General features: G+C 46.2%; 3 protein-coding genes and 1 long non-coding RNA gene across 10 annotated transcripts; 1 reads left to right on the forward strand and 3 right to left on the reverse strand.

Annotated features, from left to right (window-relative positions):
* Positions 1-29,821: 29,821 nt before the first annotated feature.
* IGSF11 (immunoglobulin superfamily member 11) lies at positions 29,822-132,813 on the reverse strand. Of its 2 annotated transcripts, none has more exons than XM_061454027.1 (7): positions 132,393-132,813; positions 35,161-35,324; positions 33,765-33,972; positions 32,868-33,023; positions 31,733-31,855; positions 31,351-31,501; positions 29,822-30,671 (listed from the first exon to the last, which is right to left on the reverse strand). In XM_061454027.1, exons 1-7 carry the CDS (start codon positions 132,718-132,720, stop codon positions 30,221-30,223), a joined length of 1,581 nt encoding a protein of 526 aa, XP_061310011.1. In that variant the 5' UTR covers positions 132,721-132,813; the 3' UTR covers positions 29,822-30,220. The 2 variants fall into 2 exon arrangements, with proteins under 2 accessions (XP_061310011.1, XP_061310012.1); XM_061454028.1 differs by lacking the exon at positions 132,393-132,813 and adding an exon at positions 55,147-55,167.
* Positions 132,814-168,084: 35,271 nt separating this feature from the next.
* On the forward strand, positions 168,085-192,846 carry UPK1B (uroplakin 1B). Of its 5 annotated transcripts, XM_061454129.1 has the most exons (11): positions 168,085-168,222; positions 168,999-169,241; positions 169,496-169,558; positions 170,217-170,341; positions 186,365-186,449; positions 186,995-187,195; positions 188,727-188,801; positions 189,528-189,650; positions 189,934-190,113; positions 190,852-190,935; positions 191,569-192,846. In XM_061454129.1, exons 5-11 carry the CDS (start codon positions 186,384-186,386, stop codon positions 191,617-191,619), a joined length of 780 nt encoding a protein of 259 aa, XP_061310113.1. In that variant the 5' UTR covers positions 168,085-168,222; positions 168,999-169,241; positions 169,496-169,558; positions 170,217-170,341; positions 186,365-186,383; the 3' UTR covers positions 191,620-192,846. The 5 variants fall into 5 exon arrangements, with proteins under 5 accessions (XP_061310113.1, XP_061310110.1, XP_061310114.1 ...); XM_061454126.1 differs by lacking the exon at positions 170,217-170,341; XM_061454127.1 differs by lacking the exons at positions 168,085-168,222; positions 170,217-170,341 and adding an exon at positions 168,257-168,494.
* A 7,466-nt stretch (positions 192,847-200,312) lies between these two features.
* Positions 200,313-265,358, reverse strand: ARHGAP31 (Rho GTPase activating protein 31). 2 transcript variants are annotated; one of them, XM_061454029.1, is made up of 13 exons: positions 265,240-265,358; positions 258,341-258,929; positions 222,771-222,873; positions 222,106-222,250; positions 217,177-217,259; positions 216,590-216,697; positions 214,783-214,928; positions 212,841-213,039; positions 211,043-211,167; positions 208,946-209,005; positions 207,659-208,285; positions 206,549-206,856; positions 200,313-205,623 (listed from the first exon to the last, which is right to left on the reverse strand). In XM_061454029.1, exons 2-13 carry the CDS (start codon positions 258,438-258,440, stop codon positions 203,155-203,157), a joined length of 4,473 nt encoding a protein of 1,490 aa, XP_061310013.1. In that variant the 5' UTR covers positions 258,441-258,929; positions 265,240-265,358; the 3' UTR covers positions 200,313-203,154. The 2 variants fall into 2 exon arrangements, with proteins under 2 accessions (XP_061310013.1, XP_061310014.1); XM_061454030.1 differs by lacking the exons at positions 216,590-216,697; positions 265,240-265,358 and having other exon boundaries at positions 258,341-259,091.
* A 3,725-nt stretch (positions 265,359-269,083) lies between these two features.
* On the reverse strand, positions 269,084-270,993 carry LOC133269179 (uncharacterized). The gene is made up of 2 exons (XR_009743358.1): positions 270,633-270,993; positions 269,084-270,475 (listed from the first exon to the last, which is right to left on the reverse strand). It is a non-coding gene; the product is annotated as an uncharacterized LOC133269179 (long non-coding RNA).
* Positions 270,994-288,358: the final 17,365 nt, after the last annotated feature.

Consider the following 288,358-nt stretch of genomic DNA (forward strand, 5'->3'; position numbering starts at 1 on the left):
TGTCCTGGCTCTGGCAGTCACTGAATACTTGTTCCTTGAGTTCTTACTCTGTTTATCATCTTTGGTCTCATACAGCACCTTCCCCACACAGTCCTGAGCACTGCCTAGCTTCAGAGCCACAGGCTCGCATTCCCTTCTACATCATCACCCTTCACCTCCAGCAACCCCAAAGAGCCAGCAAAACCAGGTTGGTAGCTTACATGAGGACCTGGAGACAGGTTTCATGGCACTTTACAGGTTGCTGAGTTTTATTGTTAAAAGTAGAGGTGGAAAATCAGCAGCAGTGAGAGCTCCACAGCAAGGAAGACCAGAAGTGCATGCCCCTCATTTCTTCACTGCACAGCTTCATATATAATGATTGGGTACAATTCACACATCTGTCAACATATCACTGTACAAATCATTCCACCTCCTACTAAGCTGCTGCCACTTCATATATTCTCAATGCAACTTCTGCCATTAGTTTCTGGGTGTCTCACAAAACGAAGAGCTAAGCAAAACGCGAGACTAGATCATGTCTGCAGGCCATGCAGTGTAGGGTCCTGACTACCCACTACGACCAGCATGAGAAGCTGCAGAAGAGCATGTTAAATCATACAATTAACAGCAAGCAAAGAGGGGAAGTTTCCTCCTTAATGCCATCAGTTATTAGTGAGCGGATACTCCAAAGCATGAAGGTTTGCATCCCTTCTGCATTTTAACCTAATGTGTGTGTGCTCTCACCAGCTATTTCAACATCCCTTCCCCTTCTGAATTCTGCTGAGCTTCTGATCCCAAAGTTATCAAGTGGCAGTGGGTTCCACAGGTTGGTGGCCCTATAAAAATGTATCTATATTTCCTTCTTACAAAGGAATGCAGTATTAATGTTAGGCAATGTAGATTTCCTGCTCATTTTAATGCTCACATATATGCTTCATTTCAACTTCTTTCATTAAGAGGTCACATTGTAGCTTGTGATTTGTAAGAGACACTTGTTTAAGGCATTGGTGCCAGAGACCATAGAAACAAGTCAATAAAGAAGAAAGCCTAGCAGTTTTTTTCTACATGGGAAAAACTGAAATCTGTCTCATTTCCTTTTAGGCATCACTTACTCTGAATCCCTTGATTTCCATAACAGAAGCAGTAATGCACACATAACTTCTTTGGGTCAGCAGCTGCTGAGAAAGCAATCAAAACACTCCACTTTCCCCACCCTTTTTCCTTCAGGCTGAGGTCACTTACCTGACATCAGGAGACAGCAAAAGCACAGCTACTCCACAAGGGATGATGAACCAGCAGCTAAAGATACCCAGAGTCTCCTCTCAAACCAGAGGCTCCAAACAGGGTCAGTCCAGTCATGAATAGCAATGAAATGAGCCAGGTCCTGAATTCATGCAGGGAGTGATTTCTAGTTGAGGCACCTAGAAATAAGGTCACCTGCAACAGAAGTCAAACTAGGGCTAAGATTCTGGGTTGGAGCCTTAAAACAGTTCCTGGACCAGTGGTGGAGGGTGCATCAGTGGATGGTCCAGGTGAGGCTGGTCAAGACCATTAAGCCACACAGGTTTATTCACTCAGGGCCCTGATGCACAAATGGTTAGCATGGAGTCCCATCTGCATGCAAGCCTCTGAGCTTGAGGTTCTGAATGTTATCTGCAGGCCAAGGAAGTGTTTCTGATTTTATACATTCCTGTAAGACTCCGTGGATATAAGCAAGTTTGGGTGGCAGACAGTGGCCAAAGTTAGTTTCATTGACTCTCATACCGGATTTTAGAATTGCTCTAAGTATCATCACAGCTGATAGCTTTCCAAGAAGTAGGTGAAATACTAGGATTCACTTTGGGTTTATTCTCTTTCTCTTTCCTACTTCTTTTTCCACAAGGTTTGAGGCTTGTATCTTAAGGTCTATTGCACTTCTTTTGTGAGGAGGAACACTTGATTTTGAGGAAAGGACAGTGGGGTGACAGAGAAACCTTAGCTCCTGTAGAAGTTCAGTTAATCTCAGGCCAGCTTCTGTAAAGTGCCTGCTTCATTCAGGTAGAAACTTAGGCCTTGGAGTCAATTTTTCCTATCCAGCAGTGTGCGTCCTGGCTCTGCACCTTCAGCCATCGATGCCTTACAGGACAGCCTGGGGATTAGCCTTGCCTAGCTTCCACAATGCAAGCTGTGACTGTAGTCTCAGGCACAGCGGAACTGTGATTCCCACCACATGTAGGACCAGAGGAGCCCACATAAACTCAGCATGATACCTTGCTACCAGACAAAGCCTCCAAAGCAGTCCCATAGGTTGACTGTGATGGAGCCACAGAGCCTGACGCCAGGAAGGCTGTGAAACATCTGTACTTCTTTGCACAACTCACTTTTACCGAGGAACAGAACCATACAGAATCATAGAATCAACCAGGTTGGAAATGACCTTTAAGACCATCAAGTCCAACCATTCCCCAGCACTGCCAAGGCCACCACTAACCCATGTCACTGAGGGCCTTGTCTATGTGGCTTTTGAATACTTCTAGGGACAGTGATTCCACTGACATGGCCTGCATCAGCCTTGCTGCTGCCTATATCCCATAGGTACCAAGCAGCTTCAAAGGAACATTGCTGGGCTCTATTCCCGGATACATCTGCATGCTAAGGATGATTTCCCCAGTGGTTTTCTTCTCCAGTGTTGGTGAATCATCCCCCCACCAGAGATGACATTTCCCAATAGCTTCCAAACATGTTTTGGAACAGCATATTTTCTCTCTTTGGATTATGGCAGATGCCATCAAGTGATTAGTGGGATTAATATAAGAAGCTTCCCAGAAGAGGAAAATCCTACATCCCACTAGAGGGTCTTCATCACCCCTATGACCCTTCCCCTCCCAAACTTCAAATTACAGGAGCTGGGCCCCTGCTGCACAACTGCTACTCTATCAACACACTTGGAACGTTTTTCAGGAACAAACTGGAAAGCATTTCCAGCAAATGCTTTTAATGTCACTTTGTTTGCCAAGAGACGCTGCCTCCTGCTCTGGTTATCATTACGAGAAAGCATCTTGGCTTAAACAGGAAAGCTAAGGATGCTTTTACTGAGTCACTCATATCTCTAGCTAAGCAGCTTCTGCACTCCCTGGCAAAGGGACATGGCTTGTGCCATGAGATCACATAGATTGTGTGACTGGTATTTTGGGGGCTGTAATCCATGCTAGCATGTTGTGCTCCTTGTCTTCTTCCTGTGCCTAGATTCCTCCTATAAACATATTACAACCTCATATTTCAAGTCAGTAATTTCAGATACTTTTCAAGTGAGAGGTACTGAGGGAATGCACAGCTCTTTTCATAAGTTTACAGCAGATAACCCATAAACTAAGTACCTTTCCCAACAGTGATCCATTGCTTCCTAAGAGTAGTTTGGAAGGGTGATACTCCTTGAGACAGCTGAAAATCATGCCTCCTTCTGTTAAACAGGATGAGAGCACAGTTCCTACCTCTATCACAATGTCTTGAGTGGTAGACTGCAAACTGCCTGTGTGAACAGCCCATTCCCTCATATGGTGCCCAGGGTCAGAGATTCTGAACTTTGTCATAACACAGAAGCCAAGTGACCACAAATTCAGACTGATGGTACATCTGCAAACAGTTCTTCTTTACCGCCACACTAGCATCTCTTTCCAGATCAAGCCAACATAGTGGAAGAAGATAGCAGTTCCTGCTGTTTGTTACAACCTTTCAGAAGAGAGAACTGCCCACATATCTGAGATCCAAAAACACTCATCTAAGCACACCTAAGAAGTTTTAGCCTTTTACTCTGCTCCATTTAGGTCTGCCAAAGACACCCGCCTGTGCTTTTACCACCAGCTCTGTCACATTCAACTAGTGCCAGTCAAGGATTTAGTCATTGCAATACCTCACTTTTTCTTCCCTCATCAAGCTGTCAAGTTTCAATCCAAAATACTCATGCAAGTGCCCTTTGCACCATAAATAGAGAATGTGACATCTAAAATGGCTTCCAAAATAGCCATGATGCTAAGCAAAGAGAAAAATCAACATCATACACAGTAACCTTGAAGGATAGAGACCATCCCTGAAACAAAATGATCCTGAAGACACAGACCATAATTTACATGTTAAAAAGCAGAACAAGGGTCCACAAGTACTCCTTTCACATAAGCCATTTAAGCAGCTCCACTGGTCTGGAGGTACCATGACACTGCACATCTAAACATCACCTACCGGCTTAGCTAAGGAACCATAAGAAAATGCTGAAGAGGAGTGTGAATGTGTGCAGTGGGAAGTGAGGCAGCACACAATGGGGAAAAGGGATGTGTGTGTCAACTCAGGGGGAGAAAACACAGAGATGCGAATGCTGAGAGTAGTCCCCAATGCACTGGGGTGCTATGGAGGTGACTTCTCTTTGCCCCAGAGCAGCACTGTATCTGCCTTTTGCTGTCCTTGTCACTTGCCCATTCTCTGCCTTCCAAACTGTAGCTTCTTTCACAAGAGCAGAGTTTAACGTGGTCATACTTCCCAGGCATTGGATCCTGCGTAACAGCCACATATATTACAGCACAGGATCCCAACAGCCACATCATAGTGAAGATTATGTACAAACAGCTCTCATGTAAAATGTATTTCCTGATACTTCACTTCTGACTCACATCTGAAGTTTGCCTGTACTTGTGCAGCCTCCCTTTACCTGGTCACCTTTCTGAGAGCAAGCTGCTCTTCTCATTGCCACCTTGTTCCTATTCTCTCTTTCCCCCCGCTGCTTCCTCAAAACAGTTTTGTGCCAAGAACAGCCATAAACACATATAGTGGGATGTGATCTTCATCACATGGAGCCCCTTCATCACCTACCTCCTTCATCTCTGCCTAGGCAAAAGGAATCCACTCTGCAATGCTCTTTAACCACAATTCCAGCCGAAACCTCTGTGAAGCTAAGGCCTCACTAGAGGGTGCATGGCTGGGGCTGGGACTAGTTTCTCAAGGCCTCTGCTCTTCTTTAGCATGTCTGGCTAAAAGTTATAACAGTACATAAGTGTTAAGGCTCAGTGTCATGGCCAAACTGCTCCAGAGCAGCCTTCCTACTCCTTAGCTCTATTCCAAACTTCCCTACTTCCCTGCCTTATTTTCTTGGTGTTACCTGTAACTACATCTTCTCCTCTCAAGCCTGTTTCTCAATTACCTATATTCTCGTAGTCCTACTCTGGGCATCCAATAACATGGGCCATGATATGTCTCTGAACAGCCCATTGAAGAAACCTATCATCTCCCTCCCTTGACTCTAAAAGGAATCAAACTCCCATCCCTACAATTCGTCTCCCCTGACACAGAGAGATGTTTGTAGGGTTCAGCCTGACACATTTTTCAGCCTCACATCCATTGGCACATATTTGCTCTATCTCTGCCACTGGCTGATGATTCCTCTCCAGCCAGGCAGACACATATCAGCTTTGATGGGATGCCTGTAGTAAGTGGGCTTGGAGTCATTTCCCTGCAGCTGGGCAGCCAGCAGCGTTTGCTGAACATGTCTGGCAAAGCAAAGCCACCCAGTTCTCAGCTGCTTTGCCTTGTTCTGCAGGTCCTGACTAGGGACTATCCATGCTGTCTGCGCTGGCATCAGAAGGTTTGCTGGCAGGAATCTGCTACCTTGTGCCTACTGTGCTACCCCACTTCAGTCCAAGTCACAGTGCCCCTGGAGACCAAGGCTCTTACCTCAGTGCTGTGTGACTTGATCCATGTGAAATTTGGTTGGCTGTTCTGAGGGCAAGAAATGCCAGGATGGCAGATGGCAGGGAAGAAAGGTGAGCAGAGCTCTTTACTGGCATCCAAGATGCTGGGAGAAACCAAACTGTGCCTCTAAGGGTCAAATACCAGGGTTGAGCAAGAAGAAAAAAGCTGCCAAGTGTCTTGATTCTGTTAGAAAAGTCAACAATGAAATATTGCAGAGAGATTAAAACCCAACATAATGACTTAATTTATTGAGAGTTAATGTCCTGGTCCCTCATTGACAAGAAAGAATCAGAGGGAGGTGAAATTGTTAAGCAACATAATAGCTCCCAGCTCGAGCTCAAGCTGTCCTCTTTCCTTTGAGACTCTCACAGCTGAGAGAAGTGAGCTGCACAGCAGAGATGGATGCCAGTGAACACAAATGCATCTGTACTGGGAGGTTGGGACCTGCTCTGCCCAAGAAGCCGGCATCCTTTCCCAATGCCAGGCACTCCACTAGGCAGAGAAAACAGTTTGTTGCTTAGCACTGCTGTTTCTATCAAGTTGGAACACATAGATCTCCAAGCACTTCACAGGAGAGGGAACCTTTGTAGTCTCTGTTCACCCAATGAGAAAGACTGCAACAAGCAACTGACCTCCAAGATCACCCAAGCACTTTAGGGAGGAAGAGAATCATAGTCACGGGAGGTCATTAGCTCATAGTGTTGCCTGCTTCTCTAGATTGCCTCTCTTTTGGTAGGAAAAAGGCAAAGATGAAGCCTCACCGCTTGTCAAAAAAACCCAGAGATGAATGGGAACCAATACAAAATACCAGCAACAGTACAGATTCAGTGAAGAGCAGTAAACATGATTAAAAGGCTGGGGAAATTGATTCCTGGGGAGGGAGCGAGAGCTAAATACGTATAGCTGCCTAGCTATACCCAGAGGAGCATGCTTAACCCGCTACAAGTATTTGATGGAAAAATAATTGTCCTGGGAGGAATAAAGGTCTAACAGCTATGAAGAATAGGGTGAAATTAAATGGGTGGAGATTTAGCCTCTGATGGGCACACTGGATAATGGAGATGCTGACCTGTGTCCCTGAGGAAAGCCTGTTACTTCGCTCATGCAGAGCTGTCTGGGAGACGATCATTCTCTGGTACAGCAGTGGACTCTGGAGGGTTTCCTAGCCCTATTTACTTGCTTTCTGTGGACTAACAGTGGTTTCCTGTCCCCATAGCCTGTCACTAGGGGTCAGGTGGGGTTTCGTTTTATAAATCCTGATGACAGCTGAGGGATACCTGGCAAACCTGTATCACTGGAGAGTCCAACCAAACACCCTCCTTCAGAAACACAGAACTCCCATAATCACATGCAATGCCTTCAGCCCTTCTCTCCAGAGGAAGAGGCATTGTTATTCTTGTCAGAAAACTGAGGGGCTGAAATCTAACATTTCTTATCATTCAGGAAATACTACAGATGGGTGTTTGCTGTACAATGCTGTCATGGCAGAACTCAGAATAATGCTGCCTGAAAGGAGGAAAAACACAGCAGCTATGAGAAAAGAGCATTGAAGTATATAAAGGAAGCTACAGAGCATAGGTTTAGCCCACTCCAGTACATGGCAAACCACCACTTGCTGTTGAATGCAGTGAAACCTAATGGTCTGGGCTTGGAGCCTAAGGGATCCGAGTGCACTGCATACACCTACCTCAGGCAGTGGAAGAAGGCACATTCTTTGATCATTCATTGATTTACTCAGTAAGGATGGAGAGCATTGGACAAAACCTGCTTGTTTAAAGTGTGAAATTCAGACTCTGTGGGGAACAGGCTGAGAGCAGAGGTCAAAGGCGTTGCTGAGACCAACTTTGTGCAAGGCTTCCTTCATAGAACTATGGGTCTCAGAGCATCTTTCCCTCCACACTTGCAGGATGGGGTCTGTATCTTTGCCCATCTCCCCAAACCCAGAGTACTTTCCATAGACACTGGCAAAGGTTGTCATTAAAACCTGTTGTGGTTTCCAAAGTGCTCACTGTCTCCTAGTGGGAAAAGTTACTTTTCCACCCATTTCTAACCTAGCACCAAGACAAAAGAACACAATGGTTTTGGGAGAGAATTGCCCATTTTCTAAGCCTACTTTTCTCTCCTTTTGGGATAGTTGTCAGATTCAAAGGAAATCTACACCTCTCTTACTCATTTGTTTTAAGTGAAGAATCCTGACCTGAAGTGCATGCACACTGCTTGTTGAGGCTGACTCCACTGTGTTCGTGGGGCACCACATTCAATCCTGTTAAGCTTCAAGCATTTTAATAGTGAATACTCCATGGTACAAGATTGCTTTGCGCTGCTCTACACTTCTTGCCTAATGTATACTGAGTTTCACATCAGATAACACAAGAAATGTGGGGCTGGAGCAGGGATTGAACTTTCAAACTTCCACCACGAATGTTTCAAGCACTATTTCAAAGAATTGGCTGATAAAATAGAGGCCACTCAGACAGATGCTGTGATCAGAAGAGGCAAAATATGGCTGTGATGGCACGCAGCTATGAGAAACTGTGAAGTGAGATTTGGGTTTAGGTTTTCATTAGGCTTTCAATACAACAGCAGTGTGAGTGGGAAGCAGGACTTACCACTTACTTCCACTAGACACTAACTGGGATGGGCTTTTCTTGACAGAACACTGCTTTTCACCCGGAATAATTGTGACTATAGCAATAAGACAGAGCACGGATGACCAGCCCTGTCTCTTCAGGAGGCCAGAGGAAATTTCCCTTCAGAGCTCCCTGTGGGAAGAACTGCAACATCTCTCACCTAAGCTGTTGATAGCTTTGTACAGATGATCCCAGACAGTGTAGGGGCAGCCTAACAGTTCTCCATCCTTATTTTCTGTCCATCACACACCAGGCAAAAACATTATTTGACTTACAATAATATAAATCTCATAGCTCTCTTTGTATGCGTTTGGTGACACATCCACAGTCACAAATGTCAGGGCTAGATACCATGTCCTCTTCCAGCTGCAGACAAGAAAACAGCATTGCTTGGTCAGATCTGCTGCCTGAGATGCTCCTGCAATCAACCCCTTCCCCATTTCAGGCAGAAGGAGCTGGCTTAGCTTTCAGAACAGGTCATTGCTAACCTAGTTCAGATGGCTAGAACAAGTTGTGGGGTCCTGACAGAAAAATATGACCTCAGAAAGAAGGTACAAAAAAGACCAGGGAAAGTGCATGCGATCTGTGCCTCAGCATGACAAGGTCTGGAAATCAAGGCTTGTGATTTCAGGAACATTGGGAACAGGGGCTGTTATAAGCTTCATCAAACTACTTGCTTGCTTTCTTCCTTCCCTCCTTTACAGTTCTTCCTTCAAGTGCAGGAAAGCCATCCCACCTGGTTTGCAGCGCCTGTCACCAGGCCTTTAGACTTGGAGGAACAAGCGTTTCCTTGTAGGATGTCAGCAGCACATGTTTCTGGGAGGCTGAAGGGCAGGTGGTACTGCCTTATAAATCATCTAAACATGCCTGGTGTGATAAATGCCTGCTGTGTTTTGCATAACATCTGGGACAGTGCAGGAGAGACCTTGGGGGTTGGGAGGGAACAGAGAGTGAATGCTTTTTGAATGTTATGAATTGACAAAGACAGAGATGGTGTCACCATATGGTCAAAGAAACAGTCAGAGATGCCCAGTCTGCCTCCTCTGAGGCGAAAGGCAATGGCTGGGGCATGAATGCACAGCAACCAAAGAGTATTCATTCTGCTTAGTTTTGTCAGGGTTTGACAGCATTAAGAATAGTGTGGTCTCTGTGTGGCAGGCTGAAAAGACGGAGGGTGAAAGAGAAGGAGGAATTGTGCGGCTTTCAGATAGACTGGTTGGTTAATTCCTCTGTGGTTAAAAGGAGGGAGATCAGGAACAGCAGAAGGCAGCATGGGGAAAAGGGCTTCCAGGTATTAGTACAACAGTAACATAGATTGGAACAAAGAGGGTTTGAAGGATAAATCTGAGAAACAGTCTGAAGCCTGAGCATGATTTTAGTACCTTAGTTTGACCAAACTATCTTGAACCATCTCCATCTGTTCCTGAAAAATAAATCTGATAGAACCTCTCTTTCCATAGAGGCCACTTCTTGGTTCAACAGTCCATGCTTCCAGCCTCTCTGTAACACCTAGCTCCCACCACAACTGGAAGAAAACCCACCTGAGTGTATTTTCAATAGGCAATTGAGAACATTACTTAGCACAACCTGAGGGAACGCTGAATCCGCTTTCTTATCACAGCCTGTGTGACTGGATCACTCTTTTTTGCCTTTGACACCAGACTTCAACTCATATATGGAGTTGATTGAATCCCAGGCTCAGGTGGAACCACAAAGAAAAAAGCCGTGGAGAAACCTCAGGAAACCACCTAGCTCGTCTCTTGCTATAAGGTAAGATGAACTAGAACTAGGCAGTTGGCCACCTAATCTGCACTTAGAAAGATTTCCAGTGATGGAATCTCCACCCTTTCCCCAGGCAATCCATTTTGATCCTTCACTACCAGGGGCATATTATTACTAGCCTGAATCTGCCTTGATGCTATTTATGCCCATTATTTCTTGTCCTATCTACCATGGATGAACATTAGAGTTTATTGTCTTCTTCTTTGCAGCAGCTTTTATATACTGGAAGACTGTTGCCACCTTCCCCTTCAGCCTTTTTTTCTCTAGGCTAATTAAACCAAATAATACACTCAATTCTTTTCATAGGTCGCATTTGTGAGAACACTGATTTCGTTACTGTCCTCTGGACTCTCTGGTCGGGCTTCTGCTTCCTTTAAAAGTAGTGCTTAAAAAAAGACATGACCACATACTTCTGTGAAAGGGTGTTTGGCTTCACTGCATTCCCCCTGATCCTAATCCAGCACCATGTTTTCACTGGATCGCCTTCTCTTGTTTTCTTTTCTATTACTCTTTTGTCACTTCCCAAAGACATTCATGATCGTTCTTGTCTCTTCACATCGCACCCGCCTGTACTGCCTGCTCCTTGCAGCACAAAGATTCACTTCCCCATGACTTGACAGTGCCACACACTGGACAGTAGGTGAAATAAGAGTTTGACAGCTCAAGATTAAATAACTGCAAAGCAGCTCTAAAAGACTGCAATGTCTGAATGTGCATCTTATTACTCAGAAATTTGTTTTATTACCGAGTAAGATTGAAGGATAAAAGAATGCAATCACTTAAAAACATAGATTTGCAATAATGAAAGATGTCATAAAATGATAGAACAATGTTATTAAGATCATATTTAGGTTAAGAATTCTCCATTGTGGCTTCAGGATAATTTTAGCTGGTCCCTGCTCCTCTAGATGAGTCAGAATTGGAAGTAAAATAATTGCAAGATGGGCACTTCCAAGAAAGTTGCTTTGCTATGCGTTGTTTGTACCAAAATAGAGTACTATCACTGCTGTAAATCCTCTTTTTTTTTTTTGACATCTGAAACATGACACAAAACTAATAGAATTCAAAAGTAACTGCTCTAAAGCCAAATCCCTTGTAAAGCTTTAAAATCTTGATGCATTTGGAAAGATCTTCCTAGTCTAATCTGGGCCATTTATTTCCTGAAAGATGAACGTTACTAAAAGCAAATATGAACAAGCATATGAGCCAATGTACCTCTGCTCTTGATGTCTTTGTGTCTATTTCTGCTGATGCCATAAACAAGTCTGATATGGAACATGCTGGATTAGCTAACCCTGCACCAAGACAACATCTGGGCCGTGGGGAGATAGAGCAAGTGAGCCACAGTAGGTAGATGAAGGGGTGGGAGAGTTAGCAGGGAGCAGTAACAGAACTGGGCCATGGAGACAACTACAGCCAGTGATTGTAAGGGAAAGAAGGTTGAGAACCATCTTAGATAATACTGTAAAAAACAGAGAAGCAGAACAAACCGGAATCCATACAATGCAGTATGACGTAGACACTTGTGATGAAATGCCACACCATATTTGCTATTAAACTCCACCTCATTCACAGGCAAGCTGCTCCCAAAGCTTTCCTTCACATGATGACTATGTGCAGCATGTATATCCTCCTAGTTGGACTCAGCTTAGAAGTTCTCAGTGGATTTGGGGGAGAAAAGCAAAAGCAGAATGGGCTTTACCTAAACTCTTCATTGCACCACTTGAGACTGCTTGCAGAAGTGGTGTCCAGGGTTCCTAACATAGAACAGGGATGATTTTGGTTTCATCCTGGGTCATTCTCTGAGTTTCCTTGGATTCAGTGTTAGGTGAGCTTCAGAAGCCAGATCCACTTCTAGCTTTGCCAGAGCAAAGCCAATTCCTGCTGCTACTGCAAAGGAGTGGTATGGAACAGTTTCCATTGACTGTGCCATGTAGAAGCATTGAGCTGGTCCCACTCCACACTACTAGTCAGGGAAAACAGCGCTTAAGGCTGCTTGTACACACATGAATATATGGGTAGGAGCCAGCCAAAGAGACCTTGCAGTAGGGGAGGGTATGCACAGAAGTGGCAACCTGGTCTTAATATGAGGCAGTGCAGAACAATATCTAGATGACCATCAAAGAGAGGATAGTTAGGAACATCTCCACATGAACCTGAAGCACATCCACACAGGGTGTAGTTACTGTTTTGCAGGAGGACTTGTTAGAACTACTGCCATGTAAACCGCTATGGAATAAAGGCATGAAGGCATGCTGTGTTGTGCTTCTTACAGCCCTAGTGAAAATCAATCACAGCTCAGCCTCTCAGTGAACATCACTGCAGAAGCAAAATGACTCTCTTTCTCAAATGGCTGACAAACCTTCCCATGCATAAGCCCTGGTGTTCACCGTTTTTGTCCTCAGTTACTGCAGTCAGCAATGATGGCTGACTTCAAGCCTTGACTTCTGCTCTGAAGATCCCAGGAGCACTGCTGGAATCCAACATTCCTTTCCTAAGCACAAGCCCTTTACCAGGCTCCCTCTGTGGCAGGCGACATAAACACTTCTCCATATAGCAGTTCAGAAAGGAATGCTTTTTCAGAACCTATTCATTGACATATAGCTCCCACAGCTAATCCTAAAGTGCTTTCTAACACCATAAACTATACACATTACAGAGATCAGAGCTGAACAAATACTTCACTATAAATCATTTATTCAATAAGTTTCATATGTGGGGTTTTTTTTTCTTTCTATTTGTGAACTGTCTGCAAACTAAAAGCCAAATTCCCAAATTCATTCATTAGTCAAAATTGCCTGTGGATTTCTCCTGCAGCTAGTTTTTGCCCTGCAGGCCATTCATGGACAGTTTGTTATGAATAGCCTCAATTCAATGCTTGGTTGGTTTAGCTGCAGCAGTCATGTGGACATGTCTCTGTTCTGAACGAAAATTCACTTTCAAATATGAACCAATATTTCCAGTGGATTTCTCCCCCTGTTCACTCAGCCCTGGTAGGAATCAGCCTATTCAATCTAACTGGGTGGGTTAAGCACATCAACACACCAGGCTGGAAAAAGAGCAAGCAGTGTCCAGTTGAAATTGTTCTGTATAAGGGCAGGACAGGAACACTCCACTGGATGGTTGTGAAGAGTCAGAGCTGATGTCCTCACTCCTTCCTGAAGGGTGACCACCAGATATAGCTGGGAAGATGGCTACATTTACAGCGCAGCATTTCCTTGTGCAGCACAAGGTGCATGTTCTGCCATTAGCTAAGAAAGATGGATGCTTTCTCCTTACTCAGTACCCTCACAATGAAGTAACATGGGTGGGTTTTGAATCACAGCCAGACCTAGCTCCCTCTTGCCAACCTGCTTTTCGGTGGGTTAATCCATTCGGTGTGTTCCCAGGGTCTTTGTGAGCATCCTTTGCCTCTCTAGAGAAGAAAGTAGAACTTACTGTGTTGTAAACACTAGTTTGAAGTTGGAGTTACCATTCAAAAAGCCTGCAGGCTTCTCTCGCCCTGTTATCTGTCTCCAGCAGGTGTTCTTCAGAGCACTGCTACCGGTACTGCCAAATGCAGCTGCTACTCACACAGGAGCTCTCAACAGCCACCCAGCTGCTGGTCCTGCTTCTCCATCAGCAGCATGTCAGGGCAGCAACACCCTAAAATCCTCAGGCAGGTAACAACTGGGGTCTCTCAGCATCACTGGTGTGCTCTGAGGAAGAGATTTCACAGGTTGATGCAACGTTTCAAATTCTAAGGCTTCTTTTCTTAACCCTGAGGTTTGAATTGCTCCATGTAGCTATTCCACATCGGAAAAGTGAATCCAAAGGCCTTCTCAGCTGAGATTTCAGGTAAATAAATCGGCAGTTAGGAGAGAATAGTAAATGACCCTTGCTGGAGAAAATGTTGACTTTCTGTTGAGAAACTCAAAGCCAGAAGAAACAAAACAAGGTGGTGGTGAGAGGAAGGAAAGAGGAAAAAAAGTATCGAAGCCCAGTAAACAACTGCCAAACCTGAGAGCTTTTCATTTTATGATGAAAAATATTCCTGTTTCTTCCCATACTTTTGCTGTGAAAATATTGCAAGGAAATTGTATATGAACTTCTTACCATCTTTTTTCAACAGACAGTTTTGAAGGAGGTCTGGTACAGGCTGAAGAATAGTTATACGTGTTTCCAAGCCGCCATTTGAAAGGTATTTGTATGCTTTGAATGAGAAAAGCCCCATTATGAAGCCTTCAGAATGTACACAAGGTAATTAAGCCTTCTCTAGACTTGTATTACCTTCAGTTTTGACGACAAAACGTGATGAGCCTCAGTCTATTCAAGACACTGTTGCCATTACCTTCTCCAACACATCCAGCCACTTTCTTCACCAGTTCTCTTTCCCTTTTGTGGGCCATTTGAAGTGTTTTGCCCTCACCTTGACAACTCATCTTCCACCCATTGCTCTGCACATGTTTCTTCACTCAGCTGTCTAGTAGCACCTTTGCTGAAGCCTCTTGAGTAGTCACTTCTCACCTCTTCCTAAAAGGTCCTGTGACCTAAGATACACCTCTGATCCCTTCTGCAAAGCTTTCTGCCATTCTCCATATCTCCCTCTCCATGAGATTTGGCTTTCCAAGATTTTCTCTCAAATGCCTACAAGCAAATCCAGCATTCCTCTGCTCCCCCCCACACAGACATTATTGAGTAGGAATCTACAAAGGCACACATGAAATGTGCCCACTCATTCATGTTGCTGTCAGTTTTCTTGCACCATTCAAGAGAGCAGACTCTAAACTCCTTGGAACATCTGCCATGGCCTTTTCCTAACTTTAGAAGTTCCTTTTATCATGATAACAAACAAACCAACCAACGAAGAAAAGAAACAAGCAGTACTTCACCTAGGATGGAGATGAAATCCCCTTTTGGTTTGCAGCAGCAGCTGTTTAACAGCGAGCAGCAAAGCTGCATCGCAGCAGGGAAGAATGAGAGCAAAAAGCCTGTAGCTGGTTAAAACTACTTTGGAAGGAATTTATGGAGGTGAAATAATTTACCTTTCAAAATGTAAAATTTAATGAAATTTCATGCTTTTAACTTGCTGGGACACCTTGGGGGGTGCAGGGAGGGATCACAGCTATGAGTCTTGTCAAAACCAAACAAATCAAACCAATCTGCAAACAAAACATATGACATATTTTAGTAACTTGGAAGAAATTGAGCACTTGCTCAAAGTCCCACTGCTTCCCTCTGTGAACTGCCTGCTGCCACCCCAGCCTTGCTCACAGCCCCTCACCCAGGCAAGCCCCTCTCAAGAGTGATGGATCCCAGTTAGAAGTACATTTGCCACTCAGTCTCCTTCACCCCTTGCCAGGAAACCTTGATTTTTCCTTTCCAGCACTGGCTTTGGACGACATGAAGGCTGCACCCAAGGTTATATGAATGAAGGGTGCCAGGTCCTTTCTCCACAGCAAATGAATGATTACAAAGCAGTTGGACTAGAAGGGAAGAAAAAAGGGTGCATTGCTGGCAACTCTCCTGATCTTATTTTTCCCCTCCCACCCTTTCCTTCTGAGCCATGTAAAACCATGAGGGTAGGCAGAGATTTCGCTTAAATTAAGGTTAAATTAGGTTTACAAATAGCCCAGTGAATAGGGAAACGAGCTGCATACGCTGCACGTTAAAGTGCCACCGCCGCGCAGCCCCGTGCGGCTGAGATTTGGAACGACGCCGGCTCCTGAAGACGAGGTGCAAAAGCAGCCAGTGTCAGTCAGGAGCCTGCTGGCAGGTTCCTTGGAGCTCAGCTGCCGAAGCGCTGGTGGCTGCTGCCCCCCGACGGTCCCTCCCAGGCAGCCGCCTGCACCCCGACGGTCCCAGCGGCCAGGCTGGGGAACCGGAGCCCTGCAGGGGTGACCCTGAAGGAAACCATTGTTTTCAAAGGGTTCAAGTGCAGTCGTGGGCTAGAGGAAAAAGAAGTCCATTAAAGATGTCAACTCGATGCTATTTATTTATTCCCTTCAGAGATTTATTTTCTGTCTAAAGTTTTTCTTTATTTTTCCAAATGCGGGCTCCATATGGAGCTGAATATTAAGTTCTGGTTTTTGGTACCTTGCAATAAGGGTACCTGTTGACAGTTGAAGCTGCAGCCCTGGAGACCAAAGCCCTCTGTCCACAAGGTATAGTCTGTCCACACAGTATCAGAATGGTTTCGTTTGGAAGGGACCTTAAAGCTCATCCAGTTCCACTCCCCTGCCATGGGCAGGGACGTTTCCCACTAGACCAGCTTGCTCAAAGCCCCATCCAACCTGACTAATTTCTTTCAAACATTGTCCAGCTCAGCTCACACTCTGTCTACCAACAGCTCACAAGGCCAACCAGTCTCCATGGCCTGCTACATCTCCTTGCACGGGAGCTGAGGAACAGGGCTGGCTGTTTCCATTACTTCTTTTATTTACTCTCCTTCAGGAATTACAGGTGACATGAAGGCTGCTTTTATCTCCATTTACATCTCTCTACAGGAGGGTTAAGGGAATTTGGATGTAGATTCTCTCATTATTTGCAATATCAGGGTTGTCATCAGCACTCATGCAGAAGCTCTGCACCTTGAGGAAGGGCAAAAGCCAAGACATAAGAAGCTGCCTATTACACGGGCAACGTTTTCACTAGGAGATGTGCTGCTATCACCACTGATTTACAGAGGAGTGGGCAACACTAAGATGTTCTCTTAAGAGATGGTAAGATGAAGTCATTGGGTACTGATGAAATCATGGCCTCACCACCTTTACAACCTGTGTTCCCTCAGAAACTCACAATGGGGCTAACTGGGCCTCACCACAAAACTGGGAGCATCGGAAGAGATGGAGCTAGTTGGGAGGAGGCAGAAGATGGATGAACAGATGTAGGATGGAAGAAAGTATGGGGAAGAGAAAGGGAAAAGGAATAGGAAAGGTAATGCGAAAGGGAAAGGGAAAAAGAAAAAGAAAAGGGCGCCCACAGCCAGAAGGAAGGATGAGTTGAAAGCTGAGTGAGGAAAAGGGAACTACACAAGACGGTTCAGCCTCACAGGCTGGGGGTCAGGACTGAAGAGGGTAGGGTACAGGGAAGAGAAAGGGATAGGGATCGGAAAAGAAGGAATAGCAGAGTCCACAGAGACGGAACAGAAACGTCAGCAGTAGGAGAGGCAAAACAGAGGTGCAGACAAGAGAAAAGTCCTCTCTGAGGCAAACGGCAAGGGAGGGAGAGAATAGCTCAGAGAGGATATGTGGATGGAAGAGGGGAAGAGATGGAGAAAGCCATAGGGTGTATGTCTGAGAGCAGGAGGCTGAGGGAGTAAGACATGGTGCCTTTGGGACTTGGCTTGAAAAGACAGTTACATCCCCTCGGCCTTGGGGATGAGGCATATGAGGAGGGACAACACAGAGGAAGACACAGCTGCCCCTGTCTGTGCTGTGGCTGTCGCTGTTCAAAGGAACTGCACTCACTGTGAAGACTCTCAACAGCTTCACAAACAGTGGCTTTCACCAGCTGACCTCTGAGCACACTGCCTGGTTGCAATTAACCAGCATGTGGGGAAGCCGGAGCAACCCAGACAACAGAGCTGATGCTTCTACTGAAAGCATCCTGAAAGAAAGCTGAACCACCACACGGTGCAGCATTGAGAAGGTCCTCACACCAAGTTAGAGAGAACTGACTTTTGCAGCACTGCATAGAGCAGCAACGCTCCTTCAGCCAGTGGGGCAAGTCTTAAAACCCAGTGGATGGTCCCTTTTTCAAGGCCACACAACACAGCAACCAAAGCTCTCCGTCTCCTACAGGGATCACCAGAAACAGGAGACCCATGGCTCCCTCTTTTTCTCCAATTAACAAAAAAGTTTTGGTTTTCTATCCAGTTCTGAGGAGGACTCTTTTAGTTAGCTGGGACCCTGCAGCTCCCAGCCATAGCCAGGAGTGACAAGACTAACCACAGCTCTGCCTATGGAGGTAACGCACAGCTCTCCTGTGCTTATTTAACACCCCCAGGATTGAGTTTGCTTATTGCTAAGATAAAATCAGCCCCCCATGGCTTTCCTGTCCACTGGATGAAGCTACCAGGTTTGTCAGAGATGACTGGGACTGCACTATATCTCTTCTTGTATCTCTTAAGAGCTAGTTTGAGTGTGGCTGATTACCTGCACCAAAAAGCTGCAACCCCAACAAAGCAGAATGAAGGAACTATGTAGTCTTGAAAACACAGGTTAACACTAGGGAAAATCCTAGTCTCTGGTTACAAGGTTACTCCTAGTATTCCCTCTCTGCAGCATCTGACAAAGTTAATACCTAGGGCTGGCAATGTGCGCATGAAGAAATATGTAGATTATCCTTAAAAAAATAGAACTCTTATAAGGCAGTCAGTCAGAAACAATATTGGAAGCATTCCCTTTAATCCCTCTGCTTAGTAAGACTGTGGAGTCTCTGAGTAGAGATCTTTAAAAGCAAGTTAACCATCTTTCAGCAAGGGATTAAATATAGCTAAACCTCTTAAGTGGGACCTTATGGGGTTTGTGTGCACACGTGCATGTGTGTGTAGGTTAGACGGTTTTCTTTAAGTATTTCTCAAGCTTGTTCTTTATGATTATATCGGTTTTCCAAGTGGGAACAAAAGTTCCAGACACACTAAAACTAATGTTTTCACTCTCAGCCTCCTATGATCAGATTATCCAATGGGTCTGTCTCTGACACGCATTCTAAGAGCCCATCTGTGGCCCTTCAGGATGGTATCTGCATCCCTGCTTACCTCAGGTCATGGAGAAAGTCATCGACTAGAGTGAAATCTGGACTAGGACCCCAGCAGCACGTTTGCTGGATCACAAGTGCCCAATGTATTTGTCTTCATTTAATGTGCTTTTCTTCTACCCACCTGAGTAATTTCCTTCCTTTGAAGGATATAAATCACATACCTACAAAGTAAAGAATTATTTAAATATTTCTTTAAATTTATATTTAATTTATATTTAATTTTAATTTAATTTCAAAAAGGAGTTTGAATTTAACTCTCTAATGGCTGAGATGCGACTTAGCTACTTAGCTTCCCTATATGAAGATGTTTTATGGCTTCAGTACCAGCTGGCCTGCAAACCAGTGTTGCAATGGTGTGCTACTGTGGGTGAATACCCTTGCTTCAAGTTAACTTAATATTGCCTCCATTCATTTCACCTTAATTGAACTACACTGCTCTCACCCCCAGATGCACACACACACACATTGGGCCTTGCCCTAAGTTAACTCAATCAGTTTAGCAGCTCCATTTCATTGCATGACACTCTCAGATGGAGACAAGGTAACAGAAGTTTCTCTTTACTTCTCTAAGTCACACCACAATTTCATTTTGACGCTGATCATATTGCTGATAAAGACTAAGGGGGAAATGCAGGAGTGGAGCCATTCCTGTTGACTTCAATAGCATCGATAGCAGTGTTAAAGGTAATCTGTTAGCATGAAAAGGGATAATCTTTCTGTTTACTAAGTGTAGCTTCACAGCACAAACACCACCAGAAGCTTTAAATGGACAGTGAAAAGGACCTAAAAGAAATGAATAGATTGAGAAAAGTATGTGAATATGTTCTAAACCACCTAGGACCTAATACCTGTTCTCTCCCACTACTACCTTGTGTAGCAGTTGCATTTGTGAGGGGTGTTCCCTTCCCTCTGTGCTTCACTCTGACAAGTAATGGATTTGCAACAGCTCTGAATAACACAAGTCTAATGCTGAGACTTAAGTTTGAGAATTGAAATATGATGCAAAGATGCATGGCCATTACATCTAGAAGACAGGCAGTCACTGATAACTTCCAAAAGCCTTTGTAAAAGCAAACAAAACAAAGATCTACAGCCCAAGAATAATCCTTTGTGGCCAACAAAAATCATTTAAAACTGACAGAGACTGATTTGATCAATTTTAATGCAGACCTTGAACTCCATGCTCAGAAATATGACACGGCCATCAGACACTGCAACCCCCTCCCAGCCAGCAGACAAGGAACTTCATGTCAATTGAAGGAAAGGTTAGATGTACTGTGTATCTGGTGTGTGCTGGGGAGAGATGGGGGCACAAGACTTATATTAAAGGCTACAAGAAAAGCCCCTTGGGGTGTATGTTTTTGACTTGACTGACAAGAACAGAAATGAGGGCATGGCATGGAAATCCTGATTATAAGCTGTATTTCAGAGGCACACAGTATTTGATGAGTAGCTGGGCTTAGAACTGAGGTTTGGACCATTTCATAACCAGCTTTTGGTAAACACAGATCTCCCTCTCTGATTTCTAATATCCCAGGACCCCATTCCCTGGGCCTGGAAATGGCTGTGTAAAGTGAAAAGCCTTGGAGTCTTGGTCACATCCAAACTCTGTCAGGGTCATGTTTCCTATTTCCTATCCACACATAGCTTAAAAGAAAATCTAGCCTGAGAGGTTTGTCTTTTGAACAAAAGCCTCACCACAACTGCCTGAGAAAGTACTTTGCTCTCATATCTTAACCCAAACTCCCAATGTCCTTGATGCTGCAACTAACCTGATCCCATTATTGAACATGGACATGGGAGCTGCTTTCACAAGGTCACTGAAGCCTTGGATCCCCAGAGCTGGCTGGCAGGCACATGAGACTTAGTTTGCAGGCTCTTCCACTGGGTGCTCTCTTAAGCTCTGAAGCATTGCTCCAGTGTGGAGGAGCTATACAACTCAGCCAGACAGCTCTTCTCAACCTCAACAGCAGGGTAGAAGAACAAATCTGAGTCATGTGTAAGCCCACAATAAGTCCGTTCCATTGCTTGATACAGGCAAATAAGGATGCAGCATCTCTTTGCATTGTGTCTCATCTGTTCCCTAGTATTGCATATGTAGCAGCCCATTCCCCATGACTTTGAATCGCAGGCCATCATAACAGAAGGAATAACTGTGAAGCTAAAGGCCATGGTGAAAACCATTTGCTTCTGGGGTACAGACAAGGCACTCCAGCCTCCACACCACTGCGCAGCAAACACTACAGTACTAAAGACAGATCCTAAGTAACAGCCGTAGGAGAGAAGAGGAAGAGGTGCTCATACTCAAGTCACAAAGTACTTTATTCTTGGAAGAACCACAAAGAAAAGAAACCAACCTACGAGCTATTAAGGAGGTGAAGCCTGGCGCAGACAGGAGCCGATGTAGTTCTTCATCCCTCCAGAGGATGTCATCGTAGAGCCACCAAAAAAAGAGAGTTTTGTGACCCAAATCTGGAGACAGTGAATAAATGCCCAGCGCTCAGCCGCTCCCGGGACAATAGCCCCAGAGCTTCCTGTTTACATCCCCAGAAGTTACCAACTTACCCTAGGCCAGCGTGCAACATGTGGAAGGACAGGAGAAGCGACAAAACCCATCATGAGTTAAGAAACGTGCAACAGGTTAGCCTGGAAAACAAATAGGATGCATGCTCTAGTTGCCTGGGCTGAACAAAGGCATAGGGTGTTCACATACCTTACAGTAGGGCCTTGCTTTCAACCTCTTTTGGTGTCCCTGAGCATGGATGGGTGCATGGAGGATGCATTGACACAAGAGATCTATGTATATGGAGATTGTGTTCACAGACAGCAGGAACAGACCACTCTGCAGCCATCGAGGAAAGAGCTGGTGGCAGGTCCATATGCCTGTTCACCCATTTCTGGGGCTTGTCTTACTAAAAGGTAACCTTCGGTTTTCTGTGTATTTGTCCCAGCAGCAAACCACAGCCAAGAGGAAGAGGCACTGTTCTGTAGCAGCTTTTATCCCTAATGATCTTCGAGAGTCTAAAGCCACACTGGCTTTTCTACTGAGCTAATTCCAGCCTCTGCTGCCTTTGATCCTTCAGGTGGGACACAAGGACCACAAGCCTTTGTCACAAGTCTTGGTCTAAGAAGGCAGGAGAAGATCACAAATGAAAATGCTGTACCAGTGACACAGGGCCCTGAAAGAGAGTCTCTAAGCTACTGTGCAACCTTAGAAAGTGCCACAGTTTAAAGCACAGCAGCTGCAACCCAGAGCACACATTTTTCCCATCTCAGATGTCCATATGGATAATGACCTGGTGATTGCTATACTCAGCTTGCTGGAGTATCATGAGATCCTCTAAGAAGAATAACTACCTAAAAGAAATCCTGCAGTTACTGGTAGCATCCAGGAAACTGGAAGCCAGGCTGTGCAGCTCAGCCCCTGTGCCAGACACAGAGGGTTAAATACAAGCAAGCTAAACTACAGTGTATCAACTGGAAGCAAGTCTTCATCCCTTCCAAAGTATGAATTAGTAAATCCAAATCTGGGAGCTGACCCAGACTACATCCAGTGCTAAAGAATCTCTTACCAGACAGCCATGGAAGCTGTGTGTTAATCTCCTCTCTTCTTTGCTGCTATTTGTTTCTGAGGTTTTGGGTTTTTACACTGATTAAATTTCCTGCCAACCCACTTTCCCATTCAAACACGTTACAGAGGGAGCAGGGTGAAAGAGAAAATCAGGAACAAATAACAAGCAGCAAATGGTGTTAGAAACCTTAGTGAAAAGTCTTGATCATTAGCCATGTGCACTTTAGCATGGCCCATTCCTACACATCAGCAGCACTGTCCAAAGCAAGGGAGCCTCTACCGCATGGAGAGAAAAAGTGCCTTTTTAGCTGTCATTGTCTGTAGAAACTCATTAAATAAAACATGCCACAGCCCTGGAGTTCCAAGGCTGCTATGTTTCTTCTCCCCCAAACCCCTGCATTTGACAATCCATGCCCAAAGCTCTTACCATGCATTATCTCCCTCTTCCCCTCAATAGCTGTACAGATGAAACCTTTCCCTCTGCTGTCAAACAGTTGGCAACAAGAGCTCTAGGCTAGTGCCAGGCTCAGGAGATGCCCTGCGTGTGCCCTCTCTTCCTTAGAAGTTGCAGACCTGGTAATTCTCAGTAACATCCTCCTGGCACTTGCAATGCACAGAAGTAGACATGGAAGAAAGCAGTCTGGGAAAAGCCATAGACTGTCACTCTCCCTGCTTTAGAGGCTTGTTTTGTCCCTGGTGTTCACCTGGTGCCTATCTGTGCACAGACATAGCTCAGTGACACTGAATTCCCTTTCTCGGCACCGATACTCCTGATACTTATCACCACATCTTGACTTACTTTCAAGAGCGCTGCTGTAACACAGGCATGTTGGAGGAACCCTTGCTTTGCTGTCATCAGGAGAACAAGCTACAGGCAGGATCATAGAATCATAGAATCACAAAATAGTTAGGGCTGGAAACGACCTTAAGATCATCCAGTTCTAACCCCCCTGCCATGGGCAGGGACACCTGTCCTGGGTTCAGCAGTAGCAGTCATGTTTCTCCTCCTTGGTAGCTGGTGCAGTGCAGTGTTTTGACTTTCGGCTCGGGAACAGAGCTGATAGAGATGTTTTGGTTTGGCCAAGGACTTTGTGAGCCTCATGCTCTGCCAGGGAGGAGGGGAAGCTGGGAGGAAGCAGAGACAGGACACCTGACCCAAACTGACCAAAGAGCTATTCCATACCACAGCACGTCATGCCCGGGATGTAACTGGGAGTTAGCCGGAAGGGCTGGGAGACTGCAGGGTTGGAGGAGGTATCGGTCGGAGCTTGGTCGGGCTTGGGGGGCGAGTTATCGGTCAGCGGGTGGTGAGGTGTTGTATTCTGTTCCCTTGTAATTTCCAATGATAATAATGATAAAGTTACTAAACTGTTCTTATCTCAACCCGTGGGAGTTGCATTCTTTTGATTCTCCTCTCCGTCCCTCTGAGAGCAGGGGGAGGGCAAGAAAGGGGGGGAAGTGAGCGAACGAATTACCTGACTGGGTTTAAACCACGACAACACCTCACGCTAAACCATGTCACCCAAGGCTCTGTCCAACCTGGCCTTGAACACCGCCCAGGGATGGAGCATTCACAACCTCCCTGGGCAACCCATTCCAGTGCCTCACCACCCTAACAAGAACTTCCTCCTTATATCCGATCTAAACTTCCCCTGTTTAAGTTTTAACCCATAACCCCTTGTCCTATCACTACAATCCCTAGTGAAGAGTCCATCTCCAGCATCCCTATAGGCCCCCTTCAGATACTGGAAGGCTGCTATGAGGTCTCCACACAGCCTTCTCTTCTCCAGGCTGAACAGCCCCAACTTCCTCAGCCTGTCTTCATACGGGAGGTGCTCCAGTCCCCTGATCATCCCGGTGGCCCTCCTCTGGACTTGTTCCAACAGTTCCATGTCCTTTTTATGTTGAGGACACCAGAACGGTACACAATGCTCCAGGTGAGGTCTCACGAGAGCAGAGTAGAGGGGCAGGATCACCTCCTTAGACCTGCTGGTCACGCTCCTTTTGAGGAAGCCCAGGATACGGTTGCTTTCTGGGCTGCAAGCACACACTGCCGGCTCATGTTCATTTTCTCATCAACCAACACCCCCAAGTCCTTCTCCGCAGGGCTGCTCTGAATCTCTTCTTTGCCCAACCTGTAGTTGTGCCTGGGATTGCTCCAACCCAGGTGTAGGACCTTGCACTTGGCATGGTTAAACCTCATAAGGTTGGCATCAGCCCACCTCACAAGCATGTCAAAGTCCCTCTGGATGGCATTCCTTCCCTCCAGGGTATCAACAGAACCACACAGCTTGGTTCATCAGCAAACTTGCTGAGGGCGCACTCAACCCCACTGTGCATCCCTGTCAGCAACAAAGATGTTGAACAAGACCGGTCCCAACACCGATCCCTGAGGGACACCACTCGTTACTGGTCTCCAGCCAGACATGGAGCCATTGACCACAATTCTTTGCATGCGGCCATCCAGCCAGTTCTTTATCCACCAAGTGGTCCATCCATCACATTGATGTCTCTCCAATTTAGAGACAAGGATGTCGTGTGGGACAGTGTCGAACGCTTTACACAAGTCCAGGTAGATGACATCAACTGCTCTGCCCTTGTCCATCAGTTCTGTAGCCCCATCATAGAAGGCCACCAAATTGGTCAGGCAAGATTTCCCCTTAGTGAAGCCATGCTGGCTGTCACCAAGCACCTTGTTGTTTTTCATGTGCCTTAGCATGCCTTCCAGGAGAATCTGCTCCAAGATTTTGCCAGGCCCAGAGGTGAGACTGACTGGTCTGTAATTCCCCGGGTCATCCATTTTTCCCTTCTTGAAAATGGGGGTTATATTTCCCTTTTTTCAGTCATCGGGAACTTCACCTGACTGCCACGATGTTTCAAATCTGATGGACAGTGGCTTAGCAACTTCATTCACCAGGATGGCCAGCAGCACTTGGAAAAAAGCACAGGGAGAATGGCAACTCAGTCATCAAGATACCTCATAACTCCTCTACTCCAGGTATCCCTTTAAGAGAGGCCGGATGAGTTAAAAGGACAGCCAGTTGAGTTTACTCTGGAGTTAACATATGAAAGGGATCAGTTTCCTCAGTTTTTCCTGCCCTCTGCTTTAGAAATGTTCAAGACCCTCTTAAGAGGATCTGCTGAACCATTTTGGGTGCACTGGGTGTTGGCACACACATGCAACAGCTTTATCTACCTACAAGTCATCAGCACCATGGGTGGGAAGATCCTAGTTAGACACAGAAAGGTACTTGCATGCCTAAAACAAATGCAGCTGGGACACAAAATGTTGCTTCCAATAAAAATGCAATAACTTGGAAAATCTTACCAATAGGTTTGATGAAACCAGTGATTTATTATGAAAATTCCCCCATATCTTCCCTTTTAGGGGGGTGTAAAACAAATCAGTTTAGTTGCCTCTGCTGAAATGGATCACCCAGTCACCTTGGTCTTGGGTGTCATCTGAGACTACCCTGATTTGAGGTACTCTTCATGAGAACCCAAACTGTGACATAAGGTGGATTGGTCTCCTGAGCATCCCAGGTCCTTATGGGAAGCCAGGTAGCCTGAGACAGGACACCATCTGTTAGACTGGCTTTCTCTGGAAACTCATCTGTGTTCTGGCAATAGTTTGATGAAGTTCATGTGTCTGGGTAATTTTATTCTTTTTTAGTTCAGATGAATCAGCAGACTTGAGTCCAAAATCCATACAAGTTAAAAAAAACCCTTCTGTCAGTCTACAGCTTCCAAATGTTTTCAATTGAGTTCTCATCTACTCCAACCTCTAAAAAGATCTTGACTTCTAAAGCATGAGGCATCCTCCCATTGTCATTTCTCTGCCCCAGTACTCAAATGCACAGTTAATCCTTCTGCTAGAACAAGTTCCCTTCTGCTGTTCTTTGATGGAAAGTGATATAACCAGTAAGTACTGACATTTAAAATAACATAGGTGCCACCCACAGTGGTGGACAATCCCTGTTACATAGCTGGGATTGAAAGCTGTCCGCAAACTCAAGCACTTCAGTAGTGACTTCCACTGACAACCATAAAAGCTTGGGGCTTTGTTTGTTTTTTAATGATAAATAGTCACTCTGGAGCACTATCGAGTCATCTAACTGTTATTATTTTTGGCTAGATATTTATGTTGCAGCAATGCCTCACTACATACAATTTGCAGGCTAAAACTCCAGCATCCTGGGTGCTGTACGAGCCTAGTAAACTATCCTGTCTCTTAAGAAATTCTCCTCTAGATCAATAGACAGAGCCATGCAAAAGAATGATGTAAGGGGCAAGCCATGACAAGGAATGAATAGGATAGCAGAACACTGACAGGGCTATCATGGGAATAAAATACAAAGATGCTATTAATGTCACATCAAGGTTGCACAACCAACAGATGAAAAATGAAACAATAAGATTCCTACAACTTCCCAAGAATGGCAATGCTGTCATCTCATTTACTGTAAGCCCTATAGCTGAAAGCACATTTACAGGGTATTTGAAACGAGGTGTTGAAAAATACCAAGGAATGAGAATATGATGCATGTGCAGCAGGACTGAATTATTACTGCTGGTTTATCTGTAGGTTTCTGGTTTTAATAACAATTCTCAGAATATCTGAGGGGGGGGGGGGGGGTGTTAATCCGGGGGGGGTTAGAGAAGAAACAAGGAAAATTAAACACAGAAAGAAAAATGTAAAATCTCTGGCAAAACATCAGGTTGCCCTAACTAATAATAACCTTCTGCTAGCAGCTATTGATATGGACTAAGAAGTGAGTGTCTCCCAGTGCCCTTATGCCTTGGAAGTGTGAATCATGGAATCTTTAGGGTTGGAAAGGATCTTAAGATCATCTAGTTCCAACCCCCATAGGGACAGGGACACCTCACACTAAACCATGTCACCCAAGATGCTCTGACTATGGGAATCAGCACTTTTGTTAGCTTCTTGACAGTTTCCCCCTAACAAAATTATTCAAAAGTCAAAGTCAGTGAGGACCATTCGGGTGACTGCCTTAGATTCTGAATCTGGGATGAACATGCCATGTTTCATATTGGAAACCTAATATATGAGCAAAGTTAGGCAATTTTAAAAGACATTTTTCCACATCACTCAAAGCAGAGAAGGATTTCCCCCCACCCCCAAATGATGGAAAATTAAACTCACCTTTGTCTAAAGAAGTAGAGACCTTGCAAGCTTTGGAAAATGTACTTTCAAGGGCAATGTGTCAGTCTATTATGAATGAGAAAAACAAGACTACAGTACCAGGGTTCACTACCAGACTGGCTGACCTAAGAACAGGCAGCTCTTGGCTGCACGATCGCTGCTTACTGCCATTCGTATCAAGGATGAGTATTAACAGCCAAATGGATTGTAGTTACAGAATGAGGTAAAGGGGGTGGAAAAAGCAGCAGAAGGCAGTAAGAAATCCTTTTTTTTATATGAATAAAGTTTTATTGAATTTTAGACAATTAGAAAGAACAAAGAGGAGCAAACAGTCTCATGGAGGGTAAGAACCAGAAGAGCTTTCCCAGTAGAGGAGGGGACCTGCTGAGGGCAGTGTTCCTGTAAATGTCACACAGGGGTTGTTATAACAGCAGAGAGAATGTGTCTGGGCTTTTCTTTGATTGTTTTCCTTTGTGTTTTCCCCTCCCACATTAAGGTTTCTAAAGCCACTCTTCTTCCCCCTTCAATCCTACCACCCAGCAGCAAAGTGAGCAGACAGGCAGGAAAGAGGACTGCTCTGGTAGAACATGTGTAGACACACACAGAGCAACCTCCTGCCTGCACTGCTGCAGGTGTTTGCACCCATTCTGGATGGAGTTGTGTTTTGGGGAAGGAAGGGAGGTTGGATTTCTCCCCCCCCCCTTTTTCCTTTTGTTTTTGTTTTAAGCAAAGAAGGCACAAATTCTCAGCCAAGCTTCAAACCTAGTGCTGCCTGGGAGCCCCCAGCCTCCCAAAGAGCCAGTTTGTCCGTGTGGGAACCCAGCCCTCGCCTCTCCCCTCCTCTTCTTCAGAGTCTGTGCTTGCATTTGAAAGGTACTGCTGAGGCAGAGGGGCCTGCCCAAGGTTTGTGCACTGCTAGGGAAAGGGAAACCGTGCCAGGACAAGGAAAGTGGGGATGAGGAGGAGTCTGCTGGCTTAAACAGACCCTTTATCCAATGTGAGAGCTACAGAAAGTCACCTGTGACTCCCCACATTGCTTTTCCAAGAGCAGACCTAGGATGGCTCTGGTGCTTTTGGAGGTGCCCACTGGCTTTACATGTGCAAGGGTTGGTGTTATGCAGGAGGGCTGAGACACCCATCCAGGCACGGTCCTTTTGAGCCAGTGCTCTCTAAGAGGGTAAGTCCCAGCCCTCCAAATGGCACCAGGTTCCTTCAGCAGCTTCAACTCTTGGCTTTTATTAAGGCTATTTAGTTGCAATAGAAAAAGGATAGGTGCCAGCCACAGTCACCTCCCTGCTCCGAGGAGATGGCAGAGCTACTGGCACATGCCACCAGTACCCTGCCCCGGGACACTGAGGGAAGTAAGGGAGGCAGAGAGATAGTATGTGGGCTTCCACAGGGCTGCCCCCTCTGTTAAGCCCCTGCTTTCACTCTAAGGAGAGATGTGGAAACAAATCCTGCCAACCTCAGCGTCTGTGAAGTCTGTGCGCGTGGGAGAGCTGGAAGGAAAACTGTGATGCCTCCTTGTGAGGGCCCCAAGCACAAACACGTGCCCTGCAGGGGCAGCACTGCACAGGCTGGCTAAGGAAAACCCACCATGCAAATACCAAAGCTCTGGGATTTGAAGCCACTTGCTCCAAAGCAGAACAACCCAGGCACAGCAGATGCCTCTGGACCTGCCTTGCTGCTCTGCCACACCACCCTGCTCCTCTCTGCCTCCTGAATAACCCCAGCAACAACCAAAACCAAAACCAAAAAGAAGCAAGCCCTACAGAAGCAGCAGTAGCAGAGATGCACCCTTACCCTGCACCGAGTGTCTCAGGGGAAGATGCTCGGACAGCTGCATCTTCCACAGCCATGACCAACATGAGCTCTGGTGGTACCTCAAGCCAGTGCAGGAAGAATATCCACCCTGAGGAGGACCCGTGTGTGTCTGTGTGGGTTTGTGTGCGTGCTGGGGTGGGGGAAGAACTGCAGAAAATAAATACAAATGTTCCCCAGTCAGTGCCTTCAGCCAGACATCCCCTTGGCCAGGCTGGTGGCTGTGCCTTCATCTTGCCCCTCCAGCCTGGTCCATACCTCCTGGCCCTGGTGTGCTGCCCTTCCTCATTCAACAGTGGGACTGGGGCCGTGGGGAGAGAGCTGGGGCTGCCATCTTGAGGCATACCCTGCCTCAGCACCTCTCCCTGCCCCGATGCAGGCTGTCGTCCTCTTGAAAATAAAACAGCAACAACAACGGAAAAAAATAATATATATATATCTCCCCAAACCTCCCTGAAAGACCCAAATGGATGGAATCAATCCCTAGAGGGAAACAAAAGCAAAAGTCCCCCCAAAGTCAGGGCTGGGTGCACATCCCAGCCAGTGCTCAGCAGCTGGGGAGCACATCCCAACATCCCTGCTCCTCCGGCCTTGGCACATCTGCGGCATCCACCGGCACAAGGAGCTCCAATGCGGCACAGCCGAGGATGTCCCACTAGCCAGCAGCAGCCTCCGGAGGGGAGTGCAGGGCAAGAGGCAAGTGTGTGTGTGTGTGTGTCCCCTGCTACCTCGCTGCCTTTCAGGAAGGAGTAGGGTCTCTTTGCCCCCACCAGGTGGGAGAGGTCCCTTGCTTGGCTCTCAGCTGCCGGTACGGCCCTACACAAGGGAGCCAGCGCGGCTCTGAGCGGGCACCATGACGGGGACAGCCCCGATGCGCTCCAGCGTGGCTTGGCTGACAGCATAGGAGCGAGTGTGTGGCAGCCGTGGCTTCCTGCTGACTGAGCCATTGCTGCGCATCACCTCCTGAGGGGACGGTGCCGTGCTGGCCGTCACCACCAGCGTCTTAGGGGGAGCCGGGGATGGGTGGCCGCCGTTGGCGTAGACGGGACGGGTGCTCGTGCTCCCTGAGCGGGAGAAAGGGGGCTGGTGGCTGTCGTTGGCGTTGCTGAAGCGGGTGAAGGAGTCTGTGGCATGGTTGGCTTTGGGGTCGTTCCAGTAGCGGCTGTTGTAGGTGTTGGAGGAGGTGAGGGTGTCGTTCTCCGATGAGGATGCATCAGCATGGAATGTCTTCGCAGTAGAGGAACATTTTGGCGGCAGGTCATCTTCCCTGTGAGGGAGAGGGCACATAGAGGATGCTGTCCCATTTGCCCAGCACCTCCCCACCACATCCTGCTGGGGTCAACACTGTCAATTCCAGGTGAAGGACAGTTCCAACATGAGCTGATATTGCTTTTTGGCCCATTTACTCACCCCTCTTTGCAGGACCCACCTCTTTGCACATTAATTCCTCTGTGTGCCTACCACTGAGGCAAACAACCCACACTTATGTGTCTAGGGGGGCAAAACCAGTGGCTGTATCAGCCACTAGTACTTCACAGGTGGTAAGTATGACTGTACAACCAGTACAATGAAACAGATTCTTAGCAGGGCTGCAGATAGCCACCAGAGGGAAACACTGGGGCAGTAACACCAGGGAAGATCAAAGTTCTACCTCCAGTGCCTTTCAGCTATCACTGCCTGATGTTGTGGTTCTAGATCCCCAGCATGTCATTCTTCTACAGAGCTAACACTAAGTCAAAGCTCTCAATAAAGACAATATTGAAAACTACATCTGTGATTACCATTCTCCGCTTGCTCCCTTTATTTTCTGGACACACAAGGACATCTTCCCCTGACCCACTGGAACAAACCCAGGATTAGCAAGCATAAGTTCTGATTGACTTCCTATCTGCTACTTTTGCTAAGCAGTCAGAGATTCCCTGCCACCAGCTTTCCCTGCCTCTTACCTTATCTCATTGGGAATCTCCTCCTCCTCTTCTTCTTTGTGTTTATTTTTCCAGTAAAACAGTGCCACGGCCACCAACACAATGCAAACCACGAGCACGACAGCACCTGTGGCCACTGCTCCTGCAATCAGGCCTATACTTCGGGGATGGGCTGCAGGGATGATTGAACAGAGAATGGAGAAGAAATCAGGGCTGAGCTGTGGCCATCCATGAGCATTTGAAGCTACCATGGCTTGGAAGGGGAAAAAGGCAACATCCCCTTTCCAGGGCACAACAATCTTCTGATAGAGAGGCATACGGTGGCTCACAGCAAACATGGTTACATGCTTTACTGTCACAAGGCAGAAGCAGGTAACCAAGCCTCCCTTGGCAAAATACTTACGTGCAATGACTTGCAGGTCCAGAAGGCAAGTGCTGGTTCCAATGGCATTTGAAGCCACACATTGGTAAAGACCTGAGGACACAGTGCTGATATTTCGGAGAGTGACAGTGCCCTGGACTTGGTCTAGTCAGAGAGAAAAGAAGGATTTAAATCCCTCCCCTCCTTGAGGAAAACCATGAAAAGGCAAAGCCAGCAAATAGAGAGTTTTGATGTGAGAAATAAATCAGGAAACAAGCTTGAGATGGAAGCACTGTGTGTGTGTGCGTGTGTGTGCATGCACACACCACCCCTCCCAACCATAGGCAAGATTAGGTCTTAAGGAGCTTACACTAGATGTTTCTTTTTCTTCTTATAGCTGAATTTCTGCAAATGAAAGCTTGGGACTCTCAGCATTGTGTGAGAAAAAGGAGGAAGGAGGATATGTCCCGTTACCTATACCCAGATTCATCTACCAAGGTCAGTCCTGCCCTGAAGAACCCCTGCCATGCCCATCCCTGGGCTTCCCACCTCATGCTCTGCCACTTTTCTTCTTTCCTGAATTATGTAAAATGAAAATGCTTGTGTATTCTTAAAATACAGAAAAATAAAGGGCAAAAGTACAGCTATCACTACTTGGTCAGGACACCTAGGCTTAGAAATCTTATGGATGGGATTTGGAGCTGGGCAATACCCAGTCTGATCAGAGCCTTGCTTTTACATACGAATGAAAGGTAGCTATAGCAGAGAACAGGGATCTTGATGTGAGAAGCTCGGCAGTATTTTCTTGGGATGATTCTGCTTCCCTTCTCCCAGTTTCTAGTCTATGATCCTTTCATTTGGTTTAAAATGCAGGTGAGTCAGCAGCTGAGATTTCCAGCCACATGCCAACATCTGGCAACCATGTTGTCTCTCTCCCATTCAACCAGATCCTTGTTCCTCAAAGGGGAACATGTTTCAGTATCAAAACCCCATGAAAGTTTAAGTGGCCACTGGAGGATACCTAGTCCACCATGGGCTCTAGGAATCTTTGTTCCAACAAAGTGACCATGCAAGTGGTGACAAACACTCAATGAGCCATGCCACCTCTGGCAGCTCAGAGAAAGGAAAGCCCAGGCTGTCACTTGGGAAATAAGAGGATAATCAACAGAATGAGCACCTTGTGTGGCAGTTGGGGGTAACTTGGGAACATTGTCCAGTTTCTCCCAGAGGTATGTTGGTCGGGGAATGCCTTCTTCCGAGCTGCAGGTCAGTGTGATATCGCTGCCCACGTCCAGGGACCCCTGGATTCTGCAAAGCGGGGCAGATGGAGGAACTGCGAGAGAAGAGGGGAGGGCGACAGCAGGTCAGGAAATACAACCAAACAGTGGAGTTCAGGCTCTTTCTGGGTATGGGCTACTGGGGAAAGCAAGGACACTGGCAAGAGCTGACAAGGGGAAAAGAGGGAGGTAGCAGACAAGTATCCCTTAGGATCTGCGGCGTGACAATTCACAAAGATTCCTAACCCACCGGCCTATCAAGTTTACAGACCACTGCTGACTTTCACAGGACTCAGTTATCTTAGATCCCTCCCTAGAGAAAAAGGTGAACATTTCTGTCTTTGAGACAGTAAGAGTGGTGAGAGCTAATAGAGGTTGCTGCGGTCGGGTTTTGCTTTCATATCCCTATAATGGCACATGCTCTGGAGTACTTAACATCCTAGGGATCATCCAGTATTAACTGCTTTCATGAAAAGGAAGCAAAGATCTCTAGTCATTCTCTTCTCCTCAAAACTCTTATGGTCCCTTCAGCTCTCCAGGATGCTCTCATACTTAATTCATGCTTCTTTGCAACTCCACAAAAGTTTTCTCTTCACCATATTTGAAACTCCATTACATATTACCTACATATGAAGACTGTGTGCCCTACAAACTCCTACAATACCATCCCTCACCACAGGATGCCAATGGGCTTCGATGTGTACGCTACCGTATTTCTCTGTTGTGATGCACTATCATGCACAGAGAATCCTTTGTCCCCCTTTCTCCCATCTTCCTCATAATACCAACAAACGCACCCAAGACAGTAAGTCCAATGACTCCAATATTCCTGACGCCTCGGTCTGGAAGATTGTTGACTAAGCACTGGTATGTGCCAGTATCCGATAGCTGAGTGTTGTTAATGAAGATCGAGGCACTGGTGGTTGGCATTGTCACAGCAAACCCCACTCGCCCATAGAATTGGGGTGCACCACCAAAGATCTGACCCCCTTGGTAGAGAATAACCTGGAAAAGAAAAGAGAGCTCAAACAAAACTGAGTAAGGAGAAAGAACAGCACGCAAAATGTGAGCTTCCAAAGCCAAATGGACCAGTTCCTTAAAGATCTCTAAATAACCAGACCTCAGTATATAGTTGTCCAAGGCAGACCCATCCTAGTAGAGGTGTTTTCACTAAAAGAACACACTCTGTAGCCTATTTTATGTAATAAAGATGTTCACAAAGATAACAGAACAGATAGATACCCCGGTCTTCCATAGCTGGATTGGCAGCACCAGCCTGCTTCATATAATACTCATCACCCACTTGGACAGAATCAATGTAGAGAAGCAGAGATTCTCTGCAGGTCAGTGAGTACTTTGCTGAGAAACACCTCCCCAGTGGACAGTATCATTTGGAGTCTCAGCCGGTAAGGTGCTGCCATGATTTCACACTTACTGCAGATCACTGGGATGAACTGAATGACAGGCAATGTAAACCCTGAACCTGCACAGCCTCTGCCAGCCAGATGGCTTACATAGATGTATGTATTCAGACCAAGTCCCTGAGGAGCAAGTACTCCTCAGTGCAGGTTCTCACAACCAAATAACAAATGTGATAAGGGCAGTGTGACCCAAGACAGATGCATTTCAGAGCAATAGCAATCTTCTGCTGTCAGAGTTTGTGGGCAAAAAAACAGATCTCAGCTTATGATGCTTATGCCCACCACAACAGATTCTCGTTTGCAGATGAATGAGAATGGCACTTGCATAAGCAACTGACAGTTCAAAAGAAAAGAAGCAAAAGGGAAGAGTCTATGGATTGTGTTATGGCATTTTACATAGATTTCACCCGTTTAAGTGTGAAGCTGCTTTTAGGTCCTCCAAATCCAATATACAGTGCACCAAAACATGGATTACATCTCCTGTGCTCTTTTGAACAGAAAGGTCCAGGCAGCAACACAGTCCCACATACACCTGCCCCAAATGCACTTCCAGCCAAGGTGGCCAAGGACACAGTGTGCATCGGTTAGCAAAGCACTGAAGAAAACAGATTCATGTAAGATCCAAGGGGCATGTTCAGCAATGAAGGGACAATGAAGCTCTGGGACAACCAGAGACTCAACATTGTAAAGCATCTACATCCAGATCAGCATGAAAAGGGTGAAGAAAAGGAAATTCCCAAAGAATTACATGTTTCGGTAAGAAAGGACCTACCTGTTGAGGCTGGTTGGCGTTAGAAAGAGGAATGACCATCCAGATGACATTAAGGTTAGTGAGAGCAGCGTTAGTGGTGAAGGTGCAGGGCAATACTGCTGTCTGGCCTCGTGCAACCTGGATACTCCCTGAACTGACTGACACCTCCAGAGGACTCACCAGACCTGGAAAGAGAAGAACAATCAGTTCAAGCATTTCCAGAGGACACCTAGTGCAAGCATTGCAAGTGGCCACATACATTTTCAGGTCATGACAGCAGCATCCTGGTTTTACACAGTTATACTTTACTGATTATTTCAGGCTAAAAAGAATTCTATTCCTCCTTCAACAGATCAGGCTGCTCTCATGCAGATCTTTTGCACAGACATGTGCAGATAGGTGGCCCTTTTAAGTGAGAGCACTCTAGTTTCAGAGCCTCTGAAAACAATAGGTTTTGTTTTAGGAACAGGGAGAGCTGTAGGAGTAGCCAAGCTGTGCCTAAGAGATAACAAAGTCTGCTTTTGAACCCATCAATCTTAATGATACCCAACATCACTGAAACAGAAAAGGAAACCGCACTCCACAGATTTTCACCAAGCAGTAAGAAGAGTTCTTCCCATGCTTCTATGTCCCACAAAGTCCTGCATAAGCAGAAACATTTTAGTGCCACTTTTAAAGAGTTAAAAATGTAAAACTCTTACAGACCAGGTATTACTATCTAGCTGCTGAAAAATAACTACTGATAATGAAGGATCTCATCAAATCTCATTTATTTCTCAGCATTTCCATCATTCAGTTATTTGCATTCCACACAGGCTAGACAAGGGCTCAAAGCCGGATAAGCCCCAGCTTCCCAGCACAGCAGCTAAAAGGCTGAAGGTTTTAGACTGCAAGTCACACAGGGAAATGCCTCCTACTGCCAATATCTCATCAAATGAAACTAACCAAGGATTAACCATCACCACTTTGAATACCACTGGAATCCTTTAACCCATTTTTCCAAAAAAAAAACCTCAAAATATTGACTCCAAAAATCATCTCTCTATGTGACAGCTCACCATCTTCTTGCTAAAAGTATGTCGGAGGCTGTTGGAGGAGAAGGTAAGGAGTTTTCAAGCTCTTAGGCAACATCAGAATATTAAGTTGCACCTAGGTGTAGTCCATGGACTACCTTATTGTCTTGTTGACCCCAGGAAAGGCTGCCAGCAAAGCTTCTATTTTCTGCTAAGAGACACTGGTTTGCTGTAGGTGAAATGCTTCACAAGAATAAGCTTTTCTCTGAACTATGAAGAAATAAAACAGGATGATTTCTGAGAATAAGGTGGGTCTTGTTCCACACACTTGTCTTCTGTGGGATCCTTCCCAGCCTTCCTAATGGAGAGATGGGCTGCTCAAAGCCTGAAGGCACTGAGCTTCAGATGCTACAGGTCCAAAGTTTCTAGCATCTGAAGAGCCTATGATGACTGTCTGGGTTTGGACTGATTGCCCTGTAGCTGCAGTACCCCAGGTTGCTGCAAATCCTCAGCAACCTTTCTCCTCTGTGTCTCCCTCCTCCAAAGCCTCAGGTAGTTCAGGGAAGCTCAGAAGTGCTTCAGAACACAGCTAGACAAAATGCTGTTTTAATGCCTCCAAGTCAAATTCATTACTTTCTTACTTTGCACAAAAAAAAAAATACCCTGACTTTCCTCAGAGGCTTCGCACATGTTTAAAAGTATGGAACATTTTGGAAGGTCCTAGGGAAATAGTTCATCTCTGGTGCTAACATCTCAGAGAATTAGGTGCCTGGATGAGGAGCAGCAGCTGAGATCCATCAATCTCCTATGCAGGGCTGTCAGCAGCAAGTGGAAGTAAATCATTTGAAGAGCCAGTAATAAGCACCACCTTTATTACAAAGCATCTGCCTTCCAGTTGCCTCTGTGGTGAACAGACTGGGAATGGTTTTGGACTCCTCAATTGCTTGTGTCTGGCCAAGCAGTGGCAGTAGCCCAGAAGTGATCCATGTCAAGTCTGGAGGTGACACTTACTGAATATGACCCTGATGAGGGATCATCTTTTCTGCAGGCCTAGAGTTGAAGGCTACCGTGCCATGACTACTCATCCAGTCTAACATCATCCATGTGCTAAACAGTGCGCAGAGTTACAACAATTTGGACTTTTATTGGATTAACTTCTTGTTCCACCATGATGCAGAAAGCTCTTCTGCCATGTTCAGCATAGATTTAATAAGATGTTCTCCATGAGAGGAAAACCAGCTACTCATCTGATCTGGAACAGCAGCACGTATTCTTCAGCCCCATCCCTTATCCCCTCCAAGAAAACCCCACACATTCAAATTGTCAGTCAGAAAAAGTAATGCTTAAGTGTGAGTATTCACTAATAGTAAATTCACTGAAAAAGGCAGAGTTTCCAGTTTGCATTGCAAGGTTAGTTACATCAATCACTCAGTCATCAAGCTGATGTGATTTTCATACCTTGCCACAATCTTGCTACTCCTAATATTTACTATTAGTTGATTGCAAACATCCTGCAGAATAATAAAAACACTAAAATAGAACATGCATAATTTCTTCACTTTATAAATATCTTTTCAATACATTTGGGAATTTCCCAATCTACTTATAAACACTTTATAAAACGAAAAGAAATAGATAATATTCCCTTTGCTTTGCCAGTACCCAACTCCCACCCTGCAGCATCCCACAGCCCCATAATCCCCTTCCCCTTTCAAGGGACCACAGCATCCTTTTTAATTTGAATGCCATGAAGTGGTTTCAGGGGAGAAGAGGGTGCACTAAGGAAGAGCTGAGGTACCTGTCCATTTGCCTTGCTAAAGGGAGCTGTTTTGAACCTGACATGCAAGATGAGCACCCCACACAGACCATGCTGTCCTGTCTCTGTCTTGTTAAACCAGCCGGCAAGCCAGCTCCTCAGACTTGCCTTTGCCTCATATATCCCAGGGCTTGTCAGCTGCTCTTTGGCCCTGGATGTGTACGAGGAAGGAGGCATTTAAAGGCAAAGACTCGTTTTGTTAAGCTAAGTGGCACCTGCAGGGCTACAGCGGAGGAAAACACACACAACCGCTTCTGACAAGTAAGCTTAAACAAGGCAATAGGAGAGTCAGGAGACCAAAGGTAGGCAAAGTCCTCTTCCACAAGCATAAACAAGGGAAGCAGGTGTGTTAGCACAGCACTGGGGGGCATCACTATAACACAACTCCTCTCTTAGGGAGACAGTTGAAAGACCAAAGATCAAATCCTCCTTAGAAACTACAGTGTCTTTCTTTGTCTCTCAGACTATGTATCTACATGACTGCATCCTTCCACACCAATACTCATGGCCCAAGACACAGGTGGATGCTCACAAAGACATATATGCTTATAAACCTGCATGCCCAGGAAGACACCTAGTAGGAAAACTCAACCAAACGATATATGTTTAAACATTCCAAAGTTAGGGGTTGCAAAAACATGGCTTTGCATTAATGCAAAAGGAGGGAGGCAGGGGAGAGAGGGAGGAAGAGATCTCAAATTTAGCATATCCACTGGGATGAGGATTTTTCAATGCAGCCTAAGGAATGAGGACTTGAATCCCCTTGGGTAAATATAAATGCAAATATAGACATATGAACACACATACAGCCAATCTACTAAGTAAAATTGCACATAAGAGGTCAGAAAAAACAGGTGAAGGATTTTTTAAAGGATCTCCTTTTGCAAGGGCACACAATTCAGATCTTTTCTAAGCATCCAAAGAAGTTTAATGACTTGTGAGAGACAAGTAGCATTGATCACGATAAATCATCTCTTAGAATTGGATTACAATGGCCATTACACCCTCTCTTATATGTGCAGACTTCTCCTTACTCAGTAATTAAGCATCCCTGTAAGCAGCATGCCTAGAGGAAGAACAGGGTACGCCACTGTCAGCAGAAAGAGGAACGGACCCTTCCTGTACGTAGGACACTTTGATCTTAGCTTGATTCAGTAAAGGCTCTCTCCTTTGATCCTGATGCAGCAAGCTCCCATCGCTAATTAGAACAGATGCTCCACTTTTGTGTCCCCTATGCGGGACCCAGCCAGCAGAACAATGTTTTGGCTACAGAGGCTCTTTTAGAGTTCCTTCCTATTTCAAGGACCAAGTAATTATCTGGCAACAGATCACTCTGGTTTCATTTGTGATAGCTCACTGCTGGCTTTCCAAGTAAGCACACTTTGCTCCCTCCCCTAGCATCCATGAAGGAGTCTGTGTAGATAGTTCATACATCATGGCACAAGTGTGTAAGGCCCAGTCCCACAACCAGCATTTGCCTCCCTGCTGGGCATGAGGAGGGGAAGGCAGGTGCTGCCACACGTTTACCAGCTGTCCTACAAGGGTTGCAAACCTGAGAGGCTTCAGAATACATGAGATGTGGTGAAGCTGAAAGACATGGGCACATCTTAGCACTGTGACTAAATTGACTGAAAATGTTCCCAGCTCCCACTCACTTCCAATCTCTCTGCTAGAGATTACCAGCAAGACCAGAAAATTACCTTGGCTGACAGTGGGGGAAATGAGGACTTCCACCACCACCACTTCACATCAACAGGCCAGATTATAACACGAACAGCCAATGCACAATCACCAGTCCATGTCATCATGATGACAGGTAGTCACAGACCATGAGGACCTCAGTCTGCGCCTTCAGGAAGCACTGTGGTCACACTGTTGAAGTTGTGCAAAGGGCATGCCCTCCTCTACTGCTGGATCATCCCCAGCATTTGGTTGCCAGAAGCAACCATGCTCAGTGGGTTATCAGTGGCTGGGTTGCAGTATAGTGCGCAGAGAGGGTCTTTCCCCATCATCTTTAGTGTTGATCTCCCAGGAGCACAGAAAAAAACAGGTTTCTTTGGAGGATCATTCACACCATGAAAGTCAAGCTCCAGCCTCACTTTCTTCTAGAGGACACTCTCGACTTTGCAAGTGCCCCCAAGAGCTCTTGGCAAGTCAGCAGCATTTGCACCTGCTAGCAGCAACCTCCTGATACTCAGTGGTGTGGAAAGCTGGACTAGCATGACTTTGCATATGCAGAAGCCAGGGTACAGGTTCACTCTGCAGTGCTGGCAAACCAGGGAAGCAAATGACCAGGGGAAAAAGGTGTGAAAGGGATGAAAAAACTCAGCTGCGCGCATTCTGCATCTCTAGACCTCAAGGGAACACTCACAGAAATGTGTGTGGCTGGGGGGAAATGATAATAAAGCTTCAAGCTGTATCAGCTTGCATCTGAAACCCAGGGAATTGCTCCCCCATCCATCCTGGCGCAATTAGCTATCCTTTTGCCATGTGCTGGGGAAGATGCCTTTGGCAGTATGACATTTTGGGTCCCTTGTTAGAGAGGCAAAGATGAGGTCGCTCAAAAGCTTCAAGAACAGGGTAGGAACATTGGTGTTCAACCTGGCAACAGAGGGAGAAACTGCAGAAAAGTCTTTTTCCTGAGATAAAAGGAAAACACAAGTCACTATACCTTTGTCCTGCCCCATATCTCTGAGTCTAGGACCAAAGCTGCCTTCTGTGCCAGAGGGGAGACATATCTCCCACCCCAAACAAGCCGAGGCATGTTGCCAACCCAACACACTGAAAGCAGCAAAACTCATACCCAGGAAGGAGTGACTCAGGTGGAGGAGACAGCAGGATGCAGGGAATACTTCTGCCACAGGACCTGCTAGTGCAGACACCATTCAAAGGCTCTTGAAGGAGCTGACTTGCAGTTGCAAGCACTGATAACACTGAAGTTATCCAGCCTGATATGACGGCATCCAAACAGGCTGCTCCACAAGCTGCCTGAATACTGGTCTTGCCCATTCTCACAAGGAACTGCGTATCCTCCTGTCGTTCTAGATGTGTTATCCTTGCTAATTCAGAATCTAACCAAAAGCAGTATTCACCCAGCCTAGTACCTGGAGGCAGCTTGCAATAGACTCTACCCTGTTTGTAGGACCAACATCACCAAGCACAGGTCTGAATTAATGCCCAGCTGGGCTGAATTATTTCCAGTTCACTAAGGAAATCCTACCATGGGAAAAGCTCCCAGCCTCCAAATGCATTCTGCAGGGCAGGTATCTGGGACAGATGCACATTGTCATAGTAGACTGTAGCCCTGGGCCAATGTGCCCTAGTATAGACTTTCCTGGGGAGGATGCTTGGTAGAGACCTACTTGGAACAATTATGCTGGCAGCAATAGTGAGAAGAAGAAATGTTTCCACCACACTGTAGACATTCTGCTAGCTCACAGCAAGGAGAAAGCAGACTTTGGTCCACACACATCTGGAGGGTGATTGCATCCATGCCCTAGCTTGTGGGCATCAGGTGAGCCTATTCCCTTTATTTGAATAGGGACAATATCCCAAAATAAGGCTTATGCTGGCTCTTTCTGGCTCACAGGTCTAGCAATGGGGTAGTAATCTGACAGTAAAATATCCAACTCTTTCCTTCCTATCCTTGCTGGCTCTGCAGGACAGGCTGGAACCAACAGTGTGAAGACTATCACACCTAGCATGGGTTTAGATCAAGATTTCCATAACACAGGTGTTAAACCTACACCGACACTAGTTTTTCCTCTGAGGTGTGTACATATTACTCTCTCTGTTAAACACAGGTCAAAAGCCAAGTTAACATCTAAGTACATTTATCACTGCAGAAATCACCAGGCACAACTGGTGCTATCTAGTCATCTGTCCAGTATAAAACCTCCCAAGTAAATAGATCCACTTTCCCACAGTAAGAGCAATTCCAAGATTGCAGCCCACCCTGTGGGACATGTGGGACAGCAAACAATAATCCAGGGAGAGAAGACAACATCAGGGTCTTTAACTCAAGCCCTGCAGTGTTTGTTGCCAAGAAGCAGACCAGCTGATCAGGGACATTGGCTACCTGTAAATCTGTGCTGATCATACTGACCTTTCTGCCTTATCATTTATAACCTCATCTGAACTAGACAGAAAGCTAACAGTGAAGCTTCCTGCTGACCCACTCTGCCCCAGCCTCCACTATTGGCCTGGTGAATAGCAGTCCCTACCACCCTTGCCATCCTCCCTTTCAGAAATAGGTCTTTCTCTGCAGACCAGCTGTGAGGAGGATTTCAAACAACTGTCTGATTGAGATGACATGAAGCACATTTCCCTGTCACTGCTCTTCCCAACCTGCAGCCATAGGCGGGATGAAAACTGAACTTAAAGACCAAAAATAGGCAGGAAAGCTTTTGGCTATATGCACTTCAAGAATGGTGTCAGCTGCCTCCCGTTGATTCCTTCCTCATTTCTGGAAGAGATTCCCTGTGTCCTGCTGAGCAAGTCAATCACCTTCAGGAGGCCAGAGGGTCCTTGTTAGTATGGGATTTGCTCAGGTTTAGACCTCAAGGGTTTGATTTGCTGAACTGCTAAGCATTCAAAGCTGCTAGGAAAATCAAGAGGGGCTGTGCTCTCTCGTGTAGCAGGGTTCAGATGATATTAAGCTATCTGTGTGACCTGAACGTGGCTCTTCCAACACATCTTAATCCTTGTGTTTAATTAGTCACAGTCTTCAAATGTAAAAGTGTTCGAGCAGCCTGCTAACAAGAGCACAAATCTGGTTTATAGATGCCATGGTGATAGCAGGGTTGGGGGCCCAATGACCCAAAATTCCTTTCCAGTTCTGGACTCCTGCTGTGCTCCCAGTACCATTTCCTGCTCTGTGCCTCTATCCAGCCTGTCTCAAGCTGCCTTCTTTGCATCTCCTGCTAGCTGGGATGGTTGCCTTGCATCTCTGCTGCCTTGGATGCAGTATGCATCCAAGTTAGAGATAAAAAAACAACTGCACTGTATTAGAGCAAGATTATAAAAATAGGAAGGAACATCAATAGGAAAAAAAAATAGAATCTACAGTGACATTAGCTAGGATAAAACTAATCAATGGCCATGCTCTGGGGCATACATTAATCCCCTCTCCATGGTATGGTGTTGCACAATTAGGGACATTATGGAAAGTTTAACACTTCCCTCCGATGCATGCGGAATTGGCTGGAGACAGAGACTGCTGTGATCTGAGCTGGCAGTCCTTGAGTTCACAGCATTTGCAGGAGAGTCAGGGAGCAGCTGCTCTACTGAGGTTTGGGAATTGTGTGCTTTGGCAGATGAGCAAGACCAGAGGGGACCAGGAACTTAAGTGCTCGCTCATTGCTCCCTGAATTGAAAGAGTGGATGGGGATGTAAGCCTAATTTAGCCCTCTTTATAGGACCATTTGGTGTCAACTTTTCCCATTCCTGGCTGTGCCCAGCATCGGAGTCATCAGTGACTCATCCTCCCAGGACTCAGGTGGGCAAATCAGGAGGAGCATGCAATCTGTCTATAGAAGATGGCTGAAGGCCACAATGAGGCAGCATACCCAAGGTACAAACAGGGTACCCCTGTGTGCTTGCAACCGGAGTGCCGGTCATTTCTTTGCATCCTAAGGTCCTCCAGCGAGGCCTGAAACGCTGTATTCAAAATCACAGGCAAGGAGGAAAATGAAGGTTTAGCTGAGCTTAGAAAGGTATTTCCTTATTCTGTGTCTTCTACAAAGCTGAGACTAGCAAATACAGTCTTTCCTCTTTCACCCTTAGTGCTGTAATAGATCAGCTCTAGGGAATCCTGTTGCAGCTACTTAAGATGCGGTCATCCTCTGCTTTTTGTCTTGCCACTCAACACAAGGTCGTTGCCCCCAGACCAGCAAAAGCAGAAAGGAAGCTGTGCCTCCATCTCACAGCCAAGCATTGATAAGCATAACCTGTTGAGGAACGTGTAAGAATGGGCTAACTTGTTTTACTGTGAAAGAGAAAAACTGCATTGCAGACGCACAGTCCTGCTCTGCTCACTGCTACAGTGGAGGCATCATCCAACAGTAATGAACTTCTAGGGGTGGGAATGTTTTAAATGACCACAGATAACTTAGGAGGTTACTTTAGCTGAAGGGACTTGGGAATGAAAGCTTATCAAATGTTCATGGCAAGTACATTTAAGGTAGGAAGCTCAGCTTGGGTTTGCAAAAAGCCTGCAACAACATCTTGGAGCTACAGATTTTCCCATTATCTAGTTCAGATGCCAACATCCCTCCTCTTAATTATCTGACTGCTTGTCAGTCACATCTGAAAGGAAAATGCACCTTTCACAACAAAGATTGATATCTACGTTTCCTAAAAGAGGGAAAAGACATGGAGTTAACTGAGAGCTGCAAAGGCGCACGCTGCTCAGAGCAGGTTGCAAAACCTCACAGAAGTCAGCTTTTAACATTTGGGAACCACCACCATAGCCAGTCACTGTCTCTGAAAGCATCCTCAAGCATCCCCATGGGTATCTGTAACCATACCTGAGGCCTGCTGAACCCACATCACGCAAAGTACAGAATGAGGCTGCGTGGGATCAGAGCTGTGTGTAACTTGCTTACCCCAGAGCAGGAGACTAATTAGAGCTCTACCTAAGACCTAAAGGGGAAAACAGGCTCGAGTTCCCCGCCACCCATCCCATTTGATTGTTAGTATCCTCCCAGCACAGCCCAGTCAGCAGAGATGTGTTTCAGTGTGGACCAGTGCCAAGTGCTGGCAACAGCATCTGACATTGCTGACAAAGCAAAGTTGCCTCCTTTGGGACAACAAGGCATCCACTGGTGCCTCTGCAAGAGAAATGGATCTGCTCCCAACACTAGGGAACAGCCAGGGTTAGGAAGCTGGAATTAGAACAGGTTGGCAAAGCTCTGCTAAGGCGCTCACTTCTATTTTCTGTTTGCTGAGCCATAAAATATACATTAACGGCCCAGCAGCTTTGTAAATGATTTATGGTCAAAAGAATAAATTTCTTCCTTCTCCCCTGGTTTAAAAAAAAAAAAAAAAAAGCAACATAGTGATAAACTGCTTAATAAGGGAAAACAACCTGAGGTTTAAATATGCTCAATGCTATATTGAGTGGGAAGGACAGAGGCAATATGGAATAAGATTAAAGCTGGTAGAGGGGAAGGCAGGATGGCTGGGTGAGCAGGATGGAATGTATGATTTGTGTGTGGAAGGGAGAGGCAGGAGCGCTGGGTGCAGCTGGATGGGAAAAGAGGTGAGGATGGGGGAAGCAGAACTGGCTCATCAGTGACTTTTAACACTTCAACACAGAATGCATTGAAAGAGACATGGTCTGCATGTATCTCCAACTTCGTGCCCCCGTTACAGGAAAAAGGTCACTGAAACACAGGGTTCAAACTCACACCTGAGTGGCTTTCTCATCTATCCTGACACAACCATCATTAGTGCAAATAGTCTTGACCTACAGTTGAACTAATTTTACCCAAAGCATCAAGAGCTATGTTGATCCTCCCCCAAAAGGAGAAAGAGTAGAGGGTGATGGATAAAATAGCAACAGTGCTTGCCCTATGAGGCATAGCATGGGTGAAGATCCAGGGAAACTCTGCTGCGTGGCTCCCTCCCTGCAGACACCAGTGGTATCCTCTGAGAACCTCAGGTGGCTTCTTGATGCTGCTGCACCTTCAAGAAATTATGAGGCAGCAAGAGAACAGGAACACGATGCATCTACCCACCCAGATGTTGATGAGATTCAAAGTGCACATATGACAGAAGCCCACTGAGGCCATGGGAGCTGGGACTTGGGTTAGGGAAGTGCAGGGGACCATGAACAGAAGGGCCTGGGTGTAGGAAATAAATCCTCACAAAATGGCCACACATCTCCAAGCCAAATGCAGGAGAGGTACGCCAGTGCTTCTTGGGGTACCCACCTTAGCTGCCTTCACCCATTACCAGGATGCTCCAAGCACCATCATCACCCTGTGGTTGGTTATGATGGGCTGGGTCCCTCAACAAAGAGGTACCTAATGCAAACCAACATAAAATTACATAATTTTAAATCAAAGCAACCCCTGAGGAAAAAGAAATCAGCCATTTCTGAGAATTTTTCATTTATAAACTGATCCCATTCTCCTGGAAGTCAGAGAGGACTGTCACCAGAATGAGTCTTAGAGGGTATGGTCCAGCAACCCACAGCTTTCAGCTAAGGCAATACTAACAAGGTGGCTACCTGCTGTCCACCCTAGCTTTGAGTCTCATAATTGAAATGCTCTCACCTTAGAGAATTCACAAGTTTTTTGAAAATAGAAGGATATATGGGAGATGTTCTTTGGTTTTCACCATGCCTTTGAGCTCCCATCAAAGTTTTCCTGCTGTGTGAGTCCTATTTCATCTATGCATGGCTAGCAGAGTGCCCACATAGATGGCCTGATTTGGCCATGGATACCCAGGCTGGTTTGATATGCCCTAGCAATTCCACTAAAGGCAGTTAAGTCACTGGAAATGTACTTGATGTTTCAGAATTAAGCACATGCTTAAATATCCGGCCAAATTGGGGCTTAAAGCTCTAATCACATTTGCATCCATTTTGATAACAAAACTCCTGTGGCCCACTGATGTGACAGAGAGCCTTTAAGAGAGAACATGCATCTGAAGCTTCCCTGTCTCATACGTGATGTTCAAAACAAGCCTGATAAAAGCAGTCAAAGTCTCTAAAAGCAGTCAGGTTGAAACCAGCTTTCATAGGGATGTTCAAAGACATTAGACTTCCGTATCTTAAATTTTGTTAATCCCAAACTACTTTGGATTTAAAACTATTAAGATTATTAAAAACAAACAGAAAGCAAACAAACAATCGAAGAAAGGCAGGGTCTTTTTTCATCTAAATTGAAAAGGTAGGAAAAGCCAATTTGTCTTCTGATCTGGCAAATGTCAGGTCAGTAATCGAATGTTTCAGATTATGAGTTGAGCTGTCTGAAAGAGGTTGTAAAAGGACGATTTTCCACCGGGAAAAAAAAAGAGAAAAGAGTTTTCATTAAAATCAAAATAGGTTGTAAGAATATTCACTTTGATGACATTTTCAGTGAGTGAAGACAAAGTGAATTGCTTTGACTTTCCCATTTAATTACGGTAATATTGGCATACTTCAGTTCAATAAGGTAAAAGCACTTTATTTCAATCCATTTAAACTTTTGCCATATATTCAGCTATTACATAAATTCTGACTTTGCATAATTTTATTCAGTGCTGGTACAGTGTTATACACACACATCCTTAATATGCTGTGGCTTTGAACATCATGTGAACAGCATCTTTTCTCAATGGAAATTTCCCCTGATTTTTTGTTCCACTCACTGAAAAATATGGACTTTCACTGTGATGTGAGACAAAACAGAGAGGATACATTAGCACTTCCCTGGAATAGATGACCAGTTTGTTACCAGCTTTACCTACAAACAACTCCAGCTCAGTTGGAACTAGATGATCTTAAGGTCCTTTCCAAACTTAACTCTTCTCTGATTCTGTGAATACTCAGAGTTCAGGAGCTATAGTTGTTTCCATGTGAAGTTTGGTCCGGCATCAGGCACAGATACTTCCACACATGAGCCACAGGAACACACTTATTTAAGCACTTTGCAGTCCTTTCCCTGAATGAGACTCCCTTTCTCTTCCCCATCCTCTCCAGCAATTTGGGATAATCATTCCTACATTGTATGGTGGAAACAGGACCAACAGATAAAACGTGAGCAGTCAGATTACTGCAAACCTGCTGCCTGTCTACTCCATTCCCTTTTGGCATGTGGGTATGTGCCAGCACAGGGCGCAAAGGGAACAAGTTCTAATGCCGAGAGGTTTTCTCTGTTCACAGTGTACCGAGGGATGAGCCATCTGTAGCTCTAAGCATCCAAGCTAAGGTTATTGTGTCTGTTTCATTCACAAATGCTGATCATCCTCACCTCCAGCTGGTGACAGACCTCTAGTTGGGTATCCAGCATCGTGCTGCACATGTAGCTCTACAATATGCTAGCAGGTAAGGCACTGGGGCAATGCAGAGAGTCCCCGTTTTGCAGTGAGAAAAAACAAAATGGAGAGAAGGTGTAACTCACCTGCACACCACACAGCAGGTCAATGGTGAGACAAGAATAGGACTTTGGCACGTGACTCATTGGTCTTGCTCTGCCCATTAATCACGCTCTCCACCACTGCGCCAAGTATTAGTATTGATTTCAAATTTACACACACATTTCTTATCAAGAAGAAAAACAAAACCAAGAAGGTTCACTACGTTCAGCTCTGTTGGGGGCAAACACAGCTGTCAAGAGCAAATGCTCAAGAGGCCCTGCCCCAAAGTACTGCAGGCAAGGAGGCATGCAGTGCTACCTTGAAGGAAGTGTCAGATGCACACAAAATGCTACAAACCTCTTAAACAGCTTTGCAAAACACACCGAGTACCATCATAACATGCTTGAAATGCAGGAAAGAGGCTTTCTGAATGCAGATGCTATTGTTACTGTATAAGACAATGTGCCTCCTTCCTTACCACCTTCTTCTCTGATGCCAGCAGTTAGCCATGTGTGCTAAAGCCTCCCAGCACTTCTTGCCCTCTCTTTCCTCGCTTCCCCATGTCCTAAAGTCCCTTTTACAGAACCTCGTAACATTTGCAAACATAAAGCTGGAACAGGCTTCCCTTGTCTTTTAGAATTAGAACCTCTGCAAAGCACTTTGAAAACGTTCTCCCTCTAACAAATGCAAGAAGCTGCTTATGCCCAGGCAGCAAAGGACACAACTACTCTGAATGAAGATGGATTTCTGCACAGCTGGCTCAGTTCTTCACACAGATGTTGTCACTCCTGCCAAGTCTAAGAGCACAAGGAGCAGTATTAATATGAAAGAGCCCAAGCGGCCACTGGTTTAACAAGAAGTTGAGAATTCCCCAAGCACAGCCTGGATGCTGGGTTTTCCCCTTCATTTGTGTTTTTTGCCTTTATGCCCCAAGGCAGGGAAGTAAAATGAAACAAAACGAGAAGAAGCCACTGAAGGATGTCTTACCCTTTTGGGGGTAAATTCCCATCTTGAAATTCAAAATGCACATGTTAATCTTTAATGTTAAACCCTGGATTAAAAATTCATTCCAAAAATCTCACAGTTTGGAACACTTACAAGTCCGTTGCATTATTAAAAGCTCAGATCAGTGCTACTCTGCATAAAGAAGTCTTTCCAAACTCTTTCCTTTCTCTTGAAGCAGGTACTCACTGCTCTCCCCATTTATTCCTAAAGCTCAGAGAAGCCTTCTGTGGTTCCCAAGAGCTGGGAAAGGCTCAGAGCAGGGGCCTCTGGGTCCTGTTTCAGAATACTGCCCCTCACTCTGTGATCCAGAGCCAGTGGGAACAAGTGGGACACTTCCAAGCAGCACTCCCTTCTTTATCAGGAGTTGTGGTTTTTTGCAACCAGATCCTATCCAAGGGCATCAAAACCATCACTGTCCTCAACATTCATTCAAGTGCCTTGGCAATGCTGGGGAGGCTTTACACCAAATTCTGCAGGTCAGCTGCAGTGTTGAGCTTGCTAGTGCCCATGAACACCTGCAGCTTTAACAAAGTGATGTGGGATGCAGAGCCCTAAGGAGAAAACAGTCTGTGCCCAATGAGGTCTGGACTGCTGCAGCTCACTGTGGGTAAAGACCTTTTTCAGAGGGCTCACTGAAGTATTTTGCATCGTGAAAGGAAGAATTCATAGAATCATGGAATGGTTTGGGTTGGAAAGGACCTTAAGATCACCCAGTTCCAATGCCCCTGCTGTGGGCAGGGACACCTCACACTAGACCATGTCACCCAAGGCTCTGTCCAACCTGGCCTTGAACACTGCCAGGGATGGAGCATTTACAACTTCTTTGAGCAACCTATTCCAGCACCTCACCACCCTCACAGTAAAGAACTTCCTCCTTATATCTAGCCTGAACTTCTCCTGTTTCAGTCTGAACCCATCACCCCTTGTCCTATCACTACAATCCCTGATGAAGAGTCCCTCTCCAGCATCATTGTAGGCCCCTTGTTCCCAAACTGCCCTATGCCACATGCTACAAAGGTTGTAATTTAGAAACATGGAGCACAAGGCTGAGCCCCCAGTTTTACTTACTTTTTTGTGCTCCTTTCTTTTTGCCTGGGGAGGGAGGACTGAGGGACAAGGCAGCATGTGTAGAGGGGGTGTGAATTTTACAATGATTTCTGGAGGCATTTTCTGTCTTACCAGCTGCAATCTTAACAATATTGCAGTAGACCGAGCAGATTTCCATCTCCATAGTCTGTGATACCACGATGTTTACTGTAAGGGGTAAAACTTCCTTTTTAAGCATCTATGTTTTTAACAGCCACCTCAGCACAGTTGCACTAGAGGTTAATGTCACAAAGCAGCCTCTCTCCTACCCCCTTTCCTGCACTCACAGGCTTGTTTCCTTCCAAATCCTCCACCTGAGACCATCCCCAGGAAGCTGCTCTCACCTGCAGCCAGATGGGTCCCCACCAGATGAACCACCGTGCCAGCCAAGGCAAGGGCTGCCTATGCAGCTCCCAGGTGAGGAAGTTGTATGGGCAACGAGCACAGCTCTTGAAGGTGATGTCCCCCCCATGGAGGTGCTGATGCCTCTCTGACCCTCCCAGATGGCATTAGAGGAGTGGACCTCTCATCTGCAGTGGAGACTGGTATCTGTTGCGTGAAAGGTACTGTATGAGACTGAATACACTGTGCGATGCAATGGGCAACCCCGATGTCACCAGGCTGCAGGGGAAAATGATGCAATCTGTCTCTAGCTTTAAAGCAACACTTGCCATCAAGGAGGAAAATTAAAAACACACAGAAGAGATTAAACACGTACAAATTGTACTTATCTCTCCCTTGTTTACAGTAACTTTTCCTGCCATATTTGCTAATGGCAATAATAATAATCACTGTAGTAGAATCATGCTATGGCTTCTTTCCCAGACTCTATTCTTGTTCACCAGGAAGCAAAGCATCACCAAAACTTCACAGAGACCTGGTTTTGTAGGACTGGTCCCACCAACAAGGGTTTTGACAGTTCCCATGGAAGCTGAGAAAACAAGAGAGGAGTGGAGGAGAGAGTCTTGGGGACAGATGACTGATAGGCGGGACACAAAAAGGTGGCACATCTCCACTATATTTGCCAAGAGCAGAAAGTAAGGAAAGCAACAATCATGAATGAAGATGCAATCCAGCACACAAACAGGCCTGCTCAGGATGCAGATGTGTTCTCCCAGCAGGATCTAAGTACTCCTGGGACCCATGGGAAGCAAGGAGCAATAAGCACAGATGACTTGCCCATGCTTGTGCAGAGCTAAACATGAGCCCTCACTCTCCAGAGCCCAGCTTGGTCATTCATCTCCTAGATCATGTTTCCTTCCATAGATTCAGTCCTCTACCTTTAAACTCATGTGCCCATCAATTCAGATTACAATTAAGACTCTGCAAGTATGGCAAAATATATTCATGAACATCTGTTTGAATAACTCTGAATTTGCTTCTACAGTATTCCTCCGACCTGGCTTCCTTGCCTTCTGCAAGTGCTCACACCAGCTCTCCCTTGTTCAAAGATGTTAACAGGAGGGTGATGCTGCTGCAGAGGCTCATATAACCATGAAGATGGTTTTGGCTGGTGGAAGAGGTGTTTCCAGCCTCTGGTCCCCAGACCTCTCAGGGGTTGTAGGCTACTCTTGAACTCCATGAAAACCAGATAAGATAAACAAGCCTAAAGTCAGAAGGCTAAAACTTACTGCCTCCATTTGCCTGGCTGTGAACAGGAGCAGTGTCCCCTCAGCCCACCAATGCTTTGTGCTGCTCGGGCATGTGGTATTGAGGTAAGACAGGTAAACAAGCAGAGAGACTGATGGAAGGAGCAGAAGCCATACCCCGAGGTGTACATGTAGGTTGAAAGTAATAACTACTCAAAGCAATAGATTGCAAACTAGAACATGACCTTAGGAGAAACACTTCTTGAGAAGCAGAGAGGAATAAATTCAGCTGTATATATGTGAGAGATCATAGCGCTAAATCAGCATGGCCTAAAACCCACACCCCACAGAGACACAGAGGGAAAAGCTGCACACTGGATGCCTCTGGAAGAGCCCTGTATTCCTACAGAGATTTTGGCTATCTCTAAGCAGGATGTGGAATGGCTACAGAACAGTACAGCAGGGCAAGAGCTAAAGGACCCAACAGCCTAAGAAAGGTCAGCACTACACTGGATAAACCTTAGAACAACAGCAGCTCAAAAGGAATTGTCTTCTGAAGCTGCCAGAGGGATGTTATTTATGTGCACAGTAAACACAGGCCATATGGAAGGGATTCAGCTTTAATGACAATTGGTATTGTGGGAGGCTGCGCAGTACAGAGACTGGCACAAGGCTGCTGCCCATCCAGGGACAACTTTCATCAGAGAAACAGCTTTTTATAACAGCTTGAGCAGCTTTCGTTATAGTAGGACCTACTGATCTGTATTGCTACACTCGTGTCACAAAATGTCTTTTCCAAGCTCTAGAAAGCAATACAGCATTTCTGCTAGGCCAGAAGACAGTACTGCTTCAGACAGCAGCAACAATCCATAACCACAGAGGACAGACAAAGAATATCCAGCTATCCTTGGAGAGTGGAAGTCTAAGAAATGAAAACAACCTTCCATTAGTCTTGTGACATGAACACCCCTGGATAAATGTAATTAAATGGGTTTGCTTCATACTTCTAATTCAAGAGAAATGGTGATGCTACCTCCACAATCCCATTGCACCTCAAATGGTGACTAGCAGCTCAGCACTTCCCTGGTAGAGAGAGAAGAGCATTGAGTATCTGGCTCACCTACCCTGCAGCCCTGTCAGTGACCCTCACAACTCTCCTCTCCAACACCAGTATTGCCCCCCACCGATAAGAGGACATGGTTCCAAGCAGTGTGGTTGTGCCCAGCACTGCAACAGCATGATTGCCCATGGCTGCGAGAACAGAAGGAAGGGGCAAATTAGTGCTCTCAAGTTGAAGGGCATCACATGGATCTTCACTCTCCAGGACCTGTGCTCACTTTGCCATCATACCTCCAGCTCTGTGCTACAAAAGCAGCAAACATGGAGCTGTGGTATGGGGGTTAGCAGAGTGAAAATTCCCTGGCATAACAGCACCTTCCTCTCCAGCGCTACGGAATGACAGTGCTCACTGGAGCTGACAAGGCCATGCAGCACCGATCCAGTGTTTTGCATCCTCCAAGAAGTGAAAAACAGGAGGTGGCAGGGTGGTTTTCCCCCTGCTTTCTGGATGCTTGCGTTTCTGACAGATTTCTCTGCGAGGGGCTACCCGAAAGCTCCATGGAGCTGGAGTGTCAAATGTTAACACTCAGCACTTAATTTGTGGTGCAAATCCTGTCAAATCCAATTGCATCTCTTTGCCCCTTCGAGGCATCCCAGGCCCTCTCCGCTTCTGCAGGGGGCTGAGGCTTTAAGGAATGACCAACTGTTAAAGCGAGCCTGCTAAAGCAGCAGGATGCACAGCGTATGCTCCAGCACCAGGCATGTCCTTTCCCCTTTCTTCCCTTCTGCCAGCTCCATGTACTTACACAGAGTGGTCAGCAGGGAGTACACCCCAGGAGGCTTAATTAATGAACATATTTGAGAGCTCCAGGCACCATCACGCTAGAAGAAATGAGCGATAACATTAGCATCTGAGCATGAGGTTTTGGGGCTGAGAGAGGAGAGAGATGGGGCTGGAGGCACTGGTTGGGAAGCATCCCAAAAGCACAGGACCCCCTGCAGGAATCTTCCGAACTCATCTGTATGAGACACAAAGGTACCAGAGGGAAAGGAACCTTCTAGCAGTGGGGGATCAGGCAGGATTAAGTGGGAACCCATAACACACAGCAGATGCTTCTTTCTGCCCTCTGTGAAAGGAGAAAATGATCGTCATGGAGGAAGGAAGGTAGGAATAAAATAGAGATAGATAAATCAAAGGGACAGAAAAGAAAGAGAAGACAGAAAAATGCTAAGAGATAAATGTAGTACGGCTTTAATTTGCATGAGAAAAATAGTTCTCTTTTCCCTACCCATCATCTTTATTAGCAACAGAATTTGCAGCGAGGTCTCAGACTAGCTATCTAGCTATGACAACAGCAAAGCTCGGAAACAAACTGCTCCTGGGAGGCTGTGAAAATTCCACGTCAGGCAGCTTTCAGAGTCAGGATATAGAGCTGACTGACGCTTAAGCAGGTACTTTGCCTCTAGCAGGACATGGACCAGATCGGTGGTTCCTGTACTTTTGGCCCACTATCCACTACCTGATTTTTGGAGAGCAGCTGCATGAAATCACTGAGTTTCTAAAAGCTATTTAATACAGTTTTCCTACATAGCGTTCAGCTCAGTCCCAAAGACCACAGACCAGATATCATTGGCCTAAAGAGATACCCCAAGATCTTCTCAAGCTTCTGCAGCTCTCTACTTTTGAACATGAAGGAGGCCACAGGGAAAACAGGATGTGCAGGAAGGCCACTTTGCCCCAGTGACCTACAGCTTGCTCAGCAACAGTACGTCTGTGGTAGGTAGGCACTAGGAAGGGTAATCTTCCAATCCCCTTTCTCAGTCCCACTGCCCACCATCCACACCAGCACACAACACTGAGCCTGGAGATGGAGCACATCAGGGGCTGAACTGTGTCATTTCATACCTGTGACCAAGGAAGCCAATGGCGTGAGAAGAAGTTGGTGGTAAGCAACTCTTCCTTCATAACCCTCTTCATGACACTCCAGGGTGAAGGTACATGGGAGAAGATGCCTCCTTGAACATCTTTCTCTGAATATCTGCTGAAATCAGAATTCTGACCAGTAGCCCAGTTATGGGGCTAGATGGACCCGAGGCAAGACCCAGCAAAGCCACTGCTATTAAGAGAATGGAAAAAGCAGTGGCTGATCTCTGACAGAGAACAATTCTGACTAAGAAACCTCCTGCTGGGAGCACTGGAGCATGACAAAAGGTCTTAAATCTCCCTGCCCAGCACCATTCGCATTTAAAATCCTCACTTCTCAAGCCAGAAGACCCAAAAGGAGATTCCTCCACATGCAGTGAGGAAAAGAAAGGGGGAAATCTCCTCCTTTTTTTCCAGAAGAGGAGGGGCAGCTCTCCCGGTTTGCCTTACCAGGCTGACACCAGCACAAAGCCCATCCACCCATTCTTGGCTCAGCAGTTTGCAGCTTCAGTGCTCAAGAAGAGGGCTCCAGCTTAGCTTGATAGCAAGGCATATTTCTACCCGAGTCACTGTGTTTTCTTGCAAGTTCCCTTCCCTGCTTTCCATGCAAATATCAGTACTTGTGGCTATTTGTGTCCTCAGGAAAGTAAGCGCCTGTGACAAGAGAAACTAGGAGAAAGGAACACAAGAAGTAAATGGATGAAGATGAAAATGAGAAGAAAAACAGATAGTTTTCCAGCACCAAAACTGGACAAAAAGCAACAAAAAAAGGATTATCTTTCCTTTCCAGTCCTCTTTTCCCTCCCCTTTCCTCACAGTGAAAATTAAAAGCAGTGTTAGAGAAGAATTAAAAACAACTTGTCCCCACTTCCTCCTCCTCCCCTGACAATTTTCAATAGAAAACATGAAATTAAGAGAAGAACGTAATGGAATGTAATAAAGGAAAAACCTGGACCAGCTCTGCACGACATTCTGAACATACAGGCTAGCTCCAAGCCCACAGGTATTTGTGCTCAGCAAAATTCAGACACAGCATGAGTACATGTATCTATAGTAGGTTTAATCCAGCTAGTATGCTAAAACCAGCAGGGATACCATACCAGAAAGGACATTGTGTGCTTTCCTGATAGCAACTCACAGCAAGATCTGTGCTGCCATATACTCCCTCAGACTCTTACTCATGCTGAACAGAACGGATGCAGCAATGCCATCACACCCTCCATTGCCCAGGCAGACAAAACTCTCTAAATGCACTGATCCAGTGCTATAACCTCATCCAGCAAGTGTCAGAGCCCCAGCTCCTGGCCAGGAGCAATAGAGCAGTTCATGTACATGGGGCTGCTGTCAAAGGCACATGTCTCTGTGAGGTTTATTGGCTCTCTACCTCCCACTTGCTGGGAGGAAGCCAAAATGCAGGAATTTGGGAACTTGCTAACTCAGTATTTCTGCCTTGCTGGCTCAAAGTCTGGACACGGTCTACTGGAGAGCCTTATGACCACTTGTTTGCAGAGCCGATGTTCAAGCCCAGGTCCCATGAAGCTGTTGCCCCATTGACTAGTATGGGTCACAAGATCTACACTGCACATTTGTCAGGGAAAGGAGGCCTGAGAAGCACCCACAGAAGCACAGCCAACAGGCACCAGTGCCAGCCATAGCAGCCACACTTGGACACTGAGCAGCTGGGTCGCAGTGCACCACAATGGCTAGCAGGATGAATGCAGGAGGTATGCCAAGCAGAGGTGGGTGCACCAACATTAAAATGGTCCACATGTCCTCAAATAGCTGAATATTTGCTCATACAAATGCATAAACAGGGGAATAGCAACTGTTTGCTCTGGACCTTCCCCTAAAGCAGACTGAGGAGAACCAGAGGTGGGTTCTCTCTTTTTTTCAGTGCAGTGGTTCAGCAGGAGGGAGCAGATGAGGGAAACTGGCACAAGGACACATCTTCCCATGGGAGGGATGATGCATCAAGAACTCTCTGGCCAAAGCACTCTGTTGTTCCCATCTGGGACAAGTACTGCTGTACAATTAGCTTTGTAACCCCCCCACCCACCATGCCTCCTGCTCCCTCATAAAAAAAAATATCCTCTTGTAAAAACATTTACCCACCTCCATTTCTTTTTTTAGGCAGCATTTAGTTCATCCACGAAAGCACAAAAGGAAGCTGAGCTCCGATATACCACTGCATCCTTCCCTTTATCCCCATCCTTTCCCTCCGCACAATATGAAGAGTAATGACCTGAACCAACCCCCAGCTTAAGACAATGGGTGTCTGTGTACTGACTTCAATGGAATTTGGATTAACATGGGATTGCAAAATCTCCAAAATTAATGCAACTGTAATGCTGTTAAAACAATGGCTCAAAGAACAGGAGAGGCCTGAAGTTAAAGGTTTCCCTTGAAATTAAGTAAGCCTCATTGCACATCCTGCACTGCCTATGATTATATCTTCATACAGAGGATGAAACCCAGTGCTGCACATCTGACAACAAAACTCAATGACGTAAACCCCCGTGCGTGCAAAGTGAACATGAAAAGTAGATAGCTATAGCTATCTACCTCCTCTTTATCCTCCCATTGCTACTGATATCTTGTTTCCTGCAATGCTTTTTGTTCTTGTGCTTTCGTTGAAAAATTAATAGAACAAAAATGCCAGAAGACGATGCACGTAGAACAAACACTGCTCTGACAACAGAGCTCAGAAATCACCCAACTGTGTGTCAACCTCAGCTCCGTGCAGCCACTTTTGAGCCTGCTTTCCAATTCACCAGAGGTGAGGCAGGAAAGCAAGATGATGTTGAGGAACAGTGACAGATTCTTTCAGAGCTTCTCAGGTAATGTCCTTTGTGTGTGTTATTATCCCATCTGCACAGAAGAGAAACTGAGCTGCCTGGTTCCAGTTTTAATCAGAGCACCCACTAAGCTGTGACTGCTGACAATGATGGATGACCTTTAGGCAGGAGATGTTAACCAGGAGCCAAGTACCTGCAGCTCCTGCCCCAGGCATCAAGGGCTGGTGGTTTGGAGTATTCCCTTTTCTGGTCCCTAGGATAATGCCATGTCTCAGTGTGGCCCCACAGCTTCTTCTGCAGGCTCCAGTGAAGGTGGGGGAAAATGAATGGTGTCAGGGGGGAAGTAGACACTATTTCCACTATTTGCTCATCTTTTGGGACCTGCCTGTTTTCCCCAAAACTTTCCAGGGAAATCCTGGCTATGTTTATTTTGGCTGGGGTACAATGCTGTTTTTAGGGAAACAAGTAAGCAGCTGAAGAGCCATTTTTAATTTTCATTTAGATTTAGGATTTATATTTTATTTGTTAATTTTGCTTTAATCTCCTCGTCCTTTATTACTCCCTGACTGTCACAGCCGGGGAGAGGAGCGACACAAGAAGAAGGGTGGGGAGTAGGACCCTATGGGATCAGTGGCGAGGATGGTACTGAAAGAGGGAAGAGAGTGAGGGGGAAAGAGTATTGTTGACAGCATCTGATCCTCTGATTAATGTATTTCTAAGCAGATTAACCGAATCCCAACTGCTCTGTGCCAGAGTTCTTCTCTAAGCTTCTCTCTCCCCCATGTAAACAAAAAGGCATTTCCTCTGAGCACAGAGCCAACACACTGACCATTGCCCTGGCAGATTCCCTGCCCTCATAGCACAACACCATGGAGGACAGGAGAAGGGGAGAAGCATGGGTTTATGGGGGTAACCTCTATTTTGAAGCATATTTTGTGCTCATTCATCTCACAGGACTCTGGGTGATTCCTGACTTGTCCATCTTCAGGAAGCATGGCAAAAGTGATGTGGGAAGATGAAGAAGCACTGGCTGGTACTATTCCGGTTCCAGAAGCACATGAGAACTCGTGATCTTCTTTTACTCTTTGTTTGTCTACAGCTTCTCTCCATGGCTCCCCACACAGGGAGGAAGGGAGGGAGAAAGTTGAGTAAGAGCATCCCCAAAAGAGGTGATGGGAAGCATTAAACACAATCCACTTCTTCCTGTCCTGCCCCACCAAAGCCTTCACTCTGACTCCTTGACAAGATTGCTGTTTCCACCCAGTTTCTTGGTGATTTCATAGTCAGTAGTTTGCCTAACTCCTGCAATAACTGTGTCCCATTTTATAGATGGGGAAAGTGAACATGAAAGAGACTTATCTGAGGTTACAAGGCAGCTCAGTGGCACAGCTCCATTCATATGACATGAGTTACAGGCATTCTCCAGGTCACAAGATCAGGCTTGGCTGAATAGGCCTTTCCTAATGAGTTTCCAAATTTAGCCTCCAAGTTTGTTTGTTTCCAGACCTCATGGAGTAACTTCTTCACCAGTCTCCAGCTGCCCAAAAGCAGGTTTGCCATCTCTGCTAGCAACAGCCATGGTGTTCACGGAACATTTCTGCCTACCTAACATGTGGATGGATTTCAAAGACTATTCCTGCCTTCAAGCATGACAGTGTTGCTAATCCATCGTCAAGTGGAGCTTGGAAGGATGGAAGGACTTCCTGCCTCCTCTCCCCTCTTGGAGCCACTCAGTTTTTCAGTCCAGGTTTCACCCTTGTGCTTTGCGTTCATGGAATCACAGACTGGTTTGGGTTGGAAAGGGACCTTAAGATCATCCAGTTCCAACCCCCTGCCATGGGCAGAGACACCTCACACTAAGCCATCTCACCCAAGGCTCTGTCCAACCTGGCCTTGAACACTGCCAGGGATGGAGCATTCACAACTTCCCTGGGCAACCTGGTCCAGTGCCTCACCACCCTCACAGTAAAGAACTTCCTCTTTATATCTAACCTGAACTTCCCCTGTTTCAGTCTGAACCCATCACCCCTTGTCCTATCACTACAGTCCCTGATGAAGAGTCCCTCTCTCCAGCATCCTTGTAGACCCCTTCAGGTACTGGAAGGCTGCTCTGAGGCCACACACACGACTTGAATTGAAACATTTCAGGTCTTATTGCACTGTACAGAGCAGTATTTTCCTACTAATGCCTTTTCATCAAGAAAATCACAATAAAAGTCCTGGGCTGCAAATGGAAGTGGAGATTGTGACTAAACTAGAATATACAGAGGGGGGTTAAGGCTGTAGGGAAAAGACGAGGGCAAGTAGGGAAAAAAAACAAATGAATTTATGTTGCCTAAGGCACTGAAAGGAATAAGAAGGGATTTACAAACTCATCAGAAGCAGAAGCAGCACCAGAAAGCAGGTAGTTTCATTAATAAATGAGGATGAGGATGAAATTAATGGTTGAGAAATGGCTGAGCAGCTTTTTTAAATCTGTCCTTAACCAGAAGAATAAAAAGAGGAAGTTTGGACTGGAAAGAAGGTGGAAAAAAATCAAGTTTTAAAAAAGCCAGAAGCAAAAAGACCTTGAAGAATGATATGTTCACAAACCAAATGAAGCAAATGACATCCTAGAACTTAATCCAAAGAAGACAGAGACATTTATTCAAAGTATTTTTCACTTCAACAGAATTAATACAGGGCTGAACATTAAGCAATCCATACATATAAGCACCTGCATAAATATATGCAGGATCAGGAGCCTAATTTGTTATGGCAAGGCATTGACAAAAGTATTATCCCAGTGACAAATAATCTGACAATTTACATTGAGTTAGGGAGGCTCCACAAAACCAACCAGAAAGCAAATGTAATAAAGATTTTCAATAAGGAATAGAGCTGGCAATATTTAAATTCCAAGTCAGTATCTACCCCTAATGAAATAATTAAATAAATATGAAGGGTCATTAAGAATCTGAAGAATAAAAACATGTGCAATACACAAGTAAAAATCTTTTGGATATAAGGAGGAAGTTCTTTACTGTGAGGGTTGTGAGGCACTGGAACAGGTTGCCCAGAGAAGTGGTAAATGCTCCATCACTTGTCAGTGTTCAAGGCCAGGTTGGACAGAGCCTTGGGTGACATGGTCTAGTGTGAGGCATCCCTGCCCATGGCAGGGGGCTGGAACTGGATGATCTTAAGGTCCCTTTCCAACCCAAACTGTTCTATGATTCCATGAATACATATGCACAACTAGCATCCAGAGGAAAGGCATTAAAGGGAATTTGAAGCTTTGGGAATTTCAAGCTTTAGGAATTTGAAGGATTTGACATTGCTCCACTGCACCATTTTGACCAGAGCCAACAGCCCACTGATCAAAAAGCTGGCCAGAGGTACCAAAGGAAAATACACTTTGTTGTACTGGAAAGTGATAAATGAGATGCCAAAGGGTTTGCATCCATGTTGGTCTTATTAAACCAGTGACACAAGAAACCAGCACTAACTGTCCATGAAATTTGCAGCTGACACCCTACAGAGAAATTACAAATATAATGGAAGACAACGAAACAGGCCCTTGCTGAATACAGACCTCCTTAAAATTAAGCATGTGTGTGGGCAATGGTCCGAAAGTTAAAGCAGAGAGTAGCATGAGTGGACAGAGGATGATTGAATCTGGACTCATCAAAGCCACAAGCTGAACCCAACAAAACATAAAAATGCAGGTAATGTCCCTGGACAGCAATAATCCAAAAGATGGATACTCAGCGGGAGGGAGAAAACACAGAAACTGTTTTGTCCTCCGAGACTTGAGGTTACAGCAAACAGCAAATAAATAATCTTGATGCTGCTGTATTAGCAAAAGAGGCTCTTGTAATTGTGGGTGCTGAACAGAGGAGCATCCCAGCACAGCAACGGGAGGGAGGAAAGACTTTCAGCACCATTTCAGTGCAACCAGCCCAAGGATTCAATTTTGTTCGTTCCATCCGGTTTTCCTCATCAGCAATAAATGAGCAACAAACTAGAAAAAATTCAGAGGTGATTGATAAACAGGCTTGGGAGAATTTATAAAGAAGACTAAGAAGGGTTAAATGTGCACAGCTTATTAAGGAACAACCCTAAGGAAGTAAATTGTAAAATACACTTGATGTATGTGAATGCTGCAGAGTGGGAGGAGGTAATAACTAGGATTTATGAGATTAAACTAGAAAGAAAAGAAAAATATAGACCTTACACCGGGAAATAAGTTGGCCTGGTTCTGCTTCTGCATCAGTGAAAATTAGAAGTAACTCAACGGAAATGAAAGGGGCACAGAAAATAGGTACCAAGGTCTATCCAGAGAGGTGGAGATGTTTTTGGAGATCCTTTTCCTCTCTCCCAGTCTTTGCACTGAGATCTCAGCTCCCAGGCTCCAGGAGCAATCTTGGCTGCACTGATTTGTTCCTTCCTTTTAGGAAAAACAGAGACTTTACTCAGTGTCTAAACCCTGGGCAGAGATCAAACCTCTGCCAAGGCAAAACAGCATTGCTGGGTATTGCAGCAGCTCTGGCTAATCTTATGCCCATTAACAACATGCACAGTTACGTAAAAGAGATATTAAGGCTCTAACTCCACTATTCATTACCATTATTAATACAGTGACATACAAATACATTAAAAAGACTTCCTGTCCCTCGGGAGGTCATGTTTCCAGATGCCTGCTGACCACAAGAAGGGCAGGATTGTGGCACAGTTGCTGAACTCCTCTAAGCACTACCATGCAGCACAAACAGACCTGACCAATGATGAAAATGAATATTCTTTTTCTCTCATTGAAATTTAAGTCAGCCCCAACTGCAGGTACATACACAGAGCACTAAATCCAGGGAGGAATATCCTTGGGGTCCTATGTATTTTCAACAAGACAAATCCAACCCCCCGTCAGGAGACATCCACATCTGTTACTTAAGAGCCAATGAAGGAGAAAACAAGAGTAATGAGTGCTCAGCAGCCCCAAGGACCTCCATCTGAGCTGCTGCGAAAGGTCTGCGCTACTGCAGGCACAGGGAAGGACAGATTACACTGGAGAGACAGGTACTGGGAAGTGGTAACTCATGTGATAAGTCTGGCCACCCGTTACATCCATTACCACAGGATGAAGGAGTGCTGCGATCAGGGCTTTCTGAGGCTTTGTCCACTTACTGAAATAAACAGGCATCACCTGCCTGAGAGGTGTCTTCTGGAGGTTAATACACTTAACATCCTTATTATGTTCATTCTTCATGTCCTGATGGCTAAATCCTGGCTTGCCCTGCCTTCACATGCTGTAGTCTCAAGCAGATGGGAGGCATATGTGCCCTCCACAATATGCATTTGGGCAGGGCCAGATGTGGCACAGTGTTAAGCATTCCCAGATAACCCAGTGGCAGCAATACTCAGTTGCAACCCATGGTCCCAGAGAAGCAAGCTCAGCTGTTTAGGGGCAACTGGAGACCTGCCTTCTTTTAGTGCCTGGCAGAAGCACTTCAAGAGCTGCAATGGTTTTATCCAGCAAGCAGAAAAGCTTCAATGCAGCTCACTTGCCCCACCCAGAGGCATTTTGTTCTGTGTCCTGCAAATACCAAGTTCTGCAGCCTCCAAGTTCCACAGGAGAGAAGGGCAGGTAACAGCCGTATTGCTGAATTAAACCCAAAAGCAGCGATGGAGCTAGTGAGGGAACCCTCCAGACTTGACAGTTAGGAAGTTCTGGCCCTCTAGAGCCTTTCTTCAGGCTCTCAGAGTCGTGGAATTGATCTGGAAACCACTTTATTAATGTTCTTCCTTTTTCTCCCCTTGTCCCCAAGCAGCACCATCATTTATTAATTTATGATTAAATGAATTACTGATTTTAACTGCACCTGCAGTATTGGCCATTGTCCTTCTTCCCCAGGGAGATCTTTGACTGATGTGAGAAAGGAAAGATGTCAGAGACACAAAAAGAGGGAGAGAAGAAACTCACTGTGTACAGGACCCGAGGTAAGCATCCTCTGCACTAAAGCGCCGAGCAGCAGAGGATGGATGCAATGCACCAGGACACAGCAACGGTGTCACCTTCTAGACAGCAATGGGGAAAACAAAAGTGCAAAGCCAAATAGGTTCTGATAAGGAGTGAATGAGCAGCAGAGCTATTCACAGGCATTCCGCATGTGGAGAGGTATAAAGAAAAGGGAAGGAAGAAAAACATCTGACCCAAAGCAGAAGCTTTGTTTTTATTCAGAAAAGTCATGATGCAGTTCTTTGAATACACCACTGAAAAAACCTTCCAGGCTTTTGCCTTGTGATTACAATCAACAGATGGTGATTATTTCACAGGCTGGGGCATCTGGTCAGCTCCTAGTCAAATATAAAGACCTTTGCATGATTTTATCAGGCATTCTGGGCCAGAAACAAACCCAAGGTTGGGAGCAAAAGAAACAAGGTAAAAGAGAAGATGTATTTAAAGTTGCCTATTTTTGGAAGTAATTCCTTTCCAGGTGAAAAGAAGGGTGGTGATTGGAGATGCGGGGAGGGAACACATACACTACCTTTACAAGAACATGCCCCTTGCACAAATAGTCAGAGCTCAGCACTCCTGAAACTGATGGAAATTTCTGAGCCAGAATCTCCCTGTCAAGAATTAAACCTAAACCTTGACCCTTTATCTGGGCTTTGCAGGGCAGATAAACCTTCACCCTTCTTTATAGCACCTTTAATCCAGGAATTGTAATGTGCCTCCCCCTAAAAAACAGGCAAGTTTTACTCTGAGAATGGGAGGAATGCATCAAGGTAGTGCTCCCACTTTTCATCAGGGGAAAAAGATAATCAAGCCACCACATGGAAACATCCTCTCGCCATCCATCTTTCCTGGCCAGAAGAGCTGCGATACTCTCCTTCAACTAACTGCACAGAAAACACACCTCCTGATCTTTACCCCTCCTGAAGCCCTCACCTCCCCACGAATCACAGCTTGCCCCAACCCCAAGTGATGCATGCTGCCTCTGTGAGCCTGCCCATTACCCACGGACTGAACCTAGAGCAGGGAAAGATCTAATTGCAGAAGACAAATTATCCCCTTATGTGGGAGGTGTGGGGCTGTGTTTCAGCAAAATGAATTCTGGGATGATGCCAAGGAAGTGGTAAATGCTCCATCCCTGGCAGTGTTCAAGGCCAGGTTGGACAGAGCCTTGAGTGACATGGTCTAGTGTGAGGCATCCCTGCCCATGGCAGGGGGTTGGAACTGGATGATCTTGAGGTCCTTTCCAAACCAAACTATTCTATGATTCCATGACGGAGCTTCCAGCATGCATGTGTGCAACCCCCCCAAAGGAATGCAATGACCACATCTGTTCTTCCCCCACCACAAATTTGTAACACTCCATTAGCCTACAACTCCGTTTCATCCTAAGCATAATATTACAGGCTCTAACTCCAAGCAGCACAGGCACTACAAACCTCAGTGGATGCTGTTACCTGCATCTCACCCAGAACCCCAAGAGATTCCCCCTCTGTTTGCTGCATGTGAAAGCAACTTCTTATCACCTCCCTGCTCTCCCCTTTGCTGTTGGTGCACTGCAGGCCCAGCTGCCCTCATCGGCAGAGAATCTTCAGAACCCTCATTGCTATTTTGCACGGCAGGACAATGGTCGAGAATCAGGAAGGCACGCAGCCAGAGAGCAATTTTGCTAAGAAGACAAGGTAAACACTTTCTGTTCCTGCCTTACACTTGCCTCTGGGTTACTCAGCCATTACTTGCTAAATTAAGAGCCCATCCTGTACCAAAGTCACAGCCAACCGTGACTTCCTCATCATCACTGTGGGGCATCATCACTCTCCAGCAGCTTGTGTAGAATCCTTGCCCACTGCTAACGAACACTCAAGCCCTACTCTCAGGGGCAGCATGAGGAAAGAGATAAGGATCTCCTCCAGGTTCCCCACCATCACAGCTTGCATTACGACATCCCGCTAAACAGTTTCGGACTGTCTCCCAGGGAAAATGGGCGGAATTTGGCCATTTCATTACGTGCTCGGCAGGACAACAGGCAATAGCGGAATTAGATGCTTGCTCTCTAGCTGAGGACAAGTGACAGGGACACCCTCCAGCCCAATTTATACAGTAGCATCAGAAGGCAATGGCAAAAAAAGGCCGAAGTGGTGCAGGAGACATGGGTGGGTAATATGGGAGTGAAATCTCTACAGAGAATGCACATAGGTCATGGAATGAAGGAAAGAAATAGCATTACACTCTACATGCAAAAGGAACAAGCTTGGCTCTGAAATAAAAGAGCAGCATGCTACCCCACTGCCTCCTATTAAATTGATGCACTACACGGCTGTGCCCAAGGTTTCTCAAGATAAAAACACTCATTTCCTTAGAGACAAAGGTTTTGACCTTCACAGCCTTACCAGGCCTGTGCGCCTTTACTCGTTTCAATTTCAGATTAGCATCTCGCATTGTCAGTACCTAGGGGATTACTGTTTTGTCATGTGCAGCAACTGCAGTTCATAAAGGTATCGGTTACCCTCCCCCCTGTTCACAAAAGCAAGGCAGATCTGACCAGATGGCACATGCTCCTGCGCTCTGTGTCAGGCTGCATTAATTCAGGGGAAATGAACTCTCCTCCAAAACTATATTTATTTCAGACACCTCCATGCCCATTTGCTGGGCTGTCCTCAGGAAAACCTGGAGCCAGCTCTTTTCCATGTGCTTAGCAGGGTAAAAAGGATGGCAAAGGCCTCCTTCCGCAGTAGCTGTTTCCCTAACACTCAAAGCATCATGAAACAGGAGGTGCTCCCACTGGACCAACCTGGTGACATCTTAAGGCAGTGCTACTGGAACAGCTCAGCCTTTTTGGGAAGGTTGCATTACACTGCCTTGCTAGCATCAGGAATGTGATTCCTCTGAGCAACAGAGAAAGGTGAAAGCTGTTCTTGTATGGTGGAAGCCATGCAACTTGGGTTACTACCTAGATCCAGCAACTTGAGAGCTTCTGCAGGGCTTAGGCAAGGCATTTCACCTATTCATAGCTCTAGCCATGCTGCCCATTGATGGCCCCTTTCCTCCATCTTCTGCTGGAATAATTCTCCTCATTGCTGGCGATAGTATAGAGAGTGTACTGGAAAGGGAGTCTGATTGTGTAAGAAATGCCCTTTGTTCCTCTCTGCAAAATGATATTTACTATCTTATATAGCACATATAACAACACCTAAGCACTATACTATAATTAGTAAAATCATGCAGAGAAACTGTTCATGTGGATAATGATACTTTGCGTCCTCCCATGTGGGTAGTTTGAGGTTGAATTAATTCATATTTGCCCAGCTTTGAGAGATCTATGGAAGAAAGGCTATTGTTATGCAAATAATTATTAATAATGACTCCTCCCGTGCTGCTCCCCATTAAATGTGCTCAATTTATAAGTCAAAGGGTCTTTTTCTCCTTGCTGCAAGACAAATTGAGTTCTACTAAAAGAAATGTTGGTGCCAATGTACCTGGCGAGGGAGGAAAGCTCTGAAATGAAGGTGCTTGTCTGAGATTGAAGTCTTTGCTTCTGCTTTCTCTTTGCTATGCTACAAGCAATATATGTGACCCTGGAAGTCACTTGGAAGAGCAGTCACACTGCCTACTCAAACTCAGACACGGTTCAGAGGATCTCAATACAGAGGCAAGCCCATATAGAGGGAAATTCAGACCACCAAGTACTTTATAATTTGCACAGAGGTGAAAAATCATCTTAATTTGACAGGCTGAAGCACAAACACTTCTGGCAGTAAAGCAACTCTTTGCGGTATGACAAGTATAAATACTCCATACATATAACACTCAAGTCCTACACTAAGTAAGGACAGGTGTCTAACAAAGACAGTGTTTAAGAACACCAGAATCTCAATAAAATGCAGGCATGAGGTTTGATATCACAACCACAGATGTGCAAAACTGCTCCACAGCTGGCTGCTAATTTTCCTGAGGGGTCTCCCACTGTGGATGGAGGCAGAACCACACAGAGCAAGTAGATGAGGAATTTCATATTGGATAAGGCTTCTCCCAGGCTGCAAGGTATATAGTGAGCCACACAGGGATCACACCAACACTGTACCCACTGGACTGCCCATGGACTGGGCAGGATAGGCTCCGAGAGGTTAATGGGGACCCCCCAAGTCATCACCCTCCATCAATGATATTCATTTTTGCAGGGTTCCCACTGCACCAAAGCTCACAGACGCCTGAGGGAAGACACATGTTTTGAGATGGATGTCTTCCTGCATCTTCAGCAGCTGCAGACACTAGAAAAATCTGCATTCAGAACTTAGCTCAATGGGGGTTTGAGTACCACAAGAAACAGAAATGATGCCTGCTCTTCCTCCTGTGGTTCTGCAGATGCAATCCAGCTAAGTGTCAAGGAAAATTGATTTGTACCACATGAATGAACAAGTATGAGGTGAAGGCACTCCTGGAACTGGTGTGATAGGAAGACTGCTACCCTTCTTTCACAATAGCTGTGATAAATAGATACTAACCACTGCCACAGACAGTGCAGCATTCAGATGTGTGCCCTTCCCTGAGGCCCCTGGAAGAATGCATATTGTGTGTGTTTGCATGAAGAATACAGCCACCCCCACTGACTGCACAGGCCTGCAGGTTTGCTCACTCAGTCATCAGGCCAAGGCACAAACACTTGCAGTCCCCCTGCAGTTACCCAAAACCTTCAAGAAACAGGCACTGCAACATATGCTGGTGTAGCTCCCAGGAAGAAAAGCATGTGCCCTAGGCCCTGCAGAGCAGTGTGTGTAGGATGTGATGTTTAAGGGACTCCCTGGTGATTTCAGCAAGCTGATAAGAAACATCCTAGAAGTCTTCCTTGAACTGTAACATATTTAACCTAAGAAAGCTCTTTCTTGCTCTGTTTCCAGACACCAGGAGTGATGGCTTCATGTTCTGACACGTGAATCCCTTCAATGTTAACTCCACAAGCAGCAGTAAGCAGAGTGGGCAGTAAGGACTGATACTGCTGACATTTTAGATAGGTCTCAGTAGTTCAATCACATATGGATTTTTATTTCAGCCCTAACAGTTTTTACTTAAGCTGTTTCCCACAGACAGGTTTGAGTCACTGGGGTCTGCTTGTAGCAATCCCACTTTGGACAGGATAAGGCAATCCTGATCATGGAGGGCTTGTGTAAATGGATTTCTCTAAGGACTGAGATCAGTCTTTAAAACATCATACCTAGTCTTCCCTATAGAACTTAAAGACCACTTCGTGTTGGCTAAACAGTGTCCTAGGACTCAATAAGGAATCCAGCTAAATACCTTTAAAGATCAAAACCTGTTATATGTGAGCAAAGTCCTCTGTTACCTACACAGACACAGGTCTTTAGCTAGAAACGTGCACCTCTCAGGGGCTTTAAAGGCTTTTAGGTCTTTCTGCCTAGAAGAACTTTTGAAAGCTGCTCAGGAGACAGCATTGGGGTGGTAAATCCAGGCAGGTCACAAAGATTAGAACTTCCCTTTTTTCTTTTCCCTCTCTTGGACCCACTTGTAAAAGACCCACCCAGCACAGAGATATAGGCAAGAAATACACTGAATATTTGGAAATGGCAGCAAAGATGCCAAAACTCAGGTGCGATTAGCCTGCAGGTAATGCTCAAGGTTCAGTTTACTATCCCAGGTAAGGATGCTATTCATGATTACAGAAACTATGTGATCGCCATCGTCACAACAGGGCACCTACTTTCTCAGTGCTCTGGTTAAACTTATTCTTTCAAAGAAGACCAAAAAGCTTCTTGAGCAGCAGAATATCTGAAGCCTGATTTCCTACAGCTGTCTGCTATGTGGCTTCTCAGGTGGTCAGTAACACATCTGAGATCCCACCTCAACAGAACTGAGTAGTATCTTCCCACCCATCCCCAACAACCACGAGTTCTCTGTCTTTCTTCAGCGAGTTACTCATGAATGACTGACCCTCAGTGACTCTTTAGTTCTTCATGTAGAAAGCATCTCTTCTGCAGAGGCCTGTTTTGCCACTGGGCTATGTATGCTACCTGGAGTCTGTGGGTTTCACTGGTAGGAGTGGCATGCACATGCAGCTCCCCCATTAGAGCACAGGCACAAAGAGAAGCGTTCAAGAAGCAGAGCAGCAGGCTCTTTCTTGGATGTGGTTAGTTGTCTGATTGCTCTCTTGTAAGACAGGCCCTGAGGGGGGTAGTTGTGACATATGACTGCAGTACAAACATTGCAGGTATTCCCTAGGCTGGGAGTTACTCAGGATGTAGTACAACCTTCACGTTACAGGTAACATATGAGCAGCATCAGAAGAAACAACACTAATTAGATTACTTATGAACCCTGAAAAGACCAGGCAAGAGGCGAAGTGAGATACTCCCTTCCAGACCTAGAGATTAATCACTGACCAGTGAACTGGCACTGGCCTTAGAAGCTGTGTCTATCAGCAGCTTGAGACTCATGATGAACTGTAATGGACACCCCCAGCACACACGAAGGCCAATAATTTCCCATGCCATGTCTGCCAGGCTATGAGAAATGCCAGTGCTGTGTGCAGTACCAGAAGCACAGCCAAAAGATCCTTTCCAGATTTTACAGTTTAGGGATCCTCTAGACCTAGGAAAAACATCTCTGCAAGTTTTGATGGAAAAGGGGAAAAACCTAAAACATCTTCTGCTACTTCATACAGGGAGGAGAGCCCACCACAGCCTGGTTACAGCACATGTCAGAAATGCAGGAATTAATAGTATGGCAAGATGCTTTTCGAACAGAGAAATGTGCAGTTTCGTTTATTTACAGCAATGCTCCACACTCCTTTCCTACTCTACCAGCAGCTCAAAAGATGCACAGCCAGCATGAGACAGCTGTTTTGGGATTGGCCTTTGTCACAGAAAAGATGCTGGTAATAAAACATAGGCTTGTGAATTACTCTGGCCAACAGGATACCCCAGTATAACTAAACCCCCCATTTTACAGGCTGAGGCATGAATCACTGACCTGACCTGCCATGATCCCATAGGCAATGAATGAACAAAGTGGGAACAGGGTCTCTCCCAAGCCTCCCAAGAGGAGAAGCAGAAATGAAGAAGGCACATTTGCTTTCCTGCTGCTCTGCATCGTCTTATTGCAATCCCTCCTTCTGCCTGCAGTCTTGGGATGCACACTTAGCACTCACGTCAAACCTCCACATACACCATTGATCATTGACCAGGCTGCACAGGATGCTTCCTGCTTGTTTGCTTGCTAATGTACATCATTTTTAAGAGGAAGAGATAGGGGGGCGGAAGGATGAGTGAAGGCTGTCGCTGTGCTCAGTCTCTATGGAAATAATCCACAATGCTAATACGTCCTAAAATGGTAATAAAGCCTGTGTTCTCTTATGTAATCCCATAGTAAGAAAGAGCTCTGTCGGCTTGCTGACAAATGATATCTCTGTAACCTTGGAGGGGATTATTGCTAAAAAACACAGGGTGGAAAACAAAGCGACACACAGAGAGACGTACACAAATCCATCAGATACAGCAAAAGGACAAACAACTCCTGGGCATCGGCCCCATGATATTATGTCTCTGCCATCAAACAGGGAAAGGAGCTCCTGGCAAAGCAGCAGTCCTGTCTCGACTTCTCCTTTTCTTGGATCTCCACTCCCTCCGCAGGCACCTTGGCACCAGGAGCAGGCAGAAGGCAGGTTTTCCCCTCTACTGTCCTCCCTCCCTCCCTCAAAATGAGCATTCAAAGCCCCGGCAGCTGGCCAAATCCAGTTTGCCTGCGTCACTGACGCACGTGGATTCACATCTGTCCTGCCCAACGGTGATGGAGCCAGGGCTACGTGCGTCCCCGAGGAGGATTCATGCCCCCACATCCATCAGGTTGTGCACCAACAAGAAGGGAAACACACTTTATCAGGGCACAGCTGAATGGCACCAGAAGCCTTGGAGGTACAGGGATACAGGAGGTTTGGAGGCAGGGGTACACTCATTTTGGAGCTGTTTAAGTTTGGCTGGTGAACCTTAGACCAAAGCCAGGCACCTCTTTGCTCTTGTGCCACAGGTACAGAACAGAAATAAGGCACCACCAGGTTAAAGTCACGCTTCATGAGGGGAACCACAGTGTACAGGTAGCTCTTTCATCACCTCCCTCAACTCCTCTCCCCCCTCTACAAACAAGGAAAGGGATCCATCAGGCTAACCTGGAAACCTATCAGAGGCTCAGGTCTAACACAGTAATTACTTGAACAAACACTCCTGTCCTCATGCGAACCCGCTAGCCCCGAGCTCCCTCCTCCAGGACATGGCAACCAGGCAGTCAGGAGGCTGACCCCATAAGACAACTCACAACCCAACTCACAACTCACCATATGAGCATCAAGCTCTTATCTCAGTGCCAGCAAAGGATGGTGACTATTCTGGTGTCTCTTTCCCACAGATGAAAGCATGGGAACGCTTAATGGAACACCAGAAAACTTCCTTGGGAACAAGAGATGACATCAGGCAGTTTCCATGCATGATTAACCGTTCACTCTTTCATGATGAGTTGCATTTAAGAGACTTCTAATGTTTTCTCAGACAGCAGGAGATTAATGAATAGGGAGCCTCAAGTTAGAGAAGGTTCCTGAAGGCAGGAGAAAGACAATTCTGAACGGCAAAAGTCAGCCCTAACGCTTAAAAAGATGTTATGACACTTGAAAGGCATGTTTAGGGAGCACAGCTTTTACCAGTCAGTGCATGTAGAGAGCTCTAATTCATACTCAATATATGCAGTGTGACTGCCTGGAAAATAAAGGGTTACGATCATTATTCACAGCAGTCACATTTTTTTAATTAATAACGTTGTAATTGGTATCGACTTAAACCAACTGATGACAGTCTTATGATGAGCCATTCCCAGCCAAGCTTCCTACCAATTGCCCTCGGGTCAGGAAAACACTGAACTGCATTATCGGGCAGAAGCTTTCTGCTCTGCACCAGTCTCCTTTGTGGGCCATGGGGAGGTCACCCCATGCAGGAGATACATCCTTTCTCCAGCCCTTTCTTGTTAGCACCACGGCTGCACTGAGCCTCTACACTGCTGCAGCCTGGCTCCCACAGCGTCTAAACCACAGCACTTTCTGGTACTGTGATTTCCCTATAAGGAACTATGATTTAAATAGGTGATCCCACAGTCAGGGCAGTCAGAGCTCCTTCCCAATGCCACCTTGGTGAAGAAAGCAAAGGCTAATCCACCTCCAGGCATTCATTTCTAGGAAGAAGAAGGAGCAAATCTTGCTTTTCTGTTCAGACACAGGCTCAAGCAGTGGAAGTCCCCCTCCACCAAGTTGTGCAAGATACAGCAATTTTGTACATCTCTGACATAAATGCAATACACAGCTTGGACATGCCTCTCCAAAGCAAAAAGGGCAGTGCTGACAAAGGGCAGCGTTGACTCTGAAGCAGCTCAAGCCACAACCTCACCTAAGACAGGTCTCAGCTATAAAGAGAGCCCTGGGGCAACAACCATTTCTGGCTTGAAGCTCATTTACAGCAAATTTTGGGTGAGGTTTACTTCCAGAAAGAAAAGCACAAGTCACCTGGGTACCAAAGGCATCACAGCAGCCCCTCTATATGGCTCCCCATCCCTGGCTGCAGCAAAAGGCACACCGAGGGATAGGGACGGGAAAACTACAGGTATGGCATCAGGGTATGGCTAGGGGTATTCCCTAAACCAGTGCCCTGCTTCCTCGCGCCCCCAGCAGGGCCGAAAAGGTTCCTTTCTCCCCCTAAGCCTCGACAGGGCTTCCTTCATCCTCGGGAGGATGGATCGCCCTCCACTACCCGGGAGCAGCATTAGAGGGCAGTGCGCTGCCTTGGAAACGGGATGCTTGCGTTCCCCCAACCCCGGGCCAGGACCTCAGGCGCGCTCCGGGCAGGGTGTCCCCCCGGCTGACCCTCAGCATCGCCACCGAAGGAAGGGGCCATCCCTAAGCAGCCCGTCCCAGGTCCCATTCGCCCATCCCCACGTCGCTGGCAGCAACAGAGAAATTCTGCAGAGGCTGTGTTTTAATTAGAAAATGCCGGGTTTTAATTAAATAAATGTGAAGCTGAATAATGCAGTCGAGAGAATTGCCTGCCCTCTTTTATTCTGCAATTCAATCTATTTTGTGCTGTCCCCACACTTTCGGATTCCATGTGCCAAAGATTCTTGCATTGATCACTCAGAGCTGCATTGCAGACTTTGCCAGGGACAAAGCTGGAAGCGCTGGCTGTTGAATAAAGGGCAGTCAGAACTTTTCACAGCTGGGGATGCATCGGAGGCAGCCTCTGTCTGCAGCAGAGGAACTGGTTTTTGGGCACCAAAGTTCTCACTGACCTTAAGTGGCATTCAAACAGCACTCCTGAAAACTGGGCCAAAGAAGAGGACAAGAAAACACGCTGTCGCAGCTATAACTAGGAATAGAAAGCTAGTAAGCGTGCACACACACATGCAAGTGAGCACATAAACCAAGGGAGTATCTTCGCTCTGCAACAGTGCAAACACTTCATTGATTGATTGAGCACACAATTGTTAATTTTAAGGTTCTAGAAACAAAAATTACAAAATAAACCCCAAGATTTTTGCTTTCAAAAAGCCAGTTCTTGTTGCTAAGTGACTACAATATACTTCTCTATCACATCCTTTGAAAAACCCACGCACTAAGAGCAAGGAAATTGCTAGGTTAGGACATCAGGAATGTGCCTTAGCAAGATGATGAATTTTATATAAGTATTTGTACAACAGTAATGCTTAGAGACCCCGGGGAGCTGATGACTTTAGTGATGTTAAGAGTAAAAGATGCTTCCAAGGTCTTAAACAAGCTAAAACAGGGCACAACAAGTTGGTGTAAGAAACCAGAGCACAGACCCGGGAAAAAGGAGGACGAGGAAGCAGCTTTATCAAGACGAAAGAAAACCCACAACAGACAGAAGAAACTGTAAAGGGAGGTATCTATGGGAAGAACTGGTGGCTGAGGCTGTAATTAGGTTTGGATGGAGAGCTGGTGGGGAGCTTGAGGGAAAGAGCACAAAAAGGGAAAAGCATGAATAAGGGGATAAAGTAGGTAAGTTTTAAAACTAAGGGCATGAGTTGGAGAGAAAAGGAGACACCAGCGGAGCATCCTGCAGGGGAAAGCTCATAATGAGGGTAGAGACAGAATTACAGGTGAAAATGTGGAGGAAAAAACATGAAACTTTGATAGGCTGCAGGCAAAGGTGTAGCAAGAGCTGAACCTATGAGTTGAAGCAGCACAATCAGTAATAACTGCAAGACAGCAGGCACTAGTTCTGGTTACTGGAGCAATATATGCAAAAATGCTCAGACTGAGAGAACCTGATTGCTCTGTGCTTTATCAAGCGCCACATAATGAAAAGTATGAAGCGACCCGACTTCCCTCATAGCTCTGGAATTCTTGAAAAGGACTACTGGTTTTATTTCCCAAATACAGTTTTCCAGAATGCTTGTCCATAAGAATCATTGTCAGTGAATAAATTCATCAGCTGACTGTGCCTGTGAATAGTCTTTCTGCTTGCTGATTCTTAGGAATGCTGGCATCACTATCTGATATAAAGTCTGCATGTAGCTATAACAAACCCTGTTGTTTTGGAAATACCCTTTTATTCATGAAAGAGTGCTATGCTTTCCCATACGGCTCTCCTACATTCCTCTCAAACAGGAATTTCACATGCAGTGCCAAGCAGGGAACAAAGACAAGCAAGCACAAATATTTTGCATTAGACTGTATCCACACACAAGTTCTGCGCCTGGGAAATGGGTTGGGGGCTAGCCCATCGGGACTCTGCCTATGTACAGACACGATGCTTGGGCTGTTCTCCAAGCCAGAGGAACACAGCACTGAGACCTGGGACTCTGGTCTGAGCATAACTGCCCACTAAATGTACACCACAGAGAAGCTCAGGAAAGCCCAAGAGAGTTTGCCCAGATTATTCAGAAGGAAAAGTGACAAAACTTGATTGGCAATGGAATTAGAGAGGTGGCCACACTTTAAAGCCAGCAAGCTATGATTACTCTATATATAAAACGTATATATACTCTCTCTATATATATACACTCTACATATACAACACTTCTGTCACTTATAGAGCTCACACTGTGAGTTTGTGCAGGTGTATGTCAGTGTTTTCTCACCCACACAGTTTTCAAACGCGCTGGTCAGAAGTTCTAACAAAGCAGTAGATACCTCCCTGATCCAGGTCCCTGTCAGGTTTGTGGCATCGAGGGGATGAGTAAATTCGTGCGGTGACAAACTGTTGTAATAGCTCAACAGACAGCTGCCTGATTTTGCCTGCCTGCAGTTCATCACCACACATAAATCCCAAAGCCAAGGACGCAACTTTCCAGACTAGGAAATATCCAAATAGGAAGGAAAGGAGAAAGTGAAGGATATTCCCAGTGGTCACAGAGATGTAAGAAGGAGCCGAGTGCTCCCAGTTGTGGGGTGGGAAGGTGCAGAAAGCTTTGGCAGGGCACAGAGTGCCAGATGATGTGTTGACTCTCTGCAAATGCTGTGGTGCTTGATCCTGGGGATGTCAGTAGAAGAACATGGCATTTCAGGAATGCTGGGGATGTAGGGTAGGGAAGTACAGGCAGCCAAGTTCCCAAAAGAGCTTTTCTTTTTGTGTCAGCAGGTGAAAATACCATTTTCTTTAAAGTTCTATGAAAAAGGGGTAAGTACCAGGTAGGTGCAGCACTGTCCTCATTCACCCAAGTGTTACCAGCACAGAGAAATCAGAACAAGCCCAATCTGAGTACACTTGCTCATCACATCGTTGCCTCATGTCCTGTCCCTCAGGTAAGGAAATCTCCTGTCTCCATTTCCAAACTGAGCTTCTGTACCCCAGGGACTTATAAAGCCTGTTGAAAACCACTTTGCATCTGAATGACACCTGATCGTTATCTGTAGAAGTATTCAGAACAACTGAGTATCTACAAACAATCTCTGCAACATCCATTACCATCTAGCAGATAAACTACAGATCTACCAGGCCATCTGTGACTGAGGCTTCGGTCACCCGTGAGCCACAAACCCCCTGTATCCTCAGACAAATCACTGCACCGTGGCTATCCACACAAGAAACAGATCCGTATCGTCTCCTTCACTGCCTAGGAGATGCAGTAGTGGGATGTGATCACAGAGGAATACTTTAAGGTTAACAGATAAACCGCTCTGTGTTCTTTCAGTGCCACAGCTTCCTGGTCCTGAACTGACACATTTTATCTCTGTAATTGCCTAGACAAAGAAATGGCTCATGCAGCCTTGCAGGTCCTTGCCTATCCTCTTCCTGCTCCCATCTTGCAGCTCCTGCTCCCCTGCCCCACTACTACATGGCTCCCTGCCAGTAATACTTGAGCATCTCTGGCATGCAGTAACCGAACACGGCTCCTTAGAATAGACATGCTCCCCCCATGGATCCCACTTCGGTAACCCTACCCCAAGGGAACAGGGGCTGGAGGCAGGAAACCAGGGAGGGGGCAGCAAAACAGGAGACACTCAAGACTCCAGGGATTAACTCTATCCAGCAGGCACAACTGCTGCTGCATCCTTACCCACAGCCCATCCCCAAATCTTCATGACAGGTGGAAAAGAAAGGGGCGCCCATCACCCTCTCAAGAATCCCCACACACATGCCTAAGGGCTGGATATAGCCAGGTACGGCCAGAGGCATCCTAGCAGAGGGGGAAAGATGGAAAGCCAAATACAGACATGGAACTCAGCATCTAAGTGGAGATAAAAATACATGGACTTCACCCCTACCCTGAGCAGAAGGAAAGGCTGAGAGAGCTCACCACCAACCCCAGTGGATTTCATTCTGCCCTTCCTGAAAGGTTTCTAAAAAGGCAGCAAATATGGACTCAACTACAACTTGCAAGTCAGGCCAAGCATGCCAGGAGCCCTTCAGCAGCACTGGCAGGCACTGCTCGCATGCGTTCCCTGCTGTATGTTCATGGGGTGGGTGACATGCTGCAAGGGCTCCTGTGAGGCCAGCAGAGTCAGTGTTACTCCTGGGACATGGCTCCCAATGGGTAAGATGGGTACCACATCACAGGTAAAGTGAAGCTGAGTGCATATCCACGTGCTCTCAGAGGCTGGGCAGCTGCACAGCACCCCGTAAGCCACTGCTGAAGAGCTGAGAGTGAGGAGCTGAGAACAGCACAGGGTTAGGGGATGATCATCGTGAAGCCTGTGAGCTGGCCAGGCTCCTCAGACAAGCAAGGCTGGAAAAGGAGGTACTTCCCTCAAGCATCCTGCCCCAGACACTCGGCAAAGTCCCATGACCAAGAGACTGGTCTACATGTAAGCATAAGGAAGAGCAGGGAGAGAAGCTGTAGGAGAAAATGCAGGGACAAGGTAAGAGCCCCTGGTTGTGCACACGCTTGGAGCAGGAGGAATTGGGAGATGGGGGGTGACATACATGGAAGGAATGAGTCTCAGAGAAAACTAAAAAGAAGCAACAACTACTAGACAGAAAACACAGATTCCATTTTTCCGCACCACTGAACTGAGTCACTTAGTCTTTTATGAGACCAATGATGTACTAGAAATAAAAACAAGCCACCCTCTGCTGAGCAGATGAGGCATTCCTAGTGCAGAGCACACAAGAACAGGTCAAAGAGCTACCCTACATGCATGTCCCACAGCACAGCACCATGATGAGCAAGGCACACGGCATTGGCAGGATGGCAGCACAGAGAGCAAGGTGGCAAGGCTAGATAGATCCATCAGGCTTGACGCACTGGGGAGGGCTGATGAAGGGTGCTGAAGCCCTCTATCCTTAGATGCAGTAGCTTTAAAAGAGTTCAGTCTCAGATTTGGGCTTTGGTGCTTCACTATTCACTGGCAACTCCAAGTATGATGCTACATCCCATCATGGTTCAGACCATAATCCTGTGTTTTAACTGCTCTGTGGGAGACAGAGCTTACCTGTGGATGCAATCATTTTGATCCAGCTTCTCTGCATTACCGTGGGACAGAGCACCGATGCAGAAAGAAAGAGACAGCAGCTATAAAGTATAAAGCTTTAAGGAGATAACTCTAGATATAATTAGTGTGTGATGTACCAGACTCAGAGCAGCAATGGATCTGCTCTACTACCCAGCAGTCGGCGGAGGTCTAACCTAACAGAAGGCATTTCACATGTGTAACAGAGCGATCAAGAAATACAGGGTAACAGGAGAAGAACAAAGCCTGCCAGTAACCTGGAACAGCACAATCGAAGTGTCACTTGTGCAGTGCATCTGAGACACGCATCACTCGGTAGAAGAAGGTATATATGTAGGTAGAGGTATTCAGGAACAAAACCCAAGTGCTAATTGCTAATATGGCAATAAACACAGTCAATACAGATTGCTGGAGCAATGACGCTGTCTAGAGAAACCGATGCCTACGGGTATTGTGATCAGTAATGCAGGATTCTTTAAATACCTCAAGAACAAGAAATTTTAGTGCCTTGACTGAGCACCTTTATTTGCTGGCACTGTCTTACCTTGGAGAAACACAGCCCTTTTCATAGACAGGTTTACTGGAAGCAGGATTATGTCTGTATTTCACCAGCCGCTTTCCTCAGATGGCTTCAAAGCTTCGATCTTATGGTTTAAAGGTGCCAAACTGGATCTTGCCGAGCCATTGTACTCTGCAGCAACTGAGAGCCAGGCACCAAACGCTGACAGGGGCCACAGCCATGTCACCTATATGCAAGTTCTCAGCAAACTGAACGCAATGTGAGCCACATGCTCAGGGATGCTGCATCTGTGTTAACTGCTTTTATATAAAATCCGCTTTAACTCAGCTCCTTTCCCCTTGTCACTATCAAGGTCTTTGCAAGAAGTCTCTGAAGCAGAGGAGCAGTTAAGAAGCTGTAGCAGCTGAGCATGAGACAACAGGGTGCTTCACACTCCAGCAATACACTGTAGGCAGTTCAGAGTTGCAGTATCACACATTTACTGGATATTATTGCTCAATGATCAAGGAGTTAACTACACCAGCAGGTACAGTTTGGGGTTTAGGACAGCCCTCCATGGACTAACTGGTCTGCTCACCCCTTAGAGAGCAACTATGGCAAATGGGCTTTGCAACTCATTGCAGAAAGCCTTGGGAGCCCCCCACCACATCTTGAAACATCCAGCTCTGTCTATGATATATGCTTGAAATGAAGGGGGGAAAAAGCCTAACAGAAGCTGAGATTTGCCAGTATTGCTAAAACTCTGAGAGGCTGGCGGCAGCTAGGATCGTAAGGATGGCAGCTAAGAGAGAGGATATCAGGTAATGGCCTAATGGGAGCAGAAGGAAGATGACAGCTGATATTAGAGGAGGTAGAGGGAGGCAAAACCAAGCACAAAGCAGAATATAGTAACAGATCTTGTCTGGGAGTATCATCTGCACTGGCAATGGTAAACCCTCAGAGGAGACAAGAAATATACATGTCCTGAAAGGTGTGCTGACATGCTCTTATTAGGTAAAGGAGTCTCTCCAATAAAACCATTTCCACCCTCAGCCCACTCTGACCACAGAATAAGCACCCAGCTTCAGCAACAAAGTGGTGCAGCAACCAGCTGGGAGGACTCATGATGAGAAAGAGATGACGTGCACAAATCAAAACGTACACATACACACACACAGTATGGGGGAAATTCCTTAGCAATGTACTGCTTCTAAACCTTCTCCGAGCAAATGAAGAAAGCTTTGCCCCCTTTTGTCTGGTCTGTAACAGGATGCTCAATGCTCTCACATAACGGAGGACAAGCCCCTGTTCCTACCCAGTGCTGACTGTGAACTATCCCCAGAGGACAGTCATATCCCTTTTTTGGGAGGGAAATACTGATAACCTTTGTACAAAGCAAAATAGCCCAAGGATATGACTCCAAGACGCTGAAGGGAGAGAAAGAGATCCTATAAAGGGACAGCAGCATAGGGCAAAGAGCTTTTACCATCACAGACAGGGAAGGCTGCATGTTGGACTACCCACTTCATCACTTCAGTGCCCAGGCTCAGTAGCTGAGCTGCTTAGGAGAGCCCAGTGTCCCTCATCTCCCTCCAAACCAGTACCTTCACTGCAGAGTATCCTCAGCTCTTCCATGGCTGTTGCCCCAGCTCTCACACACACACACCTTTTGGACCTGGCATGTGAGCTCAGTCCTTGCTAGAGGCCCAAGTTAAAACCCAAGTGCTGGTCCACTCCTGCAGATAACCCCTACCTCCTCAGCAGTGTGGGTAAGGGGTCCTCCTGGTCCTGCCCATAACTCTATGAAGATGACACCTCTGTGTCTTACCTAAATACTCCATCATCACCTACAAGCCTATGATCTTACAGAATCATAGAATCTTCCCTCAGATCAGCCTTTAAAGACCACATTTTGCCCTGCTGCTCCTGCATCAATACTTCACTTCCAGAGCAGCAGGCAATGGAAGCTGATGGAAAATCACCACCCATATTCATTACCACCACCACCACCGCCATATCGTGTGCTGGGGGCCAGGGACCTGCTGAACTCCCAGCCTAGGGCCAGGAAGGCCTTTAGCTTGGAGATTTGCACTTAAATCTGCCACTATACAATGACTTTGCCCAAGCCAGGTTTCCAACAGGATTTCAGGCCAGGAAAAATTCTAAGCCCTCACACTATGTATCACAAAGATAAAAGACCTTATCCTTCATCCTCAGCATTTACAAATCATGTAGCAGACTCAGCAGCAACTTCCAGCTGGGAGACTGACTGATGACCTGCAACAAGGACAAAGGCACCTGAGAAATCACCCAGAGCATGAGCCACAACATGCAACCATCTCTCAACTGCTGTTGATTCAGGAAAACCATAATTTGGGGCAAGCAAGTTTCACTTAAGCAAAATTCCCTGTACTATGGGAAATCTCTATACCCAGCAGGTAGCCTTTTACACAAGTTTTCAGCTTCACTAGGTGAAGGAGTTGGACTACATGGTTTCCAGAGGTCCCTTCCAACCCTAACAATGACAAATCGTGGTCTGCCATTCAGATCAGCCTCCCATGCAGCAATTCAGGGCAATTTATGTTGCACTTTGCGTGCAGACAGGATCTGGGAACGTAACCTTTTGAACTGTTCCTACCCCTCCCAGTTTAATACCCACTGCCCTGATAGCTGTGCTGCTGAACAGACACTGGCAAAACCAGTTGGCTAGTGGTCCTCCAATGCCCAAGTGTCCAACAGGGCAGCTCTATACCCTGCAGCACAGGGACAGCAGTGCAGTAAGAAATGCTATGCTGAGGGAGAGGTTATGAGGCCAATCTAATACAGCTGGGAAAAGGTACATATCCCCTTGCAAAGCAGGAGCAGCAAGATTCATGCAGAGATGCTTCTGAGTCTCAGCTGCCACTGCAGCATCCATCCCCGCAGCGCATGGATGCTGGATTTGAGTTGTGCAGGTGCTTCCCTGTGTCAATGGCATTGGAGAGTGTCCATTCTGATTCTGAACTGGCCAACTCTCATCTGATCTGTGAGTTATGTAACCGCCAGAGGGAAAATAGGGTTTGTTTGTTTGCTTTTTGCTTTAATAGAAGTCATGTAATCACTTTAGGTTTAAGCTCCAGCCCAAATCGGACTATTTTTACACTGCAGGCTTGATCTCTCTGGAAAGAGGATGAGTCCTTTTGCCTGGCTTACAAAGAATGAGTCGTGATAACAGTGAGTGCTAGAGGACCTCATGCAGAGCAGTGTTTCCCTTCTCATCCTGAGCCCTGGGGATGCACTCGCTTGTTGCTCACCCCTCAGCTCCCAGGTAGAGATCCCTGGGACCTGAATACTCTTTCACATTTGCTCTAAAGTTTTTTGCACCTATAACATCCCACTGCCATCTCCCCAGAAGTAATTCCTTCTGCATTTCATCCCAAGTTTTGTGTTCATCACATTGTGCAGCATAGTTGTCTAAAAATCCATCAGTCCTTGATTTTATGATACTTCCCCTGACATTAAGCTGTCACTGGGCATGCTACCTACCACTGAAACATTGAGGTGGTTAAGTTTCAACCAAAGGAACTGACAAAAAGATTTGCACACTAACAAATCATACCTTTCATTACATGGGTGTTACTGCGCACACAGACCAAGTCTTAATCGTCTGGAATAAACCAGGCTTCCCCACTACACTTTGCCTGTTCTCCCCATTTGCAGCAGAATCTGCCTTCTACTGAAGACAGTCCATATGTTAGAGGTGCTTCAACCTTAGCCCACAGCCACCGTAGAAACAAAATCTATGTATAGACCTTCCTCAAGGTGCAGAGCATTTTACAAACTGATTTATTGCCCCAGGCCCCATCAGAAGCTGGCTTTGTTCCGTGTCAAACGATTTGGATTTCACTCCACACTTCTCAGGCAGAAACGCCCATCATGTTGGCAATAGGATTAGAATGGTATGTGAGCCAGCCAGGGTGAAAATGCCCCCATTAATTTTTCATCTTTCCTCAGGCAACTCTGCCTATAGATCTACACAGGTATCGAGACAGCGCTGTCAACTAAAACCATTACCTCATCTTCCCCCTGCATCCCTGGTGAACAGCCAGAAGAGCTGCTGGTCCAGTGTGGAAGGCAGTGTTTCTTCAGGAGTGGCTGTGCCCTTGACATACTGTGGGGTCTGGGGCACCCATGAAGGCCTGGGACAGATCCTCATAGACTGAATATACCATTTCAGTCATTCTCCTTCCACTGCACCCCCAATGCTGGCTGGAGACTGTTTCCCATGAGGAGTTTGATGTCGTGTAACCCTTTGTGTGAGCTACCACTGGGCAGCCATCAATTTGAAGCAAAAGTGCTCACACAGCCTAGAGCATCCCTCCACTGCACACTCACTCTTCAGTGGGGCCCACAGAGGTCAGGCCATGCTGAGAAATCACATCTCTGTGAATGGGCATCTCACTAGGAAACACTGAGATCCTCCTGTGCTATGCCCCAAAGCTCTTGCAGACAACAGCAAGGGTGATCTGACAGGTTCACAGAGCTGCTTTGCTCCAGCCTATGCTCAGTCCCCTCTCCTCTGACATTGTGTCTCCATTCAGCCCTCCCCAAAAAGGCACTGAAAGAGATGTCAAAAGCATGTTTGACTGTAGCCACCCTTACTTAACAGCCCTTATAGAGCCTGGCCTCCCACTAACTCTGCTCCCATATTTACTGAGCCTGAATGGGCAAAATCCTACAGCAAAGCAAGGAGACCTTCATGGGGGAAAAATCCAAAATGCTCCCCAAGGTGAGCTGTCAGCAGGTTGTTCTCTTTGCCAAGCCCAGGCTGGGAAAGCAGCCTCTCCCATAAGAGATCCAGTCTGTTAGAGACCCAGGCTTTCAGGCCAGATGTAAAGCTAAGGACCAGACCACTTACAGCCATTAGAGATCCTGTGGTCCTTTTGGTTCTGTTTTTGATAAGATTAGAAGTGATAAGCCCAGTGTCATGGCTAAATTCCAGCTCAGGTGATTACATGCTCCCTACCTTAATCCCCCCTACCCCTCCACAGGTCTGGCTAGACGGCATAATAGCAAGCCAATACCGGCTCAATTACTCACATTAATTTTACAGAGAAGGCAGAGCAAAACCAGCAAGCCAAGCTCAGGGAAGACTCTGTTCAGAGGTATTTAAAGCCAAAGAGACTCTGACAAATGCAGATAAGCAAAAAAGTATTCTAACTGTCTAGCAGGCAGAATGTTCGCTTTAGAAGCTGACGAGAAACTTAGAGATTTGTATGCATTTGATTGCATGTCTGATCATACGTCTTATTGCTATAGACCCATACGTAAAATATTGCTAAGGATGCAGCCTTACAATACATACTTGATGTGAGGACCATTAACTGAGAACTACGTAAGTACCGGACTTGACCAGATGGCAGAAGTATTTCTGCGTTTTCTCCTCATACATTTACCGATGGCTCTGCACCATCATCAGAACAGCTTTGTCCTCCAGCTCTAGAGCCATAATTGCATTTTATTGTTGTATTTCATCACAATTGAGGGCTAAGCACAGCTCTCAAAATGGCTGCTTTTGTTCCATGTAGGACCCTTCCCTCTCCGTGATGCCTGTTGGGACAATATGTTTATCTTCTCTAATATTTGTTTAACTTTCTTTATCCCATCTATTTTCTTTGACATACATTTTTAATTAGGTGTACTCCTTTCATTGCCTGCTAACGCATTCATTTAGGAAGCGCGGCGCTCACTATTGCTGCAAATCTCTGTTGTACGCTTAAAAGGTCAAGTCTATTTCTTGAAATAACCTTTGTCTGGCCACGTTGCCAGTCATATATCACAGATAAAACGGCCCCTAAGGAAACCACTTGTATTCAAAATGTATTAAAATACTTTTCCTTTGGTGATAAGGATTCATAAACAGCAACAGAGGGACAACAGCATCACACCAGTACAGCAATGACTTTTTACTTTCAGAGAGAATATACCTTTTGCAAGGGCCATTCTTCCTTCTAACTCATGGTGCACTTGAAATCTATGAAGATTGTGGTCAACACATTGCTTTTCTCTTTGAACTGGCACACACAGTCAAGCCCCTGAGCCTCCAAGTTTCCTATGGGCATAAAGCTCACTCGACCTCTGCAGTTCTCTGAAATTCCTCAGGGAACTGGGAAGCGCTGGAGCCACCCCATTCAGTGCTCCACCAGACATACTAACTTCCCATTTGTTTTTCTCAAGCTCATACCTAGAATGAGGTGCAGAAGAGAAAGCAACAGTAGTGAGAAATGAGCCCTCCTCCTCCAGCCCTGTGACTGGGACAGGGAACCACAATGTGCCTGGGGTGCTGCAGAGATAGCTTCAGCACTGCAAAACAAGGCAAGGGACCAAGTTTGTGTAGTCAATTGGAAAGCTTTTGGGGATGCAGACTGCAATGGCAGTTTTTTCACTCATCCAGGGTGATCGTAAGCAGCCCTGTGTATGTGCCTCCACATACAAGGAAGACAGCACTTCTGAGCTAAGGAGACCATGCTCAGGCATGGAGAGGTGACCTGCCTTCACCCAGGTTAGTGGCACAGCTGGAGCCAGGATTTAAGCTGGGAACAGGAATCAAAACCAGACTTATTCATGCTTTGCTGTCATCCCAGGTTTGCCCATGCTTCGCTACCACTTCCTTCACATCAGTCTCGGTGACTGTGCAGCTATCTAAAGAGTAAGTTCTGGGGTGCAACTGCAAATGCCAGGACAGGATGGGCAGGCAGAGGGTTGCAGCACAGTCTCAACACAGCTTAAACCAACCAGACCCACACCTTGAGCATCCTTGACTCTCAACCTCATGCATTTGTTACCCCCTCAGGTATACAGCAGTTGGATGCCTATTGCAAGCCAAGTAACTGGACCACTTCCAAGATAAGCCAGGCTCTCCTCAGCACTGCTGTAATTAATTTACCAGCCTTCCCCTTTCCCCTCCCTGCGCCAGGTCAGCAAATTCACTGTAATGCCAGTTACTAAAACTGTTTCTCGCTCTCTCTGACAGTTTATCAATTTTATTGGCATGAATATGTCTTCCCCAGACAGCCCTCTGAAGTAAATGTATGTAGAACAAACAGCTGAAAGAGTGCAGGACAGACGGAGCAAAAAGCTTATGTGATACATGGGGCAGGAGGCTGGGAGAGTGATGCCGAGAAGGAAGCATGCCTGAGCAGAGGAGAGACATCATTCTTACCCGAAAGAGCTATGGGACTACTCCTTTGGGATCAAGGGAGGGCAACACTGGTGCTGCTTGTGCTCACAGCCATGCAGTATTTCACAGGACCCAGGGCAAGCCATGCAACAGGGACTGGCTTCCACGATGCCTCTCAAAGCACTTGCTTCTTGCAATAAGACATTGCTGGTTTCTGGGATGCTGCGGGAAGCCTACTGTGAAACATGCCAAAATAAGATGCATCCAGGCTGCCTGCGAGTTATCAGGTACAAGAAGCACTCCTGCATGATGGAAAACAAGTGGCTAAAATAGAGATATCAGCTCTCCAGCTGTGTAAGCAGGGGTCCTCACTGTGAAGGCACATGTACACCAGCCTTTTCTGTTTTCAGAATGCTCCTCAGATTTCATTGCCATCTCAAAGCTAATTATATTTACCCTCCAGGTATTGTCTGCATTGTATTTTAATAATGTCCCACCTGTTATTATTTTCTCTCCCAAATCTGTCATTCTTCAGCAGTGCTGTAATTTAACTCCAGCTGAAGGCTGCTTGGGTTTGGATGACAACAGCTTTTCTATTAGTGTCTGCCAGAGACAAAGCTGAAGCTCATCAAATGATAAACAATCATAACTGCCTTTTGCTCTGAGATTTATTTAGATTGTGATGCAGAGGGAGGAAAAATCTGAAAAGCATTTGATTGTCACAGCCCCAGTGTGGGCAAATGTTGGTCTGCAATTATGACATGACCTACCAGGCAGGGATGTCCATTAGCCTTAGTGGTTTTCTAGTGCCAGTTGTGGCACCCCCACACATGCGGTGTGCTATTTTCCCCCCATCTCCTCTCTTCCTTTTCAGGGGAAGGTGAAAAATCAAGATCAGATGCTGTTTCTCCGGTTGCATGGTAAAAGGGAAAGAGCGAAATGGTCACCACATGGTCTGTGATGTCCAGGTATTAAAAGAGAGGGCAACATTCTGCTCTGTTACACCAAAGTTAATCTGATCCTTGTGAAAATACAGTGCACACAGCACTCTGCTACTGAACTTAAATGTACATGGGAGGAAGGAAAACTCCTTCCTGGGTTTTGCGGGTGACCAGCTGAAGCCTCAAAAGCAAAATTACCTCTAAAACAGGCTGACTCCAGAAAGCCAAGGTCCTGCTTCCCTGAAAACGCACATTCAAGTAGCTCTTCTGTGCTTGCTTCCTATTTCCCTTGGCCAGCATCTCTTTCAGCTGTGCAACACGACATTTTACATACCAAGCAATACCAGTCAAGATCTGTAGCATCTCCTCCCCAAGAGGAAAGTGGGGGGGGGGAGAAATAAAGTATCATTGCACTAAAGTAATTCTGCTCTGGCCTGGGGGTATATCATGATGAAGCTTCACTCTCTGGTATGCTTCCAGACGTTTCCATTTCCTCCCTGTCACTTCCTCTCAGGTACGCTCACCTTCACTGTTAGCACAGCTGTCAAGCACACTGGGGATGTCACAGACTGACAGCAGCTCACACAACTACACCATCCAGCAGCACAACCCTTCTGCCTGGTCCCGCAGCCCTGCCACCTCCTTCACCATGGTGCGACACCAGCCACCCCCATAGCAGCCACCAACCTGCTCCATACATCTGAAGCTGCCTGCAAGGAGTTGTTTCTTGCCCTGGCAGGGAAAGAAGAGCAGGACCACCTATGGGCATGGGTTTGTTCCCAGGTACAGAGCCAGTCCAGGGCTGCACCTTTGCTGGCACATGCACATCCACACCAGTGGCCTGACTGGCATCATCAAGACATCAGTCGATGGCTGAGTTCACATGGGCCCAAGCCCATGAGGGAGAGAGGGAGACACAGAGAGGGAGGACTACTCTTGTTCTGTACTGTCTGTCAGCCAACAAGCTGCTGTCTCACACTGTCCCACAAGAACGTGTGGGTTTGGGATAACTTCAAAGAAGGGTCTCAACCTTTGTCTGGACAAGAACTTCAGTGCGGTGCCAAGATCCTTTGCTCTTTAGAAAACCATCTGCCTTCTCTCATAGAGACACAGTGACCAGCAAGCTGCTTTTCTCTAGACCCTGCCAGACAGGGAAGGGAAGGCCCAATAATGAGACCCACCCAAAATTTATCCAGGCCAGTTGACTGAGAGGTTCATTGAGCATTGCTGGAACCAGGCTTAGCAGCTCAACTGCATGTCCTGAAGCAAGCTAAGACCAGACTGCACTAGAACTGGTCCATAAAGCAGAGAGGGAGCTTCCCAGCCCAACAGGCCAACTGCAAGTCAGCAAACTTTACACTGTCTAGCCAGTAGGTGCTGGCTGTGAAATAACTGATACAGCTCTACTTGAAAGGTGCCTCCAGTTCGTCAAGACACCAGATCTCAAAACCTGGATGTCAGTGTCATGCAACAGACACTGATATTCTGCATTCTGTCTTAGACTGCAGTTATTCAGACTTGCCTGTCTATGGGAAAGAGGCGAAGGATCAACCCTGCAGTTGCCATTGGTTGCATTGCTCGTTTCTATGGTCAGAATCTGTCTGCAGCAGGATTTTCCTCTCTAGAGGTATCTGGATATTTTCCAGGATGAAAGCTTCTGTTTCATAGCTGGTGCTGTTCCCTCCCTGGAAAGAAAAGGATGCACAACTGCCGGTGATCTCTGAGGTGACAGCAGCTGTCAGAGCCTAGCAGAAAAGGTGAACATAGCAGTTGAAAGAAACTTGTTATTATGATGTCAGGTAAAACGTCTATGTGAATGCTGAAACATCCCAGTGCAGCTTGACTGCTCTCCTGTCAGTCTTGTTAGGAGCTCAGTTTATTATGGTTTGTTATCGCTAGGCTGAATTCATTTTGGGGCCTCTTAATTACACCGCAGTCTGCTTCGGAAATAAAACCTGCAACGGTGCCTGCCAGCACTCACAGAGCAGAGGATTGTACCAGGCAAGCTAAAAAAAGATGTTAGAGGCAAACCTTCATCTGTAAAGGTCTCCGGTTTATGGCCAAGCAGGTTACTGCAGGGGCATTCCGGCCAAGTCACTCTGTGTTAGGATGACAAAGACAAGGAGTAGCCGCCCCAGGTAAGAGCCATGGTGGAGTACAGGCACCACGTCACAGCATTTGCCATGCTAAAACCTGGTGCCATGACCTCTGGATAGCTGGCGCGCAAAACAGGGACATGTTTGGGGGGGGCATCATGCGGGTCTGGAGAGAAAGGTAGAGAGGAGAAGGAGAGGCGGATGAGGTACAAGGTAAGGAATTTGTGTGCATTACAGATAGGTTCCCACAGGCAGCTGTAAACTTGGTAAACGCATTATGTTCTGGAGATTAATGAGGTGAGATGCTTGCAATGGGACCCTGTTCTAGGCAATGCCTTCTGCCAGCAAAAACTCTGCAAGCTCTATGGAAAACATGCAGGCAGCTGCAGGGGGATGTGTAAGCATATGGAGAGAATCAACTGTACACAGGGAGGAGTTCCCAGCAGTGTACAGGCAGGCTTAATACTGTGAATGGTGGTGGGGTGTATTTTTAATGAGTAAGAACGCTGCGGCGCAGCCGTCACTAGGAGCACTCAAGTAGATACTTCACCTGCCCATGACAGGGGGTTGGAGCTGCATGATCTTAAGGTCCTTTCCAACCATTCTGTGTCTGTCAGGAAATTGATGCCACCTTTTCTGCATGGGCACAACTGTGGGACGATAAAGGACCAGTGTGTTAGGCGGCCATCACTCTGCTCCAGTCATGGTCCTTCTGAACACCTCCAACAACATAGACTGGGTGTACAAAACCCTTACAAGAAAACTCTGATCCCTCCTGCCCGAGGTAAGGAAGAACCTCCCCACACTGCAGCTGAGGCTCTGCTGTCCAAAACACAGGTCTGCAACTTTTAAGCTTCATTTAAAAGCAGAATGCAAGCCCAGCAGCATGATGGGCACCCCAGTACAGCAGTGCAAACCAAGCAGCACCTCCAACATCAATATGGGCATGCTCTGAGGTTTTTCTATCTTCATGCAACTCCGTACCACCTGTGCTCCCCTTATTTGACCAAGGACAATTACTCTCTGTGAAGTCCAGGGATAAAAGTCCTGCCACCAATCTCCACTAAATCCTTCCCAGACCTTATCAAAGATACACGAGGACTGACACCCCAGTGCAGTTTGACAGCAGGCAGATTTAACAGTGACAGCATGGGATAAAGCGTTACTGCAAAGTGTCACATTTGCAACACCTCCCCACTGAAAATCACAAGAAGTCCTGGTGCTGTTTGCTTTTTCATATAAAAAGCGTGGAGTAAGGGACAAGATGTTTGTGTGGTTTCAGGCAGCCCAGTCCTGTCTGGGCCAAATCATTTACTCCAGCATTTTCCTGTCTGTATAGATGTCCCCCCAAAGTGATGTTCTTACCATTGTCACTCATCAGCCAGACCAAAAAATGTCTATTGGGAGCTTCTCGCAATATTCCACCTACATTTCTCTCCCTCAGCTTTATCACATCCCTCCTACTTGTATACCCCCTGCTATCCTTCTGAGCAGCACCTCTCCCTGAAGTTCACACCCTTCAAATTACAGAAGACAGTTGTGTTCCCTTCTTAATCACCAATTACCCATTATAAACGCATTTAGTTGCTTTAATCTTTCCTCATACCTCAGCTCCCCTCCAGCACCCTCGTCGTTATTGTTATTCTTTGTACTCCTCCTGACATGACAACAAGATGCAAGCAGCGAGGTTTGGGTGGGATCTGACCAAAGCTGCATGCTAATTTCATCGTTAGCCAGATTAGGTGCCTCTGGCAGGATGCTGGTGTTTGCTCATTCGCACATCTCATTGCTCATAGCGCTGCTGTCCTCCAGCCGGATGCAGTTCCCTTCTCCCTCTATCCTTTGTTGGGTTTATTTAACCAAGGGATTAAAAGCTTTCAGGACAGTAATTACAATGATCGCTTGAGTGCCATCTCTGGAGCCTGATAGCACGCCAGACGTCCTCCAGTGCTGCATGGCATGTCCTTTGGCATGGGAAGTACCCGCAGGGATGGATCAGAGTGTTCCCACACACAGCCTCTGCAAGCGATCTCAATCCGCGGCAAACAGCCCAAGGCTAGAATGCTGTGGCCACAGGGATATGCAGGAACTCTGTGCCATTTGAAACATAGGGCACTGGCTTGCCACGGCCAATCCTGCTAGGGAAGACTGCCTGTGCACATGTTCAGTAGCTCTATCCGCAAACACAGACTGAATCTAGGGCAGGAAAGGAAGCTAGGGATGCTCTGAAGTTGCAACTGCAACCTTTAACTGTCAAGGAAAAAGAGGCAGTATAAAAGCCACCCACACATGACTGTAGAGTCACTCGAGCATATTAGAGCCAGAATGAAAAGAGTATCTGGTGATACATAACCACAGTATTGAATGATAGCCCAAGACTGAAGCACTTGCTCCCAGAGTGCAGGCTGGTAAGCGTCCTGCAGGTAGACTTACACTGCACTTTGCCCACTGGGCAGAAACACAGGGATGTCATATATCTGCAATTATTTAGCTTTCTGCATATGTTCCAGGAACAAATCCCCATAAAACAGAGCTAATGAGTCTTGCCTGGTTTGAGACACAGAGCTGAAAAGCCCTTCACATAAGGAACAGGCAGTATTAATAATACATTAGACTTCTCTGCAACACCATTCTCATAGCTGGGAACATATATGACCCTGTGTAAGCTTCATCATCTCCCATTTCTGTGCCTTGGGGTTTCAGGGTAATTTCAAACTTTGCAAGTCCTCCCCTCCACTTGCTCCACTTTCTGTTATTCCTAGAGAGCTGTCCAAATTTCACATCACCTGAGCAGAAGATAAGTAAAAATTGCCTCAACCATAGAAGAGAAATCTAGGTTAATTATGTTGATAACTTAACCCCCGGGCTAATCTCTAGTCCATTAAGGTAAGCAGATGGTCAGCTCACTGCAGGGAAGAGGAAGAGAGGACGGAGTAGCAGCTCCCATTCACAACATGCAGAATCAGACACATCCCCGAGAGGGTGGGCATTCCCAGCCTGCTCCCTCCCACCATGGACAGGTTTCTTTGCATCCATGTCTGGCGAGGTAATCTGGAAAGGGAAGCACAGATCCAACAGGAGACAAACAAAAGCCCTCACAAGGAGGGTTGTTTTTTTTTTTGTGGTTCAAGTGATCAGTGCACTAGCATAGACTGAAAGCAGGGAGGAATAGGGAATGGGAGGCACATGCGGATGGGTCTTGCATGCTGGCATACCTGAAATGGAGTGGTTAGGCAATAGATCCATGCGAAATAAAGCTCAGACACAGTATGCCACTGCATGAGCAGAGAAGCATTGCAAAGTAGTCTCCTGACCAAAGCAGATGCTGAAAGTCCCTCCAGGAGCACTACTGTGGGCTATGTCTCTCCCAGGGCAACAGGGACCCTGTGGTCAGTGCACAGGGCTAAGAATAGGTATCCCAGCTCCTATCTCCAATGCTCTCAATGACAAATACATCAAACAGGAGCAAGGCATTTTGACAGTTTCTCCATCTGTGAAGAATTCCTCTACTCCTTGCAGGAGGATTTTGTAAAACTTAAATGCCTGTAAAGTGCTTTTTGGCCCTCAGATGAAAAGGAGCAGTGACACGGCACATCTGTTAGCAGTCACACCATTTCTTCAGTAGAGAGGGAGGGATGCCAGAAACTGCTCCGCCTGCCTAATTGCTCCCTGGCTTCCACTGAAATCGCACAAAAGTCTTTATTTGCTCTCCTCTGTAGAAACAGCAAGTCCCAGGAGGAGAATAGATGTTGTATAACCAGGTTTGTGTGCAAACAGCTGCAGGTATAGAAGGGAATCTCCAAACTACCCATTTTGGGGATCACTTATCAGGCAAAACTGCCTCATTCCAACTTCATCCTCCAACCACTTTAGCAAGTGACTTCCTAAATGCTGGCCCTCTACAGGTTACCTGCTAGGACACCAAAGGTCTCCACAGCTTGGAAATAGCAAAGCTTACAGGGAAACAGAAATTGGGAGCTTCAGACTATTATTTTTAAAGGTACAATTTAAGGTTAATGTTCATACTGCAAAGTTGCATTGTGATATGTGAGATCCCTGTGTGAACTCATCACAGGATCAACCCACAACATAACTGTTGAGTGGACAGACTAGCATGCAACATGCACATTAATTATATCTGAAGGAGATGGGACCAGCTGGTGCACATTAGGGCCATTTGTCTTATGCAGGGGACAGCCTAAGCAGCCTTCCCTTAAACATGCGCTTAGAGGTGAGCTGCACTTTTTGGAAAAGCAGGGGTTGGAATAAGATGGCATCAGTAGAGCCATGGGTACATTTACACGGTGTATTGCAGGCAGAAGCAAACCCTGACCATCCTATGAGCAGATAAAGCTGCATAGCTGTGGTTAGCATGCTGAGATGCAAGATGCATTAGCTTATACTGAGCATTGCACTGAAGCAGTTTCATGGCTTTCAGACCAGCACTGGCTTGCATCTACCAGCCCGAATAGGTCAAGGAAACTTACTGCAATGTCATGTAGGCATTGCCCACATCACCTCCCTGTGAGCCTGCAAGTTCTTTGCTCCTCATCTTTCCTTTTCTCCCCACTCTAAGCCCTCTTTCTGTAGTGCAGGTTCTTTGGGATGCAGGGACTGATGACACTAATGTGCACACACACAGAGGGATGGTTCACAGAAGAAACCACTGTTTCCCTGAGGAAATGACACATGGCTACTCCAAGCAGTCATCCTTTTCCTGCTGCATCTTACAGGAGCAGCAACAGGAGCACAGCTTCTGTCAGAAAAATGACTGTTAGCAAAGAAGGATCCCTTCTCACTGCTGAGACCTGCTACCTCTTTATGTGCACCCGCATGCCCAGCTCTGCTCACCCAGATACATTTCAATGGCTCCTTAATCCTGCAGATACTGCATAACCAACTTAGCTGTTCCTCTTGTGGTTCAAGTTTCAGTATTAATAAAACATTCTATGATAATAGCTACAACCAGCAGCACAAGCCCCTTACACTATACCACTGTCTCATGCTGGCATGAGGAACCAGGCATCTCCCCAGGTCCTCCAACCTAAACGGCTCATCACCTCCTTCCCTGCTATCCCATGCCAACTTCTTTGTGCTGTGCCCCTTGTCATGACAGCACTTCTGTAGGCAAATAGATGTCAGAACCTTAGTGTCACTGACAGACACTTGAGCCACATCCTACTCCAGATACAGCTGGGAAACATCAAGGAAGGAAAAGCCTGCAGCACTCGCGCTGCTAAAAGTGGTATTACCAGCAATGGGGTGACAGCAGGAAAGATGCCTTCTTGCATCTCAGAACCCTGCATGAATTGGTGCACAAAGGCACTAGTTCTGCTCTGGTGGCTGGGTGACATCAGCAACACAGTGCACCAACCAACTCTGCACTGAGCCTTGCCACCCTGCTTTGTGTCCCCTGCAGAAAGATTGACATCAGTGCTGGAAAAAGTAAGGAGATGTTTTAAGTAGCAAGGAGACATCTGACAATGGTAGAAGATGTCAACATGGCAGCTGGCAACCCTGTAGGACCCTGAGGAAGAGCAGAAAGACATCACATTTCAGAGAGGCTTTTCTTGCCCGAGTCACTTGATGGAGGAACCCTGCTTCGAATTCAGTCCAGCCTTTCTCAGTGATAATTTCTAATCCATCAGATGAAGGATTACAGAAAGTTAGAGGAGACAGATGGTGCTGCAAAGACAGAGAAGTCTTATTGCTTGGCTGCAGCCTGTACTTCCTGAGGTTACAGACAGGATTTCAGAAAGCTTCATCCTCCATATAAGTGGCCCACAGACAGCCTCATACCACTGAGATGCTGGCTCAGTGTGGGGAACAGCAGAACCTGCTGGCAGGAAGGTTTGCAGTTGGGCTGCAAGGAAGAGGAATCCCTCTTCTGCACAGCCTCGGGGCTTTTGATTTGCATCCAGACAGGGAATAATGATATGCTACATCCATCCAGCACTTTGCAATGGCACAAGCACAGCCTCCATTGCTTCCCTGTATGACAAAACCCCTGTCATTCTTCCCAGTTTTACCTGCTGGTAAATGAGACACCCAAATTTTACAGCAAATTAGTGGCAGAGACTGGGACAAAGGATAGGAGCTGCTCCCTGCAGCCTGCTCTGCTCTCATCCAGGAGCGCCCAAACCCCAAACTCACCTCACCCTACCCATGTCCTCAGCCCAGCCAGGGCATCGCAGTCACCCAGTGATGTGCCAGAAAGGCTGCAAGAGAAGAATGCTTCGGCCTTTGGATTTTTATTTCAATGAGTTTGCAAAAATCCACAGTGAAAATTCATGCATGAATGTTTTTTTTGCATCTGTTTTTTTAATTTGAAGACACATTAGAAATATTAGGTCTCAGCTTCCTCATTTTTGCCAAAGACATCTTCAGTGAACCAATGAAAGTCACACCATAAACAGAACCGAAGGCTGAGCCAAGAAACTGGAAGAACCATTGAAAACTCACCCTCTGCTTTATGTTAACACATATTTAAACCCATTACCTAAGAAGTCATAGAATAGTTAGGGTTCGAAAGGACCTTAAGATCATCTAGTTCCAATCCCCCTGCTTGTAAGAATAAACTGTTATCCTGAAAGCCAGTGCAATTTTCAGACAAGGATGAAGAAACTTCACCATACACCTCCCTGATCTTTCCAGAAGCCCTCCAGGAAAACCTGGGAGATGCCTTCCCAATATTTCCCATGAGAACAAGTAGAGAATAGTAACCAAATCATAGATCCAGGGTGTTTCAGACACCCACAGATAACTGCACAGTCATCAGCAGCGCTGCAGTAACCTTCAGCAACGGATCAGTGAAACGCACACAAGTTCTGACAAAAGAAACATCACTGCTTCTAATAGTGGCACATTTCTTCTTTTTATGGGACACCTTTAAAAGAAGGCAAAGAGAACAAACCTGAGTCACAGCACTTGGTTCTGCTCTTGGCTGCATGAACCTCAGTAAAACCACTCCCTTTCCCATGCCCTAGTCTCGCCTGCCATCAAACAAGGATCTCTAGGACATTTCCAAAGCCTACAGATGAAAATGGATGTTGGCAAGTCCAGGAGGAATAAGCAGCACCCCCTGATTTCACACTGGTACAGCCAGGACACAGGTTGCCCTTCCTGCCCACCCCATCCCATCCAGGACAGGGGTGGCAGGGTCTTCTTGACCATTCCCAAGCAGTTGCAAACTGACCATGCACCCATGCCCTCAGTTAATAAATAAAACCCTGGGAAGCCCACACTGTGCTTTCTCCCCCGCTTTCAGAATAAACCACCTAAAGCTCAGTGGACCAAAATCCCAGTGGTGAATCTGAGCGTGGTCCGAGGGCAGACAGTGCTTTTTACCTCCGTCTTCTGCTTCAGTGGAATGTGCTGTGGGTGCTATTTACAGCAGAGGCATTGTTGCACACCAGTTACTCTTTCTGTGGGAGCCGTGGAGGCTGCAGGAATAATGAGATAATTATCCCCTTTATTCCCAGCAATGGTGGGAATGAGACCGCCTTTGTCCCACGCTCCAGACTGCACCAGCTCAGGCGTTTTGTTCTACCTTTGTGGAGGCTCCCGGGACATTTCAGCTGAGGCAGCGCTTGGTTGCACATGAGGGGGCACAAAGACCACAATAGACACAGCAGAAATCCTCCCACTGTGTGTCCCTGTTCCCCTTAAAACACAGGCTGTGCCCTACTTGGGTCAGCAAATGCAGACAGCAGATGGGAGGGAATTAAACTCAGATTGAGGAGAGACTCAGGCCCCCTAGAATTGAGACTTATTCCTGGCAATGCACAGCTGAAAAGCACTTAGATTATCAGCGGTCCTTGTTAATTCACCAGAGGGTATTATCCAAGCTTGTTACAAGATTGATGTTCACTGTGGTGCAATCATTCATAGTTACCCTCAGCACTTGGCCTGGATAGGGATGCAAAATCTAGTGGCCAGAAGTTGCTTCTCTTCCTCATTTGATCATTTTGCTGATCCCTTGACCTGAGCATAATGACCAGATTAGAAGGTTTCTGGGTTGGTTTGGGTTTTTCTTGGCTTATTAGTCTCCTTAAACTAAATTCACACTTCTGTGGGCCACTTGTCATCACTGCCAGGATCATTAGAGTCAATAAGAACCTGCATGAGCTGCTGTGGCACAAAAACAGCACCACGGAGAAGCAGAGACTCCAGCAGAAGGCTTGCACCAACAGAGCAGACACCTTCCCTTGATGGCCCAACACATGCAATGGCTCCACACACAGTCAAGAGACTGCTGGAAAGCAAGAGAAAGGTACTGCAGACACCAAGCCTGATGGCAAAACCAGAGCAGAAAGTCTTTAATGCAAAGTTAAGTGCTACACTGCTCTGCCTGCGGGTGGGCTAGATGGGCCCTTCCAACCTAATCCTTTTCACCACTCGGTATTTCAGGGAAGACACAGGGTTGCAGGCTTCACAGACTGCAAAAACCATCCTTAAGCAACGCCTTTCACCAATGTTCTTATTTCAGCAAGCACAATGGGTTGCTGCTCTCCTATAGCGGCCTGGCAGCCTGCACAGCTACAGGGTTATGGGCAAATAATCATCTTTTGCCCCTTCTCCATCACCATGCCTTCTGGCTTTCACCAGAGGAGCTCCTGTGGCTCAATGGCTGCGTGGGGATGCGCACAATGGAGCTGGTCATCGCACACAACAGTTGCATTTACAGAGGTGGTGCCTGTGACTGGTCGAGGCCATTTCAGATGGAAAACAGAAAGCCTTTATTCTTCCCAACCCCTTGTTTTTCAATGGGCACCAGGCACGTGAGAGTGGCACAGCTCTGCACGCAGCTGTAGCACCCACATCCCACACCACCGGCAGCAGGAAAACCTCTCACTGCAGCAGGCACATAGCTATGGAGACATGCAGCCCATTTATACCCTCAGCTATGCAGAAAAGGGGCAAATATCCTGCCCTTCCCTGCCTGCTCGCTGGGGAAAGCTGCCAGGCACCAAGGTCCCATGACTCCCATTCCTGGGGCAGCAGAGGAAGGGAGGTAAGAGCTGCGTGGCAGTAAAAGGGAAGCAGAAGTCAAGTATTTTTGGCAAACAGAGAGTGCAAGTAGCAAACCTGGACAGAGCATGAAGAAGAAGAAAAGGCAAGTCTACTGGTACCAAATTACTCCCCCTGGCTTACCCAGGTGTCCACATTCCTCTCCTCCCAGATAACTCTAAGAAGTAAAACAGTTCTTTATTATATCCAGGTGGTAATTTGTTCATGAAGGAAAGAAACAAAGGTTATGGATGCCAGGGCCAACACAGCATTTGAAACTCAGAGCTTTGTTTCCACTCCACTTGTCCCCTCCTCTCTGCCAGCATCTGATGCCTAGGTAAAGCAAAAGACCCTCTCCTTTCTGTAAGGCAACAGCCTGCACATCCCTTTCCTGACTTCTCTCTTTCAAACCAGGTAAGAGTCAGTCTTCCAGCTTGATCCTGGCAGGAAAATCCAGCCTCTGTGCCAGGAAAGCGTTGGCGAGGGCATCTCTTCCCTGCTGAAACCCTCTGCCCCAGCCCATGACTGCGCTAGCCATGTGCTGACCTTTTCCTGGCACAAGCCTCTCCACACTTTTCATAAGGGGATTGTTGTTTTCTTGTGGGTCACACGTTTAAGACCATTATATTTGGAGCATGGATAGAAAGGATCTATTGAACCAGATCTTTTATTCCCCTCTCACCCACACGTACACACTTGCTGCTCCCCCACAGCCAGCTCTCATGTACATACTCACCACCATGCATGCTTTTTGGCTGCCTCCATCACACGAGGTTTAACTAAACACCTTCGTGACTTATTTTCAAACCTAGATTATTAAGAGATTATTATGTCTGTAATGATTTTTTTTATACCCTGACTGTGGCAATTCAGATCCAAAGTGAGGTGAACAATAAGATTCAAAGGGGAGAGAAGGGGAAGCACAGCGGCACTCAAATCGAGGCAGCACAGGCTGTACTTAGAGCAGGATGTGGGAAAACATGGCATCAGTCCCCAGGAAGTCCAATCCCCACAACAGACTATGAGTAGTCCTCAGTGAATCTCATCCCAGACACTAAGAAGGAAGGACTGGAGGCACCATGGAATTGCTTATGGTGTGCAATGAGCATTTTGACACAGAAAGGCCCCACAAAGAACGATTTCAACCCTCTTCCCCTGACAGCAGAAGACCCAAAACTGTAACACCACAGAGTGCCCAGGAGCAGGAGAGCAGATGAAGTGCTCCACTATGACCTTGCAATGTGTCTTCACCCTTAGGAGGGATTTATGGTGCAAAAATACCCAGAAATTTGAAAGAGTGGAGCATGCCCCAAAGTACAGAAGGGGGAAAAAAAATCCATCCACATGACAGCAGATCCTGCTGTGCTCATCAGAGGAAGAAATGCCCTACAGATGACCAACAGTCTGAAACATGAGAATAAAGCATGTGCAAGGGAGGCTAAGGTTAGGATCATTGTCCAGGTAAACTGAGAAAGCCTAGAAGGAAAACCCCCCCCATGGATGCCAGCACTCAGACTGGAAGGACCCTTTCAGCTGCAGTTGGTGCAGGCTTTCCTGCCTAACTGAGGCTCTGGTTTCCAGGACACCTAATGCAAATGACAATGAGATGAACTGGGTGGGTTTTTTGGAGTAAATAATACACCCAGGATTCATGCTGGCTGCTCATCTTCATGCTGGATCCAAATCCAATGCCCCTACCATTGCCAACCCTGAAACAACAGAGAGGTTTTACTGCTGAATATCTCTGGGAGAGCTCACACCATCCCCGCAAAGACACAGAGGAACAAGCATACTGCGGTGGGGGAGAAAAAGGGAAACCCCAGCCTAATTTTGCAGTGCTGGGTATTAGTGTAGCAGGAAAAATGCTTCATTCTCATGCAAAGGGGCAGGTGAGGAGGAAGATGCAGCTTGCTGTGGCCAAGCCAACATGCAATGAATGCCAGTAGTCCGAATGCTGCAAAGAGGGGTAGATAGCCTGGAGTCTGCCCCTCCTTTGCCCATCCTATGACTCCACAAGTGTGACCATGCTTACTCTGCCAGCTTGTAGCATACTTGTCCTACTTCCTGCATTTCTTGCCAGGCGTAACTCAGCATCTGCAACGGCTCATGATGAAAAGCACTGTCTAAAGCAGTGCTAAGTACTGCATGCACTGGTTTCTGACACTTGCCAACTGTTTCAACGCATCACAAAGCGGACAAAGGCTCACTACACACAGCATGGAGACTCAGTCTCAGCCCAGTCCAGCACCCATGGCAACCAAAGTCCTGTGCCTGAGTTGATGCTGGTTTTAGGGACACAACACAAATCCAGTTTATGTTTCTCTAGGGACTGTCCTCAGACAGTCTTCTTGCTCCTGCCGCTCCTCCAGGGAACACACCTCTGCCACACAGTTTCATGCCTTGAAATAAGGATGGCTTCATTAAGCACCAGCACAAGTCAGAAGCAGCATCAACTCATTGTATGGGCTAAACAGCATCTGTGAGACCTGGGACAGGACCAGAAGGAGCACCTCATCTTACCCCTCAAAGCTGAGCAGAAGATCTCTCATTGCCATTAGGGCTGCCCAGTAGATTAGCCCACAGTTGCTTGTCTCTGATGAGAGGGAAGGCAGGCAAGTGAGCCAGTTCAGCACACAGGGTGGGTACCCTCTGTCAATCAAAGTACTGAAAGTTGCTGTAATCAGGGCCAGAAAGTGCCTCATCTGAGCTGAGCTATAACTGGTAACTACAAAACCCACAACAGTCCTGCTTTCTTATGCTTAATAATCTATCCAAGTTTACATTAGAGACCTTCTTTCCCCCAGTGTGGTTATTAATTTGGTTTCCTTCCTTAATTTGGTTGTATGTTTTGATGAATTCTGGCAAATGCAGTATTCCGGAGACTACAGAAAATCAGTCAACAAGGTACAAAGCTGTAAGGATGAAGCAGGCAGTGCAACGTCACAGTTCCCCTCCCAGTGAAACTAGGCTAAAAATGGATCCTGCAAGTGCACTGTTTAGTTACTGCATCAAGAAAAACTCAAGAGCCTCCAATCCTGTCTGAAATGCACAGTTTGGGCTAAACAACCCCTTCCATTCTTAGCTTCATTTAGGCAATAGATACTTCAGGACTTTTAAAAACTTCAAGCATTTGAAGTGAACTGTACAAGAGATTATTAATGTCCCTTTCTTTACCTGCCTTAACTCCTGAACCCTTCCTGCCCATCCCAGGTTACACACAACCATTAGGAGGTGGGAATGCAGGAGGGAATGGAAGCACTGCAGTGGCATGCTGAGGTACCACTCCCCACCAAAACCGCTATGTACAAGCCCAGGTTTAGGCTGAGGCTGGTGCCTGGGCTGTAATGCCAGCTCCTTCACTGAGCAAACCCATGCCATCAGGTTCATTCCTAGCGATGGCACTCATCCCATTCCTCCTTCTTGGTTGCACCGGGGTTGTGCCAGATCACTCCTGCAGCCACCACACAGCTAGGGATCAGCTCCCATGATGGCTACATGAAGCATCCATGCTTAAGCTTCTTCCACTGCAGTTCTTAGGCCTGCTCAGGATAAGCTGGGATTCAGGGTCAAAGCGTCATTATTCCTTGGTGAGTATCCAAGTGCTCCAGGAGGGCCAGTATGCGGAACCTGGCACCATTCCTCCACACTGCCCAGCAGCCACTTCTTGATGCCCAGCCACTTCACAGGCCCCACTGATTTGCCCAGCAAGGTAAAACCCCAAAGGACAGAGGCTAAGCAAGCTGAAAGTCAGAGCTAGACTCTCCCATGCCTGACTCCACTGGGGCAGAGAGCAACCTCACACCATGGGACAAGCACACTGTTCCATGGGGCACCAGCAGGGACAAAAGGGCAACCTCCTGGCAGGGAACAGGAGCTTCAGCCCCAAACCTCACACTGCCCCTCTTCCCTTCTGAGGTTAGAGCACAGAACCAGCACCCTGTCACAGTGTAGACACAGAGCCGGAGGTGGAGGCAAAGAACAGAAACTATTTCAGGTTCTGTGACCCCATCTCCACCAAATAGGATTAGCAGACACAATCCAATTGGCTGTGGTGGGTCACGGTGCTGAAAATAGTCCTGTACTCTTGCCCTCTTAGCTGGTAAATAGCTTTCAGCCCCCAAAAGTGCTGAGCTGCGCTATGCAGTGTTGGAAAGAGCTTGCACACAGGAGTGAGACAGCTCAAGGAGGAGGAAGGGGAAACCTGGGCACCAGGTGAAATGCTGCTGCGGCATATTCAGGTCAAAAGGACACCCTGAAAGGAAGCATTAAAGAACAGAAAAAGGAAAGAAAAGAGAAGAAATGAGTTTGAAGAGGAAACTTTAAGTAGTTTGCAATGATGATTTCTATTTAGGTGCATCTCATGCATAAAGCCCGCATGGTTAATGTGGGACTAGGAACACAGGAAGCGGCATAGGATGCAACGTATTAGCACGCAGAGTCTGGCCCCTGTCACATAATCCCTTTCATAGACAGATTGAGAGTCATTTTAAAGACTATATGGGAGTTCTGCTTCTGCTACTCTGCTTGGAAGCTTCTTCCCAAACTTCCCCAAGAGTTCAGAACTCTGCTTTAATTCCCAGACCAGGCTACCTAGCAGATTTGCTATTGTCAGCACCTTCCTTTAGTCTAAAAAAGCTCTTCCCCCGTTGCACCATTTACCTGTTGACACACTCACAGAGCACACTCATACTCCCCCCTTCCATTTCCCTCAGGCCAATCAGCCCAAGCTCCCCGAATCAACCCTTGCAGGACAAGCTTTCCATTGCCTCATCATCCCAACAGGCACCAGCTTCAGCACAAGTGCAGCTTCTACTTAGCAAGATCAGCCAAGAGCAACTCCCTTCACCCAAAGGGGGAGACTATGTAATGGGAGACTGCTGTTTAGTTGTTGATTCTTCTTTGTTGTTGGCTTGGGGGTGTTTGTTATAGGGAGGGTGGCGTTTTTCATTTAAAAGGCAAAACTTTCTCCCTTTGTGTTTTGGTCACTAGAATTTTCAGTGTCACCACTTTGGTCTTCTCTGATCCCAGGGGAGTTGCATTCTTTAAGCTCTTTAAAAGCTGCCTGCACTCAGCTGTCAGGATAGCCCCATGTACAGCTCATCAGTTGCCTGTTCCCCCCTCCCATGGGCATTGGGATGATGGGAAGGAGGAGCTGATGCTGGAACAGTTTCATTTCTGCTCTCTGGCACAGGCGATACAAACAGCAATGCCATTCCTAGCTGTCAGTACAGGATGAAAGCAAAGTGTGCACACAGCGATACCAAATTCACCAGGACGGAGGGGCAAGTGGGGCTCAGAAGAGCTGTTGCCCCTGATCTACCTTGCAGGACACTGATGGCACTCACTCCCTCCTGCTCTATTTCCACTGCCATGTGATGATGCACCTAGACTTTCACTGCAGTTGGCTGAGGAATACTGCTGTCCAAACTGATGAAACAGCAATTCAGCAGAGGATGCAGGAGGCACTTTAGAGAAGCGGCAGTGACACCAGACGAGCTTTCAGCACATTTATCAAAGTGCCTGCAGATTCCATTTCAAGGCGGGAGCGACACTTATAAATAATGAGCAGAGCTGCTCTGCATCTAGAGCATTTTAATAAATAAAAGCGTAAAAAGGCAGCCTAAACAGCACAGTTAGTTCTGCTTCTGCAACACTTTTGGTCTTTCAGCAATACATATCAATGATTTTCTCCTTTGCAGTCCCTGAAAGCGTGACTCTCCCTGGGTGATGCCCCTTTGGCATAGTGATGATCCTCCATATACAGAGGCTACCACGCTGTTACTGACAAATACAGAGCTCTATGTGTGTGAACACATGTGCGCATGTGTATATGATTTCATTCACCAACTGCTTGCTCCAGCTTCAGGCACAGAATAAGCCAGCCCAGCTCTTCCCTGTAAACTGACTTTATGCATGCCCTCTTCCTTGCAGTCACTACTGGTTTGAGGATGGCATCTGGGGGAATCTGTTTGCTGTTTCACCCCATTTTAAATCCTGACAAAAGGGAAAAGCAGGAACATATTTCCCAAGACCAAGCTCTGCCAATGTCCCCCCTTCCTGCCCCACAGCATCCCTGCTGTCCTGCCCGTGAGCCAATTTAAAGCACAGATGACAAAATACTTAGCAGTCTTCCAACAGAGCTTCAGAGGGCAATGTGGAGCCTACTCCAAGCACCAAAACAACCTTGCCAACACCACATTTCCTTACGCACCATTAAAACACAGCCTGACCAAGCAGGACAGCAGAATCACACCACACACATCACAGCAGCACAGGCACGCTCACACTGCCCAAATCACATTCCTTCTCTTCAAGGATGCTCTGCCAGAGGACTCACATCTCTGATGGTCCTGCAGAGTGTGCATCAGGCTCAAACAAGGTGCGCTACTATGAGCATTGTGCTTCATCCAGCTTTTGCAAGTCTCGGGGAGCAAAGTCAGCATGGCTCAGTCCCCGCTGCACACCCTGCAGTGCCTGCCCTTTCACACCCAGCTTGAGTGATGTCCACCGTATGGCACAGTAAGCATGCCCTCTCTGCTAATGTGATTCACAGCCTAATTAAACCCCTGCAGAAAGAAGACATTTCCTCTGTGTCTTGCTGCGAGCGATATGCACGCACTTGCAGAGATGCAGTAGTGCTTGCTGCCACAGCATCCTCTTTGCAAAAGAGACAGGAAGGTGCCGCACGGAGGCAAATGGCTTCTACTGGAATCATTCTCTTCGCTGATGAATACTTGGAAGTGCCAGGCCAGCAGAGCTTCCCGGTCCCCCCTCCAGCATGGCAGACAGTGTGAGTCATGGGTTTGCTGGAGAAATACATCTGACATGCTCGTAGGAACCCACCTCTCCTGCCCAGGCTGTTCAGGCAAACATATGTGAATCTAAAGCAAGGGGCACACTGTTACTGAGACCATGAAACCCTAAACAAGCATAAGCAGCTCATTCTATCCTTGCCACCCATTCACAATAGTAGTCACTGCAGGTCACACCAGAAAGCGAAAAGAGGGCAAACAAACAGTTCCCAGGAGCCTTTATCTTTATGGGTCCAAAGGGGAAGGGAAAAACCCCAAACAAACAAAAGAAGAAGAAAACCCCTGATCAAATCAGATACAAACGTTGCAAAAATTAAGAATAAATAAAAAAGGGATACAAATACATAACCCGAGACCAAATGGTCCAGTATTATTGTGCAGCTGAAGAGTCTGCTCCCCTTGGGAAGGGCTCCCTTTCATAGTGAATGTGTCCTGCTGAATTACACATTGATGTTAGTGAAGGGATGCTCCCTTCCCAGCAGGGGAACAGCAGATTCAGAGAACTAAGAATTCAAAATGCAGCTGTGAGAGAAAACACAGAGCTGTTTCCAGGACAATATTTATAGCTAGATCTAGGGGGGTTCTATACAGTATTTAAAGCTACTGATGGGTTTGGGTTTTTTGGAGGGTGACTTCTACTTTTCCTTTCACTTAATTGCGAGTCATGCATGATAATGATGTGCAGATTGGCTCATAAAACTGAAATGCAACAGGCTGAACTATCATCACAGTCTCCTACCTAAACACTCCTAATCTGGAAATGAAATGCTGAAGGTTCTCATAGTAACATTATCTCAGTGCTTTACATACCCGGCATCCAGCAAAATGGTCTTTGAAAAAAACCACAGGGAAATATTCATGCTGAAAATACAATCTTCTCCAAACGCAATAAAGACGAGATAACATTTCCCAAATGTCACAATTTAGAAACCTATCCGAGACATTAATGTTACCGTAACACAAGCATCTATTTTTCTCGCCCTGAATTCCCTGACATCCACTGTTAAAATATAAAGAATCAGCTCGGTTATGTGTTACCAGTTATGTATAAGTGGAGTTGCTCAGCTTGAGCAGGCCACACCAGCATAAACTCTGTCAGAGGGAATGCAGCATTTAAAAGCTGTCTAGCAAGAAGGTCCCCTCCTGCAGAGCTTAGACACCCATAGAAGTACAAAGATGGAAACAATCTGTTTGCTGTGTTAAAACTTGCCTAAAGTTTCCATACTGAAAATTGTCACAGGAGCTCCAGAATTCCAGTGGGATTTAACTTCCCCAGGGTCCCTTGCACTTCATTAGCTGGTAATGTTAACATAAGGCCTGATCTTGCTGAGTTTTGAGCATCCAAAGCACATCCACATAGGCTGTCAGCTATCACAGCTCCACTGAAGTGCTGAGCGTAACAGTGCACCAGGCCCTATAGCCTCAAACGTCACCCAGTGCTCAGCCTCCTTGAAACATACTGCTACTAATGCTAATTTTATTCTGTTTGGTTTCTATTCCTTTTTTCTTCCTCACAGCAAAGAACAAGAAGGGTCCTCCTAATAAAGAAAATGTGACTATGAGTTTCTACATAATTTTGTTACTTTCATATTACAAATAGCCCTGTCCCAAAGATAGAAATAAAGGCATCATCCTTCACAATCCACAGCATTTTCTCCTCAGAGCATAGTGATATCGTGCCTTCATAAAGACATGCACAAAACACTGCCAAATCAACAACCAGAAATCCCCTCTCTCTAGGCTGAGCCCAAACTGAGAGACTCCATCCCAAAAAGGTACCCAGTCTTACTAGTCACTAGAGGATGAAAGCTGAGGGTAGGTTTCCAGCACTGATACAGGCAGCAGAGGACTGCTTGGAAGAGGAGGGAGTCATCCTGCAGTGATGCCACCAAGCTGGGAAGGTGGTACCACCAAACTGGTATCTCTCCCAGGTACCACCACCAATTTGCTTAAAGTGTCTGCTAACCGTTTATCCCCAGGTGCTGGGAATATTTCAGTGCCTAATTCCTGATGAAGTCAGTGGATGCTAGGACAACAGCTAGGAGCCTTCACACTTATTAGGTCTATCTCTTACTCTTCATTTTGCCCCCTTACCCATGACAGGGGCAAGCAGCCACAGCAGCCTTTCCTTCACATAAGGCTGCCTCCATAGCAAGAGAATTGGGATAACCAAAGAACATCACACTGGTCACCTATCCCCAGAGCCTGGCGAATAAGAAATGCTAGATTTCCAGTGCTTCCATTGACAATAGAGAAGCAGTTACCAATCAGGTCCAAGTCTCCACCACCACCCCGAGCTCCACACTGCTTGCAGGATTCACCACCATCTTCACACCACCAGTGCTGGGGTGGAAGTGGAGGGGATGAAAGCAACATGCCCAGGCCCCTGTACACCCCTGCTCCCCCATTTGCATGCTGCAGAGGGGTGTAGCTCACTTGAATTAATGTCTCCATTAAGAAGAGGAAAACAGAACTGCAAGAGCTCAGCGCATGAGAGGGCGTCAGAAGAAGCAAATTAAAAGTACTTGGAAAAAAACAAGAAAGGTAATAAAAGGTGCAGCTAAATGACCAGAAACAAGCATTTCCTTTCTGTATTAGCAATTTGCCCATACTGACAGAAGAGAAAGGTTTCTCATTCTCATCTGCTGTGAACTAGCGATTTAACACATTGGAACTGGGTTTAGTGGGCTTTGTTTGCTGCCAGCCTTGGCAGAGGTCTGTCTGGCCTCATCACTGTCCCCACGCTCCAGCTGGCTCTTCCTACAGCAGCAAAGAGGAAAGCCTGCTCTGCTGCTGCCCCTTCTGTGCCTGCTCTGCAGAATGCAAATGCCATCGGTGTGACACTATTTGGGAAGAAACACAAACAAACCTGGAGTCCCTTACATCTACCCACAGCAAAAAAAAAATAAAGAAGTGGCTCAAAAAGCAGCCCCCACAGCCCTGGCACATCACAAAGCTGGGAGCTCCACTGTGGCTTCCCAGTTAGGACTCCTCATGCCAACAGCAGAAGTAGACAAGTTATCCCAGACTCGAAAGGAGCTTTCCCATGGCAGAGACCAGTCCATCGTGACACCTGCAGCAGCAGCAGCATCTGGAGGGCAAACTCAAAACACATTAGCAGAGGGTGTTGTCAGCCCTCATCTGCATCTGGCTGTGGTAATTAATGAGACTGATGCTTCAAACCCAACAGGAAGGGTCCTGCCTAGCAACCTTTAGTCCTGCCTTAGGACTCCTCATTAGAGATTGGACTCTTCATTAGGGACTGCAGTGATAAGACAAGGGGTAATGGGTTCAAACTTAAACAAGGGAAGTTCAGGTTAGATATAAGGCAGAAATTCTTTACTGTGAGGATGGTGAGGCACTGGAATGGGTTGCCCAAGGAAATTGTGAATGCTCCATCCCTGGCAGCGTTCAAGGCCAGGTTGGACAGTTTTGGGTAACACGGTTTGGTGGGAGGTGTCCTTGCCCAAGGCAGGGGGGTTGGAATTGGATGATCTTGAGGTCCTTCCCAGCCCTAAATATTCTATGATTCTATGACCTGCTCAGCGTGCTGGGATGGGGCCAGAAGGTTTGGTTTGCCCAAGCTCCAACACCCTAGGCCAGCCTCTACCCTGTCTTTCCCACACAACCCTGGAGATGGGGAGGTGCAGCCTCATGTCTGGAACAAATGCCAATGCAGAAAGCTACCTGCCTGACAGGATATGTTTTTTAGAGAAACATCAGGGGTGAGGCATAGTTTGCCTTTGACCTGAGGCATCAGCATGAACTCACCAGACAGCAGCCCTGGGCACGAGGTGTGCTCTCCGCCGTGCATCATTCAAGCCTTTGGCAAAGGATTCCATCTCATCCCCCATTCCCTGCTGCCATTCCAGTGTGACTTATCCCTCCCTTTCTTATTGCCTCGGCACTGCACGAAAACCATCTGCGAGTCAAACAAGCCTCTGATAGACCAGAAAGTCCTAAGTGGGGGCATGCTGGGGGTGCTGGGAGTGAGTGGCATGTTGCCCAGGGCCAGGAGCCTGTCCCCCACCAGCCCGGCGCCCCGGGCTTCAGCAGGGGGGCTGAAAAGCCGCATTGAGGACAGCGGGACGTCAGGGCTGGCTGAACATCCCCTCTGCAAACAGCGGGCTCCTTGTTCAGCGGCCTGGGCGGTGGGGAAGCCTCAGCAGAAAGCCTTCTATTGAAATGGAAATCAGGGCCATGTACCCAGCCAAGAGGAGGACTGCAGGCTCCTCCCATAAAACAAGGTCGATGGGGGAAAGGATGGGGGGGGGAAGCGGATGGAGGAAGAGGATGCATTCTCCAGCACATACGTTGCACAAGCAGATGCTGGAAGAGTAAAGAACCAAAACTCCTCTGGGGGAACAAAGGGAATCCAGCCTCCCTGGTGAGGGCAAGGAAGGTGCTGGATGTGAACACTTCCAGGGACGGCGATCCTAAAAGCTCAAACACAAGTGACCCACATTACACATGGAGAAATAACAGCCTCAAAGAGTAAGGCCACATGTCCAGGCACTTGTGGCAGAGATTTGCTGATAACCCCCTGCAAAAACTGTTATCAAGTCTTAGGAAATTTCTCTTCTTCAAACAGCAATCCAACCCTTCCTTCTCACTTTTCTTCCCGCTGGTGGAGGGGTGGAACAAGGCAAGAGGATGGGATGAGTATCATCAGTAACTTGTGGTGGATCATTACATGATAACATTCCTTTCCAGGCTGCAAGAAAATGCAGTGGCTCTTCACACAAGCCGTCTGAGCAAGCAATTCAGCAGTGGAATAAATCAAGGCAAACCCTCAATAAATTAAACCTGAATTAAATTAATTAAGAGGAGACATTATGACTTCAATCACAGGAAATTTTACAAGCCGACCTGTGGCTTCAATTTCACAGCTGTGCTTGTGCTACCCTGTGGTGCTATCAGTCTAAATTAATTCTTGGTAGAATCATAGAATGGTTTGGGTTGAAGGGACCTTAAAGCTCATCCAGTTCCAACCCCTGCCACAAGCAGGGACACCTTCCATTAGAGCAGGTTACTCCAAACCCTGTCCAACCTGGCCTTGAATACTGCAAGGGATGGGGCAGCCACAGCTTCTCTGGGCACCCTGTGCCATCGCCTCAGCACCCTCACAGGGAAGAATTTCTGCCTATATCTAATCTCAATCTCCTCTCTGTCCATTTAAAGCCATTCCCCCTTGTCCTGTCCCTACATGCCCTTGTTAAAAGTCCCTCTCCATATTTCTTGTAGGCCCCTTTAGGTATTCGAAGGCTGCTATTACACCACCCTTAAGCCTTCTCTAGGCTGAACCACCCCAACAACAGCTTGCCAGACTGGCTGCCCTGCAGAGCCCAGCAACTGAGGTCCAGATCCCTCTCCTTATCCCGAGTCTCCATCCTGGATCAGGGATGATCACACGTGGAAAGATTTCTTTGATGCCACCCCTTTTCCCGTGCACAGTTTCTCTGGGCAGGGCACTGGGAAAAGACAAAAGCCTAAAACTGGCCTTTAGGTTGCATTTCTTAGGCTGGAGCAAAACCAAAAAGCAAAAAGGTGGGGTTGGTTTTTTTTGCCTTCAGTGTTGGTAACAGGATAACAGAGAGGCAGTTTCAGAGTAGTTCGCTGGGACTTCATCCAAAGTTTAATTACTACAGGACATGATCACAGGCCACGGGAAAGGAGAAATGATACACTGAACTCTGGTCTTTAACTGGGCTTGCCAGGAAGCCCTGACAAATCATTCACAGGAAAGATATTCATGATGAAGAGCAGAAAGCAAGAATCAAAAGAACAAATGAAACATGTGTCCTGCCCACCTTCACCCTTCACTTTAGAAACTAATTGCTCCCATTTGTTTTGTTTCTTAAGTATCTAATAGACAACAGGAACATCTTGGAATTAAAGCTATAGAGAAACACAGGGAAGGCTCCATTTGCCCAGAAACACCTGGCAGTCTCCAAGCTCCTTTGTTTGAGAAAGGTAAGAAAGCCTTTCTGAAAACAAAACAAAGCATAAAGTGCCATGGACAGACACAACAGAAATACATCTTTTCAAGGCCCAAGGTGGAAGGGAGATTGCTTGATTGAAAAGCTACATTTCCACATTGGGAAAGATTAATGTGTTCTGCAGAGTCATGAAGCCTCTCACGATGTGTGCATCACCCTAAGGAATTAAGAGCCACTATCTGTTGGTTTCTCCCAGCACCAGTCTCTCTCATACTTGCAATAGCGACTCACACCTGCAGACCAGAGGGCAAGGAAGGGGAGTTCTATTGTTGCCATTGATTTTGGTAGGAGAATGCAGTTCAGTTAGCCTCCAGGTAATGCCTAGCACCCATTTGAGCCCTCTTACTATCTGTGATTTCTGCACAACACATGGTTTAAAAAATTACTCTCAACTTACAATTGGCTTGAAAATTATTTACTCTCGATTGACAACCACTTGGTGAATGATTTAAGGAAAAAAAGAAACCAAAAACTTTCCATTTGAGAGAGGGTCAGCTTGCACTATCTCTTTGTGTGACTGGTAACCTGGATCACAGGGTGCTGGGTCTTGACACAGTCTGAGAACAAGAGATTAGAAAAGCTGAATAGAAAGTTTCCTTGCTTGTTCCCAGGAATGCCCATGCCATGAACAGCCATCTCCCAGGTACTTACCCAACTGAACCTGTCTGCATGAAGAATTAGGAGCAAGCAGATAAGGAAAGCCACCAAACCCCACACAATAAGGGGTATTTACAAACCCCACTCAACTTATTGGAGGTGATAACGCTTGGTGATCTCAGCATATGTTTCATTGCCCTTGGCACCTTTTCTCCATGATGGAGAAGTGGGGAGGGAGGGAGAATGCTACACCACCAACTGTTACCAGCACTGTGTTTGATCAGCTTTCCCTCTCACTTCAATCCCTGCTATACAAATTGCTCTGCGCCCAAGCCCTAAAAATACCTCCATCTATCTTACTTCTGAGCAAAAGCCTGCTACATTAGAGTAGGTCAGGGGTCTGATTTCAGGTAGTGGAACATTTCCATATGAATCTGACCAACCCTGTCCTCTTTTTGAGGTCACAAAAGAAGGGACCCCCAAGGCTCTAGATCTAGTCTTCAGTAGGACCAGACTTCTTCAGCACTTGCTCTGGGACTAAACTTGAGCCTCTCAAGCAGCTCACCACTTTAAAGAGGAGGTGACTGTTTCTGATGTGCCTTAATACAAATGTAAGCATTCACCTTTAGGCACCCAAGTATGGTGTGTTTGGCCTAATTGAACTGGCAGGAGTCCCACTGCCCGCCTTTGCAAAAGGCTGGGACAGACTCCACAAAACACACATGACATCCAGCCAAGAGACCGTTTTGTTCCCGACTTCCACTCTTCTGAATAAGAACAAAAGCAGGGAAGAGCAGTAATGCCCAAGGAGCATCTTTTGGTCGCTGCCAGGGGAAGCAGCATCCCTGCTTCATGCAGTGGCTCCTCTTCCTCAGATGCTGCAGCGCTGGGGGAGAGACTAGAAGCTCAGTAATGTGGCATATGCGAGCTCTCCCACCACTTTTGGCAACCCTTGCTGCCAGAGACCCCAGGTACAATTCCTCCACCTGAGTAACAAGCACATGCTGCCCAGTACATGGAGAAATCCAATACCTGTTCCTTTCACATCTACATTTGCAATCATCAGCTGAAGCCATTTACTTTATGCTAGTCATCTCTCTCCTTTTCCTTCCCATTTTCTTCCTGAAGAAACCGACTCTACCCATACTGTGAGCAATGATGATGAAATACTTGTACTGCAGAAGTCCCACAACATGTTTGGCTGGATAATCCTTGCACCACAACTCTTCTCTTGTTAAAATGGACAGCAGCAAACCTCAAAACAGGTAGTGAATGACAACCATACCAGTGAGTTCTCAGCAGAGAAGTGAGAGGAGAAAGGAAAGGATGAAAGGGGCAGTCTACTTGGCAGAGATTTAAACATCCCAGGTTTTAAATTCATTACTCTTTACTGTTACTAATATAACAATTATTATAAATTACTTCTTCATTACATTAATTCATCTGCTTTTTAACACCTATTGTGAGAGCGCAGCCTTCACGAAGGTAGTTTATAAACAAACTATCAAACCACTCAGGTATCAACACAGCTCAGATATTCAGCCAGGCTCTGCTAGAAAAGCAACAGCACCAATGGCACTGCTGAAATATAGCTAAGTACTAAATCAAACTAATAAATATCACATACTTTGGTTTGTTCCTGTTTCCTTCAACCTCCAGGATAGACAGAAACTGAGCATATATTTAGCCTTCTGTTTTACTGACTTTGCACTGAATGTGTGACTGCAGCTTTTATTTGTGGTATACCTTCAAGGCCCAGCCAGCAGATTGACTTACTGAGTCCCTGTGGAGGTTTTCAGGGCGCTCAGTGGTATAGCATCCTACAGTTCCTCTGGGATGGGGTGCTGCAGGGCTCCTCCATCACCTCCAAGTATGACAAAGGAGGTCCCCTGAGCAGGTAAGAAGGCACAGACCCACATCCTCCTCCTACTGCCAGAGGCCAGCCCTAGCTCAGCTCATGTAAGAGAGGTCTGGGTTTGTCCTGGTACCTGCTCAGCACGGTCTGCATGCTGCAGGGGAGCATAAAGCACGGTCCCATCATTCACAGTGGGTGAAGAGTCAGGGCCTTTTTCCTTGCTAACTTTTGTGGTGCCCCTGTTGAGCAAATGAATGACCAGATTTGATCTTAGGGCTTTTTCCCTAGCCAAATTCAGGTAGATTTTCTCAAAGGTGGCAGAAAGCACACTCATATCACACAGACCATCTTCCTGCTGTGTTTCAAGGTCTGGCTGCACAGCACTGTGAAAAGAATTCAAAGGAAAGCAGTTTCCTCTTCAAACAATAGGAACCCATTTTCCCCCTAATCTTATTGTCAGAAATAGGACAGAGGTGGCTAAAATTTTCCATACAAAATCAGTTTGAGCTAGAATCCAGGAATGCTTCAGCTCATCCTTTTAAAACCCAGCAAGAGAGTTAAGTGTCTCTAAGCAAAGACAGGATAACAGCAATACGCACCACAGTTACTCAGGGGGCAGCAATTGTTATCAGGAGGAATGTTAACCCCATTCACCAAGAGTGAAACCAAGGCAAGAAAAGGTGAAAAGTATCACTGAAAATACCAGTTATTAACACAAGCAGCACAACCAGCCTCCCTACGTCCTAAAGATACCATTATCATCTCCATGCTGCAGATTCACCATGCTGTTGGTGCAGAATAGGGGTGCTTCCCATCAGAGTTACCATAGGTCCTGTTGGCCGAGTAGCCCTGGCTCTACGCAGCATGAATGAGAAGCTGCTGCAAGAGGCAAATCAAGCACGGAGTGGCTCAAAGCCTGAGTGAGGCATCTCTGCCAAGCAGGCAGCACATGGAGCCAGCATGGGTATATGCCTGCATCCCTGAGCTGCTGCTGGTCAGGAAGTCTCCAGTGCACAGCACAGAGATGCTTGAGTGACTCTGTGCCGTGCCAGCCAGGTTTGATACAGCCGCTCGTGAATCAGCGTGAATAGACCGTGCCAAAGCCTCTCCTGCAAAGCCAATTAGGTGTCTCTTTGCTGTGATCCTTTATATGCAGTATATGGGAGAGCTTATCCTGAGTCCTAAGCAAACACATGGAAGCCAGCTCAGGTCTGGCGCTGCACGCAGGCTGTAAAGCCCTCTCCTGACCTAGGCTCTAGGGAACACAGTACAAACATGAGCTTGCTGCCAGCAAGGCTTACTTTTAGTTGAAGAACCCCCACGATGCCAAACACACACTGTTTCCAGGTTTCCAGATAATCTTTTGCTTATCTAGTCAGTATCTATAGCACCTGGGTGCTTCATGATCCAGACAATGCTACTCTGCATGACCTGGGTGTAACAAGAAGAGCACTCTCTGAAAAGACCATGAGCAACAATTCGCTGTGCAGCATCCCTCAGGAAACCACCAGCTTTATCCGGCTGCCCCAAGGAAGGATTTCCTACAGCTCTGTCACCCTGCCAGCTGCTGGCTGAGCCTGTTCCACACCTTCTTCCACTGTGGGAACTTGCCAAACAGCCTCCTCCAACCGTTGTCAACCCCTCCTGCATGCAGGAGACCTCCAAGGAAGACTCAGCGTCTATAGAAGCCAATGGTATGTATGGCACTCTGGTGTCTGGGATTAAGGTTGCATCTGTTTGGATTTCTGCAGGAGAGCATGAGCACACAAGCCCTGGGACCTTCAATAAACCACGTGCTACACTTACATGGAGAGCAGCCCATAAGATAAACAATCTCTTCACAGTGCCTCTGAAGTCTTACGCATAGTGTATATGGATATCTACACTGACGGTAGTGTAGATGCAGCCACAGAGCCCCACACACCCTTGTATGTAATGACATGAGAAAAACACTGTAGTTCTGCCTGGCTGGGCCCCAAGTCGGGGCAGTTTTGCTGCAAACCTTTACCCTTGTTATACATCTTTGGTAGTATTAACACAGCACCAACATAAAGTTTCTCCTTACCAGCACCCTCAGAAACAAGCCCTTGCCTGTCATTCCCTTCTAGAGGAGGGGAGAGCAAGACCCACGGTGCAAGTAACAGGGCAGGGGCGAGACACATTGCCTCATGCTCACTTCATGCTCCTCTACCACATTCTTCAGGCAGCATCTCCTCCTGCCTCCTGCTCCCATGGCTGGTCAGAGAATAAAAGCCTGAGAAAAGCTGTAAGTGTAGTCCCAGGACAAGAAAAAGCAGAGGAAAAAGCAATCTGGAAGGTGAACCTGTGGATTTTTTTTTCCTGTGAGGAAATACATTTCCACTAACCCAAGTCCTCATTACAGCAAAAGGAGTCCCCAAAAATCACACAAAGCACTGCTTTGCTGCTGCTTGATTGGTGTCAACCACTGGAGGACAAAAAGGACAAGGGTGTTTGGGCACAGCCAGCCCAGTACCAGCAGTTATCCCTTTGATCTCTCTGCACACTGCATAAGAACACAAGTGAGGACATGATAAAAGCAGGCCCCACACCTTTCTACCTCTCTGTGCTTGCGCAATGAGAGCCAAAATAGCTGCAAACTCCTGCATTTACTTTAAATACAGATGCCCCATCTATTTACCAAACCATCTGCAGGAGGAGGCAAGGACATGCAGTTCTTACCCTTTTTCTCAGTGCTTCTTTACTCTGTATCTGCATAACCATGGATAGGGTTTGAAATAAAAGCCTGCTCATGCGTGCACACATACATATTCCCCTGCCCCACTGAGAGGACAGCTTCAATCCCAGTCAGTCCCCAAACTTCCAATGGGATAAAGCATGTGTGGGCAGGATGAGGGGAACAGTCATGAGCAGAAGCTGTGATCTGACTCTGTCAGCAGATGACTTCTATTTGCACTCGTTAGCACTGCCCTAGCATGAGCTAACACCACCCCCTCGGGTAATTTAAATTTATATACAAAAAATAGAGGAGAAGGGAAAAAAAAAGCCCACATTTCTATATTTAGGAGGTTGGGATAATCAGGGTGGAAGAGCCCATCTGTTTGACGCTCACTCCAGCTGCTGTGGATGCAGAAATTTGTCTATTTTCTTTCCTTTTGCCTGTTTCGACTTGTCCTGGCTGACTGCGACAGGCACACAGAGAGAGCCTGATATATGGCCATGGTCATTTAGGTCTCAAACTGCGCACTGTCCCATAGGAGTCATTGCAGAACCAGTTGGCACAACCAGGATCTTTCCCAAGGGAGTGTAAAACAGTTAATTATTATTATAATTATTATATTGCTATTCCTACTATAACAAATCTGTGTTTATAACACTGAGGAGAGTGACACAAAGGCAGAAGACAGGAGAAGACACATCTTACACCTCTGTCAAAGTCAGTCTCAGGAAGGCAGCCTCCCCTCTGCCACTTCCTCAGTTTTGGGATATTTGCCCCCATATAAAGCTGAGTTTCTGTGGGAGGCTAATTCCTCCCCAGTGGCACTAGCCACTGGATGGAGACATAGCCATGCTTCTCTTCAAACTAACCTGTTCTGCCATTTTCATCCATGAAAGTGAGCCCAAGCTAAATTCAGAAGTGGCCCTTTGATCTCCCACCTTCCTGAGCTGACCAGGCTCTGGTCCCAAAATAACAAGGATGCAATTGCCTCAAGCAGCTTCTTGATGCTGTTCCTGTCACAGATCCAAGTGCCCACAGCCCTTGCAAGATAGAGCATCACCGTCCCTGTAAACCTAATGCAGCCCTTCATATTTTGCTACCAAAGGCATCCTTGTAGTGTGTAAGGACACGTGGCACAACCATTAGGCCCATTTGCTGTTTATTTCATTTGGTATAGGTGATTGCTTTTTAATTTCACAGTGTTCATCACCGGTGTTACTAAAAGTGTTGGGGATTAGCATAAGCCTGGATAAATTTTATGTGATTAATGTTCTAAAAGCCTTATAAATGAGAGGAAACTACCAGTGCAAAATTCATGAATTCCAGCTTTTCCAGTCCTGGAGTTGGAATCACAGAAGAGGACATGAGCAGCACTGATGATAAATAGGAATACATCAGTCCAGGGACTCCCCAGTCCTCCCTGCAGCACACACTGCCAGTCCAGCTCCAGCACTCTGCTGCCTGATAAACGTCCCCTCACCTTCCCAACCACAAAGAGCTGCCCCATTGATTTCCATGCCCTTTAAGGTGCTAAAATAACTCATGCCTGTTCCTTAGACCCAGAGAAAGCACTCCTTTCTGTGAACATCTCTATGGTCAAGCATTTTTTAGTATTAATGAATTAGCTTTTTTCTTAGAGAGATAAACCAATAAAAGCACATGGAAAATATTCTGAAATCTGAGAAATCAGGAAAGATGAAACTAGAAATAAAACAGTAAAATTAATGGCTGGGAGTTTTTTCCATTCATGTTTCCCTCAGATTTTAAGGAGAAAAAAAAAAACACATGGGAAATTTCAGATGAAGTGTCTTGTATTTGATGGAATCAGAAATACTGCAAGTGAGTGCAATATATACAACACTGCCTCCTCCACCCCATCTGAAAGATGTACTACCCCATAACTGCAGATGAGGAAACAAAAGTCTTTCATATGTTCACTTTCATGGAAGATAGATTTGTTTTGTTCTATATTTTGGGCCCTAATTCAGCAAACCACTTCAGCATATGCTCAAGTTCATCATTTGCCACTCTACCACTTCTGCATCTACTCAAGAAGATGCCTGAAGTCAAGCATATGCACAGCTCGCTGCTGACTGTGGTCCTTACATCCTTCTGCTTGTTTCTGCAAGTATTCTTAGTGACGTGAATGTGCAAGGAAGTAACACATCTCAAGCAATTATAGCACATGCTGGCAAAAGAGAAATTTTAACTTGCCTCTCCATATAAATAATCTGAAGGACTAAAAACTAATAGCTGAATCTTGGTACCTTTCAGAAACAGCATATTTCTAGCTATTACTTTAATCTGTCAAGAGAGTGAAATACGATGGTGCGAACTTTTGCTCTGTATCAGTACTGAACAACCAAAGCTGGAGCTGAAATACTGCTTCCCCACCAAAGGAAACAAAGAACAACCCTGTCACACATTATTTGTAGAAGCTATTCAGTAAGTAATTTCAAATAAGGAAAAGGCAAAGAAAGCACAGGATGTTCACAAGCTATTTGCAAATAGAAATGGAAGAGGAATTCATTAAATAAATTATTTGCTATAAATTATTCACCTCCCTTTAATCTTACTACCACTTAGACTATAAAATTCATGCCATAAAAGATAGAGGATACATAACAAGGCATCATTAACTTATGCATTTCCCAGTGCAGCTTTATTTTGACTGTCCAGTTCTATTACTGCATTAAGACAGCCGTTTGTCTTTAATGGACTTGGAGTGTAATACATTTTTGTTCTAAGCGCTGAGCTAAGGAGACCTGGTCTGACTTTAGACTGTGATTTGATTTTGAGCTCCAAGGCTGAATAACTCTTAAAATCTGAGAGAAGAATCCAAGCTGTTCCCTGAGCAAAACCAAAACAAATGGAAATTAGCCAAAACAGTTGGGTAATTTCATCAGATCTCCACAATTTGGGTCCATTTCACATAAATTCATATTGATGGGCAGGCATCTTCATGTGTCCATCAAGCCACATAGTCAACACTTTCACAAAGGTGAGAGATACAGGAGGCGTGCATCAGGCAAACAAGGAGTAAGGGGGAGCTAGGTGTGAATCACAGGCAGGGCATGGCAGTGGATGATGAGGGTCAGCAGCATCCCCACATGAGCTGCTTTTCCCCTCTTGCAGCTACAAAATAAGCTGCTTACTGTCCCCTGGCTATATGGCCCAAGGAAAAAATCCCAGAAAGAAACTTAAAATAGAGTATATAATTCCTTTTAACCATGAAAACAAAATCCCAGGAAGGGTTCTCTCTCATAGCCAAGGAGGAAGGCAGCTTTTTCATTCTGTTGACTTCTAAGCGACAGCTGTACTCCAACACTCGTTTGGTCTCTCAGTCATTTTATATCTTTTTACACCATATTTGTATTCTTTTAGTTAAAGCTATGATAATTACAACTGAATTTCTCTGTGGAAAACTGATGCAAACTGGTTATTTGGTTATGGAGGAATAGAGTGGAAAAACAGGTTCCTGCAGTTGTCAAACTAAGCTCTCAATTGTCTCCAGAGCGAATGCTGTCTCTGCTGGTGCAAAGGTTGCGATTAAAGGCTACACCTCATCATCCATATACATCTTAACTCTTTGGAAGTGAAAGGAAAAGTTGGTTTTGCAGAGCTTCATCATCCTGACTGACTCGTAGCAGGCTTAGTCCTTGGCGCAGTGGACATCAGGTCTATTTATCAAGCCACAGCACAGTCTTTATACATAAAGTGTTATTACACACTAGTGTTTCCACTGCGCTTATCAGTGCTTTAGAAGACCCTCACATAGGACCACAGGAGGCAAGCTGGCATCACAGACCTCTTAAAGACTCTGGTCCTAGCTCCTGACCCACAGACCTTGAAAGCCAAATAAGCTTTATTGCAGCATTTGCTGTATCAAACACTGGGAGAATACCCATGGCACTGCTGACAGGACTGCTTCCTCCCCTTGCTTATTTACAACATAAATCCACCTCATCTAGGCTGTTTAAAGGAACCCAAGGGAATTGAGTGTTCAATTCCCATAAGTACCTTATCGAGCTCCAGTCATAACAGACAACACTATTTTTTTCCTTTTGCAGAGTGAAGACACAGCATCATTAGAGAATGGATGAGGAGGAAGGGGTGCATTCGGACAGATGGAGACTAACATTCCTTTGGGCAATGAAGCAGTGCCCATGCAGACCATCCATGGCAAGGCTCACACAGAAACACAAACTGAAAGCAGACCAGTCATGCAGCAGACTGTCCTGCACCTCTGTCCTGGGTTCAGCAGTAGCAGTCATTTTTCTCCTTCTTAGTAGCTGGTGCAGTGCTGCATTTTTGACTTTCGGCCTGGGAACAGCACTGATAGCACCGATGTTTTTAGTTACCGCTCAAATGTTTAGTCTGACCAAGGACTTTGTGAGTCCCATGCTTTGCCAGGGAGGAGGGGAAGCCAGGAGGAAGCAGAGACAGGACACCTGACCCAAACTAGCCAAAGGGGTATTCCATAGCACAGCATGTCATGCCTAGGGTGTAGAACTGGGGGCAGTTACCTGGAAGGGCTAGATCACTGCTGGGGTCGGGCTGGGTATTGGTTGGCGGGTGGTGAGCAGTTGCATTCTCTTCCCCTGTTATAACCTTCATCATTATTATTATTAGTGGTAGCAGCAGTGACTTGTGTTATACCTTAGTTACTGGACTGCTCTTATCTCAACCCATGGGAGTTACATTCTTTCAATTCTCCTCCCCATCCCTACCAGGAGCAGAGGGAGGAAAGGGGTGGGGGAGGAGGGAGTGAGGGCTGCATGGCTGATTTACAACAAAGCTTAAACCACAACAGCCTCTCAAGCCAAGCCTAAGCACCAAGCTATCCCCAGCTGATCTCACAGCAGAACGCAGCGGAGTAAGGCTTCCTCCAAAACATCCTCAAGCCACAGATGGTCAAAGATTGACTTTTTCAAGCTGAAACAGGGGATGTTCAGGTTAGATCTAAGAAAAAAGTTCTTTACTGTGAGAATGGTGAGACACTGGAACAGGTTGCCAAAGGAAGTTGTGAATGCTCCATCCCTGGCAGTGTTTGGAGCAACCTGCTCTAGTGTGAGATGTCCCTGCCCATGGCAGGGGGGTGGAACCGGATGACCTTAAGGTCCTTTCCAACCTAAACCATTCCGTGTTTCTATGATTGCCATCAGCTCTGCAGACTGCACCCAGCAGCAGCAACAGAACAAGCAGCAAGCCGGAGGCAAGGAGGACAGGCATCCTACACACAGCTCCCTCCCCAGGGCCACCAACTTTTATTGTGGAGGTGGCCAAGGCAAGGATGAGAGAAGAACCACATTGAATTTAATCACTGCAGATTTTCTTTAAAGACTCAAAGTCAGTATCCATCCAGAAACCACTGTCGTGAAGACTCTGGAAGGAAAGGTATTCAAGCAGGCTAAACTGCCTCAACTCCCATGGAGAAGGCACAGGCTGGTAGTCAGGAGATGCAGGCTCCAACCCCATGCTGGCCATAAGAATCCTGCATCTCTGGGCCTCAGTTTTCCCCATCAGCTGCATGATGCTGTAGGTAACACAGCTTTTACCTAAGTCAGTGGAGAGGAAGATTATACAGAGCATTAGAAACACAGGTGGGTGGTGCATAGATACAAAAGGTTTCTGAGAAATATGTGAGCATCTTTCTTCATGCCCTTCATCTTCTACAGAGTGGTTATTCAAAGCAAAAATAATATACCCTTCCTACAAAGCCATCACACAGACACATATATTTAGATCACTGTGCAAACAATTACCGACTGTCTCTGAGGCAGGAGAACTGTATTCTGTGCTACAAGAGGGGGAGAAAAAGACATCCAAAGTCACCCTGGAGCAAGGAAAGGATCCAGGTCTCTGGGACAGATTCAGCTCTGGCATAAGCATTGATGCCAGCCACACTCAAGAAGGTCAGGAGTAAATGGCAAAGCTGTCACGAGCCTGACCTGGAGGTCCATAAGGTGCTAGATCTATATAGGACAAGCACTCATCTTCCTGTATGTCAAACAAGTAATTTCAAACTCCTAAACAAACGGTAGGACACTGCAGCAGAAGCAACCCGCAGGAAGGACAAGCCAAAACACCTCTTGAGTCATTTTATTCTGCAGCTTTTTTGGCTTTCTCAGCTATCCCTCCGTTGCTTGGCTGAGGCTGTCACTAGCTCCTTTTCCTCACCCATCTGTCACTAGGGGCACTCACTTACCCCTGACAATTCCTTTTATGTGTTTTCTACCCCTTCTACTCACTCAGAGCATGGAAATGGCAGCACAGAGACAGTGGCAGCAGGTGGGAATGGAGCCCACATCCTCTAACCCTCAGTGCTTACAGCCAAACCAAAAGAAGAAGTAAAAAGAGAGAGCTCCCTCCACATCCTCCCTGTTTTTCTCTTCCATGCATAGCATTGCTGCGCTGAACTGCAGCTTCAGAAAGAGGTAAGAAAGAGGCCCAAAAGGCAGCTAGGAAACCCACCGTCCATTGGCTTCTCTCCACACGAGGCGAGCGGGCTCCTTCTGCTGCAGTGACTTGGCAAGCACACCTCGCTCTGACTCAGCACCTCGCCGGCACCTCCTGTCAATTATTCCCACAAACTGCTGACGCCGGAAGGGCTATTTGCAATTAGGATGCAACACAAGCCGGTGGCTGTAGGATGCTGCAGCTCCCCCTCATCCCTTCACCTGAAGCGATCCCTTCCACTTCAGACCTCTGGCTCCGGGCTGGAGCAACCAGGGAGGTTGAAGGAGGTAAGGGGTAGTGAAAAAGGGCTGGAGGATGGGGATCAGGGTGGGCTGGGGGAAGCCTGTCTGTGCTAGAGCTATTCTGTGGATAAATAGAAAACTGCTGTCAATGTGGCAGCCAAAATGCAGTCTTACAGAAACAAAAAAGCAGCCACTGGGAATAGGAACAAGAGCAGCAAGAACAGATGAGACTATGCAAAGAAAAAGCTACATGGAGCATTCCCTGAAGAACAAGCAAAACGCAGCCTTGCTGCAACGCCATGCAGCTGAGAAACACAAGCCTGTGCTCTGTGTCCGAGGCATTTTCAGTGCAGAGGCGCTGATTGCGGATGAGCCTCATAATAGAGGCCCAGGGCACACCAGCTGTTTCAGGGCAAAAGGAAAGGCTGCCCTTGACAAACCAAGGACATGGCCATTCTGCAGGCAGACTGAGGCTATTCTGTTCCTCTGCCAAGTAGCCAAGGTCCTGTCAACCTCCCTGAGCCACTAGCTCCAAATACACAGCAGGCTTGCAGCTTAGCAGCTCCGCAACTAAAACAGACGTTTCAACATCAAACCCCATCAGACAGCAAAGTTCAAACGTGCTCAGCTAGGGAAGTAGCCCCAGAGTGCACACAAACCCAGCAGCACCCTACAGAAGCACTCTGGTACCTTCTCTCACAGGGCTTCACTGAAACAACAGGGTCTGCCACCCACCCCTCTCTCATTCCCCAAGGGTCAGAGGGAAATTCAGGCCCCCCCATCTCAGGCAGCAGAGCAAGCAATGCACAGGCATGCAGAACATTCCCTGCAGGAGCACCCAGGGACCTTCTAACTGAGAAGCATGGCTGTTTTCCGAGATATCACTTCAAAACCAAACAGCTCAGACTGTAGCCGATGCATAGCTGATGAGAACACAGGTTAGAGCCAGAGGTGTGAAGCTGGAGGAAAAGGCTCCAAGGAACACTTCAGGTTTGAAGCTGAAGCCTGCAGCAAGCTATTCCCTACAGGATGCAGCAGCTGCTTTATACAGTGCAGGAAAGGGGTGAAATAGCTATGTTAATGGTTAAAGCATCCAACATGTCTTGCCATCCATGGGCCCACAGCTGCAGAATTCACCACAGACCAAATCCGATGCAGGCAAAGAGGCAGAGACATCAAACTGCAAGATGAGTAATGCGCAGATCCCATGTAGATAGTCAAGGCTGAAGAGAGAGAAAGGTCAACTAAAAACCAAATCTCACTACAGCAACCTGGATTTCCCAACAGCCTCCTGGATTTCCCAACAGGAAAGGGAACATCTACTACGCAGCATGCGATGAGAGCAAAGGAACAACAAAGTCAAAACAAACAGCAAAAAACAGTGACATCAGCAACACGGGCAGGAATTAGCTAAGTGTCACAGCAGGTTACAGTTCTGCAGCGTCTTAAAGCACATAGGTAAAACTTGGAACAGTGAGTCCCAGGGCACTCAGAAGCTAAAACACCACAACTGGTGCAAGAAGCAATCCCAGTTACAAAGTAATGGGCATCACACATAATCAAATCTATCATCGCTGTGAGAAAAATAGCACCTGAACTTTGCATCACGCCTCTTAAACGTTATAAAAGACAATTATAAGCAAAAATTGGCTGGAACAACTTAACCCCAAAAGCAAGGGGATTACAGTTGTTATACTCTACATGGTGGTGGTGTTGAAGCGGTCTTGGCATTGTCACTGAAAAGGTACTCGGTGCCCCTGAACAAAAAAAACCCCGAGAAGCAAGAAAGCACATTGTATGGTCAAACAAAAGGAGCAAGAAGTCATTCAATGTGAGCATTTGTTTCATAAGATGGTAGCTAAGAGGGCCGAGAACAAAACTGAAGGCCAAATTGCAGAAGTCAAAAAAACAAACAATCATTTCAATGTATTCAAAGGACACATCCAGAAGTGCTGAACAGTAGGGGAATGGCATTTCTTAAGTGGCTGTGCTGCCAGCAAAGACGTGCAGGCTTTTGCCAAGTCAGAGGGTTCTTCAAGTTAGTAATGCTTTCCCTGAGAGAGTGCACAAGCTAACCTCGGAGTTGCAGTAGGGATTGGTTAAGTCAAACTCTTTAAGCCCCTAAAAGTACCCAACAGGAGACAAACCAGCTTGGGCTCTGCTCAGAGGAATTTGTGGCCTTTCAATCCACTCAAATTTTGGGAAGGGCAGGATTAAGTGATTCATTTTCAGTCACTTCCAAGTCTATCTGCTAAACCATTCTGAGTAGGATGACAGTTCAGTGCCAGCCTCATCCCTGATTGCCTGGAGTGAGGTTCCCCTTTTCCCTATTACTCTCCCCAAAATGGGGTATATGCCACTTGGATTCGGCTCAGTGCCCAGGCTCAGAGGCATGGGAGGCCCTCTCCCCCTGCCCTCACTCTGGCCCCAATTACAAGGGATTATCTCCAGGTTTCATACCAGCTCTGGGGTGGTTTAATCTATTCCTTAATATCAGGAAGAGAGACAGGGGGCTGGAAAAGTGATTTGGGCTGGCTGAGACAAAAGAAGATTGAGGGAGACTTCCCAGGGATCTGACAAAACTCAGCAAGCGGGCAGCATAATGCCAGATGAAATTCAGCATTGCCAAACGGACAGTAATAAGAACTTGAGAGAATAATCTGAACTACTCATATACCATGGGGCTTCTAATTCAGATGTAATCACTTGAGGAAAAGATCTTGGTATCACTGTGAACGGCTCAATGAAAACATCTGTTCAATGTGCAACAGTGGTCAAAAAAGCAAGCAAGCTGTTAGGATGTCTAAAGGCAGAGGCTGGAAAGGATGCTTGAAGCAGTCAAATGCCAGTGGGAACACTGACAGGGTAGGGATTGCTGCAGTTACTTCTGGGCAGCACACCTGAAGATAGGGAATGCACAGAAAGGTTTCATCCATCACCAGCCAACAGCACTTACTGGTCAAGCACAACTAAAACTGAGAGAATTTAATCTGGAGAGGAGCTAGGTGGAAAGAAGTTATCAAATGGGCATGATGTGAAATAGCGGTTTCTATGGGTTTTTGTTTGGTTGGTTTAGTTTGTGGGGTTTGCTGATTTTTTTTTGGGGGGGTGTTGGATTTTGTGGAGGTTTTTCATTATTGTTGGTTTGGAGGTTAAGACAAAAGGTTATTAAATACAGCTGAAAAGCACAAAATATGAGCAGACATAAGGACACTATTACAATTTCCCTTTCCTTTTCTGTTTTCACTTTTTCTGCTTATTCTAAACACAGCCTATAATTAACATCAAGGAATGATTAGTCCATGTATTTGTAAAGTCAAGAGCTCAGCAGAGGTCTGTGCATTTAAAAAGATACTGGGAACATCCATCGATAAAGCAGGTAGAATGAAGGAAAAGAAAGAAGCATAGCACCACTACACCCTCATACTTCCAGGCATTAGCCAACTTCTAATTAACAAAGATTAGGAAGTAATCTCCCCACTGGACATGCAGAGAGGTTGTACCAACCCACTTGCTCCTGGCAGACACTGTTAACATGCCAGCCATGGGAAGAGCTGGGCCTGGGAGAGCTCACCCACTGCCCATGCTGTCTGGGAGGCTGAGTTCTAGGTGCCCAGGGGGATTGTATACACGCACCATTGACTAAAGAGAAGGCTCTGAAACCCCACAAGTCTTCCCAGAAAGGGAATTTTTGCATCAGTTGCTTTGCAAGCAGAGGGGGATTCCCTGAGGAAAGGAGAAGGGATGGACATTTTATTCACTCTGTGTTGGTGGCAGCAATACGTATGACTTAGTTCATTTTATGTTCATCCAGCATTGGCCACGCCACCCCAGGCCAGCGGTCTGACCTGGCCTAGCACTGCTAAGACAGGGCACTGCAGGAATGCACCACACATTGCAAACAGTGTGTCCTTTCCCCCACAGATGACATTCCTGTCTTCAGCATCAAGTAAAACCAAGCCCAGAGGTAACAAAATGGAGTTCCCATTGGCTTTCTCCAGCTGTTGCTTGTGAAACCCAACCTAGCTCATGTTCTCATAGCTGGTTTGACTTATGGGGAGAAAAAAAAAACAGCACAAGTTTTTACCCTTAAGTAAGCAATCTGATTAATCTAATGCCAAAATTAGACTGGAAATTAACATCATGTAGATATACAAATGCACCAGTACCGCTTGCTGCCAGGAGGAGCTCTGCACCCGTACCAGTAATAGGAGGCTGAGCTCGATCTACTAGTCCTGTTCCGATTTCTTCAGCAACTGCTCCAGAAGGGGAAGCAAAGATTAACAAAGAGGTTGTATTTATTAAACAGAAACTTGTCATAGTTGGTGCACTGTATTCTGCTGTATTTGGTGTAAACAGCATTCTACTGAACAATGAATAAGGACACAGGAAATGCCGCACATGTATCTGGTGTTCATATATATGTGTCAAGATGGCAAAAATAATGACTGTGCACAGATATCACAAGTTGCTGCAAATCGGTTTTTATCACTGTCTTTGAATGCCCCATAGAAATAAGAAATAGCAATCACTGAGAATTTTACTGTAGATACTTCCAATAACCCAAACTTTATCAAACATGGGATGTTTTGTAAAATCATAACTGTGCTTCAAAAGAAAAACGGGGGAAAATTGTCAGAAATACAGAAGCATCCAACTTAATCATCTTTGGGTTGAAAAGTTTTGGCTTCTCACACTGTCCTGGTTTCAGCTGGGACAGAGTTAATTTTCTTCTCAATAGCTGGTGCAGTGCTGTGTTTTGGCCTTAGTCTGAGAACAGTGCTGATAACACACTGATGTTTTAGTTGTTGCTAAGTAGCACTTACTCTGATCAAGGACTTTCAGTCTCTCACGCTCTTGTGCATCTCCTCACTAGCAGAAGCTGTGAGGAAGCATGGCCAGGACAGCTGACCCAACCTAGCCAAAAGGATATTCCATACCACAGAGCATCATGCCCAGTATAGAAACTGGGGGGAGGTAGTTGGAAGGCTCTGTTGACTGCTCAGGCACAGGCTGGATATTGGTCGGCAGGAGCTGAGCAATTGTATTGCACATCACTGTTGTTTGGGGTGGGGGGAAGTGGTGTTTTATCTTTTCTGTTGTTGTTGTGCCTTCTAATTATTCTTGGTACTAAATTGTACTTTAATTGTTAAGCTTTTCTTATATCAACCCACAGTTTTTACCCTTTTTTCCAAGCTCTCCTCCCCATCCCACTGGTGAGGGGAACGAGCAAGCTGCCTGGTACTCAGTTGTCATCTGGGGGTAACAACACCACCCCGAAGTACCTTTTTGTCTAGGGTATTTTCTTGTATTGCAATAATACAGTTCCACAAGGAAACACAACATTGGTTGTCCTAAGATGGGATTTCTCTCAAAAAATTTCCTTTCAAAACCAAAGCATCCAACTTCTATTTCCATTCAGAATGAAGCCCTCAACCCTGATGAAACGGAGCACGTCCTCACCCCAGCTCAAGCAATAAAAGAAAAGCAGGAGCCATAAGGGACACAACTGACCTCCAAAACCAAAGAGATGTAAACATTTAAGGGGAAAAAATAACCCAAAACCACAACAGTTCACTGTGCATACTTAATAACATTGTGCTTTCTCCCTGGTGCATAAAACATGAAGCATTTCAGTGAGAGAAGTGGGTGGCATATGACTAGGAGCCCTGTAACTGTGACTTCTCTAAAGGAGAGGCTGGGCAGATGTCCCACCTGACAGCAAATCCTTTCACCTCTGTACACTTCAGTTTCCCATGCTAGAAATCAAACTGACTGCCCCCACAAAGGAAAGTTTGGAGACTCTCAGTTAGTTAATGCGTGCAAATGACAACGTAGTATTAACCAGGGAACTGTCTTTGTTACACTACTGTCTGTTAAACAACCAGGAGCTAAATTTCTCTCTGAACATTTACAAAGGGGAAAGACAGCATTAAGGCTCCACAAGGAGAAAACTACAAAGAACATGTTTTCAGTGCATGCACTTCTCCTTGAAATAAACTGTGTTAAAAGCACTTTACTTAAAAAGCACAATGATAGTAGCATCCTGCTAAATATAGATGACTCACCGCAATTTAGTAGTGAACATCCCTAAAGAGTACCATTACAGTATTGCTTAACCTGCTGCATAAATTCAAGCATTGTCCTGTGGTTAGAGTTTGGACCAAGACACTCAAGACTACTACCAGCATTTGCTGACCTTCAGTAGGTCACAAAGCCTCTCTGAGCCTCACTTGCTCCATCTCTACTATTGGTATAATAAAAACATCTCCCCACTGGAGGTAGGAAAATGATTTTTAAGTTTCTTAACAAGTTGTTTACACCATATTTTGTATGTCCATATTACTACTGAGCAGCTAAATATAGCTGCTCTCGAGGCACTTTGAGATCCCTTAGAGAAGGGAATCTTACAAAAGAAAACTGGAGTTTAAGCAATACAGAAAAGAAACAGAGAAAGAATCAGTTCCCAAACTAAGGAAAGGATGGCCACTTCAGAGGCGCAAAAAGTAGTCAATGCATCTGTGCCTACTGCTGAGGACCAAGGTCAGGTCGTGAGCAAAATGATTTATCTACACATCACAAAACCACACAGCTTGACACAAACGGCAATCTGTTCCAAGGAAAGAAAACAAAAAAAGGAAAGCATAAGTATGGAAGAGCAAGGGATTGCCAGAATCCTCCTTTGCTAGGGCTGAGGACCTGGTGCAGGGCTGGGAAGGATATGTGAGCTAGCACAAGGGTGCTGAGAGGCCAAAACTGCTCAGTTTCAGCTGTGATAACCCCTGACTGGCAGGAGGGTGACTTCAGGTGAGGACTAGGAAAGTAGTGTGTAATCTGCAGCCCTGCTGTTGCACTGATGCACTACCACCAGGCATACACAGCTCCTACCCTCACCTTGCTGCAGCGACTGTAGCACGCCAACATCTCACCTGTTGTGATACTACATCACAGGATCCAAACACCATACAGTCAAAGTCGGTTCTGCAGTTTAGCTGTACCCAATGTGTGATTTCTAACACATTTAACAATTTGCAGCATGCTATTTCTGGCCACAGAGCAAGATTGATTTGCAATCGCGGGTTTGGTTTCCGAGCTCTAAACAGAATTCCCTCCTATCTTTCCTTAAACTTCTCTAGGGAGCCTGAAAATAATGTTATTTCCTCTAAAGTTATTACTTTCATAATGCTTTAGAGGGAAAACACAGACGCTGCCCCTGCCCCAGAAGCATTCAGTGTGGGTATTATAGTCCTGGAGAAAGCAGACAGTTAAAGAGAATCACTGCTATTCTACAAATTGCAAAGCAAAGTAAGGAAATGAGACTATAATGTTTGATTGACATTTCACTACAAAGCCTGACTGTATTTTGTCATAGGCAGGAAGTGTGAGAATGATGAAATGACCTCCAGGAGCAGTTTTTCCCTGCCACTTCTCATTTGTTTCACATCAAGTATTTCTTCTGATTATACACTCTTACAGTTTCTGATCCTTTAACTTTTCAACCTTTCACCTTTCACTTATGTGACACTTTGCATATGATCCCATCTTTTTCCTTCTCTATCCTCTGAACCAATCTAAAGCCTCACAGAAGGGAATAAAATCACTCTTCCTAACCAGACTTGGCAACCCAGAGCAGAAATACACTTACTGGTCTTCCGCAAGTGGTGTTTAGAAAAAACTCTCCCAGTTTTATTTCAGCTTTCATGAATTCCTTATACTTTACCCAGGTTTTATTTCCTAATTCAAGAACCACCAATGAGACAGCCATACCACATAACACAGGAGTAACTGTGTACTGCAGCTATTTTCATCTACCACCATCTTCTAAAGACTTTTCCTAAGGCAAAAAGGAAAATAAAGCCCCAAACTTGAGACACAAGTGATTCATTCAGGTAATTTTGAAGCCCTAAAGGGCAAGGAAAAGCACTACATTATTGCACTTAAACGTTTCATGGAAAGTGTGTTTCTGTGCTAGTTCTCTCCATTGTCATTGTCCCCACGTGCCCTCAACCAAACCCAAGAAATTAAACACTGAATCAATCTTTTTGCTTAAAGAGATAATTAAATGCCCCTTTAGTTTTAACCTGAAAGCCGATTACTGTTATATGTTTTTGCAGAGATATCACACCAACACTTCATCACGTACACGCCTCTCACTGCAGTAGGCACACTAACTTTCTAGACAGTTACACCTTTGCAACATCTGCAGACAAATTGTGGCCTTAAGAAACTAGAAGTCATTGAACTCGCTTTCCTAACCAGGAAAAGTACATAAAAAGTGAACAAATAAGACGAAGCGTGGAACAGCTCGGATTATTTCTTTCCATTAAATGCTAACAAACTATTTGTTTCTGTAATTCATCTCTTTGAAATCAGCAGGTGCCCTTTCCAGTTAATGGATGTGAATCAGACTCCCAAATGTGCTCCGAGGACAGAACTCAGAGTGCTTTTGGGGCTGAGACACGTGTGAAAGTCCTTGTCCATAATAAAACTTGTTTCTCAGTGGATCCCAGGCAGAGGGAAACTAACTGCTGCACCACACAGGAGAGTGAGAGCCAGGCACATCTACACAAGCAGCATCTCCATCCAAACGCAGACTGCGAGGAAGTTTCATCCAGGCTTCACTGAGACATCTCTGGTATTCTAGTGGGCGAGGCTGTCATTTCTTACCATCCTCCTGCTCCATGAGGGATCACTTGCAGCAGATTTCCCAGTTTCCCAGCAGCAGAGCTCAGCAAAACCACTTAGTGGACCTCTGCGTAAGTGAGTAGACCTTAAGAAAACTACCTTGTAAACCTCAGGCTGAGCAGGCCTGCTCTGAAGTTTGGCATGACTTGAATGAAGGCATTGCCACCTGATCAACAGATGAGTCTGAACACTCTACACTTTGTAATTCCTGCTGTTGCCCCTCTCACAGCACCTCCTGGTGCTCTCCAACAATGCACTATGCGATGTTAACAGCATCTGCCATGTGCCATTTGTTTCTCTTTCCACACAGAGGACCAAGGCACACACCTTATTTCGGAAGGGCTTTTGGAGGTGGAAGGGATGGAGTCGTTTGGGTCTCTCCTCATGTTATGGGGCAGTCACTTCAGTTAAATCCTAGGAGAATGAGCCAGAGGAGGACACGGAGGGCTCCAGGAATCCCTGCACAAAGTTCCCCGGCTGCCTCAGGGCCTGAAGGATAGACCCAGACTTTTCCACCTAGGTGAGCTTATCACAGGGACTAGGCCCAGGCAACGTGAAGCCCAGCTTAGAGCAACTTTCACAGCACCGCAAGAATAAATAGGATACTAGTATAAAGAAGGATGGTGCAGTGGAAGAAGCAGCAAAAGGAGGCACCGAGCGGAGCAGCGCTCCTTCCCCAAGCCTGCCTGCAAAAGCACTCACCCACCGCCGCATTTCCGAGCATCACCGGTGGGACCGCAACCAAAACTTGGTTCGCTCCCAACCGGCCCAGCGGACGGGGCATCGCCGTGGGGTCGGCGACGGGGATGGGGCGGGCGGGCGGCCGCCCGCCCCATCCCCGTCGCCGACCGCACGGCGATGCCCCGTCCGTGGGTACCGCGCCGCATCTCCTCCCGAGCAGCACTCACCTCGCAGGGCCAGGAGCGCGGCCAAGGCTACCGGCACCCACCTCCCTCCGCCGCCGGGGCGCCGCCGCGTCATGCCGGGCCGGGCGAGGGGCGCCGAGCGGGCGGCCGAGCCCTGCCTCTCCCCGCAGCCGCAGGTGCTGGTGCCGATGGTGCCACCGCCGCCGTCCCGGGACCGCCCGCTCCGCCGTGCCCCGAGCCCCGGTCGCCCGCCCGGGGAGGGCGGCAGGAGCGGCGGCCGGACCGAGAGCGCAGCCTGGCGGCCCCGAGCTGCCCCAGCAACCCGCCGGGCTGCGGCTGTCACCCCCCGTCCCGGTACACGGCGGCACATCCGCTACACTCCTGCTCTGTGGCGCGGGCCACCCACAGATTGGGATGTGTCCATCGCCGCCAACCCGGTACCGCTGCATCCGCAGGGATGCTACACGGGCCAGCTTCTGCTGAGCATCTTCTCCTCCAGGGCCTGCCTATAGCTGCATGGAAAGAGAGAGCGGCAGCACACAGCAAATTTGGGATGCATGGGACCAGGCATTGCTGCAGCACACACAGTGTAAACATTGCTGGCTCAGCGTATGAGCCACCTTAACCCTGCTATTCCAGTATCTGAAGGAGATCTAAAAGGATGCCGGAGAGAGACTCTTCATCAGGGACTGTAGCGACAGGACAAAGGGTGATGGGTTCAAACTGAAACAGAAGAGATTTAGGTTGGATATAAGGAAGAAGCTTTTTACTGTGAGGGTGGTGAGGAGCTGGCACAGGTTGTACAGAGAAGGTGTGACTGCCCATCCCTGGCAGTGTTCGAAGCCAGGTTGGATGGGGCTTGGAGAAATCTGGTCTAGTGGAAGGTGACCCTGCATATGGCAGGGGGTTGGAACTGGATGAGTTAAGGTCCCTTCCAACCCAACCATTCTAGGATTCTATTCAAGCAAGTGAGAGGTTCAAGTGTTCAGCACACCCAAAAATCAGACCAAGATCTCTCTGAAGTGAGTAAGGCAGCTCTTGAAGTTGGGGCCTCACAATACCATTTAACACAAGAATCATCAACAAGTGGTCATTAGCTTAAGTAGTTACAGTCCTTAAGGCTACACATAAACATCAATCAAAAAAAACCAAGTGCATGTAGGGGGTGGGAAGGGAGGAAAGGAGCCTTTTAGAAGCTTAGGGTGGTTATCCAGGGAAATGATCAAAGCAAAGAGCTTGTATTGACTGATTCCTTGCACATGGCCAGCTCCCTGTCCAAGTCTGACCATGTTAGCTTTACTCCCCTACCCGAAGCTTCCCCTGCCACTGAAGCACAGCCATGAAGCCTTCACACCCTGCAATGCTTCTACCTCCTTCCCAGCCAGAGGCCCTGGGAGCATCCCCATGCTCAGCACCTCTCAGGTCTCTGCTGCCTCAGCTGTCTTGAGCACAGCACAGACCCCTCATGTGGCTGCACTTCCACTGTAAAGGGGGGAGCTTCACCTGGGAGCAAAGATGACAAGGAAAAGCATTTGGGGTAGCAGAAATCACTTAGTAATATGAAAAGTTCACATCCATGAAAACAGTAAGTGAGAAACTAGCTACTATCTAACCAGTCCAGGTAAAGCTCTGCCTTGCCCAGTATCAAGCTTTGGCACCCTTCTACCAAAGGGTTAAGTAAAAATATCACTCCATTAGTCCAGGTGTACTGATTTTTCCCAGTTCTGGGAAAAACCCACCAACTATTTATAAGGAGCAATGCCAAACCTGACAGGCACTAAAGCTCCTGCTGATTCCACTTGGGCTGGGATTCCATTCAACAAGTGGTAGTACAATGGTGTGAGAAGGCAGCATGTTCAGGAGATGTAGCCCCAGTCTCTTTCCAGGTCTATCTGGTATCTGCTGCATGTCCTCAGGCATCAAACCCGGCAATGTGGACAGTCCCATAGGTGTCATGCTCTTGTAAAACACCCTCTACTCCAGCCCTGCCATGGGCAGGCAGGCTAAGAGGTAGTTTTGCTCCACTAAGGAGCCAACTCTTGGCAAAGGCTCAAGCAGATGAAGCTAAACACTTCAGTAAAGCACCAAATGGAGAGTCATGGCCCACTGTTTCCCTCATTCTCCAGCAGTATGGGGGCTGGAGTTTCCCGATTCCCTTAGACAGCTTCCCTTTCCTTCAGCTGACCTGCTGCTTGTTCACCTAGAAAGAGGAAGGAGGAAGGTGATGTTCTTATTGATCAGCAGCAGCTCCGGGAGGCTCCCATCCTCACGGGTACATACAGTGGCTGCCTGGAGGAATGCAATGGTTATGTCCGGGCTCCTAACTACAAAGAAAGCCCATGAACATCTCTTGTAAAAATAGCTTCCTTCAAAGTCAAAGGCAGAAAGCACAGAACACATTGGGCACAGCATCCTGCCACTACCCTCACTCCTTCAGATAACTTCTGGAGATGAAAAGATGCAAAGACAAATCAAGTAAAAGCCAGAACTGCATTTTCTCCCTACCACTGCTTTCCTGATCTGCCAAGGCTTGGAAGCTCTCTCGACCTAATGGAAAATAAGTGTGTGTTTTTAGTATAAGGACATGCTGCATTTGGCAATGCCATCCCCTGGACTGTTCCTTGAATCCTGCTGTGCATCAGCTGGCAAGTAAACAGCAAAGATCAGTTCACCCTGTACAGTGGCTGAATTAATGTGCTTCCTAAAGAGAGCAGTGAGAATGTGAATCTCTGGTGGTCAGAGAAAGCATTCCTGCCCAAAATGGACCCAAACGACTCTTCTGACCCAAGCTAGTAGGGGCAGAGGGTATTTCATTCACCTTGAGGATGTGGTCACCACAGCAGACACCGAGATACCTGCAAACCACAGTGACACAGCAAGTGACTCCAGCAACTGCAAGAACAATCTGTGGCCACAGTCCAGAAGGATGGAGCAGCCACAGGGAATAATAATCTTCAGATGCACCAGCCAGTCCTCTCACTCTGGCTCCCTCCCCACCTTGCCACAACCTCCAAAAATAGCTGCATATTGTGCAGAAAGGATGTGGACAAGGAGATGCTGTTCCTGGAACTCTGAATTTCTACTTGAGTTGTCCTTGAGCCTTCCCTAAAACAACAGGCTTACACCAACCATTTATTCAATGAGTGCAGCATACTCCAGCCGGTTGGCTGCTAGAGCTAGGAGTAGACACATTTGCTGCTGCAGCAGTCTATTTTCCCACCAGTGAGCATCTATACCTCTTGCTTGGCACTGATGGAACAGCACATCGTGGATAAGAGAGAGAAGTTTGCAATATCCCAACCATCAGATGCTGGCAGGTGAAGCACTGCAGGATTCTGTTGTGTTACATTGCTCGCAAGAGCAGACATGGGATCCTTCAACTAAATGGCCAAGATATTTGCCAAGGCTTTACATGCTAGGCTGGGCAAGGACAGAGAGATAAAAGTGAAACCACTCCCACCTTTTCCTTTTGAAAAAATTATGATAAGTAATGTAATTCTCATGTCTTGGGGAAAAACATCTTTCTGAATCAAATTGGAAGGCTGCTTTCTTCCAGGACGATGCTTTTTCTTCTTCCTTCCCTTAACATGGCTCTAAACTCCCCCTAAAACAACAGTGGGAATGCAGCTAGGTTCAAGAGATGCCAAGTCTTACATCACCTCTGCTGTCCTCCAGCTCCTTACTGGGTTATCTATTGTCAGGCAGGAATTTATTGAAGGTGACACTGCTTACAAAGTGATCAAAATCAGCTTCAGTGAAGTGTCCTTCCAAGATATAAAGAGATGGATAAAACTCACTCAATCATTAATAACCTCAGTCTGTGGAATTGGTTATCTCTTTTTGACAGAGGAAATAGGATTAAAAGAGTTCAATCTGCAAACTCTATCCGAGAAGAAATATGACAGACCTTCAGAGACACACCCAATCAACTTTCTTCTCTACCTTCTCAATAGAAACATTAAAACAAACCCTTAGATTTATTTTGCCGAGCACCTGTCACTAACCAGAAGAAGAAAAAGCAATACTCCCATCAACTCATATATACAGGGATGGTTATGTGGGAATCCTGTCCCAAGCACAAAGGTTTGTGGGTTTGAAAGCCTGTGTACTGGAATCAGCTGGAGCCTCAAGCCTGGGAAAGGTGAGTATTTACCAGTTTACTCTCATCTGCCCCCACTGTCACAACTCAGATGCAGTCCAGTACAGGCACCATGAGTACAATGCATTGCCAGCTGTAGGCTTTCAGGCCTCTGCTTGTTTGCTGGCCATGCAGACTTTGCAACCCAAGCCATAGACTGGTTTGGGTTGGAAAGGACTTTAAGACCAGCCAGTTCCAACCTCCCTGCCATGGGCAGGAACATCTCTTACTTGACCACACCACTCAAGGTTCTGTCCAACCTGGCCTTGGACCTTGGGAATATCCAAGTGAAAACAGACCCAAAATAACAGGCAAATTCCCACATTCCTTCGATACCAGATGGCACAAGTGGATGCGTCCATGGAAACCCAGGTGGATTCAGCATACTTTCAAGCTGCTTGGCACTGAAGTAGACCACCACACTGTTTCTTTATCCAAGGTCCTTTTGACCCACACCTTGACAGCAGTATTACTCTGCCTGTCCCCACTTCATGGAAAGGGAGCCATCAAGCCCAGCTTTTCAGGCACCAAGGAGCTGGGCTGAGGCATTGCTGCCACTAGACTTTTCCACCCTCGTGGGCATACCAGTTTGTCTGGTTTCACCATCACGGGCATATAGAGTACCTACAACACACCAGCTTTGCTTACTGCATTGCCAAATGCTCCTTTCCTCAGTAGCACAGGGAATAAATGCAATTCTATCACCCTTGTGATTTCTGACCACCCTGGAGCATCCCAATGTGCTTTCAGTTAATCCCCAGTGTTGCCAGTGTCTCTCCATCTTTTCTACATCTTTTGAATACATGTTTTGAAAACCTCCATCTCTTTCACTCCACTCCCCCAAACCCCATCCACACAGACATGTTGGGAACACATTGCTCCCCAAGGCTTCAGCTAAATCTTTCCTTTGTACATGTTGTGGTTAACAACTGTCCACTGTACCCCATCAGCCACACGATACCACCTCTGTCAGCAAACAGTGGATGCTGCATCCACATAAAGGTATTTCATAATGCTGCTATTTCCATAATAACTTCCTAAGTTTTACATCAACATATTTCTCCAAATCATTAGAGTAGGGGAATTAAATCTTCCACTAAACATCAGCAAATGGTGCTAACAACAAGTCTTCTAAGTAGCACATCCCATAAAGCTCATAAAATGGAAATCAATTACTTTCATCCCCCCCCCCCCCCCCCCAGCTGCTGAAAGGGTTTATTACACAGCTGTGACAAAGCAAATAGATGACCAAATTCAGAAATACACTGAAGTTAAGACTCATGTGGACATATTCCTGCAGTTGCAATACAAAAACGGGTCTTCAAGAATCTTGTTTAATAGCAACATTGCTGAAGCTAAGATGGTCTAAAGATATGAGGTACAATAACTCCTATGGAGAAGCAGTAACTTTTACTGGACCAGCTGATGTAGCTGAAACACGCCTTCAGGCACATTGACCTGAAGAAGGGCTTCCATGCTTGAAAACTTGTGTGTTTTATCCCATTACATCCACCATCCTAATATAAAGATATTGCAGCTTTCTGCATTTCTTATCTGTTTGATGTTCATTGGCAACTAGTAAGCACATTATATTTTTCAGCCACATACATACTTTTTCCTATTGGGAATAAAGAGTCCAGAAAACAAGAGGCTAAAATCCTGCACTAGTGAACATTCTGCCACTTAACCTTAGTGTCACTAGCGGTGCCTGTATCAATAACTTGCAAAAATAACTTTTAATCCAGTAAGTTACCTAGAAAGGCCAGGTAATGGAGGTGGTGGTTATGTATTATTGGCCTAAAGGTCAATTTTGGCAAGGTTTCCCATCCATAAACCACAATGCCACTTATTACCACCACACTAAAGTGACTGCTAAATTTGGAGAGCATGCACCTCACCTCTGTCTGTCAGTGCTTCCATGGGGCAAGTGCTCAGCATCTTCTGGGTCTGACTTGATCCTCCAAAACAGGGAGACAACCACATCCAAAGGGTCAGTCCCTCAAAAGCTAAGCAGCCATGTGCCAACAAATGAAGTCTTCTGTTCAGAAGCAACGGGAAAATGATGTAATAGGACCAAAATACAAACTTGCACTTTAACACAACCTGCTGTTTAACATTTTAGCTGCTCATACTCCGCTTCAGACTCAAGGTTCTCCTTCTAGCAGCATTTACTGTGCTGCTGGGAAGCTGCCCAGAGCCCATGCCAGCTGATCTGTTCTGGAAGGAGCTTAAACCACCCTGTAAATCACTGCTGACAGGAATGCAAGCTTCTGAGCTATTATTGACAGTATTGCCTGCTGCAGTGTTAGCCATGGGCCACACAGTATTTGTCAGAGTACATGGCACCTGAGGAGTTGAGAGTATCTTGGATGCGCACAAATTTAGCTCTGCTGAATATACTGCTTTGGCATAACATGCCACAGTTTCCTATGCAGGGCAGGGTGTGCATAGTTCACATTAGCCTGGGCCAGAAGGAGTTTATTTCATAGCAGAGAGACGGTGAAGAACTGTCTTTTCTTAGAGACCTTACCATGCTCACTGTATAACAGAAGAGCTGTCAAATGAGTCTACCAGGGCCAAGATTTAAGCCAAAGGAAGAAGTCATCAAGGCTAATTTAAGGACAGCAGGAAGGATTAAAATCAAAACGCCAGTGCCAGGAGGTGCCAAGAGCCTGAACCAGCAACCACTGCTGGGGAGGAGAGGAATAGCTCTATGTATATAACACAAGGCAGATTTGCATCCCACCACAGTCACACAACAAAAGGTGTATTTTCAAAACATGTCCACCGATGACCTTTCAAATGCCCATTTAGGGATTACAATTCTAGGCTCCACATCTAACATGGGGCAGAGTACAGCATCTCCATTTTGCACTAGGGCTCTTAAGTTGGCAGGTAGGACTGTAAGCACACTTTTTCATGCTTACATAGGTCGCCTGGATAACGTAGTCCAAAAGAAAGACAATGTTAACTGCCAGAAGGTTTTGCTCTTGAATCTACTCCCAACCAATTCTTGCTCCCCTTTATGTATATAGCAAGACATTTTCTTTCCCCTCCATTGCACAAGATAGTCATTATAGCTGCAATTACAGCACCAGCACTAAGAACTCAACAGGCTCATAGAAGGTAGTGTCCTTTCAGTCCAAATCATGCTTTCTCCAGGTCAGCACAGGAACGCAGCTATAGTCCCACTGTTTGCCTTTAATTGTGAACATAGGACTTCGGTCTCCAGTGCGCAGTTGTCAGCCCTGCACCATCCCTTACCCCTGCCTTCATTTAATGGTGCTTAAAAATGCATGCTTAAAAAGCAAAGTTGAACGTCTAAGTGCAAAGGAAAGCCTCTTCATTAGCACTCAAATAAAAGGCAGTGGGGGAATGAAGGAAAAACATAAAGTGATTTAACATTTTCAAGTGCTTTTCCTGGACCTTTCCCCCACCTCCTTTTTAATGGATCTACCAAGATGACAGCCCCTTTGGGCCCATTGGACTGAAGAGCTCTGTGTGTAAAGCACTACATTGGGACTGCCAGTTCATTTCACCCTGATGGCGCTGATTTATGCCAGTGCCTGGACAAGGATTAAGCCCTCTAAATTCTAACAGCCCCTTGTTCCTTTAACAGTCCGATTTCAAGCAGGAACCCTTCTTGGACCCTGGATGTCTCTATGGTAACACAACAAGATCGTTTTGTTCTAGCTCGCAGCGTTCTGTGCATATTGAAAAGCACAGTGAAGATATTTTGAAGTGGAGAGTCCAGATCAGCCAATTCTGACGCCTTGCAAGAAAAATGATTATGCAAATTCAACTCCTAAAGGTGAAAGGCAATGAATGCTTTCAGCAACAATACAGTTACAGTGTGAGAAATGAGAGCAGGGTCTCAGCAAGGTGCTCACTCAGCAGTACAAACCCCCACTACACCAGTTGCCTTACTTTTTGCTTATCTTAGCAAAACGAGGACAGAAATGGTCACACCAACAAAAGCATTCCTTGGTTTTGTAGCTGTTGCTGCAGCACAGCCAAGGCTAAGCATAACCATTGCATGCACAAGTCAAGTCTCAAGGAATCATAACAGGGTCCCTCTCACATTAGTAGAAAACACAGATGCAGCAAGTACAAGCCCAAGTTCAGGACTTGACTAGCAGAGGAAGTAATTTAAGTGTCTGCTTGCCCCCAGCCTTAGGGAAACGGCATCTCACATGCAGGGGCTTTTTCAGCCTGGAGAAGAGAAGGCTCCAGGGAGACTTTATAACTGTATTCTAATACCTAAAGGGGGCTTGAAGAAATGTGGAGAGGGACTTTTTACAGGGCATCTAGTGACAGGACAAGGGGAAATGGCTTTAAACAGAGGGAAGATTTAGATTAGATGGTAGGAAAATGTTCTTTATTATGAGGGTGCTGAGGTGCTGGCACAGGGTGCCCAGAGAAGTTGTGACTGCCCCATCCCTAGCAGTGTTCAAGACCAGGTTGGACAGGGCTTGGAGCAACCTGCTCTAGTGGAAGGTGTCCTGCCTGTGGCAGGGGGTTGGAACAGGACGAGTTTAAGGTCTCTTCCAACCCAAACCATTCTGTGATTCTGTGACATATTCCCCTAGTGCCATCTGACTTGTGGTTGGCAGCACTCTGTGGCATCTCTCACTTGCTAGTTTCTCCAGAAAATATCACAACAGGAGCTTGGTCTCATGGAGTACTGCAAGTTGGAAGGGCAGGAGAACGTCTCATGCCAGAGGGAACAAAGCTGAGCCCAAGGAAGTTATTACCTCTTCTGGCCACTGTCTCAGCTTTTCATTGTTATCACTCATCTACTGAGTGCCACTGTTGCACTACATGTTGTCTATAATAAATTCTTATTATAGACAATGTGGAAACAGACTTTATATGCAAACCCAAAAATTTACTGTTAGTGTAACTGAAACCTTAAGAATTCAAAGTAATATTATTTGCCTAAACCATTAGAAGAAAGATTAAAGACAGACTATTATCTGGAAAAAGCCTGAGTAATAATACAGTTGAGATTGTTTTCTGTGCTTCCTGGCAATCATCCCATCTTCCTCTCTGCAGGGAAGAACACAGTATTGATGTATTCTCCCTCCTCCATCTAAGGTACATATGGAGCTAGGTTTATACATTTTTCTAGCAAGATCTTGCATCTGCCTCCTTCTGCCTTGTTTTGAAAGTCCACACCACATCCAGATTTACTACATATGGTGAACTTCTAAATATATTTGATTTTGTTCTTTTTAATCTTTAATACTGGTTTTGCCCAGCTGACACATCCACTTTTGTGTATTTGATCACTGGTGAAGTGTTTCTAAAGCTGGGCTTTGCACTGGTATCCTGCACCTCTACTCACCACCCTATGCCTGTTCTCTGCACTGCATCCTCTGCCTCCTCTTTCAAAGCCTGTTATCACAGCATGCCTGCATTTCTCAATACCATTATCAGAATGAGCAGGGAACGTGTGTGACCTCCACTGAGGCTGCCCATTTGAAAACACAAGGCTCCCAAAAACATAAGGTAGTAGCAGTTGGGTGTTGGTCAGCCAGAGAGAGCATGTTCTGCTAAGGGAACACACATAGTTCTTCAGTGGAGAAGTAGAGAATTAGGCTTTAAAAACAGTTGGAGTTTTTAGTTTGGTAGCACAAACTCAATTCAATTTAGCTAAATTAGGCCCTTCATAATAAATTCACTTTTTTCTTCATTCTTCAAAGGCATGTGCTGGACCAACCTATGGGGGGCTTCATTACCAGTAGGTCTCTTGAGTGCAACGGGTACATGAATATGAAATAAATCTGAGAAGGCCTAGTTACCACCCCCACTGTTATTCACTCCGTCTAGACACAGCTAAAACTGATCACAAACCAGATCCAAGTTTTTCAACTGGATTTTTACCAGAAGCGTTTTTCTTCACATTGCATCTTTTTGTTAAGATATTTCAGGTTGAGCTTCTAAAATACTGAAAAGTTTTGAAAGGTTTTTTTTTTTCCTTCTTAAAGCTTTGTATTCAAAGAGTTGCCTATGAGGCAACTAAGTTGGGGAAAAAAAAAAGTAATTTGAAAGAATTCTTATTTCAAAAAAATGAGCAAATTAAACCATTTCAGCAGGATCAGCATTCAATTCAGACCAGGTTACACAGGGCTTTGACCAGTCAGCTCCTCAAAGCCTCCAGGGACACAAACTCAACTCCTCTAAGCTCTCTATTCCAGTGATTAATTATCCTGAGCAAAAAAGTCCTGCCTCCATCTTCTTGATGACTTCCACATATGCATTGGAAGGCAGGTGTTTGCTCCCCTGACCCTGCTCTTCTCCTAAAGATTCACAGGATGGTTTGGGTTGGAAAGGATAAGATCATCCAGTTCCAACCCTCTGCCACAGGCACGGATGACTTACACCAGACCATGTCACTCAAGGCTCTGTCCAACCTGGCCTTGAACACTGACAGGGATGGAACATTCACCACTTCTTTGGGTAATCTGTTCCAGTGCCTCACCACCCTCACAGTAAAGAGCTTCTGCCTTATATCTAACATGAACTTCCCCTGTTTCAGTTTGAACCAATCACCCCTTGCCCCATCATTACAGTCCCTGACGAAAAGTCTATGTCCAGCATCCTTGTAGGCCCCCTTCAGATACTGAAGCCCAGCTTCCTCAGCTTATCCTTGTTTTCACATGCAGTAGTGAATCAAAGCCCCTAAATTACTGCAACAGAACTTGATTTCAGTCCAATGTAACCAGCAGAGAATGACGCCAGGCTCATACGGGTAACAGGGCATGCTAACCAACTCAAGCTTCCTCAGAGTGGTATCTGCACTAACATAGTTCAGCAATTTAAAATGTATGCAGGACAGGAAATAGATGCCCAAGTGACTTCCCTGGACATACCACTGTTTGATAGATGATGCATTTAGGACCGGGTTTACACCTGCGAGTAAGGTTACATTTGGATGGACTTCTGATCCTAACCCAGTGTCTCAGGGCAGCTTTTCTTGACTTTATCCTCTCCCACCCATTCAACCCCCAGTTTAACATGGCACAGATTTCTGTTCTGAGTATAGAAATATCAGCTCCAGTTACCAGGGATACTAGGTTCTATAATGGTTTCCAGGAGGTGTCATCTCCAAGGATTAATCCTTCTCCTACAGGGGAACAAAGCAGACGGTTTTCTCTAGGAAAGCAAAGGCAACTATAAACTAGGTTTTTCAGAAGCATCTCAAAATGGCTCTTCATGTTATGAAGAGCAAGAGTGCAGTCCCCATCTTACCTGTACCAGAAGGAGCCCAGAGCCATAGAGCAGACCCTGACCCTCCTCAAACACCATTCCTCCTTAGCCTCATTACTCATGTTACTAGTAAGAAAAACCAGAGGGCTGTGGAACATTACATTCATGGTGTTGGACTGAAAATTTAAAGCCTTCCCCACTGGATTAAGTAAATGCAGAGAGTAATATGCTATCAAGGGCCAGAATATGCCTTGGCCTGAAGCCCAATAAATGAATCCTTAAGGAGCTGGCAACTCACTTCCATACAAATATAGCTCTCTCCTCATTACCGATCCAGCCTGAAATACTGGGGAAGGCTACAGGAAAACAGACGCCTGGAAGAGATGCCGAGTTATATCCCTGCATACTGATTTATGCAGTGATACTTCCTAAATCCTTAACAAGCGGATCACAAGCTGTGCCATCAACAGTAGCCCCAAGGTGTGACATGGAGGTGGACAGCAGTGTCCTACACAGCCTTGCAAGTCCTACAGGTAGAGGTGCAACAGCAAGTTCTTCAGTACAGCAAGAGCAACATGAGGTTTTGACTGACATCCACTTGCAAGCATTTGGCAGGAGTCCTTCATAGCAGTGTAGCAGTTCAGTTAAAGCCTGCTTGATATTGAGAGATGGGCCCATAGCAAGGGCAGCCAATGCCCTTACAGGAACCATGAGCTCCAGCCTAGCTTGCTTTCCTCATCTCTTGGCCATGCCTATAATAAGGCATAGGGACCTGTTCTTGGCACAGACCTCTTCTTTTACAGGGAAATTCCCCTTCTTTTCCATAGTCCTGTGTTAGCTTCAGCCCACCAGAAAGCAGGATACCACACATCGCTCGCAATCAAAGCTTCAGCCTCTTGTGACACTGGCACCCAAAACCTACTTCATCTACAACATCACCAGACATCCACCTTTGCAATGCCTCCTCGGCCCCCTTAAATTGCCTTCCTCAGCTTCTATCTCCTTGGAGTCAAAGTTGGCCTCCATGAGGGAACGGCTGCAAAGACAGAAACTGGGACATTTATGGAAATAGGAATTCACTGAGCATAAAAGTCTAATATTAGCGAGCAGCATTGCCACCCAAAATGATCTCAACATTTCTCAGGTATGTGCTCTCCCTCTCTCACATTTAATCCTGTTTGAACAGCACCAAGCACACTACAACTGACATTCAGGTATGGTATTCCCAGACTCTGGAGCTGTAGAAATAAAGAATGCGATATGCCTAATTGGAGGTGTGATCCAGGCTATAAATTATACAGTCCTGTCAAAACTGAATTAATCATGTGCCTTCCACCAGCTCAGCTGTACTCTACCCATTAATCCATCTTCCCCGAGATGGATTCTAGTGTTACAAATAACTCATCAGTTTCAAAGGCATTTCTCCCCAAACTATCCCCACTCAGGACAGACAAGATTCAGGTTCAGCCTTGGGCGATGATGCTTTTCTAGGCATAAAACCCCTGTACAACAAAAACCCTCTCATCTTTAATGCCTCATGGTCCCGAAAGGATAGAAATAGGAGCTTCATGCTATTAGGGAAGGGCAGTTCCCAGCTGCACAAAGGGGACACACATCCTGAAAAGACTTGATATTTTAATGCTATGACTTTGTGTGCACAGAAATGCATTTGAGTCATTTTTAAATGGTTGCACAGCTAATTCCCTTTGAGTTCTGCACAGCTGGATTCATTGAAATGGAAGCAACTTTGATCACAGTAGTAGCATTGTTGTAGCTGTGAAGGCTTTAGGCTGAAGCTGAGACAAAGGTTATAAGGAAAGAAATTAGGTTTTATTTGACCAGCTAAAGATGGAAAAAAAAAAAACAAACCCAGACAATCTTTTAGGCATGCAAAGATTTCAGGATTAAAAAGTAAATTTCTGGGTCTGAACACTAGGAAACTAAGGAGCAGAGAATCATTTCTTCAGCTCACTAAATAATTCCAGTGGCTCTTCCACAACGGACCAAAAAGTTATCATCAGGGCTCTTTCAGGATAAGCCACATAAACAATCTGTGCTTCAAGACATGAGGAACAATTCCATCCCTAACTCACTCCAAAGTAGCTTATCTGGCATAACGCTTGCTCCCATCCACACATCACACCACAGCAAAGACTTTCTTCCTCCAGCTGACTCTTTGATCACTCTTAGCTAAGAGGGAAAATAGGGAAAACCTTTGCTGTTGGTGCTTCATTTGGTTGGGGATTTTTATGGTTTTGCTTTCTAGCTGCTTACAAAAGAAAAACTAAATGAAATCCAACAAGTGATGACATGAAAGGAAGTATTATGTACTGAAGAAGGTCAAAAAGAAGCTCAAGTACCACATTACAGATTCAGCTGGGAGCAAGCCAGGATTGCCAGCCCTAACATCTACAGCAACAGGAAAGCACCCAATATACATAATTCAATACTGCTCCAAAGAAGGAGAAGCTCAGCATCCCCTACCCCTTCACAAGAAGCAAAAGGGGGTGGTTTGGGGGGTTAGCAATGTCAGGAAGAACAATACTTCTTACAGAAATAGTACACCTTTAGGAGGAGAAGGCAAGAGGAGTTAACTTGGGAAGCTCATGTATTAAGTGTACCTACAGGCAGCCTGAGCCAAAACTTCCGCCTCTTCCAAATGTAAGACATTAGCAGTCCCTGCTAACTTTGCATCTCTTGGGTTCTACAGCCCTCTTAAACCACAAAGATGGAAAGAAAAACTCATTCCAGAATGCCTTTGAGCTGAGTTGAACTCTAAGATGCCCACTGGAGACAGGCAGAGCTAACAACAAAAAGTCACCTCTCTCAGTGCCCTAAACACCACAAAACATGTTGGGGAAAGCCCCAAGTCAGAGCTTGGGGCTTTGCCAAGCTCTGCCCCAAGTCAGAGCTCAGGTCTACACAGGCTGGTTCACGTTTACCATCAAATGCCAAATAGGGACAGTGAAATAAGGCAGAGCAGAGTCCACATCCAGAAGAAGGTACTTACCTACCCTTTCCAGAAGCAGATAGCAAAGCGAAGCTTTCCTGGGATAAAACACTACCAAATGCCCACCCTAACCCAAAGCTAAGCCTTTATAGTTTACTGCTATCTAAGCAGACCCAATGCCACATGGGGATGACCCAACCCAGCTTCACAGCTGGCCCTGTTTATGTACTAATGACCACCAGCAAGACCGCAAAGGGAGGTTTTTGAGGCCCTGTTGCTTGCCCCAATGAACAGCATTTCCTCATTTAGCTTTCACAAGTTTCCTAGCAACATCCTTGCATGCACTTTAACACATATATTAGATCTTGCACTGGTACCTGCAGAACAGTCAGAGATGAAAAACTTTGCTTTCATGTTGATTCTGAGGGGAAATCAATTTGCTTCAAGAAACAAATCCCTTCAAGGCAGCAAAGGCTACCAACATGCTCGTGACACCCTCGTGAAACCATGGAGTTCTTAGGGAAGGGAGAACCCACCGCATCTGATTTCATTATCAGCATTTTTCATGTAAAAAGGCAGTGGGCTATCCTCTCCCTGCAGCTCTCAAAGGTGGCAAATATCAATATACAGGATGATGCTCTCAATAACACATAAAGGAATTGGAGTAGACGGACAGTCAGGCACTGGACAACGGGTCAAAAAGAGCAGTAACTCACTGCTACACAACCCGTGTCAAACCCTCCATGTGTCTAATACCTACCTCTTTGGGCAGCTGGATGCTACCCTTAGTTCTCACTGCCCACAACAGTGGCTTTCTTGCCCGAACTGGCTAGTGGATGGGTTCACCTTCCCTAGCGCCATCTCAGTGATGAGACCTAGGTTCAGACTTCGCTCTTCATGCACCAACAGTGTCTGCACACCAGGAATATGAGGATTCTCCAAGTGCCCAGAGCAAAATCTCAGTAATTAGCAGGAATGAGAAACTGCTCTTTGTTAAATCCCACTTGCAGTAGTGATACAAAACACCCCTGCCTGGGGCTGGGCAGACATCATGCCAAGTTCCTCATGCTGTCAGTGTATACCAGCACCTCCCAGGAGCAGCACATCAGCACATTTACCTACCACATTTGCTGTGTGAATGACAAAGAGCCACATAACTAGCTTGGACTGAAATCACCTGGGGGCTTCTAGCCAAACATGGAGCATTTGGGACACCCCTCAAGGTGATCAAGGCAATCTTGAAGCTTTGGAGGTCACTACTCACATTCCTCCTCACCCCGTGCTCCAATGTCCCTTCTCTGTAGGAGTAACTTGAACAGCAGCTTTCCGCTTGCCTGGAAAGTGATTCGGAGCGTGCTTTGAAGCCCAAGTGTACCCCGCATCTTACCCTGCTGAAGCTTCGTGCAGTAGACATGTATGGTGCAAGAAAACTGCCTAGAGCTGCTTTAGGGAGAGTGCTTTGCTTCTGAGGCAAAGACAGCCTTGCCTTGCCTAGTGCCTATAAAGAAGGTTCTGAGAAACATCCTGATTTGCTGCTGCCTTTCCAAAGGGGTTTCCAGCCCTGGGAAAAGCTAATGCTGGTGTGCAGGGCTCCTTCAGACTTGGGGGAAGCTGGTGCCACACAGGGCAGTGGCCAGTGGCAGGGAACTAGAGCAAAACTACCGCATCTCTGATTAAGGCTCTCAGGCTGCCTGTTGACTAAAGCGCAAGAGGATTGGTAATGCCTAAGCTTATCATCATCATGCTTTGAGAAAATCCCTCTCCAAGAAACAGTGTAAATAAGTAACGTTTTACAAGTTAGTGGATTCTCCTAATTGAGTAACCCTCGTAAATTAATAATATTGAAGGAAATGTGCAAAGACTCCACTGACTTTCTGGATGATGTCTAACAAGGTCCAGGTTTACTGAAGTGCCCAGAGGAGCTGGTCCCCAACCCTTATCGTAATTTGTTGAGACACTAATGATACCTAACTTCTAGTGGTTTTATCAAGAGTGGGAGTATAAGGACAGGAGAACCAGCACCAGGTCTTCCCTCCCAACGTAGCCAGGTGCTAGTCCTTCCATTCCTACTACCCTACAGTGCCACAGTGAAGGATGTGGGGCTCTTTCCTTCCTTTGAGGAGGTCCAGCTAAAGACCATCATTGCAGCACCCTTCAGAGCCAATGTGGAAAGCCCAAGGGGTATCACTGCCTGAGGGCTTCACATCTCACAGAGGCCACATCTTCTCACTCTGAGCAAACACGTTTAACAGTTTAGCCCCAGTAGGCGAAACATGAAAACCTGCTTGGTTTCTATTTGCCATTTCTGTTGCTGTTCTTTCTCTTCACCTTCCCATTCCAGCCATTAACATCTTGGTCTCCCTGAGGAGAAGCTGTGGTTGGGTGAATAATGCAGAGTGAATATACTTTTTTCTCTCTTTGAATGTTGTCTTTCTTCGTTCATGGACACTGACAGCAGCTTCTACTGCAATTCACTGTTGGAACCTGTTAGGCTATCCACACCATATTTACTTTGACTTTAATGGCTGTGAATATTCACGTGCCTTCAGTCATGTTGCTCCGAGCTTGCCCACCCATAAAATTGTGTTGGTGTTGCATGCATTTAGCTGAAGCCCCCCTGCCTTCACTCGCACTCTATAGGATTGGAAACAGCTTATGATGATCCAAGTTAAGTCAGTAAGGAAATTATGAATTAAAAAGCAGATGTAAGCCACTTTTATACTGACATGAGAGAGCTCAGGGGGGAGATTGCACTGCTTTGACTAACTCAGGGCAAGGCTGGGAGTGAGAAAGGCCTCAGGTGATGGAGAGGAGCCTTCTCCCAGGTTCATCTATGCCAGTGGAAGAGCAGATGTACCTCAGCCTGCTCTCACTGTCCCTGAGAGGATGGAGAACATACACAGCATTGCTGAGAGAGCATCACCCCATGAACAAAATCTATTTGGATGCCAATGAAGCCCATACCACGTGTGGCAGTGGTCTGTTGTGCCCAACCCAACAGCAGTGAAGGGAAGGAGGAGGGCTTCCATTAGGTGCAGCGCCCAGATCTTGAGCCCAGTAGGCTAGATCAAGGGGTGCAAAGTATTGGACAATGACCCCACTGCCTGCTTCACCTAAGCCAAATCATCGTGCCAGGATGGCTACTACTGTGATCAACCAGGCAGAAGACCTGTAGGACACGGACTTGCAGACATGCAGGTCACAAGAACAGGAATACTTCTAACAGTCCACTAATGTCAGCCCCAAAGCAGGCAATCCTGCTGACATGACTGAGAAGCCCTGAGTGCTGAGCTCCCAGGATTTCTGCATCTCATCTGCTCTATGGAAAATACAAGATGAAGCCCAGTTGGAGAGCACCAAGGAGCTCCATGTGCACTTGTGTTAAAATGCCTTAAACTGGCAGCTTTGGTCTAGTGCAGCCCCTTTCTAAGGCACGGGCAGTTTGGGGCTGTAAAATACACCTGATTTGTGCAATAAGACAGCAAAGCAGCCACGCTGTGTGGCAGCCCTGGTAGGTGCATCTAGGCAGAGCAGCAGAAGGCAGCCCTAACTCTGGCAGTGGCCTGATATATATAGATAGACACAGGCACCCACCTCACGCAGCATGATCAGCTCCACACAAGCACACGTACACACCTTCACACAGGACCAGGTCTTGTACAGCACAACATAGCACCTCCCTCTGCCTTGACCACAACAGAGGGAGGATAAGTGATGCTGTGGTCTTTTGAGGAACATGGAGAGGGATGCGAATGAAGGACACAATGCACACAACCATGGGTCTGCTCTCACAGGGGTGAACTGAGATTTGCACCTCTGTTGAGATGGGCCTTTGTCCCATGTGGAGTAGAATAGCCATCACAAAACTATCCTCCTTCCTCCTCCTCTCCATGATCCTCTCTGAATCCCTGGTCTCTTCTCTGCTTCTTAGTGCATCACAGCTCATGGTCTGCTCCCTTAAGGAGTCCCAGAGAAGCACTCCTGCACTGAACCCAGTGCAGGCATCAGGAGCAAGATCCCCAATGCCTGCAACAGGATGTGCCATCTATGAATTCAAAGCAGGATAATTACATTTCTTTTGCACTACTAGAAGCCAAACTTACTTCTTGAGCTTCTCAAGCCAGAGATACCATCCCATGGCAAGGTCTTGTTCTTAATATTTAAATGTAAGTAACATCCCTTTGGCAAGTAAGTGCCTGCCTGCGGTAGAACAAAGACCCCTTTTCTGCCAATGCATCAAGAAGAAGCAATATTTTACTTGCTTGCATCCCCAAGAGAACACAAAATACATTCCTGAACTTTGGGCAATATTTAAGTGTCAAAGTCAGTTCTCTCTAAGTGCAATTCTATTCCAGGCTTGTGGCATCTGCAGACTTACAAGCTAGATGTCCCACAGGAGAGCACAGAGGAGGAGATGCTCATATAGGGGGAAATATGTATTTGCAATGCATCCACATTGTGCAGCTGCACTGTGTATTATTACACTAGCTTCTCATTTTATTAAATCAGATCACTGCAGAGATGAAAGAGCTCAGATGCAGTGGTCTAATGGAACATCGAAATATGAAGGTCGTTTGCTTTAAGAAAGAAAAGCATGAAAGCTGCTGATAAATCCCCCAAAATTGATTGGTACGAAATCACTCAAGTCAATAGATATAAAGGTGAAGGAAGTGGTGAGAAACAGCAGCTGAAGGTGCTTGGAGATACAATAAAAGAAGATAAAGAAGAAATGCTCAGCAGTGCTTTCCTTGTCCCCAAGGAGCTCAACTAAGCCCCAGAGCTCCTCACAGCCTTCTGCTTCAGGGAACAGGGACCAAGCTAAATCCCAGGGCTGTCCTAGCTGTCATGAAAGCCCAGCCATGCCGGTTGCTGCTGGCTAGATCTCCTGCTGGGCTTGTTTGAGGAATGGTTCCTCACTATCCGTGAGGACAAGCGTGGGTGACACAGGTCAGCGTCTGCTGCTCGCAGGCATCCAGTCCCCACCGCCCCTTATGGGAAAGCACATCAAGGTTCCCCAGGAAAGTGAGGCATGGCACAGCCCTGGCTCCCCAGGTTTCCATGCTACCAGCTGGTCTAATTTCTCTTGACATTTCTTCTGTAACAGCAACTGCAATGTGTCAGGATTAATTAAGCCAAACAGTGGGCAAGTCTCAAAGGAGAACACACATCTGCTGTGATCTGCCCCCACCTAAAAGCCAAGGAGCCTTCCCTGGCATGGGAGGGGGGAAGGAAAGGGAGAAGGAAGCAGGAATGGTGAGATATCTTCCAGCAGAGGAAGCAGTGAGCAGCCTTGATCTGGCAGGGTTCAGATGAACCCCATTATGGCTACGGGACTCCAGACCCAGAGAAGTGCCTTGTTTCTTCTTATTTAGCCCTTCAAACAGGCTCCAGTAGTTCTTGCAAGGGTGCATGAGAGGTGTAGCAGGAAATTAAGGTCATTTCTCCCCAAATCTGAACATGGGACAGGAGTTTGTTGGAAGATTCCCACTGAGAGGATCAGAGATCGATGTGTGTCTGTGCTCTGGAGACAGGGCTGACTCTCCATGTGCAGCCCAAACAGTGGCCTAGTGCTAAGAAGCACAGCTATGCTTCCCAGTGTCAGGTTTGGAAGGGAAGTGGATCCTCAAGACTAACAACCAACACAGCCAGTGATGACAACACTGTTAAGTGCATACAAGCTGCTTTTCATGAAGTCAGTTCTCACTTCCTGGCCGTGAGCAGGAGAAGGATTTGCACAGGAGCACATGCAGCAATAAAGGATGCTCATACTTCTTGGTAGCTGCAATAGCCAAGTGGTTTCCAGCCATTTCCCTGTGCCCCCTGTCCCCACTGGAAAATAAGGTGTGGATCAGCCCCTGAGCTTAGGAGGTCTCAGTGGCACTCAGTTTGGTCATTAAGACCAGAAGATGACCATTGGAAATGCCTGGGATGTCCTCGTTTCCCCTTCTTGATGGTCGTCCCAATGCCAGCCCTGCTGCCAAACTTCTCATCCTTCCAGCAGTCAGATGAGGAGCTGTGGGTAGTCTCTGTGCTTCCAGTTCAGCATTAATTCACACACACTGAAGCCTGCTACTCTCAACAAGGCAGGAGGTGGCTCAGTAATAAGAGAAATTCCCACAATTGCCATAATGTTTCAAGGCAGAAAAGGTATATTTGAGTAATAAAAAGAAGCTGTCATGGAAACTGATGCTACTTGTAAAACAGACATGTCATAACATCCTGTACAGACATAATTACCTAAATACTAGTGTTGGTTGATGATCAAAAACCCTGATCCGTGAATCAGCCTTCTGCTTGACTCACTCTGCGTGATGCCATTGTATGTCAGTATCTGGATAACCACGGAAATGCTAGGCTGAATGTCTTCTAATTTTAGCAAAGATCTATGTTTGTCCAAAAGACTTCACCAACAGTGTATTTATTATTGTGCTCTCAAAATCAATTCTCTCGTCAGAGATTTCAGAGAGAGATCGCTGCATAACCAAGGAGGCCAATGGCAGACAGGCCCACAAAGAATTCACTGCAAATCCTGTAACTTATCAGTCAGAACTGTTCATTAATAACTGCTGAGAAAAGCTACTGGATGAAAAACAGGGCTGAGACACAACTCATGTACAAGAAAAAGAGCCTTGCATAAGCACTGAGTGATTGAGCCCACTTCATGAGCTAGTGATACTAGAACAGCAATCTCTAAGCTGTGTAGTACAGATGTTACAATAGAGGGTGTTAAAAGGTTCAACCTTATTTGTCATACTCTGCATTCCTCGAGTGCTAACACAAAAGTCTCAGCTGAGATACTCAGACATAGTTCTGCTCCCTTTCTATCAAAACAAGTGTAGCTATTTGGCAGAAGGTGCATCAATCAAGCCAGGCTGGGTATAGAAGAGGGTGGAGAGTGCTTACAGGTCTGTGTTCTTTCCTATACATGACGTTGAGAACACCCAGAGCTATGGATTCTCTCCCTGGCACAGTCATGATGTATATTGGTCTATGTATTATGCATATATAGATATTATAATGGTGTATACAACCAGTTCCAGTAAATCTCTAGTGCTCAGACGTCTTTAGATATACCTAGATCACAAAATACAAGCCTGCCTCCAACTCCAAGTCCTTCCTTGCCCCACCACTGATGAAGAGCTCCATCTCTGTCAGGGTCCATAATGAAGAGGCACTATGTCTCCAGAGACGTGGCACACAATTCTCAAGGTCACCATATGTCCTTAGGCATACTTCATCTGCATCCACACCCCACAGCTTATTGCACTTTAAGCCTGTCTACATGGTAAGTGGTTTTCTAATACCAGTCATAATTTTGCACCCAGTTGGCATGTGGAAGGCTATATTAAGCCCAGACGATTAATGCTGTCTTTGCTGAGAAGCAAGAAAATAGTCTCTGTGCTATTATACTCTGTCAGCTTTCCCAAACACTCCAGGCAACTAATTCTGAGGACTTTTTGACTGAATTGACATAAAATGCATCCTTCCCCTCTTGTTGCTTTTTAAATGCTTTAGGTTATTTTTACACTGCAGTCTCAGAGGTCGTTGGCAAGAGCATGTTCTGCCTCCCACCAGGCACTTGAGGAAATTTATAAAGACAGTCAGGTCCCATTTGTTCTGGTCATACTCGGTGGGTTTATATGGCAGCATAACATGAATAAGCACCAAATTGTCATCAGAAGCCCCCTGGGTCTGTCCATGTTTTGGAACAGATACTGTGGTTACTGCTTTCAACAGATACAGGAAGAAAACGTGGTCATTGGTAGCTGTGAAATTGGAGAGAGGCCACCTGGAAAGAATGAGGAAAGCTCTAGGAAAATCCATCAGAGCAAACCCAGGAGAAGAGGTCATTTCTAACAAGATAGGCACGGTAGGTGAAAGTTTTGAGACAAATACATAGTTATATTTTCTTGACTTCTGGGACTGAATGTTTTGCTAACACACCCTTCAGAAGACATTCCAGCTCCGGACTCAGTTTCCAGCTACTTTCTACATCCTCGTGCCATGAAATGAAGCAGAAGGACTGGTTTTAACTACTAAGCTGATATTCCTAGGGGAATCAGAGATTATGCTTTGGTAACCACTTTTTTTCTGGAGCTTGCTATTGTTATTGCTGTCAAGGTGCACACCAAGGGGAGGTTTGCAGCTTAGGACACTCACAGTTTACAGGCAGTGCAAGATGTAGCATCTGGACTGCAGGTACCTACACGTGAATTAAGGGCCAAACATCCGCTTACAGTCAACAAAAATAGGAGTCAGTGCAGGCTGCAGAACTTGCAGAACCACCCAGTTATATCCTTCAGCAAGAGCAGCACAACTCTCCAGACTGCACTGCCTGCATCAACTGGATCTCTGCTGTCTGCAGCGTCATAGCTTTCCACACGCACACATTTAAGCAATGGAGTTGAAGCTAAATCCTGCTGTCAGTATGAAGTTTTGGAAACTCACTCACTGCCAGAGGCCAAGGTGAAGCACATTTCAGGCACTGCATGTCCAGTTGGCTTTGCCTTACCATTGTGTCCTGTTTGTCTTGCAGGTTGCTGTGTCTAACTTCAGGTATCTACCTTCAAGCATCAATTGCGAACGCTGGGGGCCCTGATATCAAATACAAATCTTTTGCATGCTCAGGTTGTTTTATAACATCATAATCAGTGAGACTTTAATTTCTCTGACTCATGTCATCCAGGTAATGGGGCTTCAGCAGTTCTGAACAAAAATCAGTCTGAGGACAATCAATCAGACCATTGATTTGTGTGCACAGAATGAGATGTTGCTCAACTGCAACATTTTGACATTCACCAAACAGTAGATACGGTGATATGGAACTGCAGACTGGATGTTTAACCTCCCCACTGTAGATAAATTGTCTCAGCAACATTTCTCCTGTCCCCAGAGTAGTCATCTCTTAGCCAGTAAGTACTTTCTGTATGGATGCTGTACTCTGCAGGCTGTCTTCCCATGAGCTTTCTGAATAGGCAGTTCTGGTGGTGCAAGCTCCTCACTCGGAACAGAGAGGGTGTTGATGAAAGCTGCTTTCAAGCCAGCTCAATCCCTCCTGGATCAAGTGATGTTTGGGAGACAGAAGACCTGTTGCACAGTCAGAAGGAAGCTATTTGTTTCACTGTGGTTTACAATGTCAGCAGTCATGTGCAGAACACATCGACAAACAGGCCTGTACCACTGCAGTTGTTCATCACCATTTCAGCAGGAACACTAGGATATGAGTTAGTTCCTTGGGCCTGACAGTCAAAAAGGACAATGAAGAGGGTGTTTAAATCTCTTATCTCTGCATCTGCTCCTAAGATTTATGTCTTATGGAGAGAGCTAGCAGTATAATTTCTACAGCATCCAAGTGGCTAAATTTTCCAGTCCTGGACAATGTCATTTTCGATAAGGCTAGGATGCCTATGCAGAAACCCAGATAAGAGCAGTACAGATACTATTCCCTCGTTATCCAAGATGCCCTAGCATTGGAAGTAATCTTGTACTCAGGCTTTCTCATTCTGAATTGGCAAAGAAGCCTGGAGCCCCTTCCTCCACTCCCATTGGATTGCAGGGCCACCTTCTCAGCTCAAGAGTTTACTGGTGGAAGGTTCTGGAGAGTCGGGTGTTTTCTATTTGAAGACTATTTATTGCCTTTACCATTCCCATAAATAACACAAGAAAAACTTCAATATGATAGATTGCATCTTTTTTTGTTATTTCAATCAGATCACCCCCAGTTTCATGATTTATACAAATGCAGAGTAGACATTTGCCTCGTAAGGCAGACGAACATTATGGAGACCTTCTCTTGCATATTGTTGGAAAGCTGAGAGGTAGTCTATTACAAAATCAATACCAAGGCTTCGACAAAGAGAGAGTAAATAACCTGTCCTCCATCCTGGCTAGACAGGACAATATAATGACAAGGTGGATAATGACAATGAAACACAAAGCTCCGTTTGTGGGGTGCAGAGACTCTACCACTCAGATGCTTTGTGAACATCTGGAAGAAAGAACACTGGTTAAACTGCTCCTGCCTTTTGGAGGGGATTGATAAGGATAACTTCTCAAAGTCTCTTAAGGCCTACAGTTCACTAAAATATACAGGATCGAGTCAGGATCAAAGCTCCACAAGCAAGCATCGGTAAGCCAGGCTAGACAGGATTGTAGATGTATTAGTATGAGACCCATGGCCTGTGCTGCACTCACTTCTGCATTCCAAAACATCTGCTGGAGACAGCAGGAGTTCAGATGAGCAGAAAGCAGGACTGGTCCTTGATATTCAAACAGATGCTCCTAGGATTTGGCCTGAAAAAGGCTCTCTGCCTCATGCAAAGACACAGCAAACCCCTTTACTTGAGCTACTTGATGCAAGACATGTCTGCTCATTGGCACTGGAGCTGCTAAATTAAGTGCGTTACTTTCTATAAATCCTTCCTGTTGTCAGTGGGTTGCCTCTTACTTATAACCATTGTCCCTTTTGTTGCTACCAAGGAAAGAAACATAGCAAAGAGCTTTTGTTTAATGAGCCATCACATTTAAACATCATTTGTCTCAGTTGTTTTCCTTTTCTCATCTACCTTTGCTCATTAAACTCCACCCTGCTTGGCTTTTAACAGCATAATCATGGGGAGCAATAGAATCACGAGATTCCTTGTACCAGCGTGGTGCTGCCACCCCCGCTGCTTTCCCCCTAGCCACCAGCTCTGATGGGTCTGTGCTTGCCTAGCATTAAAGCCAGGGTAGCAGCAGCTTCAGAGCCAGCTTACTCCAAAGGCTGAACAGCTGGAACTGTGCTTCTCCATATGGAGCAGGGTTTCGGATGGATTTTCTTGGTGCTGCCTGTGACGTTCACCTTGTCCTTCTGCACGTCTGTCGCAGCCAGTTGCCAGTCCTTCGCCTCCACAGAGCATGTGGGGCAAAGGAAAGAGCCATCAGTCTGTTCTGTACAGATGGCACATCAGCTGTAGCAACACTCAAGGGGACAGGGGACAAAACCAGAAGTGATGAAGAGGAGCTGGGGTTTGTGCTGCTCCGCATAAGGGTTCTCCTGTGCTTCCTTCCTTGGCCAGGAGCTGCAGCAGCCCTAAGCACGGCAACTGGAGCAAGCAGCAGCCTCACTAACAGGGCAAAGCTTTGGGATAAGGGAGCTGCTCACTCCAGTCACTCTAAGGCTGCATATCCTAGCCAGAGAGGGCAAAGGCAGATGTGATCCCCACAGTTCTCATCTTCATGTCCATGCCTGAATCAGGCAAAGAGCTACCCTTGCATCTCTGAACCTCTTGCTGAGTCAGTTTGGGGGAGGAAGGGTACACCCATTGACTCTTACCATGGCTTATGTTTAGCATGAAGAACTATCAATCAGGTTAGATATAAGAAAGAACTTTACTGTGAGGGTGGTGAGACACTGGCACAGGCTGCGCAAAGAGGTGATAAATGCTCCATCCCTGACAGTGTTCAAAGCCAGGTGACATGGTCTAATGTGAGGTGTCCCTGCCCATGGCAGGGGGCTGAAACTGGAAGATCGTAAGGTCCTTTCCAATCAAAGAACACATATGATGAGTCTAGCCTAAAGTTCTCAGCAGCTGGGTAAGTTCAGTGGGAGATAGCATCTGTAGAGCTGTCACTCTTCTGTTTTGTGAGCAAACAGCTGAGTCTGGAATAGCCATGAGTGTGCCAGTGACCCTACAGTGCCAACGAGGGCCATGTTAGCTCTGTTAGAAAGGTAGGTCATCAAAGGAAGTGGCCATGTCCTCCCATCTGCCACCAACATTATCTAGCTCTGTATGTTTCTCACCTATACAAGTCAGATTGAGGGTTCTGTGTGGGATCTCATCAGAGAATAAACCAAAGACCTTAACTTCAATAAAACAGGGAAGTCTGTCCATGAGGAAGACATTTCTGAGAGCATACCATAGCCTCAAATCCCTGCAGAGATGGTCAAATTTGAAGCTTCTTCCCAGACCACTGGGAGTACCCATCAGACACCATGATGTCCCAGCAGTGGGGAGGTAAGCATCAACCTCAAATAAAGTCCATCTGCCATTTCTCCAGTCATGCAACCTTCCTGTGAGCCAAAGGTGAACATCCACATCTCCAAGGCTTAAGCCACTGAGCTCAACATTTTCCACAGTGCAACCCTCCTCCAGTCTTAGAGAGGCACAGAAGAATTACAGTACTCCTGATCTTCACCTCTCCTTTTTCCATCTATCCAGGTTGGAAAACACTATTCCAGCCTTAGATTCTGTGTACCTTTCCTTCACAGGGAAAAATGGCATTTTCATAGCATCATGTCTGACACTGGCACAGCAGAGCTGATTCTCTTTTATGAAGGGCTTGATGCAGAGCCAGGGAAATCTCTCTTGCTTCTCTTTGATTCTTGTTGCACAGATCCAACTTATTCTTTTAAAGCTACACTCTATTCAGCAATATCTTCTAGATTTTGTCAGTGTGGGGCAATTTTACCAGTGTAAACAAGGTTATGAGACTGAAAACTAAGTAGTTTTATTGGTGAAGAGATGGGTGGAAATTCCTTTCCCCCTTTGTTTTAGTGATGTTTTGGAAGAGGCTTAAATTAAACCAAAAAGTCATTTATTCTAAAAGAATGCCTGCAGGGAACATAAACCAATAGCGCCTTAATTATGCTTGTATGCTCATTTTGATTGCTTTAATGTTTCTAATTACAGTGGTAACACTTCTTCTGTTTGACAAGCTGGGAAGACAATTTGGCTCAACCAAGGAAGCTGAAGCATGGGTTCTGGGAGATGTACGTCACCTTCCAAACGGGCTTGCTCCTGCCAGCTTGGAAAGAGGATGCTCTCACTGGCGTTGTGTTGTTTCAGCTTGTGCTTCCTTTGGGGCACTGATGGAGTAGTGTTTCCAATGGCAGCGCAGTGGCAATGAAAATTACGCTATTGCTGCTTTTGGCAAGAAAACTTTGTGGGCATATGCAGAATCAGAGAAAACAAAGTTGAAAGAAACTGCAAAGAATGATCTCTGGAGAAGACAGAGTCATTTCAGTGTGTTTATCTAAACTTTTCTATAGGCAGAAGGCCCCAAGCCATTTATTCTTGTGCTTTATTGCTATACCATTACTAAAGGCTTCTTAATGTCTGACCAGATCTTCCTTCTGTTTAAGCCAATTACAGATTGTCCTATTTCCCAGGAGACACAGAACTGATTCTTACTTGAAAGCATGTTAAGGCCAATACAAATTTAACAGTGAACACTGCACTGTGAGTTATCCAAAGACTGATACTTATGTACTTCTGGATGGAGGCCACAGACTGGACAATTTTTAAGGGGTCTCCATAGACAGTATCAAGAGCTAAAAAACTTCACTCTGGAAAACGTTAATCCGATTTCCATAGATGGCAGAGAAGGGTGGGAGCATTTTCCTAATGCCTGCAAAGATGTTTCTTTTATATCCAGAAGAATATTAGCTCAGGTCCCTTAATAACTTAGTCAGAGCTACAATTGAATTGGTAAGCAATGATGATATTTATAACTTTGTCAATTTAATTCTAAATAGCTGACTCCATTTAAATGCTAGAAAGCTTTGAGTTCCATGCTGCCTAGATTCCTCTAGAGATATCCTGAGTAGCAGAATGACCTCTGTGGTGTCCTTTTCCAGAACACCCTATGAAATGATACCTCCTGTCTTCAAGGCAAAAGTCAGTGGGAAGAGGTTATGCCCAGAGCTAACAGCACACCAAACTAAAATCCATTCCTAATTCAAGAGCTGGGCCAGTGCTAACAAACTAGAGTGTACTACTGCATGCCATTCATGGTGAAGCAGAAGAGATCTTACAGACATTGACCCATTTCCAACCTCTAAAAACCCAGCATCCTCCAGCTGACAATCCTATTTCTCCCTCTATGCCACAGACACTTCTCCTGTGTATTGAAATTTGTGCATTTAGTATGTCCTCTCACACATTGCTCTCCATTACCCTAATTCTACAGTGAGAATATAGTGTAGAATTGTTCACACCTTTCAGACCATGTATTTGGTGAAAAGGAGAATATATCTGTACTTCCCTCCTATGTTCCCCTAATCTCCACCACTTCATGAGAACCAGCTTGAACCAGAGCTGTCATCTTCATGTTTTAAAATACCTCAGTGGATTGTCTTCCAGGAATCAGATGTGGGAAGTGTTTCTAGTCTCTCAGCTCCAAGATAGCAGTGCCCAAGATTTAGGCACATTGTTATGGCTGGACGAGGGTTCTGTCACTGTGCTATTCACTGCTGAGCTGAGACAGCCCATCTAAAAGAGCAACAAGGGCAAAGGAAGGGAAAAAACACAAAAGACAACAGAGTAAGGCTTTGGCTAAGTATACCACTCTCTTTGTAATCAGTTCAACCCCGTTTTTAGTCTTAGATTCAGACCCTGTATGTGCTCAGGTCCAAACACAGAAACCTCTTCATTTCCTTTTGAAAACACTGAACCCATGTCTTTAAAGGTCAGTGCTCCCTCTTTCTGGTTGATTCTCTAATGCCTTCTTTGACCATATCCCAAGAAACTCGCCAGTGTCCACCCTGCCCCCTTCCATCCACCATCCACCCCTTCCTATCCACTGACTCCCTGGGTTCCAAAGAAAGCACATCAGGTCTGATTTCTGTAGGCACCAGACTACTCCTAGCTCCACAGAGAACAGCAGTTATTCAGAGTGAGCAGGAGCATGCACTTGTCCAAAGCCCTGCAGGTTAGGATATTCATGAAAGTTAAGGTAAATTAACCAAAGATGTGAAATGAATGCACATGAATTAAAGCAGATTAAGTCCTGCATGGATATTCAGAGATAAAGTGACCTTGCTTTGCTATTGCTGAATTGTCACCATAGTGAACTGAGGCCATTTTCCTTCTGTATCAGAGGACCCAAACAGTGGTTTAATGCACTTCGACTTCTGCATATTAACTCACACCTTGCACTAACTTGTCTTAACTCTGCATGTAAACAAGACCTCAGAGGACTGGGGTTATTTTTTCCTCTCTCATGTGACAGTTTACTTTATCACAAAGTGAATAGGGCTGGAGAACACCATTTGCAGTGAATTTTCCCTCTGTTGTGCCTGTAGTGACCTCTTTGTTGGGAATTGCTGCAGGACTTCTCCCTCTGCCTCAGCTTGCCTGATTTTTTCCTCTTTGAAACACCTACATTGAAACAGCTTATAATTAGTAAAGCACCATCCCTCTCCCAGGCAGGGAACTGCTGGCCTGGTCTACAGGTGGGGTATGGAGGTGTGTCAGGGAGATTAACTGCTAGGCTCTGGGTCACACAAGATATCTGCAGCTGAGCATAGCAACTGCCTAAACCCAGGCCTCTTTTGCTCCCCTGGAAACATCTTTTCTCCTTCCCTCAGTGGATTTTTCCCCATTAGAAATAGTCAATGAGCTTCTTTGAACCTCAGGATCATGCCAGTTTTGTGGGAAAGAAAAGAGAGAAAAATCACTGCCATCTGCATGCCTCCCATGCAGGGACAAACCTTTCCCTCTCCCTCTTTTCCTCCACACACCCTCCCCTTTTTTACTTAAGAGCAGTAGGAGACCTTCACATTAAGACACCGAACCCATCACAGTTGGAACAGACAAAGCCAGAGTGAGGAGGGAGGTGATGGAGGCTGAGACAATGTATTTTTAGTCATTTCAATGAATTATGGAGACGTGAAGTTGATAATTTATTGAAGAAGGGAAACGGGGGACTCTATGTAAATGTTTTCAGATGAATAATTAATGTGCCTCTCTAGCATCAGGGGGTCTTTAATTAAAGCCTCTGTTAAACAAGGCAAGGCAGACGGGCCCAGCTCCTTCCAGCAGCTAATTGCACCTTTCCCATGTGCAGCTACGATTCCAAGATGAAGCATCATTTACATCAATAAAGAAGGACAGATCCTACCTAGGGTGAGCGGCAGGAGGCTGCGGAGACCAGCCCTGTGACCCTAGGGCCGAGGTGGTTTGCATCACAGTTTAAATCAGCTTAGCATACAGGCCAAACAGGGGGTGGTAGGGGAGTGAGGACAGAGGGGGCACTTTGGCCACAAGGCTTTGAGGAATGCAGAGAGCTCTCACAACCACCTGTGGATTACAGCCTCTTCAAGGGGACCTACTGATAGGGTTATCCAGGGTCTTGCTGTCACTGTGTGATACATTTGCCTTCCAAAAGCCTGCCCTGTACCATGCCTTCCTCTCCATCTCATGGCAAAAGATGGATTCGCAGCAGAAAGGAGCACAGCAACGTGTCCTTATCCTCAGCATCCTCCACAGGCACCACTCCCTCAGGTGAACATCATGCCTGCAGTCTTCCTTCCTTCAGGGATCTCACAGCTGATGGGGAGAGGACTGGATGAAGTCTCGCTGTGGACTCAGAACAGAGCTTCCCCTCCCTCCCATGCCATGTGATGGTGAGAGCAAACTGAAGCCTTTTTCCTCACAAGGACTGGGCCTCCTAGGAGGTCTACGATTATTTCCCAAGGGAATATATAAAACCATAATAGTTTCAGGAATTAGAATGGGACAATCAAGGAATTACAGAAGCTGCCCGAGTTAATGCCACAGAGGAGCATCAAGTATAATCCCAAATTTGGCTTATTTAAACTCCCAGAGAACATCAATTCAGTTTCCAAACAGAGGACTATGTCTTGTTTTTTTGGAGAGTGCTGTCTAAATTAGATACAGATTAATTAGTTTTGACACCTTGGCAAAGAAGCAGTATCTCACATTTCCATTCACCATCAGTAATATTTGTGATAACATTATAAAGTGAGGGCACAAGAATGGGACAGCTGACAGTTTATTTTTAATAGAAAAGGTTAAATCTAAAGTGGGCTAAACAGGTTCCCAAAGCAAATCTGTCCAAGCACAGAAGCTAATAACATGTTTCTCTTCTGCCTTGTCAAAGATATGGCTGAAGGAGACCTCAAGGAGTTACCTAGTCCATGCCAGGCATCTGTGAAAGGGGTTTGCTTAACCTTCTACAGGTATCTCCCCACTTTCTGAAGCCATACCTGAAGCACTCCCTTTTGTCACTGAGCACAAAGACAACCTGGAAAGCATTCCCTCAAGAAAGATCGCCCTGATTTCTGCAAGGACCTTGGCTCTCAGGAAAGCAGTGAATCCTTAGGATTGTGAGCACGTGTTTTCTGTTTGCCCACACCGAACAGGTCTGACGTGCTCCTGCGAGCTCAGTGAAGGTTTACTGCTGTGTTCTGTGGAAACGAGCACTGCCAGAAGGTCTTAGAGGATGCACTGGGAGCCCATGCGAGCACCTACGAGGTTCTGCTGCTCTCTGCTGGGAGATGCGGGCAGAGCCCTGGCAAGAGGCCATACCAGGGGGAAAGCTGGGTCTGGCTTGGTCTGTGCACGCCAACACTCAGAGCAGCCTGTACAAAAGAAGACACCTGAATGCAGTCTCCTCCTATCTATCACTGTCAGAAGTGGGCCCCCATCAACGGCTGCTGGTGTGGGAGCAGTCTGGGTGTAAGCCAGCAGCGCTGGCCACCTCTCTTCCCCTCTCATGCAGCACTCTACCTCGTGCAGGAGCTGGCTTCCTCACATTGCTCTGATGCACTGACATCTGCTCTCCTCCCAGTCTGTAATGTAGTTCACATTCTCAAGAACAGGGGGCAGAGAAGCCACCCCACCATACAGGTAAGGAACCAACACGCAGGGCAACCACACCACCCCTTCCAGAGTCATAGGCTGGCACATGAATGAGGCAAGATGTTTCAGCCTCTCCCTCACACCCTGTCTTTCTGGTCATTGCTCTGTGCCACAAAGCTGCTCTTTGCTCACTGAACCTCAGGAAGGCTTCAACTACATCTGCAAACTGTGCAAGACCACAGGTTCGAGGTTCTTGGAGCCACAGCATGCAGGGAACGATGTGGCCATGGATCTGTCCTCATGGCTCTCATAGCAGGTGAGCTACCTGCTCACCAGTCTGCTCCAGCAACCTCAGTCTGGGAGAAAACTCAAACCCTGGCAACAGCTCCAGCTCAAAGGACGGGGACCGATTCTTCTGGTGCTGGCAAAGGCCCTCTGCTCCTTTAAGCAATGATGTTTAACTTTCCAATGTGTTTCATCTCATGCATCCCATTAGGATTTTCAAGTACCAGATGAGGTGACAGGAGTTTAAGATTTGGCTATTTTATATATATATATATATATATATATATATATTTACAGTTCAATAAGATGAGAAGAAATATTCAAAGCGAACAGACTGCAGGAAGTGATTTGTTCCAACTCTTCATTGCAGACCTGCAAGAAACCAATCAAAGAGGCTCAGGAGTGGTTTGAGTGTAATTTATTAACCCAAAAGGGACCGCATTGTTAACCAGTATTATTTATAGTGAACAGCTCAACCATCTCTACTGAACAACTGCGTGATACTGCAGGAACAAATGCGATGAGTTACTACACAGATAGGACATAACCAGCAGCAGATCTTTGTTACAGCTGTTAGAAAAAGTGTCCCCAGGAGACAGACACTGAATCTCTAATGGCTATCTTATTTCTCTGACAATTTATGTAAGTTTTAACTTAACAGCACGAATGATAGCCACAGTTACACAGTGACTCCCAATAAAGGAGCGTATTGCTGATCTGCAGCTGGTGTTTTCTTATTTATTTCAAAGTCCTTAAGTTCCAGACTTAGCATATGGTGCCATATAAATAATGATATAATAATACGGTTTTGCTTTCCATGTGCCTGGCTACAAAAAAAAAAGCCATGTGATTTATGTTACATGAGCATTGTATTTAAGGCACTATTTTCCTCCGAATTTTTAATGCATTTAAAATGCATCTTCTGCTTTTTGTAATCTGTTCTTTTGAAAGAATAAACAGAGCAGTGATGTTTATTTAATGGAGTCATTCATCTTACTTTCTTGTACAAAATCCTAGCTTTCCAGCCCCAGCAGCCAGAATCCTGCAGTAGGCAATGGGGTTGGAAATGGAGAGATCTGCTGTTTACCAATGAGGCACAGATGAAAGGAAGACACAGGGCTCAAGATTTACCCACAGCAGGACACTATTTGAAGCCAGCAGGCAGCTGAGAACTGCTTAGTCCCATCCAATAAAGGATAGAGAGGAGAAACCCATGGGAGAAGTTCTACAGGGAATCATGCTGTGGAGAAAACATCACCGGGATGGTTCAGCACACTCAACTGAAAGCAAATGCCTACTTCAGTTAAAACTCACTGTAGTTACTGGAGCAAACATCTGCCCCTTGAAGTATGACAGGGATGTAATAGTTTACAGCTTGCCTTTCAGAAATACCTAGGAATTTCCCTGGAATAGAGAAGGGAACGTCTCCTAACTCACACCTCAACTGTTTCTGGACACTGCTGTCTTAGTTTCCAGACTGTCTGGCAGAAAGAACTCATCAAGCAAAAACTTCTTCACAGTTACAAAGATTGCAAATGTGAGTTTAAACGTGCACAGGTCACTGCCGAACAGAGTATTTCTAAGGGCTGTACAAGACAAATCAGTGAAAATTTTGCCTGCAGACTTAAGCCTGCTCCATTGGTCCACAGCTCCTAGAAGAAATATGTCAGGGTCCACAAACCAAAGACTCACAGTCCCAAACACCATGGAGTATACTAGAGATCGAGGAAGTTGGATCCTGAAATTTTCCCACTAATCCACCCAACTAACTGCCTGACACCCTTCAAGGATGCTACAGATTTCACCAAGCATCTTTCAAGCCCAAGATCAAGGCCTGGCTGGACAGAGCCTTGGGTGGCATGGTTTAGTAAAGGTGTCCCTGCCCATGGCAGGGTGGTTGGAACTAGATTTCCAACCCTAACTATTCTGTGATTCTATGATTCTATCCACGTGAACACACGCCAAATAAAACCCAAAACAACCTACATTAAAAAAGCCAGCAGTGCCATGGTGCCCAAAACCACTGCAGTGACATGGGAAAGTGGGAAAGGCAAGATGAGCTCAGAGTAGTTGAGTAATAACCTGGCACCCCATGAGTGCAAACAGCAGTGCTTCAGTGCAAGATGATCTGAGTGGTCAGCCTGGCTGAGGATGCAGGCAACACTGTCATGAACCTACTATTGGAGCAGTGGGGAAGCTGTTTCTCTTAAAAGGTAAACAGCATAACCTGAAAACACACACACAGACTGAGCTGCTCTGAATGGAAGTGACATCTGTTAGTTTAGCACAGAGTTTGAAGTCCTGTATCTCCCTCCCTCTCACCCTCCATGGCAATTTCAGCCACTCATGTTTCAATCCCAGGTCTTGTCACACAAGAAGCATGAACCAGAGTATTTCAGAAGCTGGTTATTGTGGAAATCCAGCACAGCCTTTATCCTTATTCCTTTCATCTCCTTTGGGGGAAACTGGAGACCTGTTTATTTGCTTTTTCTGACGAAGCTCATCACGCAGCACACCAACTGTCAAGATCTGTGGAGAAGTGAGGACAGAAGAAAGTGCTTCTCACATGGACATGTATGTAAATATTTCTCCCAGCACTCTGCCACCCTACCTCTTGCTTCTCTGCTTCTCTTTAAAAGCTAATAGACATGTCCTTTTCCACCTCAACAGACACATACAGCTTGTCTCTGCTCTTCCCTTCCAAGCTGAGAAAGTTGGGGCTGTTCAGCCTAGAGAAGAGAAACTGCATGGAGACCTCAGAGCAGCTTCCAGTGTCTGAAGGGGCTTACAAGGATGCTGGAGAGGGACTCTTTGTCAGGGACAAGGGGTGATGGGTTCAAACTGAAACAGGGGAAGTTCAGGTTAAAGAAGTTCTTTACTGTGAGGGTGGTGAGGAACTGGCACAGGGTGCCCAGCAAAGCTGTGGCTGCCCCATCCCTGGCACTGTTCAAGGCCAGGTTGCATGGGGCTTGGAGCAACCTGATCTAGTGTGAGGCATCCCTGCCATGGCAGGGGGCTGGAACTGGATGAGCTTTAAGGTCCCTTCCAACCCAAACCAGCCTGTGATTTATGATTCTAAGTCTCCTCACTACTATAGAATTACTAACAGGTCCAACAGGAGCAAAATGCTCCCCTGCATTCTTCATAGAGCGTGGTAAGGCCAAAAGGACCCTGGAACTCACAGTGAAGTGACTCAACTCCCTGCAGAACCAAAAGCCCGTGCAGGCTGAGCTATGAGCGACCCTCCGCCATGGGAGCTCTCACTTCCATCAGCCCTAGGCAGCCAGAGGGCCCCGAAGAGGTTTTGCTGACTGCTGACACGCACCAGGAGACCTATTTAACTGCTGCCGGAAGGGGGATAACACAGGCGGAGGCCAGTACCGAGGCCAGGATCAAGACCGAGGCCAGTACCAAGACCAAAACAGGACAAGGAACAAGACGGGACCGGGGCCAGGAACAAGAACAAGAACAAGACCAGTACCAAGACCCAAACAGGACCAGGACCGGGACCGGGACCCCGCACCACCCCGACCCCAGTTCCGCCCTCACCCATGATGGCCGCGCTGCCCACGTGACCCCGGCAGCACCCTCCTGACGAAGGCAAAGGCCGGCGGTTTCCCTGGCAACCACTGCGGCGTCTTCCGCCTTCTCCGCCGCCTACGGCGAGCGACGAGCGGCACAAGAGGCCGGCGCCGGCGGCAGGTGAAGCGCAACCCTGCCCCGCCGCGGAGAGCCCGGGGCTGGGGAGGGCGGGCGGAGGTGGCTCCGGGCACTGGGACCTCTTCCCCAGGCAGAACACCCCCCTTCCCAGTAACGGGGTAGGGTGCGGGGCTTGCGGGCTCCCCCCTGCACCCTGCTTCAGGTGATGCGGCTGCAACCGGGAACCCCAACACCAGCGAGTGGGTGATGTGGCTTCTGCCTCCTCTGCCCAAGGGAGGGTGCAATATACACACGGTGTGTCCCTAGGACAACAGGTAACAGCCTCAAGCGGCACCAGGGGACGTTTAGATGGAGATGAGGAACAATTCCTTCCCCAAAGGGTGCTCAGGCATTGGAACAGGCTGCCCAGGGCAGTGGTGAAGTGACCACCCTTGGAAGTGTTCACACACCGTGTAGACAAGGCCCTCAGTGACATGGGTTAGTGGTGGCCTTGGCAGTGCTGGGGAGCGGTTGGACTGGATGGTCTTAAAGGTCTTTTCCAGCCTGGTTGATTCTGTGATTCGAAGTAAAGCAGTCAGCAAGTGAGGATCAGGCACTTGTACACCCACTGCGTAGCTCAGACCATGTCTGAAAGCTTGGGCTTCAATGAGCTTAAATGGAGCTCCTGCGCTCATGGGCAGAGGGTAGACAGAAATTAAAGCCTATTAATGCTTACTCTAAGGGGGGCTGCAACAGAAGGGTGCAGTAATGGGATGTATCTGGCCTGTGGGGCTACACGTTTAAAACACTTTTTGTTCTTTACCTGCTAAATACTTTAGCAAGATCATGCCGAGTCTGAAATGGAGGAATCTAACACACCACCAGCTGCTGGAACATCTAAGGACTGGGCACCTGGAGCTGAATCCCCACCTTCACTACCTGGTTCTCAGGACCGGTCACCTGGCACTGATTTTCCCACATCCTCTATGTGTGAAACATCAGACCAGCCAAAAGTGTACGAAGACCCCTTTGAAGTCTCTGCTAAGTACATGGAGAAACACAAAATCCTGAAGATATTTCAGGTGAAATTTCCCTTTCCCTTCTCCTCTTTCCAGAGGCTGGCTTGAGAAGTTTGGCCTAATGTTAGCTTGGACTAAATTATCCCTTACCTGGATCCCTCCTTGTCCTGTGCTTTCTTGCATGTAAACTTAAGAAATACAGTAGAAAAAGGACTCCTGGCCATCTCTGGGGACTGAAAGAGATGCTATTGTTGAAGCAGAAAGTGCACACCACATCTGCCCAAGGATCAATTCTTCTTTCCTTCTGTCTGTCTCAGGAGATCACAGAAAAACTGGTGTACGAGAAGCCCGATGACCCCTTGCAGTTCATGTTGGTTCAGGTATGGTGCCTTGCTGAGGCTTGGTGGGGACTGTCTTGTTAGGGCCACAGCAGAAAGGCACATGGTCAACCCATGACTATTTGTCTCACTCCATGTCTGCCCTGTCTGGGAGGGAGAGAAGCACAGGGCAGGAGCAGAGTGCTCAGGGTGCAAGGGACCACAGGTGCTCTAAAAGGAGGCAGAGGAGAGGTATAGGAGGGTGGGTGTGTGGAAGAGTCTGGATGATTGCTACCTGAGACGTGAAGGAAGCTTAGGGACAGAGATAGGGTCCCTCTGTGTCCCTGGTGACCCTTTTTAATCTCCCTCCATCCCACGCTGGGATATATCATGCATCCCTGTTTAGGAGATCTGTCTGCTGTCCCTGCAATATTAAAATAAAGCACAGGAAATTCCATCACTGGAGTGAGGCAGTAGTCTGGGAGTTAGTTAGAATTGTGGGGAGCTTCATGGGGAAAGGAGGAGGTTAGAGGAAAGGGAGCAGAGAAAGAGTCTTCTCCTTCACTGCCCTCTAGTCAGTCAGGGGGATCACCAGCTTTGTGATTTGCTGCTGGGGTTCATGCTGTACTGAATGCAGAACCTGCAGGGGAATGACAAGGTCAGTTCTGGGCACCAGTGGTAAGGAAATAGGCTCCCAAATGACCCTTTTCCTTTTGCTCAGGTGCAGTCTATGATAAATGCCAGGGAGGCAGGCACATCAGAGGGAATGTTGGAGGAGGACGAAGATGAGATGTTTCTGGAAGAGGTCCTGTGAATCTTTTGGCTGCTACTAACCTTGCTATTATGGTATTGCACAGGGCCTTCATATCACCTTGCTCCTATAATCATTGCCAGTAACTTGAAACAGGTCTGCTTGTGTCTCTGACTCCTGATTTTTCTGTTCTGCATGATTGTTTAAATCCTGAAACCAAGTATTAGTTTGGATGCACAAACTCAAATCCTACAGTGTGCACGGGCCTGCATGCACATATTGCACATCTCAAAGAGGCAGGTCTGCTGAACTCCTATGCAGTCTCTGCATACAAATACATAAATTCCACATTTGGGTCACACCCAGACTTTGCTCTTCCATGCAGAGAAACCTCACAGCACAGACAATGGAAGGACAAAAGCCAGTAGAAATAAAAAGCAGCCCTGGATGACCCACAGTCCTCTCCTTTTTCATGCTGCATTGCTGGCTTACTGTCTGCAGCTATGCAACAGCGCAAGTGCCCATCTAATACTTTGGGAGGCTGGGTCTGTGGCTTTCTCACTGCACCCAAAATTCCTCTGATGCAAGAAGCTGTCTGTCTGCTTCTTCCACACACTGGGCACAGCTGCCTTACCCTTAACCATCCCTGCTGGGTTCCAAAGCTCTGCTTTTTGTGGTTAGCCTGCTTGTATCATTACAAGTACAGTGTCTATTTTGATGGCCAGAACAGTAAAGCAACAGTTGCCTGCACCCTCTGTGGCTTCAGAAGACATTACTGCTCAGGAATGTGGGAGGTGAATAAAACTAAACAAACCAAAACCAAGTGCTGGCAGCCCAGAGAATTCAGAGTCAAGGTACACTTTGCAAACATGTCAGTTGAACGGCTTTGGAGTCTCAAAACAGAGTCTACATTTTCATACTCCCCAAGTGTCTGTTTCTACCCTGTAAAGAAACTCTGTCTTTCTTGTCTCTTGCCTGAAGATTATTGAAAATGTGCACCAGAGCATACTGTTATTTTGGCTTCAGTTAATGTGTATGTGCAGTAGATGCCAGGGAGTCTTTTGTCACTACAGACTTTTCTCTTTTTTAGGCAAGTGCTCTAATTTCATGACGGATGGTAGTGTATTCCCAAATGACTGTCTCTATGGCTATGAAGAGAGCACCATAGAAACTTATCTCCCATCTATCTATTTTCAGCTAAAAGCCTGATGATTAGGTTGTGTGATACTCCACAGCAGAACTTAGGCCCAAAAAGTCTGGGAAAAACAGAGGCAAGGATTTGGCATACAAATTCTGTGTCTGAGAAGAGTTGCCTTTCAGTCTAAGGTTCTCAAACAGGATAAGTTAACTCATGTGTTTCCAGGTTAGAGGCAGGTAAGCACCCCTGTCACTCACAGGGCAAGAAGGTTTTCAAGGTTATTGTGAGTCTAAAGATTCAATTAAGATCTTCATGGGTTTTATAAGAGGTTTGATGGAGACTTAGGCATGTGGAGCAGTGAGATGCTTTTGAAAGCCCTACCTCAGCAACTGGAAGAATTGGACACTGAATGAAACAGAGAGACTGGTTGTTTTTCAATCTAATATATTTTTGGAATTTATAGGCTGCCATGTGCATACATGCACAGTGAATGTAAGGGAAGTGCTATTTCAGGCCTGTAAACCAGGAAATGCATGGAAGATGAAGATAGTGGCTGAAGACTACTCATCCGTATGGTCACTTGTCAGCACGTTGTCCCAAGAGATGGAGAAGTTGGCATGTCTCGAATTTTGTGGAGGAACAGGATTAGGGTGCTTTGGGGTACAGGCTTAGCTGTGAATTTCCTGTTTCTATCATTTGTGTACTGTATTTTATGTATTATATGTACTGAGAACTGTTGTTCTCTTTTACTTATGAAAACCTGTTGACTTGTAATATATTCTGGGACTATAGGTGTATGCCTTCAACATCCTGTCAGCATTAAGGGAGTTATGCAAGGAAAGATCCTTAATTTCTCTGTCAGATAAGTTGAAGTGAGCTGGAAAGCAGTCTTCTTTTGCAAGAGAAGCCCTACCCAGTGCTCCTCAGCAATCTCAGGACCAAAATCTTCCTTTGGTGGGCTGACCACCTTATCTCACACTGACACTGACCACCTTATCTCACACTTATCTCACACTTCTTGCTGAGTGGTAGCAAGAAGTCCTCCCAGTGCATGTAAGAGAGAGCAACTGCCTTCTCTGTTTCTCAGGCCTCTAAGATGATTTGTTTGTATTTTGAAGTGCCTTTTTTTTTCCAAGGAAAAAAGTCCAGGACCTCAATTTTACGACAAATAAAAAGCATCCTGCAGAAGGTGTGCAGATTATTGTGTTTAAGTCAGTGCCACAGAGCTGTCCTTGTTGATTTGCTTCAGTTTTGCTGAATTATAGAATCATAGCACCTTAGAATCATAGAATCAACTCAGCTGGAAAAGACTGTGAAGACCATCAAGTCCAACTGTTACCCCAGGACTGCCAAGATCACCACTAACCCATGTCACTGAGGGCCTCTCTAGAAAAATTCTTCCGCACATTAAGGCACTAATGCACCACACTGTTGGTGTGCTTTTCCGTGGTGAAGAAAAGGAGAAAGATTAGATTTTAAATGGAGACATTTATTGTAGTCTGAATTTCAAAGTGACAGTGCCTTTTCCATAATTTCTTTCCCAAACCACTGGATCCGTGTTTCTTCTTCATAAGTGGACATTTATCAAGACGACATTAAACTGTCATTAAATTTCTTGCCTTGGGTGCTCCAAAGGAATTAACAGTTCATTGTGTGTAACTGAAACTATTCCATATAAGTCCTTACAGCACACTAGTCACAGTATATTTGAATGCCCTCCAGTAGTGTGCTAAGCAACGTGACTAACATCTGTTGTTTGTTCTTTCTCCTCTCCACCAGGGAGATGCCCGTGCACTGAAGTACATTCTTTCTAAAAGGCTGGTTTGGGTTTCTTACCCACACCTGTGTATTGCTGCGCGCTTCTAATGGACAGGAGTAGGTCATGGAGTGGGAGGTGGGGAGGTTGGAGGTAGTTAGTAATTCCCAAGGATGTTTCCTCTGTCATTTAAGCTGGGCACTGAGAAAGTGGAGTATTTTCACAGGCAAGATTATTTTGTTGATCCATGGACTGTCACAGAAGTGTGACATCCAGTTCAGCTGCCAAAGAGCATGGTGTTATGGTGCACACACCCTTTGTGTTGTACTCACCCAGAAGCAGGGTGCAGAAGGGCCAACCAGAATGAAAGTGTAGTCACCATGCCTTGGATCAAAACATCCATTTCTTTTTCTGCCATCTCTGTATGGAGCTTAAAATGTCTCAGATGCCCTGAGCATGCTTAAGTTGCCTGTGTACTGCTGCTAACCAGTGAAAAACAAAATGATGTTGTAACTCTGATTAAAGATCCTTTGAAAAGTTCACACAGCCCCTGCTCTGCTTCTTAGTTAGGTGGAGGGCACAAGCAAGATAGCTCTTCAATGGCCAGCTACTTACAGCATGAGACATTTCATTGTGACTCAATGGGTATGAATCATTGCTAAATAACACCAACTTGAAGTTAGTTTAATGCCATTGATTTCAAAGTTTCACAAGCCTGTGAAACTCAAAGTAGGCAGCAGCAACTATTCAGGGCTTCTGCGTCTGAAATGGAAGAAATTAACCACTGTTTTGTAAAGCCTGACAAAGAGCTTAGCTCAAGAAGGAGCTCAAGCTGACGACTAGAGAATGTGGGAGTTCTTAGAAAGGGAATACTTCAGAGCAGATTGGTCAAACCCCATCTGCATGCCTTCAGTTGTATTCAAGGAAAAGCTTCTCTTGACCATTCTTTGAGCCAGTTGAAACACAGAAGAAAAAGAAGAAACATTCCCTTAAGGTCAGGCATCAGTACCCATGGCTGCATTTCTGTTTTGCGACTGCCTTCAGGGAAAACATTGATGTAGCAGCATCAAAAAGGCCATGCCTCAACATAAACAAATGAAAGGGGGAACTTTGGGTTGCTGAGGTGACATGGGTTGAATGAACAGTCACTTGCCGTCTTCTCCTAGGGAAAGGTAGTGGGCTGGAATGTCACTGCAGAGCAGCTGAAGTTAGGCAAAGCAATCCCTACACATACTATACACATAATATACACATAATTCAAGACTGGGAATTGACTGCAGACACCACAGTAGTTGGTCTGTATTAGAAAGAGCTGGTGTGAACGATTGGAGTGGGTCTTCCTTTCTCCCTTAAGACTTTAATCTCAATTCCCCATGCAACTCCTCTCCCAGGTGGGAAGAGCTCACCCTTTGTCACAGCCCTTGCTGCCTTCAGGCACTAGGAAGGTTGTCTCCATGTTGTATTCATTCAGGAGTCTGGGGTAAACTTTTTATCTTCCAGTGTAGAGAAGAGGAAAAACTTCCTAAACTGCAGTGACAAAATACCAAAGAAGAAACACACTATGAGATGGGGTCACTTGGTTTTTGTGTTGTTATATAATTTGAGACCAAAATGAACCTTTTGTTCATTGTCACTTATTAAAGTGGCAAGAGATGGAGGAACATGAGGCTACGTAGAGCCAGACTTGTGGAGGTGCACAGCTATCTAGCACAGTTCACAAGTGAAAAGGTAGGTGTTGTAGCTGAGGGAGTGCAGCACCCAGTTTATACTGTCCATAAAGCTTCACTGTAAACTTACAAGCTCTTAAGGCAAATATCTTATTTGGAATCATGCTTAAAATGTCTTCCTACAAACTAGGAGGCAGGATCCATATTAGGTTTAGGGAGTCTGTAAGAACAAGAGGTCACCTCTGACCTTCCTCCTTCCCAACTTTCAGCTTGTCTTCTAGTATAAAACAGGAAACAAAAGTGAACGAAGACGTGGAACAGCACAATTGTTTGTTACTGGGAAAAAGGCATACCATACCAGCCCTTGAAGGAAACCACTTCCCACCTTGAGTCGCTTCTGGTGTTGGACATGAGTAGACATCAGGGAGAAGGCTATATTAAATGCAGGCAAGTGGTCAGAGAGCCAACAACAGCGTCTCCAAGTTGCACAAACACCAAGAACACCACAGGAGTCCCTTTGAAGAGCAGAGCGATGCCTGCTCTATCCCACTCTTGTTTAAGCATCCCCTTGGATCTGGCATAATATCCTGCCTCTTTTCAAGGAGATGCAGGGAAGGGCAGTGTGCTGGATCCCCACAGTACTGAAACCAAGTACTGCCCATTGGAAAACCCAGCTTTTGGTCCTGTTGTTTGAATCTATGGTAACATAACAGAGCTATCTTGAGAGACTCCTTGACCATGGTATGATGCCATGATGCTGATATGTGTTTGACGTGGCAGATAGGAGTGTATATGGGAGAAGCTCACCTGCTGTTGGGAGCAACAGCTCCCTACTTTTTGCCCTATTAGAAGTCTAAATGTTTTCAAATGAAGAGCAAAGCTCTTCATGAAAAGTAAGAGCTGAGCAGGCTCCAGCACAGCTATATGAAGAATTATTTTTCTAAGGCACCTTTCATAGGTGTCTTAGCAGTTGTTCATAAGCCTTCCTGTCTTTTCAGAACTCGTGTTGAAAAACTACGCTGGAGCAGTAGGTTAAAAAGCATCTTGAAGAAAAAGGATGAAACTTTATCTTTCCCATGTGTGCCCATGCGAGGGCAGCACAGACCGGCTGAGCTTCCGCTAAAGGCTAGTAAGAGGCAGGTAGGCTAACTCTAAAGAGTGTACGTCCAGCCACGGAGTAGAGGAGAAAAGGTCCATGCAAAAGGGCTGGATGGCCCAAAGCACCGCTCCATCCATCACGCACCTGAAACCAAAACCCAGTTACGGATGGGTACAAGTCTGAGTGGGTCAAACCCCAGGTACATGACAGGGTCCGAGTCTCAGAGGCTTCTCAGGAAAGTTTCCAGGTCCTTACTGAAACCTTAGAAGAGTGTTTGAGAGGAAGAGCATTGGACAGTGCCTACAGTTCTATCAAATCAATGAGTCATGTGTGTGAGACATCAACCACACCCTTGCCAAAGCACAGGCTGTCACCCCACGGGTACTATAAACTCGGCCAGGGCACACATGCTATTTATTTCCATCCCAGTGCCCCTAAACATTGCACCAGCCAACACCCCTTTGCTATTCCCCTTTCCTCTGGCTGCTGAGGTGCTTGCAATAAGGCTCTAGCTTGACTGTCCTCCCTCTTTCTCTTCGGTGCTCCAGCCCTGTGGCAAGATGGATGGTGGAGATAAATGAGACATGTGCTTGCAGCACTTGGCTTGCTGCATGTTGGAAAGTGGATAGTGACAAGCAAGCGTATGTAGATGGCAGTGCTCTGCTGCCAGCCTGCTACAGCCTCCCACACCAGAAGTAGCTAACGCAGAGGAGGGAAGCAGGATGGATTTGGGAGGGATGAGTTATCCCCAGATGCCTTTTAATAATGAGCTGGAACAATTAATATGAACAAATCTGTTTGCCCCCTTGCAAACAAAGTAGTAAAGGTGCCCAAACAAGACCTCTTCTTTCTACCATGTTGTGGCTTGTGACTGACACAAAGGATCTTGGAGGAAAGGGTTTTAACCATCAGCAAGAGCAATGCAGTCACTACGTCCAGACAGAACAGCTTGTTCCCAGTGTGTTAGATGAAGTTCAACTGAACCACCAGCACCAAAAGTCCATCACAGTGCCAAGGCCAGTCAGGAGACGGGACCACATCCTAATAAATATATTGACACTGACCTATGCAGTATTCCAGAGGCCAGAAAGCTCTCAACCATACAGAGACACTTTCTAAGCAGATCTTCTCTGGACATTGTCAGCTTTTTAAAGAAGCTATCTAAAACACAAGCAGAAAGTTTGTCTTCTCAAAAGTCTTATGTCCTGAATGTATTTTGTAAGATCTCAGGCAATGTGACATTCCCAGCCTTCTGTGAGCCTTCCATGTGGTCAGGCTCCCATTCAGAGTGTGCTGGCCTGCCCTCATCTCACAATGAGATTCAAGGGGAAGCCACGTCCCATTTACTGACCCTTTTTACGCCATCAAGGGTGTTGGCTGGGCAACGCCACTCTTGAAGGGCTTGGCTCCCCTCCCCTGCCTGGGGAATGTCCATGGTGGGAGGAGAGCCAGGGCAGGGTTTGACCTCCAGCACCCCCCAGGCACCTCTGTGCTTATCTTCTGGTCCCTGAACATACAAATATGTGACTTGTGGGCTGCTGAAAGGCCAAGGTGAGATCAGCTCAAGGATGCAGATCTTTTGGTCTAGGTCTTCCCTTGCAGAAGTTAGCCTCAGGCCTGTGAAGATGCTCTCCTATGAGTTTCCTTTGTAGCTAGCAAAGGAAAAGAAGGATCCTCAGGGTGAGATTTAGAGCCCAAATCTCTCTCACTGTGTACAAGAAGGCAGCCTGAGGGTCTTCTTTATTCAACAGCAGTAGCAGCCAGCAGAGGTTAACCTTTATGAACATCCACTGTTTCTCTAATCTTCTGGGTTGCGACCACTGAGAAAGGGAGCCACAGCAGTGGCCTGATTGTTAACAGTGGGGTACCGAGATTTCATTTCTTACTGCCTTTACCACATGTGCAGATTCCACTATGAGCAGTGGAATTTTCAGGGGGAAGCAGTTCCCTGCCTGAACCCAGTTCTTTACCAGACAGAGCAGCTTCCTCCAAGTTCTTCATCCTTGCTGCCTGTGAGGAGAAGAAACAGTCCCTTCTGAAGGGCTGAAAGTACAGATTTTCATGTAATCACATGATTCCAGTAGCTTGGGCTTTATGAAAACACCCAAAATTGCAAGTCTTAACAACACCAAAATACAGCCACGGTTATAAACTCATGAATAAATCCACCCTACAAAACGAGGATAAAAAAGGTGTATCCCTCTCCTTCCCCAAAAGATTAAGAAACCTCAATCTTTGAGAGAATCACAGAATCACAGAAAGTGAGCTTTATTGCACTCTTCTTAGGAATGGAGAGTGCAATGCCATGTTCAAGGGTGGATTATGCATTGCCAAATGCAAATCCCAGGATTACCAGCATCACAAAGGTGCCTGTATCTGAGTTTTCTGTACTGCTCTTCACCAAGGTACCTGAGGTTTTAGAAAGAAGTTACTTACTGCATTCCATGTTATACTAAATATATACATACAGGCCTGCTTTTTCAGGCTATATGTTTGCAGACCTAGCCCAGCGACCCTGTGGTTTATCCTAACCCACTATAATTAGCCCATGGTCGTTGCTAACGGTATGCCATTTGTCTCTCCACACTCAGCACTGTTTGGTAAACAATTTCAGGCACAGGGTTGCTCTCCCCTGATCTCCCTAGGTGGTGTTCACTTGTTTATCCTGCACACCCTGCAGTTACTCCTCTCTCTTGAGGCTGGGAGCTATAGAAGTGTCAAAGAAAGGGCAAAAATGCTGTAGGAAGGGGGAGGCAGCTGCAGCAAAAGCCAGGACGTGGCTCAGGAGACAGCAGGCAAGGCTGGCTTGAAGCCAGGCCAGCTGCAAACCCAAGGGACATCTGTCCCCCATGGCTCACATCCTCACCCCCCCCCGTGTGGATGCACTGAGACGGGAGAGAAGGCGTTCATGAGGAATTCCCTTCTCCTCCACAGAGGAGCTGGCCCCCAGCCATGGCACATGGAGGGTCTGGGTGGCAGGCACGAGCCTGAGACCCAAATCTGGCCGAGGGAAGGAAGGTTGAACTGTGGAGGAGGAAGCAGCTGTTTGCAGCCCTCCTGAGAATGCGGGAGCAAAGCCGGGGGGCAGGCAGGAATTGGGGCTGGTCAGGGGGAGGTCACTGACTGTGGTGGCGAGGATGGGACTCTGCCATGAAAGGTGCCCTCATGGGCAGCGCCTGTGCAGCATACTGCAGCAGGGATGCTCAGATGCCCTCCTGGCAGTGATGCTGTGCCTTGCTGCTGTACGCTGCCAGAACCATCATCCAAGAAGTCCTCTCGAACCAAACAATGTGCATCCAGCTGAACCTGTGCATGGGTCTTACATGAGCTTAGCCAACACTGCAGCCATGCTGCTCGGATGTGGAATTTCCTAACTGTGAGATCTGATCTTCCCATGCAACATCGCAAATGCAGTTAGGAGACTCCTGTTCATGGATAGGAGTGGTTCCTTCGTGATGCTGGCATGAGGCAGTCACAGGAATGACACCTGGGACCCTGCTGCTTTGGCCATGACCTCCATTTCCTCCTTGTGTGCTTTGTCCCTCCCTAATTCCTCCCTCTCACATTCTTAAACCATTATTTCCATGCTATGAAGAAAAAAATCAAACTATGTAGGAAGGGTATTCTTAGAGTAGGAGCAGGGCCAGCCCATTGGAATTGCCCACAGCATCTCATCAGCCCTTTTCAGCATCTTTATTCTCACTTTGGGCATCCTCCAGCATCCCCAACCTGCCAATTCTGAGAAAGCACAGCATACTTTGTGACAGGCGTGTTCTCACATTGCCCTGTCATGCAGAGAGCACATTGCTATAGTCAAGTGATAGAGCTCCTGAGAAATCTCATTTTACATCCCCATCTGAAAATGGGCCAGGCTGTGGCCTCAGCATCTGACTGTTCCTCTAGCAAAACCCCAGATCGCAGCGCGTCTTCACTCCCAAGCCAGTACTTTGACTTTAACTCACATATAAACAGAGGTGCGTATGGGTCTATGTATGGATACATGTGAGGAAAGCACATACATTAATGGATTTGTATATGTGCATGTGTGTGTATGTACATATGGCTCTGTGAGGGGGAATGGGTGTGCACTTGTGAGTCTGTAACTTTTGGAATTGCAAGAGCTTGCACAAATGTATGGGTCTGGTTATGTAGAGGTGTTGGCACAGATCATCTGAAGTATGCCAGCGCAAGCACAGACCTAACAGGGGAGGCTAAAGCAGCCACAGGCACCTCACTGGAAGTACCCATGGTGGCACTTGGGCTTCCCACTGCATGGTTTGTCTCCCCACTGCATGCCCTTGTTCAGGTCTCTGATGCTCTGCTCTGCACATGTGTTCATGCAAGCTTGTAGTCTCAGCCACACCAGGGCTGCCAAAAGATGTGGTGGTGAATGCACTGAAATAGACTTCACATGTTGTAGGGAGCACAAACAATGGGCAAACAGGTCTGAGTTATTTACGTCCAGACAAATCTGCATCCTTACTCTTGAACACCCAAATGACAAGCTTATTGTCCCTGTCTACTGGATCAGGTTGGCTGCAATGGCTGTATCTTCTTTTGCATGTTGCCGTGATACCTCATGGAGCTGGAAATGTCAAAAGCCAGGCTGAAATCTCATAGGGATCTTACAGGAGAGCTGGATCTCTCTTCAGCTGTCTCCAAATACCGAGGAGATCCATGAAAAGTTCTCACTAATTTCCCACAAGATAGTCACAAGGATGGCTACCAAGGAGATATATAGATATTCTTCTGACGTTTGCTTTTGATTTATGAAGGGCTCTAAAAACATCACCCTTCCTAAGGCCATTATTCATTTGGCTGGTTTTTGCACCAGCAGATGAAGAACCCCAAGCACAACCACCTGCACTTCTGCCAGAGATGTGCTCACGGCTCCAGTAATGTGAATTATGGCTTTTGGCAGACCTGTAGAGGAGTCAGTGAGGGAGAAGAAGGTGAGAGACGTTCCTTTTCTGCTGTGTGCCTCAGCCTTAGCCCCTCTCAGTTCATTACAGGCCAATTAATACATGACATATATTAAATATGTCCATGCTTGACTTTGCTCTGTCTTAAGAAGCCTGAATGTGTTAAAAATCCCAAGGAAATGCAATAGTCTCCCCACTTTCCATGTTCTCCACAGTTGTCTTGCAGGGTAGCCAACGCCTACACTTGTGTTTCCAAAGAAAATCAAAAGCTAAATGAAATTAAAATGGATCCAACCCAAACCACTGGATTCTCCCCATGCAACATAATGAAATGAAAACGCTGGCATTATTTTACTCTTTCTTTTTTCCTAGTCAGCCCATTCTTCTTATACCCACATTCAAGCAGCACTCCAGCAACCCTAATACTTGCACTTAAGTCCTTCCAACTTGCCCATCCTCTTTAAAGTTCAAGTGTCTCCTACAGGTGAGTCACTCACCCACCCTTTGGAGAGTGTAATAATAGACATTTTTTGGAGCTCTGTGCTTTCAGCACAACAGCATTCCGATACGATCTAAGAATCACAGAGACACCCTCCGGTCCCAGAGGCACTGGCGAACAGGTTTGGCTAGAAAAAAATAGTTTTCCTCATGTGATGGGCACCCTACCAATCACAAAGCACTTTCCTCAAGCCATCCGGGCTCTTTAAAGCCCAGTGGAGGGGTGAGAAAAGGGGCTTTTTCAGCTCTGGATGTGGGTCGGGATTGCTGTTGGGAAGCATCACAAGAAGAGAGGGGTGAGTGCTTTGCTTTGGTCATCGTCTTCCTCTGTTAGGAGGAAAGGAGGCTTTTAGGTTTAATGTTTGGTATTTTAGCCCCTGGGCTGTGTTTAGTATGTGGGAGTCTGGTACCTGGCTAAGGTTAACTGCAGAAGATAATATTAAGTATTTCATCCTTCTTACCTCAGGCTTTGTCTTCTTTATGGCTCTTTTAATCTGTTTCATATTTTCTCTCCTGAAGACTGGGGAGAAGGGAATGGGAAAATTAAATGTGTTGCAAAGAGTGTAAAAAAAGCAGGGATTTTTGCAGGGAAAGATGATTCCTGTAATTCCCCCTCACTTGTGAAAATAGGAAAGGCAAAAAAAAACCCACTCAGCTTGTTTTGGCTGTGCTGATCTAATGAGGGAGAGAGGAAAAACCTACCTCCCAGCTCTATTTCCCAGGTAATTATGCTTGATGATGATTTACCAGCCACTCCACCATTCACACAGGCTTCATTTCACAGCAATCCCTCTCAAAAGGAAACTTAATTAGTTTCTGACCCCTGCTTGATGCCGAGCTTTGGTTTTGCTTTATTTTCCTCCCCTGGTAGCACAGAATAATTGGCTGGCTCTTCCTTTCCTGAGCGTGCTTGACTCCTAGTGCACAAGCCCTTCTCTGTCAGAGGTGGCTGCATTTTGATACACGTGGAGCAATGGGGGAAGTCCGGCAGGGCAGGAGGAATGTGTGGGGTTGTATGCTCTGGAGCTGTTTGCTTTCCAGTAAGTAAACAAGTGATGAATCGACACTTGTAGAGCGTTTGGCTTCTTACAGCAGTGTCCCAGCAGCTCGTCAATAACGTATTTAATTGCATCCTCTTTAAAACTGTGTAACTCTGAAGATGGCCCAGGCACTTGGACATTATCTTCTCTTTAAGCCCTTTAAGGGATATATTTTCTGCTAAAACGGTTGGGAGGAAAAAGGAAGGTTTATTATTGCTGTTTGGCCCCTCAGGGCATCAGAGTCTAGAGCAGGTCAGGTCTGTGTCTCATAGAGGCTTCCCGTGGCACTGGCATGGGCACTGATGCTGGCACAGCACCTTGGGCAGCAGTTCCACCCCACTGGCTTCCCTCCATCAGTGCCCCAGCCTCATCTTGCTCATGCCTGTAGAAACATGCTCTGCAGCTGAGCACAAGGGGCAGGAGGTGTGGGGCCCAGGTGGGTGCGGGATGAGGTTTCTGCCGTTGGATGGGTTTGTTTAGTTGCGCTCGGGTGGTGCGGAGCCCGTCAGCCAAGGTATGTGGAGTACATGAGTAATAAAACAAATGTGGCCCTTGTCTCTGCCTCCTTACACAAGGAGGTGAGTGCAACGCCCTGCACAGGGGCGCTGAAGCGAAGGGAAGCCCCTGTAAGTCCCTTTGATGTGCTGTGACCTCCATAAGCAGGGTGCAGAAGCAAATGATGCTCACAGGGTTGTTTTTGGACACTCCTTAGTCACAATGCTGGATACCACCATGAAAACTGGTACAAAACACAAGGTAATCAAAATGCAACCCACTTCTGCATGGGACAATGCCAAACCAGTTCTTACCCACTAAGGTTTTTTGGATGGAGATGGAGTAGGACTAAGCTAAGCAGGCAGCGTTCATCTCTAAGGCTATTGAAAACCTGTCCCACTCTGCAGAAAGAGTGTGGAAGCTTCAAAACATCAATAATCCCAATGTGTGTGAGGGTTGAACAACAGAGACTGAATCCTGCTTGAATCCAGGAACTGCTGTGTGTAGGGCTTCCTCTGAGAGCTTAACTAGGGCTGTCACCTAAAATACAAGGGCAGAAGCCAGTCTCTGCAGAAAGGAGAGTCCTTTTCAGCTCCCAAAGTTGTGCTGCATGTCGTGCAGAGCCACTCTGAGCAGAGGAAGGGAGAAGAGATGAAGAAAGCTACAAGGACATGAAAATAACAGGTCCTGTGCAACTTGAGGAAGAGGGGAAAAGAGGGCTACCACTGCTCCTGGGCTCTGATGAGCTCAGCTGGACCTTTATGGGCATCAGGAGTGCATTGAGGGTTTGAAGGCAGAGAAGAGGGGAGATGTTGGAGTCTGAGTTCTGACCAGGGCATCAGGAAGATGAAGAACTATGTGCTTCAGGAGGGACATAGGTTTTCCTGGTACAATGGGAGCAACAGACATCTTTCCAAAGCTGCTTGTAGCATGGAGCAAAGTGTGTGGCAGTGATAACTGAATACCTGGGACCTAGATGGGTTATGACTAAATTATAAGCTCCACAAGATGTGCTGAGGAACACTAGGTCCATGCAAGTTCGAGGCTGAAATCCCAGGAACTGGTCACCTTCTTGAGTGCAGATTCTGGATAACAATTGCATCCAAAGCTCTGATCTTCTCAGGGGTTTCCCTGAAGCCCCCAAGAAACTGCATTTGGGTTGCAAAACTGATCCCAACCAGCCTCAAGGAAGTCTCCTGCACCTCCCAACTGATCAGTGTCCGCAGGCAGGAGCTGCTGGTTCCTGTCTCAGGGGATGGGAGGAGGACTTCAGCTCATGTCACACCCAAGGCCTTGGGCAAGCCAGCCAGGGTTTGCCTCATGTACCAAGTGCTGTGCGAGATGCTCTTGCTTAACACAGCTTAGCTCAGAGTCATAAGGAGCAGGCAGCCTATGGAAAGACCCAGATCCATTACAGTGTGTATTGTTAGGTCTACATTAAAGGCTCTTCCTTCCCTTTTCCTCTTCTTGGACTCTGCTTCTCCCGCCCCGCAATCCCATTGCATATAAGTAAGGTACTTGAGTGCCTTAAGTTCCTTAGAAGCTTGTCACCATCCAGCTGATATCTGTGTGGTGAGGACTGTGTGCAGCTTTCCTCCCAGCGACAGTAGCCTAGGAGATGGGCTTGCCCCAGGACAAGAGGTTTGCTAACTTGGACTGGTGTGACTGCATTAATACCTGCCCAAGGAAAGGGAAGAGTGAACCAGGTCCTGCCTGCCATGGAGGAGAAGAAGGCCAGCCTGTGGGAAGGAAAGCTCATGGACTGGGTGGACAGCCCACGTACAAGGTGTTGCTACACTGCAGGGGGGTCTGTAGGAGAAAAAAGGAGGGAGAAAGAGCTTTCTGCAATATTAAGGAAAGGGTTGTGGGTTTGGTAATCACTCTTGGTGTGATCTGTCATGCCAGCCACATGGCACACTCAATCCTGCTGTCTTCACCTGCTTTTCCATGGAGTAGTCAGAGTTCACATGCCTGCATTCAAGCAGGGAAGATTTCCTTGCTTTTTTGGACTGACCTCTCACTTGGGGTGTCTCTTAGTTAGCAATAAGTAAAGGCTTTTTGAAATTCTCTTGAGTTTGCAGCACAAAGATCCATGAACCAGGCAGTGGTGTCCCCAGTTTTAAGATGAGTAGAGGACCACCATCCATCTCAGGTTTGGCAGACTCCACAGTGTTGTATTGTAGATCACAGGTAACCAGACATTGCCCAGACCCAGATTTGACCTGCAAGGCTGTTCTTTATTCCCCCCAAGCATTCTGGCTGGTGAACAAGTTTGTTAGGGACAAAGCTTCAGTTGAAGTTGTGAGCCTCTCATTTCAGATACAGAGCAATACAGGTACAGGTATCTTAGGCTGGCCTCCTTTGGAATAAAAATGTCTTCTCACCTTGGAAATGACAGCCATCCCCAGTCACATTATCATGGGAAAACATTTATGTGGTCTTCTGTTTGTATAATGGTGAGAGCACTGGAGATGTCTCTCCTGGGTCAGTAATCCCAGCAAGAGGAGGCACTAGTGCAGATACTCTGGCTGTTCAAGCTGCTTGTCCTGTGGTCTGCTCAAGTTGGGCCCTCTTTAGCTTTTCTTTCACAGCTTGTATTTTCTTAACCACCCAGCAAATGCAACTGTCTTGGGATTGGGTTTCCCCCCCTGTCTCCATGCACACATGTGCTCCATCCCTTTGAAAGAAGGACTTGGTTGGCACTGGCATCTGGGCTTGTTTCTCCAAGAGGTCTCACGCCTCTGACTAGTGCCTTTATGCTGCTCCCTGTGGAAGGGGGTGAATTCAATGTGAGGTGCCTGGCCGCAGCCTGCAGGATATAGCACTCTCAGGAATTTGCTGGGAATGCTATTTGGCCTGGGTCCCATGAGCCAGCTGCAGCCTGAGCTGCTCCATCCCTCCCTTGCACCTGACTGGGAATGGGTGTCTCAGCTCTAGTTCCTGGCATGGGTGGGAGATGGGGCTACTCTTACACTAAGTTGCTGCCAAGCTGTGTGCTATAGTTATATGTGTAGGGTACTGCTAAAGCACTGTGGTTTCCAGTTTGGTCCTGTTGGTAGTGCTGGCCAAAATTAACAGCCAGGAGGGTGTACAGCACATCCTTGGATAAAGCCAGCTTCTCTGGAAGAGGAGCAAGATGAAGGCACTGAACTTGTCCACTGTCCATCTGAGTGTAGCTGGTGTTTCTAACCAGATGGAAATGCAATGCCATGGGCTGATATTTGCATAGGTGCTGTTGTGGTGATGAAAACCGTACCCAAAAGGAAGCCAAAGATACTGCCCCTGAGTGGTCCCAATCTTCTGTAGCTCAAATATCAGAAAGAGTTTGTTACCTGTTTCACACCTGGGGAAGTTTCTCCTCTGTAACTGCTATGAAGCAAGGGTTGGGAGGTGTACAGAAAGGCTATCAGGTTCTGCCTATCCTTCTCCTTAGGGATAATATCTATTTCTTAGTGAAGCCTATTATACTGGTCTAACTGAAGACTGTCTTTGGATTTTCCCAGGTTGCATGAAGAACTGAGGATGGCAAAAAGTGATGGCATATGCATCTTGCAGGGTCTATTAGTCTTTGGGAATGTGGTCATTGGGGTAAGTGAAGTGGAACAAGTATGGGTGGAGGCTTCCTTCTAGTATGACACTTCTTAAAACAGCAGTTCCCAGCCATGAAATCCTTCTTCATGCATTAATTCCACACATAAGTACACCAGTAATGCATAGAGGAGGGGTAAAGGAGAGCTCTGTTAGCTCATGAGTTGGGTGGTGAGGCGACACCAAGGGACAGCAGGGGCTGATCCACAAGACCAACATGAGTTTTAGGTGAAAATCTCTTGCTGCTGACCAACATCTTCCCAGCCACCTCCCTCCATATAGTGATGGGTAAGGTTCTGTTGATTCTTTCTTAACATCCTCAAATCCTAGGTCTGGTCTCTGAGGTCTAGGCTGGCTGAGTTTTGTCTGCAACTCTCCTGTGAAGGCTCAATACAAGAGATTGTAGAGCTGGGCAGAGGAGAAGTTGAGTAGCTCCTGTTTGACAGGAAGCTGAATGAAAGAAAAGTGGTCTCCATCTTTTTCTGTCTCTTCTGTTTCTTTGGGGAAGCTCGATCTAATGGATTTCCTGAACTTGCACTTTTCAGATGTGCGGCATTGCCCTGACAGCAGAGTGCATTTTCTTTGTTTCTGATCCCCATGGTCTCTACCCTCTGCTGGAAGCCACAGAAAACGATGACATCTATGCTGCTGCCTGGATTGGCATCTTTGTTGGCTTTGCACTCTTTGTTCTGTCTATCCTTGGTATCATTGGAGTCATTAAGTCCAACAAGACCTTGCTGCTTGTGGTAAGTGTGGCAATGTTTGCCTGCCTATTGCTGCCAAACTGACAAAATGATGCCTTAGTTTCCCTGCTCACCTTAGTAATCACACGTTGAGCAAAGACAGCTTCTACTAGTGGTAAGGAGCCAAAGGTTCTTCTTGATCATGGCTTAGTGTCCCACATGGTGAGGACACATGCTTGAGAAGCTCCTAAATCAGGCTGAGGGAATGAATGGTGGTAGCCACAATGGAGGTTTAAGCTGACTGGCTTGACTCTGACCTTGCCCTGAAGCAATGCAGAAGCACTTGTGCAATCAGATGTAGCTGGGATGTGGTTTAGATCCTTGTTTCTCCCCACCGGTTACTGACTTTCAGCTGTCCCACACCATTCAGTTAAGGAGCTGATAAGTAATCACTTCTGTACAAGGCATTAGTATGTGTTAGTATACCAAATAAGGGTTCAATTGGGAACATTAGACATCAGCAGGCAGGCAGAAATTACAGGGGTGGGGACAGAGAGCTTTGGCTAAGGCAAGAACAATGTTAAGGTGTGAACAAATCTCTGTACAATTTCTCTCTTAGTCCCTTAGGTTGGCAGTGATTGGTGCTTTCCTTAACGAAGGGTAGAGCCGAAACCTCAGGAATCAGCTCTCTCTTGGATTAATGTGGGATGGCAGGCTGTCTGTTTTAACCAAGAGACACTTAGAGATCTGAAATCTTGTGCCATGAGCTGGCCAGCAAACAGATGAGGGAAGAGAATTCTCTTACCTCTGAATTTTGGTGTCTTGTCTGAAACCCAAGGCTGTGGTACAGGAGAGAGTACAAGGGGCAGAAGCTGGGGTAAGAAGGAAATAAATGCCTTGAATCCAAGAAGATCACTGTAAATAGTGGGAGGAGAAATAGAGACATGAGAACACGAAGAGGAAAACTGGAAAGGTTAAAGAGATAGTGCTGAGAAGGGAAGAGAAACAGTGAAATAGACTCTAAGCTGATCCTCAGGATCTTTTTTCATGAAGGATCTTTGTTCACGTAGTACCAATGCCGAGGAAATCTCATGATGCAAGATCAGGAGGATCTGAAAGACACCCTAAATTGCACCTTCTGCTTCTCCAAAGTACAAGCTCTCCTGATAGGAGTGAATGGCTTCTTGCTAAAAATCTTATAGCTGGCAAGTGGAAGAGGAAGGAGGAGACATCGCACAAGCATAAGTCGCTAATGAGATGCAACAAAGAAAAGGGCAAACGTTATTCTAGGACATATCAGACAAAACATTTTCCATGAAGGCAGGGTGATATTAATGCCATGAGCTGATGAGATCTTGTCTGGGAGAGGCAGAACAAGTCCAGTCATACACCTTCAAGGAAGCAGAAGAGAAGGGCTACATGAATGTTCAGGGTATATAGAGGACTGAGGATAGGATAGCCTGGCCTCTGCTGCCTTGAATTGTATAATCATAGAATCAACTAGGTTGAAAAAGACTTTTCAGATTGGTTTCATGCTTAATCTTGAAAAGACTGCTTAGCTGTTCCCCCTAACTCTGCTGTCTGTCTCCCACAGTACATCATTCTGATGCTGATCACTTACGCATTTGAAATGGCTTCTTGCATCACGGCAGCGACTCACAGGGACTTTGTGAGTATTTCTTTCCTCAAGTATTCTTGCAAACCACATTGGGTAACGTTTCAGTTCCAGGGCACACGATGGTCCCTTTCAGTGCAGTAAATGGCTGGTGTGGTGATACAGTTTAAAGCAAAGAACTGCTGAGATAAAATAAGACCCCATGAGGAAACTCTCCAACATTATTATTCTAATCAAGGAAATTACTTTGTTCCTTTTAAAATAGCTTTGTTATTTTTAACACTTTAAAACATTTTCAACCTTGTAGTTAAGGAAATACCAGTGTGAGTTAGCTGAATCATCAATGCAGTGTTTAGTCTTTCAACCATAGACTGATTATCATATATGCAGAAGACAAATCTTCAGCATTGCCCTAGGCAGTGTTACTGGTGAGGGGAAGATTATATGGGTTGTTGGAGATACTGGTAGGGAGGGAAAATACTTGTGGTGCTTTAGTTCCAAGCAACATATCAAATGTAACCCCTATATTCTGCACATCTCCTGTGATATAACATCTGGTAGAGCCTGTTTAAGAGTCATGCTCAAGATCTATGTCTGTTGCTCCTCTGCTTCAAATGCTGCTCTTTATGTAAAACCGGGAGAGAAGCAGCATTCCTGTTCTCCAGGAAGACACTGAAATAAGCAAACAAACCCACCCCAAATAACACTATATTTGCTTTACATGGTCGCTTATTCAAATAGTTTCTGCAGTCTTCACCGTTTGGGTTTGTTTTTCTATAGCTCACTCCAAATCTCTTCCTGAAGCAAATGCTGGAGAGGTATAAGAAGTCAGAGCCAGACAATAACAATGACAAATGGATGATTGATGGAGTCACAGATACATGGGATAAAATCATGGTTCAGGTAATAATAACACAGAAATATCTCACTAATTACTAAATCCTCTGCAGCCCTGGAATTTCAAGTCCTCCTTGGGGCCACTCAGTAATGAAAGAGGATGGCATCTGCCTTGAACCTTAGAGAAAGTCCTGCCACCCTCCCTGCTTTGCTCGTTTATCAGACGGCAGACTGTCAAACGCAGGCACTCCAGAAATGTCCACTATAAATCTGTGGTTAATGCCTAACCAGCCGTGTGGAGGGCTCTGACCTGCTCCCATAAAGACCATTCCCTTCTCTTGCCCTGCAGAACCAGTGCTGCGGCGTGCATGGCCCCTCCGACTGGCAGGAGTACACGTCCGCCTTCCGCGCCACTCACAATGATGCTGACTACCCTTGGCCACGCAACTGCTGTGTTTTGGATGACCAAGGGTCCCCCACCAACCTCGATGGCTGCAAGCTTGGAGTCCCTGGCTACTATAACAGCAATGTAAGATCCTCTCAGCTTTTCACAGTTAACATGTGTTGGTCAAAAGCACCTTCCTGGAAGGGAAGGTGTTCAGAAGCTTTCTGGAGGAGAAGCAACACCTGTAGTATCCATGTTGCTGAACACAGGATAGGTTGTAAAAAGGCTTTCCTTATGGAGAGAGAGCTATTAAGAAAACTTGCCTAATGCCATCACTAAGAACTGACACCTCCAACATGTAGATGGACGGTAGCTAAATCAAACTTAGCCCAAAGGTTAGTGCACACAGTATAAGTGAGCAAGTCAATAGCTCTCCTCCTCAAGGTAGAACTTTTCAGTAGACAGGCTTGTCCTGTTCAGTCTTATAGGTCACGAGCATCAACTACTACACTAGTAAGCATTTCTAAAAGGTGTTCAAGATTCCAAATTTGCTTACAGCTTCTTGTTTCTGGAGGTCAGCTCTGTGTTGGCTAAGTTTGGTTATATATATATACTCGGCAAGTGGATAGCACAGGAGTGCCAGTCCTTGAAGTGTCTGAGATGGGCCTACTTTGTATTTGAAACTAGAAACAGGTACTCTATCTACAAGTTATCAATAAGCAATGTAGCTCCAGCTTGCCTTCTTGAGACCCTGTGAGCTACCCAAGCTGCAGTAGGAGAGGAGCCTGTCACCTCAGTCTCTCTCAGAGGTGGATAATCTCATCTCCCTGTGATACAAGCTCAGAGCTGCTGCTGATTCATTCATTCACGGTTGTCTTACAGGGTTGTTATGACGCTATTTCTGGGCCTGTAAACACACAAGCCTGGGGTGTTGCCTGGTTTGGTTTTGCCATCCTCTGCTGGACTGTGAGTACTTAATACTTGCCTCTATTTCCGCTTCTCTTTTCTTCCTAATCCACACCCAGTTGGGTGGAGGTGGATGACAGGGCTGACTCATTTAAAGGGTCTGCAGATTATAGTTATTCTTTCGTCACCAATCTGCTTGTAGCTGTTTCACTGACAGGGCTACATTTGCGAGTTCCTCTCCATTCTGGCTTCCACAAGGTGAGGAGCTAGATGGCCTTCCAGCCTTTTGTGGCTTGCTGCCGCCTCAGTAATGCAACAGAGCCAACACAGCTTGCAGATACTTGTTTGTGAAAGGTATTGGAACACCTAAACAGCAATCATGACAGATAATTCAGTTTGTAGTTCAAAGACTTTGTACGAGTGTTCTAAGTACTCAGGGTTCAGCAGCTTCATGACGGATAATCCCCAACGAGCTGAGTGATCCACTCAAGTAGTTATGGCTGCACATGCCTTCTTTCTTCACTGTGAAGCTTCTGTGCAGATAAAAAGCTTTAAGCTTCCTCTGCCTGAACAGACTTGGCTTATCAAGAATTTCTGTTGCTTTCTCCTACCAATAGGACCAAATGGGGCGGGGGGAGAGGTGGGGAGAAGGAAAAAAGGGAGCAGAGAAACCCAGTGGTCTTGTCATTTCAGTTCTTCGTCCTCCTTGGTACCATGTTCTTCTGGAGCAGAATTGACTACTGAAGGCCCGGTATCCTCAGCGCTGCCCTGAAGCACCATGTGAAACAGCATTTGTCTCCTGCTCCATTTCCCTTCTGCTATGGAGGATTTGAAGTTTTCCCACTACCTCTCCCATATACACTTTTGCCCTCTAAAAACTTGACACATATTGCTGACAACTCCAGGAAAGTATCTTCTTGTCCCTTATTTGCCCCTTGTTCTTCAGCCTTAATGCCTCCTGGCTGAGGCACAATCCTTCTTTCATTGTGCAAGAACTCCTTGGAGCATAAGATTAAGAAGTGATCTGATTTGCTCTATGATACCATCAGAAAGGAAAATGTCCATACACATTTGCTTCAGAAAAATTTCTCTCTAAAACAATGTTGAATGTAACTCATAATGCTAAAGGCTCCAGCAAGGGCTATGTGAGCAAAGCTGTAACCTCCTGTGACCAATAAAGACAGATGCTGCAAGAGAGAAGACTGCAGACCTCTCTAATCTATTTTATTGTTCAGCTTCTGTTCCTGGTCTCTGTCACCCCTTGCCTTAGAATAAGGTAGATTCTCAAAGAGTTTAAGTGTGTCAGCAGTAAAGCAAAGTCATGGATAAAAAAATCTGCTGCTCGTCAAGCCCTAAATCCAAGCCTGCCTCCTGTCACTGATGGAACTACTCCGTGTGCTCCTACCTTCAGAAGTGCCAGTCCAGGAAAAGCTCCACTTGCTAACAAGTAACTGCTTCAAAAAGCTGTTATGTACTTCACACAAGATTTGTGCAAAGTAAGTGGGGTCCTGTGCTGTAGTTGGCTTTATGAAAGTGGCTGTCTCAAGCCCTTAGATTACCACGCTTCTTGCTTCAGCTACCTACATGTGTATGGTCACATCCCCTCCGTACTTCTTCTTTCCACATACCCAGATCAGGTAGAACAAAAGGCAAATAATGACAAGGAATAACTCCTGTGAATAATGCAAGCAAGGAGCTCACTGAACCAAATCCAGTCCTTGCATCAACAGTTACAGTTCTTGCTCTGCTCAACAGAGGCTGTTTACTTTGGCCCAGACTGATCTGGTGTCTTTCCTAGTAAACACTTCAATAGTTACATGTGTCATGTGAAATATGCTCCTGTATAGAGCGTTTTAAGGTGAAGCCTCTTCCAAAGGTGCACTGGTTCAGGTCCTCACACTGGCCATCAGCCTTGATTCTTTGTTTTTGTATATTCACCGAAACACCAATTAAAAAGAAGTGGAAGTGAAATCTTTCTCTTGTTTTAGAGTGTGTGTTTGGGAAGGGAAAATGGTAAATGTCTGTATCTGGGACATGTGGGGCAGTGCAAAGGCAGGCTTTAAAATCCTGTATCCTGAAGATCAGAGTGCCACTGTGCATGGTGCTGCAGAATCTCTATAGCTGAATAGTCCCTTGCTAGGCTGCGGGGGGAGAGAAGGAGGCAGCTATCAGGGTGAATAGTTTGGGGAAGATCTAGGCCCCTGCAACATAGAAGGGTTTTTCTCTATGAGTGTGCCTTCAGAAAGGAAAATCCTAATGGATCAGCCACTTCACTGGTTCGGTGGCATGGTGACTGTCCTGGAGATGCCCCACTATTAGCAATTTCCATAAGGAAATCAGTCTTCAGCACTGTTTTTTGAGACTCAAGGCACGGATAGAGTGTGTGGACTGTGCATGTCAGTGGTCTGGGGCTTTTGGTGGGGGGAGTTTGGTGGTAGAGGATTTTTCTGTGTATGTTGCTGTAAGCTACAGCAATACCTAAACCTAAAGAAGCCTAAAGGGAACGACTGTCTGCCTAAGTTAGCCAGCAATAGCAAAGACTGGGTTCTCTGCTACTTGCCATGAACTCAAATCTCCACCAACCATAACAGCAGAGAGAAGAGAAATGGGGAAGGAAGGACAGTGCAGCCACAGAGCCTCTGTCCTTGCTTGACCAAACCCCTCCAATACCTCCTCAGTCCCGGCACCCTTCGTGGATAGCTGCTTTCCTGTGTAAAGTTCTCTTGCTCAAGTTATTTCTGGAACTCCAGTGGGTGCATTGACTGGCTGTGGGACTAGTAACACCTTCTGCATATGGATGTGGCTGGAGATATGACTTTAGGACCACAGCAGCAGGTAATGTCAAATACTGTTTTCCTCCTCTGGTCTTTTGCTTCAGACCCAGAGGTCTCTTCCTTCCTACTGCATCTAACTGTGGTATGATGATAGCGCTGCTCTCAACGTAGAGAAAATGCTGCAAGACTTTGCAGAAGAGGAACGGAGATTATTTTTTTACATTACTTTGCAAAGAGGTTTTGCACGATCAGCTGCAAAAAGCTGCAGTATTAACTGCTCCAACCAGTTGCAAGTGATACCATTGACCTATTGCATAAACAGCAGCTTAAGCTAATGAAGTTTCGGTTCTTCACTTTGCTTTCTGCTTCTTAAGCCTTTCCCTCACGTTGCACATTGTGATTTATGTTCTTAGAACACAAAAGCTGTGATTGACCTGGGCAATGGTGGATCTTTGCAGGAGTGCCAAGCATTCCCCAATGCATCCAGAAAAATCCAGTTTTATCCGCCTGAACAGAGGAGGAAGAAAAGGACTGGACTGATGGCAGAATGATGTTGAGCATGCTTGTGAAAACTCCTGCCCAGCTTTGTCAGGTTTTTCAGCTTCTGAAGGCTGATTCCAATCTCTGCAACTTCCCTACCTGGGATGCCAGGGAAAGGTGAGGAAGGGATGGAGTCTGTGATAGGAATGGCGGTGAACTGGTTTATGTGTTGGCTGAGGCTTGTAAAGAAATCCTGGTCATTCTCAGCTGTTTGGATTGCTGCTCGGAGGTATGGATGGATGTTTTATGGTCCTCAAAACAGGCAATATGTGCATGTAAACTGCTGGGCTAAGACAGGGTGAAGGAAAAACTTCTCCAGGTGGAAGCTGTGCTGTTTGCTTGCAGATTTGTTCTGTGCATTTCTTCTCTGTAGGTATGGATATTCACAGCTCTCTCCTGGCAAACAAAGCATGTTTTGATTCTCCCATGGAGTTATCAACTGTATTTTTAGATTATTAATTTATTGTAACAATCCCAGATCTGAGAAATGGGGGCCTTGCCGAGAAACATCCTCTGTTCAGACATGACAGAGCAGCATGGCCTCCGAGCCAATGAGAATCCAAGTCCTCAGCTGCTTCCCTCCCATACACACACAGACATAACCTGATGCCTTTCGCATTGCTGAATGCTTGAGGCTGGCAGTACTGAATGTGTCTGTTCCTTCAGGCAATGGGGCTGCCTTTGTATATTTTTCCAGCAGGATTTCCTACCCCTTCCTCCTTTTTCTCACTACTTCTTCTTTTGCATGAGATCTCTTTACACAGTCTCTCAGGCTCTATTTCTCCTTACCTTACTGGTTCATGTACAACATCCTATCTCCACTATATACTATATACAACATACTATCTCCATGCTTGCATCTGGCTACCCACCTTACTGTGAAAACCATCAACCAGGCTGTTGGTGGTGTTTGGTATCCTCTGACTCAGATGATTTATCCCTCATCCTGCTCGCTGCCCTGGCATCTTAGATTTTCACATTCCTTAACAGGGACTTGTGCCAAGCAAATGTTTATTGGGACCAAGTATGACCTAAAACTAGCTCGTAAATGAAGCCTCCTTCTCCCACCCTTTGGCAGCCCTGCGCTCTTTGGCAACTGGGGAAAGCCTCTGCAACGTGTGGTATGCTGGGAACCTCCTGCAAGAACTCTCTCTGTAATCCCAGGCATCTATCTTGAGGAGATCCTGCTGCTTGAGGAGTTGAGGATGAGTGATGGGAGCTCATCCTCAACAGGAATAAAAGCTGAGGGTGTTTCTGGATGTGTTAGCTTGCACGCGAGGTGGAATTCCAGCATGGGCAAGGTCATCTGCAGTTCTTGCACATTCACTAGTTGAGGTAAGCTCTGCAAGATGGCTAAGTGATAAGCAGTGAGCTGCTCTGCCTACCCAGGGCTGTTACTGACCGTGAGTGAATGCAGGACTGAAAACCTTCCCTGTCTATATATTTTCCAAAGCAATGGTCACCTTTAGAAGGGTCCTGTGGCTGGCACAGAGGCTGGAGGAGGTAAAGCCACCACACTTCAAATAATCCCTGCAAATAACCAGCCAAGTCTTTTTACACCCCTCTTCTGCCTCCACTGTCCGACCCTTGGTCTTTAAAGCAAATTATCTCACAATACAATAAAAAGGGTGAGTAAAGCAGTTTGGGAACAGCAGTTCTTTCTGATGCAAACTTTTTCCTGTCTCCTATGAAGGAGGAGGGAAAGAAGTTATCTGATATTTTTCAGACTGGTTCAGATCTGTCTTAATGGCTGGGTTTTGGAGTTGTTTGGTTGTTTGGTTGTGGGGTTTCCTTCCCTTTTTGGGTTTTACTTACCTGGAATCTTTTTCTGTTTAATAATCATCATGTGTGTTATTTTCCCTTCTCCAGCTCTGTTTGTTCCCATGTTCCTGTTCCTTGGGGCTCTTTCTTAAGCAGCTACTAAGTTTTCTTTGAAACCATTTCCTCTCACTGATTTCAGATATTTCCTGTTCTTTTCAGAAAAGGGATTTAAATGATAGAGAGATATGTGCCCCCTTTAACAGAAGTGCTGTGGAAGAAAACAGGTCCAGTTTTAAGATGGATCTGGACCCAAAGTGCACAACATAATTCCTATGAATTTTCTACATTTGCAAAACTTAGTTCAATTCTAACTTGCAGTTTGAAAATAAGACATGAGAAAATAGCTACCTTCTTTTGGTATGGAGTCAACCAACCTTTCTTGTTTTAACACTCATACTGTATCTAACTTTTGGGGGCATAAGGACTTGGCCAGGTCTGAGCTTTGCAGCTCCCATTCATTTCTAATCCTTAACTCTGAAACGGTTCCTCTTTTACCCTTGTAGAGAGACTTGTTCTTTATTCCTTGTAGTTTATTCTGCTCTGACAGGAGGTGAACTTGGAGAGGTCAAGGTCTTTATCTTGGCTATTATGATCCTGTTCTTTTTGTTGTTGACACCTGCGCCAGCTTGGCCTAAGTCTCCTTCACTGGGCTCTATTTCCTTGCCTGCACTGGCTGCCTTCCCTTTGCTCTCAATTGGCCTTTAGCTCCATCCAGTGGGATACCAGCTTGATGTTTTGCTGCCCATAGCTGGATTCCTGTCTTGAAAGGAGGATGCATGAGACACCGGTATCAAATGCTCTTTGGCACTGGGTTAGCTTGTTTCCTGGTTTACAGCCAGTTTGGGAACTTGCTTAATCCTGGTTTTGGCTTAGCTGAAAGTATCCAAGATGTTATAGCTGTTGCTTCCAATGCAACATACACAAAAGATTGTCTTGAGTCAGACTTTCACACTCGTAGTGGTGGGAAAGCAGGCAAAAGAAATTGGCTGGAATTGTGTTCAAGCACTTCCATGTGTTCAAGCACCCTGATTTAGGGAATAGTGCTGACTGGAGCCTTTTACTTGATTTTCATAACCATGGGAATGCTGGGGAGAAGTTTGAGATTCTCCACTTGTCTTATGGCCAAGTCATTGCTAGACTCTGTGGCACAAAGAGTACAAAAACACTGTTTCTCGTACAGCAGTAATAGTTGGCTATGACTAACAACAATTTCAGAGTTCAACAGACATGGTTTTCCCTCACTTTATGTGCCAGTTGCCATGGTAAGCAGGAAGCACAACCCAGGCATTTTCCTAAATGGAAATTGAAGTCATGAAAGAGGTAGGAAAGGGCGTCAAGCCCTGAATTCAGCTGCTGAGGAGGAACAAGAAGTATTCCATGTAACCTAAGGATTCATCTGGTTTTTAAGGAGAACAAAGAGCAGGCTGAGCTGCAGGTATGCCCACTGTGGCTACAACCCTACAGATAGTTACTAATACGAATTCACTTCCAGGCTACAGCTCAGAGATTGGGTCAACAAGGGCACTGCAAGAATCCAGAGAACCAGGGAACTTAATTAATAGTTAAGTTCTTGCTTGTCCTTTACAAGTCAACACAAGTGCCTACACCAGAGGCTTCATAGTAGTTTCTCTTGTTCCATCTTGGCTTCCCCTCTACAGGAACTGGGATCCCAGAGTATTTTTGTACTCAGTGCTGCTCTACATTATCACAGGCAAGGCAGAATTCTGCAGGAGATGTGTTAGATAGGAGGATGTGATTGTGCACCACTGAAACTTCAGCCTGGTAGAGCTGGAAATGGTAAGAAGAAAGATGAATTTTACCCATGGAAATTTGAAAGCGTTTCAGATGCTTTGGTCATTCTACAGTGAGAAAAGTGTGTGATCAGGCTCTAACCTTCATCCACACAGTCAAACACAGCTTAGTGCCACTCACACGAAAACAGAAGGACTCAAACTCCACGTCAGAGGAACACAAATGCATTCATTCGCACTGCACTCGTAAACCAAATCCAAAGGAAAAAGAAAGTGTTCCAAAACATCACTAGGGCACAGGTCTGTTTTTATAAAAACTCCAGTTTAATCTCATGGCTGAGACCTGGCAAAACATCTTTCTTTTTTGTCTGTTGTTTTTCTGTCTTTTTAAAAGCAAACGCACAAAGGCAGGCAAGTCCACACAGAGAACAAAGCTGAACAAAAATACAATCCTTCAGAGCTAGCAGGAGAAGTAATCCCAAACGGGGGCCAGTGGGATGGGGACAGTCCTTTTCACAGTGTCTGACTTCCAGCCCTTCCCTTGACCTGGCAGCAAAGAATAATTCAAAGGGGACCAGTGCCTGCAAGAACAAGAGCTAAGGTCTGGTCTGCTGCATGGAGCCCTCAGGAAGCTCTTGCCTCCTGCCACCCTTCCTTTCCAGGGCTGTTGAAGTCCTGCTCCATCTCCAGTTGAGCTCCATGGCAAGCTTTCCATTCCTTGCTTGGAGCAGGATTAGTTATCACCGAGCCTTTACATCAATTAGGAGCAAGCCAAAACTAAACCAAATAGGCATCAGCTACACCTTCTCCCCTCCCCTAGAGATTAGTTTTCCCTAGAAATGGAGAGAAGCAAAAGGACAACTGCAAAGCCTGGGCATGCCTGAAGGGCGATACATGCTCCAGTAGATTGTTTGCATCTCCAAGGACTGAGGAGATGCTTGTGGTGGCAACTTAAATCAGTCCTTGCACTCTTGTCTGTGCTGATCTCATTTCTTCTCTCTCAGGACAAGATCCTGATCAGGAGGGCAGATTCAAGCCTTTTGCCCACCACATATTAGCTTCTCCTCTGTGGGCAAAAAGCCAGTTGATCTCATACCCTCAGTACTACAAAACTTACAGCAGAAACCAGTTCCATGCATGAGCCCATTTCACAGATGTGCAGGATTCTATTTAGGCAATTCCTTCATTTTAATTAAATTTCCATTTTAATATTTATAAAATGTTCTTTTATATATATATATATATAAATTCAACACAATATTCACCACTACAGGCATTTCAGAATTCATAAAGAAAGAAACAATACTTTGATTGCACCATTTGAACTCTGGATGAGGGAATATGTTGCAGGATTTTATGGATGCTCTCTGATACAGACCTAAATTCCTCTGAAGCAATAAAGGTGAAAAAAAAGAAGAGCTTCAGTCCTTCTGAAGTGATAGCATGGGATAGACAGGCCAGAGGAATGTGGTTTATACCGTAAAATACAATCCTCCTGTTTACTCTCCTGCCAATAAAGCAGCTCCCACGTGAGCTAACATTCTCCATGCCCCTCCTTTCCATCAGAGGATTCTCATCTTTGACAGCCCAGCCATTTCACTCTGGGTTACTATTAACAGAAGCTGTACAAACTGCCTGACTACATGGGAAGAATAAGTGTCTCTTGTCTCCCATCGGTGGAAGCCCCCAAGCAACATATGCTGGTGATACCACATCATGACAGATTGGGGCCATCTGCAGCCTTGACACTCTTCAAAATGTACTGCAGGGTCCCTGAAATGATCCTTGTAGAGCTGCAAATGATGTGCCAGTCTGTTCAGGAAGGTCCTTTCCATAATGCTAAGAACACCTGACTTAACTCTCCTGTAGACAAAACCTCAAATTCTGGTCAGACCCTTCTCCCATAAAACAGTCTGTCCCTCTCCGTAATACTTCACACACAATAAACACCCAAACAAACCCAAAATCGAGCAAAAGAACCCAAACCCTTTCTTAAAGGCTCTAGTGTTGCAGGCTCGTCCTGGAGGGCGGGAGTTTGGTACCCACAAAGTACCACTGCAAAACCCTGAACTTCAGGATTGCTTCCAGTCACAGGTTCAGTCTGCTGATGCAGGATAGCAGAAAGCAAGCTAATAGCTCTGAAGCAAAGATGAGATTGGGTCTGACCCTGAAGCTGACCTCAGGAATCTCTTAATAAGGCTGGATCTCAGGAAGCTCCAACCACACATTCAGCACTATTCAATGGGAGATGGCTCCTAACTCCTGGCTCTAACTATCAAGTTCTGGTCCTGCAACTATCAGTATTAACATGGGCCCATCATCTGCAGAAGTCTGAGTCTGGAGCTGGGAATGGTGACCTCGGTGCAGTAGTGCACCTTGCACAGTACTCTCAGCAAGTACTCTCTCAGCTTTGCAGGTAACTGTAGATAGAGATGGGATCAAGCTACAGAATAGAGATGTCATTTGCAGAATCTCTGCTTCATTAAAACCCAGGACCTGGCTCTGAGTTCAAATTCCGAAACACCCTCAAAAAGTATAGTCTGGATACAGATTTTAGGTGAGGCTGATCTTTAATATTAAGTAAAGATTTAGAGTCATTTTCTCTTGCAGGAATTTCGCCACTTATGCCAAAAGCACTATTACTTACTGGAACGCTGTTAAGAATTAAGACAGTGTGCTATATACAAATTGCCAGACCTCATTTCTTGTTCACAGATCAGCTTATATGAGAATAGGGAGGAGGAAAAAAATAGAGAGAGAAGAACTGTTTTAAGGTGCCAAGGTTTCATCACATTTTCTTTTCCTTTCCACATTACTCCGTGAGCTTTGCTGGCCCCATTCCAGATGCCTTGGCAGATAAAACTTCTAGGAACTGAGAGAATATAAATCCCCGTCCAAAGTAAACTGTTCTGTTGATGCCAAAAAATCCTGTGCATCATTTCCATACCTTTTACTTTCTCTATACTTTACCGCAATACCTCGTATCACATCTTCTCATGTCATTTGCCATTAACTGAGCCATGGTGGTTGAAAGCTTTCCCATGAGGAGGTAAAAAAGGAATTTGGGTGCCATGTAAATGCCGAGCAGAGCTGTGCTGTGAAGAGCACTGAGGACTGGCAATCCCCTAGTTTTAATGGGAGGCTTCACAGGCGTTTTATGGTCAGGGAGAAGGAAAGCACAATTGTCATGAAGCTGCTTATTCTGGACCTGCCGTCCACGGCATGCCCAGGTAAAGCATGGGCTGCAATCCGTGAAAGACCACAGACCTGCAACAAGAACTCCAGGCTCTTGTCTGGTGTAATATTCTCCATCCACAACACTGACAGCATGGGCTTCATTCTCTGCTCTGCTCCCCCTCACATGGCGCTATGCACAAGCGAGAAGTACAGCGGGGAGGATCAAAAGCTGCAAGCACTGACAGGGAAAAGCCCTCCTGTTTTTTCACACTCCCTTTGGATTCTAGGAGAAAATTCTGCTGAAGATACATTCCTTTCACTTGTGGGGCCAGAACTTCTCAAAAGTACTCTGGCATCTCCCTCCTTTAGCAATCAGAGTGCACAGAAAGCACAGCACAGGCTCTGAGCCCTCCAGCCACAATGACACATGAAGTGACACATTCAGTACCCACCAGGAGCTCGAGGGTTTGCTAACAGTTTAAAAATGCCAGTACTTCACAAAAAAAAAAAAGCCCTAAACATACATCCCTCAGGAAATCCTGACTGACACTCATTGTGGTGGCTATAGCACTTCCTACCAGATGCTCAGTTACTTCATAAACTATAGCCCATAATACCCACCCGAGGGCTTACAGACACAGACCTCCCCATGAATGATGGCCTCTGCAAGCACCATTACAGGGACAATCTCAGTGCTGGCAGCAACACCTGTGCTCCCATCTCCTCTGTAGTCTCCAGTGGCACTTAAATTGCAGAGACAGCACAGGCTGTACGTGCCTTTGCAATCACCCCCGGTCACATACCAGGCAATAGAGAGCCTGCTGTGAATGTAGAGTTAGAGGCTTTACAAAGGAACCTTTAATTCTGTTTCTGTGGCATCTGTTGCTTATATGAATGCGTATTTGCCTGTAACAATAACAACCCTTCAGGAGAGAATTTAATTCACTTCAAATCCCCCTCTCATTGTAATGTTCATTATGTGTTCCGCAGTCCTAAACATCATCCTCTTTGCCATAATCTCAACCCATCTGAAAGCAGTGAAGACCAAGGGAGGTGACAACCAGCTGTGGTCTCAAAGAAACAGTGTAAAACCACAAAGAGAGGAGGTTTAAAGGAAGAAGAAGCACATGGGGACATGCCACACAGTGGCAATGAAAGACCAAGGGTCAAAGATAAGTCAGTCAGGGTGCAAGAGGGCAGTAGCCCAAGGCCATGTGAGTCAAAAGATGCTCTTGTTTTTCCCCCGTTGGCAGTGTGGAGCACAGCTGGAGATAGTTGCAGAGGTGTCATCTGGCTTTAAGCAATGATGGAAATAGTTGATTCTGGCCTTTGCTAAGACTGTGTCTTTGCTTTCACCGACAGCAGCCTGAGAAGTCTCTACCACTGGACAGTCAGCTTCACACTCATTCCCCAGCCACATGGACCTTGTCTGCCCCAGGGAGGTGTGGTTGAGCACAACAGAGCTCATGAGCTGGATTTGAGAGATTAAAGGAACAGCTAGGTGTTTTCTGCCCAGCTGCTTCCATTCCAGCCCTTGCACATGCTGGAAAGAGCACATCTCTGATGCAAGGACAGAGCTGGAGGCAGCACCTTCAGGTTGTATGTTTGTCACTGCAACATCCTTGGGTGTTTTACACCCTGTATGACTTGCTCATGCCAGCTTCACCTTCTTCTTCAGCTATGCCCAGCCTCCTGCACTGTTGATTTACACTGTCTAAATCAGACAGCAGGGAAGGATAGGCATGGTCCTTCACTGGTGGCTGGGAAACAATGGAAGAAGGTCCCAAACATCTGGACTTACCTCCTCAGCAGATGCTGTGCCCCTGCACTGTGGGCTGCAGTGCTTTGGAACAATGTTTCCCCCCAGCCCTACTTTCTAATTATACCAAGATTTATTTTTCTTTTTGTTTTTTTCATAGGGAGGATGGGACTTTCACGGGGCTTTGTTAGACAATGACTATGAGGAAATGCAAGTTCCCTGGGACTGGCTTGCAAAAAAAGAAGCAGACGGTGAGGGAATAGGCAGGGGTGAGAAAGGGAAGGAGAAGCAAGACAAAAAGACTATGAATCTCCATAGCAAAATGCTTTGCAGGAAACCCTAAAGGATTCGGGTCCATCTTGCACAAATTAGTTCTAAGAACAGCAAAATGGCAGCAGAGTTGGTCATGGACACTCCTGTCCCATCCACTATGAAAAAGGAATATGAGAGGCAGTTGCTATTCGATCTGCCTCACACTTCGTCCATCCAGAATCACAGAGCGCCTCTGGGGCTGGTAAAAGCAGCTGGTGGAGGTCTCCAGTCTCTGGCCATTCTTGGGGATGGTCATTTTGTTCCGCAGTGTCACCCCCTCAGGCGTTGTGCGCAAAGGCTCAGACAGATCGCCACAAATGGGGCTTGAAGAGGTGGTCTGAGTAGGGCTCCTTATGGGTGATAGCAACACCCTGGAGTCTGCTGAAGAGGAGGGGTGGTCCATGATGGGGAAAGGGGGACTGAAGAGAATCAGACTCTGGGGCCTGCCAGGCCTGGACCTATAGGAAGGCTTGGAGAACCCTGATGGCCTCTCCATCTTTGAGGACTGTGGGGTATCTCCAGCTGTCTCCCCCTCGGAGGTGCGCTTTCGGCGCAGAACAGGGGCATCCGTAGCAGGGTACTGACTGGACTGAGATGGCTCCAGAGGAGATCCAAGGCTGCTGTGCCAAGGGCAGGCTGAGTCCTTTTGAGCTGGGTCACTGTTTTCTTTCTCTGCTTTGGCTTTCTTCTCTGCCATAGGGCTCTTGGGGGTCTCCAAGTGGCTCCATGCCACTCGTTGAGTCTGCCTGACTGACTGTTTGGCTTCTGCTTCCTTCTTCTCAGCTGGAGGAGCAGCGTTCTGAGCCTGCAGGGGCTGGGGGATCTGGGTGTACTGGATCTTGGGCGGTATCACAGGCACCGCTCTAGCCTGGCACATCTTAATCATGAAGGAGGTCCTGACCGCCGACACACTGACGGGGGCAGAGTTACGACGGCCAGTGGTGGCATGGGCTACCGCTAGGTAATCCAAGTCTAGATCCACATGGGCATTGAAATGAGACCCCCAAGTAACGCCTTTACTGGCAGCAGGGCAGGCAGTTGGCAGCGATGGGACAGAATCACTGCTTTTCACTTCCTTCTGTCCACACAGGAGGTTCCCAGGGGCAGAAGGCATGGACAGGCTCTCGAATGTGAAAAAGTCTGGGGCTGGAAGGAGTGAATCCAAGTTGAGGGATGATGGCCGAGTCTTCACTTTACGAGGTGTTTCTTCACCTTTACTACTCAGCTGTGACTCAGTGGCAGAGCACAACGCTTTGATAACAGTCTCTCCTCCCAGGGCAGGGTCCTGAGACATGGATAACTTCTCCTCTATGTTCTTTGCCTGTGAAGAGCTGCCTGAGCTATTTTGGTATGGTAAAGGCAGTTCAAGCTTTGAGCTCCAAGTGTTTTCTTTGCTCACATCCACTTTCTTTTCCTCTGGCTGTGAAAGAAGGATTCTGGAAGGTGCCTCCTTCTCAGCTGGTGCTTCCTCCCTGGTGAGGGGGCACCTCAGCTCATCATTTTTGGCAGGTTCTTCAGGAGGACTTGTGCCATTCTCACCTTGCTTAACTTTGCCTGAACTAGACAGGGAGACGGGTTGTGTCTTGGGCAGCTCACAAGTCACTGGCAGAATGTCACTGCATGACTGCTGTTGGTCAGTGGCATCTATGAAAGAGAATGGGATAGTCCACAGACTCATCACTGTGTCTTTACTGTCCAGGGAGAGGCTGCGGCTGAATCGTGGTCTAAGAGAAAGGCCTGTCTCTGCTCTCTGGCTCTGTGGCTGAAACTCCTGTATCATCTTCTCCTGAATGTCCTTAAAGGTGGGGGAATGGAGTGGGCTTGTAACCCACTGGTGATCCTCCCATGGCTCCACAAGTTCTAAGCTCTGTACATTATCTGTCCAGGTATCCTCATCATCCTGGTCACCAGCATCATGGGTTCTGCTAACAGCATTGCCCTCCTTCAGCTCCTGGATTCCAGCTCCACTCAGTGCCTTGGAGCAGAATGTGTCCCTTTTATCAGCAGCCATGATTTCAGGCTTCTCCTTCTGAGCCTGGCCTCTGGTAAGACCATCCTTTTCCCTCTGCAGCTGACAAGTGCTATCTTTTTCTCTCCCTGACTCTGGACATGCTCCTTTGGAACAAGAAAATGCATCACTTGGAGCAACCTCATTAAATTCTGATTGACCACGGAGCTTCCAGTCCAGGGGAGGAGTGAGACATTCACTCGCATTGTCCACCACTGCGTGGTGATTCTTTGGAGTGGCTGTGCCAGTTGGAGAAGTACCCAGTTTGGGTAGGGCTGAAGCACAGCTCTGCTGTGCAACCCCATCAGACTGACCCTTGTGGAGACTGTCTTCTTGTTCCATGCTGGTGGCACCAGACAAAGGCACCTGAGTTGTTACCTGTGGTGTTCTGCTTGCAGATTTCTGCTCAGACAGGGCTGGACTCTGCCCTGGGCCAGAGGAGGAACTATCTGCTTGTGTTGAAGAAGAGGATTCAGAAATCAGTCCCATCTTGGGGACAGCAGCTGGCAAGAACAAGAGCTCCTCTTCAGGCTCAATGATTTTCAGTTCCTGCTGTATCTCTGGCCACAGCGGTTCTAGAAGGGCATTGGCAGGGTCCTCCTCGGTCTGGAAAACAGAAGAAATGCCATGAGCTGGCAGTTCACATCTTACCAACAAATACCCCTCCGTCTTCCTCAAACAGCCCTCTTAGAATAGACAGGCTCCTGGATGAGCACACTGACAGGTACAGAAACACAGACGCTTGTACTGCTACCAGTCAAAGGAAGGAAACACATCTATAAACAAGTGGGTTTATGGAGGGGAAGATGTGAGGTGCAGCCAAAATGAGGCCTGGACAGATGTGCTGAAAGAGTGAGGTGAATGAGTAGCTGGAATGTCTCAGCTCTTCCCATTCAGGCTCTCTTGGCCTTGCCAGAGGATCTGCATTCCCAAATCGCACACAAACTGGAATGAATAATCTATTCAAGGAGCTATGCCAACAGATCTTTAAATAGCTGTCCAGAGATGAGTATTGCTGTAAGAAACTTGGTGAAAAAGCTCTGCTAGAGATAGAGAGGAGGTAATAGTAATCATAATAATAGTAGTAGTAATAATAATAATAATAATAATAATAATAATAATAATAAATAGTGTGTATAGGATGGAAGAGAAAAGGACTGTTCAGGCTGTCCAAGACAAATGGGACAGCAAAAATAGAAGGGGAATTCAGAGACAATCGGTCAAAATGCTCAGACATCCGGACAGTCTCACATCTGGAGAGTCTCAGAGCAGACAGATTGCAATGACTGCAATCATATAGTTACAGAAAAAGAAGACAAGAAAGGGACAGAAGGTAGTTGTGTAAAAGTAAATCACCACATAGTGATGTGGACAGAAGGGAAATCAGTACATGATCAGTTCTTGACCCTGCTTAGTCTAGGTCATAGGCTGAGTTTTCGTGACTATGGACACACAGTGAAGCTCTAAACAACCTCCCAGTCACCACCGTGACATTGTCCCCCACATTTTTTCCTCATGCCTTCTTCCTTACCACATGTCTAAAGCATGACTCTTCTTCTGTCTTGGCTGTCTTGATCTCCTGCTGACCACAGCTTCCTTCTGAGGAGACATCCTTTTTCTTGAGCTGTCCTTGCTCTGCCTTGTTTGCAGGCAGCGGCCCCTTATGAACCTCTGAGGCTGGTGTTTGTTCCGAGGTAGGACTCTGCTCTGAGGACTGCTGGGGGCTGCTGGTGCTGCTGGGGCTGCTTTGCCCACATAACATCTCATTTTCTGCGGCTGGCTGTGGAGTTTCTAAGGACTCGGGTTTCCTGGCTTCCACCAGCTCCTCAGGGGGAGAGCCTGGATCAGAAACACAAATGAATGATGCAACTACTTAGAATCATAGAATCAGCTCAGTTGGAAAACACCTTTGAGACCATCAATCCAACCGTTACCGCAGGACTGCCAAGTCCACCTCTAAACCATGTCACACACTTGACTGAGACTATGCAGTGCTGTTTTAACTGAATGCCAACTAACAAAGGTAAAGAGCTCCCTCTGGGTGGAACAGGACATTGCCGGGAGGCCACACACCTCCCCAGTCTCATAGAATCATAGAATAGTTAGGGTTGGAAAGGACCTTAAGATCATGCAGTTCCAACCCCCCTGCCATGGACAGGGACACCTCACACTAAGCCATCTCACCCAAGGCTCTGTCCAACCTGGCCTTGAACACTGCCAGGGATGGAGCATTCACAACCTCCCTGGGCAACCCATTCCAGTGCCTCACCACCCTTACAGTAAAAAACTTCTTCCTTATATCCAGTCTAAAGTTCCCTTGTTTAAGTTTTAACCCGTTACCCCTTGTCCTATCACTGCAGTCCCTAATGAAGAGTCCCTGCCCAGCATCCCTGTAGGCCCCCTTCAGATACTGGAAGGCTGCTATGAGGTCTCCACGCAGCTTTCTCTTCCCCAGGCTGAACAGCCCCAGCTTTCTCAGCCTGTCTTCATACGGGAGGTCATTACTGCAACAAGTACCAACCTGCTACCATCAAAACCCACACTGCTCTTGTAAGAAAGAGACAAAGCTGTAGCAACCTCCACACCTTCGGGGCACCTCCAGAAGCCCAACAGAGGCTCCACAGCCCTTTCCTTAACACACCTCTGGATGCTGCCACTGGCAGAGTGGTCCCCGGCTGTTTCTCCTTCCTCTCCGGCACCTGCTCTGTCTTCGTGTGGGTCCCTGCTTCCAAGGCAGAGGGGCTCGTGTTCTCAGCCACCAGGGAGGACAGCTCCTCTAGGCTCGAGAGGGAAAGCTTCTCCTTGGTGGGCACACGGCATGGGGTGCTGTTGGTGCTGATGACTGCAGATACTCGCAGTGGGACGGAGACAGCGAAAGGCTCTGAGATGTTCAGGGCTTTCCTCTGGTGGCGAGGGGAGGCCTCCAAGGGGAAGAGGCTGTTTGGGAAGCCCGACTTGGTGCTTGTTTCACAAGTGTAGAACATGCGGCCACCTTTGGGGGAAGTCTGCTCTTTCTCAGCATCCTCTGCTGCCCGGAAGACCTTCAGCTGCTCAGGGGGTGACTTTGCCTGTGGTGTCCGGGGGGGACCTTTCTCCCCACTCAGCTCTGTGCTTCCTCTGGCTACCATGGCAGATCCTTCCCGCTCCCACTCATTCTCCTTGCTGAGGTCATATGCGCTGCCTGTGCCTCCTGTGCGTATCTTCATCACCGGAACAAAAAACCCTCCAGTAGTCACTGCCCGTTTGAATCTGCTCTTCTCATCCTCCCCTGGGGGTGGGAAGAGAGGAGGAAGTCAGTGGGAAGCAAAGGACTAGCGGATAACCTTCCCCTGTAAGGAGCCCTCCTCATTCTCTCCAGGGATGAATCCTGCCCTGATGAACACCAAGACTAACCCCAAGGAGTGGGGACAGCAGGTACTGAAGACCTTCCAGGCTCTAGCCATCAGGTCTCCTTCAAACTGGGCGGGCAGGCAGGTCTGTATAGGATGCCTTCCAGTGGAAACCACTGAAGACTTTTATTAGAAGGCCCTGTCAATCAGATGCAGTCAAGTCTTGGGCTAGCTTGCATTGCCCACAAAGGCCACAGCTCTAGGCTTTGTTGGCTTATTGCAAGCACTTTTGGGAATGGGAATTTTGTGCCCAGAGTAACCAAGAACAAAACTGAAGGAATCCCATTGCTAATAAAGATGCAGCTAGGCACAGTGGTAACTCTCAGGCACATGAACCAACATAAAAGACACATAAAAGGGTTAAAAATGCATGTACACAAAGGTGGAGCATGTGTCAGCAGCCATGGCATAAGCATATGAAGATACACAGCATGGTGAGATAGGCAAACAGAACACTGCAGCCATGCAGGCATGGAGAAAAGCTGAGAATGCAGAGGTGCAGTCCTTCCCCCTTACAGTATAGGCTCTTGATGTCTCACCTTCCACTGGCAGGGAACACAGCGAGTCCATGCTCTTCGCGGGCCGAATAGTTGCTTTTTCTGTGGAAAATGAGTTTTAGAAGAAGGCTTCAGACCCTGCAGCTTTGCCCATAAAGACCAAAGGCCACATATAGACGGGCATGCCAGGCAGACATCAAAGTTATTTTCCGTTCCCAAACATTCTCCCTCTGTATCCACACCACGCGGCTTATTACCCACAACACTTGTGCACACAGATGGGGATCTGCTAGTGCTAACAACAGCTTTGCACCTGCCGGACATGTGGAGAGCTATACTTAACCCAGCCAGTCAACACGAACTCCACTGTGAAGCACTTCAGCATCCTCAAACCTGTTATGTGCCACTTCCCGATCAAGTCAGGCTATTGGTCATGGGGGCTTTCTTACTAAACTGACATAAATGCCTTCTCACCTCTCTATATTCCTGATAGCAAATGGTAGGTTATTTTTATGTTGCATTCCCAAGCTCTTTTGCTGGCATGAGCAAAACCCTGTGAAATGCATGAGGGCAGTACACAACCTGTTTTCCTGGTCATCCTCATTGGATTTGCTTGCCCAGCAAAAAAGATGCCATTTGTCACCAGACACTCTACAGGTCTGTTTCGGAAGGTTTTGGAAGTGTGTAGCTGTTACCACTCTGAAAAGGGGGAGATGAGGGGTGGAATGTATCTGGCAAGGAAGACAAGTTAGTCTCTGGGAGCCAAAAAAGGGTCTGCAGAGCTCTGGAAAATGTCGGGGAGCAAAGTTTGCTGTTTATGATGTTGCATATAGCAGTTAAGGCAGAAAGTGAGCAGGCTTGTAGGGCTTCACTTGTTTATATAAATAAGGCTTCTGGAACTGACTCTCACAGGAGCACAGGAGAAACTCCAGCTACTCTTTGCATTTATATGGAGTCCTGGCTACCTTTTACGTTCATATGGCATGATGTCTTGAGCATTGGCTCCGCTTTCCCGGAGCAACAGAACTCAAGCTGTGGAGCTTGTGCTTTATGTGACTCGTAGACTTGTGTGCACGGACACAAACTGTGTTAAAACATGTGCTGAGTTTCAACAGCAAGTTCATCTGTTTCCTCACATTAGGCTGTAAGCTGACAACACACAGAAATACAACATGGCAGCACTAAAGCACTGCTTCTCCAAAGCACTACCTCAGCGCCTAAATCTCTGCACACAGTTGTGCATTTCTGTGTCCTGCTGGTGAAAACGTACAACCTCCTGTCGCTCAGTACTGTGCTTGGAGCAAGGCTCAGCCCCCACCATCACTGGGCTCCAGTCATTCCTGGGCATCCTTGGGTTAGCACTATTTTGGGACAGAGTATTCCTTATCAAAGTGAGAAGGTGATCCCGTGGTCAAAATAGGATGGAGAGCTATTTTGAGGTCTGCCAGGGGCACCCTATGTGAGGCCATCTGTACATGCAAAAAATGGGGGAAGGCAGGGATCCAAAAAGAGCTGGATCCAGCATTTGGCTTCACACTCACTACTGAGCCAAATACAGCCTCTCTTATATGTGGTGGTAGGTAATGTTGCTAACATTAACTGTTTCACTTTAAGTCTTGCAATGTTTGGTAGTACTCCTCCAAATACCACCTCCAAAAGTAATAGTTTTCCTCAAAGTTCTGAGAGCCAGGAGCCTTAGGAACTCCTGGTGCCTTGTTTTTCACAAAGAGACTGAACACAGTTGGTTCTTTAATGCCCTTTAGTGGAAGGACAGCCATTGACCCACTACCATGTAAGGACCATTAGGAGCCAGGGGCTAGCTGGGCTGGAATAGTGGACTAATCCAAACCTACATAGTATTTCCTAGTCCCCAAGCTTGACAGCTGAGCTACAGGAGCCTGTTTATCTCATACCAAAATGGAATATATACTATAGATATCTGAAATATCCTCCTGAAAGTGTGTTTCTCAACATCATGTGGAAATGAGATTTGCATGAACCCAGGCAATAAACATGACCCCATTAGACTATGTCAAGTCTAATGGTATTAGTGTCATGTGGATACAGGTTGCCCCATGCTATCACTACCACGGGAGAAAGCTGCAGGGAAAAATACTGAACTGAAAAGCGTGTTCTTACCAGAAAGCTTCTGTGCCCTTACGAAGACACTCCCATTTCGACTCAGTTTAGACTTTGATTCAGAGCCAGAACGGCCCAAGTTAAATATTGACTTCCATTTCTTGGACTTGGTAGATAATTTTCTCCTGGAAGGAAAAAGGGCTCAGGAGGTTACCAAACCCTAGAGACTCTTGTCTTTTTAATATCCTACAAAAGCCTCTGAGCTATCTCACTTCAACATTGTCCGTCTTTTCTTCTTACATCCAAGTCTTACTTTTCTGGAAGTGATTTATCTATATTGCTGATTAAACCATGTCATGGATGGAAAGACACCTAAGCCGGCTCTTTAGAGAGTTGACTCTGGCATCATCCATATCAACTGTGATTAACTGAGCAATCAACCATGCTTTTCTTCAGAAGAGAGAGACTGCTGAAGCTCGAACTACCTTGCAACACAGTAAAGAAAAACTACCTTTTAAACGGGTTTTAATGACAGAATGCAAGATAAATTCCAGAGAAGTGATGGACCTAGCGCTATTGCTCAGTGCACACAGCTATCCTTTAATGTCAATGTGCCTCCTAGTTTTTATGAATTTGTGACAATAAAAGGATCCCTTAATGCAAACTAGCTATTAATGCTCCTCAGATTAACATTCATTTAATCATAAATGTTACATGATCATATGCAAGTGTAATGTACTAACCAAAAAGGAAGAGGCTTAAAGGAATCTCTCGCAACTGTCAGAGGAAGTGGGACACCAGTTCCCTGTGTCTCTTTGGAAATCCCAGCTTTAAATAGAAAGAAACTGCTACTTCTGAAGCCTGTTTTCTTCTATATGCTTTACTTCATGATGCTCTGTTTCAGTTCCCTCACATACCCATTCTGACTCCTTCTTCAATCTCCGTTCTTCCAGAACAAGAGCCCTCTTATCTCCCTGTCTCCCAGTTCTCCATAATGGGCTTTCTAGCCCTGTAGTTCTACTTTTCTTTCAGATCAGTACTCAGCACAAATCAGCGCTACAGAAAGGATTAATATCTTGGGGATAGGACTGTTCTCTTCAAGTGAGGAAGGAAAATGAACTCTAGAGGGGCAATACACCCTTTGTCTTAAGCTGCTTATCTTCTTGCTAGTATTGTTAGATGGCTCCTTTTTGCTTTAATATATCAAGTGGAAATAAATATCTTTGCTCAGGGCTTTATGGGTCTGTAGATTAATAACCTTCCTGCTGCAGAGGCTGTAATCTCTCAGAACCAGGCAGTAGAGGAGCCATATATTCACAGATAGATAGATCAAATAGATAAATACTTTTGCTGGGCAGCAGTCCCAACTACTGCAGCTGAAATCAGACCCTTCTCCTGGCATAGGTGCCACTATGTGAATATCTCTCCATGCTAGGAGTGAAAATTTGCCTTATTGATTGGCTATGGGTGCAGAGGAACACGGAGAGCGATGAAGCGGAGCAGGTCAATCCCACCAGGCGCACCATGGACCAGCTGCCAGCAGGTGGAACTCGTAGGAGAGATGTGTCTGGACCTGCTCCACGTTCAGCCAAATCCTGAGCTGACACAAGGATGCAAAGACAATTAATTCCTCCTGCAAGAGGTTCTGGCCCATTGGAGGGAAGAGGAGTAATGGAGCTATGAACCCAGGAACTGCAATGCTTCTCTCTTTTGAGGAGGGCACAGTATTTTGTCTCAGTGGTGTATGTAGGTTTATGTGTGCTGGTGAGGGGTACCACACTAACAAAAGGCTCATTCCGGATCACCCTGGGGAACCTGAATTTCTCTGTTTGCACTTCAGACTCCTCTTGGCACTTACTTGCTGTCGGGGAGGTCAACAACTGTGTGGAAGAGAGACCCGGTTACAGGCACAATTTCAGGCAAGCTGTTCTCCCTCCTCTCCTTCCGAGCAGGGTGGGATGCAGACAGGCTCCGTGCCTGCGCTTCTTCCAGGCTCACCAGTTTCATGGGCAGGGAAGCCGAGGGGAGGGTCAGGCTTTTCACCACCGATGCGCTCTCTGAAAAGCAAGGACAAACATTCCAGCCTGGGGTGAGGATAGACGGGAGCGAGAGCTTCATGCTGTTATTTGACTGGAATATCTCCTGCAGAGGGGGGAAAGGAGTGGCACGTGCAGGCAGAGAGGCTCTTTGTCAGATAAGTCTTCCAGCTCCTCAGCAACCTTATCCATCTGAGTGCATTCCCAGCAGGGGCTATGCTTGCCAGCCAAAGGCTGTGTTGCATGGACTTGCTGCCTCTGCTGGAGATGCTTTAGTGTGAGAGACACCACTGAAAAACACCAGGATTCACACACATTCCCCTTTCTCCTTCCTCCCTGGATTCTGGAGCACTTCAGTCCCCAATCCAAAGTTGGTGACTAATTCTTTCTCTCACTTCCACATCTTTCTCCTTGTCTTCTTCCAGAATGGGGGCCTGCTCTAAAAATCAGCATTACTTTCATCTTCCTAATGCATTTCAGGGCTATGGAAAGCAGTGTGACCAATAGTCCTCTCTGCTTACATAAGCACTAGCAAAGTCAGCTTCCCATATGCTACCAGAATAACAACCCTGCCCTAAACAGACCACCACAACGTGTATGAAGGAAGCACAGTGGACTTGAATCTACTCAGTACTTAGCCAGTGCAAACTACTGCCTGTGCCGAGGGGCTGAGTGAAGGGGCACTTTCCCACTAAGAAATCAACTGGGACCATCAGCATGTTCCTTTCTTGACTCCATACTGCTGTTAAAGGCCAGCAATGTTCAGCACTTAGCAAACCTGGACGAGTTTTAGGCCAGTGACCTGCAATACAACTGGAAGACTTGGAATTTACTAGACAGTGTTTCGCTACACTGCTTAAGGCAGTAAAAGAGCAGTTCTTCACTCCATGCCTTCTGCCAGGGCGTAAATAAGGGCATAATAATGGCACCAGCAGAGCAGGATCGAGCAGGATACCACACTAGAAATGCAGGCTCTGGGGAGAGACTAGCAAAGAATGCCACATGTTAAGGGCAAGGTGGATGAAATGAGCTGACACGGGGCTGGAAAGCAGAAAGGTGGTCAACCCCCTCACTTCTGAAGGTATTAAAAGTCCTCCCAGTGCATAAAACTGAAAGATAGAAAGATGCATATTTCTGAAATGATACGAAATCACAGTAGATCCAAGCCCTCTCGTTTCGCAGGCTTAAAAGCATTTTGACAAACCTGTCACTAAGCAACAAAATCAGCATCTCTGGAAACTGTTGATGTCCCAGGAAAAGAAATAAATCTCTTTCAAAAAATGTCTCCAGGTACAAGACATAACTTTTAAGAACACAAGATTAAGTTTTATCCTGGATTGTGGCCTCTGACTTGGGTGGATAATGGTGGCTTCAGGTCAGGTATTCTTGGTATGAGCAATTATAACTGGGGGAGCCTGAAAGAAGAACTGAGACTGTGCTTAATGGACTTTGAGAGAAAACTTAGACCAGGGACTGAGAAGAAACCTTTCCTTTTGTGGAAACGGTTAAGTTGGGTGAGATCATGTAAAAGACAAGCCATAGAGCAAAATGAGAGCACACTGAAGAAGGCTGGTATTCAGAAAGAAAATGCTGGAGATAGGGATGAAGAGGACAAGAGAAATGAGGGATTGGGCTCGAGGTGTCTTAGGGGGAGTCTGTGAGGATAGTGACAGTTGATGTGCTGGAGATATTAGTTGAAGGGGGTACAGTTAAAGCTGGAATACATGGCAAGCGACATGTGGAGTAGTGCAAGGAGGTTGTTACCCATGTTCTCTGCAGAGCTGGCTTTCCTGTTGTTGCTGAAGATCTGATCCACGTGATTCAAGATGAACTCAATCACCAACTGCTGCACTCGTACCTCCAGGAAAGCTGCATCCCCATTGCAGCCAACTGCCTCAATCTCCTTTGACCTGCATGAGGTAAGAGGTAGACTAGGACCCAGCATTGCCACACACAGCCCTTGGGAAGGAAAGACCAGCTTTCTTCCTGCAAGGCTTGGAACAGGAGTGTTTGTCCCAGTCTTGCTGCACCTCTTGGTCTCCTTCCCTCACAAGCCCTCATCCTCGTTCTAGTAAAAACCATTTTCCCTGTTTTCTCTGCCACATTTGTTATTTTCTTTCCTGCCTGTGTTATTTCCCCTACACTTAGCTTTTACATCCTTCAGCAGCAGATAAAACTGTGACTCTCAAACTCCATTCTTCCTCTTTACTCCTCTTCTAGCTATTTCAAAGTTGGACCTGAAAGACAACACTCGAACACCTTCAAACGCTCTCTTCAGATCCCTATTCAACGTTTCAATCATCTCTCAGTGAAATCCCTTAGAACCTTGCTCAGGTCTTCCCCACTCCAATTTTGTCAATGCTTAGCCATGTGCCCCAGTAGTCTATTCTCTGCCCTCCTGCTCTCCCACATTCTCACTCTTGCTCTCAGCAAAGAAACATTCCTTATCTTGACATGCCAAAGTGTTGCTGAAGAAATTATCTCTGGGCAATGGATCCTTTGTAAAGTTAATGACTGGTGTGTTAGATAATAGCCTGGGGCATCGCCAAGAGGATAACCCGGTAAGGAGACTGAGGTTGTATTTGTTGCTTCTCTCTTTTCCTCCCTGGGTCTTGTACTCATTAAAGATTGCAAAAGGAAACAGACTGCAGGGTTTTTTTTGACAAGGACAGATGCTAGAATGAAAGTACCTCAGCAGTAAAGGTCCACTTTGCGATATTCAATAGAGTCAACATCTGATTCATTTTCAGAACCTGGTTTTGCCTGGTTTGTGATTTAGAATGAAATAACTCCTTAGAGAATGCATTTCAGGCCTGTACCTCTCCAGTTATTGTCCCTCCTGCCCTCTCCCAACCCAGGACTACCCCCCCCCCCCCCCCCGTTCTGCTATTGTCCCTCTCCTGCCCAGCTACAGTCCTGGACTCTCCCTCAATACATGGGAGGATGAACAGGGAAGGAATTTAAACAAGATAATACAAGATATTTTTTTCTATTTTTTCCCCCAATATGTTATTTCTTCTCATTCTGTTTTTCTCTACAGCTTATCAGCCCAACCTCTGCCTGAATCTTATCTGGACCTCTTCCCAGCAGACTGCCAGGCATAGAAAACACCACATACTAGCTGGTGGTCTAGTGACCTCACCCTATATGCCATCTTGAGCCCACCAAGCTTATCTCACATCTTCTGAAGCAGATTTGGGCACAGACCTGTGTTATTATTGCCCTGTTGCTCTCCCTTCCAAACCTTGTTGTCTCTCACCACCCCACTGCAGAAGCGCTGGCACTGTCAGAAATGTCATCTCCGTTCCACAGTGATGAGCTAACTCCTCATTTTTAAATCAATGTGCTTAACTTGCAAATAACAGCTTTTTTTATTATAAGAAACACACAAACCCACAAGCTTCCTTGGCTGCTTCAGTAAAACCTCGGATTATTCAACCTGGAAGAATTTTTTTTCTCCTTTAAAAGCTGTTTGCTCTCAGTTGTTCTGCTTTTCCCTGTCTTTGCATTTCCCTCAGGTTCTGATGCTCCCATTGGAGCTCAGTGTGGTGCTCTGGGCTTTATACTGTACCTGAGGAGATTGGGAGCCCACACCAAGGCCAAGTTTCTGGTATGCATGTTGGTCATGTTGCTGAAGGAGGCCAAGTGAGTCAGGTGCTTGATCAGGTATTCCAGCGTTCTGCAGTGGTTTCACATGAAGGAAGAAAAGTGTGTCAAGTGTCTGCAATGGTGCAACAAGCCATTGGATGGGAGAGAGGACTTACAACACTAGCATTTACAGGGGATGGCAGTGAACACCTGAACAACTCTGCTCTGGTGTGGCCAAGGATGAGGCACGAACCAAACAATCCTTGTCATGGTCGATGGGAGACAGAATGGGATGCTGCAGAGGTGGAGGGCTTAGCTCTTGCTCAAGCACCTCTATAGGGGTCATACATGGGGAAGGAAGGTGATAGACTGAGGCAGGGAGAGCTTGTTTGATCTCTAACAACAGTTTGTTTGGTGATATTTAAATGCCAGATGAATTGTCAGATTTGGAAATACTGAGTCAGCTTTTGGGAATTAACTGCTGGAAATGAACTGCAGTGGTGTTTCAGGCAGCATTCCCTGGGGTAGGGGTCACCACACTGTTCAGCAGCTCGGTGAGCACGTTCTCACCTGTAATGCGATGGTGGGAGCTCCTGGATGACATTCTGAATTCGTGCCAACTGCTCGTCCTCGGGGAAGCGGGATACTGCTTCCTGCGGAGATAAAGGAAACAGTCCGTCCTGGCAGTGCACTCAGGGGAGAAGGAAGAGAGATAAGGAAGGTCACATGAGACAGCCTGTCTCAGAGGGCATGCTCTCTTGTTATCTTACAGAGCTATTGGTAGAAGCTAGCTTGTGAGAGATTTGCTGCACTGTTATTTCATGCCTCAGTACATCCTTCCCAGGCACTGGGACATGGTGGTCAGTGTTCTGGGGAGAGGGGCATTTAAGGACTGAGCTTCAATTAGGAGTTATGTTTCTTTTCCTTCTTTCTTTCTTTCTTTCTTTCTCTCTTTCTTTCTTTCTTTCTTTCTTTCTTTCTTTCTTTCTTTCTTTCTCTTTCTTTCTTTCTTTCTTTCTTTCTCTCTTTCTTTCTCTCTTTCTTTCTCTCTTTCTTTCTTTCTCTCTTTCTTTCTTTCTTTCTTTCTCTCTTTCTTTCTTTCTCTCTTTCTCTCTTTCCCTTTCTTTCTTTCTCTCTTTCTTTCTTTCTTTTTGTTCTTTTTTCCTTTTTTAACTCGGACAGGGATGCGTGGGATAGAAGGAAAGAGAGAAATGAAAATAATGGGAAAATTGAATAATTTTGACCCCTTCCTCCCTGAAACTGTGTTAAAAATAAAGATCTTTCAAGCCCTGTGTTATGAAAACAGCTTGATTATACATGTTTCATATCCTTCAAGAGAAGCAGTAGTTTGGCTGTCATATGAAGATAGCCGTAGGGATTGTGTGAGTTTGAATCTTTTAGAATGGGTGAAGCCTTAGCAAAATCGCTGTCCAGGTGGATTAATACGTTCTTACACTCAGGGTTAGACTAAGTTAGACGTAATCAAGGTTATACATCACTGAGTAATTGTCTACAGACCAAGAGCTTAGCGAGCCACAGTAAGCTTTGGTCTGCATTCCTAGGAGTTTACTGCATTGGTATTCATCTGCTCAGCTATTCCCTTTCAATATTTGCGCTGGGGAAGGACAAACCACCAATGAGTTCAACCAATGCATGGCTGTCTGGAAGCTCCTGCCTACCCTACTGCCGCTGGAGTTTGGAGCGAGTTCAAAGAAAGATGCTGGGACCCACGATGCAAGCAGCAGCTTTGCCTAAAGACAGACGTCAGCACTGCTAGGACAGGAAAGGAAGGAAATAACCCATCTCAAACCACCCGCTGCTTAAACATTATGAACCTGAAATTACCAGCCACAATGAGAAAAGCATCTTGTGTCAGTCACTACAACATCCCCACTGATAAGGCTGCCATCTCTCTTCTGGTCACTGTCCTTTTCCCAGCAAACCACTTCTCATGTACAACCACCAGCAAACCAAACATTGCCAGTTGAAAGCCCAGAGATGGATATGAATCATGTTTTACTTCCTAACACTGGGAATTGAGAACTATGACCTCTGGTTTGAACTTCTCACTGGTATGCTGGCAAAAGAATATGAGTGAGCTCACTGGTTTGGTGTACATGACATGTGGATGCACTTGTTTTGCCCAAATTGAAGGTAAGTTAACTCCTTCTAGTATTCTTACCCATAACTACAGCTCCTTTTTTAAAAACAAACCAAAACCAAAATCTATTGCAATCAGCCCAGAAATCCTAAGCATAAGAACTCTTGTGATCTCCATACAAGGTTTCCAGATGAATGGCCTTGGCCAAAGATGGATATGGACGGAAATATAAACTTCAATTGGTGTTGCATCTGAAATATTAGATTTCAATTAGATCGCACATGGTATTTTCTCTCCCAGTGATAATTTTCACTGTCATATTTAACTTCCAGGTCTCAAAGACCTAATGCTTAGACAGCAAGTGAATATCAGCTTCTTTGAGGTCATGACCCATTCAAACCTCTGAGACACATTTTGGACCCATACATGTTGTGCATTTGAAAGCTGAGCTCCCCTCCAAAACTCAGGAGAGCATAGAATTCCAGGAAGAACCAATAACTCCATGTATTACATGTCTGTTAATCAGAGTATGAATTTATGTAATATGGGATTTTATTTACTCCACTGGTGATGCTGGGAGTGCAACAATTCATATGCACTGGTTTAGTCCAGAGAGAAGGTAGGCTTGGCCTCCCATAGCTGATTTGCACAGGGAGTACTTTGTCCTTTTATGCCTTAGGCTGGAACAAGCTAAGCAGAGTCAACTTGTCTCTCCTGTGAAACAAGCACCCATCACTAGAACAGCAAGCTGGAGAGCATGAGAGGCCATCGTTTTGCAAAAGTTAATAGCCAGTGAGGTCATGACTGGGATGTTCCATCCATGAACTTGACCCAGTGATGACCAAAAGGCCAATCCCTCCCCAAGTCATTAAGAACTTGACTTTCCTTAGCCACAAATGTCTGAATCACTCTGGTGACTCAAAGTGGAGCCTATCCCATCTCAGAGACAGCTCCGACTGAGTCAGCCTGGGATTAGCATACATTCTTTACTCCTACCAGTGCTCTTCTGCCGAGGCACAGCTGCCACCATTCTCTGTTCAGACTCCCCACGCGTACACACGCTCCTAGCAGGTTTGCTGCTCCTTGGGGAATTGGTCTTCTTTCTTTCTTTCCTGCTGGTATCTGACTGTGCTTCCTGTCAGCTGGGTTACCCATTATAAATCCCTACTGCGCAGACTTAGTGAATAATGGATTTTCTGGCCGAGCAGACAAACTGAAAAGCCAGAGATTTAAAAAACCCACACTTTTAGGTCAATCCAAAGTGATAACATTCTGGGGAGCTGGCACAAGATGTTAAAACGCAATTGTTCCAGGTTGACCAAAGCATCACACTCAACCATAAGTGTAAGAAATGCTCATTTAAATTTGGGGCCGTTTAACCCTTTCCTGAAAGACATTTTCTTTAAGAGCTAGATGTGTTGATTTAATGTCAAACCATTTCTTTTAGAAAGCATTTGTAAAAGAAACATTTGGACAGCTACAGAAATGCCTTCCCTTTTGTTTTTGAATAAAGCTATTTACCAAATGTATCTAACAAAAATCTGCAAGTCATCATCATTCCCAAAGTGCACTTTTCAGCAAACATTCTTTCCTAAAAAAGTTTCCATCTAAATCTTCATGGTTCCTTTCGAGCATTTCTCTTTCATAAATCAGTAGCGATAGCCAGAAAGACAGCAGCCAAATAGCTTCAACAAGAATGAGGCTCATCAGTAACTCTGAATAGTTGAATAATACCCTGTGTTTGCAAGATTCTAGTCATCCTGAATGTCTCTAGGATGGAGATCCTATCTGATATTCTCAGGATATCTATATCCTAAGGATACAGGTCAATTGTTCATATCTGCTCAGAATTTTGACTGGAGTTTCAACTATACATCACCTTGAAACACAGACCAATCTTACTTAAAATTTGTCATTGAAACAGCAAGATGCCTAAGACTATTGCATATCTGTCAGGCATCACAGCGAGCCAATTCCCAGCCCACGTTCCATAGCTCAGCCGTAGTCCCTAACAACTACCTGACTTCTTATAGTAGGTTACTGCTTGGCTCATCCCATCTGTCTTTGCCCTAAAGCAAGCCCCCTTGGACAGATCTGCCTGCATCTTCCCACAGCAGGCAATAGGGAGCTTTTGGAGGATGCCTTCTTCTTGTGAGGATCCCATGGATCTCTCTCAGTGCCTTCCGTGCCATAGCAGTGCCACTTGTAAGTACTTGATTCAGGATAGAGGCAGTGCAGACAGCACCACCTGAAGGTAAGGTTGGTTGCCACTTCCCTTTTTATTTGGACATGAGTTTGCAAAACTCCTCTACAACATCACTGGCTATGTCTGTCCTCTCCCAGCAAATGGGAAAGAGCAGGATGACAAGAAATCCCTAACAAAGGACGGATGTTTCTAAAACTGAGGAAACATTCCCATCCACCCATCCCAGTTGTTTTAAGAAGTTGGTGGATTCTCATAGCTGAAAATCCACTCCTCTGGCACGAAAGATTTCAGCCTGAATGACTGGATTTAGATTTATTGGTGCCATAAAGAACTGAAAGTCAATTTAGAGCAGTAAGAAGCAGAAGACTAACAACAAGCATAATTTGTTGCACCACCTTTGCATAAAATACTGTCATCAAAATTAGCCAACTCTCTTAAATAGAATGCAGGCTTTGTGCTCTTATTTTTCAGCTCCCCCGCAGTCTGCTCCTAGGCTCCAACTGAATCCATGTATAATCTTGTTGTTTTGCAGAACTGAGTAACTACTCTTTGAATTATAATCTCTTTAAACAAGGTTAGAGATGTCTGTTTGGCCAGCTGCCACTTTCCTCTGCCATTTGTATTTATGACATGGTCGTGATAGACCTGATACGCTGTAGCTGGCATAACCCCTGTCATCATTTGTACTCTGATAAACTGTGTGGAAAATGCTACAGATGCAGAAAAGTTGGTGCTTTATACATGGGCTGAGCAATCAGTTTGTGCAGGCATCAGGGACTGTTGGAGGGACAGGGATGAGGAAAACTCACCCTTGTGATTACGATCATAAGCCCCAGGTGATCCAGAAACCTCTCAGTGATGGACAGTAATTAGAAAAAGAGAATGAGTAATTCTGGGAGGAGGTGTACAGTGGGGAGAAAGAGTAACAGCAGGGAAGAGATGCAGTGGAAAAATGAGCAAGATGAAATAGAGGAAACAGCAGAGAAACTGAGAAATAAACATGTAATGCTGGAAAGAAACAAGGATGGGGAAAGAGAGCCAGTACAAGACAAGAAGGGAAGAGCACTGAGAAGCATTTATACTGATGCACAAGAATCCAGGACACTGGAGTGAACCCCAAACATCTATCACGGAGGAACCTGCAGCACATCCACACTGCTGGAGAGGAATAAGAACAGCAAAAGGGTCTCACCGTGAATTTCTTGTAGAGTTCATAAGTGAGAAGAGGGTTGGGCAGTTCCCTGAAGTACAGCTTGCAGAGTGACCCCACGCAGTGGATGTCCTGGAGGTAAACTTCCCTTGTCAGATCCGGGCATTGATCAGAAACAAACTCTTGTCTGAAACAATACAGAAACATAACAATGTAGGCAGTAAGAGCTGTAGCATCCCACTGTTCCACCCTAAGTCCTCTTCTGCAGCTAGAAGAAAAATCAATATGGAAAGCAGAGGTGTTTCTGCAGCCTGGCCCAGGTTGTCTTCTGGGATTAGGTCCTGAGGTTTCAACTAGTCTCTGGTTTTGCTAACATAGTCCCATGAGTAGTCCCCAGATGATATAAAGACATTGCTTTGTCTTGAATTGAGAGAGAACAACTCAGCATTTGCGCTGAGAACCTCCATGCCTTTCCCATACAGGGGGAGATATTTTTCCTGTGTCATGGGCTAATACCTGAAATATATTTCCGTGTTGTGAGCTTCAGAGGCAGTTTGTCTTCTGCATCAGTGCAGAGCTCTGTTGGCCCCAGTGTATCCCTGAGGGACTATGTCATGGTTTAAATCCAGCTGGCAACTACGTACCATGTAGAAATGTACCATGCAATGTGACTGAATCCTGCTGGCACGCAGACGGGTTGCCCTTACCTCAGCTTTTGTATGTTGGATGTCACTCCTGAGAGGCGGTAGATCCCATCCACAATGCCATGAGTCTCAATGAACTCCGCACAGCTCTTCAACACGTAGGGGACTAGGAGGGGAAAGCAAGTCAAGATGCCCAATGAATACACACTGAGAACCTCCATGAGTAACCACAGGGAGGACAGTTTGATGGAACAACAGCAGAGGTTCTCTGCAATGGGAGAAATACAGGGCAGACCAAAAATAACCCCCACAAACTGGCCATAACCATTTGCAAAGTAAGGATAAGCTACGGTTGTGCCTTGCCACGCTCATTGGCATATGACAGTGACTAACCCTGCAGTCACAGAAACCTGTCAGAAGAAAGATAGAGTTTCTCGCTCTCAGTTTTCCTTTTTCTTCCAGAAAAAGAAGTAATTTCATTCTAATTGAAAGCATGAGGTAAAGCATGAGGTCCTGGGAACCTCCCCCCTCCCCAAGATAGAGTTCCAGCCTCACTGAATTGTGCCAAAAGGTCTGATGGGCCTGGATAAAACTCAGAGAAGCATTCACACTTCCATATAAGCCTACAAACCCACAGTTCAGTGCTCATAAACCCTCAGAGAGGGGGTATAGAGTTCAAATATCGATGAGATCTGCACACTGACAAAAGCTGACATTAGCTTCAAATGAACTTCATCAACATAACCAGCCAAAGACTTAACCAGTCTTAAAGCCAAGAGCAGCCTGAGGCACAACATTTACATCCAGGCCTGGACCCAAAGCATATGTTTATTTTTCCCCTATTATATAGGTATAGGAAACCCTCGTCTCTTGGTCAGACCAAGCCTCCCTGTCCCCACTAGTATAACAACCCTTGCTGTAACAATAACAGTAAGAGAGCCCTTCCTTATTAGGTGCTAGAAACTACTGTGTATTTAATGCAATGTTTCACACAGCCATAAGCACAAAAGTCAGTAAATGCAATAGTTAAAGTTCCCTGCCGTAATGCTGACTCTGCTGCTCTGTGCATTTGGAAAGCTGTATGGAAGAAAACAGGCTAAGCCATACATTGGAAAGCCAGGCACAGCAATTGCTGCATCTTTGTGACACCACAAAGATAATGCCTCTGCCTGGACCTTCTCTGAGCTCTACTGCTTGAAGTTCAGGATCATACTGACATATTAACCTGTGCTTCATAAGGTGGCATCCAAAGACAGCACTCCAAGGACAGCCTGAACAAATAACAGCTGGTACATTATTGCATTTCTCATGGATGCCACTGAGGCCAGAGCCAGCTCAAGAGTGGACTTGTCCCTACTAAGCAGCCCAGGGCATAGGCCTTGGTGAGGAGGGCTCCCAGGCAGGTGCCTACCTATTGACACACTATTACTGAGCCCAGTCAGTCAGGGGAGTGCTACCCTTCTGCTCCTGACTCTCACCAAGGGAAGTAAAGAGGTCCTTCTTATGTGTCCCTTCTCTTTTGGCAGGGATACATAAAATGACAGGGATTACTTGGGAGCCTGAATGACTCAAACAGACTCATAATCCTCAGTTAAAGCAGCCTCTCCAAAACAACAGGGTAAATTTGACTTTATGGTTTTTTGAACAGGGACTCATAATGCAGGTACATCAGTCATGCTGGGTCACAACCAAAGCCTTGGGCTGATTTTTAAGACCCTCAAGTTGTTGGTCTAAGACTAACAGGACCCAGCCTACAACAATGTTCATGAAACCACCAAGAGAACAGGTGAAGTCTACACAGTCAGAGCTTTGTCCACAGCAGTCATAGAGCTATATGATCTTCAAGGACATTTGAAAAGGCATATCAACGCATGGGGAGCATTCCTTTCAGTGCCTACAGCACCTGCTCCCTAAGAGGACTAGACAATGTGGAAGGAGATGAGTAAAATGAAAGTATGGCATTTCCCTAAAATCCTACCAAGAAAAGCCCAAGTGACACATCAAGAAAAAGGACCTTCCTATTTCTGAGAAAGACCTGATTATCTGTAACTGCAGTAGGGAACTCAGATCATATGATGATGAATGGACATACTAGAAATAAAATACATAAAGAAAATAGGCAAATGGCTTCAGGCATCATCTTCAATTCTGGGTGGTCAGGCTGTACCATCTTTGTGGCAGGAGCTATGCATACATGGCATGTTAAGATTTCTTTCTTGGTAGGGGTCTCTGGGGGTAAATCTAATGCAAACAGCATAAAAGAAAGCTAGGCAGATCCAAGTTCACTTCAGATCTATTTGGGTGGGGGAATGGGTGAAATGCACTATGCTGCCTCGGAAAAGAAGATATAATTGAACAGGAAACCTATTTGATCAGGACAGCCACATGAAAAGGTTTGTTTAAAAATTAAACGATCTTTCTATTGACAAACTTCATAGGATGGTGCCTAGCTGCTATAAAAATGGGGTCCACGCCCACAGCGCCCTTTATTAGATAGAAACCTCCACGTTAAGAATAAGCACACCATCTAAAACTATATGGACTGATGTTTGTTGTGACTGAATTGACCTCTTGAAAGTAAGACCTATTAAATCCCACCGGGGTTTTTGCTGAGTTTGAAGTTTCCTTGGGATAAATTAGGTCAAGAGGCCTCAGGCAGGTAAGCAAACCTCTTCCACACGAAGCAGAGAAGGGCAGATCCATCTGTTGAGGACTGGTAAGAAAAAATAAGGGGCATGAGGGGAATAATCTGTCGCAAATGCATAAGATTCATCCCATTTTTAAAAGTGGGTGAAGACTCCACAGTAGAGACAACCTACAGACTGCAGATACGCACTGAGCTCTGCCAGCATCTGTCACTCCAGCCCTGCAGTTTTCCCTGCTTTTCATCCCTGAGCTTCTCACCTATCTCTGCCAGTACTCTTCACTCATCATATACAGACACACAGAGCCAGATACACCAAAATGTGTGGTGGTTTTGTGATGTCAAAACCAAATCCCACATAGGACACATTTCACTTGGAACTGAAAATCACAGGCTTTGACCTCAGATCCCTGGAGGTGAAGGGACTGCATCGGCTTCCTGCAAAGCGAGCCCCTAAATGCAGAGCTTGTGTGAAACTGGAGCACAATAAATGTTTTCTTTGAGCAGGACCTGAAATTCCTGAGCAGCTCTGATCTCCTGCAAAGCTGAATCTTTCGGGCACTTGGGGGAAGCTGAGGTCAGAGCAGCAGTGAGCAGCTCCTTTCCATTTCCAGGGGGTTTCTGAGGTGGTTTGGTTATTTCAGACATGGCTCCTGATGAGCCAGAGCAAACGCTGGGATCAACCCTGAACGTGGGGATGTACAGGCTCTAGCATGTACTTTACAACGAGATTCTATCAGCATTACCCATATAAATCACAGATCTGGGTCTCTCCTGAAGAAAGATTGGGCACGGATGGGGGTTATAGCAGGGGGTGTGTGTGTCCATGCAGGCACAGAAAGAGGTGGGTCGGGGGGTGTCCAATCTTAACACTTCTATAATTAAAACTGTGCTGGAGGCTTAGAAGTTGGAAGAGGCAGCTGGTGTCACACAGACCCTGCTTGTTCTGCCAGACAGCCAAACTGTCCTTGTTTAAAAATACAATAGAAACCAGATGGAGGAGGAGAAGAGAGCGTGGAGCAAGGCATCAGTCAGAAGGGAAATTGAGTTATAAACACACTGCACACAAAAGACAATACTCTTCCCCTAGACAAAAATAAACCAGAAGGGCAGTCACAGTAACTCCTTCCACTCTCACTGGATAGCACCTCGGTGTACAAAACATTCACCCTCCCCAGAGTCTTTTCCATGACCACAGCTTATGCCACCTCCTTTACACATGTGCTACTCCTGCTAGGTCAGTTACTGTGACTGTGACTCATTCCCCTTAATAATTTCTCCAGCTTCTAGTGCCAGCAATGGGCACTGAGCATCTCTCCTCCCAGCATTATGGGATGGAAAGGGAGGGCTCTCCCTTCTCCTGTCCTTCCCAGCCATGGTACTACCACCCAGCAAACCTCCCCATCAGCAAGTAAGGCACTCACTGTTTGCCTGACTGACAAAGGTTTCATCTGGCACAAGACTGAGCGTTTTGGATTGAAGCTTTAAGCATGTACCTAACTAAACCACTAAGAACCCAAGTAGGAGGGAGTCCCCTCACCTAATAACCATTGTGAGGATGCCGTCTGGGCCTCCCACCAAAGTATCAAAGAGTGAGAAAGACCTTGCTCCAACAGGAGATGCAAGCAATGCCCTACAGACTTTAGTGCTGCCTTCTAGGGGAAACTGAGTCACCATGGACTACAGAAGGAACCTAGGGAGGAGGTTGCTAAGTCATCTACCATAACTAGTCAATGTGAATACTGCCTAGTAAGACTGAGCTTAAAATTAGCTAACCTGGACTGGGTCGTGTGTTCAGGGTGCATTCTACTGAGTTGGACTGAATAGCAGCAGGTTCAATTTGGTTTACTTTATCCTTCTGTTGTTCTCCCAGAGGGCTCCTTGCAAGGATAAAAAAGAGTGACAGAGCTACTCAGGTCATCCTTAGTGGTTGGTTTAGGCCACATGGAGGATATTTCATACCCCCTCTAATTTTGTTTTAATTTTAGATCAAGTAAAGGGAGGATAAAAGCAGACCTTTCATTTCACCTGAAATACCAGCTTTTTGATGTTTCACTTGCAGGAAATAGTTTGGTTGTTGGTTGTGTTTTCTTATTTCTCAAAAAAATGAATCCTGTACCATAAAAAAAAAAACAAGTGAACATTTGGTTTTGTTACATATTAGTATTTTTTAAACTGGCTTCCATTACCCTCAATAGCAGTGCATGCTTCCCCTCACGCTATGTCAATAGCATGACAATAAAGGTCAAACTAGTCCCTTGTTTCAATTTAAATGACTAAATTAGGAAATACTTCTTCCTAAAAAAAGAAGTGTTTCAGTCTGTACCAAGCAGGAGTTGTTATTTTGTACAAACAAAACCAACCAAACAATACACATTATAGAGCATACTCATAGATCGACTTGGCCTTCTAATCACAGGAAAGGAAAAGCATTGTATAAATGGCAACATACTTGAGAGTCAGCATCTCTGATATGACAGTTTTCTGTATTTCCTGATGCTTCCTACTTTAAATCATGAGCTTTGATGCTGATTCACTAAATTTGTTATTTATTTTTGCTGATCTTGTCTGATTTTTAGGCAAAAGGTTGGCTGATAAAGATCCCAGAGAAGATCAAACTGTGCTCTTCTCCCTGCAGCAGTCAGAATTCCAGTTTGCCTCCCAGTGCATAGCCTTAACCCATGGCAGCTAAGGGTAAATCCTGCCTTGCCCCTTGTTCTCATCTCCTTTGCCTTCCAACTCCTCCTTTTCAGCTGTGGCCAGAGGCAGAAGGGACCACAGCATCCGAAATCACTGCAGAGGATCTCTCCTGCTCAGAGATGAAGTTGGCAGAGGTGGGGAAGGGGAGGGTTTGCACTGCCTGGATGTCACTGCTACAAGGGCAAAGAGAGGGCTTCAGTCTCCAGGATGTCTATGCAAACTTTTCACCAGCACTAAATTCATTTCACAGAAGAAGAAAACATAAACTGTCCCAACACCAGATTCCAGTGTTTAGTTTGGCTGTTAGCTCTGAGCTACCACAACCCCCTATGCACACACACACACACCTGTGTTTGAGTAGCTTAAGATGGCTAAACAATACCAAACAGGCTTAAAACCAAATCCTCCTCGCCTCGTCCCCCTTAGCTGCCATAAATACAGTTAAAAAGAGAGGAATAGCCGGCGCCGAGGTGATCCTGTCTGCACGGACAGCACAACTGAATCACCATGTAAGTCATACACTTCATATTTGTTTTCCCCTCTGCTTCTGTGGGAAAAGTCTCTGCAGTGTCACAAAGGTTAGCACAACAGTGCCATTCCCTGCAATGAAAGCACTGTCCTGAACGCATTGTCATCCTGGTAGGCAAAGACATAGGAAAAACAGGTTTCAGGTCCGTCAGGTGCTGTGAGCCATCACTCTCCATGGCCTGGGTGGGAAGCGGAAATGCTGAGCACACAGGGATGTGGTACACTGATGCATTTCAGCACAGCCTGCAAGCCCAGCCTGAGTTTGAATGAAGTCAATGGCACCACTATCAAGGGGTTTATTTCCCATTGACATTATACCCCGCTTACATCACACATACCTAAATGAAACATACAGGAACACCCCATTTTCCAAAGCAGATCTGGCAACTGTAATGTTCCAGGGAGAAACAAAAGAGCCCATGGCAGACCTAAGAGAAAGCACTGCACAAGCAGGCGTTGAATGCTGATTCTCAACCCCAGTGGTCATCATGCCCCTCTGAAACCTCACTAGTACCTTGACATAGCTGGTAAATTCTGTCATGCGTGCACTTTTGGGAAGAGGTTGTACTAAATAAGATAATAATTTTGTTAGGAAAACATCCTGCTGTGGGTTTCCTGCAAAAAAAGACCAGATAACTGAACAGGATATTTCCACTCCTAACATTTATAACTCTGGTACAGGCACCACAGAAAAGAGTGACTTCAGTTCTGCAGGCAATGAGGTGTTCATGTCCTTAGCTAACCATTTGAATCCTAACAGCTCTGATCCACAGCATTTTGTACAGCATCTTGTTCACCACAGCACAAGCAATTGGGGTAATTCATTCTGTAGGTAGGAGAAATCGGACAATTTATGCTGTCTCAGAAGAGGCACTTGGATCAGAATAGTTTTGGATCTACATATAACATATCGACCTCTGTCTTGGTAAATGACTAGATACTATGAGGATAAGCAGGCTGTGAGACAGGAATTCTGCTGCTAACCTCATTTCTGATGACACATACAAAACCCACTACAGAATCCAAAGGCTTCATCAGCGCTGATAAAGAACAGGAGTGAGCAGGGCAATGGCAACGCTGCAGCGCAAGGGAAGCAATCTGCAAGGGAAGAGTGCGGCTAAATGTGACAGAATGTTGAGCATTGGAATGGACTGCCAGTGATGTAGGCTCCATTTGTAGTCTTTGGACTGGCTGCTGTCTTTCATCCAGATCAATAAACAAGCTTACAAACTGCAGGTGTCACACTGCATGTTGTTTTCCTTCCTTTCCCTGCTTACTTCATAAGCGTGGACAGCAATGTAAGCCATGCTAACCTACTTAACTGCTGGCAACAAAGCAAGGAAAATATATGGACTTCATGAGGGTTTTTTTCCTCTTCTCAATGGATTTTGACCTATGTTTTCTTTTACAAGGGCTTCAGAAACAAGTTAGAAAGCAAACAGTTCTCAGTCTCCATCTTTTACCTGATCCTGCTAGCTGAGGCAGACTTGCTCAGTTTCTTAGAATCCCAAAATTACTCTAGAGGTGACTTGTAAACTATGACACCCATATCTTGACTGTAAAAAGAGTGTAGAAACCAACATCTCCCTTTACACATGGGAGCTCTTACGTGGGATTCTTGGGATCCCAAAACCTGGAGAAAGGCAATTCAAGTGGATCAACGCACACTCCCTACCTGGTTGTCAGTGTTACTTTGCTCCTTATTCCTTCTTAACTCTGACCTTAGTGTCTCAGGCAATAGGGATTCCATATTTCTCTTTATAAGGAAGCCTTTTGGGGCTGTTAGAAATTCTGGGTTCTTAGATCTTGACATGCACCTGAAAAATACCAGCTTGAACAGTTTTGAAGTCCATTGTACTGTGCCTTTCACAAACACCACCTCTATACACTGAAATCTATAGCAATTTCCATAGGATACGGAGTTTGTCTGTGATTTCTGTGCTGCTCTGTCATGTTATGTCACCATTAGACAGATCCTTCGTCCATTTCCATAGTGATAGCATGCTGGTGACAAAGCAACTGGTTCACACATATTCTTGGGAGGCTTCAGGTAAAATGCTGCTGCTGGTGAAGGGACAGGGTGAAGCAAGGAGCTAGGAAGTTGTCTCAAGAGCTCTGGTGCTGCAGGAAAGTGAGTTGCTCTGCAGTTCCCCCTGCCATTCTTTCCCAGGAAATTCCTATTGGCCTTTTGAAGGTGCAAGGATAGGCTGGCGGCCCATCAGCACTCGTGGCTCTCTTTCCATGCTCGCTGCATTAGCAAGCAATTTACAAGCATATATAACAGCCATTCCCAAACGCATACATCCAGCTGTGCCAGCTAATGCAGAATGACAGTGCCAGTGAGCTCAGGTGTGTGAAAAGGAGAGCTGGGGCCAGTCACCCCACTGAGAGCTCAGGTTAATGTTTGGCAGCAAGGTATGAATTAACTGAGAAGCTGGACCAAGCTCTCACATGGATGACAAATTGCATGGCTGAACCTCAGAGCACAGATTTGCATCTCTTCCGTTAGTTTTATTTTGCCCTGATGCAGACTGACACCAGGTTATGCAGCAATGTTCTTCCACTCAGGCCTCTCTCTGATCTTGCCTCTAGGGCTTTCCTATTTGAGAGTGGTACGGCAATTTCCAAAGGTTATCCCAAATGGGCTGTTTTACGGATAGCCAACAACTTAGGGCAAAGAGCAGGAGAATTGCTAAGGATCGCTATGTATCACAGACAGATGAGGAGCCTAAACACAGCCCTGTAAAAACTGCAAATGAGAAGTGAAAGGCAAATGAAAACAGACTTCTGAGAGAAAGTAAATAAGCCTTCATGATGTCAATCCAATTGAAAACAAACACGCGAAGGCACTAGAAATAATCAGTCATTATAATTTGAAGCCAAGCAGCACAAAATCCATTCCATCTTTGCTCAATTGCTGAGCATGTATTTAGTCCCAGTGTTTTCACTGCAAGGGCTGTCTGGGCCTGACCCAAAGAATTGCACTCATACAAAAAAAACTCATTGAATTCAGCAGGGTTTTCCACAAGAGAAAAAAGAAATGAATCTGTTTGTCCTACTCTCCATTACCTTTCCCTTGGCATGCAAATACTAGGTGTAGGAACAATAGGAGCATCCTCAGCAACTTTATAGGGGCTGGTCTGAGGTTCAACATAGAGTAGAGAACTAAGACTGCTGCTGGCAGCAGCAGGTCACCTTAAAATGGTCCTCCCAGCCCTGCTCAGAGGAGGCTGAAAACAGGTCAGTCTTTATTTGCAGAGGATTAAGCTGTGGGTGACTTGGATTGCTGATATTTGTCTGGTGAAGCGAGGTGCTGTTTTACCCATCCTAAGTAATGCCCATGGCATACGAGCACCACAGCCTCTGTGTCCCAGCAGCGTGGAGAAAATTCTGCCAGAAGCAGCACCTTGGTCAGACACACAAACCTCTGTACATAAATAAATGTATATCTATGTATATATAGCACATATATGTGCGCGCATATATATCTATGTAGAAATACATGCATATACGCATGTATTTTTACATGCATAAAAATACATTTTTACATATATGTACTTTTACACATATGTGTTTTTCCATATACAACTATATTCATTTATGTATGTATCTATGCATGTGTAAGAGGTTTCATGTGTGTTACCAAGAGGCTCTTAGAGAAATAGCTTTTCTATAAGGTGTCAATCAAAGCCTAACACCTAAAGGTGGCACTTACAGAGTCAAAAGCTGCACAAGTCTGGTGTCATAGATCTAGGGGATACATCAGTACATGCTGGTGCTCGTGCTTGCGGAAGCTTGCTCTGCCAGTCATGAATAAGTCATTGGTACAGACACTTTCTCTGCTGTCCTGCCCCAGGCAAAGCGCATTTAGCTACTGCATTGCCCTGTGTGTTGTCACTGTGCTGAAGGCATTTCTGGGTGAAGTACTTACTCTCTGCCAAGGGAAGCTGTTGTTTTGGGATGGATCCTTCAAGCATGCACGGATTTCTACATCAGCAAATCCAGAACCCTCCTCCTTGGACTGGTCTCACTTGGTAGCTAAAGTAAGAAGGGTAGCCCTTGGATAGGGGTCATTTTGGCTACACCTTTTCATCTCCAGAGGGTAAAGTCTTCTAAAGTGTACATTATAGCCTTGTCTTCAGGGTCTGTATTTGGCTTTCCATACACCAGGGAGGGTAAAGAGCTCAAAATGAGGCTGCTGAGCAGCCTGGCTCCAACATCTGGATGTGGTGCTGCACCTTCAGGGCTTCTTTCAGAAACAGCAGGAAACACAGCACTGCTCCATCTGCCAGCCTTGTGGCAGATCAGCACTTCACATATGCTGCAAGAGGGCAGCTCCCCTGCTCTCCAAAGCCTGTGAGAACCACCAAGGACAGCAGAGGAGGCAGAACAGCATTTGCAGATGGTGTCACACAGCCTCCCAGCCTTCTGGAGGCTGATGCTGGGCTGGGATTGTTTAGAAGAAAACATTTCCTGCCATGCTGTTTGTGTCTGCCTCCACCCCAGGATGTCAGCACATAACTACTGAGATGCTCCCAGAGCATACAGCATGGTTTCTCCAAGGCTGACCTGCAGGGACTGGATCTCTGTGACTGCCTGCCAGAGGGGTTAAGGGCATCAGAAACAGAAACTGGTTCTGTCGGGTCAGAGATGAAAGGAAGCACAATATGGCTTTTATAGGAGAAAAGAAGTAAAGCTGAATAAAGTATTACAGCAGGATGCTATCTTCTTATTTACCAAAAAGGCTTGTAACCCCCCAACTAGCAGGGACAAGTCAGGAGAGATATCTACCTACACCTATAGAAAAATATCTATAGATATCTATCTGTATCTGTCCTTGACAGGACAAGAGGTGATGGGTTCAAGTTGAAACAGGGGAAGTTCAGGTTAGATATAAGGAAGAAGTTCTTTACTGTGAGGGTGCTGAGGCACTGGCACAAGGTGCCCAGAGAAGCTGTGGCTGCTCCATCCCTGGCATGTTCAAGGCCAGGTTGAACAGGGCTTGAAGCAACCGAGTCTAGTGGAAGGTGTCCCTGCCCATGGCAGGGGGTTGGAACTGGATGAGCTTTAAGGTCCCTTCCAACCCAAACCATTCTGTGATTCTATGATTCTAGACCCAACTCTTCTTTGTATTCCCAAGGCCCTCCTGCCCTCAGTGAGAGCAGTTGTTCCCATGGCTTTCTTCCCCAACAGAAAATCCCCCCAGTTCCACATGGGATACACGCCTCTCCCTCCCTTCATCTTTCAATAAATACACATGCCAGGGGTTATCAACCTGAGGGTCATTCTCAGTGCTAACAATGGAAAAATAGCAATATCCAGCTGTTACTAAAGTAGTAAATCTGGTCACTTTGCAGTCACACTCCTTGGTTTCCAAGCCCAGCAATGGATTCCTGATATATTCCATATTTTGCTCTTTGTTTTCCATTTGTCAAAGGACAGGCTCTGAACCAGTGTGAAGAAAAACAACCTTTTCACCCCACCACCACACTATCTCTGCTCCAAGTCAGGCCAGGTAGTGCTTATCATTTCCTCTGCACAGCAAACGCCAGTGTGCATGCGTTTCCTGCCTCCGAGTCCTACACTGCAAGCTGACATTGTTTTCAAGGCCCCCCTTGCTTGGAGGCAGGAGCAGCTCTGCTTCCTGTTGATGTCAGGCCCCTCTTCCTCCCAAAGCAAATGGGCTTCCTGCTGGCATCTGTGTGCTTTTCAATGAGGACTAGCCGGAGCCATTTTCCGGGGAAGGTGGTGGAGACAGGGGGTGGCTTTTCTCCTGCTGGTGTTGAAGAACATCTGGGCAGCCTCTCAATGAGGAGGAGGGAGAAGAGATAAGAGGTCAAAACAATAGAGCTATGTCTAAGGGATGCTGGTATTTGCAAGCACCAGAGAAATCACTTATTAACAGAGAACATCAGAGACTAATTACAGCTGCCGATTTCCCACTGCTAAAGAATGTAAGCTCACAAAGGAAAAGCTACAGCCACAGCCCCTTTGCTCCAGCGGCACTGTCATAAGCTGTGGGAGATGCCAAGACCTTTACACCAAACGATTGCCTTCATTTGTACTCTTTCAAATGAAGGACTCTACCCCTGCCAGCACTGGAGAAACTGGATGATGACTGCAGAACACAGTTTACACCAAGCTGAAGACTGCCATTGCATAAGCCATTGCCCTAGCAGAGAAGAGAAAACCAGACACCATTTCAGACCTCTCCTGGTCCATGGCATTCAAGGTTTGCATTTCTCCCATTAGAGAAGCTGATTGGCTCATCCCAGCTCCCACCAGGAGGTTATCAATTCACTGCACAGTGTAAGAAACAGCGGGGAATGTGTGATTCCAAGCTCTGTCGTGGTGGGGATACACAAGAGGGCAGAGCACAAGGGGCACAGCCAGACATGGCAGTGGTATTGCCTACCCTCTGCAGTGTTTCAGCCACATGGGTACCACAACCTCACACCAGGGCAAGGAGCTGGCTTGCCTTAGGACATGTTCCTCTCAGGTTTACCATGACTAGGGAAATACAGCCCCCCAATATTTTCTATATCACATCTAAAGCTATGGCCAAGAAGGTGGGATGGAGAAGGGGTTTACTAAGGCATCCCTAGCAACAACCAGAACAGGTTCCTTAAAGTCTCAACTACTGCTCCTAATGGTTCTCTGGAATGAATTTCATGTATATTTCAATAAAATATATTTTTACAATGTGGCTTTTCCCTTCTTTTCCTGACAGTTACTTGGTCACCTTCCTGTGTCGCTCTAGGAACTAAGCAAAGGGTTACACTTCCAATTTCAGGACATACAAAATTATTCCAGCTTTATGCAACTGCAGCCAGCAGCAGATGTGGCCTCAAGTCTAGCCAAGAGCTCTTGGAGTTGCAAGAGAGTGAACTGGGGCTTAGTTTTCCTCACAGGAAGAAATTCTTACTCAAGGTCCAATTGCAAAACATGGGTGGCTGGGTGCGGGTGTGAGATGCCGAGGAGAAAAGCCCACCTATGTTCTCACAGCAGAAGCTATCCAGGGCTGCTGAAATACACAGTGCTCGTATTTAGGTAAGCATTCCTGGGTGCAGAAGATGCGCCCTGCATAGCTAAGCTCAGCTGGAGCGGTGCCACTGCTCCCACATGAGTGTGGGATAGGGGACCGGGAGAGGAGAATTTTATGGAGCTCCAGCCTATAGAGCACTAGTGGCTTTCCTAGAAGATGCCTAACAGCACCAGCTAAAACCTGCAAATGATTTGTTGGGACCCCATTTCCAAGGGCGTTTGGGGAGCAAAACCACTCTTTGATGAAGGAACACGCAAGAGAAACAGGCTCCACAGAGCTCACATTTTCCTGTCGCGCTCTCTTTTAGTACAGCTTGCTATTCGTGAATGAATTACCTCAATCCCTCTTAAGCAACGCAATGGCCAGGAAAAGGGCGTGGGGTTATTAATGGAAAAATCCTTGAATCTTTTAGCCCTGTAGCGTGGCTACAGTTACAAGGAAAACAGGATACCAAGCTGCATGTGGGGAGGAGGAAGAGAAAAGGAGCAGAACCTCTAATGATCTACAGAGATTGACTCTCAAGGAAGAACAAAGTGGTGGTGGCAAATAGGCACAGCTGGCCTACATTACAAGGAGAGGAACGAATGCACCATAGTGGTCTGCACGGGGTATAAATACCACTGAGGGAATTCTGGATGATCAAGGGGTGGTAACTAGGAGTGACTGAATTAAATGATGAGGGGAAATTTAGGTTGAACAGTAGGAAAAAACCTCCTAAGTGTGAGATGTAGCATCATGACGAATTGCCTTCTCAAGGGATGGAGTGGGAGCCATGCTGCCTGAGCATTTAAAATCAGGCAGGAGATTACCCTGAAGGGAATGGTCCTGCACGGGCACCTCTGACAAGGACAAAACAATCTCACGGACCTTCCCATGTCGCTATCAGGCGATGCCACAGGGAGATCCCCTGGAAGAGCTTGCTGTGCTCATTATAAAGGAAATCATGTAGTGCCAGCGCTCACTACAAGGGACAACCACAACCAGCAGCTGGAGTTTAAATTGGATCCTAAAGCATGCAGGAAGAAAGGCTCCTTGAAAATCTTCCAGCAGAATGATTTTCCAGTGGGGAGCTGTGCATTTCACAGGATCGAAATGCATCACAGAAATGCGGGGATTCGGTTCAATTTGTTAACCGAAGAAACACTCAAATGTATTGTTTCTAGAAGGTGAAATGTGTTCACTCCCATTTCATTATTTTCAATGTAATAGAACCTTTGGGGGAATTTTTATTTATGAGAAGTTTCTACTTCTTTTTTCTGATTCCTGATAAAAGGAAGCCTTGTGGTAGGGGAAGATGGAGCGCAGTGCAAAACAGGAACTGGATCTGATGGATATCAAGTGATAACATCAGTGACTGGCTGGTGTTTGCTCCTCTCTGTACACTTCTGAGGATGGCAGCACTGTTCCTTGCAAGCTGAAGTGCAGAAAACAGCGTGTTTCTTGTCAGTGAGCAAGAGAAAAAGGAGCTGAGTGTCTTAGGGTTTGCTCTTCAACCTTAGGACACAAAAAAAACCTCACCTCACGTCTCCCGTTGTTAGGATAAAAACCCAGCACTGTCTCACAGAATGTGCTTTGCTTCCGTCAGCAAAAATCTAAGCTCTTGGCAAGGAGTCCTGAATTAACAGAGGATAAGTATGGTTCTTGTCCCATAGGTGCAAAAAATGAGAAACAGAAAGGAGTTGGCAGCTTGAGGTCATGGAATTAGTTAGTGGAAGAGCCAAGGTTAGAGCCCATGGCTCTGTTTCCCACTCTGTAACTAAACCACGCAGCCAGTTTTCTTGTATCTGAACTCCTGGCAAATAGAAACTTGCCTCCAGAAGCTCAGAAGTTGGTAAAGCACACACAGATTGCAATAGTCACTGACCCAGGAAGGCGAGGTGAAACTTTCACACACATGTGCTTTACTGGGAGAGACTCCCTTCTTCCAAAGCTCCTACCAAGACCCTCCCTACCCAAACTTCTAGCCAAAATCTGGGCACATGGACTAAAACCATAGAAGGACATTTGACTCATAGATCACCAACCAGATTCTTGGAGCAACCTTTTGGGTTGTCCTAAAATTTATCCCTGTAGGAGAAGAGCAGACTTCAGTGCCCCTGTGCCTGGGAATGTTTGGAACTGGATCCATGCTTTGTGGCTTGGTCTCACTTCTAATTCTTTTCTTTCTTTTTTTTTCCTCTTGAATGGTTCTCTTATAACTAAATACCACAATAATGGAAAGAAGCTACCCAGAGGCCATCTGGGGAGAAACTGCATTATTTCTGATCATTTCAGGGAAGAGAGGCTGGTAGGGGGTGAGAAGAGAGGCTTGAATGCACTGGAAAAGATATCCCGTCTGTCCATTGATCAGTTACACCTAACTTCTTGTGTTTGATATAACTTTTCTGACTTCTTCCGTCTCCTCAGCCATCCATTGGTTTCTTGCTTTACCTTTCATTTTCATTTCACAGGGCACTCCATTTTCAGCATCATTTTCTTCCCATGGAGACCAAATTGGGACCTAGACTGAGGTTTAAAAACCCTCCCCAGCAAAAAGGCACTGGGATCTGGCATTTACGATTCAGGCCCCTATCTTCCAACTGCAGCTCCAAATGGGATCAAGGACTTTTGTTCCTAGCTTTTGTACCCAGCTTTTGTTCCCTTCTCTGCTCCCTTGAAATGTCAGCAAACGTGATGGTTTTGTTGATGCCGTCAGGGTGGTCTGCCTGCTTCCCACGCTGGCCATGCAGATTGGGTAGCTGTAGAGCAGTCAGCAATTCACTGGGTGTCTCCTCTAGGATGTTGTTCCTCACACCAAGGCAGTGGCCTGGAGCAGCAATGCTGCCATGAAATCAACAGAAAACAAATCCACCTCCAGCTGCCCTGGCTCACACAGGGACACGCAGGCTGTTTGTTTCAAACCAGCAGCTGCCGACACTGCCAGGGGGACAGGAAACCATGCTGAGAACTCAGTGCTCTCCTCGGATATTGGGATGGATATCCACCCCTTCAGACATTCCTCACTTTGTCTGGAGGAGGGCTCAAAACATCTGCGTTGCTGCAGCCTCCTGAGCCAACAGAATGTAGGGCTGTCAAAGCACACAGCCCTCACGGCTGCTCTAGCTCTCTGCTCACTTCCAAGTGGAGATGGTTTCTCTCAACTCTAAATGGGGGATACAGGCATGTCCTTCCACAGACACCTCCTGTCACCCTGGGGCTGCACTGAGATGACCTGGGATGTCCCTGGATACTGGCTGTTCCTCGGTCAGCACTGGCTGCACTGCAGGGTAGGGGCAGACAGCACTGCTGGCCATGCTGACCAGTGTCCCCTGCAAGGTTATGGGAGCACTATATGTACTGTGGGAAGTACCCACACAATGCTGTCACAGCATCACAAGAGGGATGGGGATAAAGACAGGCTGTGAGTCAACTATCAGCCACAGGCCATATGTCTCTGTCCCAACACAGGAACTGCTTTTAGCCTGTACTGCCCAGCATGGGTTTGCCTTAGCATCATCACTCCTCTGCCCACCTGAAGTGTTTGCATCAAGGGTGATCCTCAGGGATTTCAGGACGTTCGTCCTGGCCTCTCTGTTGTTCTGAAATTATGTGTTTGGCTCCAGCCTAAAAAGCCTGAGTAGAGCTGCTCTACTGCACCTCCCTGGCAGATTTAATGTTAAGGATGTGATCGTACTTAGGAATGAGCTAAGGCTCTTCCTGCTCTGTGCTCTGCACATCTCAGGTTCAGTTGATCTTTTCCTACCACAATGCTTTTCCCCACTGTTTATTATTAATTCATTTTCTCCAATTACAGAAGACAAGGCCCTGGCCAAAGAGGAATTTTGCAGCATGTCTCAAAAAAGATCCTATTTGTCTGCAGCTTGGCTTCATTTAAGGAAGGTCATTCTGTGGCCAAGCACTCTCAAAACAAACAATGCCTTGTCTCCAGGTCTCCAGAACCCCACATCCAGGCACTGTCATCAAAGCTTTCAACTGGAGTGCTCCTCTGACACATATCCAACCTCACCGATACTTCCTCAGCACTCTGTCCTTCAAAAGATTTGGGCCAACACAATCTACTTCTGTTGGAGTTGCTGCTGCCACCATCTTCAATGCAGCAAATGACAACAGTGCTACCTGCTGTTGACAAAGACACCTAAAATTTGGTTCTTTTGGGGTTTTTTCACTCTTTAGACCAGTTGTGCTCTGGTGCCTTCCTTGGACTTCCCTGGAACTCATTCGTGGCTCACTGCTGGTAAAAGGGGAAGCGTGGATATTGTGGAAGCACTTTGACACAGGGCTGATTCTCAAGTACTCGTGTCATGTAGATGTTGCTTTTGTTCTGCTGTTTCATCATAAGCCTCTTTACAGCTGGGAATACTTGCTGTATATGCAGATTTGAAGTACTTCCACACTAGTTGGCTGCAGCATCCCAGATTTATTACTAGTGTCACTTAGGTCAGAGGCTGGACCGACGCCATGCAGCCTGTGCTTCTGGAGGAACTCAATGGCAAGAGCCAGGATGCTGAAATGGAGGCAAGGTGTCAGGGTGCTACAAGGTACTGCAAAAACTTCTCAGAGCCATAGTAACAAAATGAAGACACCCTTTCTTTGCCAGCACGTGAATCCCTTATACTTCTTGTGTCCCACTGTGAGCAGGGACATGTGTCCCCCACTTGAAAGGACACATGGGGTGCCAAGAGCAACATGCTAGGAAAGGTCTGTGGTCCAATGTTCCTAACTGGATCCCTTGGCTTGGACAGCCCTGCTCCATCCAACTTTTCCACACAGCCCTGTACTTTCCCTTGTACCCCATAGCTTCATACAGGAGTTGGGTGTGGGACATCCAGTCAGGCCATTTGTGCCTCTAACCTACCTGAGCAGAATAGGAAAGGAGGGAGACGCATCAACACGAATCCATGAAGTGCAGATATAGCTGTCATAGAGTATAGACCAATGTTCACGTGCCCTGGGAACAGCTGCTCCCAAATGGGGTTATAGCCTAGTTTCACATGCAACGCTTGGGCCATCCCAGGTTTCAGGATGTCTCTGGATAGAGTTGGGAGTCAGTTGTATGTATACCAGACATAACACACTGCCCTTGATCTGAAATGCTGGTCACAACAGCATGACTTAGCAGCTCAGCCTGGTTCAGAAGCACCTTGGGTCTGCAGTATGCAAGCAGCCCTTTGGGTGGATAATGACTTGTTGGACTCAGGCTGGAGGAGAAGATGGCAAAGTAGGTGGGAGTCACACTCAGGTGTACATCAGCAAGCTTGTCCTGCTCAGAAGAAACAAAAGAAGCATTGCAAAAGAGAGCAGCATTCCCAGGGAATCTGCTTGTGGATCTGGCTTGCCTGGCCATGACCTGAGACTTCTTTATAAATTGCATCAGGAAGGCAGCACTGGCCAACAGAACACAACAGCTAATCTTAAAATGTGAAGAATATCCATTATGCACTCAGCTAGTGACATTTTAAAGCCTATAATTTTTTGCATCTGTAGTCTCCTGGCCTGTAGTATTTTACTCTCCCTTCCCTTGGAGCCAGGCTAAAGACAGACTCAGATAAAAATCCTGCAGATGAACACTCAACAGGGAAACTGAACTCGGGCATCTGTACTTCAGAGCAATCAGAGAAGAACCAGTTCAAAGTGAGCTGAGCATCTTCATCTCCCACTTCGGGCAGGAGACGGCACAGGCCAGAGCCGGACCTCCAGAATATAATCCAAGCTGGCTCTTGAGATACGGAGAACTCAAGTGCAGCTCAGGTCAGCTTTGTGGACCTGTTCACCTTTGTGAACAACAGACACAAGTGTTTTTTCTTCTGATTTCAGCTTCTGTTTGGGAAATTACTTCGATTTGGTAGCACTTGAGTAACCTCAGTCCTCTTTTACAAGGAGCCTGGTCACTCCTGACAGGAATCTTCATAGAGGCGGTTAGTTAAAGAGAATTGGGAAAGTGTGAATTGGGGAAAAAAAGAATGTTATAACCTTGCTAGCACAAAGGCAAAAGCCATTGTGCACACACCAATTTAGAAGCAGCAACAGTGAAATCCTTTGAAGGGAAACAGCAGTGATTTTTATTATCGCGTTACATGAGTTCAGAATGTTGCAAAGTTAAACAAAGCAATTATAAAGCTGTGTATTTAAAAATGCTTCATGTTTCACAGTCTTTGAGCTGAATCAGGTATCCAAACATCTGGGGACTGCAAAATCCATCAGGAAACAAAGACAGATGAGACGCATCAAGACAGGAAGGTTCAGGGCTGCCATTGGAGAGACAAGGAACAGCAGGAGATTCCCACAGCTTCTTTTGGGTAAAGAAATGTTAGCACTACATGGATGTGTACACTAAACAAAAAGAGGAAGAAAGAGAGAGGGCTAAAAAAGGTTTTTGCTAGCCTCCTGCTGTTCTGTGTCTTTCTCACTTTGCTCTGATCTCTCTGTACATGTCACTGGCTGGCAGGATGACTGCTTCCTGATTCATGATTTCATATTTAATTCTTTCTATAGAAAAGGAATTTAAAGGAAATTGTTACAAATGGTTTGGCCACACTGCATCAAGTCATTGGAAACTATTTCATTACCCCTGACGGGGATATTTTTTCCCTCCTTTAAGAGAAAAGTTAGATGCTTTCCTAAACGCTTTCCAGACTTGAGCTATTCACAGATTGCAATGTGCAAGGCAAACACAGCCCAGGCCTGGAAGACAGAGGCTCTCACACTGGACACCCCAGTAGCTTGGGGCGTTGCAGGCGGTCTCCTCGGCAGCGTTTGCTTTCAGAGAGCTGTTGCTGCCTGAAAATGCTTTGGGTGTAGCAATCCTGTGCTCATCCCACAGGCACTTCATGAAAGAGGCGACTGTTCCATGTTGGGAATTCAGAGAAACCTCTGGCCAGCAGCGGCTGCTGGAGGCGCCCTGATTAAAGCCCCATTGTTTTGCCCACTCCAGCGGTCCTGCTAAACCACTCCCTGGTGAAGCTTCTGTCCAGTGGTTTGAGAAGAGGCAAGTAAGTAAATATGGTCGTTGCTGGGAACAACAAAGATCGGGGAAGCAAGAAAAGAGGAAGCAACAACAACAACAAAAATCCTTTAATGCACTATGTTTCAAAGGCAAATGCCAAGGAGCTGGGTTTCTGGGCTGCGTTTCTTTTGTGTTTCTGACTCCTGGATCTTGCTGTACTAAGGGTTTTCAGACACTAACAAACACACTGCTAACACAAGAAGGGGTGTTGCAGGAAAAGGGCGTTGAGATCATGCTTAATCAAACTTCCTTACATTTTGATAGCTACAGCACTGCTGTATAAGTCAACCATCTCTTTGCCTTTGCAGTTCTCTGCAGCCAACACAGCTGAGCCACACACTTCACGCCAAGATCCATATCCTGATGCCAGTACATGGCTGACGGGTTTCAGAGAATAAAAAAGCCAAGCTAAGTTCATCTCCTTGCACAGGTCTATCTCAAAGGGGAGCAAACTACATGATTTAAAAGCAGGAATTTACTGGAGGCTGTAAAATCAGAGAAGTTTTGCTTCCAAAGTAAAGGAAACTGAGGCACTGCACGCCTTCAGCAGGCAATGAAGCTGAGCACATTTGAACATTAAGTATTGAAAGCTTATTCAAGCGAGACAAAGCTGCTCTTGCTCACACCCCTAGACTCTGGAACTGATCAGAGACTGGAGCTCATTTTAACATCAGTTAGGCACCAAAGGGGGAATTAAAAAAGGAATTAGCTGATGAAAAACACATCGTAATACAGTAACTCAATGGCATCTCCTTGCACTTTCCAAAACCAAGCTTGGCTCAAAGGCTGAAAGGAGGCAGAAAGAATTTCCTCACCTCTCACCCTGGCTCAGTTTTGGATAAAAATCTGGAAGAGGAGCTTTGGATAACGTGACTTGTTGTCACTGTGGCCATTTTCCTTTACACTCCACTGTTTGTGATGAACACTGTTCTTGTCTGTCCTCTGGCTTTCTGTACCCAGAAAAGCATCTCTTCATCTACTCTACCCCTACTAGCAAAACTGCCAGGATTTTGAACTGTAGTCCCACTCACAGCCCTCTCTCCTATACCATTCTCTCTCCTACCAATTGGCAGTCTCCAGCTGTTCCAATACAGTCAGTCTTGCTCTCAGACCAGTTTTTCCAACCTTCCCCTCCTCCGTTTCAAGCATATTGGAATCTGCTTACATGCTTTCTCCACTCCACCTTTGTCCTTATTCCCTTTGCCCATTTGTTCCTTTCTGGTCTCTTTTCACTTCTGACACACTTTTCCCTTCCAGCTGTTACTTTGGATGCATTATCACTAGCTTCTATCCATAACCTAAGGTTGGGCCTGGTCCAAAAGCAAGAATCAATTGAAATTGTGGCTGGTGACTTGTAAGGGGCTCCTTTCCATGAGCCGGTAATGAACCATATCCTACGGAGTGCAAAGAGAAAGCTGTGTTGTTGCATATTCTCCCTTTTAAACCAGGAACTATAAAATGAAGATTGCAGTCCTACAGAAAATCTTTGCAGCACTTTTATTTCCCTCCCCCCCCCCCCCAGCTCTTGTTTTATTTTTGCAAGATTAACAGAACTAAAGACAGCATCCTGGCCAAATCCCAGTTTAGGATAATCTCTTCTGCTATTTCAGATAGATGCTGCATTGTTTTACCATTTCCTAGACCCAGAGGTTAGGTGGTAACTGGATGTCATGTTCCCTTCAAAACTAAAACATCACGTATCAAGGCAAAGACCTCACTAACTCAGAGGGAAGCCCTAGCAACCTTCCTCTCTAGGTATACAACGCCACACTGGTGTTCCTACACATCCCTTTGAGGATCTTGGTATGGGACCTGCCTGAGACAGGCAATCTGGGTGATCACCATCCTTTTCTGCCTTCACTGTCATCCAGTGTGACAATCCCACAGGTATAAGAGCTGAGACCCTCCACATTTGATAATAATAATAAGGCCAGTAATAATATTGAGGACTTGGTACCAAAAAGAAGGTGATATCAGCATCGTTTAACCACTGAGGGGAGTAGGATGTGGAAAAATAAGGTCTCTCACTGAGTCAAGCAGTATCAGGAGCAGAGGTTTCCATAGCCTGTGGCACACCACTGATGTGACTCCTACCACCTCCTTTGCTTTATGCAATTCAGGCTCCAATCTGAGCAACACACCCTTCATTCGTGTACAAACACCAGAACATAAAGGGAAAAGCAGAAGGTGTGCTTATAAGCTGCTTACATCTCTGCCAGGTCACCAGACAGGGTGCAGGCTAAAAGAACCCAAGCTGAGGGTGTTCACAGGTGAACATCCATGCTCGCATTTACCCAGCGGTACCACCCTCGTGTGGGACATGGAGAGGGCAGCACTTCCCAATAGTTCAAACAACTGGTGCCCCTGGTAGCTCTCAAAAGCACTGAGACACAACCTCTGACGTGTCAAATCCCCCTAGCAGTGTTACTGGCCCAGCCAAGTGAGTTCAAGGAGCCATCTGGCCAGGGACATGGAGTCCACATGCCAGGGACCAGCCTCTTGCTCCTCGGGCCGGGATAATGGGATATTGTTCCACTGCTGAATCACAGCTCTGTTGGGCTGAGGGCTTGTCTCGTAGGGATGACCTATTTAACACGCAAACTGCCAAGGGAAGGAAAGGGTCAGAGATAGACCTCACCCCATCCTCTGCCCCATAACAAACAGGAGGTTTGCATGCAATCCCAACACCCCAAAGCAGAGAGGGGAGAATGGGAAGGGAAAGTGATGGGAAGGGAGAAGCCCCTTGAGCACTTCTCATTCAAACCTAAATATGGGACCATTGGTCAAGCATGGGAGAGGGTTTTCCTGCTATACCAGGTTTTTGTTTGCAGTTGGCCCCCAATGCCACCCAGAGATCCCAGCAGCATGCTGTGCCACACTTGCTGCCTTTCTTCCTTGTCCTGCATTGTCCAAGGTTCCACTTTTCATCACCACAACCCAACTAAAGAGCTGATAGCACTGCAGAGACAGGACTGCACTGAATGTCCTAGCCTCCACACTGGCTTCACCATGAAGTAAAGCAAGTAGTACTATTGCTATCAGTCTCTTTTCAGGGATGCAGAAGTGGGGAAGGGGATAGAAATAAAGCACTTTCCAAGCCAAAATATCTTTCCTTGAGCACAAGAATTGCTGTCAGTTGCACCTGCACTGTCCCCTGAATCACCACTGTACAATATCTATTCAGAGCCTGCAAGTATTCAGATGTCAAGAGGCAGGAGCACATTTTCATGATTTTTCCCATTCTTCCAAAGAGAACACGCATGTCTCTTCCCCCTTTTTCTACCAACGCTCACTTACATATGCTGCATAGGTATATAATGTCGCAAAGAAAAGTCTCGCTGTCACCCTTTGTTCATCTACTAAATCCTTCTTCCATCCTGAAGTGAGTTCAAAGCTGTAGTAAGAGCTGCATGAAAAATCCCAAGCAGGGAACCATCATTAAGGCAGGGATAAGCCTCCAAAGCTGTTAGGATCCAGAGCTGCAGTTCATGCCTGTCTTTAATGCCCAAGAGCTAAGATCAATAATTCAACAAGCGCCTTGCATCCTGAAATACTTCACAACCTGCAAAAACAAGGCTCACTCCACCTACTTGTGTGCTTGAAGGTGGCAGCTTTTGAGCTGGGCAGAGCAGCGATATGTTAGTTTAGGACACTGAGCAATATAGCAAACAATGACTCCAGCTGAAATTGCTTCTGGAAAGGAAAAAATGCAGCACATACGCATGTAAATAAGCCCTTGTGTCCTAGGAAAATAGATAAACCAGAGCTTTTTCTAAAGGATTGGGACCCTTGTTTTACCCTGTGCCCAAACGGCAAGCTCCCCTAAATGATGTCAAGGCAGCAACTTACTTGGACTGAGCTTGCCATCTTCTGAATCACTCACTCCACTCCTGCAGCAGGATTTATTGGGCAACTCCCATGCAAACGCTAACCAGACATAAACCTGCTTAGGGTGTAATTGCTGCAAGCACAGCTTAGGGCTGAACAGCAGCACGCTTACTGAGCTGCCATGTTCAGGAGCCTAAGTAGTATCCAGTTAATCTTCTCCAATCTCATTATTGCAGCAGAGTGACAGATGGGTATTTTAGCAGGCTAGAAATTAGGACTAATTAGAACTCGTAGCTCTTCTTTGTATTTATTACACTGGTTCCTTCCGTGCCTCTGAAGCACGTTTACAAGCAGTGCCAGGGGGGTGCCTCCAGCACTGTGCTCTGCCTGCCACCCCAAGGACAGCAGGTACTGGGTTACTGCTGCCTGGCTGCCCTAGAGATGGGGTTGCAGAAGGATGTCATCCTTATCCAGATTCTGACAAGTCTTGAGGGGGACCCTAAACCCATGGAATCATAAAATCACAGAATGGTCTGGGTTGGAAAGGACCTTAAGATCATCTAGTCCCAACCCCCTGCCATGGGCAGGGATGCCCACACTATAGCAGGTTGCTCCAAGCCCCGTCCAGTCTGGCCTTGAATACTGCCAGGGATGGAGCATTCACAACTCACTTTGGCAAGCTGTGCCAGTGCCTCCTCACCCTCACAGTAAAGAACTTATTCCTTATATCTAACCTGAACCTCCCCTGTTTAAGTCTGAACCCATCACCCCTTGTCCCATCACTACAGTCCCTGATGAAAAGTCCCTCTACTGGGATCTGGAACTGAATTTCCTCACTCAGTACCCATTTGTGTCTTTACACAGCAAACCTCGGGCAGCAGTATGTGACTAGTGCTCACTATCAAGCCATGAAGGAAGAGTAATGGACTCAATAGATCAAAACCAGCTCTTCCCATTTACCGCTCCTAAGCCTGCCTTAGGTACAGACGCTTGATGTATTGACTTTGGCAACACATGCATACTGCCATCCTGGCAATAAAGTCATCGAAACAGGGCCAGGTGGAATAAAAAACCCCAAACAAATAAGTAAGAGGAACTGAAAACACTTGAGGGAGGGGAAAATCCCGCACACCCCCACTGTAACCCGGAACCATCGCCTCAGGCAAAACCCCACGCTCCTTTTAGAGATTCCAGGACATTTGTTTTAACTTTTTTTTGCTGCATTCCTCTATCTTCTTGTACTTCTGGTTTCCAGCTGGGACTGGAAGGGAGAGAACAGGATTATAGAAGGAAGTCTGTTGCTCTATTTTTCTGGCTTGATTAGAAGCAGAAGATGCAATAAATCTCATGAGAGAGTTTGTTCCCATTTAGCTTCTTGTGTATCTGCAACTACCTGACCAGAGCAAGGGTAAGGAAAATGCAATGCCAAGCAGAGCATACCAGGAAGATGAAAAGAGAAAGGGCAAAATGGTGAAGTTCTTCCCCTCTCTCAGTGATCTTAAAGGTCTTTTCCAACCTCAACAATCTATGATTTTGCTCAAGGAAAGGATACAATTCAGTCCTGCTGACAGCTTATTTCACACACAAAGGATCCAGAAGGAGGCTCATCCTGCCCAATCACACCTCCGAACCTCCTGAGGTGTGGCTGCCATCACCACCAGCAGCACCATATTGAGAGATGAATAGAAAAACAAGCACCAGTTGCACATGAAGCAAAGAGTTCTCCATGTGCTGGTTGGCCGTGTTGTGCTGCCAAGCTGCCTGTCTGTAACAGGACTGACAGCCACATTCACTGCTGAGATGGCAAATACAACAGTAACAAAAATACCCCGAGTGATATATTCAGATAAACACACACACACCCCTTTTCTCCCAGTGTTCTGGGTTTGCTTCTCAGCAGTTTTTGATGAGCCAGTGAGATCAGGCACAGATCTAGCCTTGATTCTCAGTCCTACATTCCACATGTACAAAGTCTGCAAGCATGTCAGCACCTTTCAGAAAGAAAGGCAGCCCCAATGCTGCTGTGTTTGGTGAAAACCATCAGTGGTATCATAGAATCATAGAATGGTTTGGGTTGGAAAGGACCTTAAGATCATCCAGTTCCAACCCCCTGCCATAGGCAGGGGTGCTTCACACTAGACCATGTCACACAAGGCTCCGTCCAGCTTGGCCTTGAACACTGCCAGGGATGGAGCATTTACCACTTCTCTGGGCAACCTGTTCCAGTGCCTCACCAATCTCACAGTAAAGAACTTCATTACATCTAACCTGAACCTCCCCTGTTTAAGGCTGAACCCATCACCCCTTGTCCTATTGCTATAGTCCCTGATGAAGAATCGCTTTCCAGCATCCTTTAAATGACGTTTGTACCGCAGAACCTGACTGATCTCCCTTCTAACACTCTTTAGGAAACAAGTCACACAGTTTAGTTATAGCAAGAATGTCTCCTGCCCTTTGGATGTTCAATCCCTATTGTAGAGATGCAGGTACATCTCCTTTAACCATTCCACCGTGTGAACTATCACATCTAACAGCATTACAAAACCAAACACACACACGTTCCCAAATGAGAGAGAGCAAAGAAAGGACATGAGATGTAAAGAGAGCTTTGTATTTGGTTTGGGGGTTAGGTTTTGTTCTTCCTTTAACTGTTCTGTGCTTTACAGCACTAAACAAAGCATCCTGTTCCAGATGATAAATCTTATAGCTGCTCCTGGCCCTGGAGAGCACAGGAGATAATAGCATTTCCAAAGGCATTTAGGTAGTTGAGCCTGGAGCATAGAAAAGGGCAGAGAGAGGAGCTGGAGATGAATGGCTCTGAATCCAGCTCAGCTGCTCAGGGCATATTTCTAAGAGCAGCAGCCACAGCTGAGAATCCTGCATGGGGAAGCACATTTCGGTCTCATTGCCCAGTGCCTGCAAGAAGAAGGACATGTGACACAACTGCCATGAAGGAAACAAGTCCAGCCACAAGCCCCCACTCCAGTGCACAGTGCCTTGGCGGGAGGCTGTACAACCACAAAGATGAGCTACTTCTTAGAGTTATTTGTAGGCATTCTATAGAGCCAAGGGTTTGCACAGCTTTCATAAGGTGCAGTGTATCAGTGTATTGTATTATATAAAGCATACATTAATTCGTTTGAGCTGGCCAGCAGCGAGACTGCAGAAACCATTAAAGAATAGGGGCCCTTTGTGAAAAGACAATTCATTTTCAGCATCAACCAGGGCAGAAAGAATCCTTTACGCTGTCCCATTTGCATGTAAGTTATTGACTGAAATTGCCAGCCTAGGCTGGGAGACCAAGGCCAATTCCTAATAGAAAAGTATACAATACCAAGAACATATGAAGATTCAGTAAAAGCATTGCCAGCAAGTTGAGGGAGGTGATCTTTACCCTCTGTTCAACACTGGTGAGCCCACACCGGGAGTTGTGTGTCAAGCTTTGCGCTTCCCAGTACAGGACGGACTTACTGGAGCAAGCCCAGCTCATGGCCATAAAGATGTTTAAAAGGCTGGAGCGTCTCTCATATGAGAAGCTGTGATCGCTCAGCCTGGGTAAGAGAAGGATCAGGAGGGATCTTATTGCTGTGAACAAATACGTGATGGGAGGGAATGAAGAGAAGGGAGCCACACTCTTCTCAGTGGTGCCTACTGACAGGACAAGAACATATTAAAACCTGTGAGATTCCATCTGAACACAATACCTTTTTACTGTGATGATAGTCAAAGGTTGGATCAGGCTGCTCACAGAGATTGTAGAACCTCCATCTGTGGAGATACTCAGATCACAGTCCTGGGCAGCTGGCTTTGGTCTAGATCTCAAGAAGTCCCTGCTCATCTCAGTAACTCTGTGATTCAGTAACATTTCTCAGTAACTCTGTGATTCAGTAACATTTTCTACTGCTGTTAAAGTAACTCTTCCTTTATAGAACTTAAAACACTAAGTTGAAGCATCCAGCCCACCTGGCATTGCTTGGAACTGGGGCTGTCACACAGCATCAGCTGCTGGCACCAGGATGGAGGTAGGCTGATTTGAGCTTAGGTCAAGCAGTTGTTCCTAAGTGGGAGGGCAGCAACTGAAGAAGAGGAACTGGAGGCAAGAGCAAAAAGCATGAGGTTTGCTCTATGCTTTCTGGTGCACTGTTACGATCAAAAGCGCCTCCACCAGGCTGAAAATGGGGAATCTAATCCAGCTGCATGCTCATGTTCAAGGCAGGAGGGTGAGACAGAAAAGGACTGGGACTTCCCTGTCTCTTTAAGCAGTGTTTGCCAAAAGACTTGTAGCATTAGGGACTGAACTCCTCACTCTCACACACAGTGATAGCATTGATCTGGCACTTGAGTGAGGGCGAAGTTTTGTACTGGTATTTATAACCTCATTAGTTATCATGGGCCTAAATATTTGACAACAAGCTAGGTCTTACACCCATGCTAAGTACTTTCATATCTGCGATCACACTGGTGCAGACCAGAAAGTCTGCTTGTGGTTTCAGATAAATATGGAAAACAGAAGATTACATTATTGAATTAAGTACGAAAGTTAATAACAGTCAGCACAGTTGCCCCACATTATTTAATTTAACTCTAAATTCAATTTATGCTACACTGGTCTCTGTGTCCATTGTAAACACTCTGCAGGTTTTTTTGTTGTTGATGATGCAAAACACATTCAGTGAAGTTATCAGCAGAGAAGCTGAAGGCTCTGGCATAGGACCAAAGGACAGCTGGGGCTTGAGGCTCTGGGAATGTATGGAAAGTAGACACCAGTCCACAACTTACAACACTCGTTGGCCTTAAAACAACCAGCAGTGAAGCCAACTAGCAGCCTTTGTATTGGTGTAAGGTATCTGTAGGTTTCCATGTCAAAGCTCTGTGCGTCTGGCACCCTCTTGGTGGTGCCCCATCCTTTAATCACCCCCTATTTATATTTCACACTTAGGGGAACTGCATCCAGTGCAGATCAGAGATCCAGTCCAAGCTGTGATATGAGCAGTCTGCCTGATAGACCCCCAACCCCAGGCCCTTCGGAGCAGGACTGGGTATGCTGTTACTGACAGACTGTTTTCATTTCCCCTATTACCGCTAAAGGAGAAACATTGCAACGTAAACCTTTGGCACAAGCCCGATTGCCAGCAAACGCTGCTGCTGTAGAACTCCATCATATATGCAAAGCCTAAGTTATAGATGCAAGCTTTCTACTACGGCACTGGTGTCACGAGCTCTCCAAACTAGAACCAGGCCTACAACAAAACTTGTGCTCCAAGCACTGCAGTCAATGCAGGAGCTCCCAGACTACTTGCTCACCATGTGTACACCAGCCTGTGTTGTACATCCACTCCATGCAGTGCCAGTATTTCATCCACTGCAGTTATTTCCTCAGACCTTTGAGAGCTGTGATAGCACAAGCACCCAAACTCCTTGGTTTCCCAGGATCAGATGAAATCAGCTGTTGCCAGCAGAGAAAACATTTGCTAAATCAAAATATATTTTCTAATCTAGAATCTGCAGGCAAGATGTGATTCATGCTGTTCGCAGGGGGTGGGGGAGAAGGCAGGATCAAAGTGGGGCTTGCTGCATGCAAACAACACGTGTGCCTCCTGCAGTGATGGGTGAGGGAAATGGAAAGCAGGAGACAGCACGGAAGAGCTCTCTGCTAATCACACAGTGCTAGCAATGGGAAGTCAGCACAGAACAAGGAGCTGAGCTCGCAACACAAATGTTTGACTGCAATAACACTGTGCCGCAGAGACACAAAAAATCCAGCCCCCAAGAACCAGAAACAGATTGAGGAAGTAACACAAACATCATCCAAAACAAGGAGCAACAGCTAAGTAACAGAAGCAGACAGATGGCTTCTGCTCCTGTTTGTTCCCAGTGTCTTTTTGCTCTCGCTTTGTTGCCATAGAGGCTGATATCTGGGTCTCATAACATGATGCTCCGCATGCAAGAGCAGGTGGAGAATAAGCAGCCCTTACGTCATTAATAATTCCCCCACACCATCCATTCTGGCAGCAGAGCTTCTGCCACTGGACATGCCTTAGCAGGTTCTGAAAGGCCAAATTGATGTTTTCCCCCCCAGCCCCAGCCCTGCTGCTCCACCTGCCAATTCTTATATTCAGCCCTCAGGCCCCTCTGCCACAGCTCTCCTCCACTGCACAATAATACAGTCCCCCTTCTTCTGCCCTCAGACTTCAGAGCCCAACTGTCCCTTATGCTCCCATCACAACAATGAGGGGATACAGCCTTAAGCATCCACAGAGGCTTCATGGCTACAGACAAGGATAGACCCCTCAGAGGGTTTATGGGGCTTCTTGGTATATCAGCAGTGTGAAAATGTAAAGCAGACTGCAGAAACACAGCAGACAAAAAAAAAAGAGGATTAAACACTGCAAGACAGCCCAAGAGGCTGTTCTTGTCTTGTTCTCCTCCTAGTCCCTGCCATTTCCTTCCTTGCAGGGAGACAAGTGTTTGCATAGCCTCAGAGTGAGGTAGGTCAGAGAAGAGATCTGAAGTGAAAGCAATTTTGGCTACAGAAAGAGAAAAAGGTTTCTGTCCAGGCTCAATCAGTTCTTGAGACAGAAATCCCCAGTGCCACAATCTCTAATTCTGAGAGTGGGATGAACACATTCCTCATTCTTCTGCAGCACATTAAACAGGCGTGTGGCATTTTCATTTTTCCAAGGGGACTAAAACAAAAAAGAAGAAAAAAAAAAGCCTTGTCTTTTTTCTCCACATTGCCGTGAATGATCCATCAGCAGTTTTCCCAGGACTTTCTGCATGCATCGCTAACTAAAAGCGCCTTCCCAAAACTACGGGCATGCATTCACTTCAAAACATCAACATGGGAAAAACAGCTTAAGAAACCCTAAAACTATGTGAACACAAATGTGTCTTTATGTTGTACATCTTTACAGGTGCTATGGACTTGCATGCACCCTCACACACACATGCGAGTGTGAGGAAGGAAAGCCACACGACCCAGAAAAGCTGCTTCACACCTGAGTGGCAGGTTTAATGTCTGGCTCCAAAGGGAGTCTGTTCTCATAGCAAACTACTTTCTTCCTGAGATGCAGGTCTCCTCATCCACCTGAGCACAGTATAGCTTCACAATGAAACACGTAACATCAGGATCAGGCAGAAGATCTGTTGTCTCCTTTCCATTCTAATATCCAGGGGCTTCAAACCATCTCCCTGTGCTATGGTTGCAGACAACAGCCCTTTCTGCCTCCCTGGCCTCAGGGGGTGCTTCTGGCCAGCCCTGCTCTCTGCCATAGCAAGAAGGAGCCTCAAGAGGAGAGCACAAGGGAGTTGGTGGCTTCAAAGCTCTTCAAATGAAGCAGCCCTATTTCTACAGCAAATAACAAAGCCAATAAGCACCATTGCACAAAGAGGAAGGGCTTTGGGTGCTAGAGACTCAGGATGAGAGCCATTGACGGAGCTGTGAGGAGTGTGGGAGGGGGTTAAGGGGAAAAGCTGAGCTCACTGCATCCCAACAAGACAACATCAGGCAGGAAACAGATGTTCAAGGAACCAGAGGGGTACAGCAACAGCTGAATTAACTCTCCAGCAAATAGGGGAAGCTCAGATCCACAGAGCTGACCTACATCCTAAGAACAAGGTGTCTAATCTGAGATTTGGCTTTTTGCAGTCCTAGTAGCGCATCCTATCCCAATATTTAGACACCATCACACCAAAGACAAAAGAAACAATACAGCCTTTCTCCAAGCCCTACCTGGCTCTAAGCAAATGAAGCAAAGGCAGGTCTGAATCAGTGGCAGTTCCTATGAAAAAGACTGGATTACCATTCACCAGCAGAATCCAACTGTTGTAGATGTATTTCCATTTTAAAAAGTGGAAGTTGTACCTGGCAGTGTACCTGAACTCCCACAGTTAGAAGTACTGGGAATATTAAACTCCATTTTGACTTAGACCCTCTTACTTTAATAGCTTTGACATTTTCAGCCCACTCTTACAACACTTCTCTGTTATAACCAGAAGTAAGACTCCTCTTTGTGACTGTCTGAAGCAGTTCAGATTGTCCTGCCCCAACTAAGGTTTGTGCACAGCCTTGCATCTTGTCTTCTCTGCTGGCTCCTCCATGACTAGAACATTATACTGCTGTTATTACAGGAACTGGGGGCCTGACGTGCAGCTCCCATTGACTTCAGTAGAGGCACTACGAGCTACTCTCCTTTGGAAACCAGGCTGTTTATCAGGAGGAAAAAGCACAGCTCTAATGTTAATCCTTCAAACCTAGTATCTGTTACCTTCATTGCACCCATACAACGTTTCATTAAAGTTTGGCACAGGAAAATATTTTAGTAAAGGGCATTAGCACTAAATTCCTCCTGCATGGTACCTATCCATGTGGGCTCACACTGCTTTCTAGTGAAGCTTTGACATTCCAAAAGATCCCTTGCCTCTGTGTTCGGATTCAATGCTGGCAGCAACAGAAGAGGGGCTATGTGAAATCAGATTACTTTTACTCATTGGCATTGCCAGCCACCATTCTTTCATGTTTTATGTGATCTTTTCCTCAAATCCACTGCTATTAAAGTCATTGTTTGAGAATGTTAGTGGGAAGGAAAAAAAGCTAATTTCCCCACAAGTTTCTAGCCCTCTTGCCAGGAGAAAGACTTAAAAAAGTAACTCAGATGCGCACTGAAGCTTCACAAAACAGCAGAAAAAGAACCCAGCACTGATTTTTATTTTATCTCATGATGTCTGTGTCCTGAGTCACGATTTTAAATGCTTGGGAGCACTGATAGCAGTCTGCCCCCATAAGGAGCATGTGTAGAGTCTGCCAGCAGCAAAAGGCCAAGTAGGGTCAAATGCAGTAGTGACAGGAACTGACTCGAAATGCAGTAAATTCAACACATCTGAGCTTCAAACCAGCCAGCAGACAGCAACATCTGTCTGTCATCACTGACCTGGGTCAGATCTGAAGAATCAACTCAGGGATAAAGGCTTTTTATCACATTTTTAGTCTCCTGAGCTACCCCATTGTACCCACTACATCTACACTCCTCTTAAATACTTTGTAGTTCTGCTACAGCTTTTGTTGTATTATCACAAAGCTCTTTATAACAGAGGCTTAGGTATATCTGTCTGCTAAGGGAGACAGCGGGATCTTTCCACCCTTACACTGAAACGCAGCCATCTCTAAAGCAGGCCATAGCAAGTTCTTAAACAGTTAAATGACAGGAGAGGAAATGGTGATACCTTAAGCAGAATATAATTCTCTCCACTGGAATTTGGCAAGGACACAGGGACTAAGGTCTTTGCAGAAAGCACAAGCTGCTCTTCAACAGCCACAAGCATGTAGGGACTCAAGTTGTGCATCTCCCCCACAAAGCATCGCACAAGTAGTGCAGCACCCCCTAACTGTAACGGTCCTGCACTATTCCAGAGGGAAAAATGCCAAACTGAATTCTCTACACTAGCCTTGGCTGTGCCCTGTGCTCCCTTTGCCATTCCCAGCACCAGCAAAGCAGGTCTCTGCTTCCCTTCACTTGTGTGAGTTTGCAGGATCAGCCACACAAATCAGCACTACAGAATGGTGTAAAGCAGACCTGAGCATGAAAGCACAACCAGTCTGACTTGTGCCCTGCCTGTCCTACAGCCTCTTCTTCTTTTCCAGCTAAGCCTTATGGGTGCATTTTAAAACCTGCTTTCGCAAAGGTCCTCAACAAACCATTTTCTATACAGCAGCCAAAGCGCTCTCCAACTCCTCATCAGTCACAGATAGCACGAACTTACATCTTCATTGCTTCCAAGTAGGGAACAACCAGAGCCTGCGTTCCACCATTTAAACACATAGTACCATCCAAAATAGAGAGAAAGTCACTGCTTTACATCTTTACCAAAACCCCTGCTTGCAGGAGCACTGGCTTATCACTGGAAATAGTTCTTAGCAGGACAATTCAACTATTCCCAAATCAGTCACCTAAATGCTCTCTAATTTAGTTTTATAATTACAGGTTGCAAGTTTATGATGTCCTGGTGACATCTGAACCTTCATTTCTTCCCAAGACATCACTTTGGCAATACTTAGTCACACTCCTACTGATCCTGAGAGCCCTACTAGCAATGAAATTACTATCTCTAATACCCTCATTTCTTCTCCTCCTGTTCTGAAGAATTTGATTGTTCCAATCTAACTTACACCCTTCCCAATAAACCTATAACAATTCAGTCTTTTATTTCTGGATCCCACGGCACTGGGCAATGGTATGTGCTATTCAAAAAATACAGGGAAAGGAACTTCATATTCTTCCCCACTTTTCCTCAGCACAGAGAGATAAGTAGGTTGGAACCATGAACCATTCCACAAATGAGACTTGGAGCAATGTCCTTCTTACTTGTGCCCAAAAAAAAATTGAAAAAACGATGGGATTTCAGGTAATAAATGTTGCTGTTCTGGTTAAATTCCAACTGCAGTAATTATGTTTCTCCCTTTAAAATCTCTCTTGCTGCTTCAGCTGAATATACTGCCTGTGCCTGCATTCCCGGAGTTGTTTTTCAGTGTTCCTGTAAACAGCTGTAAATAGTCCCTCCACAGTGGCAGCTCATGCTAGCACTGGATGGAATTTATCTGTCTGTACCTCATGCTGGCAAAGTGGTATCAGTTCATTAAGCCTGTTTTTTTTTTTTCTAGTTCAATTCAATTGCTGTTAAGACCTATATAAGTTAAAAAATACAATAACTGTTACGGACAACCCACAGTGCAATCGAATGCCTGGTTTCCCCCACCTCTAAGTAAACGCACACATATAACGTTTTATCTTAGTGATATATTTACTGCCCCCTTCACTGTGCAATGGAAAAGACAACTGTTATGTAGTCCATCCCTCTGCCAGTGCAGTTCCACCCTGTACTTCATCAGCCATGCTCCTCAGCAAATGAAAGACCTGATTGTACAGCCCTCCCTGTATAAAGCTGACATTGCTGCTAGAAGCCTTCTTATTTGCTTGGAGTAGCCTGACATTGGTAAAAGTTAGTTAACTCCAACTGGAACATAATGCGAAACCTGGCACATACAGCTAACATCAGGGATGGTTCTTTTTCCCCTGGCTAAACTGCAGGTCTTTCTTTATGCCAGGCTCACAACTGCTTCTCTCATCATCCAACCCTCTTCAAGAAGAATCCTTCTGCTCCTTTCCTCACCAAGGGCTGACCAAGCTCAGGACCCTCTCTTATTGGAGTTACCTCTTGTCTGAGCTATCATGTTCTCACCCAACACGTTGGGGGCACGGAGGTCAGTTAGAGGAGGAGAGGAGAGATAACAGGCACAGTAGTGAAAACATTAGCTCAGCTTCCCCCTTACACCTCACACTCAAACCTACTCCACCTCCCTGTCTCTGTCTTGTCTCCAGCCACCACGGAAAGGACAATATGGGAACGGTGCTGCAGTCCAGGAGGGGCAGATGGGACATTCCCAGTTCCTCCCTACAGCCCTGCAACGCTCATGGACTTCGAGAGGATTTCATAGTCCAGGGGGAAGCAACACTGAGCGCAGGCTTGATTTCCAAACCTAGCCCCTAAATGCCTGCTACTCCCTTCCACTACCAGGCACACGGGAGAGGGCATCCCAGCATAGGGCTGGCCACCTCTGTTCACATTTAAGCATCCCGAGAGCCTTAGCCCAGTCCTTTCCCCACACACAGCACTACTCATGCAAGGGTCATGCAGACCCGTCACCAGAGCAATCTTCCGATTGTTCATTCATTGTGAGTAACAAGGCAATGACTCCACTTCCCAGGGATAAATCAGCCCCAGGTTGTCTAGCCCTTGGGAAAGGTCTGGTCTGCAGTCCTACCGGTAAAAAAGGGGGGGACGAACGCCCTGCTCCTTCGCAACCAGAGTGAGAATAAAGAGACATTTACCATCCTGCCCAGAGCTCTCCAGATACTCCGTCAGGTCGCAGCCGAACGCGCTCGCGGCTCCCTTCCTCTTGAGTTTCTGTTTGGCTCCCTTGTTCTTCATGAGGTTAGTCCCAAAAGAGGTTCTCCCCCCTCCTGCCTTGCCCCCCACCCCCCCAGCCTCACGCTGGGCGATAAGAATCTCGCTCTTCTCCTTAGACCACGGCCCGTGCCCCGCTCCCAAGGAGCAACATCGGGGGTCCCGAGCAGCGTCCAGCCAGAGAAGTAAACATGAATCCCCACCAGATGTTGGGCTGCTCCTGTGGCAGAGGACGGTCAGGGCGAGAGGAGGCTGCCCAGCCAGCAGCAGCAGCGATCATAGCCTGAGCCCGGAAGGGTTCTCATCGGAGGGAAGTGGGTGGTGGACGGGTGCCCGCATCAGGGTTGGCAACTTGGGGGCAGGCGATGGTGAAGGAGGGGGTGCTAAGTCCCTCAGCACGGTCCCAGGACCCTCCACGGCCACCTTCTGGGTTTCATCAGCCGCACTGTCGACACTCCCAGCAGCAGAAAGCGTCCCAATGTGGTTTGTCCTTCTCTCGGCTTTCGGAGGAGACTGGAAGTTCAAACGGACTAATGAAAAGGGACCGGGGGAAGAGTCTGCACAAGGCTCCTCTTTGGCTCCCCCCCCTTCCCCTCCTCCTGCCTTTGGACAGTTAGAGGAATGAGAAACCAGCTTCCTGCCCTGACTCCCGCTCGCCTGCTCGCTCCTTTCCCCTCGTTTTACAAATCCTAGGATTATCCAGCTCAAAAAAATGCTGGAAGGAAGTTAGCTGAGGAGGGGGGCGGAGGACAAGGTTTGGCAATAAAGTACATGTGTGTGTGTGTGAGAGAGGGGGAAGGAGGGGAGAGGAGTTAGGGACTGCGATGGGGACGAGGAGGGAAGGAAGGGGGAAAGCCTGTCCTGCGAGTCGACAGATAACGGACTGCCTGAGACGGAATCAGTGCAAGCCGAGCGGTGCAGTCAGACGCTTCCTGTGCTACCAGTGCTTAGCACTGAAAAGGCCCAAGGAGGGGCCGGTGAGGAGGGGAGAGACCAGTAAATCTCTGCCTCTTTATCCAGTCCTCTGTCGCAAGGCTCCTTCCTGCCCTCGAACATGACTCTGTCAGTGCGGGGTTTGCCTTCCTTTACAGAGGCACAGGATGGAGCTATCGAAGGGCAAGAAGGGGGCAGAAAGTTGGGAAACTAAAGAAGGGGGGAGGAGGGAAACCTTCAGCTCTCTCCTCCCCAGCAAGCAGAAACAGATGCTGTCCGGGCATCTAAATTCACGTAGGCTCCCCTTAACCAAGGAAGGGGTTTAGAGATAAGGAACAGAAATCTCACAGTAGAGGCAAGAAGGGAGATGGCCTGGGTCTGCCCTCAAGCCGTCTTGTTCCCTTCCGCCCCCAACACCTTTCTACTCTTACTTTCAGTACATGCATATCTCTGCTTGTAAGAGCAGTCACTTACACTTAACTCCACATTTTTTGTCCCAGAAATTCAGACCTCTTTACAGGGCTGGGTATGCTGGTGGGCTGCATGCTTCACCTAAGGAGGCAAACTGAACTCTGCTAAGGCTTCACTGCCCCCTCTTGCTTCGTGTCAAATATAACTGTATGGGTCTGGGTGGAAAATAAACAAACAAATGAAAAACAGGAAATTGCAGCTTTTCACCAAAAATCAGACCAAAGACAAGTAGAGGAGTTTTACTTTGGAGGAAATCTGGCCAGAAAATGGGGCAAAGGACTGCTGCCAGGCTGAAGGGTAGACCTGAGCTCTCACCACCGGACCAATGGTTGTTCTCAGGGACCCTCAGTGCTCATGAAACTCTTAAAACTTCCTTGGCTTTAATACGGGCTTCTCACAGCACCCTGATGTCAAGTCAGCACATGGGATCTCGCCAAACCCATCGCGTGCCGCAGTGCATCCTGCCTGCCGGCCAAGGGGCAGACTTCAAACGGGACAGACAGACAACAGGACGCTCAGAGCTGGGTGTCTCGCCAGGGCATCCTCCTGCTGCCCTGCCTTCTGTAGGAAGAGAAAGCCTTTTCCTTGCCGCCTTAGGGAGGAGGCACGTCCTCCTGCACATGCCAGCCTCCTCCAGGTTCACCATGGCAAGAAACCACACCATCCTCTTCTAGGTCCTGAGGGCGGTAAAACACTGTCACAGGTTGCCCAGAGGGATGGCGGGTGCCCCATCCCTGGAGACATTCAAGGCCAGGCTGGATGTGGTTCTGGGCAACCTGATCTTGTTGAAGATGTCCCTGCTCATTGCAGGGGATTGGACTAGATGAGCTCTGAAGGTCCCTTCCAACCCAAACCATTCTATGATTTTATGTATACAGCTTCAGCATGTCACCAGTGAGGGAGCACCCTGACATGGCCACTATGCAGCATGGCACCCCACACACACCTTGCAAAGCCCTGCTCTAAGGGGCCTTGGTGGTCCATGAGCCCAGATAATGGGGACTCAGCAGCACTGCTGGGTCAGAGCATCACCCTCTCAGTATTTCTTACAGGCCAGTAGGCATTTTCAGCTGAAAGCACTATTTCTTATTGCTTTCAGTGGCAGTTCCCTGTAGCTGCTGAGGAGGTGCCATCGTTGGAAGCCATGGCTCCATGCAGAAATGGAGTGCTGTCATCTGATTTTGGTTATCTGGGGGGCTTTTGCTGTGCTGCCCTGACCCCAAACAGGCTGTGGGTGGGTGATGCCTGTCCAAGGCTGGGACACAGGACCACTATCAGCCATTGCCATCTGGGTGTCATGGTAGATGATGGAGAGAGATTGCCACCACCATGACAAGAAAAAAACAGTATTTGAAGCAAAAGAGCAGGGAATTGGAGCTAGAAGCACGACAGGGAGGATTCTGACTTTATTCATAGAGGCTCTTTCAGGTGTTGGTTGCAGTTTGCTGCCCTGTGCCAATAACTCCATGGAGGGAAGAGTGATCCAGAGAAAGGAAATGGTGTGGAAGGCAGAGCGAAGGAAGGCGTGAGGAGCTCCATGAGAGCTCTTTGCCAGGCAGGCTGGGCTGTAGGGCTGGCTTTCCCCATGCCAGGTCGAGGTTCAGCAAGAGGACAGAGGGGAGGTTGCTGCAGGATTGCTTAGGGAGCCCAGGGCCAGGAGGAGGAGGTCAGGCAAGGTGAGCGGGCAGCAAACAAGGGAGGCTTTACAAACAAAGCACTTTCCTATCGGAGCCTGAAATCAGTGCTGAGCCAGGGGATTTTTTCTGAGGGAAAGGAGGGATGTTCTCCTCCTTAGAATTAAAAATAAGAAGCCTGGATTTGTGCAGCCTTGGGAGGCAGGGCAGGGCTCTGCAATAGTGAGGGTGAGCAGTAGGGCTCAAGGAGTAAGCCAGGTCCCTTCTGGAAAAGCTTTCACAGGCAAGAAGCAAAGCTGGACAGAGAAAGAGCTCAGGCCAGAAGCGTGGAAAGCAAAAAGGAGTTCAATGGTGAAGCAGCTGGGAAAGAAGGGGGAATTTCTCTCCCTCCTAAGAAAAGATAGAAGAAGAAAAAAGTGATTGTGCAGAATAAGAGCAACACCAAGCCAAGCCAGAGCTCTCATAGAGTTTAATTCCCAGTCCCCACCACCATACAAACAGCATGATGGCCAGCAGTCGCACAGTACCACAGCCCAAACCAGGAAGCCATGGCCTGTGATACTTACTTTAATTCCTTCCCTTTGAACCTGTAAAAACAGGTCAGGATTTGCAGTTGGACACAAAGCCCTCCCCATCAGAGAGGGCCATAGGTTCATGCAGGAAGGTGGAACACCTTCACTGCTGATCTGCAGTGCCTTGCCTTTGGCTTCAGTGTGGGTATGGGAAACCAGTGTTTGTGTGTGAATGAACATGGGATGGATAATGACTTTGCAGTTCTATCCGTTCTCACAGACAAGGTGCCAGTGACTCCAGAAGCAGTCAGGGAGCCTGGGGAACAGCTTTGGCTATTAGGACTAAGTGTTTCTTCCCCTTCTAAGAGCCAGGGGCCACAGCAGAGGCGTCACACAGGCTATTTCTGGGCACCCATCTCTCCCCTCCCTACTGCATTTCCTTCATTGTGTTTGAGCTCTTTCCTATCCATGGCTTTAAAATCTCCACCAATCTGCCAGGCGCCACTCAGCACAAAAGAGCAGGGAGGGCTGGGGAGTGGAAGACCCGGGGAGGGGGGGCTCTGAACCCCTAAAAATAGCCCTGCCAAGTACAACTCTTTTCCTGACACAGACAGTTCATTGTTAGACCCTGACACGCCAGTTCACTCTCCCTCCCCACCCCTCCACATACTCTTTCCTCTCCTGACCTCTCCAGCCTGGTTTCCTGTCTACTCCCATCTCCATGGTCAAAGCTGGAGTGTATTGTGAAGCCTAAAGCTTGACATCTTCTGAGTACATATCAGATGAGTCTATGGGGCTACCCTTCAGCTTCCCTTGGCACAGGGCACCCACCACTCTCGGTTCCTAATTCCACACATTCCCAGCTACAAGCCCTGTCTCTCCCAGCTCTAACCTCCTTTTCTGCATTCCCGAGGACCCTCTTGTCCACATCATGACATGCTTTCTTCTGTGTCCATCTGCCCCATGCAACCTTTTCAATAGCTACTTCTCTGATCCCAGCACTTCAGCAGCAAATGAAACAGGAACCTATCACTTGCACACTACCAAGTTTTTTACTGCTGGCTAACTACCCACAACATGCTGGTGTAACCAGGAGGTACAACAGACCTATGCCCAGAAGGCTCTAGCTATGAGCCTGCATAATGATTTGATGTCATCACAGGGATGTCCTAGAAGGAACCGGACTAGAACAAATGGAACCAAATAGAAGGGGTTTGTTCCCACTTTGCTGGTTAGGGCATCAGGTGAGGATCTATGGCTGGGGGATGAGATGTAGTCACTGACTTATCAGGAGCAGACATATATGCCTGCCCATTCCACCTCCTTGAGTATCATTCCAGATGCAATGAAGACCGAGGTACTTCAGTAGCCTAATGATGTTCTGTTACTGACTACACACACCACAACCACAAAACATGCAACAGTGCTTTTAGCCAGATTGCCTTCTCCCATTGTTCACAGTCATTTCAGAAGTGTCAGGTTTTCAGTACAGAAAAGAGATGAGGAATGTATTTCACTTCCCTTACTCAGAGCACAGACTTGCCTGAACAGTGATGGCTGCTCAATCTTGTGTTTGTACAGCATCTAGCACACAGGAACTCTAATTCTTGACTGGGGACACCAACTGTTCTTTATTTAAACCATATAAAGACCATTACAGAAAGGTTTTATGTCTCCCAGTGTAAAACTCTATTGATAGTGCAGTAATATACAATAGCATTATAAAACAAACATCCAAACACAAACTCTACCAGGCAAGCCACACAGCCAGCAAAAGCTGCTTTCATCTCAGAAGCATGTTCTGAACCTTCTCCAAGCATCTTCCCAACGAGGGGACCCATTTGGTGAGGCAGGAAGGCCACGACCTCACCCCATGGAGCCATCCCAAATTCACACAGGTGTTTTCAATAGCATCCTGCCAGCAGCTGTTTGGATTACATGGAAGAGGCAGCTGGGAGCACTGTGCTGAGTACAATCAAGACAGTATGTCAGAAAGGGAGGTGATTTCTTCAACACATTGCCCCACTGCGAATAACGATAAGGACTCCCACTAAACCAGGAAATGGTTTTGCTTGCTTTTGTCCTCCTCATCAGGTAACCAAAGAGACCTACAAAATTGAAACAATCTGCTTAAAACTACACTATGACTTCATAGCAAAGCAAAATGTCAAATCAGTGGCACCTATGAACTTGGGAGATGCTTCAATAACAAGCCCAGTCCTTCTCAGGTTTTACCAGCCTGTGAACACAAGTGACAACCAGGATTCTCAAGCACAGCCAGGATCTCTAGGATGTGAGAAAACTCAATCAGGGAAGAAAATCCTGAGGAGATCTATCTATCACTTCAGACACCCATTGCTGAAACCACTGTGTCCAGCAGCTACACTAGCGCTGCCTAAGGGAGAGCAGAGTTTCAGTATCTGTTCCTCCACATTTGCACCCCGCTGGTTTTGTAGACGCTTCATCCACCCTTTATTCTATAACAGCTGTTCTAGTAGAAATGAGAACTCTGTTGAGCCAGAGGTTTATAATGTGAAAACAGAAACTATTTAGTCTCTTCTGCTCTCAATTTTACCAAATATCGTCATTGGTAGTCTACCATAAAGGACACTACATGTGTGATTTCTGAATAGCTCAGCTCACCACCACTCAGAGATCACTGACACCAAGACCCACTTTCCTGGTTTTCCACCTTCAGATGTCCTTCTTTTATTACCCGTTCTGCTAATCACGTTGCCATGGGAGAAGGAAGTTGTGGGTTAACCTGACTGCATAAAACCAGCAGTCTATTGCATTTCCATTGTTTAATGGCTAAGAACTGAGAAAGAATCTCTATTCTAAGGAATGACTAAGCTGGAAGGGAGTTTAGGGGTTCACTCCAGCTATCGTCTATTTTGATCACTTTGTGTAGAAGACCAGGTCTGTTTTGTAATAACCTTATTTGTTGGGAAAAAAAAACAACCAACAACAAACCACAAAACAAAACCACCAAACAACAAATAGCTCAGGGGATGCTCCTTATTTTAGGGATAAAAGCTAGCCTGTTATATGTTATATTTAGAAGTCACTTAAAACCTGGCTTCTTTTATTCTGAGGTCTTCTCTTGATCACTTGTGAGACTCATATTTTCTATGAGAGAGTTATGTCTTATTTTAGCATAAGCTTTCAACTAAGACTCCTTTTGTCATGTAAGAAAGTCTAGCACCACAAGAAGGAGTTCCTATGAAGATTCACCAGCTATGATGTTGATCTGCAGAGAGGACAAACTACTACCTTACCCCTTCTCTCTGTCTCTAGCAAAGCAAAGAATGATCTGGTGTCAGGAAGGGGGAAAAGAGAAAATAGAAGCTTGCAAAAGCCACATGTTCCCTTTGCAAACACCTCTACAAGAAGGCTGTGAGCTGTGATGAGCAGAGTGCTAGCAGCTGTGGCAGGCAAGGCCGGGTGTTCTTGCAAGTGGCAGGCTCCAGCACATTTGTTGTTTATTTCTACTCACTGAGCTAAATCCCCATAGGGAAAGCACTCGTGGGTCTGCACTAATGATTTCCTATTGTCTTCTCTGCAAGGCTCACCATATCCCCCCTTTCTTCTAGGCTTACTTCTCCTGCCTTGCGCCACATCCCTCTTCACAGTGCCTTGGTTAAGTGGAAAAACAACTTGCCTTTCGACTGTGCTCTCAAATGCTGAAGCAGGGAAATCAGCTATGTGCAGAGATTCCTTCTGCCTGGGATTTGAGTGCTCTCTCTCTCAGGATGTATAATATTAAAGCTCTCTGTATACTTCCTCAGGGAAAACCACATTTCTCCTTTAACATTTCCTTACCTGCACCCTGGCTGTTCTGGCGGGAGGTGTTTTCTATGGGGACGTGCCAGGTTGTGAAGGATGTTTTTAGACTTCTTTGGCACGCTTGCTTTCTCTTTTCCTCTGCTTTCAGAAATGTCACCAGCCCTGCACTGCTGTCAGAAACATTATTTAGTTTGAATCCTGCTGAGTCTCAACACCTCCAGGCAGAGGTGGCACCAAGTTATCTTCTTTCCATCACAGGCCAGAAGGGCTTGGCTTGGCTTCACTCTGACACCTCGATGTCTGAATCTGTAGTTCAGATTATTTCCTGACTCAGGATGAAGTTATACTGGGTGTGAATTACAGCAGAAAGTACCCAGAAGACTTCAGGCTGGAATGAATAATATTCTCTCTGTGCTTTGATTTAAAACAGCCTAATGGGCTGCTTTCAACTTTTTATGGCTAATGTAGCATCGTTGTAGCTGGCCAATATGACTGGGACATGCAGGGAGCCCTCTCCTGAGTAACTGGGGTGCCTGTAGCAGAACTGGTGCCTTTTCTCTAGACTAGCAGAGGGGTTTTGTTATCTTTAGAGTAAGCTTTGCCTAAGAAGCCTGGCTCCCTAATGCTGCCCTGCTATATTTAGACCCTCTTCTGGTGTGCCCACCCAGTGCTGTTCCCCTTGTTTGTTTCCTACCAAACAATGAGACCTGAAAGAATTGCTTGGAAAGGGGCCAATGCTCTTGCAAATGAAACTGTCAGGCAGCCAAGCTCTGCAACGGCCCCTTGTAACATACTGTACTGGGAAATGGGAAGCAATTGTCCCTCCTGCTTCAACCTCCAGCTTGGGCTTTTTCCCCATGCTAAGAGCCCTGCGGCATGGCCCTGCCCCAGGGACTGACTTTGAAGAGGTGTCAGAAGACATGGAGGCAATGCCAAGAGGCAACAGATCAGGATGGCAAGGAGCAATGTAAGATCTGCTCTCTGTTCTCCCTCACCCCTAATCCTGTATTCCTGCCAGAGCGTGTTTTAGCAGCAGGTTGTTCCTGGAAAGCCTTTGCTATCTGCCCTGATTGTAGTAGAAGTTGCTCATGTACATATAGGGTTGCAGGTGCGGTCAGATGCCCTTCTCACTCACCCCGTGTTTCTTTGCTGTGCTTTTGTGGTGTTTGGCTACCACTTTCTACAACATCAGCACTGTAGAAGGAGAGAAAAAGCGGCCCCAGCCCTAATGGTGTGCAGAGCAGGGGCTGCATTAAGATTCCTTTTACTTCTTTAACACAAATGGAGCTAAAGGGAAAAACAGAGGAGGAGGGGGAAACAAAAATCCAACCACACAAACAAAAAGCCAACAGGGAGTACTGGGAATAAACAGACTTCTTAAAGACAGAGGGGTCTGCCTGATCCACAGCAGCCTAAATGATGAGAGCCTGGAGATTGCAGTTTTGCATCCAACTCTGTTGCTTCTTTTGGCCTCCAGAGCCGAACCCTCCATCGCCAGAAAAGGAAGTGTATCCCTGAGGGATATTCCAGGAACATCCTTCGGTTAGATCTGTTTTGGGTTTTCCTTTAGGCCCATAAGTCAGAGCTTGCAAAAAAACCCCTCCAAAATAATAGACGTCAACATTTCCAGCCAGGGAAGAAAGGTGCTGAGTACCAGAATCAGAGCAAAATTTAGGGCAAGAGAAACATCAGCTAAAACACATCTGCCCAAACCACATCTGCTCATCCTGACTGAGAAGAGGGGTATAAATCTCCAAGGAGAACACGGGAAGTACATGTACCCCCCAGTGCCAGTGTCACACTCTCACTCCACTGACTGACACATACAGACTGTTCTCTGGCAAGTTTAAGAGACGCTGGGAAGAATCCAGTGGTTTGAGTTACAGTTTTTGGTAATGATATCAAGTATTTGCAACTTGAAAATGGAACCAACTTTTAAGAACAGCTTAGGAGAATGCATGCTGGCAGGAAAAATGCACTGGGGGGAGAAATAAGTAGATAGTATTTTGACGCCATGGGCACGCAGCACTGATTCACAGGCACTGTAGGACAGCAGTCTTAGGCAGAAACCATAGATGAGTGGAGGGTACAGGGAGTGCCTCAAGTGTTATGGCAGGTAAATCAGGTAAAAGGGAGGAATTAACGCAGCAAGGGAAGGCTGCATTTCAGACTGAGCCCGAGCAGGCAGGGTCTATAAGATACAGTAAGCAGGACCCTGCACTGTTGCACTTTAACGTATCACTTGAGTAACTCAAAAGGTCACTAATAAAACTGAAGGAGGCAACTTGGGATGGCCCTTGTCATAGGAAATAAGACAGTTTCATGGTCATTGGGTTTTCTGCTTTGTAATACTATTACAAGACATAGCAACTGTCTGAAAGTCCCAGCTCCTGGATCAGGGGTTGTCCTTGTAAGACTCACAGCTTTCACTATAAACTAGCACCAAAAAAAGCTACAACCTTCATTAGTGTAGAGGGAACTTTTAAAGGTGCAGCCCCTAAAAGCCTGGAAAAACTGAGATGGCAGGCTGAAAAACAAAGGCCTGTCTCTATAGCAGCTCCTGATGTGGTGCACGCAGGCTGGCTGAGAAATCTGGGATCCTTTTGCTTCATGCTGCGATAATATAGGGGGTTATTTCATGCTTGCTGTTTATTGCAGAACACAGATCCACTGTGCTCAGTGACTAAAGATCATTTGTGGAGCTTTAATAGTCAACAGGAAATTATATTCTCGTTTTGCCAAATCACTTTATCATGATGCCATTATGAAAAGACTGTTCATCTATTTTAGTGGTTGCTTAGGAGATGTGAGAGGGATTGGCCTGCAGCCACTTCCCTCTTCTGACTCTCCCCAAGATAGCGCTGCAGCCCCTTATCTATAGAGAAACCCACTGGGAGACTGCTTGAACGGCCAAGGAGATTTCACACGTGGGTTTCTTTTGTGGCCAGGTGGAGGAAGTCCTGAGCTCCAGCTGAACAGGAAAGAGAAGAGCTTACCAGCAGGCAGGAGCAGGGGAAGAAGAAGGTGGATGAATGACACACTGAGAAGCTCAGGGATGGCAAGGAAACGGCTGCTGAGGTGATGCTGATTCTCTGAGGAAACCTGCCTTTGATGGTCCATGGTTGGACCCTGCTCTGGAGGAGCCAGAACCATTTAAAACATCATGGGTTTGGCCTTTAAGTGGAATGGATCTTCCTTTTAGAAAGCAAAGCTGCCCAAAAATACATGAATTTTTGACACAGTGTATTAAACGCCTGATCTCACACCAGCGAAGTGAGGCGCGTCACCAGTGCAAAGTCTAGGAGAAGTTTGCTGAAGCCCAAAAGCTCCATTCCTTACAATTTGCAGCCCTTTCTGGCTATTCTAGGAGGTTTTGTTCCGTTTATTCATTATTAGTATTTTTTGATTCGATACCTAATGTTCTGATCAGCGCTACACAGTTCATAGCAAGCTGGAAAACCGAGGAAGACTTGATTTTCTTCTTTGGTCTCACTCTAAATGAGGCTTGAAAGGCTGAGACCCATTAGTTCTAAAACCTCGTAAGACATATTGACCAAAAAGAAACAATTCAATTCACTACCTACAGATAATATGTCCTTTCCTTGCCTAATCAGTTTTGATCAACTTGCCTTGTATATCCTGCACAGCTACTGTGTGGCTTCATTATCTAATAAAAAGCAGAATTAAAACGCTGGCTTTCTGCATCTTAATTGAATTCCAATTCTCATCCCAAAATAGCTTGACACAAATCAAAGGGGAGCAAAAAATAATTATCATGTAAATAAGCAAAGCCATTCACTATTTTCTAACATAACTAAATGCAAATTATGGATCTGAATAATTGCGAGCGATTAGATTGTTCTATTTACATGTGCAGAGAGCCCAGGCTAGCAAAAACTTACCAAATTTAGCGGAAGGGCTATATTTAGTTTCAAATCAGGATGCTTCAATTCCCAGCTAACAGGAAGCAACCTTTTTAGTTTTGTTTAGTTTTGTTTTCTGGTAATTTTGAGGGGGTTTTGGAAATAACTACAAATATGAAGCATAATTAAAATAGATTGCTCCAATCATCTTTTTTTTTTTTTTTTCCTTGCTATTTGGTATTTTTAAATCACTCCATCTTGAACAGACATTTATCACACATCAGTCTTGTGGAAACTTCAGAAATGCTTTTCTAAGATACCTCAGGTCTTGCCAACTCACATTTGTCTCCCTTTGTAAACTATCTAGGCTACCCACAAAGGAGTTCGAGCTGGATCATCTCTTTAGGTTAACCTTTGCAGTAAGTAACACAGTTTCTAATGTGTTTGCTGGTTTCTTCATGGCCAGAGCAGAAGCAGATAGTGGAGACCCTCAACTCGTAGTATGTGTATAGCAGCCGGCAAACAAAAGGGAAACAAACAATGAAACAACATTGTTTCTGTTCACCACGGTCTAACAGTACCTACTGCTTATTACAGGCATGTGAAATCACAGTCACTCAGTACCTGAGGGTTATAAACATGTTTTGAACTCGTTGCTTTGAAGTGCCACTGCATCTGAGCACAGCTGGTGCGTCAGGGTTACTCAGGCGCCACATTTCCAGAGGACCTTGGAGCCTCTGTCACCCATATCAGACCTCTTGCTCTGCCCTTTCCTGGTGCACCGCTTCCCCTCCTCTGGATTTTCACGCCATCCTTGGGTTCCCAGAACTCATTTGTAGGCTGCAGAACAATAGCAGTTGCTGCAAACATGAAATGGGAGAAAATAAAACATCTTGGTAAAGCACTCACACACTGGGAGTAGGGTATAAAAAATCAGAAGTGACAGCTCAGCTTGGGGGCCCCAGGATCTATGGACTGTGGATAAAAACCGCTTCAGTTTCTCTTCTGGAGTCTTACCTCTTGTTCTGTCCCAGAAAAATGCCAGTAAGGAGACAGATCCTCTTTGTCATCCCTCCTAGTAAATACGCTCCTCCTGTGCCAATATCATCATACCTTCTATTACTTGTGACATATTCTGGATCCTTCTCCCTCCTTTTATTTGGCTCCTGGAGCTCAGAGAATAATTGTTTATTCAGCAAATCTTGCTTCTTTTCCCATTTTTGGAGCATCCCGGAGCAGATTGACATTTCCTCGGGTTCTTTATTGTTATCTGGCAAGTTCTTTGCAGTTTCTTCCTCTCCTCCGTGGATTTACTGTGAACTCTGAGGGAGGTACTTGGCTCGTTATGGTTTCAGGCATACAGTCCAGTTGTGATGAGTGAGACTGTACAGCTTGAGAAAAATCAAGAGCATGCCGATGTCTGACTGCAAGAAGATCATCGTTATTATTTTAAGTCACTATTGTTACCTTTACAGCTGTATCTTTCACTTAAGAGAAGTGAACATGAAAGAAGGACCAGAAAGGAGATCATTTAAATATAGGACTACAGGCCATCAAATGGAAACAACTTTCTCATTATATTCAGAACAGGGTATAGCCTCTGGTATAAAACTCAGAGAGAGAAATGATGACTGAGAAATGATATTGTCAAGCTGCCCACAGCTGCTTCATTTCATTGCTATCCTGGGGCACCCTGGTGTTTGCCATGTCCCCATCCCAGCCCATACCAGCTTATAGAAGGTGACTGTGAAAGGCAAGCAGAGCAGGTAGTCACACAGGAAAGAAACAAAAGGACCCTACCTTTAAACACCCTCTAAGTGTGGGTTGCCACAGTAAGGAAATCCCACGAAAGGCTGTCCTGACGTTGGTACGGTATGAAGGAGGGCTCTCAAAGGGAAGTGCTTGTCTTGGCTGACCTCCGGCATTGTGTGCTGGCCGCACCTTGCTCTAATGAGAGGGTTGGTGGAAAGCACGGATTTGCTGCAGGCTCCCGTAATCCCTGAGCTCCTTCATTTACCTTTCCAGTGAGAGGCAGGGAATTGAGAGGAATAGCAACAGTTCCTTTGAACAGGCACTGTCTGAGAGCCAGAGTACTATGGGGAAAAAGAGGAAAACAAGGGAAGTAGGGAACTCCACCCTTTTACCACAGAAACATCACAACCACATCCCAAACCCCAGCTAGCTACAGCGTCCTTCCTCGCATGGAGAAGCAAGGCAGAAAGGAAGCCAGGAGAAGTGGGATGTACGGAGACTCGGAGATATTTTTAAACGTGCTGGAGGTCTGGTTGCATAGCTCTGGCCTGGTTTTGTTGGCGCAGGGCCTTTTCTCCCCTTGTTTTGATAGATCACACTTGCTGAGGAGGCCCTACTTGTGTGTCCAGATGAAATGTTCTGGCTGATGAGGGGACGAGTAACCAGACCCAGCAGCTTTTCTAACCACACTCATTCTGCAGCCTGCTTGGTTAAGGAAACCCTTCTCTCCACCCTGCTGCTCTGTGCACAGAAGCAGGACTGCCAGAGAAGACCTGCTGTGATCCTTCAGACAGTGTTTGAATGGGTTTGACTGAAGGACTTCAAGGCAAGACATCCTTTCCTTCCCACACAACAGCCAGAGCCTCCATTCCCTGTGCAGGATGCAGAAGAACACCATGCTATGTTCAACAGACCCTCTGTCCTTACAGAGATGTGCCTCAAGGCCTCTTATCAGCTTGGAAGAGGACCACAGGAGGAGGGAACTGAGGAGGACCCAGTAGGACACACGAGCCATGACTAAACACTGTTTGCACACTGAGCATATGTGGAGGATGGACAGGGAAAGGATTGTGGCTCTATGCAGGGAGGAATCTTGGGTGCCTTATGCCTTTCAGAAGTGTAAAGCACCATTGCCAAATAAGATGGTTACAATAAGGTGATGAAATCCTCCTGATTAAGCTGTGGAGGGAGCACACGCCTGTGCTGGCTCTGCATCCAGAGTACGTGGTCACCCTCCTCATTTCATCACTGGAGATGATGATGAAGAACTACAGGGAGGAGAAGCCCAACCGCTTCCTCAACACAAGAGAGGGCTGAGCTGCTCTCAGCCCATGTCATGCTGTGGTGATGTGGTATGTTGTGGTGATGTGGGACATCCTGTGACACAGCCTGTGACAAAGCCAAGATTAAAAATGCTAGTGAAGAAGAGTCTTGGTGTGTTTGGTTTTGGTAGAAACAGGAAGGATGCGGGTGAGGCTAAAAAGAGCCCAAGCAGTGTCCTTTCAAAAGCCTAAAGTAACAAACTATGTATTCTCCTACATATGGTGCAGGCAAGATCCCATCCTTTACCTAATAGCTTTCATAGAAGAGGCATTTAGTTAGATGGGAATTTCTTCATTCCTGAGAAGCAACTCTATTTGGGTGGTAACAGAGCTAGAGGGGGTGGAACTGGATGATCTGAAGGTTGTTTCCTACCCAAACCATTCTGTGATTCTATGATTTAACCACAAAGGTGATGAAGAGAAGCATGCATCTGAGAAATCAAACACGTGGAAGGCAGTGAGTTCAAACCTGGCCAGAATAACAGTGACACAGACCTTTCCTGAGGAAGGAAACACAGGACTTCCAATAAACACCCTTTGTTAGGGGCTTCAGTGTTCAGCTTACCCAAAAGTGAGCACCTCCACCACTTCCAAACTAAGCCATCCAAATGAATCAGCTGCTCTTGTGGGTTTTGTTGCATGCAGAGGGATCCTTGATCCTAATGTTGCTCGTGACTTCTGTGTTTCACATCCAAGTGCTGCTAGAGCTACAGTCCTAAAGGCTCCTCACCTTTTTGCCTTCCTGATTTTGGCTTTAAAGCAACTCAAGCTGTCCAAGAGGGAACAGAGAAATTATATAGCCTCTGTTGCTCATAAGTGAACTGCTTCTCTATGGACCTGTATTAATTGCTTCTTTCACTAATGGTGTGACCAGGTAGATTTGGGTTTTGAACAAAATCACGGTTAGTAGCTGTTAATAACTATGGACAAAGTACCCTTTAGAGATCCCGGCGCCAGCCATAGCTAAAGCCCTTTAAACCCATGTCAATCGTTTTCCTGCGAGAGAAAGGTTAAAGTCTGCCCTGACGCTGTTTCTGAGATGGCTGCAGCATCACCATCGTCGGGGCCTCCGCGCTGGAGGCATTTGTGGGATTTGGGACAGTTTGACATCTAGTGGTAACGTGTGGTATAATCCCAGAGCTCACATAGCGAGTGCAAGGGTCACAGCCCCGCATCTGGCAAGCTGAGGGAGGAGGATCCCTCCATCCACAAAGGACAGACCTGTAAGCTGCACAGCTTGGTGTTGCGCATCTCATCCTGCAGTGGCATTTGGCTAAGGGAGACAAAGAGTTAAGAGGTAAGACCAGGTCATATTTCATCCAGAGAAGCAATATATTTCAAGATTAGAGGTTTTATCTCTCTGCTTAGGGTCTCTTAGATCATTATACACGCTTTTACCATGCTAATGAAGCAATAGCAGAAGGGTCTTAACCCAATCAAAGCAACTGAAGATGCCCAAAGGGTTAATTCTGAAGTCTGCTAGGAGCCTGAGTTCAAAGAAATTGGGGATATTTCAGCTTCAGGTTTGATTGGTGCCATTTCTGATTGCAACCAGGAGAGTCTTGTGGAGCTGATCTGCTGCTAGGAACTGAATAATGAATGCGCAGAGAGAGCTTTCTTTATTAAAAGAATATGTAGGGAAGAGCAAAATGATTGAGGAGACGTGAGCCCAACCTAATGCAGCCCAACCTAACACTGCTGGAGGGTGACAGAGATTGGAATCTTTTTTCCTTCTCCACATTTCCTACAATCGGAATGGGAAAGAATCATTGTCCCTTCAGAAACATGATTTTAGGCCAACCTACATTCAAAATCTCACAGGGAAATGGAATAGTCTCAAGAAGTTTGGCCAGTTTCTAACTCTAAGAAGCTTCACTTGGACTGCAAGGGTGAGCAGCAACTGTGAACTTGCAAGATCTGCTTCTTACTTGTGCAGATAGATACTGGTCTGGCAATTGCTCTATCTGCCTGGAAGGATTAGATTAATTATGTCTACAGGGATTAGTAACAATTTACCAGGGATGAATTTGACCAAATGTGTACATATGCCTAAATGAACAGAATAAATGTGAATTAGAACTTATATTAAGAGTTCTGGAGAATTTAGGGCAATTGTTTTCTTCCTATTTATTTTTAGAGAGAGGAAATAAAAATAATGCTTAAATCAGAATAGTAGTTACGGGTCAGAGCTCATGGAATCACATCCCCTGTCCTCCAGATGTTGCAGAGTAGAGAGACTCCATTCACCTTTCCTCTCTGGGAAGCAACCCCTTTTTCTACGTGCATTAAGGCAGGGGGTAGTGCCCAGGCTCTGTAGTATCATTCTGTGAACTTCATGCACTGTAGTGCAGACCACATTTCAAGTCCACTCTCTGGTGCAATAAGATGATGTTTGCTCTCTGGGGAGCAATTTCTCGGTCTCCAGAGTGTGTTGAAGTGTGCAGTTTGAACCCCCTCCTAGGATATAGCACAGCTGGTCAGCTGCAAATTGCCTTTTCAGGCTTTTGTTGGTGGAAAAAAAAAAACATGATCTGTGAGTGTCCAGTGGATACATATGGGAATGTTCAATTGAAAAGGCCAAAAGCTTTGGCCTGCTTTATCAACCTGCCTGCTTGGAAGCATTCCTCTGTTTAGTAAATAATTCAGGCAAAGGGCTTGGCTGGCTGAAGAGGAAGGATGACTTGGTTTCCCCTGGCAGGTGGACGTGAACCAGGCTTCTCCTCTAAGTCTCCAGGTTGCAGAAGTCTCCAGGCACAAAATGTGGAAAGGAGCAAGAAGCATCAGTGAGCACTGGTTTGTGGGAAGGGAAATTTCCTACTTGCCCTGTTCTCGTTCTGTCCCATGACCCATTCACACAGCATAAACAGCCACAGGTAAGACTAAGTCAAGGCTTCAGACCCTGTTCACAGTCCTGTTACACGCTTCACAGCTGCTTGCTTCCTCAGCCAGATGAGCTGGTGTGGTTTCCATGATGAGACCCTTCATTCTAATGAGAGATACAGAGCGTACTCTCCCAGCATGGAGCAGAAAAAACCTGCACAAGCTATTCCCTAAAAGCATTTCACTTTCTTCTCTTTATCACCAGATTTCTATCTTCTTTTTACTCATTCTGTTTTAACCCAGCTGCAGTCAAGAACTCCTGAGGGCAGGAGCTGTGCTATATCTATCTGCCACAAACATCGGTGGCACAAGACAAAACATAATAGTGTAGCCTGTAGAAACCAGGCACTACTGCAGAAAGAGGAGGAAATCTAGCAGGAACAGGAGATCCAGGGCAAAAGGATCAGCATTTTGGCCAGTGGCAGCTCTAGTGCTTTCTAGCTGGTAGCAATCTTAAAAGAAAATATTGTAGTGGATATGCTTATGCATATATAATGTGATAAGAAGAATATCAGACAAGAACAGTGAAAGGTTATTCATAATGAAGCTATTACTATCAAGGTGAAAGTATCTAGGGTTTTTTTGGGGTGGAATAGGGTGAAAAACAGAAAAAAAATGCCCATTACTTCATAAAAGGCATTGTAGCTTTCTCGCCTTCTCCTGCACGTCCCATCTTTGCAATTGGCCTCTGTTGCTGCATGCCCATCTCTGAGCCTGGGGAGGGCCAGTAAAATCCCCACTTAGGACTACTGGACAGAAACTTAAATGCAGAAGGACTCTAAAATGTCTAAGCATTAGTTAGAAAGTGTATAGATCTATGGGAACACATTATATATATGTTAGTATTATCTTGACATTGATAACCAGGGCTGCTCTTGCTTTATAAAATACTGTTCCCATAAACAACCGGTGCATTGTGCTGTGACAATACATTGTGGAAAGGCTCTAGGCAAATGTATAAAATACTGGTGAGTCTGGATGCTGCAGTGCCCAGTGTAAGACCTGTGCTGGTCTTGGCCTTCAGAACAGGAGGAAGAAATGGGATTTTTAATCCTGCTTGTAGAAGTTCTCCCTTCCCCTTTCTCTACCCCTCATGTCTCCTCTAACAGCCAGACCTTCCAGTCCTTTCTAGCTGGGAAGGCATTACATCCTGAATAATCAAGTGAATGCTGGCTTCTGATATCCAGAGAGTCAGTCCTGGTCCTGCTGTTTGACACTGCAAGTCTCTCAGCCTTAAAGGCGCGCTGTATTTTCTGCACAATACCAGCTCTCTATGCTCTTGTTCCTCAGCTGACCTCTTACATCCTAAAAAGCAGAGTAAAACAAGCACCAGTGTATTTGCCGTGTATCAGCGGCTCTGCTGCTTATTGCAGGCCAACAGAGCAAGGGCTTTTGCAATCCATTTCTGGATATTGTTCCTATTTATCAGTAATGCCCCTTCAGCTTATAACCGTGCTGGCTTTCTTTTACTGCCTTCAGCCCCCCTGAGCCCACACAGACAGTGCAAAGCACAAAGCCAGGATGGGAGGGTCCACAGCAACCACTCCCTATTGCGCATCCCCTGCAGTAATGCCAGCAAGACCCCCAGCATCACCACCATTTAAACACGACCCGAACAGCCAGGTTAAACCTGCCTGCATGCTTCTGTGACACAGTTTACTTCACAACCCAGACTTCAGACACATAACTCTCTGCAGCAGCACAGCTACCAGGCAGAGCCCACGCTGTAGTACTGGAGGAGCAAAGCTTCCCATGCCCTTTGGCAGGTACTTCTGTTAGACAAGACCTTCACAAAGGAAGCACCATCATTGCACTAGCTGGGACCTGTGCCCATCGTGTGCCCGCAGGTCCTTCCCCTGAATTCCCATCTTGCCTCATCATTAAAGACCTAAACTGCAGCAGCTCCAGGGCTGGAGCCTGAAATGTTTTTCCCAACAGATCTCCAAAGGAGCTGTCAGGGGAGGATTCTTCTCCCCCAGCTGTGCAATGCCTACGTCAGAGCTTGTCATCTACAATATCTCTTTTTATGATCTACCAAAAGGAACAGGCACTTGAAGGGCATGGTTCAGTTCTTTTTGCTGACTATAAAGGGAGTCCACAGTGATGAGCCTCACTGCAAACGTCTGCATTCAATCAAGCTGAGGGAGATTAATTCCATGCCAGTGCCCAAAACTTTGGGAGGCTCGAAACATTTAACCCCATTGCTGAACATTCCGAAATTATCCCACATTTTTTAGGTTGGAAGCATTTCTCTTTTTCGCTGGCAAGCTCAGCCTCTCCCTTCTTGCATGCTGTATAAAAAACAACACATCATCTTGGCATCATCTCAGACTAAAACAGTGGATGCAAGTTAATTGTCTAACACAATTGATGGATTCATTTCTTTATCTATTTATAAAACTCTTTTAAGGCTATGAAGTGCTATAGAAATGCTGTGTTGTTGTCAATAATTAATGAAGTAACATCTGGTGGGCACAAAGATGGATTAGCATCCCACAAATTAAGGTACACTGTGTTAACTTGAACACTATTTTTAGGTGAGTGCGGCTCATTACAAGCCTTCACGGAACAGTTTTGCTGAAAGAACAGTCCTTGCCTCTGACAGCTTTTATTGTTGTTCTTGCTAAAATAAAATAGTAGCCCAACACTTTGTTTTCATCAGGATTATTAGAGATATTCTTTCCTCTTGCTCCATTCTACTCAATTGCTGGAGCCACCCCAGCAGTTGGGATACCTGGTCTCCTGCCAGTGCTTCACTGAGCATCTGTCCTGTGTGCCTCTCCAGTACCCTCCCCAGAGGGGCAACTTCTGTGTGTGTGTGTGAGATGGTAATGAGAGGCATGTGGCTCCATTTGATAAGTCCAGAGAAATGTGTTGTGCGTTTGGGTTCCAACTGATCCCTCCTTTTCAAGGCTGCAGGAAGTAAATCAGTCGTGTTTTAAATGATCCCACGCTCCAGCTGCTGCAGATTTGGCAATTGTTAATGAATGCTGCTCACAGCGTTATCTGCTTGTGGCCATATGGCTCTGTAGGGAGAAACTTCCATCCTGAAGTGTTCTGTGCACACTTCTGCTGTACTCGCAGCACCACTGGAAGGCAACCATCACCAGGCTGGAGGGTGACAAGCAACTCATCTTCAGAAGCCAGCGCATTGCAGCTGGGCATGAGGGAAGATCTTCTTTTTACTTGCTTTATACAGGCTATTGGGGCAAATTTTGCTTTCTGTGCCAGCGTAGAGCAGACTTTCAAGGCCTCACCTCCTGAAGATGTGTGGACAGCATTCTGCTTGGCACTTTAATGCATGAAATGAATCCTTTCTGAGCACATACTCTGACTTGGAAATTCTCTGATGCCCTTCTCAAGGCTCAGCAACCTTTGGAATGAATGCCCGTTCCTTCTCCTCATATTCCAGTGCCAAAATCCTATCCCCTGCATGTGGCTTTATCATGTTGATTGTAGACTGAAAAAAAGAAAAAATGGGTTAAAAGGGACCTCAAACATTCATTTTATCAATCTTCTGCCCAAAAGAGAATTACCTGTATCTGGGCAGATATTCATCTAAGTTTACCATAATGGAAACTCACCCATCCCAGACAATCTACTTCAGTACATCTGTAGCCTTACCCATGAAACTTCAATGTCCAGCTTGAATTCCTCTTGTTGCAGTTCACTGCATGTCCTTTCCTCAGCATAGATATTGAAAAAGGATTATTCCCATGCTTTTTGCAGTGGCCTTCTATGTGTTGAAAACTGTGCATAGCATCCTCCTCCTCAACCAATGTCAACTTCTGTCGATGAAGCTAGCCCAGCACTTTATGTCACAGATCTTGTTTTCTCAGCCGCTGACCTCTGTTGGCACTCTCCTCCTGGACTCTGCCCAGTTGATCCACAAACTCTTTGAAGTGTGATGCCAGTTGTCAAGATGAGCTCATATCAATACTAGTGCTGAAGAGTTACTTCCCAAGCCGTAACAGGAGTCTAGCCGTACTCCTCAGTATGGTCTTACACGTTTTCACAACAGTGTGACATTGATAATTCAGTCTTATTTTGATCTGATGGAAACCCTTCCCACCCACCCTTTTCTCAAGTCCTTCTATACAGGTCTGTTACATAGATGGCAACAAACAGTTGCTTTTCAGTAGCTAAGAGACTTGCTTCTCTTGGAATGTTACTGACTTTCCCTTGGGAGAGGTGAAAATCACCTCTGGCTCCCAGATACACCTTAGAAGAGCAATATCCAGTATCCTTAAAATGATTAAACCAATTTGCATAGATGTCCAGAAATAGGCTTCTCCATGTGAGGTCCTTCAAACACATGTGTGAAGCTTTCTTGGCTGGCACCAACTGGGTCTCGGCAGCAGAATGGAGCTCCCTCCATCAATGGGCAGGTCAGGAAGGGCTTGGCTTGAGCTGTGGCATCCCATGAGCGTGAAAGAGAGTTTTGTTGCTGGGAAGGGAGGACTCAGCATAGTTTAGAGAACACTTATGAGAGCCCTTTGTTAGAAAACCAGTGGCACAATTAGTGTATTATCTTCTCTTGTTGCTTTACCGTGCAATGGAGAGCTGCAACAGTCCCTTTAACATTTCCCTGCAGCTTCATGGAAAGGCCCCCGGAGCATTGTTCCAAGGGCTTCAGAGCAGATCCACATAACCAGGCAGGGATGATTAAACTACAGACCAGCTGAGGTGGGCTGGACACTGGTCAACCAGTGCTTGTCTTCTGTCCTGAAGGATTTTCCCTTTGGTGGAGGAGGGTCCTGCCTGCGGTTACACAGCTCAGAGGCTGAGACACAGCTCAGAGAGGAACTCCTCACTGTCCCAAGGGAGGCAAATAACTTCCAAAGCGGCTGCTCCACCATTCCCATGGCTGTTGGTGTCTGTATGTGGCGGGAGGTGAACACTCAGGGGAAGGTCCATAGCAAATGATGGCTGTGTGAGGAGGACATGGCAATGCTCTCCACAAGGCCAAGGACAACATGGGATTGTCACCCTCTGCACTCGGTGTCAGGGTCTGGCAGACAAGGAATCATTTGAGCTCAACTCTTTGGCAAGCTAAATGCTGGGATCAATCACACATGCCTGTAGATATTCATCATGCGCTAGATGCGTTGTTCCTAGAGGACAGTGCTTCACACAATGCGCATCCCTGTCTCAGCATCTGTAATTAAAGAGCTGAAGCTGGGGAGAAAACCAGAACTGCATGGAGAGAATTCCAGGAAAGTTAATGTCCTACTACGCTTAAAAAAAAAAAAACACATGCTTTTTTTCTCAACAGAAAATCTCCAACTCTTTTAAAACGAAGCTAGCTGCTGATCTAATTCCAAATGCTCTCTGCTTGACTTGAAAGAGACTGCAGCAACGCTTTGATCTACACCCAGAAGCCACTGGGAATAGCACAAACTGCTCAAACAGGCTAAAGCCAAGTAAGGAGAGGACCCCCACACTAAAACAGTAAAGAAGTACCCTGGTTCCTAGACTTCCACCAGATCCACCCTGCACCCAGGCAAATCTAGAGGCTCTTGGGAATGCTTCTGTTCAAAACCCATAGCCTCTGGAAGGTCATGTGCTGTTGGGAATGTTTCCCTTCCCTTTCTAGATCACTCTATCCAGCCTTCTAATTACAGCTGGGTAGATTATTTTTACAAATCAATTATCTGACTAATTCAAGCCTTTATCCAGCTCATGAATCATTAACAAACAGACTTGCTTTTTGTTGCTCTTGGTAATTACTTCATGAATGGTTCATGCAAATAAACTTTAGTCTGTGGGAGGTGCTGGCTGCTCGCTCCCCTCTCCTGTTCAGGCCGTGTAAGTGGCTCTCTTGCTGATGCGCTGTGCTTTCCTGCTCTCCAACTGCATGTCAGGATGCTTTTAATGCCGAGATTTTTCCTTCCTCATGCAGGAAATACCCCTGCTGCAGCTGCATCCCGAACGGTGCACGCCAAGCAGAACCCCATTCACACCAGTCCTCATGAATAAGAAACGAGAGGGATTGGGGAGGAGTGGAGATGAGCAGCTGTGCAGACTCTGAATGAATATTCACTGATTCCCTCTTCTGCAGCACCTGCTGTCTGTCTCCTTCTTATGAGCAAATAACACATGAAGTGTGTGCAGGAAGCACTAGGAGACAGTGGGATGCCACATTTTTCTAAGGGCTGGCCCACAGAAGTTAACAAGTCCTAATAGTGTTTTCCAGATAGAAAGAAGCATCCTCTTGATTATTATAATCCCTGTTGCTGCCTCATCTTCACACCTTATGTTTGAGTCTCCACCAGCCCTGTCTCCCTGGGGCAGACAGCTGGGTGTATCCAAAGGAGCCAGAGGAACAGCGGAAGTTTTCAAGCTAGAGAAGCTCTGTTCATCATCTATCATAGTATCCTCTTTCGAAAAATGATCAGATAGATGTTTTCTAAGATGTAGTAAAACAGCTGTTGACACATCCCATGTTTTCATGTATACTATGGAAGTAAGTGCCTTCCTGACAGTGATCCACTTAGACCTTAACACATGACAATTGGTTTTCACCTACTGGGTAGCCCTGAAAATCCTGCTCTTTTGCATGGGTTAATCTCTTCCTCTCCCCCTGCTCTTGATTTCTCCCTAACACACCGTGCTGTTCTGTGTTGGATCCACAGCTGTTCTGCTGAGTGATGCGTATCCTTTGTGCCCGTGCATTGCTGTCTGTAGCCCAAAGCAAAAGAAAATGCTTTCTGCCCTCTCCAAAACAAAACCAAAACTAACAAAAACAAGCCACAAAAACTTGGAATAAACATTTCACTCTTAGCCCCAAGGCAATTATTCACAAAATGCTATGAGCCAGCTCCCTGTGATGCTGTGTCCTCTGCTTAAGGGTTCTCCTCTGTACTTAATTTTCATCTCCCATGTCTTGAAGGCATTAACAGACCTTAACTGCCCTGGTAGGCTTACCTGAGCCCTCCATCCATGCACCTTCTGCCCATTAGCCCAGATCTAAGCTTATTTAAGTTCCTGGCCTATGCAGCCCATGTTGCTTATCTCTGTCCTGGCTTAATTAATTGTTGTTCCAGAGAGATGCTGGATCTACCTTATAGAAAGCTTTGGTTTGTTCCCTGGAGGGACCCTGGGCTTCATTCATCACCTTACCTTGTCTGGGGCTGTCAGCAGACCCTGTCTGTATCAGCACCCTGCCTAGTGCTGTGGGACTGCTGGCTGAGGGTACCACCAATGCTGCAATCACCTTTGCCTACCTTCTTGTCCTACTTCATGTTATCCTTCTGGTTGCTTTATGCCATGAACAACATCCTCGAAGGGCTTTTCATTGAAACTCAGTGTTGCACCAGGAGTTCACAGAACTGAATAAATACAGAAACCTGCATACACACCAAAAAGTATGATTCGACTTCAAAGTAATACAATTACCTCAAATCTCTTCCACCCAAAAGTAACCGTAAGTAGCTACCAACAGTTGTCTCCTGTGGATGATCCTGTCCTGCTGCTTTTGAGGAACTGTCCAGCTCACAGAACTGTCACCACAGTTGTCCCCCATATACCCAGTCTCACCAGAAGGGATGAAAAGCTGATGGAGCCTGTCCTACATTTGGAGTATTCAACTCTCCTGTGGAAGATGGGGGATTTCAGTGTCAGTAGCTGTCAGGCTGACATGTTTCAGCAGCAATAAACTCGACAAAGAGAGTGAAGGGCACTGTTATAGACAATTAACCTGATTTCAGACTATATATAACCCCTATATGCACTGCAGGCATTCACAGAGAGATTCCTGCCATGGTATGGGGATTTCTATTGCACAGGAGCCCTAAGCTGGAGGTGGCAGAGTGTCTTGCAAAAGCAGTGGAGGAGCTTGCTGTGCCAAGTTCATCAGTCCATAAAAAGCCATCACAAGAAGCTATCTTTTTTAAGAGGCTATTTGGCTCTTTTTGCTTCCAAAGAGGTTTCATTTATTATTGTGGTTACAGTGAGCTGCTAGTATGTGCATCAAAGGCTTTGCTTTTCCTTCTTTTCCCTGGACAAAACTAGGAACGGATGCTCATGAGAAATGTTTGTTCCCTCAGAGATTTTTTTTCCTTCAGAATAAAAAAAAGGTAATTGATTCTTTTCCAATTTTTTGTTTGGTTAGGCTGAGGAAGGGGTATTCAAACAAACAGAATTCTATTAGAGCTGCAATAGGATGAAATTGCTTGATGTGACTGAAGAAAGATGGTCCGCATGACACAGAAATTATGATTTAGCGTTCATTCCAAAGTGAAACAAAGTTGGGGGGAGGAGAAACTCTGGAACAAAATGAAAGCTGTATATTTGGGAGGGGGACATCATATGTGGAAAACAGCCACCATATTTTGCTAGTCCTAATGTAAGGTTTGGGTAAAGCGATGGAGTTTATCGTCACTTTTAGTGATGTTCATCAATTTTAGTCTGAGCTCTAACTGCATTTCACAGCTACAGACTCCCCGTTGATATCCTTTTACTAGACCTTGGCTTCACTGAACAAAGAATGCTTTCAAAGTGTACATTGCAAGGAGTGAAACTAACAGCAAGATTGCAGTCAGCTAAGAGAGCATACCAGACTGATCTGGTCCAAGCCCCTGCTCAAAGCAGGTTAACTATTGAAATCAGATCAAGTTGCTCAGGGCTTTTGTCTTGAAACTGTCCAAGAATAGAGACTGCTCATGACCCATCAAACTAATGGTTAACAACCCGAGGAATAGCATCCTGAACCATATAATCCATTTTATGCATCTGTTTATCTACTCATCTTCCCACCACAGCAATATATCTGATCATAGCAGGAGAACGTGATGCTCAAAGAGCTGTTCAGAGAGGAACTGCCTCTAGCAGATAACTACCCTGCTGACTGACCACCACTTCCCTGCTGTCTCACTGCAGGATTTGCATTCATTCTCTGCTAAACATTCAGATTCTTTGGTGATGAATATGAGCAAGGTCAAATAACAGACTGAGAAGCTCTCCATGTCACTTTAAAATGCATCACGTCTAGCAAACTCTTTGAGATGCTGTGCAATCCACAGGTATTTTCATGGAGTCCTAACCTCCTGGTACATTACTTTGTGTCTGTTAATCACCTGTGCTGCTCATTTATGGGTAAGCTTACATGCTGTGTAAAATTCAGAGGCACAAGTGTTCTTAATGCCAAAGATACACTCAATGCTAAAGATTCACATTTCATATCTGCGGGTCCATTATTGTAGCTGAGTGCCTGTTATAAGTCCCCAGGGAAGATTGTGTGTAGCTACCCTGTGTGTAGCTGTCCTGGGTTCAGCAATAGCAGTCATTTTTCTCCTTCTTGGTGGCTGATGCAGCCCTGTGTTTTTGACTTTTGGCCTGGGAACAGCACTGATAACACTGATGTTTTTAGTTGTTGCTAAGTCATGTTTGCTCTGACCGAGGACTTTGTGAGTCTCATGCTCTGCCAGGGAGGAGGGGAAGCCGGGAGGAAGCAGAGACAGGACACCTGACCCAAACTGACCAAAGGGGTATTCCATACCACAGCACATCATGTTCAGGATGTAGAACTGGAGGCAGTTACCTGCAAGGGCTAGATCACTGCTCGGTCGGGCTGGGCATCGGTCGGCAGGTGGTGAGCGGTTGTATTCTCTTCCCTTGTTAATTCCCTTATCATTACTATTACTGGTGGTAGCAGCAGTGGTCTGTGGTATACCTTAGTTACTGGACTGCTCTTATCTCAACCCATGGGAGTTACATTCTTTTGATTCTCCTCCCCATCCCTCCGGGAGCGAGTGAGGGGAGGGAGAGAGCGAGCTGCGTGGCTGAGTTTAAACCACGACAGTAGCAGATCTGTCTAAAACAAGTGGTGCCACAACTGAATGGTAAAGTTCTGCAAATTCGTACTGTAGCCATGGCTGTAACGGAGGTTGGGGTTATTCTCTAGGACTGGATTGGTTCTACCCCAATATCAATAACCTCAGGGGGCTTTCAGCAGCAAAATAAAGTAAATCAGGTGTGTTATTCACACAGCTGCCTAACTCCTCAACCAGTTAGTGAGCCATGCAGTATAGCTGTACACTGAGAAACTAGTATTGAACATCAGAGAGTACAACAGATGGGCAGGTGGATGCAAACTCCTGTTACTGCCTGTTTCATTACACACTCATGAGCCTGGGCCCCTGTGTGGTGAGGGTGATGCTCGCTGAGTTTGTGACAAGAATCACAGTTATATTTTTCATTCAATTGGTGCTAGCAGCCAGCCTCAGCACATAGCCATACACTCTTTTATCTACACTGGCACATGCCAAGATAGATAGAGCCTAAGTGCCTGTACATCTAGAAGCTTCATCCTTAAGTCCTTACAGGAGCAGAAAAATCTCAGAGTCAGCAGGAAGGCTGCCAGCACTCAGGCCAAAGCTGCCCGTAAGTGTGTCTGCACTGCTGCTTTAGGGACACAAGAACCCTGCTCCCCCTACTCTTAACATCCAACTGCGCCATTTAGGGATCCAGGAGATGGTGGAGAAAAGCATGCCAAGAGGTGGGCATGAGTCAGTGACTCCTGACTTCCTAAAAGTTCTTGGTTTTTATTTTCCTCAGGATTAGGTTATGGATGACCCATATATTTTATATGAAATAAGAATGCATTGTTAAAACAGTTACAGATGCATAGTGCTAAAATCCACTTTCAGAAATGGTTACTGGCAAAGTCAAGTCCTTTAGCATCCCTTTCTTTAACATACCCTAAGCCCAATAAAAGATGCTCACATCTTCCGCTAACTGAATCCCACCTCTATAAATAAGAGACAGGTACTTGGAAAATGTGCAGTAACACAATAAATGCCAACTTTCTGGAAAGTCAAAAGTTCACCTTTCTGAAAAGCCAAGATGGATGTGCACTTTGTGCAGCACAGAGGGTGTCAGGTGTGTTACTTTTCCAGGCAGAAGGAAAGATATTGTACTTGAGATTTTCCATTTTAGTGCATTTGAGAGAATTTTTTTATCCATTTACTCTTCTAGCATCAGTAGCAAGAAAGTGTGCGTGAAAGAGATTACTGGAAATATAAAGCCATTCAATAAATCAATAGTGTGCTTTCACTTGGAATATTGTGTTCAGTCCTAGTCACCAGCCATCAAGCAGTTACAGTAGTAATGGAAGAAGTTCAGGGATGGGTGACATGAATGATTATCTGCTTGGGAGGCTGCTGTTAAAGAAAGATTGAGATCCTTTAAAGAAGAGACAAGTAAGAATAGTTAGGTTAGGGGAATATAAAACAGCAAATGGAACAGAAAAGGTACAGCTAGCATTTCCTGGGACTCTTTCCACTGTGAAAATTCACAGCCTGGATCATTTTGCAAGTGATTTGTTATCTATTATTATCATAACTACTGTTTAATACAGCGTCATTTGAAACTGTTTGCTTTATAGAAAGACTTAAAGGCAAGAAGCACCCCACAGTATTCAGACTCCCTGTCTTGCAGAGTTGCAACAGCTCTGGGTCAGCACAAGCCACCACTGAATGAATGTTTCTGCAATCACAAACATAAGTTTCAATAAATATTTCTATCAACATGTATAGAAGTTCTGTACCCTTCTTCCTTCATTTGTCTGTCTTCAGCTAGCACTGCAACAAAGCACAAGTTTCCAGTAACCTGATCATTAGGGACAGTTAATATAGGTCTTGTAAAGTTTGGGTGTCCATGAGATGATTCCTTTGAATGCCGTGTTCAGCAGCTGAACTTTCTCTGCCTTTATAGCAGTTTTTGCCTCTCTTTGTTTAGATGCTTCAAAGTCTTTAATAGTCTTTGGTCTTACATTATGCAGGGTCCAAGGGAGGAAGCGGTCAAGTCACATAGCTACGTGGGACTTGATCTATAAGCAGTATTGTGTTACAGTCGCTTTTGTGAGCAGGGGCTACATTAAGTCCCTTTGGAGAGCTCTAACGTTCATACGTTCCTAAATAATTGCACATCTAGCTGTAGATTTTTCCAGTTGTCTCGTTAGTAAAGTGTGTCCAACATGAAAGCCTGTAGCATTTTGCCCATTGCAAGCTAAACTTCTGTTCATACTCCTGGATCTTCCTGCTTTAGGCTAAACACCTGAGCCATAGGACAGTTTACTCCTCTTAGTTTCCTTAAGTGTTATCTGCTATTTCTTTTATTCACGATGAATAATATCTTATTCCCTCTGCTGTCTTCCTGAAACAGAGCCACTAGTGATGGAGTAAAGTACAGCTACATGCTGGGGGAAGTGGTGGAATTTGTGTCATATTATCTCAGGGTCTGGTAGAATAAATCCTGACACTTCAGTCCTGAAGGCATGGAACACATTTGCACAGGGAGGCTTGCGGTGTAAATCATGCTCTGCTCAGAGCTGAGGCAGTATGAACTGTCATGTCCTGAGGTGGCTCCCTCCAAGAGCGCTCTTTAAGCTCCACCAAGGCACGTTGCAATGCAATGCTGTGATTTTTTTTTGCCTGTAGGATTCTCTGGGACATCACAACCCCACAACTCTAAGGGCCAGGAAAGAGGTAACAGCCAGCTGACACCATATCCCCATCGGCCCAGGGTTTCAATCCAGAACCCTCTGCCACCACAGGGGAACTTTTGTGACAGATAGGTTTCTCTTCAGCCACCCTACTGTTAAACCATCTTGCCTGTAGCACTGCTGACAATCCAGCCATGATTAATACTGTTCAGATGGAGCCGAGCTCCTCTTCCATTCTATCATGCTTGCAGCAGCATGAAAGGCTGAGGAAACAGCTGATATGCCCCTTCCTCTTATGCATTCTCTTTTAAATGCTTGGCTCAGCGGAGAGGTGACCAAGCATC

The sequence above is a fragment of the Pezoporus flaviventris genome, unplaced genomic scaffold (genome assembly GCF_033815535.1).
Source record: "Pezoporus flaviventris isolate CSIRO_AGI_PZ_B2104156 unplaced genomic scaffold, CSIRO_AGI_Pfla_v1 ptg000015l, whole genome shotgun sequence".
In the NCBI taxonomy this organism is placed as follows: Eukaryota; Metazoa; Chordata; class Aves; order Psittaciformes; family Psittacidae; genus Pezoporus; species Pezoporus flaviventris.

Coding starts and splice junctions, on each gene's coding strand:
- IGSF11 (XM_061454027.1), bottom strand. CDS start 132,720: ATGTGCCGCCGTGTACCGGGACGGGGGGTGACAGCCGCAGCCCGGCGG. Junction 35,325..132,392: donor CGCGCTCCTGGCCCTGCGAG/GTGAGTGCTGCT, acceptor TTCTCTTTCCAG/GTCTGGTGAGTCCTCTGGAG. Junction 30,672..31,350: donor GAGATTCCCAATGAGATAAG/GTAAGAGGCAGG, acceptor TCTCCCTCACAG/GGAAGATGACCTGCCGCCAA.
- UPK1B (XM_061454126.1), top strand. CDS start 169,530: ATGACCCCTTGCAGTTCATGTTGGTTCAG. Junction 169,559..186,364: donor TGCAGTTCATGTTGGTTCAG/GTATGGTGCCTT, acceptor GGATTTTCCCAG/GTTGCATGAAGAACTGAGGA. Junction 190,936..191,568: donor TTGCCATCCTCTGCTGGACT/GTGAGTACTTAA, acceptor TTGTCATTTCAG/TTCTTCGTCCTCCTTGGTAC.
- ARHGAP31 (XM_061454029.1), bottom strand. CDS start 258,440: ATGAAGAACAAGGGAGCCAAACAGAAACTCAAGAGGAAGGGAGCCGCG. Junction 208,286..208,945: donor GTGTTCCCTGCCAGTGGAAG/GTGAGACATCAA, acceptor TCCCACCCCCAG/GGGAGGATGAGAAGAGCAGA. Junction 205,624..206,548: donor AGTCATGCTTTAGACATGTG/GTAAGGAAGAAG, acceptor TCTGTTTTCCAG/ACCGAGGAGGACCCTGCCAA.